The following is a 251,258-nucleotide window of genomic DNA, read 5'->3' on the forward strand; positions in this document are numbered from 1 at the left end:
TTTGTGACAATAAAATACACAATTAAATGTGTTGGTCGTCTTGCACTATATTTATTATTATTAACTGCATCCTATGTAGCCTTTAGGATAGTATATTTATGCATTTCTCTCAAGCATTACAAACTTGCAATGCACAGCGAATAAGCCAGCATACAAAGACAAAATCCCATTGCGGAAAGGTTCTGCAAAGGCATAAAAGGGCATAATGCACTTAGATACACTATTGCAGCAAAAAATGCGAGGCTTTGCAACAGGACGCGTAACAATAACAATATTGAGACATAAATAATTTAGTTTGAAATGTGATATGTTTTTATGATCCCGTCATTCTGTATATGATCTTATTTGGTTATGTCATAGTGTATGTGTGGTATGTGAGGACGTGTGGCAGGCGAGGGGTTAATCCAGGGCCTCGCCCAGGCTGCTTTACTCGCCGGCGTGCGGCCGTGACGTCGTGGCGTCGTGGCGTCGTGACGTCGTCCGCAGACTGAACAAACGCAGGGGGGACAGAACGAGAGGAACCGCCGGCGGACGACTAGACACGGAAAAGCAGATCAAATCCAATTGACCAGACATTGTTTCTATCGCACCCGGTTTTATCTCTGAACGTCGTATACGTCGAAATAAGAAAGGTAAGTTTCTAGTTTCCGGCGAAGTTTTTTTTTGCCTTGAAAGGAAAACGAGGAAAAAAAAACGGTCCGATTGAATGGCGGATAGGCAGAGCATTGCTAGTGCAGAGAGTGACGGCAAGAAAAGGGCTGGTGAGATTTTCTGGGCTGTATTTAAAGAAATGACATCGCTGGGCTTTTTCACATAGACCCTGCTGACACCAGATCAGAGCTTTAGTGTCCGGATTGACTGTTTTTTGTCTTTTTTACCGATATGAGGGGAGGAATAGGCCCGAAAGGACCCCCCTCTCCCCTTCGAGCAGAGATCCGACACAGTCACTCTGCTCGGGCCGGCACAGGGGAAATGATCCGCAGGAGGGAGGGGGAGACGTGAGCATTATGACAAAAGGAGAAGTTATTCTTCAGTCTGTCTTGCCATGAAGTGCAATCTTGTGTTCAACAAAACAAAAGAGTTGCTGATTACATGTGTTCATTTTGAGATCCTCTAAATTGCGCACTCGGGGCGAGGCCTTGGCCAGCGACGTCAGATTAAACAATATATTACCGGTGCATTTGGTAAGGATCTTGTTTTTTGCTGTCTAACCATTTCATTCACAGATGTGTTGATCTTATTGTGGGGCATGATTTCCCCTGATTATGCTAGTGATACTATTGATGTGGGGGACATCCATAATATACGTGTGAATATATGCGTATTGTTCATTCATGCACATCTCTAAACGTGCATATTGTCACCGAGTCCCAGTGGCCCCCGCCTACCCTCAGTGACCTGTCCATCTGACACCCAGCTCCTAAAAGTGAAATGACACCCACCTGTCACCCAGGACACTTGGAAGAATTATCTCAGATTTCATCACTGGAGCTGTTGCTTTAGATGCTTATGGGATTAAGCTTGAAATAATTAAGACCTGTGCTAACAGCATGGATTACAATAGCCCCCCCACACACATTGCCAATTCTGAATGATGAGGTGACTTGTTGTCGCAGAAATGTACTCCCAAGAAACCTTAATTCAGAAAAGATTTAAGTAGGGCCAAATTGGTGCATCAATGCAGTATAGTAGAGGGCAAGCAGACGCTCCTAAAATGTTTCCTGTCAGGTCCTTACAGATGTGGTTTTGTCTGGGGACAGTGCTGCTGCTGGAGAGGGGAGTGTTCGTACTTCTGGGTTGAGAGGGTGCCTCCCTTTTTTAATTGTACACTGTGTTCAGTCATGTTCTCGCATTATTTCTTTATTATCTACATATTATGCATTTAAAACAAAATATTTGCAACAGCCTTCCTTTGGAGAAAGGGGTTTATTTGTACACCCAATTTATAATCTTTCACTTGAGTTTTACGAGGGAGTTTCTGTTTGCTGGAGTTATGGAGCAACTAGTTCTCTGCCGTGATCTTCCTCTGCAAAACTATTGACAGACAATTATGAATGTATTTTTTTAAATATCATATTAGTATTTAATAATGCTATTAATTTTGCTTTACTAAAGCCATTGCTGAATAATTGAAGGAATACATTTAGCAGGTGCAGACGGCAGATATGACCTCTGCTCAAAGTGGAAGAGAGATTTCTGGCAAATGCAATTTAAGAGAGGTTGATTTTATGTATTAATGTATTTAATTGATGGGAGGTGTTGTATTGAACTAAGGTTATACATTCTTCCCTTTGACCCCTGCAATGCAAATATACCTGACCCCTTATGGTCTGTGATTCAAGGCAGTGTCCTGTCTGAATTGTGGCTCGTGTGCCAGGGTGAAACAGCTGTTGTCCTGGAATGCTATCATTGAGGCCAAGAACATTGTTCACAGTGAAGTAGTTTTAACAGCTGTGCCTAGCCTTCTGATTCGGCATGTACTGTAAACGGACCAAACTTCTTCTTCATTGTGGCGACGTTGGTCATACCTTTTGAAGAACCGCTTCAGGTTGCTTCTGATTCAGTACAACACAATGGGTCTAGTGCCTAGATATTCTGACAGACCCAAAGCTCTGTGGATCTAATGTAAGATTCCAGTGGAATACTGTGTAAAACAACAAAAACAATGAGCTGGTGAGTTTTCAGGATCATCCACATATTGTAACGTATCCAAAGCTTGATCTCCAGGACCCCTTCTGTCTTTTTCTCTGGAGGCATTTAGCATTGCATAGTATCACAGCTGAAAGTGCTGGTTTGGTGCCATTCAATGAAAGTGACAGAAGCAGCGGACAACAAAATGGACAAGTGTTGCTTTTTAAATTTTATTTAAAGGGAAGTACAGTGACTTGAAAACAAATAGGGGATGTCCTACTGCAGTAGTTTCTGTGACAGTGTTGATATTGTCTTGCTGAAGCAAAGTCACTTCCGGTTATTTATTGAATTATTACAGCACTGTACATTTTCTCCGAAGAGAAGATGGCTTATGCAACAAGTGTTGTCTAATAGTGTTTTGCACAGTGCTTGTTGTTTTTTCGCTGTTTTTTTTTTAATCTAATTTTGGCAATCTTCCACCTCAGGATATGCCCTGGCAGTGACATCTAACAACTGTAGAAGTGGATCAGTTTCCTCTTAATAGAAATCTGTACAGTATAGGTCTTGAAAGTGGAAATGGTCACATGGAAAAACGGTCTAATATTTTTCTGTCTGAATGTCATGGGGAGACTTTCAATGTGCTAGTGCTCTGATATTATAAGGAAACTGTGTGACTATCTGAGAAATTATATGAACAAGTTGATGGATGGACTGATCTGTTTCTCCATCTCTCCCCTTTGCAGATAGCAGAAGATGGCTGTGAATGTCTATTCTACTTCAGTGACCAGTGACAATTTGAGTCGACATGACATGCTGGCATGGATCAATGAGTCTTTAAAAATAAACCACACAAAGATTGAGCTTCTCTGTTCAGGTAAAATGAGAAACGAGCACAACAACCTGTTTGTGTTGGAAAAAATACAATCACAATACAATCCATAAATTATAGATTATTTTGGTGTTCAAATTTACTATTTATGGAAATGCATTTAAAATCCCTTAAAATATTAAATGCATGTTCCCATTATCACATGATTTAAAATGATAACATGCATCCATCCATGTGTTAAAGTTGTTTGTGTATAACTATTTTGTTGCTGTGACAGTTGACAGCTGAAGCTGTTAAGACAGGCCGGGACTGTATGTTATGTTTTTTAGGTCTATAATCCTTAATAGAATTCAGTTTCTAGAGACAGAGGCTTGTTTCTACAGAGATCAGAAACGAGACTTTGGCACAGCATGGCTGTTGCCATCTGGTAACATTGACCTATCTTGTGTAATCTTGCAGGACTGTTTTTTGCAAGAAAAACTAAAAACTCCATAAAAAATGTTTTATAATGGTTTCTGGCATTGTTCCTGATGGCACGTTTCTTTCTTTGTGTTCTTAGGAGCTGCGTACTGCCAGTTTATGGACATGCTGTTCCCTGGTTGTATACCTCTGAAGAAAGTAAAATTCCAGGCCAAACTAGAACATGAATTCATTCACAACTTTAAACTGTTGCAAGCAAGCTTCAAGAGAATGGCAGTTGACAAAGTAATTAGTTTTTTCTTCATTTAGCTCCTTTTAAACATTTATTTTTCTGATGTCATCTGGGTTCAAATCTGCCTTATACTGCTGGGCACAGTTTTAGTTTGAGCATTAACCTCTTTTCAGTGTATGTGCTTTCAGTGTTTTTGTTTTTTAGCCAATATTTACTTACCTGACACAGTGTGCTAATGGCATTCATTGCTGGCCAAGCATCTTCCTCTCCAGCCAGTGGGCTATTTTCTTTGCCTGGGGTAATTTCGCTAGAGATTGGCATCTTTTCTGTTATAGACAGACACTGCACTGTTTTTGTGTGTAATTCTTGGTGACTGAACAAGCCTTAATTGGATGAATGAATGTTCTCATTCTCTTTGTTCAGAATACCAGAATTGGCACACAGATTTACACAACCTCCTATGCTCGTATTGCCAGTTCTTGTGTTGTTTACATTTGTTAGCTCTATGAAGTGTTAAATGCATTTGCCAGAAATTGTAAATGTGTGGTTTACCATGTGCTTGATTTATTCTTTGACTGATCCGGGTAACTTGGCATGAGGAGGCGTTTCACCGCACTAGATCTTTGATAGTTGGCTGTTAGATCATCCTTTTCTTCCCCCCTTTTCTTTTTCTTCCCAGATTATCCCAGTGGACAAATTAATAAAAGGAAAGTTTCAGGACAATTTTGAGTTTGTGCAGTGGTTTAAGAAATTTTTTGATGCCAACTATGATGGGAAAGATTATGACCCAGTAGCAGCTCGCCAAGGACAGGAAACCATGCCTATGCCCAACCCCGCCACACCCGCCCTGAACAAGCCCAAGAAAATCCCCAGCACTGGCAGCGCAGGTGAGGACAGATCCCTACACTGTCTCCGAGGCAGCATCTGCTTTTGCTTCTCCATCGGCTTTCATGCAATCCTAAAACTTATACTTTTTTATTTAGGGCTGAAAATGTGTTTTATTTTGGTCATATAACAGCAATGTAGAGAACTGTCACGGCATTTAAAGACGGCTGATCACATAAAATGAGTCACACATCTCCCCCATCTTGCTAACTCACCTCACAAAACTACACACGATCTTCCCACTTCCCACTCATTTTACAAGAAATTCACTTCGGGAGTAATGTTAGTTTTGGCAGAAAGAAGAAGTGGATTGGTCTGGCAGCTCTGGGGGTAGCAGGACAGCTGCATGCTCTAAACCCTCACCTGTGTTTTTTTTGTATTTGCCTTGTTCTTTTCATGTCATGAAAAAGTAATAGAACATGGTGTTGTGTGGACTCTTTGCTATTGCTCTTGGCTTTCCCAGCTGTAACGGATTCCTCGCATCCTAATGGGTCGATTTGAGATTTCTATTTATTTATGCGCCTCTGTCTGGAAATATGTATACATATCTAGGGATTTTAATGTGGAGGGAGCTGAAATATTTATAACATAGAAAACGTGATTTGACATTGCCTGTGAATTCCAGATGACAGCCTCACTGCTGCACCGAGGGGGAAACCAGCAGCAAAGATTGGTACATTCATTTGGTGGTCAGACACTTGGTGTCTTTGTGGTTCAGCATTTCCTTCCACTGGGTTAAAGTTCAGAAGCAAAGTTCTCACTGATTCTTAACTGAGTTTGATTGTTTGTTTTCACCCCCCCTTGATGCACGTTGGGTGTTCGAGCTGCTGTAAATCCGTCATCATGGTCTTTGAGGATGAAATCTTGTGAAATAGTTTTTCTTGTTGCTTGTTCTACAATCTAACAACCCCCAGACTTAATGAGAACTTTGTTTCTGCACATTTTTGTTCAGGTGGAGTTTTGTTGCACTTTCTAAGGTTCCTTTGCACCGTCCAGTGATGTTTTCAATTTGTGTTTACAGCACTGAGTTTGTAGGCTACATACCTTACGCCTGTTTTTATTTTATTATCATGAATGTTGTATCAGTACTTTCTTTCTGAGTGCAGTCTACCTGCTTCTGCATAGCCATAGGCCTCGTCACTTCCTCGCACTGAGGTTTGTCTTGTTTTTCAAAGCACACAGACGTCACTCACTCTGCCTTTTGGTCCTCCCTCTTGCAGCCCCTCAGAGGCCTTCCGTGGCGAAGGCGCCCCCGAAAGTGGCTCCTGTGGGTCTGCGGAGACCGGGCGGTGCAGGAAACGGGGACGAGGAGAAGGCGGAACTCGTCCAGGAGGTCTGTACAGCTCCTGCCATAGTTGTCTCCATCCACAGGGAGGCTGTAGTTCCTCATTTGTGTTTGCCCACGTATCGGATCACGTCGATGAACTCGTTTTTTGGCACTGAGAGCGGCTGCATCCTGTATTGCTGATATTAATTTAAAATGTAAAAGTCTCTGTTCAGTTGTGAACTTCAGTTAAAAGCCACAAAAAGTGCTGTGAATTGATGACTAAAATGTGATCCGTTCCTCCAGGTTAATTTACTAAAACTCACAATTGAAGACATGGAGAAAGAGAGGGATTTTTACTTCGGCAAACTGAGGAATATTGAACTGATCTGCCAAGAAAAGGAAGGGGAGAACGATCCCACACTGCAGAGGATTGTTGACATCCTTTATGCCACAGATGTAAGTGACACACAAAAGGTTTGGAAAAACACCTTCTTTGAAGCTTAGTTATGAGGTATACAAAAAATGAAAGTTAGAACGGAACTCTAGGGGAGTCTTGCCAGGATACAAAATAAGGCGAGAGAGGACCTGTCCACACAACATGCTATCCTATAATGATAAAAATTACATTCCTGGTGTCTCTGAGCTTTAATTATTTCTCTTAGGAAGGGTGAGTATTGTACATGTACGGGCATGACCTTTGCCACATACAGTACACATGAAATGAAACCCTAGAAAGATGAAAAGTTAGAGAAGTGGTTTTATTCTGCATCTCAAGTAAATCATAATTACAAATACCTCTTATCTATGAAATCTTAATTGGCACTGTTAGAATGATCGTAATCAAGTGTCTGTGAACTGGCATTTTAATTAAGTATTGAATTCAAAGTTTGTGGTCTTTATTTCCTTTTCAGGAAGGATTCGTCATACCAGATTCTGAATCTCAGGATCAAGAGGAATACTAACATTCCAGACTGGATGTAACTTATAGACCACCTGTACCCCCCCATCAGATCATGTTATGCATTTGGTTCTGATTGAACTTTATATCAAATTGTTTTGTCGGCAAAAAAAAAAATTGAAGTACCTCTTTGACCCTTGACCTGAATAAATCTAGAATTCTGATGACAGCAGAACTGTAATTTGTTTCCAGCAGGGGAAAAAAATCGATGACATTCTGTCTTCAGACCTCGCTTCACGTTTTCTTTGATTTTTTAGGGAAGTACACAGGTGTTTGGCACCTTCAATGTTTGTCTTTTGTTTGTTCTTAAAGCTTTGTCACCTTCTCACTGTTGTACTTTTATAGAAGTCACTTTCTAAAATGTTCTGGTTTATGGATTATTAAATATTGCAGAAATGTACTTTTTTTTTTATTACATTTTAAAAGCAAAATATCACTGTTGGGTTCAAACTTTAAAGACAGAACATCAGAAATAATTTGGAAACCTATCAGAATCTGATGTTCTGCCTAAACAAAATACAAGTGAGTGTCTTTGCAGTTTTTCCTGTGTTTTTGTATTTCAGCAACACTGAATTTTCAAGATTGCAAACAAAGTTACATAACTTGTATACTGTATATCTCTTATCTGCATTTTACTGAGACAGATGCCAGGACTAAGCTTGGACTGTACTTATTGTGAAGTCTTGGTGTGGTGAAGGGGTCTGTCTTTGTGAAGAGGAGAGCCATTTAGTCAGTTTATATGCAAGTAACTGAGTGTGGTTTGAGTCTGTAATTTGTTTGATGTTACTAGACAACACCTGCTGTAGCATTTTGAGTCAGATTTTTGGATTCATTCTGAACACTCTCACACACACTGTTTTCATGACATTGACACTGTTTCTTTTTATTATTATTATTTAAATATAGAGAAGGAAAATAATTTGTGTCCAAGGGGTTGTGTTCAAGCTCTCCCAGGGTCCGTTACTCAGTTTTGCTTCAATACTGCCATTCTTCTGTATCGGAAAACAAAAAATTAAATAGAACTGACTTCTTTTTTTTTTCTTAAATAAACTGTTTATTAGTGGTAAATGTTCTCAAAGCTCAGACATTGAATTTTCATATTTTCAGCTCTTTTGTTTGTGTTCGATTAAAAAATATTGTGGTGGAGCTCTCAAATGCGTCTGGCTCTTCCGCATAGGGGGACCCTTTCCCAGAGAGAAAATACCTCGGTCTTCCACATTTACAATGATCACGAGAAGTCGCATTTAGAGTATGGTTGGAGTACCCAGCAATAAATGCTGAACGATTGAGAGTAGTGTGTAGCGGACACTGATAGCGACCCATTTTCTTCTGGGAAGCATAACTGACTCCCAACGGGCATGACTTCTCAGTTGCATTGCCGTGTCTTCGTGCAACCATCGGCTCAGTATTCTGAACTTACAGTAGGGCTTCACAGTCCCACAACTTGGGAGCCCCAAGTTTTCTAGTTTCCAAGTGAGTTCTTGAAAACCTAATTCAATCCTTAATTTAATTAACAACTTGCTTGGGTCCTTTTAACAGTTTCCACCTCCTGGAGACACTCAGGTTACGTATAAAATGTTACTCTCTAGTCCTTTATATGGCAGAAAAGCATTTCACAGTTCTTCTTGCGGGAATGATTTTTCTCCCACAGTAAGGGTTCTGTTGAGGGCGGTGACTGAATACTCGATGAGAATCAAAACCAGAAGACCGCACGGGGCCAAGGACTAGGATTGGGAAGCCCTGATTAGGCATTAGATTTTACTGGATATGGTGCCCTGTAGCTCAAATCTCCAAATTCTGCTGGTGTGCATAACAAAGTGCAGAATAACACCACTGTTCCTCCAAATTCATAACCGATGGATACGTTGCTTGGGTAGCTGCAGATAGTTCTGAGCATAACCCGTTAAAACGCAAGTCATGATGTGTGGGTTCGTTGGGGTTCTGGGTTTCACTTTAGAGCATTGTCCTGTCATGGGCCTTTCCTCCCCAAAGAGTTGAGTGCTTCATTGTGAAAAATGCAATTACCATTTCCACAACCCTTGAAAGACTACAGATTGCAGTTCAACTTTGACCCAGGAAGAGAATAAAATCTCATGGTAGTGTCCCCCCCTCCTTTTTTGAATTCATTTGGATTGATGACTGCAAAATATAGGCATTTGTGTCCTCTGCTAATCCCATGAAAGAGGTGTATGATCAATCCTCTTCTAGGTTTTTGACAGCTTTTGCACTGAGTCAGGAAATTCTCCACTGTAAACCAGATGATTGTTTTTTTGTTGGTTTATTTGTTTAGAAATTGCACCATCGCAAGGACGTAAAGTAACTAGCCTTTTGGGAAAGATTTGTTAAGTGTACCAAGGTATATGAACATGTGGCTTTTAAAATCTGTAGTAATGTAAAATTCCTCATCAGTTTGTGGTTGTGCACCAATATAAGGTCAAGTGAATACTAATCTCATACCATACATGATCTTCCATTTCATTATAATTTGTGCCAAAATCTAATTTTAGCCTTGTTCAGTCTTAGGCCAAATTTAGGTTTGCTTGCACTGAAATGTTCAATCCATTTTCTGGAAGTGTGTGTTAAGGGGAAACTTGGAAAGACTGTAAATAAAAGCAAGGAGTTGCCAAAAACTTACAGTAAACAAGCCATTGTTGAGGTGGGAAGAAATGCAGTGGTGCTATCTCTTAATGTCTCTTGTGGCCTTTTACAGTTTGTTGTCCTACGATTCTTGACACTGTGGACTATGTGCCACTATGGGTCTGTTTCTGCAGGGCGTTCCTTTTTTTTCTGATTGCTGGAATCGGTTTCTTATGAACAATAAAAGTATTTCCACACTGTTTCGTTGTCTGTGTTTTTATCTGGCCAATTTGCATTTTGTAATGTCTGCTGAATCTTTTCTAATGAGAGAGCTGCTAGCTGAAGATCTTCCATTGCAGCCCTGGCATAAATATTCCTTGATATTTAATCTGTAACCAGATGTTTATTTTTGCTCCCCAGTGATATGGATTACTATTTAAAGGTGTCTGGTAGTGAAGTAGTAATATGTACTGTATATGTGTTTGTGTGTCTGTGGTGGTGAGAGATAATGTTCCTATGTATGTATGTCATTCTCTGTAACAGTTTGCTGCTCAGGACTACTGAATAATGCCCAATGAAGCACTTTACACCTGTTAAATGAGCTGTACATGAGTTGCTTCTACAGCCAACTTCTTCGAGGTAAGTTTCCTTTAATGTTGTCATACACTGCATTTCCTCTTTGTGGTTGAGCCGATTTGAGCTGCTGCTGTCAGTTTCATGTCCCAAGTCTAGTTTTGCAGGATAATCCATTTCTGGTGTTAAATGTAAAACAAATAATGGTCAGAAAGCACCAATACAGGTAGCTGACATGAAAATAAGACGTGGGAATTGAACTTAAAAAATGGCTAGTACATGTAGGAATGCCAGTAACGCAAATATGAAGGTGAAGCAGACATTTTCGGTGGCATGGTAAGTTTATATTGTATATCTACTATGTCATTTTATTACTTGTGTTCAATTGAACAACTAGTAATTATTTAAATAGTGCAAGAGTCATTTTAGATATCTGTAGAATTTCACAGTTTTCTAAAGTTATATATGCTGGTGGCACATAAGGTTACTTAATGCATTCAACTGATGTATAGCAACATCAAACAGTTAAACAATAAATAATTGTGCTTACATACAATACTGAAAGAATGCCCTTTTAGATATGTCTATAAAAGGAGCACTATTTACACACAACTTCTGGTATTTGTTCATCTATATAAACTGAGCTGTCAGGTGTGTGTCAGTTTGCTCTGGTGATGCCTGCCTATAGTTAAGGTGCATATCAAAGAGCACTCCTCATTTTTTCTAAACCACACAGTGAAGAGACATGCCTTGCTGGAAAAAGCTGCAAAACCATGCCCCTTGTGCACACACACTTACCTACTTCATTTTGCCAGCTTGGGAATTTGGATTTCAAATGCAAAAGAATGCACAAAACATCTATAGTATCTACAATCCGAAATACTTCTGAGTTGTTTTTTCTATTGTAGGGTGAACTCGGACACAGATAAAAGCAGCGGCAGAGTAGCAAAAGCCTTTTGTTTTAAAGAAAATAGGAAGTTTGATTATATGACCACATTAATAGTTGAGATCTGAGGATTGTGATGCTGCCTGACAAATACTTTAAAAAAAAAAGTAAAAAAAATGATGAAATGACATACAATGCAGTCCCCCAAATCTATTTTGTTCACTTTGACAGTAGGGCTAGAGTTCAACACCCCAAACAATCAGTGTGTGTATATACACTAATCAGCCATAACATAATGCCCACTGACAGGTGAAGTGAATAACACTGATAATCTCATTTTCATGGCACTGTCAGTGGGTGGGATATATTAGGCAGCAAGTGAACATTTTGTCCTCAAAGTTGATGTGTTACAAGCAGGAAAAATGTTTTTTTTTCTCTGATGAGTCCAATTTTCTGCTTTGCCCAGCACCTGGTTGTCTAATGGTTAGATAGAGACATGGAGAGGCCTACAAGCCACAGTGTCTCACACCCACTGTGAAATTTGGTGGAGGATTGGTGATGATCTGAGGGTGCTTCATCAAGGCTGGAATCAGGCAGATTTGTCTTTGTGAAGGACGCATGAATCAAGCCACATACAAGGTTGTCCTGGAAGAAAACTTGCTTCCTTCTGCTCTGACAGTGTTCCCCAACTCTGAGGATTGTTTTTTCCAGCAGGACAATGCTCCATGCCACACAGCCAGGTCAATCAAGGTGTGGATGGAAGACCACCAGATCAAGACCCTGTCATGGCCAGCCCAATCTCCAGACCTGAACCCCATTGAAAACCTCTGGAATGTGATCAAGAGGAAGATGGATGTCACAAGCCATCAAACAAAGCCGAGCTGCTTGAATTTTTGCACCAGGAGTGATATAAAGTCACCCAACATCAATGTGAAAGACTGTTGGAGAGCTTGCCAAGACGCATGAAAGCTGTGATTGAAAGTCATGGTTATTCCACCAAATATTGATATCTGAACTCTTCCCAAGTTAAAACATTAGTATTTTGTTTAAAAATGACTAAGAACTTTTTTTTTTTTTGTATTATTCGAGGTCTGACAACACTGAATCTTTTTCCAGATCAGCAGGGGGACACACTGCACCGGGACACAAATGGAAATTGGGCTTCAAGGCATTCAAGACAGAAAACAGGAGACACTTCTTCACACAGAGAGGCGTCACAATCTGAACAAACTCCCCAGCGATGTGGTTGAAGCTGAACATTCAAAAACAGACTGGATAGGATCCTTGGATCACTTAGTTATTAATGGACACCAAACGATCACGATGGGTCAAATGACCTCCTCTCGATTGGACACTTTCTTATGTTCTAAAATAAATATGTTTAAATAGAGTATCTTTGCTGCAGTGGCTTCCTTTACTGAGAGGAATGGGGGCAGGACGCGGACAGTTCCCACACCCGTTTCGGTTCCGTCTCCTAGATTTCAAAGCAAAGTTGTTCCTGTGTATTTTTACGAAAACCTACGACTGAACTTCGTTTCCCAGCGGCAATTGCGTATTTAACTCGAAACTATAAGAAAATTAAAATAGTGGTTGAAACCGTTATAATAATAGTATATGTTAAACCAGTGGTTTTCAGACCGGTCATGGAGTACCCCCTGCCCTGCTGGGTTTTGTTCCAATCGAGGTATTAATTAGTGTATAATTTAACTGTATATTGCTTTGTTAGTTCAATTAAGCAATTAAGACCTCGGTTGCAACAACAACAAAAAAAAAAAAAACAGCAGGGCAGGGGGTACTCCAGGACCGGTTTGAAAACCACTGCGTTAAACGAATGCTTACAAATCTTCGTTTCCCAGTGGCAGTTTTCTTTTGAATTCCTTCTTAATAACATATCAAACAATCAAATACATTTACAGGGGCTCGCCGATGATGCATTTAACTAATAGGCCTAAGTAATTAAGAAGAATGAATAGAATACTGTAAAAATCGACCTGCATAGATTGTGAAGCTGTACTCGGCCAAATCAATCAGGAAACGTCTGATAGCGTAGCAAGGTAAGATCATGGTTTTATTATTCTTTGGTTTGTTTAGTTTTGTATTATTGGGATTTGATTATATTTAAGCTCATTGGAACAATGAGACAGGGATGTCTTATTTTTAAAATACATATTATTAGTGTGTTAAATTTGGTGCTTTTAATAATTAAATATTGAACTGTGATATAATTGTTCTCGGGTTGGGAACTTGAAAGGTAAGCCTACAGACAATACTGCTGTATAGCTTTGTTTGTCTTCCGTATCCATAACTGCAGCCAAGGTTAGTAAACAGCGCGAATGCCCAGTGCTGACGTCACAGACCGCACTACATTCGATGTTGCCCGCGTATTGACTGGATAGCCAGTTTGAATTAAACCCCCTATTAGGTGCAATGTCCATCCGAGTTAGCAAACCAGAACTCGGGCTATGAGCCTCCTTTGGAGGTGGACACCTGGGGATATGAAGAACAAATCTATGAAGAAGATCTGCGCCGTATCGAGAGACTATTCCAAGAGGCGGACACAGATGGGGGTGGAGGTCTGAGACTTTTCTTTTGAATGTTTTGCTTTTCTGATTGTTGTTATACTGCGATCAAAAATAAAAACAAAAACCTGCAGAACTGTAGCAGCCCACAACTGATGATTAGTAATAACGAGTAATATGACGCGCTACCTTTTAAATGAACTAATATGTAATACTAATATTATTTTGTTCTCAAGAAACCAATAACGACTAATATATTTACGTTTTATCAGTAACGGCCCCAACACTGATAGTGCATGCATTTCAGTATGAGTGTGTGTACCACGGGGTGAATTGTGTCCCTAACAGCGCCTCATACAATGAAGTCTGATTGGCCTCTGGGAATGCTGACAAAACCACTACCCATCACATCATTTGAATAGTGTCTTCTTAACACTGACCTCTGGCCCTAGTGGCCCTGATTACTGCATTAACCCTTTTTTCCCTGGTGTTGCTGTTGAACTGCACAGGTTTGGATATGGAGGAGTTCCGCGAATCTATGAAGAAGATTTTGGTCGGAGTAGATGACGAGGAGTTGGATATTATTTTCATGAAAGTTGACACAAATTGTGATTTAACGGTGGATTGGGTGAGTGGACTGCATTTCTCACCAACCTAATTTTCCTTTGACCGTCTGCTATCCATGTACTGACCATGTCCAGCCCTGCTTAGTAGTTGGCTGTTTAGTCAAAGATTTACTGTACTGTTTTATTAGATGTGTTAATGGACATGTTTAAGGGCAGATTTTAGACACCTCTCGCAGGCGGTGCTAGGTGGCAGCTATACTTCCATGTGTCTATTTGATGACCCGGCACATGTACGTCACCCAAGTGATTGAGATTGCTTAAAGCTGTCTGACTGTCACTGTGGGGAAGCAACTGGGAAGCACAAACCTCCCCAGTGACAGAGGAAGCTCACAAGCACAGCTGGCACAGGAAGAGTCTCATACGCAATTTATATTAATAACCTCTTCCCAGAATTCCTGATGGCATGCCTTTTGAAATGATTTTCCTTAAAATGGTTGGAGTCACTGGGGCAATGAAAATGTATAAGGTGTATCTACACCGTGCTTATGCTTTATATAGCTACACAAAATGATCTGGTGCTCTTTTTTTTCTTTGCCTTATGTTCATTTATGAGAGACTTTCAAGAATTCAGTCTTGCTCTTCTCGTGGCAGCAATGCGAGGAATAAGGGAACTTAACTCTCATCTGATGTACAGTTTATCTGAGGGCAGTGCATTTTAAAACGAGATAAGCAGGATATTTCATTGGGAAGGAACTCTCTTTGCCTGTCTCTTTAGGAACAAAATCCATAGAGAAGGACCACAATTAAATATCCAAGGCTGTGATTGCTATGAGGGTAATATTGTACATTTCTTTCACTCCTGGCTGTTAGGATGAATACCTGAACTACACAGTTTTGGAATACACAGAGAAAGATGCTCTTCATCGGCAGACCCGACCTCTGTACTTCCCCAAGTCATTGAAGATCGTCCCAGTGTAAGACAATCCTCCCAGCAGCGCTAATGTTTTCTCTCCTTTTAAAAATATCATACACTGCACTAAAGTACCAGCCCTCTCACTGAAACATGTGCTGTCCTCCGAGTACGAACGGAGCGCTGAAGTAGGGGTGGGGAATGTCAGCTATCTGGGCTGGGCTGCCCAGTGTGTGGTTTGCAGTTCGTAATTGGTACACATCTCCAGCCTAGTTGAAAATCAAGGAAATGGGAGCTTATTTTTCTCTCTTGTAGCCCCATCTTTGGCATTAGCATCAATCAATTCCCCTTTGAGCAGGGAATGTGTAAGTACCTCTGCCCCATGTATAGAGACATTTACCAAGAGGCAGGAAGTGTAATAATTGTAACGGTATTTACACTAACTACAGTGTAATACTGAAGTGTTTAGTCCTGGCGATTTGAATATTAATGAGTTTTGTAATGTGTAAAAGCCCTGCTGTCTTTACCCCGGGGCTACATGGTAAGAAATCTGTCTGTGACTCTCACAGCACATAGCACTTACTGCGTCTCTCTGGCCTTGTTTTGGCAGCAGTGTAATTGCTCTGCTCAGAGTGCAAGGCAAGACTGTTATTGTGCTACCAGGCTTTCTTGTAACCTAAATAATTAAGTAGCTGCCTTCCCCTCTCTCTGTGCTGGTGCTGGCAGGTGATGCAGTCACAATACAAGCTTTTGATGCCCTCGCTAAGTCACCATAATCCGGAGGAATTTGATTGCAGTGAAATTTACATTGGGTGCCTATATTGCATAGGTTGACATGCTTTGTATTTTTGTAGCACAATGGCTTCCCTGTAGGAAAGAGCTGTCAAATGGAATACTTTTTCATGGATAAGTGCACCTGACTGTTACCCTTGCTCCTGTGTCCTTAGGGGTCACTCCGAGCTGATTGTGAGGCTACAATTCAACCCAGACCAGTCTCCCCAAAGTCGCGAGGCGGACAAGGGAGGTCAGGCAGGTGTTGACAAGGCCCAACCCCAGCCGGGCTGCTACCTGTCTGTCAGCCGAGACGGGGTGCTCAACTTCTGGAGCGAGAACTTCAACCGCCTTCGCGCTGTCAGTGTAAGGCAGATTTCCAGGGATATTTATTCTCCTTCATTGGTGCCCAAATCTCACCATCTCCTTTCTCCTGTGTCTTTGTTTGTGTTTGCCTGTTTTTTATTATTAGTGTATTTTTTTTTTTTCCTTCTTAAAATGTAAACTAAAAACCATGTCACTGTGAATGTAAAAGAGGTTGGCAGCTTATGTATTTTGGAAAAATGTCCTTTGAGTAATACGGTATATTCCTTAGGGGAACAGTGAAGGTGGATTTACATGCAGTGCCTAAATGTAGCAGTTGTAATTGTGTATGGGTACCTCCATATTTGTGGGCCTTGGTTGTAGTAAGCTTCAGTGTGTTTCTGCTGCCTTCTAGCTGGACCATGTTCAACGCAGCCGTGGCGAAAAGATCTGGGTGACTAACATGGTTTGCATCAGTAACCTGAACCTGATGGCCATATCGACGACAGGCCGTGACCTGGGTGGGTACCGCTGTCCTCTGACTCAAAGCGCAAGATCCAGTTCATTATCACCGTTGTCTTTGTTTCGTGTTGTTGCTCTAATTTTTTTTCTCCTCCCCACCAGACTTCTTTGACATCAGTGCCAGCAGGTGCGACTTGGTCTTCTCCCTCACTGGCCTTAAGAACTACGTTCTAGTCATGGACTACTGGTGGGTACCAGATTTCATCCTCTCATCTCATCATAACAACTGTCACGGTGGTCAAAAATAAAAATGGATTCAATCAGAATTGGTTGTCAAAATCTCCAGTTGCTAAAACACTGCAGACAGAAGTCACTGGTGCTTTTTTTTAGTAAAGGGTTGTTTTCCACATGTACATTTTGAACTGCAACTGACGTTCACATACCCATTCTGTTTTTTCAGGTCAGACGGCAAAAACGGTGTCTTCTCCGTCGGGGATACAGGAGGTGGCATTCTGGTTTTCATTTCCTCAGACGTCAATCAGCATGGCATTTTCAGCACTGCCAACATCATCAACATCGGTACAGTCTCTGCTGGATATTCAAGCAGATATACAACGTGGGGACAACCACTATCAGTCTGGCCCTTCACTTTTGTTGGCCAAGCAATTGTGTGAAGACATTACTGTTTGGAGTCATAAGAGGCCCATGTGTTCCTGCTCCGGGGCAGAGACATGGTTCAGTCAGAAAGAAGACTGAAGTGGGTCAGCTGGCTCGGCCCCTGTTTTCTTGTAATTATCAATGAATCCTCACACACTGGTGTGCCTCTGACATGAAGAAAGCAAATCCCCTCTGAGAACTGAAAGCCCGAAGCCGTCTTTCATCAGTCACACATCCCGCAAACCTTAAAAATGCTGTCACACATTTCTACGTGTACAGCTATTACTTTTTCATATAATCAGAATTTGTATGTATACACTTCTCCAGGAAAAAAAACAAAATCACAAAAAAACACCACCACCAATAAAACAGGAAGTCTACACACACACACACACACACACACACACATACAAAATAGAAAACAAGAGCCATTCATAGTAATGGCAGTCTCCAAAGTGACTTGAAACCTGTCTCTTTTGGCGCTTCTAATTTATTATTTGAATGACCGACTGGTACTGCCTGACAGAAGAGAGAAGTGCTTAAGTCGTGTCAAAGTGGTGACTTTTTGAACTTCATCACACTCTTCAGACATGTCAGACACAATGCTAGATGGTGACTCATGAAAACCCAGAATACTCCAATCATCATTCAGCCCCTGTCTCCATATATGTTAAAAACAAATCCAATCTGAATAGCGACTGAGGCTAGATTTTACACTTTGAGTAACTGTGTCCATTAACCCTTCCCTCTCTGTTTTATATTGCAGGGGGAAAATGCTGCCTCCCTGTGTCAGCACTGCTCAAAAACACGTCCAAGGATTACCAGAACTTCAGAGTAGCTGTACGTACTGTGACACTGAACTAGCAAGGAAAATCTAAAATACATGGCTTGTATACTGTGCAGTGACCCAATTTGATATATTTTTATCATGATATTACGTTCATTACCCCGGTAGCATAGAGAGCTATATTTAGCATCAAAGTCTCAACATAGCCCTGTTCAAATCAGGAAGAAACTGCTGTGTTTCCGACGGTTAAGACAGTCACAGAGAAGACTAAATGGCCTTTTGTCATCCAAAGAGACAGCTAGATACGCCTCCATCTGATCATACTGTATCAACATTATAATTAAGAAAGATCTCCTGAGCTGTAGAATAATACAGACAAACTGAAATCCCCAATCACAAAACATCTCTGGGATCATTAAGCAGCAGTAATAGTATGCAGTATCATTTTATTGTGTGAACCATGTCCTGACTGTGTTTGTGTGCTCTCTGCCCAGGACCTCCACGGTGATTGGTGTTGTCAGATTCAGTTCATCCCCGAGCTGAAGGCCATTGCCACCTGCTCGGCCTCAGAGGACACTGCCATGGTGCTGACCCAGGTGCCGGAACCGCACACGAAAGGAGTCAAGTAAGCTCTGTTCAGACTCCCTACAGGAGCCTCCTGTATCCCTTTCTGTTCAATCCTTTCACAGTTTTCCAGACAGATGATAAAACTAAGACTGTCTTGTCTTATTTGCAGAAAATGTGCTTTTCCTCTGAAGAAGGGAATTCTGTGCTTCGATTACTCTCCGAAGTTTAACGTACTTGGTAAGTTTCTTGTTTTTTTTTTTTTAACATGTATACATATACACACACAAAATTTATATAGCAGTCTGGAGGCCTTGTCAGAGCTTCCTTGTCTTTGTGGAGTAGAATGCTGTTTTGACAGTAGGAGCTCCAAAATGTAATCTCCCTTTTCTTTGCTGGGCCGCAGTGACGGGGAGTGTGGACTGGATGGTACGGCTCTGGAACCCCTGCACCTCGAAAGCCATTGCCGAGTTGAGTGGACACACGTCAGCCGTCACGCACGTTGTGGTCAACGTCCACGGTGACCGGATCATCAGCATCTCCAAGGACAAAGTAAGATGCCACACCAAAAACGCACAACAAGAACACAACAGCTTTAGAAATGGGGAGAGAGATCCAAAGCAATAGTTCAGCCAGTTTCCCTGAAAAACATTTACCTCCGCATCCCATGGGAAACATGTGGGCAGGGGAAGTAATATAGAGAGAATGTTCAACACTGGTAAATAAGCAATGGTTAAAGAAATGCAGAAACATGGAAAGCAAGTTAAGGGATGAATTGGTTACCATTTCTTCATATAAAACTGCTGTGATGCAAATCAGGGACTAAAAAGTTTCTAGGCGTAGTTTGATTGCTCTCTCTGCAAATCATGCGAGCGGCGTTTGTCAAACCTCTTTAAGTATTTATATTTTGAGGTGGGGGTGGGACTGCAGATGAACCAAGCCCACTTTTCTATTTTGCCTCCATCTGTTGCTCTGTGGTGGTTCTGACTGGGCTTCTCTTTCAGAATGTGCGTGTGTGGGATCTGAAGGAATACGGGTGTCTCCAGAACATACACCCCAGAAGCATACAAATGGGCCACTTCCCCATCTCAGACATTCTCTATAACAAAGCCTCTGACACCCTGGTCCTGGCCACCGACAAGGTAGGTCCCTGCATGATACGACATCGCTGCAAAATGTGCTGTTTAGGAGTGTTCATGTGTATAGAAATGACTTCTCACTGTAATACTGGATTGTTTCTGTAAGGGCATCTGTCACACACTTCTAGAACCAGGCAAATCTGTGTAACACTGTCTTGCTTCAAATCCAGCCCATGAGAGCCATATGTACAGTAAGCAATAGATTTAAAAGCGGTAAAGATCTTTGCCTTTAAAATACTGTTTATGCTGTAAAGGAAAAAACAATGCAGTTTAATTATAACAACAATGAACTTCATGTTTTCCCCTCAACAAACCCTAATTTGCAATAACTGTTTAATGTTCTTCCCCGGGGGCTGTAGATGGGCGTTCTGCATGGTGCTGAGGACGTGAGAAACAAGGAAGCCACGTCCCACAAACAGCCCTTGTGCTGTGCACTGTACAACAGCAACTTTAAACAGGTATCTCCAAATAGCACTACTGCCACTGAATTTGTGGATTGGTATTTTTTGTTGTATTTCAATCTTATTTGTATCAATTGCTTTTAATTGTCACACCTAAAATGATTGCCATGTCTTGTCAAGTCAGGAATAAATTAACTTTGAATTCACATTTTGACTCTGGCCAGTGGAATCCTGCAGTCAGTATAGTTAGCGGGCCCAGCATGCTTCTGGCTGCACAGTGCATGAAGACAGGCTTGACTTTCATCTCAATTCGGCTCTCCTGGTCTTGCCCCGTTGTAAGTGTGCGCAGCGGCCAGCGGAACCGGGGCTTTCATGGCCACAGAGTGACTCTGGTCTCATTCCCAGGTGGTGAGCGGATCTCACGATGGTATGGTGATTGTGTGGGACGTCCTGACCGGGGAGAAGGTCATGCAGTTCGTCGTGGGTAATGGGGTGGAGGTCACGGCCATGGCCTTTGACGGCCCCCGGAGACGCCTCATCACTGGCTCCAAAGACGGCTCCATCAAGCTGTGGAACTTCAACAACGGAGCCCTCCTCTGTGAGCTGCCCAAGCTGGATGGCAGTGAGGTATGTTACCATGGTGAAACACCTGTAGCTCAGCCCAGGTTCACAGCAGAACTGGTGCTACGGGTCACACCACACACTACTTCCGGTGGAAAACAAAAACAAATGTCATATACGTGTTGTTAAGGTTTTTCATCTATGAGTGATCGTATACCCTGTGAGTCAAGATGCTCAGTGTGTGATAAAACAATTTGCCTTCCAGCACCACATGATTTAGACGAATACAAGCATTTACATTGTCCATGTTGTGAACAAATATTCTACACAGTGCAGGTGGACTTGGGACATTTGACATTACTATATATAACATCTTTGCACTCAAAATGGCTGCATTGTGTGTGCATTACACACTAAATGCTTATAGGTTAGTTGTTTGTATGATGCAATGGCTCATGTTTCTCATATGTTTTTTTTGTTTTTATTAATTTTCAGGTGACAGGAATCGTGTACATCAAAAAGAGGATTTACGTCACCGGCTGGAGCAAAAGAGTCATGTGGTTCCTGTGAGTGGAAAAGAGTGTCTCTGGATTCAATTTGTTGTTGCAGAAAATGGGTTTTTAAGCTGCCAGTGGCAACACTTGGAACAAAACATAATTCGGAAGCGCCTTGAGATGGATATTGATTCACTCCAATCAATATACACAAAAGGTGTTTTTGTTGCCTCCTCTGTCTGTCTGTTTCTTATTGAGAATGGGAACCATGCAGAGCTTTCAATCAACACTTCAGCAATATTTTTGTTATGGGGGGTCATGTTTACCCCCCTGGCAGTAAGTGTACAAGACCTTTTGTTATCTTGTTCTTGTTGGGTGTGATGTAGGGACCTGAAGGAGGATGACAGGATAGAGCATCGCCAGTGGAAATGCTACCACTCAGAGGATATCTACTGCATGGATGCCTATCGCAACAAGCTCCTCGTCACGGCTTCCTACACTGGCGACATGGTAGTGTGGAACGTCGACTCCGGCCTGGCCTTCAGCAGGCTCAACTCCCACGAGAGCCCCCGGCCGCTGCTGCCCATCAGAGTGAGTCTGATACACAGCCCTAAACGATTCTATATTCCTGTGATCCACTTTAAAACCTGGTCACAATAGGTAAAACCAAGGTTTTTTTTTTTTTTTTCGCATGATAATTTCGTCACATCATGGATTTAGTTGCAAGCTGACTGAATTATCAAATGTATGAACCCCAGTAATTTTCTTTCTCTTTCTCTCCTTTTCTTTTTCTTCTCCTACACAGGTGTTTGATGAGCCTTGCGTTCGGCAGGACACTATCAAGACACAACAGGGGTCTGTGGGCACACAACACCCTGCTGCCCCTCCACGCAGGGCCCTGGCCTCAGCTGGGAAGGGAACCAGCCAGACTCACACCAAACCGGTATGACACTAGAGCAAACTCGGTTTTTGGCGAACACTCTGAAATATTGTACTTTGGGCCTTTTTTCTCTCCTCAGCAGCTCATACGGACCCAAATCCTGTATAGTGGGGATCTTTATACATGGAAAACAGGATATTTGACTTTGAACATAGACTTAGCATCAGCTAAAATGAACTGAGAAGCTAACCGCATAACTTCTAAACAGATAACAGGTTCTGGCCCTTTTTCTATCCCAGCAAAGGTCTTTAAAACATTGTTTTGTCTGTGCCGTTTACTAGAATGGCTGGAGGGACAGACCATCTAAACTGGTATTTAATGTTAGTCAGTAGCAATATATATATATATGTCTGATTGGCCCCTGCTTTTCTGCCCCCTGCAGGAGAAGAGGTGCAGTTCCCAGGGAACCTGTTCTGCGTCAGTAACAATGGACAGTGCAGATACCAGTTCTTTCACCGAGAACCCTTCAGAGAAGACAAACATTGAGAAGAAAATCAAAAGACCAAGCCTGGCAGTAGAGAAGGTAAGAGATGCGCCTGATACACAGTGATAATTTATCTGTAATTGTATTATACAGGGATTGGAAATTTTTCAAGAAATTACTTTATATTATTATTATTAACAACAATATTCTAATAATAATTACACCCCCCATTACACGCAGAAAGAAATCTGTAAATGTAATGTCAGGATATTTTTTTTTTAATATTTTTTTTAATCGCGGACTTACAAAGGCATTTCATCAGTTTGCATGAAGTCGTGCAGGACAATTGCCACTGACAGGCAGCGACATGAGTAGCCTTACTCTGAGAAAACAGCACCTTAGTCTACACTCTGGTAGCTTTGGTTACACACCCAGGTGAGGTGCTGGTTGAGTCTTACAAACTGCAGGCTAATTAAGCAGCTTGAGAATAAGACAACACTGCAATAACAACAACAGTGTGGAAAGAGTCTTTTCTCTTGAAGTCGTTCATTTCACTTTATCACTGGCTTGCAGGTTACAGGAGATTGGGGCCTTAGCTGGAGTGCTTTCCTTTTGGTCGGTTGCTGGAATGTGGGAATCGTTTATTAAGTCTAAGGAAAAGAAACGCGAAAAGAAAGCTTGAATCGCATGTGTAGTGTGTGTGGGGCTCCTGTGAGCAGTCGGGGCAAAGCAGACAAAAGGAAAGGCCTCTAGCAGGGACTCTCAGCTGCCACCCTGTGGTTGAGAGCATCACTTACTCCCGGAGGTAATAAATGCGTTCTGATGATAAGAGCAATAATAGTAATAATAATTTAATAGACACAATAACAGACTTGCAGAGACTGGGTGTCAGCATCAGGAGCCTCACTCACAGCCAATCACTGTTGATGACCAACCGGGCCAGGAAAACAAACCACATAGCTTACACTTCTCTCTCTTTACTAAACATGTCCACTGTCTCTTCCTCCCTCAGGTGCTGTTTCTGCACACCCGTGAGCGCCACCCGGACTCTGCCATCTTGCTGACGAGCAACGCCGATGGATACATATGCGCCTGGTCCATCGACCCCCGCGGTGGGATGCTGGCAAAGTTCAAAGCCACGCAACACAATGATGCCGCTGTCTGTTCGATGTCCACCGACCTCGAGGACCAGATTCTTCTGACGGGAGACACCAGAGGCTACGTCAAGGTAAAGGATGAATGAAGAGTTACATATCAAACACAGGAACCCTAACACTTACAGACTGGTTACAAATGTATGCATTCTGTCTTCCTTTACTGGGTTAGTGTGCATTCAACCTGGCTTCAAAGAGCAAATCAGGTTTAATTTGTTTCTTCTCTTCTGACCCGCAAATATAAATTCTACAAAACATTCAAAGGAATATGCTATCGATTGTCCTATGTTGAGCTGTGAAAGCTATGTAGTCATTGTGAAATGCACACAATGTACTTTTGCAGTATAGAAATTAACTTTTTTGTTGTTTGTGTTTGCAAGTTCTCAGTTCAAGTTGCTCTGGGAGTTATTCTGGGAATCTAAACCATGTTGCCACCCCAGGACTTCCTACTGTCACACTGTGTTTGCTGTCTTAATGTGTAGATATGGGACATCAGTGATTTCTGGAACTGCACTGGAGAAGGGAATAGTTTGAGATTGCCAGACCTCATCCCAGCCTACTGCAGAGTGGAGCGGCCCATAACCCCGGCCTTCCAAAATGAGACCGAGGTAAACCAGACAAGAGCACGTCTGAACTGAGCTCTCAATTTTGAGAGGTTGGAAAAAAAAAAAAAGGCTTTTGACAACAATTCTTTCGTAATTCTTAGGTGTTGGATGGATGGAGTGTCTCTCTCACCCCCCCACCCCTTCTCAGCTCCTGGAGGTGCCATCTGAAGGCAGTGACTAGCCTGGAGTACGTGGACAGGTTTCAGCTCATAGTCACAGCCAGCTTAGACTGCAATGTCCGACTGTGGAGCATAGCAGGGAAATACATAGGTAAGCGTGTAGGGGAAGTGTTCACTGTACTGGGTGTGACGTCGCACATCATGAATATCATACGAAGAGTACACCGTGGGAGTAGCTGTAACAAAGTTTGTCACTGACCCTGGGAGGCAGTGCATACATCGAGGTGAAAGAGCAGACTGCCTCACCAGCTTGGTAAGATTCCTAAGCCTGCTGAAGAAGCAGACATACATAGATGTTTACATGTGTAACCACCTGGGATTATGCCTGGTGTATTGTGTAGTCTAAAGTATGATAAGGCTGTTCTGAAAATCACATTTCTGCTTCCAGGAACATTTGGCCAGGGCCTGTGGAATGTGGGGGTCACCGACACCCTTCCCCTGCCTTCTGAATTAAAGAGAGTGGGCTCCTATCAGACTCTGAAGGTCATCAATGAAGGAACGCGCCCCCACTGGAGGTAAGTGTCAGTGAGTCTCCCATCCTTTCTCCTTGGGGTTACATCCCACTTTTCTCGCTCCTGAAACACTGACGCATCTGCACAAACGCTGTCAAAGATTTTATGACTTGAACCCCATTTCCTCACTAACCTTTTGTTATGGAATTGATACCAGAGCCACCCTGCCCTCAGCCATTGTTTACCCCCTGTGAATCAGGACGACACCCATGAACATCTGGGGAGACTGGACTTTAAACTGGAATTTTACTGGGGTGGAATTTCCCCAGCTTCAGCTTTTTATTCCTTACACTGCCCGCCTGTCTGTCTGTGTACAGGTGTGCAGAGAAGGTGAGGAAGCTGGTCAGACAGAGGAAGCAGAGATCGCAGGTATTTGCTTTGCTTATGGGCAACAAGGAGGCCGCCGCCAAAATTGAGGAGCTGCTGCCCACTGACCCTCGCATCGCCAAGTATAGCAAGGAACAGATTGAGGAAACATGGCATCAGTGGCAGGTCAAAGGGGAGCAGGTGAGAGATGCAATGAGATAACACCCTGGATGGAAAATATATATATTTCTGTGCATTATTTTCATAGAATGTTAATAAAACACCCAAAAAAACACTTGTCAGACCAGTTAAGATGTTCTTTACCCATTGTCTCGCAGAAAAGCAGTATCCTGGGCGGAGGGTACGTACAGAAGGTCAGATATCACGTACCACCCTCATTTGACCGGAAGGATGTCTGCAACAGATGAACAGAGCAGGTAAATCTGTTTGGTAAACTAAATACTTTTAGCCGTTTCCTTTTACAGGAGAACCATGTTGTGAACAAAGGGCTAGACCAACACAAAACTTAACCCACCTGCGAATCACAAATTGTACCCTATCACGCTTTGATTTATAAAATGTATAAAGTGGCTTCTAACAATAAATTAGACCGCAATAGGGTGCAGTTGTGTACTTTGCGACTGGCGGGTAGGTCAAAGGTGGAAAGACTTTTTGAATATTTGAGTTGTTTAATGGGCTTGTTTTCTCCATTTTATTTTTCTCCCATGATATGCTGCTCACCAGATGAGGATCTACAAGTCCCTACCCTATTCCTCCCTCGGCCACATCACTTAACCGCCTCTTCCTGAAATGCTGAAGGAACGGCAGCACAAGGCCCAGGAGGGCATTTAGATACGCAGAAGAAGGTGATTAAAAGACCGCCTCGCCTCCATTTTATGACGTCAAGCAAAACAGTCAGAATGTGTTCAAATGGGCTGCATAATGCTTAAAAAAATTAAATTAAGTGTTATTTGCAGTAGTCAACCTCTGCTGCAATTCACAGGCTGTGATTATCGTTCTATCTATAGCTTTATAATTAAGAATGAAGTTTAATCACAATTACCTTTTATATACATTACACACTCAAGGCATATTAAGACTAAGCTAAATCTAGCTAAATTACTATTCAATTGCTGAAAAAGTCGACGTTGACCCTAGACATGCATCACTAAGATCAGATGCAGCTGAAGTTCTCTTCTTTTTATCAAAGCCTCCTATAGGTCTCTGTGTGCGTCACTCAAACAGACCCCTTCCCTGTTTGTATATAATGTGACGCACACAGTGACTTCCTCTTTGCCATTTTTGCCCTTGGGATTTCCTTGGTCTCGTAAGCATAGAGCCTTTTTCTTGTCTTCTTGTAAAAAGCTCAAATTTGTGATCCGGTTAGGATGCATGTATATGTATTGTACAGCCTGCATTGGTTGTATTAGTTACAATACCTTAAACTGAGCTGCACTGGCTGCGTCCCGGCTTTCCAGCTGTGCCTCAGTACTAGCTCCGTTTTATATTATTATTGACATTGATAGTCTTTGCTAATTTAATTTTACTCGTAAATTACCTTAACCTTAGACTAACCGCGGTGGTGTTTTTCCTGTTTGCAGGGTTTTCCCCACAGAAAGACCGTGAACAAGCGACTGTAATCTGAGGTCCGGCTGTACCCACAGCCCAGGGCCCACAGGTCTGTCGTAGAGATCTCGCCCACGTGAGGGGCTCCTCCGCCGGCTTGCGTCCGCACTACAGTCCTCAGCTGTGACTGTAGGAGATCTCGCTCTCCTAGCTTGCTGGGATCGAGCCTCTTGTTCCGCTCTTCTCTGGATGTACGCTCCAGGTGGCGCTGTTTGCAGCTCGTCTCCGGGCTCTACTCACCCACGGGCCAGGCAGGGAGTTCCATCTCTCACTGAGCCCCCCAGCCCCCAGGACTCCGCCCCATTGCAGAGTGTGGAGCTTCACATCGAAATCGCAACCATGTCACAGGCTCTCAAGCCCAGTGACTGGTTCACCATGGTGGATCTGAAAGACGCTGATTTTCACATCCCAATTGTGCCGGCACACAGGAAGTTTCTCCGCTTCTCCTTCGAGGGCAAAGCGTGCGAGTTTTCTATTCTCCCCATCGGACCATCTAGACAACTGGCTGGTCTGTTCTCACTCCAGGGAGCAGGTTCTGAGCCACACGGCTCTGATCCTGGACTGTCTTTAGTGAGGCAAGGAGGTCTTCGCACACCCGGGCTTTGCCGCTTGGCGAGCCACATGCTCTTGTGGGCGCAGCCTTGGCTCCATCAAGGCAATTCACCTCCCCGGCCTCTCCAATACAGCTGCGGATCTCCACTCAAACCGGGCCTTGGAAAGTGCGTCCAGCACTTCATCAGGGCACCATGCCAGCAAGGAAGGCTCCACGGTAAACGGCCAACTGGCTGAGTCTCCAGGGTCTGCGACTCACAAAACCTCAGGTAGTCGTTGAATCTGTCCAATCAGATTCCAGGGAAGAAGAGTCCGCATTCAACCAGTCATGCTGTACTGCCTCCGAGGATCCGCCTCCAGCTGCCTTTCAGGTTTGAACGAGCAAAGGAGGGAGAAGGAAAGGCTAGAGTCTGTATAGAACAGTATAACCATGTATGCATGTGCATATGTATTTCATACATTGAGCTGATTCATATATTCAACATGAATCATACAATTTTGCATCGAGTGGCTACATATGTACGGTGTTAAAGTAAGAACAAGATATGGTTTTGGAGTTACTAATAAAATGTTAAATATACATCATGACACAAATATATTTTGCCTGTGTATTTGTGTCCTTATTAGTACTACTTTTAGTGTAGCTGGCTACTGTTTCTAATTATATAACACTTGAGTACTCAATACTGAAAAGTGCACCATTATACCTGCGTGTTGCTGTGTTGATACAGCTGAATGCTGCACTTCAGGTAAATTATGGAAATCCTGCGTTTAAAGGCGGCATTGGACCCTGTATTCATACACAATGCAGTCGTGCTTTCTGAGTTTAGTCACACATATTACCTGAAGTGCTTGTCCAGTGTAAATGCCCCGTCGTATTCAGTGCAGCTGCGTACATATTACATATACAGTAGATGCAATGCAATACCCCAAGTCCTGGATCTGTGTGAATTTCCCAGTTATTCATTAAAGCATCTCTGTCCTTCCTGTCTGTGAGAGTAAAACTAGATTGTGTCTAATAGATCTGAAATAGTTTGCACTAATAGTAAATGTGTCATATATTTAACCGTGTTCATAGCACTGAAACTTGCATTTACATACAGGCTGCGGTACAGAGGACAGGAGTGACAGAAATGCTTTATTCAATGACCTGGTCTGCTCAGATAGAACAAGTACTTCTGGGGTAATGTGTGTACATATACCGATTTATGCAAAATTGTATGATTCATGTTGAATATATGAATCAGCTCAATGTATGAAATACATATGCACATGCATACATGGTTATACTGTTCTATACAGACTCTAGCCTTTCCTTCTCCCTCCTTTGCTCGTTTAAACCTGAAAGGCAGCTGGAGGCGGATCCTCGGAGGCAGTACAGCATGACTGGTTGAATGCGGACTCTTCTTCCCTGGAATCTGATTGGACAGATTCAACGACTACCTGAGGTTTTGTGAGTCGCAGACCCTGGAGACTCAGCCAGTTGGCCGTTTACCGTGGAGCCTTCCTTGCTGGCATGGTGCCCTGATGAAGTGCTGGACGCACTTTCCAAGGCCCGGTTTGAGTGGAGATCCGCAGCTGTATTGGAGAGGCCGGGGAGGTGAATTGCCTTGATGGAGCCAAGGCTGCGCCCACAAGAGCATGTGGCTCACCAAGTGGCAAAGCCCGGGCGAGCGGATACCTCCTTACCTGTCGATTGTAGGCAACCACCACTGTGTTGTACGTTCGGACTAGCATGTGTATGTCCTGTAGGACTGGCAGGAAATTTCGGACTCCTCGTCCACCACAGACTGCACCCCAGCCCTGCTTGGAGGCGTCTGTCGTCAAAACAACTCAGTGAATGATCGGCCCGAGGGGCACACCGAGGGTTAGATTGGGAGGGCTCCGCCACTACCACAGCGCCTTCGAGCAGGTCTGAGTGACCGTCACTCTGCATGCTCTATCGCGAGGTGGATGCATCTTCTGCTCGCAAAACCACATCTGCAAAGGCCTCATCCTGAGGAGGCCGAGCAGGAGGGTTGGCGATGCAGCCATGAGGAGACCCAGCAGTCTCTGGCAAAAGGACACCCTGATACGGCCTCTTAACCGGAAGAGGGAGAGGCAAACATGCATGGAGGCAACTCTCTCTGGCACCAGTGTGGCGACCATGGCAACTGAGCGCAGTCTGAGGAACTGTGCCTGCTGCACCGGCGTGAGATGGCCCGTCTCTCGGTTGACCCGGAAGCCTAACTGGAGAAAGTGTGTGGTGCTAGATACAGGCGGAAGTGGAGAACAGCAAACTCCACTTTGCCTTCAAGGGCGAGAAACTTCCTGTGTGTCGGCGTGTTCAGGGATGTGAAAGTTAGTATTTTTTATATTCACCGTGGTGAACAAGTCGCTGGGCTGGGACATTGTGTGCAGGTTGAGTATCTTGAAGCGCAGATGTGTGGACAGGGCACTGTGCTCTTTTGCAGAAGAGCTGCGATTTTTACGCGAAGCACTGTACTTTGCAACGGGTCCCTCATTCGCATACACAACACCCCTCGGAAGGGGGTGGACAGGTCTGGAATTGTAGGGAGTAGCCAATTGTTATAATTTGGTGCACCCAGGAGTCCTGGGTGGATTGTTGCCAAATGGAGAGTAGCTGGGGTGTAGGGGTGGGCCAGAGAATGCTAGAATGTCTCAGGGCTGCGGTGGAGGAGGGGGTCAGGAGACACCTTTCTGTTTGTGCAATCTGTCTGCCTGGGGAGGTGCCTGCCTGCCAGTGATCCAGTGATGAACGTGGGGTGGGGCTACTGTCTCCTGCATTCTGCCTACGAGGCTGAGCTGGGGCCACGCTTGTGCCAGCTGCCTTGAGTGCCCCCTCACCTCAATAGTAAAGTTGTTCATAACACTTGTGAAATAAAATGTGTTTACAGTGCCTACGTCAAGCACTTTGGGTTTGCAAACGATAGGTTGCGAATGCAACCCGGGTTATCTGGCTATGCCAGTCATCAAGGATACCTACTGTGCTGGTTTAGTAAATCCCAGGATCCACCAATGAAGAAGCAAAAAGTTTATTATATAAAACATAAACACAGGCCCTCCTCTCAGTTGAAGTGAAGAAAAGAACTAAGGATGTGAGTTTGGGGAAGCCTTTTTGTATCTTCAGATAGACCATGGTTTACAGTCTTATCTATCAGAAGTGATTACATCTCATTAAACTTCAGTTTACCAGATGCATAATAATTAACACAGAGGTAAGTTTGTTGCTGATGCTGAAGTGTTTGATGTGTTGTTTGGTGCTGGTCAGCATTCTTCAGGCAGCAGATGTTTATCAAAAACATAGTTTTAAGTCCTTAACCAAATACCTGTGCCCCAAAACACAATATTAATACTGTTTAACTGTTTCTGATTGAATATCCTAGAAGGCAGTGGCTGAATAAATTAAGGCAATAGCTTATTTATAGCCAATAGCAATAGCCTCTCAGACAGAAATGCATTAAGAACTAATAATTAAAGTAGAACAGAGTAAATACAAACTAATGATTGCTTTATAGACAAAACTGAATTAGCAACATGAAACCATTAATAATATAAAGAAAATAATAAAGGTACATTTTGCCACTACACTACCAAAACATTTTTCTATCCAAGCTGTCTTTAGGCCCGTGCAAGTCACTGAAACAGACCCCGTCCTGTTTCCTGTTTGTATATAACGTGATGCGCACACAGGGACTCCCAGTGATGATGTGCCACTAACTTTTTTTTTTTAGCGTGTCCCTAAATCTTGGACTGTGCCCCTAATTTTTTCAATTTAGGGGCACAGTGCTCCTAAGGGAAAAAGTAAGCATAGAGCCCTGTTAATAAAGATTAGAAACAGCAAAGGCCCTAATACTGATCCCTGTGGAACTCCACTAACAACCTCACTCCAGTTAGAAGCAACTCCTCTAATCGAAACCCTCTGTTTCCTATCCATCAACCAGTTCATAATCCATCTTACGTTACCCTGAATGCCTACAGCTTCCAGGATCAATCTCTGTTGTGGAACCTTATCAAAAGCTTTCTGAAAATCTAAGTATATCATATCATATGCTTTCACATGACTACAGCTGTAGTGGCATGTTCAAACAATTCTAAATTAGTAAGACATGATCTGCCTCATCTAAACCCATGTTGACTATCTCCAAGTATATGGTTTTCATTAAGATGCTCTATTCTCTGTCTAATCATATTTTCCAACCTTTTTTCCCACCTTCCACGGTAGCTTCCCCTCACCCGTATCTGTTTCGGAGGTGATTAACTCACCCCTCTCAACAGCATGTTAGGCAGGCTGTCTCCTTACTCATCTGTCTCAATAGCCTTTCATATGCTATTGATACAAGAGTGGTAACCAAACTGTCTCCTCACCAACTTTTTGTTATCCTATTGATACCAGAAACCCCCCTCCTCCATCTGCATTTACCTCCTGTAAATTAGGACAATTCCCAAGAACATTTCAGAAGACTTTAAACTGTGGAAAATTACCAGGGTGGAATTTCCCCAGCTTCAGTTTTATTCCATACAAGTAGATATGCTAGTCCATTTGAATTGTTTAACACATCACCTTTTCATTTCAATCCTTATTGAAAGTCTCATATCTGAACAGTTTACAATGTAACGCACGCACAATCCCGAGGTCATTCACAGGCGTTGCATCCTCAGTCGATTCCATGAATCAAATGCAGTGTAGTGTTGCCAACTCAGGGTTTGCTTTCCCATGGCTTGGGTCTCCTGCTCATTTGGGACGCAGTGGGCCTCTGACCGCAGGGACTGATATTTAGTTTTTGTAAGCCGGGAACCTCTTTACCCGACTGTATGAGCTGAAACACCTCTGCAAATGACAGTCTGCGGTCCTCTGCAAGAGGAGAGAGCTCATTTAAGCCCTGCGAATGATTGCCACTTTTGTGCTGAGTGGGGAATTCCCCTGTGCTGAGCTCCAATGGTTGAGTTTCGGGATGACCATCTGTGTCCTGTCTGGGCTCATCGTGTATGCGCAGACTGCTGCAGGCTTTCAGCAGCTCTAGTTCACAGGCCGACTGGACTGGCTGGTGCGTCTCAGCGAGCCACTGCTGGTATCCCTCTAGGTCAATGGGTTGAATAAACCTACAGGCACAAAAGTGCATTTATAGAAAACAATCTTTGTAAGTGTTCAATTGCCAATGGCATGAGTGATCTGTAAAAGCTTAATTATTTTTATGCTGCCCAGTCATTATCTGCCTCGCGTTGTGGTTGCGCAGATTTCCGCAGATCTGCACAATTCTACCGATCCAATTGGTGGAGCCGCGCAGAACGAGGTCACAACATACAAGTTGAATACAAATCCGCCTGATTAGCACGGGCGCTTAGTCTACATACCTGTTGTAATAGAAGATTTGCATCTTCAGGATGTTTTCCTGCTTTTCGTCACTAGTGAGATTCATGGTCTTTAACCCGCTCTGGAACTTCACGTCATTTTCAAAGTCATAACACCTGAAGTCAGTGTAAGAAGCCTCCATGTTGTGTTTAGTTAGCTAGCTAGCTTAATCTCCAAATACATTTCATCATGCGCTTTATTCACCCGAGTGCTTTTGACAGGCTTTGCTCTTTACATAAATACAAGAGCTGTGGTATCACATTCAACTTTTAAAGATTGACAAACGGGATCTGCCTATCGCTATTGAAAAAGGAAAATAAAACACCCGTCTCGAAACAGAGGACCGCGGTGGTTCAATGGCTTCAGGATGTTCACAGCGCCGCCAACTGGCGCGGAGGCTGCACCCGTCACCCGTCAGCGGCCCTGCAGAGCGGCCTGGCGGATCTGCGTGTGTGTGAAGGTTGGTCAGCGAAGAAAACCTGCTCGTCATATATTGTATTGACATAAATACAGCTGTTTGGCCAACCACAGATTGTTGTTGTTGTTGTTGTTTTTATTAAAAGTAGTAGTATAACAGTTTGTGAACTCAAGCCAATACCATAGTGGGACATCAATTTGTTAATTGATGCATCTCTGGATTGCCTGATTTATTTATTCAGACTGTTGTTTACATTTTGCATTTTGAAAAGCGCTCAGTTATGTGGGTTATAGATTATTTTTAAAAGGCTTTAGTGTTCATCATTTTCTAGGAGCCTTGCTAAATGGTTCACATGGCCACCCCATGACATTCAATACATCCCTACACGTCAGGATTACATTTTGAACCAACAAGAATGATCTTATCAAGACCACTTCCCCTGTAACATAACTGTTAAAACAGCAGTTGCAAATTAACTATAGGGAAGAAGAAAAAAGATAAATGGCTGCAAATGAATAATTATGAAATGTCTGTAACTGTCATACAATAATTTATTATATTTTGCACAGCTGCATGACATCTCTTGGTCTAATGAGAGAACAGCACCGCAGTGTAAAATCATGGAATGCAAAAATGTTTCTGCAGTGGGATGGAAACAGTTTATTTATTTTTATATATAATGATATACAACATGTCTTGTACAGAGAATAACTTATTTTGTGTCATTTTCATCAGATGGGCATCTTTCAAGTTGGCAGCTTTGTCAGTAAAGTGACTTCTGGACCCCACGTGCCTGCATAGAAAACCTGCATGAAAGAAGCGATATTGTAGGGAATTCAATGCCAGAAACGATGTTAAGACATGAATGAACTTGATCTGATGATATTTATTGCATTGTCATTACCAAGTGCATTGGATATAGTACTTTATATCCATTTAATGTGCACATTTCTTATGGACTATTTGTCCCTCTGACTAAAACAGTGCTATTTCCAAAAGATGAGCTGCTTGCTATTTTGTGGCATCCTGTATGTAACTGCTGGAATACATACAAATACACATACAAGGTATTTATTTAATGAGTCGACAAGTGTATACAAGCAGTAGCAAAGGCCTGTTGAAGAGTTCAATGCACATCTAACACAACAGAACTCACATTAAGAATATTGACCGTGTTTCAGCTTTCTCGGGGCATTGGTGACCACATAATGGTAGAGAATAATGAGCAGGAAGACTGTAACTCCAAGCATGTTGGCAAATATGGTTAGATGGTGGTCCTCAATCATTCTGGAAAAGCAGAGGAAAACACAAGGTGAATTAAGAACAAAAAGACATTTTACCCCTACCATGACATTTTAAAATGTAACCTTTTAATGTACTGCCAAAATGAATGCTAACTAAAGTTGTAATCAGTATAGTGATTTTCCATCTTCTGTAAAGCTTTGCATATTCTATCTAGCTTGATTACATTCATATACAAGTGTATGGGGGTAATTTAGTTTACAGAGGCACAAATGTAAATATATTACTTAAACATAAAGCATTGTCTTTCAATTATAACTTGTTTCATTAAGTCTGCAGGAAGAGGAAAGAAAATGATACATTCATATTCAGACAGCTACACTTTGCATTCAGCTATAAATATCAGCTGTTATTAATTTATTTATTGGTTATCCAAACAACAGCCGTTACACCAGAAATCACTTCTATGTTTCAGACCAATTCAGCACACTGTCTGTATGAACAACGTCAAACAGAGCATCTGCACAGAATGAATCGCACCTAAACACGTTCCCCGACTACTCTCGACTCGGGTTAGTTCAACTCAATAAATCCATATTACCTTGCAGGTTTTCTATCGGAATTGAATGTTTATAACTGCCTCTTTGTTAAAGCGAAACTTGGTTGTCACTTCCTTATCAGAAGAGAGATGTACGTCATGTAGCAGTTTGACTATGGAAATCAGCAGCAGATACACATCCCTGCTAATGTGATTTCAGACAGCAGTATGAGGCCAGGCAGTTTGCGGTGTCTGGGTGCGTACTGATTATGTTTACCTCCTGCGTTTTATGAAAACTAACAAGCAAACAAGATCAACTACAACAAATAAAAAATAAAAATGAAATTAATTAAATAAATAAATAAACAATATGACAGCTATATTTTAAGTCAGATAAAGCCACTGTGAGCTCACATGTAGGTCACACTGTGAGCTCACCGGAGCAGACGTCACACTGAGCTCACAGTGAGGTCACCTTGTGAGCTCACTGTGACCTGGTCATTGTGACCTTTCCGACAAGGGGCGCTAAATAAATTAGATAGTCAACTCCGCCTAATTTAGATGGGAACATTTGTGTTACCAGAAACGGTGCATTATGGGATTTGCATGAAGTTTTGGTGTATTTTTTCCCCCTCTCTACATAATGGAAAACCTGCATATTTTTTATTCCAGTCTTCTCTTTTAAAAACAATTGCATTTTTTAACACGATGCACCTGGATTGTATTAGAGCAGCCCTTCTCGCAGATGGGAGAAAAGCGGGAGTTTAATCTTGTTTAAACACGGAGTCTGTGGTGGCTGTGAAGACCCCGCACTGCGCCATTTCTCAGAAGAGGATCAGTAAAGAGCGATATGGTGATCATAGACTATAGCAACTGCAACCGAAATATGCAATATTTACCAGTCACTGTGGCTGTGTCAGTTTTCTTTACTAAACACTAGAATCGAATTAAAAGTGGTGTATACATCGGTATGCACATATCTAAGCCGATTTATACATTTATAAAACATAAATAACCAATTATACAAATAGCATAAGACTAAGACATCACAGCTTGCGCAGAGTGAAGCGACTCGTTACTGTATCAGCATCAGGATCAGCGTCTGATCGCGGCTTTGATCCGGATCCGGGTTTGACGGATCAAGACTGAATTCCAGGGAAAATAGAGACTCGCTGCGCCGGTCCGGAAATCTGCTCATAAAATAATGATAATACTAAATAGCTGTAGAAAAGCACGTGTTTCAGCAACCAACACGATTATAATTCATTACAAAATCCAGTTTGTCTGCTTTATTATTACCGCAGGTCCGAGGGTTTGAGAAGAAAGTATTTGTAACGTATTAATTATGAGGAGTTTCCATCTGAAACGCCGTATTTAATTGAAATATTTAATAACAGAACAGATATGCGGGAGAAATTCACATTCGCACTTTTGAATTGCACAAAAAGCGGCTGTAACCGCTAAATTTAATTACATTTAAAACGGGCTACAGAGTAACAACAACAAAACTAAAAACTAAAAAACACCAGAGGTTTATTACAATACAACAATTACATTATAGAGAAACAGACCCGTTAAGAGTTCTTAATGCTTTAATTGGTGGAGGCTGAAATACTCTGGATATACTGTTTGACCTCATTTTCAATTATAGTTTTTTATGACTACATTTATGAATGAGGAATTTTGCCAATATAATAAGATTAAATAATAATCACTTTCTTTTTATTTAGTGTATTCAGAGAAGGCCACGTCCGCTCCCTGACATCAGGTATGGTCTTCATTTGTAATGAAAAATATTTGATCATTGTCTGTTTGCTTGAAGTCATGCAGGTGGAATAATACGGATTCTCATTCAAATTATGTAATTTGTAAGTATTTTCCTTCTTCCAATTGATGCTATAATTGTTCTCTACCTTTTTTTGTCTTGCAGCAAATACTAATATTCAATTTGTCATTCTTAAAAAAAAAATTGGCGCATCTGGAGAAGAACAAAGGAATCATTATGAGGGATCAATCCTAAAATCATTCCTGACGAGCATGAACACAACCAGTTGGTCGAGAAAGAGGAGTTTGAGGGAAGTGTAATCACATTATTACAATTATGATTTCCCCCTTGCAATATTTATAGCTAACTGATTACAGTATGTCATTTTAGGAAAGATTTTGGGCTTTAAAATCAACTGGATTGTGCCAAGTGGTCAGGTGAAAGAATAAAAATGTCCAAACATTAGTCACTTAATTGTATTATTCTTTACTCCTTTTTGCAAGAGTAGTATTTGTATAATGTATCCGGTGAACACGCATGATTTTCCATTGATATTCCACAAATTGTGCTGTATTTACAGCTTGATTTTCTTTTCCAGAATGTGTGAAGCATTTTCATGATGAGGTGGCGGTAGAAGTAAAACGAGGAAAACTGAACAAAATGAAGACTACAGTAGAACTCTAAGTGCTTCATCAAATTGAAACATTGTACAGATCAGTAATAAATACATTTCCGAACATATTACTGTGTGTGTGTGTGTGTCTTGAATCTAATTACTGAATATGCATGTCACAATGGACCCACAGTGTGAGCATAGTTAGCTCACATTGTTCACTGGGAGAGCCGGCCGAGGTATCAAAGGGCCGCTAAAATATGACATATATGGCATTTATTATTATTATTATTATTATTATTATTATTATTATAAAAGGACAAGAAGGTAGACGTGTGTTACAGACGTTATTCGTTATTTATGTCACTTCACCTGTTGTGTCCGGTGATGCTTGTGGGTGACAGCAAATCCATGCAGCAAGTTAGCTATTAACTCAGTCATTGTCAGTCGGAATCAGCTTTGAAATCAACATACCATACAGTGTAAGCGGATAACTAGCCGACACAATGTAACCAGCTAACACGTCATTTACGTGTGTTAGCAGTATGGGCTCAAATTAGCGCCATAAGTATCGCATTAAAAAAAATATATATATTGTAAACCAAAAAAAAAAAAACCTTGAGAAAAAACTGATATTGAGATCAAAAAATCGAATGCTAAAATTATAGAGTTGTAAACAAAACAAAAATGTATCGAAAGCAACAACAACAACAACAACAAAAAAGGAGAGCAAAACTCGCTGCAGTCGCTGTCTTTGCTTGCGATTTATTTTTTTTCGTTACGATTTTTGGCTGTTTTGCCGTGAGGGCGGGATTTACAGGGAGGCGGGGATCGTGCGTCTCCATTGGTCCAGCAGGTTTGAGTGACGGGTCTTCAGTGCGCAGGTGGGCTGGTCATCATTGACGCATTCAGTGTTAGCAAAAAGTCAAAGAAAGTGTGTGACGCAAATACCGTAGTGCCACTACAGAGTTTGCAGTGTTTTCTGATACTAAAACATCTGGAAAGTTAGCAGATGTAATGTGTACGTGCAAGGCCAGGCCAGCCCCGTGTATTCCAGTGTGGTGTAAAAATGATGAAAACACGCCCATTAACCCGGAGTTTATCCTGAAATGGACACATTTTAAAAATAATAGATAACTTGTCAGTTTATTGTGGGGTTCAAGGTAAAGTAAGTTGCTGATGGACGTGTCAGGGTTAATGGCAGTGGTATTAGTTTCTGTTGTCATGATGCTCTCTGTACTGTTCAGTGCTGTACATCTGTGTCCATCACCGCCAGATTTCGCATGGATTTCTATTCGCCTTCGCCTTGCTTAGCCTTGTTATCTCTCACATGTTTTGTACATTAACATTTTAACATGTCATAACTTTGTGAAGAATTAACATATCTTAACTATATATAAAGCAATAATCCAGCTCTATCAGATGAAGTAATAATCTAATTTTGGAATATTTTGGTGATGTGACTGGTTTGGTGGTGGAGGGTCACATCACTGTGATAACTAGCCTACTGCCAGGTGCGATGCAAATGATAATAATGATTAGCTAGTAGTTAACTACTACAGTACTTTGCCAGTTGTCAGCTACTGATTTGTGATAGAATTGTATTTATTAATTTTGTTTTTTAATGTGCACTGTGCAATATAGTATTTTCAGTACTGAGTATTTTTGGTGTTTGTGTTTTTTACCTAAAAAACGTTTTTTCCCTAAATTATTGCTGTTATTTCAATGTGTGCAGTGCACTATTTACATTTGTATTTATTACAAAATCTATTTCTTCAACATGTACAGTGTATGTTAAAGTGCAATACATGTTCTGTGAGGTGCACTGTTTAAATGTCTGTGTGTCTTTTAGTTTTAGTTTGTCTCTGCCATAAAAATGGGCACCACTAAAATGTTTTTCAACGAGGTGGGGTACCCAACAATCAAATCTCGCCTATGGCCCCCAAAAGGCTAGGGCCAGCCCTAGATAAAGTGGCTGCTCTTTTTTTATGGTTGCATCCTGTTCAATATTGGACTTTGCTTAACACAATAAGACCATAGCTGTTATGGAGCATACATCAGTGATAAAGCAAGATTATAATATTTGTCAATATATATGTATATATATAACATGCTGAATTCAGTTTCTGTTTATTGCAAAATTCCAAGTGTGGCTTAGTTCAGATCTGGCTATAATCTGAATACAGTTTTGTTATCGAAAGCAACATTTTCATGCCACATTTTTTCGCTTATTTCAAGCAAATTTCAAGCAACAATTGCTTAAAATAAGTGAAAAAATCTGCCAGTGGAACAAGACAAAATACAACATATTCAAGGCATATTTTCTTGAAAGTGTTATTATCTTGCTTGTTAAGGAAATGTATCTTATTTTAAGGATGGTTAGATTTTTTAGGCTGGGAACAAAATAAATATACTTGATAAGACTTGTATTTTTGCAGTGTGGGTCATGGGTTCCCCTGCACCTGGATTGCCACAGACATCTTTATTGTACTATTTTCTACTTTATCGTGGTTGAATGGTTGAAGGGATGTTTATGTTATAAATATATTGGTTTATATATATACAGTTATTTACACATGTTTAAAAAACAGTACATAAAACAGGTAGACAGTTTGATTAAACTTTAGTAGAAAAAATAATACTGGCAATACTGGCAAGACATCCAGTCTGACTTTTGTGCTGGATTATGACTATTTCATTCCAGGCCATTTGGATGAGTGAAGGCCCTTCTGCAGCAGTCTGTCCTGGAGGCCGGCCCCTGACAGCATAGCATTCTGGTAGCTGCCCCTTCAGACATCAGCTGTCAGCTGTTTGTCAATGTGTCAGAGCGTCCTATTCTCACACAGGGCACACACTGCGGATCAGCTCGTTTTCGACAGAAGGTTCGCTGCATCGAATCCAAATGAAATGTACATTTTTAAAGCTGGTGTTTTAAATATTTATACACCCCCCCCTGCCATTCTCAAAACAGCTCAGCTATGAAATAAAGAGTTTTACGATAAAATTGACAGTGCACAACAAGGTCAACACAAGATATGGTATTAAATATTAAGTACATTTGAAATGTATAAACCAGCGTTATTGTTTTTTGATATAAACAGGCCCGATATACAGGCTGCAGGAAGTGGAGGTGTCAGTGTTCTAACGCAGCCTGAATAATGTCCTGAGCTTGAGCTCGGATCGATGGAGAGCTCTGTGCCTCTTGTATCCTATCATAGTTTTACGGTCACAAGAGATGCAAAACACAACAGCTTTCAAAAATTTGATTTTTTTAGCTGCAGATGGCAGATTTACTTTATAAGTTTATTACTGGCATTGAGTTATTACTGGCCTTTATCACTTGTATCATTTTTAGGAAATCATCTCATATCTCAAATTTGTAAACCCTATTTACAAACGTAATGTGATAGTTATTTAATAAACTCACATCATGCACAAACATAAGAATTGTAGAGTTGATTTCCTCTCTCAATAAAGTGGACTGAATTTACATCAATCAATCAATCAATCAATCAATCAATTAAATAACCCAGTGTTTACAAGATTCTCCAAATTTGTGAACTCCTTTAAAACAGCTAACGTTTGTTCAAATGCTTGCTTCCTTCAACATTCAGTAATGCTAAGAGCAGTACATGATGCTGTGACAGACACAATGGCATTGCTATGTGGCGTATCAAAGGCTGCTGTGACTATGAGTGAATGATGGACTTTTATTTCAGTGCAAGACACAACAGGAAGCAGACTGCGTGTCAGACGAGAGGGTAAGAGGGCTGGGCTCTCTGTTCACAATGATTGCCTGGCACTGACTGTGATACTGTGATCTTATTTGCTGCTCTTAAGGGAAGTAGTATTGAGCTGAATTATTTCACAGATATATTTGTGAATTCTGCCTTGTATCACCAGGTCCTTTATAGCTGTGTTTCCCAACTAGTGTGCTGTGGCACCGGCAGGAACTGGCGTACCATGGCATTTTTAAAACATCACATGTGTATATAAATATAAGAAGAAGAAACATCTCATGTATTTAAATTAATTCAGTTCCTGACAGAATGGCAGATAGATTGGTTTACTACAAAATATTAAGTTAAGTAGGTGTGCCTTATTGTATTACATCATTAGGTTACCTACCTACCTTAAAAATCTAAATATTTGCTTCATACAGGAATAATAAACTAAAGACACCCAAATAATATTCAGAATCTTTATTCTGAACTGTGAAGGGAGAGACTATACATCATTGTATATTGATCAGTAGTTTGCCTGCCCCATTTTAGGCTCTGACGGCGGCCTGAAATCCAACCCTAGCCAACACCACATTTTTTCGAGCTATGCCCAGGCAAGTCTATCCCCAGCCTAAGTTACCGGGGACTCTAACCCAAACTCTGTCCAAGATCCAAACGTAAGCCTAATTTGATCACCTTATTTTAATACACTGACATATCACACAAAATGTTAAGTAGGTGTCTTGTATTATTACACTGATGACACTTTATAGGATTGAGAGAACAAACCAGAAACCCCCAAACAAGTATATATTAAGATAGGAGTTGCAAGAAAAATAAAGGTACCTGTATTATTGTAAGATACATAAAATACAAAATAAATAAAAGTAGCAAGAAATACATGTTTTGTGTTATTTTTGGCACTACAGAAGAGGAATCTGGATTTGTTTTCATAAATCATGGAATAATAGTTTATTTTTGTTTTTATTTTGTTATTAAAGGCAGAAGCCCTAAGTCAAAATATGTACACAATAGAAAACCTGTTTTCTATGCTGTCTTTGATTACTGCACAGAGGCAATGTATCCGGCTCTTTGCAACATCTTGGCAAAAGGATCAAACAAGCTCGGGATTTACATTTTCATATAAATGGGTCGAATTTAGCCTCTGCAAATCCATGTTCAGTGACATAAACAAACAAATCATAAATAAAGACAATTAAATACAATATTTTGAAGGCGAACCAGTTTTATAGTGTGTGTATATAAGCATACACTAGCTACAACGGAGTGGATTGACTGGGGGGTGTATGTATAACTCATGTTTAATGCACATGATCACATCTTATATTAAATACAACTAAGAACTGACTTTGTGAAGATGGTGGAACATGGGGCACATTTTCTAACACTCAAGATCCCTCTTCACAATACACGATACAACGCTTTATTGACAAAGGTCGACACTGCCGCTTTAAGGAAGGTTTTGAAAAATAGTCGTCATCGGAGAGCTCGCCGTCTGATTGGCTGTCCGTGGCCCAGCCCGCCCACTGAGGGCGACAGCGTCATTCTGTCTTCTCCCCACGCCGTGCTCGAGCCGAGGCCACACGGGATGGGAAGCGAAAGGGGACATTCGGCAGCGAAGTGGCGGTCTTTGTGTTGTTGTTGTGTTGTGTTGTGTTGTGTTGTGTTGTGTGGGTGGGGTGGGGTGGGGTGGGGGGCGCCGAAAAATTGCAACCTCCAATCGCTTCTCCGCTCGCACGCCGTATGGGATCCGTGTCTGTGTGCTTTGGGCATTTATACTAGAATACATTGACGTTACGCATTGCCACACACACACACACAAAAACAAGAACAGCGAAAGAGAGAGGCACATGTGATGATAGTAAATCATTAGTACGCGTTTGCTTTAACCAGAGTGCACTTGACTTGAAGCATTTATTGACGATCTCTGCTAGTGGAGGTTCGTCAGTGACATTGAGAGCATCCTTGTTCGCAATCCAGTAGTTTTGCACTGTGCATACAGGACGGTGGAGGACTTGCAATCTTCATGTTCAATTCTGGACTTTTTTTTTTTTATATATATATATTATTAGTTACAACGTTACACAAACAAGGAAGTGCTTTTGTTGCACCAACAAGGTGTGTTTGTTTTTGTCAGCCCTGTGCGGGTTGCATTGCTTAAGAGCGCAGACTCGCACTCGACGATATTCTTGCAAATCGGCACCCGTTGCTTTTCATTGTAGTTTTTGTTTTCAAAAGCCTAAATTAACCAGGAAGGCAGGCCAACATGATTCCCGACAGTGCCCCGCAGCAAGACGTGTACCAAGCACCGCAAGATTTGATCAAAGAAGCCCACGTACAAAACTTTGCACAATATAAAGAACTTTATATGAAATCGGTGGAAAACATGGAAGGTGAGTTTTTGTTTATATGTATTTTTATGCACTTAGCTGAACTGTTCTGCGATCGCTCTCCTCGCATGCAGCTCAATGTAAGTTTTTCTGCAACATGCATAGCTGAATGACTTGTATGATGTTGTGCATGTGAGGTCCATACTAATTCTCGCTGTATGTGTTACAGCAGTTTGAGAGGAGTGGCTTCTGCGCACTATGTTTGCATACACACCTTATGGGGGGAAAAGTATAATATGTAGCGTTACATGAAGCCTGCATAGACGAGCTAGTTTTAGTGATGCAAACGGGCTAGTCGTTAAAGTGTAGGGGGCGTTGTCTGTTTATGTAGAAATAGAAGTAGAAATACATTTCATTTTTTGCTCTGCTTAAACCGCCAGCATTTGGTTTGGTGAAGGTGGTTGTTCAGAGGTCAGCGATTGCTTTCTTGCATCGGAATGTAAACTAGACGAGTCCCGACAGTTATTACACTGTGTATTTAAAAGTGTGTGTGGGGGGTGCCTGACATTTTCGATCATCACTTGTATATTTGAAGTGAGATTCAGTTCTTATTCTTTGTTCAATGTGTGCAGCAATAAGAGCTGTAATAATGCATTGCCTGCTGGGCGTGTGGAGGAAACCTGAAGTTCAGCTGAAGTCCCCTGACTTGCAAAGTCTCCGCAAGTCAACAGGGCGAAAGCATGAAAAGGTGCACAAATGACATGACTTTGGCCAGTGGGCTGTAATCAATCAAACCACACACAATAGTATGATTAAGATCATATTTTTACTTAATACGTGAATGGATTAAAATTCCAACTTAGTTCTGTATAAAATGTCTTATTTTGTGTGCCATTTCTCTGAAGAAAAGCAGCACATCTCAGGTATTAGGTGCTGTATAATGTAATGGATACGCTTGGAGTATTTCCAAATGGAAGATGTTCTATAAATATCAATGCACTTTTATAATGCTCTTATATTTTATAGGTCCTGCTAATAAATAATAATAATAATCAATAACCACATAATGACTTTCAACTTTGTATTGTAAGCCTATATGTACTTTAGACAGCAAAATCGACACATTTGCCCCCAATGTCGACTCAGTCATCATAGTCAGTTCAGTGTTTGATCACACCAGTGCCTGTATGTTGATATCTGCATAACACAAAATGCACTGACATCTCATATTTTATGTTTAAATGTAATGACGGCACATGGGCAGATTTTTAAATAATTGTTAAAATGCTGGTTAGATTACAATAAAATAAAAAAAAAAACGATTAGAAAGTTTACAAACGAGAGGGGGCCATTCGACCCATCGTGCTCGTTTGGTATTAAGGAGGGACATTCAGGTACAGGTTTGAGACGCCGATTTTGAGTTGCATTTGTTAAGTAATGACCTTGTTGCGGTCAAGTTCTGTAATGGCAGCAACTGCAAAACAGCCCCCAATCCTCTCTCTCTTTCTCTCTCTCCCTCTCCCCCCCCCCCCAGAGTTCTGGGGTGACATCGCCAAAGAGTTCTACTGGAAGACCAAGCACACGGGCCCGTTCATGGACTACAACTTCGATGTGACGAAAGGCAAGATCTACATCAAGTGCATGGAAGGAGCCAGCACTAACATTTGCTACAATGTCCTGGACAGGAATGTCAATGAGAGAAAGCTGGGCGATAAAGTTGCCTTCTACTGGTGAGTGTGGAAGAGATGGTTGGGTTTATGATGAGGATTATTCAGTATTTTGCAAGTTAAAACCAGCGTGCTGTTCTTAGAATCAAGACTAGGATGAGGGTATGGCTCCATGTTGAAGAACAACAAGATGTTTTACCCATTGTGGAGAAGCCTTTGTATTCTAGACATTTACAGTTGAATAGCGGGAGCCTGAGTGAGTGCTGGTGCTAGAGGCCACTGGTCAAGCATGTTGGTCAAGCTCTGTTTCAACCCCAACTCTGTCAGAACCGGCAAGAGCAGTTGAGCTGGTTCTCTCACATAAAGACCCTGAGTTAGGCAGTTAAGTGTTCATATAGAGGAAAAATCTCTGGAGAGCTTTGTGGCCTTCCAGGGTCAGGATTGAGGACCCCTGATTTAATCAACCTGGCAGACATTCAAAATACTCCTCTGGTAGTTCCTGTAAAGAACTGAGGCAGTAAAAGGTCTATGTCAGAGTCTTGGCCATATATTTGCCAAGTGATGGCATTTTGTTGAATAGCCAGAGCCATTGCACTGATTGATGAGGGATTGCATCATTTGGCTAATTAAATCTTCCTTGTTATGGAGAGACAGTAGCATCAATCAGTATTGTTATAGCTAGTAATGACAGGAAGCCATATTTGTATTTCTTCCAATAATATAAGATTGAAGATGTATTTATTAATTCAATAATTGCTAAGTTATGTTACCTTATAGATGTTTATAGCAGTTTTTATTTTTGTTTTTGTAAAAGTAGTTATAGCCATTCAGAAAATGTAATGGCTCTCCACAGTGGCTCTGCATATTTAAGCTCCTGAAATAAATCCCCCAGTTGTGTTCCACTAGGAAACGTGAATTGCAGTTGCTTGACTGTTGTAGATCTTGTAAACACGCCATGGTAGACAGATACCAGGTGTTATCATGGCCATAATTTGCATTCAGAATCCTTACTGATTTTACATGGCATTTACAATCTAGCGGCTGCTTTATTAAAATAAACTTTGCTCTTCCTGCTATGAGTTTGATAATATAGATATGATGCCTAGAGGTCTTAATCATCTTTGCCTTTACACTGGTGTATTGTCTAAACCTTGTGAAGGAATCTTTGTTTTATTTATTGCTTTTTATCACAGGGACAGTTCATTGCAGGTCAGAAAAGAATGCAGATGGTTTCTGTTTTTCCAAGATTTTAACTCCATACTGATTTTTCAAACTCATTTGTGGTGAGACGGATAGTGGTGACTGTGCTGCCAATGCGAAATATAGTGTGTGTGTCTGTTTTTGATACAGAGCAACAGCATGGGAAATTTGCAAGGTGACCTTAGCCTTCCTATTTGGAGTGGCTGCCAAACACTAAACTAGTACTCGGTACTAGATGTGGAGCAATCAAAAAGGTTGAGTGAATGGCTCTACATAGATATATTCCTGAGAAGGTGAAGATTAGATTGTTTTTCTCTCACTTTTTGTTTACCTTCAGTAGATGTTAAAGGTGGTAGGATAGGATGGTATTGAACATAATAATAAGTCTGACCTTAGCACAAGGGCATGTTGTAGGCCTTAATGGTCTCCGCCCTTTCCCCTATCTTTTTCTAAATAGGTTAAGTAAACCTGCATGACATCTCGTTTTACAGCCCCAGATCTGAACTGTATCAGCCTTGGTTGTAAATTGCCAGTGATTTGAATTTCTTGTATTCAGTCTTCACAAAACAAACAAACCGAATAATGCTATGTCTTAGTTACCACAAATCAGTTGTCTTAAAAGCTATTTTGAGTATCAAGATTAAAAATAAATAAGGTTTAACTTATTTTGGCGTAATTGTGTCAAATATTCACTGAAGGCAGGATTTTTACATTTTACATGATAAACTTAACATTAATTTTCATCATAAATAACAACCGCAAATCAAACATTATAAACATTAATTGTTAGAATAAGGGAGAATAAAGGAAAAATATAAAAATGTGCATGTTCTGTACATTGCTTGTCATTTGGAGAGTTTTTGTTAGCTGATATCCAGTCAACATCTTCAGCAAACTTTTACAGTTTTTCTGTTTTTCAGGGAGGTGACTGGTTTTGCGTGTATTTTCAAATGCGTTCTGCGAGCGCCTCTGGGATGTCCCGCGAGCTGCTGGTCTGTTTTAAGTGCTGTTGTGAATTCTGAAAAGCAGCCAATATCGGCCGATAATTTCGGTGCTCTGATATATCTGTCGGGCACTAGTGTCAGTGCGCTCCAGTGTTTTTGGTGCTGTATGGCAGTGGTTCCCAATCCTTGTCCTGCGGACCCAATGTCCTGCTGGTGTTTGTTCTCTTGGTTCCTTAATTGAACTAATAATTTGCCTAATCAGAGCTTATTCATAATTGTAAACCATTGGAGACGTCCAGTTCAATATAAAAGTATATAAGGCACCCAGATTCTCCAGCTTTTTGTAATTTTAAAAGATTTTTAAAATCAAGTAAAGCAAATTATTAATTATTTTTAGACCAGGATTGGTAAACACTGCTGTTATGCATGCTGTGTGTTCCAGAGGCAGTTTATTTAAGATGTTTTCAGCTTGTTTGTTTGGAGGCCCGGTTACCATTTAAAAATAGACATTATCTCCTGTGCTGTGAGGATCGGTGCAGCTGTGGCGTTTCACTGGATATCCTCCTCCTGTTTCTTGCCACAAACAAGTAGAGTAGTATTCTACATTAGTTCAAAATAATCAAGCTTTACAAACCACCACGTGTGAAATGTCCTACAAAATTGATCAGCCTCTTACGAATTTAAGTTTTATTTTGTTACTTATGGTTCATTGGACTTGTCTCAGAGCATGAAGATCACGGCAACAAATAATGTGACACTTTTTTCTCAAGAGCACCTTTATTATGTATAAAGGAAACCTTGCAACTTCTTTCTCAAGCACTACCTATTCCATTAATACTCGTGTTTTATGGGGCTGTTTTCCCCCCTTGGGTCACTTCACAATGCTGTGATAGCCTGCTTTGTGTTCAGCTGGACCTGCAATGACAGTGTGTGGTCCTTTTGCCTTTACTTTATGATAGTAGTATAGGAGGAAAGTAATTGAACAGATTGCAGGCTGTGGGCAATGTTTTATTTGATTACTCCAGGGCAGAAAGCCATGTGTTTGTCTTCTTAATGCATTGAAGTGCTACGTTGGTCAGTCTGGCTATTGGAAAAATACCTTGATAGAATCTTAAAGAAAGGTATTTTTGGCTCAGGAGCGTGCATCTTGTTGATGTAGTGCCTGTTTTATTAAGCTAGCACGTAAAATAATAAGATTTGGGGAGTTGGTGTAACATGACTTATTAAGTAGAGACACTACTCTGATCTCACTGTAAAGCAGTGGTCCTGCTGGTATTTATTCCAACTGAGCTCAATGACTTCACTGAATGTTTAATTTAACTAATAATTTATTTACATTTGACTTTTAAAATTGTGTAACTGATACAAAGTTGATTCTTGAATAAGATAAGTTCCTTACACAATTTTATACTTAAAACCCCCCCACCGTTTAAAAAAATTAAAAGGCCCCCGATTTAGGAAATTAAGTTAATGGGTTCAACTAAGTAATTGAGAGCTCAGCTGGAACGAAAACCATCAGGCTTGGGGGTGCTTCAGGACCAGGGTTTGAGAACCCCTGCTGTGAAGGGAACTTCAGCACAGTGCGATCTAAGCAATTTCCTGAATCTGTCCATAGAGGTCCATAGACATGTGTAAACGCAGCATCTGAGCTGCAGAGTGAAGCGCAGGTTCGGTGCACTGTAGCACTGGGCAGGCAACCGGGTATAAATACACTTGCTCACCGAGCTGAGTCACGGTAGGAAAACATGGGGGATCCTGGCACTGGAAACTGCAACCTACTTTAAGTTTTAACTAAGCCTTGTGAGATTTGTTTGTGACAGGGAAGAGAAATCCATAGATTTGTTTTCAGACCTATTTTGGGGAGGTCTACTGATTGGGGATTGTGGAGAGAAGACATTATATTTAAAACCCTTCAGATATCGCTGTATTGGAGTGTTTGCCGTGTTACAAAGCTGGCTGTGAACATTGTTGTCTGGTCTAACAGACCGCACTTCCACTGCCAATAATGTTGCAACTCATTATGATGCTGCCAACGCAGCCAAGCGCCTTCTCAGACCACTGAAGTTCACCAATACTTACACAATCCAGCATCTTTCATTTTCTTTCTTTCTTTGTTTTTGCTCATTTTCCTGAGAAGCTTAAAGCCGCTTAGAGACGTGCTGTGTAGCTTTGAGGATGTATTTTTAATAACGTCTGTCTAGTAAAGGAATACATTGGGACAGATTTATTTTCATCTTTAGATGTTTTCTTCTTTTTAAGAGCATTCTTTGCTTTTGCATTATTTACTTGTGAAAGTCCCCCCCCCCCTCGTTCCTTGAAGTATTTTGAGACTAAAGACCAAAGATGAATTTTGAAGGTCTTTTACACCTGGGAATAATTTGTGACATTTGCGTTAACTGCATTTCACAATCAATCTCCCTGCACATCGCCTATGAAAAGCTGCCTAAGACATGATTACTCTCAAAAGCAACTCTCTGGAGGAATAAAGGCTACAAATCAAAAAACACAAAACATTCTGCACTGATATCAAGTGCTCTTATTAAGGGGAGAGATGCATTTGGAAATCGTACAAGAGTCTTACCTAGTTATCTCCCTGTCTGCTGTACGGAGACCAAATACAGGTGGAGTCTGATGGATGTGATTGATTGCCATCATTTCATCTCACGCTGGCTATTCATGTGTTTTCTAATTTTGGTTGCCCAGACTTGGCTAATTGGATTTGATTTCCCGAATGTTGCAAATAATTTAAGCAACTATTTATCATGTAGATTGGATCAGTTTCTGGATTCGCTGTTGGAAATATTAGTTTTCTCAGGAAACCTCTTTGAAGGTGCCAAACATGATTCTGTTGGCGAATTTTGTTTTGAATTTCACAGTTAAACATTTACTGTGGGAATAATTCTGTGTGTTTACCATCTACCATGTCAGAATTGGTGCATAATCCTCCCTAAGCCAAACTGCAAAAATAAGAAAATAAGATTAATTTGTGACATTCAGCGTTTCCAGCAGCAAGCCATGAGTTCTGTCCTGCATTCATTATTTCTGCTCTGCAAATGCATTTCATTTTGGCAGGCCCTTTATAAGACTCTAATTAAGTTAACGTATTCCAGGGCACAAATGGAGAATTTTTCAAGGACGAATCCAATCTAATAAAGCCTTGCTCCTCCAGACACAGTAGCCTATCTCTTTGATGAATATCCTTTTTTTTTTTTTTTTTTTCTAATTTATATGTATAAAAACCCTAAGCACACAAGGTTTGTTTTTCCTCCAGACAGATTAATTAAGGAATTACAGTGACTAACTCACTCTGCTGTTCCTGATCTAGAGTATTTTCAATGTCCCTTTACATCTACATATATTTTTTTAATCAACCGTAACTCAATTTATCTTTTTGTTTTGTTTTTAATGTAGGGAAGGAAACGAGCCGGGAGATGAGGAGAAAGTGACGTATCGTGAATTGCTGCAGCAAGTCTGCAAATTCGCCAACGTCCTCAAATCGCAAGGTACGAAGTCTGCTTTCTGACAACGATGGGGCAAGTGACTCTTTGAGTGTGCTATCTGGTTGGGGGATAAAGGAATGGTAGGGGAGAGGCCCCAGCTCAAAAAAGTATAATTATGATGCATTTCCATTTTAGAGCATATGCTAGATTCCCCCTAGTGTAGGGCGTCAGACTCCAGTCCTGGGGGGCTGCCGTGTCTGCTGGTTTTTGTTCCAATAGGAACAATTACTTACTTAATGTCATTATTTACTCAGGGTTATCTAAAACTTTCAGATTTGATTTTTATAGGCAATATCTTACAATTTGTTGATGACTCAAAGCATTGAACCCACAGACCATTTCAGAATCTGGAGAGATGTGTTCAATTAATCCAGTTGATTGTTTAATTGGACCAATTAAGGTGCAGAGAGCTGAGCTGGATCGAAACCCAGCAGACACTGCGGCACTCCAGGACTGGAGTCTGACACCCCTGCCCTAGTGCTTCTAGTTGGTCTCCTTTAAACCATAAATCCCAATAAAAAAATTGGATTTTCTTGTGCTGGGATTTTAATGCTCACATTATAAAACTGCACCGACCTTACAACACCATAACTGAAAGTGTTAAAGCCCCATGCTTGCTGTGATGTAACCAGAAGGTACCATCTCTCCATCTCTGCTCTGCAGAACCTGAACTCCCTGCCGGCCAAGCCAGACATCAATCATTTCCAGATCCACTTTAATTTAACCCAAACATTGAACTAACAGGGGACTGGTATACCGAGAGAGAATCCTGAAATGTATTTCCAGCTGAAGCTCCACTCCGTATTCATTTCTGATCACACATGACATGTCAAATCCCGTCTGCTCAAGGAGACCTAATCCATTTAAAGAAGAAAAATGGTTCGCAAAGGTTCGGTGTTCCTGGCAGCGGCTCCCGTTTCTCTACTGAAGTTGAAAACACTATCATCTCTTTTTACTGGAGAGAACTGAGAGACAGTCTAATGAAATATGCTGCATAAATTATGATCTTCCATCATTTTGTCTTCTTCACAGACGCATTCTTCTTGAGCCGAGACTGTCAGATAGACTGTCATATCTGTCAGACAAAATAAATGTGACCGTTTGTTTTCTGTGAACGTGTGTTTCCAGGTGTGAAGAAAGGGGACCGCGTGTCTATCTACATGCCCATGATCGTGGAGTTGGTCGTGGCCATGTTGGCCTGTGCTCGAATCGGAGCCACACACTCCATTGTGGTGAGCGAGACCTGGTGCTCTAGAGTATGTTTCCTGGAAAAATATCTGTACAGGACCTCCTAAAATCATAATGGAAGTTTGAAAGCAGTCATTTCACATTCTGTAAAATAACTTGGTTCTGCCATGCATCAGTGTTTGTATTTGATGAAATGAATAGAACTTGACACACTTTGCTAATGGGAATAAGTGCCAGGGTTTTCTATTGGGCTGATATTATGGTGTAGTGCAAAACGTACACAGTTGTAACAGGTTTTTAATTCCATTGTATTTTCAAATCTCTTTTCCAGTTTGCAGGATTTTCAGCAGAATCTCTGTGTGAGCGCATCTTGGACTCCCAGTGTTCACTCCTAATCACTGCTGGTAAAGTGTTTTTATGTCAACAGGCCTTGTCTTTGACCAGCACTTTTCCTTTTATTATTTTTTAAAGCAAGCCAGACTCTCTTGCTTTCATTTTCTGGCAAAGCATCCCTACAGACAAACTTTGTTTTTTGTTACAGATGGATTTTACCGTGGAGACAAACTAATCAACTTGAAGCTGATCGCTGATGACGCACTTCAGAAATGCCAGGAAAAGTAAGGAAAGCACAGAGCTGAGAATTAATTTCCTAATAAAACCGCAGGAATGTTATAGTTGAGGGCAGCTAGCTCCCAGTGTCAGTTAAAGTATGGGGTTTCCACTAGGGACCTCCTTCCAGTCTTGCCATTTCTTCTATGTAATGCCTGGACCTCCTGGCTCTGATGTGGTGTTTGTGTTAAATGGATTTTAGGAACTTCCCTGTGACAAAATGCATCATGATCAAACACCTGTCCAAAGAGGAGGCCAGCTCCCAGCCCACGCCCTGCTCCCAGTCCCCCCCAGCCAAGAGATCCTGCCCCGGTTTGCAGGTGAGAGGCACTGTATAGCAATGTGCTTTAGAGAGACTTGCTACGAGCCCCGTTACTGCACTGATCACCGCTTCTGCACAGTAGGGAACGTCATGAACTCGGCTTTTGATTGTTGCTCTCTGGAGGAGTGTGTCCAAAAAAGTCCCCAGAGAGAGCATGACGTTTTTGCATCTGTAACCAAAGTGGCTCTGAAATTGCGTGTGCATCAGTTTCTGTACAAACAAGCATTTCAGTTGAATAATACAGAGATAAAATAGACCACAAAGCAACAAATCTGAGGTTCGATTTGCTTGTAGTTCCCAGTGTGTTAGTGTAGGTTGTCCACAGCGGGTGGAAAGGACTTGTGAGGTCTTTTGAGGTGGAATTTCTCCAGCACCCCCGTGAGCTATCCTGTGCTGTTTTTCAATCCAATGTGTTTTTGTAATTTACCCTTGTAATATTACACCCATTGTTTTCCTGAATGTTCTGTTTTTCAGTGGACATAACAGTTGTTTTAATTAACAAATACCTGTCATGTGACTACTAATTGCCATCTGTCAGTGGCTTCTCTTAATTGATGTTAATGTTTATGTAATATCCCTTCATTTGTGTGGAAGTAAGTGTCTGCATTGCTCTTTTTGAAGCGTGGCATTTCTTCCAAATCTTGTTTGAGTTTTGGCTTTATTTTACTTTTCATCATTCCCATGGATTTTTTTTATATGTGTAATTTCACTTTTTATTTTTTAAATCATCTTTTAATCAACCTTTTAGCAGGAGAGACAGAATGAGAGAGTAAAGAAAATCCGTCCCAAACCCCAGGTACATTCTAGCTTTTGCCGAGTCTTTATTATTTTTATTTATTTATTTTCCTTTGTCCCGCTGTGTCTTTGGTCTCTGGTCTCCTCACACTACAGAGTTGCCATACATGTCTAACCACTAGGTACCTGCTGTCTTATTTGGGTACACCTCTGTTCTGCTCTTTTGTCTTGGATTTCAAGGTGTGTGAATCTGTCTTTCACTAACACTAACCTATGCATTACTGTTTAGACTAGAATGTTGTCATTCAACTAATCAGTCCCAATAGTACTTACTAAATGTTAAGGTATCCCTGGAGGTAAGGATCATTGTCTTGCCCTGCTCAAATTTCTAAAGAGATAAGTTTCCTGGTTGTTGGTCCCAAATTCATTAAATCCAACTGCCGTTTTGGAGGATAATGTCAGTGTTGCACCAAATTACAAGTCAGTTCTGTTTAGACCTACATTTTCAGGAAACATGTTAAGTAAAACAAGGTTGATCAAGAAGTATGAACTTGGCACCTTTTTTGTTTTGTCAACTAAGATTTGATTAACCTGACAACTAACAATGTTTCTATTTCTTGTTTGTTTTACAGCTTTAATTACTAAACATGTTTTTGTTTTTGTTATTTCATTCATTTATTCATGTATTGTAGTATTCCATGGCTGAATTTAATTTCAGAAAAATAACCCTAGTGCTTGTTTGTATTTGCTTGCTTGTGCTGCACTTGTCTGATTAATTTCAAGCTGGCTGTATTCTAGTTATAATACATTCAATTTCCTCATGTTTGTACTCACACAATTAAATGTTATTAATCTTTGCCAGGTTGTTTCATTTCAGTCCCCTTACATTTACTTTTAACATGAGCAGGAGTTAAAAGACATTATAGAGACTACATATCTTTCTTGGCTTCATTTAATCTTGGCTTTTGGTAAAGGACAGTAAATAATATAATCTGGAGAATTCTTCCTGAGATGATCATATCCATTTTTGCTGTCTATAGAGAGTCGCGTGGACACATACTATGTACTGTTTTTCATTTGGGTGAAAAGGAGGTGAGGGGAAGAATTAACTTGACCCAAGGGAGATGTTCCTTGATGGAGAAATCCAGTCACTTACATTTCATGCTTTCCTCGCAACAGTAAGCCTCCAAATATTTGCATGCCTTTATTTTTAAGTTAAAACATATTAATGTGCAAACAAATAGGAAATCCCTCCCACTACCAATTGCTGTCAGCCAGGTGGAGAAGGTGTGGGACCCTGCCTCTCCTGTCTGTGTCTGAAGGCTGCGCTCTCCACAGGTGCCCTGGAACCCGGAGGTGGACCTGTGCTGGCACAGCCTGATGCAGGACGCCCCCGCTGTGTGCGAGCCCGAGTGGTGCGAATCCGAGGACCCGCTGTTTATACTCTACACCAGCGGCTCCACTGGGAAGCCCAAGGTATCATCTGGGTGGCAGGGTGGGGAAGGAAATGTGTGTAGATTGATAGAAGTCCTCTCCCCAGCAGGTTTGTACACCTGTAATGTAAGAACACAGGATTCTCTTCTGAATGAATCCATTAGGCCTGCCTCATATTGTGCACACACCATCTGTTGTAAAGTGAACCGATATCAAGAGGAATTCTGGAGTAGACATGTTTGTTTGGACTTGTTTGGTGCCGATTTTGTTATTTAAGAATTTACTGATGCAGTGTTTGTCCCTTGTTCACTCCAAGGGTGTGCTGCACACGGTGGGGGGGTACCTGATTTACACTGCCGCCACGTTCAAGTACGTCTTTGACTACCAGCCCGACGATGTGTACTGGTGCACGGCGGACATCGGCTGGATCACCGGACACTCCTACATCACGTACGGGCCCCTGGCCAATGGGGCCACAAGTGTGCTGGTGAGTGCTCCCGAACGGTTTGCTTCTCAGCTGGGTCTGGGGGCAAACTGTCCTGCTGATTGCTGTCGAAACCGAGCTCTCAATACTTAATTGAACTCTTAATTGTACTCACAGTTTGCCTAATCGGATAACTAGTTTTCATGGCAGATCTATTCTTGATTTGTACTCTAGACGGTGCCGTTGTTCCCTTAGTTGAGTGACTCTAGGCCAAAATAAACTCTCTTCACCTTCTACTGCATAGGTCTGCTGCGGTTGTCTGAACTCCTGAAACCATTTTGATTGTGTGGTTTAATTTTTTGATGTCCTTCATTAGAACATCTGTGTCTCTCTTTACAGTTTGAAGGTCTCCCCACCTACCCAGACATGAGCCGCCTCTGGGAGATCGTGGACAAGTACCAAGTCACCAAATTTTACACTGCACCCACTGCCATCAGATTGCTGATGAAGTTTGGAAGTGAGCCTGTTCAGAAGTAAGATATAATTAAAAATAATACCAATAAGAAACATACATCGCATAGGTTCTGGATTAACTAAAGGAAAGAACACATAGGGAAAGATAGTTTCTGATTTTACTACAATAAAGTGGATTTTGAAGGAGGTCTACATATTTTAGAGACCTGTATGTCCTTTTATTTTTCCTTGACACACTGCTCATGGGGAAATGCTTTGGGTTGCCAGCCATAACAACAGACAGTGATGCTGTTTTTCCTTTGCCTGGCTGCAGGTTTAAGCGAGACTCCTTAAAAATCCTGGGGACAGTGGGAGAGCCCATCAACCCCGAGGCGTGGCAGTGGTACTACAATGTGGTCGGGGAAAAGAGGTGTCCCGTTGTCGACACCTTCTGGCAGACCGAGACGGTGAGCCCTGCGATTTGGGATCCATTATTGCTGTGGCATCCCATCAGTGTATCAAACTCCACTGCCATAAAGCTGTTAATTGGCCCACCGTCTTTTCCAAGCTGCCGATCACAATGTGACCTAAATCATTTGCAAGTTGTGGGATGTGAATGTGCTGCTGTGGTTATTCATTGCGCTCTGCTAGTAAACACTTCTGATGTGGGAGAAAGCATTCTACATAGACTTCTATACGATACCTTACCTGATCTCGACGTGTGGGGATCTTTACTCTTTATACCACATTCCTCATGTGTTAGTGCTGTAGCCATTGCAGAAAGAACCGGCCCTAGTATTTACTCCTAATTGTTTCTTTGCTGACGATGCCATTTCGGTGTGCTTTGTAGGGGGGCCATGTGTTAACTCCTCTTCCTGCTGCTACTCCCATGAAGCCCGGATCTGCAGTGAGTTCCTCTTTTTCTCATTGAAGCTCAGACCCCTTTAGCTATTGACTGAAAGCAGAACCCAGTGAGCCGCACACCAAACACTTGTGGTTATTTTTGGTAGCCATACACCAGCTGCAACCACATACCCTTTAACCAGCCACATGACTGCTTCCAAGTATTGCAATATAAGGAGACCATTACGATTTAACATACTAGAATTGGATTCTAACTTTGTTTAATTGGACTTTTGTGTCCAAGATTGTTATAGTTCTGTTCGTGATATTGTCAGTCATGTACCACCATGTTCTGTACACATATTTGTAGCTTAAGACCGGAACCAACACATGAGAATAGTAACAATATACAACCAAAATGGTGGGGAAAAGTAACTAACAGTTTGAGTTTCGCAAAAGCAACAATCTCATGATTTGAAATATTTGTTTCCAAATTAAAAGACCATTAAAAAATACATTTAAAAAAATTGCACTTGTAATTGCTAAAGCTCTGTGTTCCTCATTGGTTCTGCTGTGAAGTATCCCTTTGTTTAAATTTGACTTGCTCTGCTGTTCCCCAGACCTTTCCTTTCTTTGGGGTTGTTCCTGCCATCCTGAACGAGTCTGGAGAGGAACTGGAGGGACCAAGCGAAGGATATCTGGTAATATGAATGAACATCGTCAAATGGGTGGCTAGTGCGTGGCCAGAGGAACACCGTTAATTATCCTCTTCAATTCACTGGCAGCAGCACCACCTAATGGAAGCATTTGGCATTATAGCTTTATTTCCCCACACAATACAAAGACTTTTAAAAACTGCAGTACTGCTTCCTTAGTGTAACAGGTTTGTAAAAGGGAAATCATGTTTAAATGTATGGGGTGGGTGGAGGTGAATACAAATTAAATTAATGAATTGGTACAGTACATTTTCCACTCATTTCTTCACATTGATTTTGCAGGTGTTCAAGCAGCCTTGGCCAGGTGTGATGAGGACCGTCTATGGGAACCACCAAAGGTTCGAGACAACGTACTTCAAGAAATTCCCGGGTTACTATGTAACAGGAGACGGTAAGCCCACGTCCTGCAGAGACCCTGCCATCCCGTTGTCTCTCACTGTTCACTGCTGTCAAACGTCTGGCAAAGGAGAAGCACGAAGGATATATTACAATCTGGAACAAACTCCACAGCGATGTGTTTGAAGCTGAAAACTTGGGAACGTTAAAAAATAGACTGGATAGGATCCATGGATCACTTAGTTATAAATGGACATCAAACAAGCACGATGAGGCGAATGGCCTCCTCTCGATTGTAAACTTTGTTTTTATGAACTGTTGATTTATATTGCATTAGTTATTTAGGAGTTATTGATATTTTTTAACACGTGTTTTATGACCAGATGTGACTGGATATAAATGTCACACGTTTTGAAATTCTCATGAGTTCCGAATGGCTGGACTTGTTGAAATTGAGGCTGTTTTTCAGGCTGTCGCCGAGATAAGGATGGCTACTACTGGATCACTGGGAGAATAGACGACATGCTGAATGTGTCTGGTAAGAGCCCTGTCAAAGTCCTGTAACTGTGTGGAAGATGTGCTTACTGTTTCGAGGGTCAATGCTGTGTTGAGTGTATGAGATTGGTGACTTGTGAGAGAACGAGGGTGGGGAAAGAAGAAATTAGATGGCCTTCTGTGCTGCGGGGGTCTCTAAAGTAACGGTGTTGTGTGCTGGACAGGGCACCTGCTGAGCACGGCCGAGGTGGAGTCTGCCCTGGTGGAGCATGCTGCCGTGGCTGAGGCGGCGGTGGTCAGCCACCCACACCCGGTCAAGGGCGAGTGTCTGTACTGCTTCGTCACCCTCAAAGACGGCTACGAGTACAATAAGGGGCTGGAGGCCGAGCTCAAACAGCAAGGTGAGGTGTTTTCTTCACGTTATCTTTGGTACTTTAGCCAACTGGGTTGTCCGTGTGGGTCTCTGAGGTTTAATTGCGCCGGGTCGGGCCACCATGGTGCAAAGCAGCTAGGCCAGCTCTTCATCGAAGGAATGAACCAAAATTTGGCAACGTGTTTGACAGTCATATTTATTATCAGGCGTTTATAAATGGATAGACAGCAGTTGTTTTGTACCTTATAATCTTCATGAGGAAGTTCCTTTTAAGTCCTAAATGTCCCGTCCCCTCCGTGCTTCTGAGAAATATTTTTTTTTGTGTGTAAACTGCATTAATAAGGTCGTCTAACTGTATACATGTTGTGATTCTTCACAGTTAGAGAAAAGATCGGAGCTATTGCCACCCCAGACTACATGCAGAACGCTCCTGGGCTGCCCAAAACAAGATCAGGTGAGAATTGTGTACCTTTCACTGACCCCCCCAAAAAATGTTCTCTTTTTGTGAGACTCACCACAAAGTGTTAAGGCGAGGGTAACTTCCCAGAAGGTGAATCCATCGACTTCTCGTTGTGGAGCGCGTTTTCTCACTGGGGTGGGAGAACGGCCCGCGGCTGGGTGAACTAACCTCGGGAGAAGGCCTAAAGTGGACACCTGAGCTGCATCGCACCTCGTCCTGCTTACTGTACCCTGACCAGAGTCGCTGGCAACAACTTTCCCTGCTCTCTCCCTTGTGTGTCTCGAAGAGTGAATCCGAAATTCTGCTTTTTTGGGTGTTTTTTTTTTTTACATATAACCGTTTCAAGGGACAGAAAGGAAAAGCAATAACTCTGCTCTGCTTGCTTATAGGGAAGATTATGCGTCGAGTGTTGCGAAAGATCGCCCGGAACGATAAGGACCTGGGGGACACGTCAACGCTCGCTGACTCCGCGGTCATTGAGCAGCTCTTCAGAAACCGCTGCTGCACCGCTGTGTAAACCCCACCAGGAGTTACACAGACAGTTTTTAGCGCAAAGAAAAAAAAAAAAATCTAACCATAACAAAATAATGGAAGAAAAAGTTGTACAAATTGTGGAGGGAAAACAAAACTTCTGTTCTTGGGAATGATTGTTTCCCAATATATATATATATATATATATATATATATATATATATATATTTTGTTTTAACAAAGATAGTCTCCTTTTATTTTTTAATTTACCCCTAGATTTTAGTCCTATCCCTCCTTTTCATGGTATTTTATCTGCTTCTGAGACTCTGGGAATCCTTTATGTGTTTACCAACCTACGTATATATGTGTGTGTGAGTGTAAATATAATTATTTTGTTTGCCCATTACATCCACGAGTGCTCTCAGTGAATGGCCAGGTGCTTAAAAATGAGAGAACACTATGAATTTGCCAAACATTTGCCACTGCCTTTCCCCCCCGCACTGTTCCCATATTTTGTTCCCCAGCTGTTCTATCTGGTTTGTTTTCGCTGATATTTTTACGGGTTACAGAGTTGATGTTTGCTTGCTGAAGATCAGTTGATCGAGTCAGCTTGCTTTTTATAGTCTCGGATGTGATTCACTTTGAGTTGTGACTATCTGCGTGTTCATGTGCCAAGTCCTTTTGCAAAAGAGCTGATGGATGTTAAATTAGCCCCCGTTCGGAACTGTAATCATGACGCAAAGACACCTGGCTGTGTGAAGGACATTTTACACTCACTCCACTCACTCACTCCACACTTGTATTCTTTCCGCTATTATATTTCACTGTATTTATATTTAAATGCTCGGCAATGCAGTGTCCTGATTGGCATAGCTCTGTTGCTCATGCTTCTGTAGTAAAAAAACTCAAAACAAAACAAGAAAAGTACCCCTGTTTTTCTTTCCAGCACGTATCTTTTATACTAAATTGCCTGCCTTTCCTGAGATATCTAAATGGCTTGTAAACGGCGACATTTATATGAAACTTGGATCGTAGATTTGTGCTCTGGTGTATGTGTTTTTTGTTCCTTTCTGAAAGTGGGTGTATAAATATGAAACGCAAGCCTCTCAACTGGAGTGCTGTAGATTTCCTGACAGCAGGCAAATTCCCGTGTCCCTCACTCCCATCCCCAGTGCTCCTGCAGCCGACTGCCGTATCCAATCCAAAGCCCCATTCTCCTTCCGAAATCATATTGCATTTCAGTGTCATTGCTACGAACCAGTCCTGGGTCAACTGTTCTGCTGCATGATACTACACAGAGGTGGAGTAAAACTGTGGAACAAACCCCGCGACTTTAGGGTAACCTGGGGCAGTGCAGGGCGAGTGGGTCTGCATTCCACAATTCCAACATGCAGATTCCTGGTCATTTTTCCTGCTTATTCAGGGATTCTGATTGTTTTATGCCTTTAATTGACAGGTTAGAGAAACCATGCTTAAGATGCATTCCAGTAGAGGGCAGCAATTTCATAGTTTTGATGGACTGCAGTGAGGAGCATTAGTCAGGGCTAAATGAATAGCCATGGCCCTTTTCTTTTGCTTTCCTCACATGAACCCCATGTCTGTTATGAAAATGTAAACAGTATTACATCTGTCAATGAGTTGAAAACGGCAGGTGTGATGTTGTATTGATTTGTGTTGTGTTAATTCCACGTGATGGTGTTCTCCCAGTCTTATCATAGAAGCATGCTCCTTTTTATTGATTTATTTTTAACATTTCTTGTAAGATTGGAGACTCCCAGACTCGGTGGCTCGGAGCTTTATGCATCTGGCAAGGCTTCTTATGCGTTTGAAGATTTACATTTGTAGTGCAGTGTTTCGTGTGCGTTTGGTTCGTGTCCGTCCGTTGCAGTTGGTTTAACTGAGTGGCTGCAGGTTTCGGTGAATTAAAGGAAAGGGACTGATGTTAAGGTGTGTGTATGTGTGCGTGTTCAGCGTTGGTCTCCCATTGGTGCAGTGGTTGTTGATTTTGTCTCTGAAAGGACACTGTAAGAAAGATGAGGAGGGCAATCCATTTAAAACTATAAATCAATAACCAGCATGTTTTTTTTTTTTCATGTATACAAATATACAAAAGCCTTTAATTTGTTATCATGCACTCTCACTACAGCTTAACATGAAAGATGTAGGGCTGCATGTAAGAAATAAGTCAAATTTAACATGCAAATGAAAGTAAAAGTGACAACCTAAAAGAATGGGGACCATGCTGTGTGAATATTTGGTTTATGTCGGAAAGCGCGATGTCAAATCTTTCACGGTTCATCAGTATGAAATATTTTTAAAATAAAGAAGTGGGTCTACAGAGACCATTTGAATGCAGAGTTTGTTTTTTGGCTATGCATATATAAGAGAACTGCACAATGTTTCATTTTAAAATGCAACTATTTCCTTTTGGTTGTCTAGTATTTTATCAATCTTTTTTTATTTATTTTAGCTCATGGGGAAAAATATGTGAAGGATTGTTTTTTTAAATGTGAAATCCCCTAGCCGTAATGTTGGCCCATTGTGGTGACTGGCATTTAAACCGGATTCCCTACCTCTTGCTGAAATGTAAAAAACGCACAATTCAAATACAAAATATGTATGTTTCTACAGAAATCATGTAGAGTGTTTTGTTGTGTTTTATGTATTAATTTTTTTTCTTTTTATAGTTTCAGGGAAATCTTTAGTCAAAATGCAGGTTTTTAAAGAAGCACTACTGTTGGTGCATGTTCTTCTGGGCACTGATTCACTATGCTTTTCCTTCTCTTTACCCTTCATTTAATATGTATGTAATCCTGTCTGTAATATTCTAGTCTCCTGTGTATGATTCTGTGTGAAAGACTCCATGGCTTTACTTTCTATTTACATGCGTTTTATTCCAGACAATTGCGCTAAAGATCTGTGATTTCTCCTCTAAACCACACATTTTGTGGGTTGTAGGATTTAAAGTTGTTTAATGGAAATGTAAAGTTAGATCCTAAAACGTTCAGCTGATTACATGTTAAAAGGTTTTTTCAAGCATGTGGTTTAAACAGGAAATGCAAAGTATAGGCATAGGTACATAGGCATTTGAACATCAGTGCTCAAACCAGTGTCCATGGAGTTAGAGGAATTTGGACGAACGTGTATATTGAAAGGAATAAAATGCTGTGTATGCCCGTTTTATTTTCTTTTAATTTGTTCCAGTTCCACCTTCCCCCGAATATCGATCAATATCCGAACTGTAGGTGTTAAGAGGGCAGCACTGTACCCCTTGCTCTGGATTGTATAACCACAAACCATTCATGTAATGAACCAAAATACAGGGGTGGAAAGTAACTACAACTACACTCGTTATTGTAATTGAGTAGCTTTTTCGTGTACTTGTACATTTTTGAGTATTTTTAAAATTTGATGATTTTACTTTTGAGTTTTGAAATGTATGTTTTGAGTGAAGTATTGTAGTTCGCTACTTTTATAAAGGCATTCGTTACAGATTACACTTTTGTAGGCTGTCACAGAAAAAATGTGGGTGACAGACAGACAAATAGACCAATAACTGAAGTAGCAACACATTCAAATGTCCAGCATCCCGCCCACCGCGCTCAGCAGCCAATCACAGTGCGTGTGTGATGCTACGGCTGGTCCGTCAATTAGTCACGGATTTGCAGTCAGTCGCGCAGGGCGGCGCGGTGACGTCAGGTGACTGGCTGGACTCCAGTGTCGGTGATTAGTGCGAAACCAGCGTTTCATTTCGACCATCACATTTAAAAGGGGATCGTGATTTATTTATTAATTTGTCCTCGCCAAACCAAAATAATTTCAAATATCAGCAAAAATATCTGCGTGTGCATTTCTCCCGCTGATCTGTTCTCCTGTCGTTAAATTAAATACTTACACGGCGTATCAGCTGTGAACTCCTCAAATGTAATACGTTGTAAACACCTTTTTCTCCAACCGTAGTTGAATACAATATATCCGACAATCTGGGCTTTGTAATACAAATTAGTCGTTGTGAAAGGCTTATAATCGTGTTGATTTCTGAAACGTGGTTTTCTACAAGTCCTATATTGATATATTATTGTCATTATTTATTGTATTAGCAGATTTGCAGCTGCTGTGCTGACTCGGCCGATCATCACCTGTTTGTTGCTAATTATTCTCTATTATAGGCAGTGTAGTGTGGAAAAGCGCGTTTACTGCACTGATGTGTAGCTGTAACAGAGACGAGCCATTTCAAAGCGCTTTCACGTTGCATGATATTATAGGCTATATAATATTTAAGTTTCATGCTAATTTATAACTGGTTCTTTGTTTTATACTTGTATAGGTATGTGCATACCGATTTATACAATGCATTGTGCAAGTTTGTTTTCTTATTATTTTCTTGTGTATGTGCACGTGCACGTTTTGACCCTGGCTGCCTGTCCTGATCGGCTCAGTGAGTTTCTAACGATCCTATCCATCATTAACTGCAGAAAACTGTTCACGCAAATCTACAGCTGCTTGCAGCCCATTCAAGTGCGTTTCATAATGTTAATACTGTTATTGGTGATTTCCTGGCTGGCAGTGTTAAAATAACCTTTTTTTGAGAACAAAATAACAATTTTAATTCGGAGACAAGTGTGTGAAGAAAATAAAATCGAAAATTGAACCGAATCGAAAATGTGTGGAATCGTTACTCCTATTAGTGAGCAAACATTTGAATCAAAACCTGATAAAAGCCAATTCCACACATAATTCAAGTTATATGGATATACTCCTAGAGAGTACGCTTTTCACGTAGTATACAGTTTAATCACAAATTAGTTATGCCTTGTAATCACAATGCTATTTTGTTTCTCCAAAACGCGAATTTTGACCTTTGACTGATTCTTATGAAAACGCAATGTATCAAATTTAGCCAATCAGCATCGCGCTCGATTTCACAAAGCACTGATCTGTGAAACAGTGAGGCTCACATGATCACAATGGACACATCAGCAGTGTTGACGAAATATCAGACAATATCCCAAATTACAAACTTCATCTTTGGAAAGAGATGTTTCTGTAAAACAGACTAAAACGAATGACAGAACGGAATGCCCATTGAATACAATGGGGAAAACAGAAGGGCGGTTTATATCTCCAAATCCCACACAGGAATCCTAAAATCCTGAGTATACTTTCTTTGAAATAACGTAATCTAAAAAATAAAAGTGGAGTGACAGGCCTGGAATACCGAACATGCACTGAAAACATAATAGGATTGTTTTTACAAAACAGAAATATTTTGATTTACAAGCAGGTCTCACAAATGAAATACTTTGCAGGTTTTATAATGTTTGTTGAAAGACAAGCTCCATGTTTCCACTTTCTGCATTGTCAACAAAGAACCATGTCCTTTCTCATTTGATTGGTTAATTTACTTTCAAAACTAAACAAACCTTATCTACAGCAAAAAACAAAACAAAAAAACCCCACAATACTTCATATTTGATTTAATTAAACCTATTGCTTTAATATTAAAATGGAATAAAATATAAATTACTTATTTTTAGGCAATTACTGTGAAGAAATTGATTAACTATTTTTCTGAAGTTTGCAAAGCAAATAAAGAGCATTAATCACTTAATTATCGTAATACTATCCATGTCTTTATTGCTGTTCATTTCTTATTAATGTTCTTTATAATATTTCTATGCACTTATATTTCACTTATACAGCATTATTTTACACAGTTGCCCATTTACACCGTTTATTTGTTCAGATAAGGTTGAACTTGCAGTGTGCATAAATGTAGATAATAGAATATTATATATATATATATATATATATATATATATATATATATATATATATATATATATATATATATATATGCAGTCAATTCCATTTGTGTTATGTTTTCAGTGCATTTTTGGTATTCCTGCCTGTCATTCCACTTTTATGTTTTATATGAGGTAATTTTAAAGAAAGTGTATCCAGGATTTTAGGATTCCTGTTTTCCTTGTGTTTTCCCCATTGTAGTCTATGGGTTAGGGTAGTGCTGTAAAGTAAGAATGCTTTCAAAAATAGACATATTAAAAGATTATATTTATCAATTAACTAAATTCAAAGTGAGTGAACAGAAGAAAAATCTACATCAAATCCATATTTGGTGTGACCACCCTTTGCCTTCAAAACAGCATCAATTCCTCTAGGTACACTTGCACACAGTGTTTGAAGGAACTCGGCAGGTTGGTTGACCCAAACATCTTGGAGAACTAACCACGGTTCTTCTGTGGATTTAGGCAGCCTCAGTTGCTTCCCTAATCCCAGACAGACTTGATGATGTTGAGATCAGGGCTCTGTGGGGGCCATACCATCACTTCCAGCACTCCTTGTTCTTCTTTACACTGAAGATGACTTTTTAATGACTGTTGACTGTTGGGGTCGTTGTCATGCTGCAGAATAAATTTGGGGCCAATCAGATGACTCCCTGATGGTATTGCATGATGGATAAGTATCTGCTTGTACTTCTCAGCATTGAGGAGACCATTCATTCTGACCAAATCCCCAACTCCATTTGCAGAAATGCAGCCCCAAACTTGCAAGGAACCTCCACCATGCTTCACTGTTGCCTGCAGACACTCATTCATGTACCGCTCTCCAGCCCTTCGGTGAACAAACTGCCTTCTGTTACAGCCAGATAGTTCACATTTTGACTCATCAGTCCAGAGCACCTGCTGCCATTTTTCAGCACCCCAGCTCCTGTGTTTTCATGCATAGTTGAGTGGCTTGGCCTTGTTGCCACGTCGGAGGTATGGCTTTTTGCCCGCAAGTCTTCCATGAAGGCCGCTTCTGACCAGACTTCTCTTCTCTGGAGTAGATGGTGTACCAGGGTCCCACTGTTTTCTGCCAATTCTGAGTTGATGGCACTGCTGGACATCTTCCGATTGCGAAGGGAAGTGAGCATGATGTGTCTTTCATCTGCTGCAGTAAGTTTCGTTGGCCGACCACTGCGTCTATGGTCCTCGACACTGCCCGTTTCTTTGTGCTTCTTCAGAAGAGCTTGGACAGCACATCTGGAAACCCCTGTCTGCCTTGAAATGTCTGCCTGGGAGAGACCTTGCTGATGCAGTAGAACTACCTCGTGTCTTGTTGCTGTGCTCAGTCTTGCCATGGTGTATGACTTTTGACAGTAAACTGTCTTCAGCAACCTCACCTTGTTAGCTGAGTTTGGCTGTTCCTCACCCAGTTTTATTCCTCCTACACAGCTGTTTCTGTTTCAGTTAATGATTGTGTTTCAACCTACATATTGAATTGATGATCATTAGCACCTGTTTGGTATAATTGTTTCATCACACAACTGACTATATGCCTACAAAATCCCTGACTTTGTGCAAGTGTACCTAGAAGAATTAAGCTGTTTTGAAGGCAAAGGGTGGTCACACCAAATATGGGTTTGATGTAGATTTTTCTTCTGTTCACTCACTTTGCATTTAGTTTATTGATAAATATAATCTATTAACATGTAAAGTAAGAATGTTTTCAAAAATAGACAGCATTTTTTCACACCTGCCTAAGACTTTTGCACAGTACTGTATATAATATGTGTGTGTGTGTGTGTGTGTGTGTTAGTGTTTGCTTGGAGATCATGTGACAATGCTTTGATAAAAGTAACTATGTAAATGAGCTGCTTTTTACTTTTACTTGTAGCTATTTTTTACCAGTACTTTTACTTTTACTTGAGTAACATTTCATCAGTTACAGTACTTCTTCTTGAGTAGGATTTTTTAGTACTCTTTCCACCTCTGTCAAAATGTCAGATTAACAGATCCTCGGTTTATATGCACTGTTGGTCGGAAGCCACAAGATGGAGCTCTTGGAGAAAGCATTTGAAGAAACTGGTGCCTTGACATATAAACTTGCATGTAAACATACAAGCTTTTTATAATTAATTTTAAAATTAGCACTTCCGAAACTGGTACGCAGAGGAGTGTTGGCTGTACTGGGACCCTGTGATTTGGTGTATTAATATTATTCTTAACCTCATCCCGTGGGGAATCTGAAATGTCATGTCTCATCATTTCCTTTGTTTTCGTCATATTTTCCAGGATCAATATTTTGTGCTTATGCTACAGGAATGTCATCCTTTTTACTGCTTTTGCAAAATGTTACTTATTTATTTTTGTATCGTGTTCATTCAGCTGAATTCTGTTTACACAGGAGCTCATAACATTGGGTCTGTGAGGGGTTAATCTGAAGCTGTAGTATTCTGGCTTGTTCAGTATGGTTGCTGCTTGGGGGGGTGTGTGTGGGGGGGTTATTTTCCCAGAGTCTTTTGTCCAAGAAGCCCAATGGAATTGCAGCTGAGCGATGCATACACAAATCAATATCTTCAAAAGACTGCATCTCCAATAGAAATTCCTCTGTATACCCATCTCAGTTTCCCTGAATGCTTTTGCTTGTCATATATATATTTTGTCTTTTTCTTTTTTCAGCTTCCTGTGTGCTTTTGTAAGATGTGCATTTATGTTTCAGGGGATTTAGAAATGAGGTAGCATTTAAAATAAAATTGGTGTGTATGTTAAATTATATTGCATTTATGTTTTTAACAGCTATGGACCTTGTAAGGTTCCACAATAAATAATAATCTGCTGGTATTACATGTGGCAATTCCTTTTACTAGCTATGAAGGGATGCACCAGTCTTTGTTCCTGGTCCTTATGAAGGGAATAAAGAATGGCAAAGGATTTGTTTTATTTAAAATAGGTTTTGAAGGAAAATGCTCAGAAAAAAAAAAGATATCTGGGAAGATATTGAAATTCTTGGCTGAAAAAATCACTGTGGGAAGCAAAATGCTGTTGGCAAAATATTTTAACCGTAAAGCGATGCATTGCATTTAGTTAGGCATACCTGCTGAACTTTCACAGCTAGCTGTAAAGCTGTGAGAGTGAGACTGGTGCTGTCAAGCCCTTGTTAATTCTCATGTTTCTCCCTGACAGATGGCGCTGAACTCGAGAGTGAACAGAAAACGAGTTAGAACAAAATCCAACAGATTGTCTGATACTGAACTCCTATAAACAAATATGTTCATGTGCTTATTGCATCCACAATTTCTGTTCCTTTAGCATAAAATGCACTTCTCGGCCTTCAGGGTCAAATGAGCAGGGGATGGTATAATAAACTGTGAAATGGGTGACCAGATGTCACCTCTCTTTCTAAGACTTTATTTATACTGGCGAGTCATTTTCATAAACCTTTTCAAACCTGTCATGCCTCACATTAATGGATTAGTTCAAGACACCTTGACTTGAGGCAGTGGTTCTCTCAAGGAAGACGGAAACGGTGACTTCAGTAGATGATTCAGATGGTTTCTAAAGTGCATAAAGAAACCACTGATTTACCTGGCCTTTGTGTTTGTTTTGCTTAATAACCCAACATTAGGTGAGGTGGTTTCATCTTCCCTACAGAAGTCCTGTTTACATTTTGAACTCCATACTGTCTAAGCTGTGTCCTCAAGCCATCCTTCTGCTCTATTTTGTAGGGGAAATAACAACTTAATTTTTCAACATTTTCCTCTTGCTTCTACTGTGTAATTTTATCTCCGCTGAATGGGCGGGGTTTTACTATGTGTGCCTTGGGGTGTTTTTTGAAGTAACTTTTCTGTCCTGAATTAGGGTTAACTGGGAGGCTGTATTGTTGGGCCTCAGTTACCTGTGGTTTGATTGTCCCAGGCAGAACATTTTGGTCCTTATAGGAGGGAATTGGTAATGGCTGGCACAATTTCATTTGTATTTTCTCTCGCCTCGCTCAAGGGGAGATGCCCTGGGAAAGCTGGGTGTGTCCTGTTGACGTTAGTTCCAGCTGCACACAGCCAAGCAGGTCACACCGACAGCACCACCTACTCGGTATGTTGCGAGGTAAAACTGACACACTTCTCTCTCACGCCTCCTATCAGGTTTGTTAACCTAGGGGCCTAATGAGGCTCAACCCTTTCTAAACCAGCGTCAAAAGCCTTGAATTTGATCTGGTGGCTGCCTGCCGGAGATGACCGTCGCGTGACCTTGCCATCCCTTTTGGCAGCGTTCAGCTGTTGATGGTGCCTGACACAGTAAGCATATGTGCTGCGTGGAGAACTGTGCGAGGGGAAGGGCAGCCACTGAGCCGAGTATCGGATGATTGCAGACGGGGCGGGGGTGAGAGTGCTGCTGCTCAGAGATGCTACCTTCATGTGCTACCAGGCAAATCTTGTAAACTACTTAAGGCTTTGCTTAAGCACATTGCCTCGTGCACTATATTTCAGACCCGGGTTTCCCCACTGCAGAGGGAGAGGAAGAGAAAGCTGCACCGCCCCTCCTTATTAATCGCTCTTCCTTACACACTCGCCAGCTGAGTAATCTGCAGGATTTGTGTCGGGCTTGGGCCAGGGACAGTGGGTGTGAGGGACTGTGTGGTTTAGGTCAGATGTACATTGACAGATCTGTTACAATGGCAGCTGCTGCCTCTTTTCAAGATAACCTTGGCATAACAGTCTCCGGATCGTTAGCGGTCTCTGTTAGTTACCTACTTTTCTTGAATGTAAACCATTGTTTACCTGATTAGAAAGATTTGCTGATTTTATATTTGCTGTTTTTTTAATTCGTTCTTCTGGTGGTTCTTCTGTTTTGCAAAGTAACACACTGTACCTGAACATATGTTGGTGTTCAAAGTCATGTTAAGTTGAACTAAATTGCTGGAAAATCTTTTCAGCATTTGATTATTATTATTTAAATTCTGTTATTTATTTATTTTTTAGCAGTGTTACACAGTCAAAAAGTGGTGGTTCTTATTGGGCATAAAAGCTGTACTAACACATGCACGCACATATATATGGATTGTCACAATGTGGGGGGCATGGGACAAGGCAGCCCCAGGGATCTGGTTAAAGGGTAAAATGAAGGGCAATCTCATCTTTGTATTCCAGAAGGGGGTTTTGAGACATATTTGTCATCGGTTTCCAGGCCAGTGTCAGTGATTTGGTTTTGGGGTCTTGCACAAAGGTGGCATTCGGTGGAAAATCAATTCAAGTATCCCTGTCTCTCTCATCTCTCAGACACTTCTGCACCTCCCAGTTGGTATCGTGCAGTGAACTACAAACTCTCCCTTACGTAGGGCTCTGTAGTGAAGTGTCTCCAGGTGTTTGCTTTGAGTAGGTCAGGGGTGATTATAGATCAGTGGGCATGGGAGGTGGGTGTATGGTGATAGCAGATTCCACCATTCATCAATATATGTACAGACGGGTGACAAATTAAAAGAAAAACCTGAATAAATGAGTGGAGGAACATAACGAATGCAGATGCCTCTAAACAGCTGTACTGCATTATACGCTGAGCAGGTCCAGTTGACCTCGATTTTGGATCAAGATGGCAAGAGGAAAGGATCTAAGTGACTTTGAAAGAGGGTTCATTATTGGTGGATGAATGGCAGGAGCTTCAGTCACACAGATGCTCAACTGGCTCGTGTTCTGCACAAGTGGGCGAGTGCATGTGTGGCGACACCAAGAGAACGGTACAGGCCTGACTGCTGGACACCTACAGTGAGGGGGTCTGGAGGCTCTGTTATGCTGTGGGGGGCATTTTCCTGGCATGGTTTGGGTCCACATGTCCCCTTAGAGGGAAGGGTCACTGCAAATCATTAAAAGGTTATTCTGAGTGATCACCTTTATCCTATGGTGACACATTTCTATCCTGATGGGAGTGGTCTCTTCCAGGATGACAATGCCCCATCCACAGGGCACGAGGGCTCACTGAATGTTGTGATGAGTATGACAATGATGTGAATCATATGCTATGGCCTTCACAGTCACCAGATCTCAACCCAGGTGAACACCTATGGGAGATTTTGGAGCGACGTGTTAGACAGAGTTCTCCACCACCATCAAAACACCAAATGAGGGAATATCTTGGTGTTCCATGGAATGGTGGTCCATCCCTCCAGTAGAGTCCAGAGACTCGTAGAATCTGTGCCAAGAGCGTTGAAGCTGTTCTGGCTGTTCCAACACGTTACTGAGACACTTTGTTGTTTTTTCCTTTTGTTACCCGTCTGTATATACACACACATACAAAATACGTAATTGGATCGGCAAAGTCAGGATTTATTACCTCAAAGCTGGATATTTAATAAATTAACAGCCATGGAATCTTGCTTGGCCAAAACAAGGTCTTGTTGAGTCATCGCTGTTAGCAGAAACAGCAATCCCTCCTGTCACAATTCAGCTGTTAAGAGGCTGTGATGTGGTAGTTTATTTGAATAGATGTCCCAGCCCTTTAGTTGGTGACGTGTTTGATTTATAGGATTACAGAATTAATGCAGACCTTAGGTAGCAGTGCTTTCATTTCCCCCCTCCCCCAGCGCCAGCTTAACTATTACATGCATGCTGTTGCCTTCCCCTTATCTGGACTCAACCTGGGGCAAACGGGACACGTCCTGTGCTGGTGAACATTAGGCTGTACTCTCATGAGTCATGAAAGTAAGTCCCAGTGCTTCAGAAAGCTGCATCCATCACAACTGTTTTTTTTTTTTTTTTTTTTTTTTTTGGACAGCAGTGCAGCAACCCCTGCAGCCAGTGCTTCAGAGAGTAATGCACTGTGAAGACCCAACGTCCTACTGAACATGAGACTCCTTCCTTAGTCAATTAAATCTTCACTCAGTGTGATGGAGCAGCCAGGTTGGTAGAGTGATCTTTCAAAAAGACAAGGTTGGTAGTGAATCCATAAACCAGGAACTGTTTATTGGAATATAGCTGGCTACCTAACACAATTAATAATAAAAATAAACAAAATCAAAGAAAAAAAATACTAATTTTAGACTGCAATTATGGCTTCTCCCCAGACTAGTAACAGAAGCATAAACCTGGAGCGTGCAACTAAACACAAAAGTACAGTGATAGGTAAGATATGGGTACTTTTCTTTTAACCTCGAACCTGTGTAACAGCCAGTTCCCAATCCAACAAGTTGGATCACCACACACAGCAATGATACATACAGCAAGACACAATGATCACTAGTATAGATCGCATTACTGCTCTAAGGCGGGAGAAAGAAAACAGTGGGTAAGCAATGCTGGAAATTATAATTTGTCTATGCTCTTAAATACCAAATTGAAAAACATCAGATAAAAAGATTAGGCTAGCAATAACCAACAATGTTTACATGGTTTATGGATAAGAACATGGTACAATACAACAATACAACATAGTTGACAGGAGCTGCCGCGCATCACATGCATTAGGAGAATCCCAGTCAGCCATTGCATCTTATTTTCCAGAGCGGTTGAATGCCCCGGTACAGGCAGATTTCAGCCCGTGGAGCCGGGCTCCGGGCAACAGAACCAAATGCATTGATGGCAAGTCTTTTATACATGAACTTTGAGATATATAATGGGCGCACTGTTCCCTGGATTCAGAGCCTTGCATTCCATGAAAGAGCCTCGTATCTGGAGCCAGTAACTCCCTCCTGGCTCTCTCTGTAACCTACTTTCGTAATTATTGTTGCATTAAACTGAGCAGTTGGAAAGAGACATCTGAGAGCTCTACTGTATGGTGCAGTTATCATGGCAGCCCGGGGCTGTCTTCGCAAACTAGCCTTAAATACCCCCCTCCCCTCCACCGCCTTACCTTTCTCACATCAAGAAGGCCATGTTACGCTGTACTCGGTAAAAATTCCCAGCCTATCATTCATTCTATAAGAAACAAAACGGGGATGAGATGGATCTAGTATTAGTAGCATTCTTTCGATTTGAGAAGAAGTCTGCTTTATTAAAGGGTTGTCGTAATAAGACCAACGCAGAAATAAGAGAGGCTGGAATGATGATGATTTTTAGTTGTGTAAGTTCCTTCTATGCAAGGAGATTCCATCTAAAAAGCTTTATACAATTTACCCCAGTCAATTATTTCTCCTCTGCTACTGTGCAAGATGGTCAGCTGTCCGAGGGGATGCTTCAGTGAGAAGGTGGTGGGTGGATGTGAGGAGTGTTAAAGTCCACAGATGGATCAGGGTTTAACTGTGTCAATAGATCTGAACACTGCTCCATCCAGGGGGATTACTTTGTCCTCCTGATCGTGCGGCGGCTGTACAACACCTGCATGTTGCTTGTTCAGTGTTAGTGCACAGTCTGCTAAAAGGAAGGGGGCTTTGGACCAGACTTTGTCTCTGATGTGCATGCCAACCATAAAGACTTTGGCTTTCATTTGCCGAAGGAGAAATGGAATTAAATAGCAATTACCTCAATCACCTGAAATCTGTAATCTGCCTGTCAGCAATTTTTTTCTTCCTTTATATGCTACCAAAATCTTTTGTGTGTGTGTTCGTGCGCTTGGGGGAATTAAAATATCTTAATGTCCGTGGTGTATTAGTCAAGGTGAGAGCTGGAGTCTGGTTTGCGGGGAACAGTGTCGATTTTAAAAAGCTGCTGATTCTACTCTTAAAAGAAAGCACTCAGAATTACCGGCCCCAGTAAGATTGATTAAAAATCCAATCGGCTTTATGTGTGTGTAATATCGAAGCAAAGCAGAAATTGAATGCTTTAAGGGAAAGCATTAAAGATTAGATCCCCGAACCCAGTTCCTAAGCCGTGAGTCTTGATATTCAGTTTGGTGGAACTCCAGTGCTCTCTAGAAAAGATATCCATTCTGAAGAACATCTCTGCCACCTAGCAAAATAATCTTTTAATTTTTATTATTTTTTTTAAATTTATTTAATACCAATTAATGCCTTTATGCAACTTCACTCTCGGGGACTAAAATATTTTGAGTTCGCCTCCTGCAGGAAACCTGGCAGAGTGTAGCAGCAAACTTACTCCTCCTGACCTTGTCCTCTGGTCACTGTGCTAGACATGCAGGCGTGTGTCTGCAGAGACCACTTGGGACTTTGTCAAGAAGCAAGTACAGAATGAGTTGCTTGTATCCCAAGCACTGTTTAAGAAATCTGCGAGAGCTCAACTGCAGTGTAGCATGTACGGATTTTGAATTGCATTGGTTATTGGGGATGAGATCAGTATAATCTGTTTTTTGAATTAAACAGTGTATATTTGGGATGCAGATGTTTCAAGTACCAATAACAACAGTAACAACAACAACAAATAATTATAGCTTAGGCTATTGACTTCTGTGATTTCTGGTACAGCACTTGCTTCTGAATGCCACTGTAGGAGTAAAATTGTTTTTTGTTCTTCTGTAATTCGTGAAACATCTGCACAAAACAGTGACTGAAGAAAAACTGCTCTGAACGATTTGGTGATTTTTGTTGTGCTCTTTTAAGGGCCGAAAAAACTGGGTCACAGACGAGCTACAGTGTAAAGGGGAGAGCTGAGCTGTGTTTAACACCAAAGACACTGAGATTGACAGATTGAGGACAGTCAAGTGCATGCTGGAGACTGCCTGGCATCAAAACACCTACACCACTTTCTGACACTGAAGTTTTGGGGAAACCCAAGAGTACAGTATTATGCAGCTCGTTTTTCTTTTTGTTTTCCTCTTACTGGTCAACAAGTTCTTCACATCTTAGTCCCTTGGGCACTGGTGATTAAACTAATCTTAACCACAGGAGAATAGTTGCTTGTAGTTCATCATCCATGATGCTGCTTTTTTGTGCTTTGAGGAGGGTGAGGAGTGATGGATGGCGGTCATGTGATTTAAGCGGGGTGTCAAAGCAGTGCAGTGCAACTTTAATGACCTCTTCGGTCTGGGATTTAATTCTCACCCCTTTCTTTTCCTCTGATTCTGTACTCTGTCTCCGAGCCTCCTGGGTTGCTGTTTCTCTGACATGCATTGCGTATGAGTGCAGTGAGTCTGAAATGAGATGAGGTGGCTGTGCTTTAAGAATGGGGTGGAAAGAGATGTAAATGGGTATAAAAGACAACATAAATTATATACCTATTGGTATCCAAAGTTGGAAATGGATTGACCTACTTAACTAAGCAAAGAAAATAACACATTTTATAAAACTTATTTTTAAGGGCATTTTAACAGTGAGTTTTCTAGTTTTAAAGTTACTCCTGGATGAAAGGCTTTGAATGTTTCTTGGGAACTGGGTTTGATATACTGTCAAGTCTTTAAGAGTGCCAGTGGTGCTACAGTTTCAAGACGTGCTGCAGCAAAACCGGGCCTTAGGATAAAATCAATAGGAAGGTTGCTCTAGAGGGTGCAATGCCCAGGAAACTACACTTTGATCTTCTAGTCTTTGTACATATACCTGTGACGATGGCTGGACACCTGAAGAAGACCAAGCGAGAGATGAAACCTGTGCCCGTGTCTTTGGCAGCATGCATTTTCTATTCCCTTTCAGCTGCCTCAGAATACGTGAGTGATGAGTAATTAAATGCAGCACCACCATCTGTTTAAAGCTTTATCTTTACTGATCCACAAATCTCTAATTTGGTGCGCCTCTGTGCCTGGGTTGCTCAGATGGGCTCCACTGCCTTAAAAGTGTTCACAGCCGTGTGTGTGTGTGTTAGCCACTTTTCATTCCACTGAACCCTGGCTGCCAGGCCACATTAAATAAACCCACTGCGTAATATAAGCAGATGAATTTTAAGGGGATGAACCAAGGCAACAGAACCAGGTCAACAATATATAATTTATAGTGCCTGAATATAAACAGTTGTAGCACAAATTAAACACTAGCATGCTTTCTGTGTCTGTGCCTTATTCTGTGAGGCCCACAATAAAACCTACAGCATTGCTTCACCTGGGAAATTTGATTAGCAAACTGGAAACAAGATAACAGATAATATAGGAGGAGATTATTTCATTTTAATAGTTTTAATCCAGTGTTTTCCTTCAAGTAATACTTCAATTACTCATACTTTAGTTTTCAGTTTCTACTTTCTATATCAGTGATAGTTCTCCTAGGTCACAAATTCCTCTGATCTCAAATGATTTAATAAGATAACTTATTGGCTTAACTGGTCTAGTTGACCGCACTTCCTTGGTTTTTACCCATTTGAATTTTAAGTAACCTGCATGTCTGCATCCCCAAGGAACTGAAGCTAAACCAAGTTATTTTCTGGATTGTGGTCAGTGAGCTATGACCTGGGCCCAGAAACCACAATTGTTCTACTTGTATCCATTTCATTTCATATTGCTAACATCTTGTAGGCAGACTGAATGTGAGTCTTTGATCTAGTCTACCTCTTTGAGTCTGTGGCTAGATTAACACCTGAAGGGATTTTCCCCAGCCCCTTGCTTCATCCTGCTATTGATTTAGAGTCCTGAAGAAATACAACCCCTTGATCTAGGAATTCTCGCTCCTTGTCTAATATCCCCTCTGTCCTGAATACACCAAAGGACCCCATTGCATTCAGATGCCAGTGTTTGCTGTAATTCAAAACTTCATCAAGCTCCCTTTATGGTCCAAAATAGTCTGGTTTTGACCGAGAGGCTCTGATTGCTTTTTCTTGTGGTTTTTGCAGGAGTAATAGGAAGTATTTTTAGGGACAGTCTTCATCTAATGTCCAGAAAGTGTTGAATACCTAATATCTGAAATGTGGCTACTCGAGACCAATATGTGCGTTTATTATTGGTTTCACCCAAATGGTATAAATTGTGAAATCCTGGGGTTTCAGATATGCAAATCTCCAGTATAAATATTTTATACGTGCACATCCCAGGGTATTTGCTTAATGGTATTAATATGATTGATGCAGTGTAATTTCGATGCAGTAAACTAACACTAATACATAATTTGACACATTTAATTTCCATATTCGTTTTTTCTGCCGCTGATAGGGGGCGCCAGAATCCCGCTGCTTCAGAACGGGCCTTCCAGGTGCCTTTTGTATTTACAAACACTTCAGCTGAAGAATGAAATCATCTGTCTAAACAGATTCATGGCATGTCAGAGAGTGGTGGGGTACAGGGGCAAATTTGGTACTTTCTGGAAATTAGGTGTGTGCCTGTTCTCTCCCGGGGAGCCTTAAAGAGGCACATTAATGACTGTCAGCTTGGAATGAAAGAGAGATCATGATTTGTTCAGGGAGGGATTGAAGGTGGTTTTTCTTCTTTCTAAAGAAAGGAGCATTTGAAAGATGCAAGCTATTGAACCCGATGTATGTGCTAAAAAACGATCAGCACAAGAGGAGTATTTAGTATCCGGCCTGCTGCTTCAAAACAAGCGGTCGATGCGCAGCTCCTGTTTCCCAAGTCTGTTACTCTGCATGAATGGAAGGCTGCGGTGTTGCCATGGGAACTCGTGTAGTTGTGCCGGACATGCCCCCCCCCCCGGCTGAGTACAGCAGAAAGAGCCCGCAGCTCATTAGCATGCGCCACACTAAGCTTTTGGGTTAATTTGGCTTTCATACTCCATCATGACACGGCACAATACAGAGAGCGAGAGAGAGAGAACTCCAGCAAAACAGACACATATATACTGTCCTCGGTGCACGTTTCTGTCACTGTGCAGGGGCACATCGCCAACAGAATAAAATATGGTTCTGTGTTTATAAAGAAATATGCTGAAAAGGCACTTATTCGTCAGCTTCTGCTCCTGACGTGCAGCACAGATACAAATCTGTGTTGTCATTTGAATTTTTGTTATTTAATACACTCTCCCTCCCCTTGTTGTTTGATCTCTGTGCACCACGGGACCAATTATTGGCCCCAACGCAATATCACCGTTCATGTTAACTGAAGCAGAGTTTGTGAAATTAACCTCCAACACCCATGTTTACCACTCCATTAAACGCCTTTTAAATCAAATCATGGACTCTTTCAATTTTCAATTTACCAGGAGCAACCCAGCCCACCCTTCTGTTTTTTCTTTCAAGCTCCACAACTCTTGAAGCGAGAAAACGATTGCTTACTATACCAGTTTTTGGTTGCTTTTTATAATATCTGGTTTGAAACTGGGGCTATTGTCCTTCTACACTTCTACACCAGGTTTTGTATTTGCCGTATTTGGCTTTTTGGCCAGGCTTCAGTTTCTCTAGCCCTCAGGCTCTTCCCATTGACTCACTTACCTGAGAGCCCGACTTTTCTCCCTCTGGATACAACCAATCAAAAGGGAGTCCTGATATTTGAATTCTTACCGGGGATTCAGCAGATTAAACTGATTCATATTGACTATATTTGCTGTTCTTGAAAAGTGAGGAAGAGGGGAAATGCCAAATCTTGGGGAAACATTTTATTTTCAGTGGTTTTTGTGACACACGCCATGCTCCCTAGGGAGTTCTCCCTCTCTGCCAACTGTCCGTCCTTCAGAAACGTGCAGCTGCTGCAGTGGCTGGAGCCTGTTTGACACCTCTAGTGCGTCAATGTGTCGTGCCGGCCCTGACCGAGGCCTGTGTGCTGGGGAGCCGCTCTCGAGCTGAGAAAGGGCAGATTGACTATGAGGAGTTGCTCACCTCCCACTGTAGTCTCCGCTGCTCCTGTCACTGCTCTCAGAATGGATTGAGCATTCCCAGCATGAGCAGCAGTTGCAATGCATGGGAGATTCGCTGCCAGAGCATATGGTAGTGAAAATGATCTTATTTCGAGGGCTTTGGACGCAGCTACCGAATCTCTATTAAACATTCATTTGAACCGATGCTGTTTTACATTTTTTTCCCCCTCTCCCGTTTTTCCTTTGTTTGGATTTGGGGGTGGCTGCTGCTTCACACAATAGGTAGGATTCAAATCTTCCTCCTTTGAATCCTGCTTTTCAAGAGGACCTGTCCCAGGACTGTTCAGAACGTCTCAAACACTGTGGCCCAGAGCTCTTGAAATAACTTGATATTATGTTTTCAATTTTCATTGAGTTCATCTAGACGATTTAAAAATCTCAAATGTGCACAGGCAGCTTCACTGTAGTCTCAATTTTTATTTTTTATGTGATATTCCTGGAGTAATTGTCACCACGATAAATGTGCAATGAATTTTGATGACTCATGTATATACTACACAGCATTTTTAGTCATGGAACTTATTCTGGTGTATCTGAATGAACATTCTTGCTCACCATAATTATGTGGAATGGGTGTTCATTGCATGGTCCTTTAATAACTTGCACTTGACCTGTAAAAGTGTTAAATGTCTGAATATTTCCAACGTGAGAGGACTCATTAATTATCCGAATTAAGATGACAGAGGAACGTTTTGTCCCAGCAAGCTCAGTGGAGAGACAAGATCTTGATGAATCTAAAAAAAGAAATGCCAACGCTCGCTTTTTATACCAGTGTCAATGTTTTTTTTTTATCTGCTTGTTGACAGGGCCACAGCACGCACAAATATTTTTTATTTTTTATTTAGTATGAAGTCTGGTCTTGTGTATTCTTGCAAGTACATGAGCAGAGCGCTCCACACAGCCACCCAGGCAATGGTACCATCAGTTTAAAGAGAAACCTTCACCTCTCAGACCTCTTCTGATTAAACTACACATGCCAGACAGGAGACTAGACGATTCTATTGACTGGGGGATTGTGTTTTTATTAAGCCGATATGAAATGCCTTCTAGGTAGGACTGGTTTTTGAAGCACGATTGCCACGCATGCAATAAAGATCCAGCCACAGCACAGTAAATCAACTAGTACCGATTGCTTGGTGACAATTGATTATTTTTGTTTTCTTTTACACTTCAACACAACCACGTTTTAATATTGAATTTTGTGCACTGTTTTAGTGTGCATGTGTATACATAAATCCTTTGTAATTTATTTAATTCAGGTGAGCTACCCTTAAATTAAATATTATCTTTATATTTGTATCCACTGACTACATCATGCAGTGGTATAATGAGTTCCCAATAGTGGTTCTGTTGTGTTTTGCAAGCAGGGAATTATTATTACAAGGAACATTGATGTTGCTTGAGATGTGATTTCTACATGAACTGACCTGCTGCTGTAATGATACGAGGCAACCAGGGTAAAATAACAATCGGACATGGATGGAAAATGAGCGATTGTTCGCGGTGTGAAGTGATTATAGTGCTGCGGAGTCTTACTGTGCGAGGTCTTTATTTAGCGTACATTAGTAAAGTATGACCAAACCTGAAGTGCAGTGATGGGGGAAGAAGAGCTACATTGTAAATCTGAAGATGAAGCCATTCAGATTGTTACATATGAAGGCAACAGTTGCTCAGGTTTAAGACCATAGTGTTAAAATGTGATGTAATATTTATTTATAGCTTTTTACCTGCCATATTCCAACCAATTCACCTATATTTCATATAACTAACAATCTGTTTTCAGTCATGTTTAATTGTGGTTGTTGTTGTTGTTACGCATTTTCCTTTGAGTGACTAGGCCAGTCAAACCCTATGTATTTAAGCTGTGCCCTGGAGATATGTGCTGTCTTGCTGATGATACAGAAATAGCCAGTAAACAAGGAGCCGTTCAGATGTCCACAATATACCCGACTGTGTCATATTGTTTGACCTAAGTGGCACAGTCATATTGCCTGACATCAGATTCTGCCTTCTAATGACGTGCGGCAAAGTTTTAGCCCACCTTCTGTTTATAGGTTGTTGGCTGAAATGTAATTGCTTTCCTTGCATTTTCTTGTGTGAATTTGAAGTTTCACTGTGCTTTTTCATTTGCTGAGCTCTTGATTTGCCTAGTTTTTAATTGAAGATTGGCATGGACATATTTTTTATTAAATATATATCATCATCATAATCATCAGCCTTTATCAATCCACTGCTGCATGAAAGCCTCCCCAAGATGTTTCCACTTGTTTTGGATCTCATTTCCAGGTCCTGCCAGCAAAGCTTCTTATTTAATCTTCCATTCTTTTATGTGGTCATTTTTCACCTCTTACAATCCATACATAATCTTCCTTTGTCCATCTTTGATCAGTTCTTCTTGCGATGTGTCCAGCCCATTGCGCCATCTTAACATTTTCACTCTTTCAATCTCTTATAACTGAGACGATATTACTGAGTAGGTGCAGGAAAATAAATTTCATTTTCTGTTCATTCATGTTACTGTTTTGCAGTGTTGACATATGCTGATGGCAACTTTTTAGGCATGCTGTTTACCTAATGCCACATACATTAACCATGTGTTTGCAAAGCTTGATTTTATTTTACGGTTTGCTTGTCATAAAAATGTATCACTAATACATTTTGCACAGCAAGCTATGAACTTTGATGGAATCAAACTGTCTTGCCTTTGTTTGTGTGCTAGTGTGCATGTTTATTGTGTTCCTGTTTTGGGACCTAGAAATGTTTTATCTTGTTTGAAATATGGAGCCAGTTGTTGCAGCAGAAGTGAGACAGGCTTTAATTGAGGAGATGCAGATTATGCTGAATTATACTGTGGCGAGCCATTCTTCTCCATTACCTTCTATGGGCAGGAGGAGTTCTGCTATTTCACGATACTTATAAACACAGCTTGTCAAATGGCGTTGCGCTCATTAATCACTTGGGAAACTGCTGCTTCAACCTGCTCCCGAACAAAGCCCAGCCTGCCAAAATATGCGTGAAACCTCTTTGCAAGATGTAACTGTGTTGTGAAAGGGCTCTCAAACCTAGCTTAGCCATAATAGTACACTCAGTGTGGCAAAACGTATATGCTTTTCTAGCTGTTAAAATATACTGTGGTATCCTTTATTTTTGTATGTTTTACAGCCTGAAAAACATCCAAATAATCCATCGTCCTTTGTTTTGAAGGGCTGTCTGCGATGTCAGCGTGACTTTCCATTTCAGACAGAGACACGACCCGGCAGTATGAACTGTCTCAGGATGTCAGGCCTTCCTCCTTGCAGTGAGAAGTGGCTTTCAGGATGCCAGTTATGTGGTGATAAATACGTCTCATATGTGCAAACATCAGCCAAGGTCAAAGAGTTACAATGAGAGCCAAACGGAAGAAAATTCTCAGATCCGATAAAAAGCGGACATTTTATAGCAATTCGCATAGGTGTAAAATGTGACCAGAGTTAATTGGGAGAATTAAGGACTGTTTATGCTTTTTGAGCTCATGTCTTTGTTTTGCAGTGACATGCCATGTATGTTTTGTAACCTTTCACCTCATAGAGACTTTGTTGTTGTACTTGAGCCATCATTAGGGCAGTCTTCTCAGGCCGCTTGCAACTGCGTACGAGTGATTATATAAGTGCTGCTCTGAAGCGCAGTGTTAGAAGTTTCCCCAAGCAAAGCCAACCAGGGTTGGGCCAGTTCCTGTTTTTCTGTTCAAATTCTGTTTGTAATTCCTTTTTCAATTCCATTCCAGTTCCAGTAGAGCCTATTATATCAATGGTGGCAAAAATACTTGGAATTTGGAATGGGGCTGGAAAGGGAAAGTGGATTTGATGCCAGTCCCAAAGCCAACACTTAGATGGATTTTAACAGATATGAAACTTGTTTATTTTTGTATTGTATTTTTATTGTATTTTTTGTTAAATGGCAAAATTCACAAAAAGTGCAAATATTGAAAGAGACAATTTACATGTAAAACGGCAAATTAATTTCAGTGGAGTTTATTTGACATTTAAGAAAGAAAGAAAACTGGAGCATTTTCCTTTCCTTTTCATTTTATTGTATAATAGCAAATTGACACAGTGAATGAAGTAATTGGTGATATTTGCAGCAAGCAATAAATGATGATACTCTGTCTGCATGTGACAGTACTTTTTTCATGATTTGTAATTGGATATGCATTGTTGTTATGATAGTGTGCAGGTTAGTATCAGTGATAGTTTGTAATCAAAGTAGTTATAGTAATAGTACAATTTATAGAAGTAATATGCATCTGTAACAGTATGTGTAAGTAAGTAGCTGTAGTATAATAGCACGTATGTTCATTTTCATAATCTATGTAAGTTAGTTTAAGTATATGCATTATTATTATTGTTATAATAACAATATACTACTAATAACTTATAACTGAAGACTGGTTCTTTCCTATCGGAAGTACAGAGTTGCTTCTGTAACTTGCCCTTTCAGTTTTTTATTATTATTATTATTGTATTTTTTTTCAGTGACATTTATATCTGCTAACAATACACACGTTATATAAATATTTGAATTAAGAGGAGTCTGTAAATTTGAATAATGTCCTGTAAAGGGAACTATGAATCTTTTTATACTTTGAAGGAACTGAGTGCTTTGAAGGAAGGTAGAAACCCAGGACTACACCTGTCAGCTGTTTTTTTTTGGTTTAACTCTTCCCTTTTTCATTGTTCAGGAGTCCACAGCTAGCTGTCAGTTTTCAGTAGATGCTGCTTTCAATTATTTACAACATTCTTCCAATCTCATTAAAACAAGGTATTGATGACTATATAGGTTGGTTTCATTTTAATATTGTTTCCATAGCAACTTCCCAGCCTAATGTCGGATGTGGGAAAATCCTAGTAGAATATTCAACCCCCCCCCCCCCCCCCCCCGCCCTCCATAGACAGTGATGACGGGTGGAACAGTAAACAAGCTCCCGACTCGGAGGAATAGCATTTGGGATCATTATCTGCCTGTCTCACCCAGGTACATATCATCGTGTTATTGCAGCTTGTGGGTACTCTGCTAACAAGTGGAACTGTAGACAGTCTGTTGTCATGCAAATAGAAATCCTCTTATTTAAAGCAAAACATTAACTCTATGTATAAAAGCCCATTTAAGATGTTCTCTTGGCACTGACATTGGATTGTATAAACATTATATTGCCTATAGCACTGAGGCAGTGTCTTACAAATCCCATAAAAAGTGTCTTACACCTTTTCACTCTTGTGTAAGAAGTCATAAATATAAAAGCATGCGATCATTTTGTTTTGGAGGAACATGAATTGTGTTTCTTAATTAGAAATGCTGCTAGCCTCATCAGCAGCAGCAGCCTGTCTGGAATGGTCCAATATAACGCTTATTACATTAATTTTTGTCATCATTTCAAGTCTCTCTAGGAAATGCTTTGATATCATTAACAATGTGAGCACACCAGCACAGACGCAACAACTTTTGGTTTTTATATTGTGCTGACAGTCTGGCCAAGCTAATTACATTTGTATCATCAGAAGGAAGCTATCGTTCTTGGCTCTAGTCTGAATTACTGTCCTTCTCGTATAGCACATCCTTTCGGTGCTTCAGGGCAGATTTATGAATGAATCCAGGCAGTGGTGCTGTTACATGTATTTTCTGTGTTCTGTCAATAGCCAATTTAGTTTCAGCTTGGAAACTATAAAAGCCACACCACATTGATGATGCCTCCTTTGTTCAACCCAGGAATTATTTATTGGCTGTACAGTCTTGTCTCCTTTACTGCCTTGTACAGACTTTTCAATATATATATATATATATAAAGACAGGTTGAATTACTATGAAAAATCTAATTAGCTTATCAGTTTGTAGGTTATTGCTTTGCAAATGTTAGGATTGTTGTTTAATCAGCACAAATGCTGGAAATTAAAGTCTACACTGTTTAATCCATTATCTACTGCAGTTTTTCACATTTTCACATCCACATTGTGTCGTAGCACATTGTTTCGCCTTCAGGCATGAATGGGTGGAATTTGTGAAAGATCATATTTTATTTGTCTTATGTACAATTACACTCACCTAAAGGATTATTAGGAACACCTGTTCAATTTCTCATTAATGCAATTATCTAACCAACCAATCACATGGCAGTTGCTTCAATGCATTTAGGGGTGTGGTCCTGGTCAAGACAATCTCCTGAACTCCAAACTGAATGTCTGAATGGGAAAGAAAGGTGATTTAAGCAATTTTGAGCGTGGCATGGTTGTTGGTGCCAGACGGGCCGGTCTGAGTATTTCACAATCTGCTCAGTTACTGGGATTTTCACGCACAACCATTTCTAGGGTTTACAAAGAATGGTGTGAAAAGGGAAAAACATCCAGTATGCGGCAGTCCTGTGGGCGAAAATGCCTTGTTGATGCTAGAGGTCAGAGGAGAATGGGCCGACTGATTCAAGCTGATAGAAGAGCAACGGTGACTGAAATAACCACTCGTTACAACCGAGGTATGCAGCAAAGCATTTGTGAAGCCACAACACGTACAACCTTGAGGTGGATGGGCTACAACAGCAGAAGACCCCACCGGGTACCACTCATCTCCACTACAAATAGGAAAAAGAGGCTACAATTTGCACAAGCTCACCAAAATTGGACAGTTGAAGACTGGAAAAATGTTGCCTGGTCTGATGAGTCTCGATTTCTGTTGAGACATTCAGATGGTAGAGTCAGAATTTGGCGTAAACAGAATGAGAACATGGATCCATCATGCCTTGTTACCACTGTGCAGGCTGGTGGTGGTGGTGTAATGGTGTGGGGGATGTTTTCTTGGCACACTTTAGGCCCCTTAGTGCCAATTGGGCATCGTTTAAATGCCACGGCCTACCTGAGCATTGTTTCTGACCATGTCCATCCCTTTATGACCACCATGTACCCATCCTCTGATGGCTACTTCCAGCAGGATAATGCACCATGTCACAAAGGTCGAATCATTTCAAATTGGTTTCTTGAACATGACAATGAGTTCACTGTACTAAACTGGCCCCCACAGTCACCAGATCTCAACCCAATAGAGCATCTTTGGGATGTGGTGGAACGGGAGCTTCGTGCCCTGGATGTGCATCCCACAAATCTCCATCAACTGCAAGATGCTATCCTATCAATATGGGCCAACATTTCTAAAGAATGCTTTCAGCACCTTGTTGAATCAATGCCACGTAGAATTAAGGCAGTTCTGAAGGCGAAAGTGGGTCAAACACAGTATTAGTATGGTGTTCCTAATAATCCTTTAGGTGAGTGTATATAACAATACATTTCAGTTCCCGACTGAATATAAAGTTTGGTTTAAAGTCAGAGTGCCTTACTTACTGAAACATTTGAACCTAGCCCAGACCAAAATATAATGCTAATTTAATCGATATTAGAAAATAATTGTGTTAAATTAGTAAATTATAAGTAATGGGGGAAACTATTTAAATATTTTAAACTGATGAACTGAAGAAATTTGCCATAGTAAATTCAGTTTTGTGTTTTCCTCATCTGCGTTTGCTGGTGTTGTTCAGCACACTTCTTTGAAAACCCAGAGTGTTGGCAACCCTAGGTACAATATTAATTAAAAAGAAAACATGCAATGCAAAATAAAGTATGGCAGCCTGAATCATCAGATTGATCCTTTCAAATCATGCACTAGAGATAAGACTGAGCTAGTTTGTAGCTTCACCACATAATCCTGTGCCGTACTTTCCCTGCTCTACAACAGAATCTTGCTATAGCCTAAATTAACTTCTGATCCCAACTAGCTCGCATGTGTAAGCTTAAACGGTGAAGTTTATACCATCTCACTGCACTGTTTGCATACATATTTACGAAGATGCTGTGTCCCATCTGCCAAGAGGGGTGTTGGGGGAATTGGTGGATTTCCCATAAGCCAGCTTCTGCTAGCGACAGATATATAGAGATGATATCCAATCGTGGGTGTCTTTCCACCTCAAGACCCGACAGGCGCCCTTTGTGCTGCTTGACTTCAACCGTTAACTCCATTGTATGACGGCAGATGCATCAGAGAAACGTTATGGGCAGCTGTTTATTAATGTATTCCCTGAGGGACGGGACCAAATATGTAAAACTATGCATAAAAAAAAAAGAGGAAAAAGAGAACCACAGGTTGAAAAGAGATCAAACAGAAATGAATCCCAGGAAAAGCTTGATTCTGGGGGGGGGATTTACTATAGGGACTTAAAGTCAATTCAGGTTAATTATGTATTGAGGCAACCGTTTTTTCTTTTGTTGGGTGTCTGAGTGAGGAAGCGGGTTTGTGCGACCTGTGGTTTTTACCACGCTGCGGAAGTGATTTGTTGGGTGTTACCACAGACTCCCTCTCTAGCTCCCATGCTGCATCGATGCTTCCTGCAGGACTGAATGACCTTCAGCTGTCCTGTACCTTGATACCTTGTTAATCGGCGTGGCTCAAATCTGTCGTCCTCCTGTCATGCACATTAATTGTTCCTCGCCAGTATGCAAGTCTCTTTCACTGCTGTTTCATCAACCTCCTGCGCTGTCTGGGAGAGGCCTGCAGACTAGAACAGCCAGTCAGGGGGATTTAGTGCTTTAAATGTGCCTGAATAAGCCCTCTTATCTGATCAAGCCCTCTTTAAAGATTTATAAATGATTTTGTGGTTTATGTGGTTCTGGTTCTTATGCAGTCAAGCAAGTATTTTTTTACTGTCTGACTTTACAGGCTGTTTTTATTTGTTATGGTTTGGTTTTATTTGTTAATGCATGAAAATGTAAACAAATCATTGCTTTTTTGTATGCAGTTGGCTGTTATTTATTAAAAAGCATAGGTTCACCTTTAATACATCAGTCAGTAACTGTGACTCATTGTCAGGTAATTTTAATTCTCTGTTTTACTAGAGACAGGAACATCAGGTCAACATTGTTTCCCTTGTCATGGGAACATTTACAAGAAGATTTAAGGATGTAAGGCCGAGTCCATTCCTGCCTGAATTACATCTTATATTCAATTGGGCGGTAGACCGTGTACCTTGCCCTTCATATTATAGGAGATAAATGCAGTGCTTTGTTAAATATAGATGTTTAACAGTCTGTTAGCCTTTTGTAAATACTGCCAAGTCACCAAAAATGTATAATTGAACAGCTGCTTTTTTCCAACTGTCTGAAAACTGAAAACCCATTTAAAGCACAAACTATGAGAACTTAAAATAAACCTGCATTACAACAGTATCAAGGAAAAAAACAAACAAGCATGACACGAAACCTTGCATCAGTGGTTTATAAAAATGTAACGAGAAGATTTTACTAAACTGGAGAAGACCTCAATGTTTCGCTAAGCAGGCCTACTTGTGTTTTTATGCTCTCTTTAAATATTAAGAAAACAAACCGACTAGACGTTAACCTTTGTCGCAACAGTCCCCTAACGTCAAAGCAATATGTCATATGTCGTTTTGTTTTTTCTTCTGCAGGCCTGACAGGGGTGAATGTCGGTGGAGGTTTGTTGACATTAATATTAACTGGTCGCCATTCTCTGGGACAGCAATTATTCCTCCCCTCGTGATTGGGTGCTCAACTTCTCCTTGGCAACAGAGGAGCCAATCAGAATTGAGACATCTTCCCCAGCAGAGAAGATAAAAAATAGACAGGGGTGGAAAGAAAAAGCTAATGACCCTGCAACATGATTGAGACCCTTAGAATAGAGCAGACCAGAGGCATTAAGCAGTTACGTGGTGTAAATACTTCCCGTTTGCAGTAGTTGTGTGGCAGCTGGTAATGGAGCATGAAAAACACACAATTAAAACTGAGCCCAGACTTCTTTTTTATTGTTTTTACTCCAAACAGGTCTATTAAACTAAAGCTATGGATACTAACGCTTTAGTCCTGCCCAGCAGTGTAGTGTGGTTCAGCCCTCCATGGTGTTGTTGCTTACCTGGGAAAACTATAAGTGAGAGGGGTTTAAATAGGTTGGTACAGCTACGCCTTCCCCAACGCCTTTCCCATGCCTCTGCGATGGAGCTTTTGCAATCCAACCTGTGAGCGCCATGCTAGGCCATGAGCCGCGCCGTGCCTGTCCCCATGGCAACACAGCTTCGGTTTCAGGCGCGTTGAAAAGGGTGCTTAACACCGCGGCGTCCGGGGTGACTGCAGTAGTTCTGCTCTGGGAAATGTGAGAGACTGTTGCCTTGGTAACATGGTTTGGTGTTTGTGTGTGCCCGTTCGTAATATTGTGGGTTTAATGAGACATGCTGAATATTCTGTGTCTATACCATGCTTTGTAGAAATCTCCTGTGCCATCACCTTTAGCATTAGACTTTATACAAAAAAAATGGAAAAACAGCTTGAAACTAGAATTTTAAAGCATTAAAGATACCTGGTCTGCATGTGACAGTAATTTGTACATGATGTAGTGTTGGTTATGTATTATTTATATGGTAGTATGCAGGTTCATATTAGTGATAGTTTGTAATCAAAGTAGTAGTAGTTTAATTTAGTTTAGAGGCATCGGCAATAGTATCTTAGTATCTCCATACAATTGGGAAAATATTAATTAAGCTGTTTTTACGTCCTAACCCCTTTATAATATGGAAATACAACCCCAACACGGAAAATACCAAGTGTGGTATTCCTCTGGTCCCCTATGACACTCCCGCTATCCCCTATGTATGCCGTGGTGTGTTGTAGGGGATGGGGGGGTATCATAGGGGACGAGTGCATGCAGTCTTTGGCTCATATGGCTCTATACAACACTAATGAATGACTGACTGATACACACTAATGACTGAATCACTACGAAGTTGGGTATGTGTAGCGCAAGAACTGTAGGAGTCAGTGAACATCCGAAGAAGAACAACCAAGATCTTGCATGAGAACCAGTCTGCCTGTTCTCACACGCAGAATAATTATAATAAGCTATCAGTATATATCGTACCTCTAGTGTCTATATAAATTGATGATGTTAGGAATTGGTATTTCAAATATAATTTGCACAGTAGTTTAAAATCAGCAGGTGTTGGCCTTTGCTTTTAGACAGCAGAAGATTTATAAAAAAACATTTTAATGCTCCGTCTATATATACATTTCCCCCCAGAGGCTGTAATATTGAAACCGATTTTCCTTGAATTAATAATTTCTCACTCCTGCTTGCAGCTGAGATTCCTTGCATATTATTTATCTTCCTCTCCTTTTTTGCCTTAATTAGGCATCTTATTTACACGTACCTTCCAGTTTTTCACAAGTCTTAATGAATCTTCTGTAAATAGTATCGCAGTTAAGATGTGCGAATTCCTCCTCCTCACACTGTGAAACCGCTCTCTGCTGTGAGTTGATAGCATTGTGATTTGAGCTGGATCGTTCAAAGTTGGCTCCTTTGCTTTGCTTTTAGTGTTTTGCTGTGCAGTTTCCCCTGTCCTAACACCACCTCTGCCAGGCTTTGTCTTTGGCTCCAGTGAATGTCCGCTTCCCCTTGAAACTGTGGCTCAGCCATGAACTCCTGTGTGCCAGGATAGCTGCTGCTTAACTCCAGTTCCTCATGTGTCTACCTGAAATCATTCTGCCTGAGGTGATTTGTATTAAAATATGATGCTCATACTTATGTATTCTATTCCAAGAACATTTATATACAGTTAGGTCCATAAATATTTGGACAGTGACACAATTGTCTTTTTGGCCCTATATGCCACCACAATGGATTTGAAAGCAAACAATCAAGATGTTCTTTAAGTGTAGACTTTAATCTTTAATTTGAGTTGCATCCAAATTGGGTGAATGGTGTAGGAATTACACCCATTTTTATACAGTGAGGGAAAAAAGTATTTGATCCCCTGCTGATTTTGTACGTTTGCCCACTGACAAAGAAATGATCAGTCTATAATTTTAATGGTAGGTGTATTTTAACAGTGAGAGACAGAATAACAACAACAAAATCCAGAAAAACGCATTTCAAAAAAGTTATAAATTGATTTGCATGTTTATGAGGGAAATAAGTATTTGATCCTCTATCAATCAGCAAGATTTCTGGCTCCCAGGTGTCTTTTATACAGGTAACGAGCTGAGATTAGGAGCACTCTCTTAAAGGGAGTGCTCCTAATCTCAGCTCGTTACCTGTATAAAAGACACCTGTCCACAGAAGCAATCAATCAATCAGATTCCAAACTCTCCACCATGGCCAAGACCAAAGAGCTGTCCAAGGATGTCAGGGACAAGATTGTAGACCTACACAAGGCTGGAATGGGCTACAAGACCATCGCCAAGCAGCTTGGTGAGAAGGTGACAACAGTTGGTGCGATTATTCGCAAATGGAAGAAACACAAAATAACTGTCAGTCTCCCTCGGTCTGGGGCTCCATGCAAGATCTCACCTCGTGGAGTTTCAATGATCATGAGAACGGTGAGGAATCAGCCCAGAACTACACGGGAGGATCTTGTTAATGATCTCAAGGCAGCTGGGACCATAGTCACCAAGAAAACAATTGGTAACACACTATGCCGTGAAGGACTGAAATCCTGCAGCGCCCGCAAGGTCCCCCTGCTCAAGAAAGCACATGTACAGGCCCGTCTGAAGTTTGCCAATGAACATCTGAATGATTCAGAGGAGAACTGGGTGAAAGTGTTGTGGTCAGATGAGACCAAAATCGAGCTCTTTGGCATCAACTCAACCCGCCGTGTTTGGAGGAGGAGGAATGACTGCTAAGGGGACAGGACAACTGCACCGCATCAAAGGGACGATGGACTGGGCCATGTACCGTCAAATCTTGGGTGAGAACCTCCTTCCCTCAGCCAGGGCATTGAAAATGGGACGTGGATGGGTAATCCAGCATGACAATGACCCAAAACAATCTGTGGAGGGAGATGAAGGTTGGAGTTGCCAAACGTCAGCCTCGAAACCTTAATGACTTGGAGAGGATCTGCAAAGAGGAGTGGGACAAAATCCCTCCTGAGATGTGTGCAAACCTGGTGGCCAACTACAAGAAACGTCTGACCTCTGTGATTGCCAACAAGGGTTTTGCCACCAAGTACTAAGTCGAAGGGGTCAAATACTTATTTCCCTCATTAACATGCAAATCAATGTATAACTTTTTTGAAATAAGTTTTTCTGGATTTTTTTGTTGTTATTCTGTCTCTCACTGTTAAAATACACCTACCATTAAAATTATAGACTGATCATTTCTTTGTCAGTGGACAAACGTACAAAATCAGCAGGGGATCAAATACTTTTTTCCCTCACTGTAGGTGGTACATTCTTAAAAAGAAAGAACACACTGGTGAGCTCAGGGACACCAAAAAGCCCGGAAGGCCACGGAAAACAACTCGATGACAGAAGAATTCTTTCCCTGGTGAAGAAAAACCCCTTCACAACAGTTGGCCAGATCAAGAACACCCTCCAGGAGGTAGAGTATCTGTGTCAAAGTCAACAATCAACAGAAGACTTCACCAGAGTAAATACAGAGGGTTTACCACAAGATGTAAACAGGAAACAGAAGACCATATTCGAGTTTGCCAAAAAACATCTAAAGAACCCTGTAAAGTTTTGGAACAACATCCTATGGACAGAAGAAACCAAGATCAACTTGTACCAGAATGATGGGAAGAGAAGAGTATAGAGAAGGGAAGGATCTGCTCATGATCCGAAGCAGACCACCTCATCTGTAAAGCATGTTATGACATGGGCATGTATGGCTGTCAAGGGAACTGGTTCCCTTGTATCTATTGATGATGTGACTGCTGACAAAAGCAGCAGGATGAATTCTGAAGTGTTTAGGGCTATATTATCTGCTCAGATTCAGCCAAATGCCTCAAAACTCATCGGACGGCGCTTCACAGTGCAGATGGACAATGACCCGAAACAAACTGCGAAAGCCACCAGAGACTTTTATAAGGTTAAGAAGTGGAATGTTCTGCAATGGTCAAGTCAATCACCTGACCTGAATCCAATTGAGCAGCATTTCACTTGCTGAAGGCAAAACACCCAAGAACAAGCAGGAACTAAAGACAGCTGCAGTGCAGGCCTGGCAGAGCATCACCAGGGAAGAAACCCAACATCTGGTGATGTCTATGGGCTCCCGACTTCAGGCAGTCATTGACTGCAAAGGATTTTCAACCAAGTATTGAAACTCACAATTGAATTCATGATTATGTTAGTTTGTCCAAATACTTCTGAGCCTCTAAAATTGCGGGGACCACATATAAAAATGGGTGTAATTCCTACACTGTTCACCCACTTTGGATGTAACTATCCTCAAATTAAAGGTGAAAGCCCATCTTAATTATTTCCTTTCAAATCCATTGTGGTGGTGTACAGAGCCAAAATTATAACAATTGTGTCACTGTCCAAATATTTATGGACCTAACTGTATGTATTTTTCAAAAGTCTTGCACCACTTCAAAGCTCTCTGCATGGTTTGCGATCGGGCCTTAAGAAAGGAACCCACATCTCTCTGCTCCTTAATATTTTTAATACTTAGATTTCATCAGCATCTGAGGCAGACATGTGGCTTAAATTTTTTTCATTAATTAAGGTAGGCTAGTGTGGAGGAGATTTAAAGGATGTCAAACTGCTGTCTTTTTCAAGGCAGGAAAAATGAAGAATTCAGACTTCAAATACAGAGCTTTCTAATCCTTGACTGCGGCTCATAGGTTTTGTTTTTTGTGGTTCAATGTTTTCTGCGCTTTCTCTGTGGAAACTTGCTTGTGAAATCTCTGCAGTTTTTGTGTTCCGTGATACTCCTATAACATGATGTGAAAGGCTATACTGCAGAGTTACTTATTTGTATAGGCTCATCTACGCCACTACTGCTGTGGTAATCGCTGTATATTTGGCTGAAATATTCCGAAATGCCCTCAATAGCGAGGTAAGGCTCAGTATAGACTTGCATGGCCATTTCTGAACATACATGCTAATGTATTCACGGTGATGATAAAATAGAAAATGATTCAAAATAGAGAATGTTTTAGGATTTCCTTAAGCTTTTCCAAGTCTTATAATTGCCCAACAGTTTACATTTATAAGCTTTTAGTTTAAGGGAAACAATGAATTATAGACAATACTCGGTTTTCCCTTTTTTAGTTTCAGTTTGAAAGGGAATTTCATGTTGGGGGAAGAAAAGGGGATTTTCAATGGATTGACTAATTCTCTGCAGGTTGTCAAGATTAGTTCAGTGTTGCAGCATTTTATTACCAGGAAGGCAACTGCATGTCTTTATTGATGAAAACAAATCTTCAATTTGAGGGTAATTATTTCCCCATACCACAGGTGAAGTGAAGTTCTTCAGTTATACATTAAAAAGGATAGGTAGTTGAGCATGCACCAGAAAGTCTAATATCAGCTGGTGCTTTTGACTGATTTGTAAAACAATATTAATTTAATTAATATTAAATTAATTATATTGGTTTTTGCTCTTTTAGCCAATTTGGAGAACATAGAACCTCAATCACTTTGCGTTTGAATTGGAAGGTTTTAGCTTTTGTAAATCAATTAAGATAAAAAAAATATCCAGAGGCAAGATATTTACCTTCTTCTCCCTCAAGTACTCATTCCTATTTATGTTTTATTGGCCTCACAACCATTCAAGAATAAATCTCATTAAGGGAAATCACTGAGCATCCTTAGTATTTAAGATGGCAACACTGCTTCTGGAAACATGATGAGTTTAGGTGGTGGGGGTTGCCCTTTCTCTGATTATGGGATTAAGTTAAACTAATTCTCTACACAATATTTCTGGATGTGATTATAGAATCAGACCCTCAATACAGTAAAAATGAATTGCTAACGAAAAGCAGTTTTGCCATTTTATTCAGGTCACATGTCCAGTCTCACATGCTGCTTGAATAAAGTATAGAACAGTAAATGTAAGTGATGGCAGTAATAATTGAATTAATATGGCCCAAACCAATATATATTCTATATTGTATATATTCTCCCAGTGGGCCCACTATGCCACACTGTTATTATATGTGGATTGCTGGAGAAAAGAAAAATCGGCAATAAAGTCTTCTGTCCATTACTAATCATAGGAATTGAGTTTGCTTGAGTATGCTATCGGTATCTCCGGAAAACCAATATACACCAGCCAAGGTACGTTTCAAAGCATGGCTATCATCATCTTTTCTAAGAGCTGGTAATATGTGTCAATTCAGTCTTATTTACTGCACTGTTAACCTCTGCTCTTTCAGCTATCCATCAGGTTACTGCCAGTCGTCTTTTTGCAAAATATTCCAGGGATCCGGTGCAATTGCCGTCCACAACAGTGTTGTGTGCCCGATGTGCTTGACTTTCAGAGTGTTGCCTTAAAATTGTTCTTGGGACTCAAACGAACAAATAAATAGAGATGAAATTAATATTTGTGTGTTCCCGTTAGTATCGCAAGCAGGTGCTATAGTATGATATATTCTGCAGTGTCACAGCCCACAGTGTTGCACAAATTAATCCAAATTAATGATTACCTATCAATATAAATGCAAAACCTGGAAATGTTTATTTTGTATAATGGTTAATAAATACATCGCTGTCCAATTCATGCTTTTATAGCATTACTAGAGAAAGGACCCTTCAATATTGAAGACCCCCAGAGACAGATGGTGGAGTGGGGGTGGAAAAAGAAAAGCCAAGGACATTTCCTCTTAGGAGTCACCTCTATCCATTCAGAACCGAGTGAGCAGAGGTAACCATATCCATCTATTGTCTGTTTTTCTTTGTCTTCCTTGTATTATCACAGACAAGCTTGTGCTTCAATGAGCAGGTTTATCAAGAGATTGGCTACGCAGGAGTGGGCGGTAAAGGATTGTTATGCATTATTACATTAAGAACATGTGTTGTAGGGGCTATCCTCCATTGCCTGGTCAATGGGCCTTGAACTTGTCCTGTAAGACCTAACTTGTTCCCCAATGACAGGGCTATTTGTTTGTCATGCTCACACTAACTGGGCAGTGAGATGGAATCTGCCACAGCTTCAAATGAAGGTGCAGGGCCTGCAGCGTAATATTAGCACAAATGCATATCCACTGAATGATATGTGGTTTGTTCCAGTGCATCACTGGACATCCTCCTCCAAGATAATGGGAGGAAAAGGGAAATGGCTGAGCTGCCCAGGAAGAGAAATGCTGAGACCCTTGATAACAACAAAGTATGACCTACAATTAACAGGTTTCTGTCAGTTGTTCAGGAGTAGCAGAGATCAAAACATTGGATCCCAACCCCTCCACCTCCCTTCCCTCTCCGTCTCAGGTTTTTGTGTTGAGATGCATCAATGCATGGGACGTTCTCTCTTCTGCTTGTATTCCTATCATAAATAACTGTACTGAATCTCTAAAGCAATTCTTCCCATCCTTGAGTGAACCACATGATGTAAAGAGAGCCGCTTGGCACGGCAGATAAGGAGGCCGGCAGCGAAATCTATTAGCTGAGCGAACGAACCCTGCTATTGTATCTGCATATATACGCTCCAGGCTGTGCTGTGACTGAACTGCCCGCGGTTACAATGGGGTGACCCTGAGGAGGGCCGGCACACAGGGATTGAAGAAGCCTGCCGTTTTGAAGGGAATAGAGTTTTTGTATTCAGCAAGTTATATATATATATATATATATATACACTCACCTAAAGGATTATTAGGAACACCTGTTCAATTTCTCATTAATGCAATTATCTAACCAACCAATCACATGGCAGTTGCTTCAATGCATTTAGGGGTGTGGTCCTGGTCAAGACAATCTCCTGAACTCCAAACTGAATGTCTGAATGGGAAAGAAAGGTGATTTAAGCAATTTTGAGCGTGGCATGGTTGTTGGTGCCAGACGGGCCGGTCTGAGTATTTCACAATCTGCTCAGTTACTGGGATTTTCACGCACAACCATTTCTAGGGTTTACAAAGAATGGTGTGAAAAGGGAAAAACATCCAGTATGCGGCAGTCCTGTGGGCGAAAATGCCTTGTTGATGCTAGAGGTCAGAGGAGAATGGGCCGACTGATTCAAGCTGATAGAAGAACAACTTTGACTGAAATAACCACTTGTTACAACCGAGGTATGCAGCAAAGCATTTGTGAAGCCACAACACGTACAACCTTGAGGCGGATGGGCTACAACAGCAGAAGACCCCACCGGGTACCACTCATCTCCACTACAAATAGGAAAAAGAGGCTACAATTTGCACAAGCTCACCAAAATTGGACAGTTGAAGACTGGAAAAATGTTGCCTGGTCTGATGAGTCTCGATTTCTGTTGAGACATTCAGATGGTAGAGTCAGAATTTGGCGTAAACAGAATGAGAACATGAATCCATCATGCCTTGTTACCACTGTGCAGGCTGCTGGTGGTGGTGTAATGGTGTGGGGGATGTTTTCTTGGCACACTTTAGGCCCCTTAGTGCCAATTGGGCATCGTTTAAATGCCACGGCCTACCTGAGCATTGTTTCTGACCATGTCCATCCCTTTATTACCACCATGTACCCATCCTCTGATGGCTACTTCCAGCAGGATAATGCACCATGTCACAAAGGTCGATCATTTCAAATTGGTTTCTTGAACATGACAATGAGTTCACTGTACTAAACTGGCCCCCACAGTCACCAGATCTCAACCCAATAGAGCATCTTTGGGATGTGGTGGAACGGGAGCTTCGTGCCCTGGATGTGCATCCCACAAATCTCCATCAACTGCAAGATGCTATCCTATCAATATGGGCCAACATTTCTAAAGAATGCTTTCAGCACCTTGTTGAATCAATGCCACGTAGAATTAAGGCAGTTCTGAAGGCGAAAGGGGGTCAAACACAGTATTAGTATGGTGTTCCTAATAATCCTTTAGGTGAGTGTATATATATATATATATCATAGCTGAATGAACCAAATGTGTGTTGAGAGTGTATTTGCTAATACTTTGTGTGGCAATGTTTCTCTGCACTTTTCTGTCTCTCTGTGTCATGCGTTTTATTTTCCTGTGGGTAGAGGGTCATTTCGACACATAAGATTGACTGTGCTCCTTCCCCAATGCCAGGTTTGCACTGCTTTATTTCTCAATCAATAGATTTTAAAACGTAACTGTTCAAGTAACCAGCTATGTGGTGGAAAAAAACTTGCAGAGGTTCACCAATGATTTTATTGAATGTTTTTACTTTTTGAATGTTGCTGCTGTGTAAATAGTATAACATGATTCTTTGATCTAGGCCCAAAACTGCTCAGATAGATTTGACCTATGATGGATGGATATAGCATGTACTGCTCTAATGATTATTCTACCTGAACAAAGAAAAGCTTCAGAACGTATTCAGAGCCTTTTGTTCAAAGCCAAAATGTGAATGCACTTCGGCTGAAGTTTAAAAAATAAAATTGATTTTTTGCTTTACAACTATACATTACATACTCAGCTGATTATTACCTGTAAACACCAGTGCTTAACACATAATAATGTCCCCAGATCTGAACCTGGTTTGAATCTATGGGAGTGCCTCTCTGGTGTCTCCTGTTTTGCATTGCAACAAGCTTTGACAGAAGCCCATTGGTGTTTTTATTGTTGCTATGTCTACGTGTTTAAACAAAGGGAGTTATTTACATGATAGGAAGCTGTAGAAGAGAGGCCGGTTTTTAACTGTTTCCCTTATGTTACAATGCTGTTTGAATTTATTTATATAATCCTGTTCGGTGTTTTCTAAAGTGTGAACTCCATAAAACTGGCACTACTGTGCAGATAAACTGAAAAATAAACCTCATTAATTTTAACCCCAATTACGAGTCTTGGGGAATTGTTATTCATTATTATTAATAATGATTAAATATGTGTTCTTGGTCTTTATATTATACATTTTTATATTTATGTGATGCATATTGTGGCTCGGTAGAGTTATTGAAGTTGTTGGTTTTTATGCCATTAGAGCCATTGCTAATACCTCAACCTAATTCACAATTAGGCCTCCAGCAAGAAGAAAGCAAACGTAAACAAACTCATAATTTTGTAGTTGCTGTGTACTGTCGGCTAAACTGCCTGAGACTGTTTAATCCAGTCAGATCTCAGTTACAGTTAGTATCGTTTTGTTTTTCCCCACTTCTGTGATGCTAGAGAATTGAAACAAGGGACAAATTAAGTCCAAATTCATAATTAAATGCTGGGGAAGGTTGGTGTGGGGGGCAAGAGGTGCCCTGAGTTTTGATTGAGAGCCCAGCCCTGTTCTACTCAAACAACACAATGACACGTGGCTGACCCTTCCTAAAGACACAAACCCAGCCTTCCTATTGGAGGACAGGAGTGCGGTCCCCAGAGACGTCCTGACCTCCATTCACTTGCAGATCAGTGTTTTTGTGTCCTGCACAGCTGCCTCTGTGCTGGTGTTGATAGGATGGCAGCCATGCACGGCATTTATTTCACACTCCGAGGGTGAGATCTGATCAGCACTTCTGCATATCACAGCCCTGGCTGCTGTCGCCTTGTAAGGCAACGAAGAAAGCAGGAGCTGCAACATGCAAGATTTCATCACACCCCTGCTGGGATGAAAACACCTCAAGGCCTAACGCACTGCTGCTCACAGACGCAGGAACGCTCCACTAAGTCATTACAATAGATCTTCCCTTATGCAAAACATGGTAATACGTACACTCCAGATTCTCATTACTGTATTTTTGTATTTTTGAGTGTCGGCCTAGAACCGTTTCTCTCTCTCTCACCCCCTTGAACTACTTCTGTGATTTGTATTAATTTATACATTAAAGGATTTACGGCATCACAGAGTGTTTTGGCTGTAAGTGAACATGGCTAATGAGAAATCTTTCACTCTGGTCTTCTCCCAGAAAGATTTCTGTCATTTTTTTATATTGCTATTAAATCGTCCCATTATTGGCAAGGTGCCAAGATGCACATATATACATGTTGCTATTCTAAGAAAAACTGCTGGTATAATATAATATGTGCAATATATCGTCCAGCAGTTCCTGGCTAAATCCCGGCTCATGTCAAAAACCTTCGCTCTGCACTGGTATATGTATGAAATGAACATTTTTCATCTAGGCGTCTCTGGAAATAAATTTGGGTTATATTTGGGTCCCCTAAGACATGCTTCTCAATGGTGCTGCACACAAGGGCACCTTGACTGGAAAGTGCTGGCGACATGTCATCTGAAATTACAACATACTTGCATACAGACATTTGCAATATTACATTTTTCTTACGCCTTTAAATATTCAAAGATTTAATTAAAATGCTGAATATCTGTCCAGTTTTGGCATTTCAGAAAGTGAAGTTTATGTTGTGATGAAGCAGCAGGAGGCAGTGCTACATTGCAGAATTCAGTCACATAATAAAATCACACTTTTCCACTGTGATTTTACAGGAGGTTGTGATCTTGGCCTCTTCATCTCTCTGCTTTACATCCTTTAAACTCTTATCAGCAATACAGCAGTAAGAGTATTGTAATGGCCTGACTGTGGAGGATCAGACCACAAGCAGTTCTTAGTCGTCTTCATCTCTTCTTCTTCTTCAGAACTCTGCAATTTAAATATGAATTGCAAACTCAGACTACCATGAACTTAATTGCCTCCAAGAAATAGTATCACTCTACATGATTCATAATTCTTGGATGGTTTCCCACTCTTCTACAGCAGAAATCCTTCACAGAAATCACTTCTGCAGAGCCTTCTGACTGAAAGAGCTTTAAAAATGCATGCATACCCAGGAAAGTAGGTCAGTATTATAAATTACATTAGACATTGAAGCTTACAATGTGTGTGTATAGATATGTGTGTGTGTGTGTTTGTATATAGACAGATTTTATATTCCATTCCCTTGGTGGACAATGTTATATATTAAAGTAATAACATGTTTGTCTGCCTATCTGCATGTCTCTCTCTCTATCCTTTGCTTTTTCATATTCCCAGAACCACTTAAGTGATATTTGGGTTATGTAAATACAAATAGAAAAGGTTAATAACAAGGAGATAGGTGGAAGTCCCATTGTTTTTTGCATAAAGCACAGTGAGAGGTGTGCGGTGAGTAACAACAAGTACACCTTGGATTAATGTATTAATTAGAGGGGGGTAGGGGGGTGACAATATATTGTTTTTTGCTTTAACAGAGTGCTGTTATTTAACAAAGAAACACACTCTTAAACTGTACAGTGTGATCAGTCGTTTTCAGTGTCAGATGTTTGTGGTACACCAGGGTGCAGGCAGCCAGCCGGGTCAGCTGTACTGAAGTCCCCTGTGGGTTAATACCCATAATGCTGCCGCTTGTAGTGCAGAAGAGCAGCCAAAAATAGCTCACCATCCTTCTCCTTTCCTCCACCCTCCTCGGTCTGGAAATGCTGGGTTCAGCTCGTTGACTGTACTTGTGTCTGATTAGCCATGTAATCAGCGGGACTCTCAGTGTATTTTGGCGTTAAGAATATTGTTGTGTGTTTATGTTTTTTGTGTATATCTAAGTTTAGAAGGGCAAGCTTGTGATTGACCCGTGTCACCAGCAGTTCTTTGGGTCACGTTCCTCCCCCGTTTTCACCACGAAATCCCCAACACACATTGATGCACATTGTAAAGCTGCTTTTGTGCCTTGAGTTTTAATTGAAAGAACTATAAGTTTAGGTCAATGTAGGCCAGCATGCACTATTTTGTGCTTGAAAATAGAATAACCCTCCATTTATCACTGCCTCGCTCAGGGAAACTGCCTAAAAAATAAAATTGTGCAGTTAAAATGTTGCCATCAACCATATGCTCATCTGGTTCCAGGGATAAAATGATTTATACTTAAGGTCTCATGATTATATGCCTTGGAGGTTACATGTTTGGGTTGTTTTTTTCTTTATGTGGTTCAATAGAAAACTATTTTTGCAATCTTGTGACAGTTATCAAAATAAGAATATAGAAGAATGCTGAATGCTTTCTCTGCTGGTTCTTCTTCCAGGGCACTATATCATTAAAGTATAATTAGTGGTGTTTCCTGTAAATGGGAATAAAACGTTGCTGAGTTCTACTTAAATGGTCACTCTGAGCTCCAAGTTTTGATTGAATCCCTCTTTTCTACCCCGGTCTCAATAAAAAATGTTCCGGCGCCCAGTCGATAAATCAACAACAAATCTCCACTAAATTAGTGTAGCAAAGTTACTGAAATTTGTGAGTATCAAGTCAGAGTTTTAACACCCTAAATATAAGGGATACCACATCTCTAAACTGGAGGAGGCGGTCATTGGAAATGAGTGGATGGATTTCAAATCTACTGGGGTGGCCGGTCAGTTTCTGAAATAAGAGAGAAAAGACAGATCATTTTGAAAATGCAAAATGTTTATAATAATTGGTTCCAAAGCTGCTTTCCCCCAAGACATGCTATTTATATCTCTTATCTGAAGCCCTGTGGGTGTGTGTGATATTCTCCTAAGATAACCTTTTAACTGGACCCAGATGCTTTAAACAGCGCCAGGTCTGATTCCTGCCTGGGCTCTTTAATTAAACCAGCATTTTTAACCTGCTTATTGAAATGCTTTTGATTGTTTTACCAGTTCTCTTTTATGGACCCTCACTATGCACCATGCCCAGGATTATTTTAACATTTTCAGAAACAATAAAACTATTGTTTTTCCGTAATTAGACTGTTAGATGTTAATCTGCTGCAGACCTGAACTGAAAGGTGGGAGGATCGGCCCAACTCTTGTGGTACCATTTTTCTCTGCTGTGCACTTTAATCACTGTGACTATCAATATTCCCATTCTGTACGCTTCTCCTTTTCAAGCCTCGGGTTAGAGTCCATAAGGGAAGTTGCACCCTTTCCTTGTTTAGATTGGGGGCTTTTAATGCTACTAAACAAACACTCTGAAACTGTACGATACCATTCTTACACAGCCGAAGAGAGAGAAGATTAGCACATACAGAAGATGGCAGTTGGCAGCCGTTCTTGGAGGTCCGCTAATTTTATGGCGGGTGAAATAATGGAATCGGATGCTGCTTGATTTCACTTTTATTCATCTGTCACATGTCCATATCCTGTTGTGTACACAGCGAGGAGGGCTGCACTGTGTTGCTGTCCGATCCTATCTCTGCGAGAGTAATCGGATTGACTAGGAGGGAAAGAGACGCGGCCTTAATGGGATTCTGCTCTCAGGGCTGGACACGGAGAGAGATGCTTAAAGGCAAATGTTGCATAACCATTTTTAAAAAGGGGAAAAGACAATAATCCATTTGGAGCTGCATTTAAGAACAAGTAAAAGACAAGTATTTTGCTTATAAGCTTTCCTGTATATAGAACACTACTACTTAATTACAAATACAAAAGTAAGAACTTAATGTTGATGTATGACAGCCTAAAGCCCTTCATGTGTGACTGACAGGGTGATGTTAGACTCTTTTCTTAAAGTTACAGAAACACGGGAGACAAACAGATCGAAAGACCAAACTGCTGCTGTTAAATACGAGCAGCAAAGCAAGGGGACTAGGGTTGGTGACACATTTAACATTACAAAACAATCAATGCAAAATTCGTTTTGTCCACATTGCTCCAAATCAGTCCAGAGCGCTGAGGGATATTGATTTAGATTATGTGTTGCCCACATACAACACTGTGGCATAAATTGCAGAATTCAGTGCGGGGACTGTCAGACTGTCGGCAGGGACATAAAAAATTGCCATTCTCACAGGATGCACTAAAAAATAGAAAATAATAGCCGCCACCACTAGCCATATCTCTTGGCATTCATAGAGAGTGTCAAATAGGCTACTGAACTCTTTCATACATATGTATAAGTAAATAAATCATATTGGCCATAGAATAAATGTTAATGGTGGAAAAGCGGAGATGGAATTGAGTGGTATTTAGGTTTGTTTCTAACTCACTAGTCTTATGTTTTAGCATATGAGTGTGGCAACATGCTACATTAATCCACTGGTGTGTCAGGAAAGGAAATACAGATCAATGTGTGACCTATATTAAATGTTAGATATTTTAGCATTTACAATTTTTTTTTATCAATAACTGCATTATCGTTTTATGAAATCCAGCGCAAACCACAAATGGATAAATCAGTAATCACTGCAGAAAGACCAACATTGTGACAAACAGACAAACAAAAAAACATTAAATATGCTGCTCGGCCCTGGCTACACACAGGGAAACTAAGGTTAAGATTAGCAGGAAGTTTATGTAGTTGCTATGGTGAAATGCTACATGAGCTCATTTCCTGCTGGCTCGGGACTGGATTCGTTTTTGAATATAAACTTGTTTTCCTTTAAATGAGTGCTCTGCGATTCCCAGATGTTCAGACTGGGAGAGGAAGGCCAAGAATCTTAAACCCCCGGCTTCTTGCGTAATCTGCCACAGTGGTGGCGGCTGCTGGGGACAAACCGAGGCAGCACAGAGGCAGCGAGGTCACAGGGAAGCACAAAGTCACTGCTATTAAAAGGAAGCTGCATCCAAATGAGTTGCCTAGCATTTCATCATATGTCAGTGCAGCCTAGGAGAATAAAGGAAGTGACAGCTGGCGGAATATAGAACTGCATTAAGGGAGAGGCATTGATTTAAACATTTAAACTAAATAATATATAGATAACAAACTTCCTAAATTAATCAATCAATCACACACTGCTGAAGGAATAGGAGTGGAAATAAAGCTGTGAAGACGTCTGAATTGGGATTTATTTAATTAAGTATTAAAAAAAGTGAACTGCAGTAGTTGGCCCCCAGCCACTGGAAAAAAAAAAAGTTGCACATTTTAAGATGGGATGTAACTGGGGACAAACTGGTGATCTGGAAAGCCTGGTTTCTTTCCCTCTGCGTCTCTCTCTGCAAGATGTACGCTCGTCCCACTGTTGTCTTCTTCATTCTTGAAAATGAACGGATGTTGGTTTTACGTGCCATGGTATAGATGGATTTGAGCCTAAGCTCTAATTAACGTGTACTCTGTGTCTTAAGATTTAGGATGCAGTATTGATCCTCTGTGGCCTTCCTCACGCTTCACATCAAGTCAACATTTATAGTGTAATACAAATCAGCCAGGAGCGGGCGGCTGTGAGGAGAGACAAACAAAGGAGCCGTAAATTTGAACGAGAACCTTGCACTGACAGCTGGGAACAGTATTTCAGCATCACCAATGCTTTAAGGTTTAAGTAATTTACAATAAAGCGATGAAAGCAGTTTTGTGTGTCTGACAGTTTAGAACAGAATGTTTCTACAACTCTGTCATTGACTTCACTAAAATTACTTACTTGATATATTTTAATAGCAAAATATCATGTTGAATGCAATCTTTATGGGAACTGAGGAGGCATGTGAAAAAATACTTTTCTTTGCAAGGAGGTTTTGTTTCTCTGACAAAACAACTAAAAAGTGTATAAAAAGGAAAAAGTGAATCTGGAAAATAGAAATTAATAAGTACAAACATTATTATGCAGCGTGAAAAAAAACATCCCCACTCCTTTAGTGATAATAGTAAATACCTAGATGTAATGCGCCGTTTGTCCTTCAGCAATCAACAATCAAATCAAATCAGCAATCAAATGGTCATTATTTCAGGGCTGTGTTTTGAAAGACCATGCAGAGATTTCAATAACGGACATGGACGTGGGTGTTGCAATGAACATTTATTGTGAACAATGACAAACAATAAGCAATGATCTTTGAGCTGACAAATTTCACAGTTCAAAAGACCCTTCCCCAACACATAACCCAATCCTAAGTCTAGTTTAGAGTTTAAATCTTATTTACAGAAATGTTTGTGTCTGTCTGTGAAGGAGAGGGCTAATATGCTTCTTCGACAGTGAGGCTTAAACTCATCAAAGACATTCAGCTCTTTCTATGCAAGGATAGAAAGAGTATAAATTATGTTTATATTTGTTTAAGTTACAATATTACGGAGCGTAGAGCCAAAATATTAAAATAAGGAAAATGTACAGGCATTTGGAAATAATTTAGCAAATATTAACAATGAAAACTAAAAATAATTATTTGAAGTATAGCTACATCTTTAAAATTGTCTACCAGATAATCTGAAACCTAAACCAAATTTATGAGAGTGTTTAAGACATGGCACAAGTTTATGTAAAGCACACTTGGTGGAACGGTGCGCTAAGGCTGTGCAACAAAGATCATTTTAGATCAATACATTTCTGAATATTATGCCTCTAGGTCAGTATCGTACTTTAAAAACGATTGTACTCAGAGACGCATAGGTCGGGTGAATAGAAAATATGGAATAAGTAAATGTCAGCCAGAGTGTGTAGGTGGGAACAGAAAAGTCGTACGTGTACACACTTGAGTACTGTGTATATTTTGAATGCTCTCAATGATCTTTACAACCAAGCCCAATACATAGTACTTTCCAGAGTACAGCCCTCTGCAGGGTGTACATCTTGCACATGATACGGAGAGGGAATAGCAAAACTGATGGCTCCAGTACAGTGCCTTGCTAAAGACAAGGTCGCCGCCTCAGTTGGATTGATAGGAAAGGCTTTAATACAAAAACAGCTGTTTTGATTTAAAATGATGCAACACCAACTCAAATTACAAAAAAAAATCAATAAACAATAAAAGGCTGCAACTCTGAAGTATTTACAATGTTTTTTAAAAACATTTTTTTGGGGGGTGGGGGAATTTTTTAAATATTTTTTTGTCTTTTTCTTTTTTACACAATATTTAGAAAAAAAGGTGGTTAACAAACCAGATTGGTTATTTACATGTGTTCAAAAAGAGGAGATTCCATCAGGGCCACTTTTTGACGTTGTGTTTTGACTCAGAATCCATCCCCTGTTCTCAGTCATTCTGGGTATAAACTGAATTGCAGACAGGATCGTTCCCACAGGATCGGCTGAACTTTATAACAGCTGTCACTACGGCATTCCCTTTCCTAGGTTTAAACTGCCCTCATTTCCTTACACTGTCCAAGTCTATACTACTGTAGGCAGGATACCCTTAGCATTTACTCTGACAGGAAATACACTGGAGATGCATCTGAAACACAGGTACATGATAATACATTATCTCGGATCTTTGCAATTCTAATTCTGTGAAAAGATGAGAAGTTAGGTAATGGAAGGTCAAAGGTGAATGTATTCTATCACTTCCTTGTTATAGGATGAGTTATTTTATAGACTCAAATATACTATACCTGTATGTGTGTGAGTGTATGTGTAGTGAGACTTAGTGTCTGTATTTCAAAGCATATCCAATATATTAACCTAAATGTATCCATATAAATGGGTAAAAAAAAGTCACTATTACAAATATGCAACAATGTTTTATTAGGGATTTCACTGACATTCCCATGCAGCTCCCACTGCAGCATCCTGGAAAATCCAGGCCTCTGCAATGTGTCAAACTGCTTTTCTTTTCCTTATGAATCTCTTTATTTCTGACGTTAATGAGGATTGACAAGAGAAAGAAAGCCCAGTAACACAATAGCAGGGAAAGAAACTGTCACACAGGAAATCAGCAGATGAGGGTATTTGTATAAAGTGCTAAACTTAATTTTACAGAAGATAATAAAGGCACGTGTGTGCTTCTGAAAAAATGACTTCCGTTTGACTTCAGGAAAAATAAATGGGGAGGTTGCTTTTATCAAGGAAAGGGAATGAGGTAGCAGTGGTAGCAACAACTCAAAGGCAGCACCCTAAATTACGATGATTATTTTATGTTTCGACAGTCTTGACTTTACTCTGCCTCCTAGCCTAATTCACAAAATGTAAGAAGTAATCTTGTACTTTCTGGGCATCAGGAAATATGTGCAACATTAATTTGAGGCCATTGTTTTGGCTTTTATTTTTCTGTACTCAATTTAATTTTAAACTTTACCTTGTAGTTAAATAATGTACCTCCAGTTCTGATTTCCCTTCCATTTGTAGTAAAATAGTTATCCATAACATAAATAATAAGTTATGCTATGTTCCTTTTTAATAGGTAAATTAAAAAATACAAAATTATAAAATAATTAACATTAGAAAAAACAATTATAATAGTAACTGTTAGCCTGTAGTTCTGCAGTTTTTTCATATATAAAATAAACTTGTATATTCCCTCCTTAAATGAGCACAGTACTGTATTTATCTTATTTAGTAGAACTACAAAAGAACAACCAATTCAGACGTCTGTACAGAGTGAAATGCACTGAATATCATCTACCCACAAGGCATTTTGAAATGAATATATTAAATGTTAAACAGTACTTTTAGAAAAGTAATATTGTGAATTGTTGCAGAGCATTACTGATTTAGACTTCATGTATGAGCTGCAGTAAAATCAAGTCTGATAGTGATGCTGTATACAGTGTACATCCATGTATGTTGTATAGGGTTAGAAGCCACTGTAGAAACAATTGATATTTAAAAAATAATTATTTTGCTTCAAAGCACATGCAACATAGTTTAACCTACATTGCTTGTCCAGCACCATTGAGAGTAGACATATGTGTGTTTATAAAAACAACAATAATTTAAATTGAAAATAATTCCCTTGGTATCAAAATAATACAAATATAGTTTCAGTTCTTCAGTAGGAAATAAAATTCAGCATATGTCATTATTTCGTTGGCTTTTGTGAAAAAAAAAAAACGAAAAGAAAAAAAAACTTGGTCCTGGATATTTTATTGTCATATTGTGATGGCCACGCAGTTCTGAGGCTAGGTGTCCTGCAAACTGAGATAAACACGGTGATGCTTTCTCAGTCTGACGAGGTAGACTCAGAATGATGTAACAGGAAAAATGTCAAGCCAGAACAAAAGATGACATTCATATTTCAAGTAAAATAAAAGATATTTAAAAATATCAACAGAAAACAAATATAACTATACCACCAAATAAAAATAAATAATCAGAAAAGGACATCACATTCTCCTGTCAGAATCTGGAGAGAACGCTGTCTTGTGTTTTTATTTTTGTTGTATTTTTAAGTAACCTTAAGCGTTTGGGAAATTACAGGAGAGTTAATTGAAGGACAGACAAGGGCTTGTGCAAAAAGTGTGGAAAACACTCTTGCAAGTAGCAACTTGAAACGGGCTCTTTTTCATGGAAAAGCTTAATCTTGTGTTACCTTCTACTACTACCGAGCGGATCTGTAGAAAGACATACTCAAGTCTCGACTGTGGGGGTGGAGAGACAAGAAGAAATAAATTAGATTAGTCTCAAGCTACAGCCAGTACGTGGTTCTGATGGCTTTTTCAAGAAAATGGTACCAGAATGTACTAGTATGTTAACAACGTCGCGTGATCAAACACGCACACGCAACTGAGGTGCCTGACTATGCTATGTTTTGACATCAAGACATTCTACAGTTCCCTAAACATGTCCCACAGAAATATGAACGTTAATTCAGAGCTGGTCCTGGGTATGTTTATATTTACTGTCTCAAACTAATTCTATTCAACTCCAGTACATCAGACAGAAGGCATGTTTCTCCAGTAGCAGAAAAGAGGGAATCAACTTCCAAGGATTTGCGATATCTATCCAGTAGAAGTCCTGTAAACTATCCTATCTTATTCAAGTTATTTTTAAGAATGATGGGTCCCTTTTCACACAGTTTGTCGTATGTGTCCAAAGGAATGCTTCTTTTAAAGTTTAATTTAATTAGTGTGTTAGGCGGTTCCTAGACAAAGTGAATGAAGGCAGTTGTCTAGAAGAGGTCCCATGAATATCGAACACTGATTTAATAAGATATCGATTGAAACATATTATTCTTTAAACAACATGTGAGTTAAATCTTTGCAAACAGAAATGAATCCCCAGAGTAGTAGAGCTATTCTCTTAATAAGACCTAGCTCCTCCAAACTGGTATCACTGCGATTTTTGAGGTGTGGATGTATCAAGTTTTGGAATCGTTGACGACCAGAGAAATTCTCATGAAGCATTTTAAGGAAATGTAGTCCAAGACGTTGTGCACCCTTTATCTGAAATATGAACAGGAATGCTGTGGGAATCTTGGCATGAGTAACACAGGAATACAGTACAAAAACTACAAACAAAATCCAACAACAACAGTTTCTGAAACGTGTGGAGACATTCTCTTTGATTTTTCTTCTGTTTTTGCTGCTGGGTGTTTGTGAACATAGTGGCTTCAGAAAGTCTGGATTCCTCCTCCTTGGCAGCAGGTTCTGTGGCAACTCTGTCGTCCCCAGCGCTCCCTTCACTCAGGGGGGTCTCCTTTCTCCTCCGCTGTCCCGGCCTCCACTGAGCGCGTCTTACACTGGGCAGGGGAGTGGCGTGTGATCGACCGCGAGGGACGGGCAAAACAAGACGTGAGTGACTGAGAGGTGCAGTCGCAGGCAGCGTCCTGTCAAAAGAGAAAAACGCCAAGGAATTAAAAACCGGGGAGTTACTTGTCTGTGGCAATTTTTTACGTTAAAGGAAGAATCACCCATTGTGGGTCTTTTTGTCTTTGCTGATTTCAAAGGTCTGTGGTGATATATCTTCTGTTGTAAACAATATAATGCAAATGTATTAACTGTAAGTTGCCATGGTTAAAGGCTTTAGCTAAAATAATATTTATATAGAGAGAAAGGGAGAGGAGAGGTGTGAGACTGAATCTAACCTCATGTGCACTGGATGCCATGCTCATCTCTCTCGCAATAGCGTCCTTGATGCCGTGGGCTTGTTCGTCTCTGAGGCTTTGCTTCAGAAGACGTTTGTTTATGATCTTTGTCACGTGGTCGGGTTGGGCGCCTGCCACTGAGGCAGCAGCAAAGCAGTCTGGCTTCCTGCTGCCATCTTCCAGGGTGGCAGGGTCTTTAGGTTGCTTGTCGGCTGGGGGCATGGGTGTTTGTACCCTGCCACAGACGTTTCGGAAGAACTCGTGGACTATGCCATACTTGGGGACTTCAGTCTTGGATTTGCTCTCCTGGGGTATTCCCTTCCACAGCGACTCTGTGCTGCCATTGTGCTCCACCACGCTGAACAAGCTGGAGAGCCCGTCATTGAGGCCACTCAGCACTGGGCTGTCCCTTGTGGTGGTTGACCTGGCCCAGGCTGACCCATTCTGCCCCCGGTGGTGAAGGTTCCACAGGCTCCTGTCCTTGGCACTGTCCAACTTCGAAGATGACATTGACACCTTTCTCTGCAGCTTGGGAGACCCGTACTTTGGTGAGCAGCATGGACGCTCAATCCTGTGCACCTTATCTAAGGATGTGGAGATTTGCCTGCTGCGAGCTGACATCAGTGAAGAGCTCCTGGGTGACCAGCTTTTGGTGTGCAGGCTGGTTCTTGGGCCCTCAGTCTGTAGTCCAACGCTGACAAACTGTGTGGTCTGAGTCCCCGTGGTGGTAACCCCCACAGTCTGGCTTGCAGTGTCTTTGCATTTCCTCTCCAGTGAACTGGAGCGGATGGCCTGCCTCACGCAATTGGTCATTTCCTTCATGTCGTCACTCAAGTTGCCAGACATTTCCAGGCCGTGAAAGGGTGCGGGCAGCACAGCTGTAGTGGCTGCTGTGGAGTTGTTCTCCAGAAGGTCTCTGTGCTGCTTGGAGAAGTTGCAGAGCCATCTGTTGTAGGTGTTGTCTGATGAGCTCTGTGATTCTCCATTCTCTTGGAGCTTTGCGGTGGTAAATAAGTAGCCAGGCTCAGCCATCATCTTCTCCTCCTTTTTTCCCTTTGACAAGCAGGCTTCCATCCTTCGCACCACTGGGGGGCTGTAATAGATCCGAATTCCAGTCTTGTCTGGTGCTGTGTAACTCCTCTGTATGCACTTCTGGGTCAAGTCTAAGCCAGCAAAGCTGCTGGTCATTGTTGGACAGTCCCAGGTCTTGAAGGGATCAGTTTTATCATAGAGGGCCATTTCATTTGTTAGGTACTTCCAGTTCTTCTTGTTAAACTCCCCCAGGTCAGACAGGTTTTTGGAGGCAGTGCGTGAGCTAGGCTGGGTTTTCTTCTCTTTGTTGGCATCACTGTTGTCTTGGCCAGGGATGAAGGGAGAGGAATCCAGAAGGCTCTCAAACTCTGACATGGATGAAACTGATTTGGTCCTAAAAGAACAGAAAAGGCCAATTAATTGCACAATGTCTTTCATTTAATTGATCTTCATCTTATAAAAGCCACATTTTTTTGTAAGTTTGAGAGTTTTTTCCCTTGTACTCCAGCAACTTCCTGTTCGATCTTCAAATTCATTGATTATCAGATATTATTATTCATTATTTGAATACAGTCAATTGAAAGAACATCAATTCTGTCAGGAGGTTTAGTAAATAATATTACTCTCTCACCTCTGTAAATTTGTTCCCTGAGCTTCTGCGTCTGAGGACGTTTCTTTTTCAGACATTTTGTCATGCAAAGACTGTAAAAGAACACAAATGGCAGAGTTTTTGTTTGTTAATATTGCTGCTGTACAGAAGTTATGTTAGTATTTCAAGCGTTTTGCAATTCTAAAACAATCCACACTTAAAACCTCTGCCTATTGTTAAGAAAGAAATGTGCACATACACGTCTTCAATGTTTTTTGGACACATCATTATTTTGTTTCCTAATTTGATCATATTTACAGAGTAAACTTAAGAGTGATGAATATCTGAAGTGCCTGTGGGCTCAGAGACAAAAGGGCAGCTTTCAAAGAATCTTTCCTTTTACTTGTATTTCTATGCTAATGTGAATTCCACTTTGCTGGACTGCAACACATACAGTAGCACTCTGACAATAATCTCTTGAATCCTATTGCCTGTGTGTATGAATTGGCTCTTGTGTGGGCTTTGGTTTTCTGTTTGCCTTGTGGTTTCTTTCAGGCATGGTAATCTGAGAAAGGGGGGGGGGAAATCGAGGCTGGAAATGAGGAACACTGCCCTAGAAACCCAAACTTTCCTGTTTTTCAGGAATGGGCGTCAGTTAGGAATAGGCCAAATGGGAGCCAAGCAGCCAGTGAGGCCAGCCAAGACTGCGGCAGTTCCCGGAGAATTGGACAGGAAAATGGGAGTGATTATAGCTGATTAAAAAGAAAGAATAGGCAAAACACTGGAAAATAAGAGCCTGTGAAGTTTACAATACAACAACAGGCAGTAGAGTCAGACGAGGATAAAAATGAAAAACAATATAAAAACAATGGAATGTATTGATTACTGAAATACATTTACATACTAAATCAAGTTTTCAATGCATATAAATGTAAAATGTCAGTTATAATGATAGGTATATTAGCTTTTTTATGTCATATTCATGTTGTATACCACACCACAGACATATAGTGGTATTTTATGCACTTACAATGCCTGAAATCTATATAGATTACATTTTTGTGGAATTTCAGATGTATTTTTCACAGTGGAACTGCTGCGGCTTCTTGGAAAACATACTTACATGCCTATAATATCTATGGGTCTTCATTAGGAAAAGAAAAACCCCAATGGCATTGAGAACAAAATGTTCCCAGCTTACTGAGCCACACAGCACTTACAGGAACTGTCGATGCTAATGGATCATATATGACTCAGACAGATAATGTGTAACACTCTTGTTCAAGTGCTTCACAGTCTGCTTTGATCTGGTGCACCTTCTAGACCGCGGTGCTTGAACCACTTTCTCTGCCGATGTCCTTTAGTTATTTCTTAGAGGTTAAGGTGCCTAAATACAGTTGGGGTTGGCATGGGGTGAGCTACATTCCTGCCTTGGGAATCAACACCCTGGTGTGAGTGGAGGGGGAGTTAACGTGTGGTCACAGCTCGCAGACGCGATACAAGCTACCAGCAGTGTGTCTCAGTGCACGACGCCCCCGCGATGTCTCACTGGAGCAAGAACGATAACAATCACTCCAGTGGATTCAGGGAGAGATCACGTTTCACAAGGTGAAATGGGGAAAAAGCAGCAGCTGTATGCAAATTCCTGATGAGCACAAACCAACAACAACATTTCCCCCAAAATACAGCTATGTTCTGGCCAGGGTCTGTGTTTTAGTTCACACACCATGCCATCCTGCAGTGCAATCTTAAAAGCATTCCCTGCTGTCTGCTGACACGCAAGTCGGGAACAAAGATTAAAGCCCGTTAACAGGCCCCACCTGGCTGATTTTCGCCTGGGCGTCTCGGAGGCGTTGTTCCCACTGGCTCCGTTCCTGGTTGAAGCGTTCCAGGAGCTCCAGCTTCTCACGGCCCCAGTTCTTCTCGCTGATCTGCAGCTGTTTGGTGAGATCCATGACAGCCGCGTAAGAGTCAGCCAGGAGGTGCTGGTGTTCCTCCCGCTCTCGCTTAAGGGCAGCTTTCAGGTCTGGCGTGTCTTTCTCCGTCTTCCCAGCCTTGCTCTCCAGCTGACAGACATAGGACAAGGGCTGGCTTTAGACACTGTGATGCTTATGTATACCCCACTGTGGGGCATGCTGCCTAGTCTCTTAAGAGTTGAGTGTACCTAGTATTGTCAACTATATTTTTGGCATCGTTAATAATAATAATTTTTTTAATGCACCAGTGGAAAAACTATCAGCTTTCATATTTTTCAAAGCTCAGCCTTGTTGTTAATATACACTCCATTCGCAAAAGATCTTCTGTCATACTGCCACATTCAAACAAAAGCTTTTTTCTTCACTGAATACATAAGTATAGCCCCTCCCCCCACCCCCCACCCTTGAAATGTAAAAAAAAGTGCTTTCATTACTATTCCACATTCCCTGTGTTTGCCTGAGAGGAAAAGTCTGCACCACTTTTGCCTCCTTTCCAAATAAATGATTGTTCAGGGTGTCTCCAGAAATAGGGGCCAAGGATTAGAGCAAACTTTATATTGGGCTGAGTGCGTCTTACTCATGAAGGCAGGAAGTTGCATCTTTCCACTAAATGGAGGACAAGTCATCACTGGGAAGCAGGGCTGGGCTGTCAATTGTAGATGAGCAATCTGCACATTGGACGGGGGGATGATTTTTAACATATTTTTTAAGTCTGGAAACTGAAAGACACCTTCACACTGACATAGGACTGAAATCATATATTTTTTTCCACTTGCAGCTCAGTGAACTGCTGGCAGTGAGTAATACCTTTGTTTTTTGGATTCAGGAAACTGTTAAATGACTTCTGTTGCACACAGATGGCAGAATGCCACCTCTTGCCCATGATTCAGACCATTAGTGTTCATCAAGCTGAGCTTCAAAGCAGCATGTGAACTCATTTTTTTAAAGCTCTTGTCTATTTAACTCACTGCCTTTTTGGAAGTCAATGTATCATGTCTAAAGGTTTTGTCTTTTACAGCTTAATGGAAAAGTGAATAGCAGAGACATAAATTAAGTTTGCAACTGCTATTAATTGAGCTATTGCTCTGTAACTTTTGCTGGTTAACCACGAGGCAGACTGTTTTGTTCTACAAAAGAGCAGGCCTCAGACTGGGAGGCTGTGTGCTCTTAAAAAATATTTTCTCCGTCTTTTGGTGGTCACTGTTAGAGACCCCGGGAAGACTATAAAGAATCTATTACATATGTTAGCCCTTCGACATGCTGGTCCTGGGTGGACTCATATTTAAACCTATCAAATTGTTTTCAGCTTAGACAGTTGGAGATCATAAGTAACCCATAAAACATCACCCCTTGCAAACTATGAATAATAAAACAAATGTCCGCTGTCCGACTGCATGCACCCCTCACGGCCCACAAGTATAATTTATCACACACTGCACATCCATTAACCTTCAATTTACATTATCGAATGTCAATATAGGAGTTAATCAAGTACCTATTAAACCCCCACTTATGACACTCCACAGAGGGGGTTTGTAAGTGTTCAGTGGGAAGTTAACTACTGCTTGGTGATGTTGGAATCACAGGTCAGAGGTCAGGTAGTACAGCGATGCTGAGATTCCCCACATCACGCTGAACTGCGCTGACCCACCTGCCACTGAGATGAGCCTGAGTCATGAACGCGACCTGGCCTTCAAAACCCACAGTGAACAGGGGAGGCCGGAGAAAATCAAAACGCTTCAAAGACCACCCAGCCTAGAGCTATCAATTCTCTCCCAATGGTGCAGTGTGTGCTTAATGGCATTTTTGTGAGCAGACTTCTTCAGCGCCGTTTAGTGGGGCCCCGTTACAAGCAGCTCGACTGCGACAATAAAACACAGCTTTCCTTTTCACACTGTCCACATTATCTGCCTTGGCAGCAACAAAACCTATTCAAAATGTCACTGGTCTGGTAATTAAAGCCTTTAGAATAAGCAGTTGCAAACTCCAGTCACAAAGGTGGCTTTAAACGGCAGATACAATGTATTACAATGTTATAAAGCATTTGACCAGTATTTTTTTGCACATTATAAAACGATGTATAAGCTTCATAACAAAAACTATGCTTAACGAGGAACAATTATCTTTCATATAAACATCAGCATTGGTATTTGAATTGCACTGTTACTTTTTAATTTCCATGACTGTATTTAGCCATCCTGTGCTGCAATGCATGCAAACAATGGAAACCTAATTTCAGCCCAGTTCATATCTGGTTTCATTCTGTTCGCCTTGCACAGCTATGTAAACAGCCGTGTTGCCTCAAAGATCAGGGGCAGGGTTGGGTTGCTCACCTCCACAAACCCATTTATCCTTAATGGTTTACGTGAGCAGCCGTGTCAGGTACCATTAATTAAGGCAGGCTTAAGTTGTGATATTGCAGGTTTCGTCGAAATCCTAGCCATTTTCTATACGTATGTGATAAAAACAAAATAGTGCACCTTTTCCAGTATACTTCCTGCCTTCTCTTCACACACTCTGTGGTGCAGGCCTCGGCACGCTGAATGACAAGTAACAGCAGGTCACCGGCCCGAGCGTTCCTAAGGGTGCCGAAAGCAGGCAGTGGGCGGCAGGCGTGAGCTCACCTGGGTGATGTGGCACTTCAGCTCGGTCCTCTCCACCTCCCAGGAGGCCTTGGCCTTGGCGAACTGCTGCGTGAGCTCCTGAGAGCCGTGACTCTCCTCCCGCAGCTCTGTGCTCAGGTCCCGCAGCGCCTCCTTCAGGTCTGCCAGCACGCCGCCCAGCCCGCCCGCCTACCAGAGGAGAGACTCTCGTCAAAACCAGCACAGTGACTGGGTGCTGTGTTGTACCGCCAGAACAGAAGCACCATCCATTTCCCCCTTTAAAACCCCCTGCCCTATCTTGGGAAATGCTTTGGTGAGTTTAAGAGGGACAAGGATTGCCTGGAGACCAGCCTAGGAAGAGAAGCGATTACACCGTCAGAAGATTCCTTTGACAGGAGGGAGTGGTGACGGATGATTCACGCTGGCTACAGACATTAAGCCGTTTCCAGATAGACAGGGCAAAGATGACAACGGAAATCAAGAAAAGATGGGACACCTGATCGCCTGTGTACAGCAAAGCAGTCCTTGAACAAATTGCACTTTACAGCCACAAACCACAGCTAATGGAGATGAATTATAGGCTGGGATCTTCAACAGCAATGGCCTGCCATGTTCACCACAGAGTGCGTCTGTAAACAATAAACGGTGCCAGAATGTCAGGACTTGCACCGCCATGCACCCAGCTGTAACCTTCCCCCCTCCAAGTACCTGCTTGTAGTTTTTGTCAGCGAGGCTGTCTGTAAGCGCTGTCGAGCTCTGGGATTGGTCATCGACGGTGGCCGTCTTGTTATCGAGCTGGTGAGCAGCCAGCCCTTCCTCTTCAATAAGCATGTATAGATCTTTCACACTGTTAACCTGGTAAAACCAACAACAGCCAATAAAGAGCTGAGCCTTCCTGAGGGTCTTGGACGAGCATGATTAAACCCATTATGTTAACATTTGAACTGAAACGTTTGTTTTTCTTAGCCACATTGAGAGAGTACCTACCTCCAGAATGTCCTTTCCCTCAGTGTCCAGCTTCTTGCCAAGTCTCCACTGCTTCAGGAACCACCTGAGCTTTAGGTTGAGCAGGAGCAGGCTCTGCTTGAGCTGCTGGGACTCCTGCACCATGAGGTTCCTCTCCTGGCTCCAGAACTTCTGCTGCAGTCGTGTCTGCAGGTTCAGACTCTGCAGCTCGAAGTCACGGCGCACCAGGGCTTTTTGGTGCTCCTCTTTCAGCTGTATGGAGAGAGAGGAGGCACAGCACACGTGAGGCTGAAGCCCAACCCAATGAAAACAACATTGGTACATTGGGGTCGTAAGTAATGATGTTTAAATGTAACCTTTGTGACTAGAAATTGAATGATCATGCAGCTGTTAATTGATATTCTAGTGGAGTCAAATTGCAATTCCAACATCATTTGCACCGACTGCACCACTGCTCCAAGAATATGCATTACATCATTCAATAGGTGAAGAAATGCAAATTTTAGGCCACTGCAATAGTACAGGTTCAGTAAAAGTCTATTTGTCGTCCATTCACTCTGTTCCCTGCAGAAAAGAGAATGAATGACTGGCGGTGTATTAGGGTCTACAGTGCAGAGCTGGAGGCAAGACAAGATAGAGCACAGAGAATAATCCTGTGAAAATTGAGTGGTTTTTACAGCCCTGCTGCTATTGAAACCATATTTATAGTCTACAGTGTGGTGTGTCTGTGTGTGAGTGTCTCAGGAGAAGTGATCTGAAATGGGGCGCAGTGATCTTCTCAAGGACGTCTGTTGTGCTGGAGCGAAAGACGCATTCTTAGACAGTCGGGTGTCCTTTCCTCTTACCTGCAGGAGTTTCTGGGAGCAGCTCTCGCAGTCCTCCCTGCGAGCTTCTCTCTCCTGGGACAGCTGCTCCTGCATTCCCTGGATGCTCTCCTTGGCCTGCGAGAGAAGAGTCTGGAGCTCCCTGATCTGTACCACGTGCTGCAGGGCGACACGAAGAGAGTGGAGTAGGCTGGGGAATTAATTAATTAAACAACCCCCCACTTCAAAGAAGCCATTTCTTTCCTCACAGTTTAAATGTACCATTGTAATCATTCAGCCCTATTAGCATTTACACTCCCCTGTAGGTTCACTGTGAGGCTTCCATGAATTTTAATGAGCAAAACCACCATCTAATATGCATGGGGCTTTTGTGGGGTTTAAAACATAATAAAGTTAAATAAACTGAGTCCTTGAAATGAGAGAATTAAGAAACACAATGACAGGCCGGTTTCAAATGTACTAACTAATGCCAATATTGGATGCCGTGTGCTCCATGCAGCTTTGTATTTCAATAGACCACAGGCCTGGAAAATGTCATTTCAAGCAATTTGCTTCACCATTGCATTGGAGACAAAACAGAAGCATGCTCAGTCAGGTGTTCCCGAGAATGAATATTTATTCCAGAATGTAAAGCAGACTCCTCTTTCTTTCCTCTTATTATTGGAAAAACACTGTAAAGCAGAATATTAATCTTCACAGCCAAAACGACTTTCTGCCCATTAGGGTTACAGCCTTATGTAAGTATGTCTGTTCAAATTGTTTCCCGAGGGAGAATGTATTGAGTGTCTGAACGCGGTTGCTTTGTTAATCTCAGCTTGAACACTATTGAGCTTCGAGTGCCTCTGTTTTTTATTGAAATGACTGTGCCAAGTCGCCAGCACTCAGGCCCCTGCGCTGTCCACAAAAGCGACATTTGAGAAGAGAGAAATGACTCGGCTCAAAGTGGATTTGGTGGCAGCTCTTGATTCTCACAGTATGGAGATATGACTGTAGTGTTACAATAGCCCAGCTGGATTCTGGGCAGCAGAAGGTTAAGCTGAGGTCAGGATAACCGTGATGTGTTCAATCCATTAGCCCACCAAATTCTAGCAAACCGCCCCCAGTTTACCATCCTGTTGCCAGCGATTCATCTAATACTTGTTTTCCAGTGGGCTTTAGGACTCAGCATGGCATTTAGAGCTTATAAGACAATTGACCTTTAACCAGAAGGGAGGGCGTAATAGCAAATCACATATTTCAGTTTATTTTATTGCATTTATAAAAGATACTTAACTCCAATATGATGCAAATTATGTAACTGGATTATCTACAGTGTAAACATGACGTATACCATGCCTCATTTCATTACATCCCTTTCAATATGAATAAATCACAATATACATGACCACTTGTTACAGAGAGTTATTCTGTTTGTTTATTTTGAGGGTTCAGGCTAAATGAGATGTTTATTTTATCAACTGAGTGTATTGTTGTGTTGGCTTTACAGAAATTGGATGACCTGCAAGTCCAGTGAATTTTGGCAAAACACCACAAATGAATCATTGTCTATGTGGTCTGTCATATTATAGTAATTGAGTGACAAATCAGTAGCATCTGGTATATATGTAATGAAAATCCAATATATTGAAAAACACAGCAAATACGGAGCTTGTGTTGAAAGTAAAGATCAATTTAATTTCATCATTTAAAAATGTTTATCAAGTTTCTCCTGTTTATAATTGGCACTATATAAATCTCCCTGCTATTCCAAGCTTCCTATCAGTATCATGCCACTTGTGTGAATGCGGAAGAGGCCCGGCAGTACCTTGGCTGTATCAGTCTCCTTGTCATCTCGTCCGTAGCACTTGAGGTCTTTGTTGCTGTCTCTGTTGTCGTCTCCCTCTGTGCCTTTCCGGGGCACCTCTGGAAGACCCTGGCTTTGACCTCCAACTTGGCACTCTGATTGGTCCCTAAAGTCAGGCTGCTGCATGCATGCATGGGCAAGTTAATGAAAACAAAACAAAGGATAAAGAGAGGGGAGGAAGGGCAGAGGGGGAGAGACAAGGGTGAAAGGGAGGATGGGGGGAAGGGAAAGAGGGGAGCAGGTTTGTGCAGGAGTACAGAGGGTAAGGAGGTGGGGAGGTGGGAGTTCAGGAAGTGGGGCGGGGGCAAAACAGAAAATACATAAAAAAATGGCTCTCGTAAACATCGAAACAACTACAAGACGAAGAAAAGTATGTAAAGGAAAAACAGCTTTATCACAGAGGCGTAAGACAGTGTGGAAAACGAAACCAAAAGAACAATGAGCAGGAGTATGGGCTGGATTTGGCATTGGGGAAAGAAAACAAAGAGAGAAGAAAAGGGAAAAAGTGTGCAAACACCGGTCATGGTGCCCATGCAGTGAGAAGGAGGGGGACGGGACACTCAGATGTCCCACACCAGTGTGCAGCTAATAGAGCTCTCTTCTAATCAGCCTGGATGTTCAGGGAAGGCAGTCCTGCTCTCACCAGCATGGCCGTATAACTGGACTCCAGTCTCTGTACTGAGCAGGCACTGTAGTCAACAGCTAATTTGCCTCTCACTTGTTTGGAGTTGGGAAAGATATACGTTTTGCCCCAACCATTAATAAGTTAGCGACAGAGACAGAGGATATATGACTAAAATTTGTCATTGGATGATAGAGTGTACACATCCCAATGTCAAACTGATTTCACAATTCAAGGTCAGCGTGTCCTTGGGCACAGCCAGAGCGACTACACGGACCACCTTCCATAACATGCACACTCCATTAGGCTAGAGTTCTATCTGGGACTTGGTGGCGTTTTAGGTTTGTTCCATGCACACTAGTTTTGCCATCTTTCGAATCATAGAGGTTTTAGTGTTTGAAGAATATTAGTAAGCTTTAGCATGGTAAATAAGCAAAGAAAAAAAAATCACCACTGGGGAATATTGGCTGAAAGGAGATGCTTACCTTCTGATCAGCATTGATTTCTTTGCTTAGGCCATCTGGTGAGCTGTCTTGGGATACGGAAGGCATGGTGGATATAAAGCTCCCTGACTCTGAAAGAAGAGGTAGCGGCGAGGCTCCTTCAATTTGTTCCCTGCTTGAGTCCCCGAGGTTGTCTACCTTGTCCATGAAGGTGGTTAGTTCTCTCTGCAAGGCACTCAGCCTGTTGTTAAGGGCACTGACCAGCTTTAAGTCACTTGAGGCCTCGTTCCTATCAAGGCTGTCGCTCAAAGCCTGCTCTGAGGAATCAATGGAAGGGCAGATCTTCGGATAGGATGAGAACCCATTGGAGTCTGATATCAACAGTTCGATGGCTTTGCTAACGAGTCCGGCCTGATCTTTGATGGTGAGCAGAGTATCAAAGTCTTTGCTTCTGAGGCACTGGGAGCCACAGACCTCGTAGTTGTCCGGGTTGCTGTTGCTCCGGATCATGGTCGCCTTCTCCTGATCTTCCCTGGAGTCGTTCTCCCCTCCGATAGGGCCTTCTCTCCGGATCTGGCTCGGGACGCATTCAGCAGAGTCCCCAGCCTCCGCGTCTGTCTCCATGGAGAGTCTGGTTGACTGGTAGGAGGCCAGGTCGCAGCGCTGGAGGTTGGAGAGCAGGACCCGGTTCTCGTACTGGAGCTTCTTGACCTTCCCGCTGAGCTCACCAATCTGCAGCTTGGCGTTCAGCAGCTCCTCCTGCGAGGGCTCACTCATCACCGAGCAGCTGTCCTCTGACATGGTGGTGTCCAAGTCGTGCTCTGACTTGTACTTGTTGAGCTCATTCATCAGCAGCTTGTTCTGCTCCTCCATCTCCAAAAGCGACCTCCTCAGAAGGTCGGCCTCTTCCTCCACAAACTGCAGGTGGCGTTTCAGCTCCATCATGCTCTCCCTGGATTCCCCATAGCAGCCGGGAGCCATAACCAGATGGCCCTGGAACTCCTGGCTTTTCATGTCTTCCATCTCTGCCCTCAGGCCCCGGGTCTCCACTTCCAGCTCCACTATCCTCCGGCTCAGGAGGTTGGCTTCCTCCTCCACCAGCTTGAGATGGACTTTCAGCTCCGCCTCCCTGGTGTGCGGGGAGTCGGCCACCTCCTCCACCGAGAGTGAGATGTCCAAGTCTCCGTACAGTGACCTGTACTTCACCAGCTCCTCTTTCATACTGTCGTTGTCCTTGGCCATCTTTGTCAGCTTCTTACACATGAGGGCTGATTCCTCCTTAGCGAAGTGCAGCTGGCACTTGATGTCAGCGCTGTCCTCCTGAAGTTCAACAACATGAAAAGGATTGGCTTTGGGTAAAACTAAGAAGGTTGTCTCACAAGTCTTTTATAAAACGACAAAAGTCATCTCTCGCTTTGCATGTAATCTGAAATGACTGTGAATAAATAACTCAGCCATGTAAAACAAGAAGCATTTTAATTGCCTGGACCAGTATGAAGTTGAAGCCTGCCTAGCAGAGTCTACTCTTTTCTTGTTAGTTGCTTCAGATGATCTTTGGTACAATTCTGTCTCTTGCTTAGTGGTAATCACATTAACATCCTCAACTAAGATGTTTTTATTGACAGTGACTACACATCCTGAACTATAAGTATACAGGGAGGTATTGAAGCATGTAGAAATGTGAAGCCTAGATTTGTGTATGACAGGAGGGTGGGGGGAGTTGTTCACAGAGTGTTTATTCTCTCTATAAAGCACATCATTCTGGAAACCGAACCGGAGCAGTATGGGGAGGCGTTTGGTTACTGAAAGCTTTCCTGGTTGAAAGATTTAACTTTCCTGCGTTTTTTCTGAAACAACTGCCTGTGACACATATCAGGACAGCTGTAATTATCACAGGCACTTCAAACCCTTTAACGTATAATAACGTGAGCAGAAGTGAGAGTTTGACAGTTCTCTGACTTATATACATAACATTTAAGTCTTATTCTTAAACTGCAGTGCTTTGCCTCTAAGTAATTAAAGACAGTAGGAATTTTATAGCCACGTCTCCTATGTTCTCATTAAACTTAATGGTAGTGCATGCTTGGCCGTAACAAACAAGTAATTAACATTAAAGAAAAATCCTATGCCCTGACCCTAGGGTTTTGGGTAATTGATATGTGTGTATTTTGCCTCCAACATTGTCTTAGGCAGGGACAATATCTCTATCTGAAGCAAGTGAAAACTATGATATACATTACCTGAGGGGATGTTTTCTTGTCTGTTTTATTGACCACACGAGCTCCCCTTTTCTTCAGAGAGCTCTAAAAGACAAAATGCACCATGATTCAATGCATAAAAGCCATAACCATAGGCGGTATTTGAATATTTTACAGCACAGATTTGAAACACATTTACATTTATCACAGTAATGGAGATCCCTCACATTTTTATAGGCAGTCGACATTTAATTTATTGCATCGCTGGTGTGAGATGTAAACAAGCTCTGAAATAATTTGCAAATCCTGCTAGTATGGATTTATTTATCCGGTAAGGATATATAGATGTCACTAACAATGCTCTTCGGGTTACCTGCAATTTACTGGGTTTATATATTTATTTATGTCGTGGGATGAGAGAGAGTAATCTACATCTTCACAGTGTAAGCTATCCGGGAGATTTCCATGGCAACCCATTACAGTTGGAGTGAGGGGGGAAAACATGAAAAGACAACATAATAACAAAATATAATTGTAAACAAACAGTGCACCCTCAGCTGAGACATTGTCTTTAGGCTGCTTAATATAGTGGGACAAGATTTCAACCCTTAAGCAATTGCTGTTGTTTCTGGAAGGCAGCTAGATTGGATTTTATTGGATTTCAACCAGCAACTGCAATCTGAAAACTCAACCCCAAATCCCCTTGACTCTGTTTCCCACATTCTTCCTTAGCTTAAGTAGCAGCCTACTAGTGCTAATTACTTGTGACTTCACCTCTGGAAACTGTTTACACTGTACATGGAAAAATAGCAAACAATCCCTCCCCGTCAGGTGATCTACTAATAAAAAAAAAATAAACAGTCTGTGATTGATTCTAGCGCTCAGCACCGAGTCAGCAGTAAGACGCTCTGAGATCTGAGCTTCACGGACAAAATTCAAGCTGATTTAGTGCAGGTGCCAAGGAGAGATTGAAATCTTGTCCGAGTGGTTTTCACGGGAGCTAATGCTGCCTCGGGCTGGGCGTCCATCTCCCTCTCCTCCTCCCTGTGCTCATTCTTCAGCCACACGCACACCCCCAGCTCCCGAATCCCACAGGCTTTCCCACGCACCGCCAAGCTGATGCAATCTGCTGGCTTATTCTAACAATACTAGCACAAGAGACCTGAGACTTGGTATGGGACACACAGCCACACTGAGCTAACTCGAGGTAAATACAGCAATGGAAAACCATAAAGTTGTCAAGAGTTTGTTTCTTTTATCCTTCTCTCCTCCTGGAAACTGCAGCCCTGCAAATGAATAATCACCCGTCTGGGCTTTTAGTCATAAATGCTGTGTCAAAGTAAGACTGTCTGGTACATGATATGATGTGCAGTTATTATTAGTTTTGCAAAGCTAGGCCTTGAATTGTGGAAAGACAGCAAACAATTCATAGACAATTTTCCATGATGAAGAAAACAGCTGGGCTAGCACAACCCAGCTTTCTTTTTATTCCTTTGTTCTAGTATCCCCCCTCCCATATCTTTCGCTTCAATTCCAACTGCCGTGTTACTTATTCGCAAGGTACATTTTCCCTCTCCGAGGGTATCGGCTCAGTTACGATATTTGTCTGTGCTTTGACACAAATTAGCATTAGTGTTGCAGATTGCCCAAGATTGACAAGTGACATGTTTTTCCTTTTCTTTTTTGGCAGTGTTTGGTAACATTACAACTACATTTCAAGGTCAGGTGCTCGATAGCCTGAGAATAATCCTTTTAATTCCCAGGTTCTTAGATTGGCTGTTGGTAATTGGCTATGATTATTATTATTGTAATTATTTAACTTAAGAAGCAGTCAACACAGAAGCCTAATGGGATCAAAGGGAGCAGCTGGCCTTTTCTCTCTTTTTTCCACAGTTAACAATTAAAAAAAAACAAAAAACAAAAAAAACACCACCACCATGATGACTTGGCCTACAAGGAGAGCAAAAGACCGAACACAGCAATCAATTCCATTGCCATTTGTATGTTAAGCAGGGTGTGAATCAGTTAACAGGATGTAACAAAGGAGACATTTCAGAGAGCACAATTAAGCAGAATAGATGGGGGAGGAAAAAAAAAAGAAAATCCCAGCATTACATAATCGCTCCCTTGAGTATCACATTAAGCAGAATCGCTGGAGTTCTGAGATAATTAAGCAGACTTAAGTCCTCTCTCTCAGACGACTGTGCCATATCAAGACGATATTGTTGTGGGGGTAAGTGTGTGTGTGGGGGATTAGGCTAAGGAAAGACAACAAAGACAGACTTTTATTCTGTGCCCCTCACCGCCCCTGCATTTTGTAGGATATTTGAAAGCAAATCATCCAGGCTGCTAGAAAGGGGCGGGGTGGGGGTGTTTGCTGAGTTGGCTAGATTGGGAATTTATAGCACGGTGAGCCTTGATCATCCTGGATAGAGGGGTCATGACCTGGGAGAGGGAAAAAACGAGTCTCCATTTCCTGCTAATGAAACGGTCTCGCGTCCTCCCTCGGACAAATCGAATGCGGAGGCTTTAGTTTGTGTATGGGGAGTGAGATTAAAATCTTGGGAGTTGACATCGCCCTTCTGTCAGGGTCAGTGTGCAAGAACGGTGAAGCGGAGGAACAGTTATTTTCAGAGGTTCAATCACGATTCAATCCCTCATCAGTATGCCACACTCCTGGTGTTTTAATAAATGTAGTTTTGTTATTTTGGTCCTAATATCCACAGTAAAACATTAATTCAAATGCCCGGGACAAGGGATCTAAACCCAGTCATAATACAGCAGAATATAAAGAATGATGAAACGTTACACATTCGATGGGTTCACCGTAAGACCCCTGTTCCTGGTGGAAAATTGTAAAGCAATTATTTCTTTCCTCTAGTATCCAGTATCCTCAAGGGCTGACAAACAACCGATTTTTACTAAGGATGCATTGTGAATCCCTAAACAGTCTTTTTCCCCCCGGCGCACCTCAAAGGAGAAAAATCCCTCTCCTCATTTGCTATTCTGTTGGAGAGGGGCCGGAACAACACAGCTTGAACAGTTAGCAAGGACTTTGAAAACATCCTACGTTCCTCTGAAAATATATATCCTTGTTTTTAAACTCCAGTAGCAAACGATTGTATACACCAACTGACTGCCTCTCCTGTGAGCCAATCGGGAGCCAGGGCTGTTTGAGATCGGATGAATCCTCGTCTATACGGGCCCAGCGAGAGCTCTGTTCATCTCACCACTGCAGCTCACACAGTAATGGATTCACTGCGGTTCCCATGACAACCGCTTGTGCCCTCAATTACTCAGTTGTAGTGGAGGAAGCAAACGGAACAAATTAGAGGGGGAAAAAAACGAGGAAAAAAAGAAAATCGAACCCCCCCCTTGAAACCTGACAGTTCTCAATGTAAAAGCCGATGAAAAGCCTTTTAAGATACGAGGCTCTTCTCTGAGGGGGAACAAGAAAAGAAAACTTGAAAATGTGAAATAGGAGTCTTTTCTTTCAGACTAAAATGACCAAGCAAATACGTTATACTCATGCACGTTGTACTGCAGCATTGATGGACTACATTTGCTACAAAGAAAGAGAGAACATTTTGCATAAATATCCCCTGCAGAATCTAATAAACAAGATTCACAAAACTAATTCAAGAGTCTGATATGTGGAAAGCTTTTTTGTTTGGTTTGTTTTTGCAATCGTGGACATTAAAGACAAATATATCCATCTATTTATAATATAGATATATTTAGCTACTTGAGAACGTTGCCCATGTGTTGCATTAATCCCTGAGTGTTCGTTAGCAATGACTCTTTCCTGCTAACCTGTTTGTGAAAGTGAAATTTGGGCAGCATGCCATTCCCCCGGGGGACACCTGAGATGATGACAACTGGTGCTGAGGAGAGACAATGAGAACAGACCTGACAAGTTGCACAGGCTCGCACTGACCTGGCCCAAAGCCCGGCCATCTGCTCCAGCCAGGAGTCTCCACATGCGACCCTGAAGCAGCCTCGGGCTAGGAACTGGGCCCCTCACTCTGGGAAGAGTGTGACTTCCCTTTTGATTGGATAACCCCTGCCTCCCTCTCCCGTAACCTCACCTATCCCCTCCCCCACCTGCCAGCCGCGATGAACAGAACGAGATGGCTGTGCTGCAGGTCGCCAAGGATACACTGTTCTGCTGTGATCAGAAGGCACGGCAAGATTATTCCCTCTCTGGTTCAGGAACAGGACTTGTTTTGCTCTTATTGTGCTGTCTGATTTCACATTCCTTTTGGCCTTGGTTAGAGATGCATTGTTTTTGGCTGCCGTCGCCTGGGTGGGAGGGAAAGTAAGCCTGCTTGTGTTCCTAATCTCGGTTTACACAGGGATTAGGGGAGGAAGTCAGAGAAGATGCAAACAAATGTTTATCAGACACTTATGTTCTAGGACTGGTGTCCATGAAGTAAAAACTACGTCATGAGAATGTTTTCAGTTTTTCAGCCGTGTCAGCAGTATCAGTCTAGCGCCTTTCCCCCCAACGCTGAAGAAAAAAACAGAAAAGCAACACTTAGCTAGTTTAAAAGTCAGAACTGGGCATTTGATTCTATTCTTTGATTTCTTAACCTTGCTTTATCCTCTTTTCTATAGCTATAGCTACAGCTCTCTCTCTCTCTCTCACTCTCTCTTTTGTGTTAAATATTTGAAACAGTGCCCTTGAATACCACAACTGTAGCACCTGTGTTACATGCTCCCTTCATTTGACACAAATTCTTTCCCTTTGCATGCTTCAGAAGGGCACATAAACTCAGTGCTTTCCCAAGGCTTTGTGAAAGGAGACCAGATGTATCTGCACAGTCCAGGGCTGAGTAATGCTTCAGCAAGTGTACCAGCTGCACAGGGAGTGGTGCGCCATATGTATCAAGCAATAGGGGATAGCTAGGTGCATCTGCCACGTATCGACTGCAGAAGGTACCTGAAGGCCACCAGTCACATTGTTTATCTGCATGGCGTGGCCAAATATGATGTAACACCCCCCTGCAGAATCAATGTCTCAGAAACAGAAACATCAAAATGCAAAACCCATAATGAATCGAGAGAGAGGTTGCTTGTTTTCCATAAAAGCCCATTGTATGAAACCACAGGCCGGCCTTCGAGCCTTTGCCACTACACCACTAATGAACAGCCCTGTCCTCAAAGCGTCTTTCTCAGCCTTGTCATGAGACATTACCTCTGAGCAACACCCAGACTGTTTAGGAGATTGAGAAAACAAAACCGACAACAACTACAAAAAAAACTTTAATGAGAATCCTTTCTCTGACTAAATAAACTTCCAATTGGAACAGGACTCAAAGAAATTGGCCCGCCAAGTACACATAACCCCTCTTCATCTACAGGCCAACACACTGAATCAAAGAGCACGTGTTGGGTTGGAGAATCGCTGACATTTGATGTTCATTAAGCTCACTGCCCGGTACTATAAATACAGGCCCTGCCAAAGGTCTGACTGGCTTCTCATTAACGAGCACCGATTTGTAAAGCATGGTCCCGGCTTTGGCAAACCTCTGGACTCTGAAAACAAATGGGCCCGTCAGGTAGGCTTTCATTCAAGACTGTGATGCACACCCAGACAGACAGAGAGTGAGACAGACCTTGGGTGTCACTTCTGCTTATTATGTTGGTGTTCTACGCTATTCTTTCCTGTCTGAAGCAACCAGGTCTTCCGTTTCAGCAGCGTGAAATGCTTCACTGGCGTCTGTTCCACCAGAGGTCCGACAATTATTCTCAAAGTCTATTATACGGGGGGGAAAAACGGTGAGCTGAAATTGAAATCGATCGTGGTTGTGTTTGACATTTTCCAGGTCCTGTCTCTGCAGGATGGCAGTGTGAGAGAGCATAGGCATCTGCCCACTTAACATTTCACATCTCTCCAAAGAACTTGCTCTTTGAACCAGAAGGTCACTCAACCCCCCCATCCCCCGCCCCACCACCTCTGTCTCTTCCTCTTTTCATCTCGTCTCATTTTGGGACCAGGTGAGAGAAAGCAGTCTAATCAAACAGACGGCCCTCTTGAATGGATTCATTAAAAGGTCAAGCAGACCTGAATGGAAGCAGAAGTGATTGAAATCTGATCAGTCCTTTTTTTTCCTGCACAAAAATGATAAAGGTATGTCTGAAAGTCACATGCAGATGGCACAAGTCGGGTTGTGCCAACTTACATCAGAGGTGTTTAAAATAAGGTGCCAAGTACAATTATCGCTGACATTTTTCTGCACCGTTTTATTTCTGGAATAAATATTCCAGCAATACTTTTATTTATAGGGATCATACCATACAGTCTGTTCTACAAATTGCAGTGGAGGAGTGTTCTTTGGAAGGAACTACTAAAACAGCCATGGAAGTTACGCTGAACACTGAAGACCGACGACAGTGTGGACACTGAATCAGTAAGTGTTGCTGACTATTAAACACCAGCTTTCCCCATCCCTGTGCCAGCTATTATGGTAGAATGTAAATAATTCACAGCCACCTCCCCCTGCGCTGCCGCTCACTCCCTTACACATTCAGCTCAGGCAACCCACCAGCTCGGCTCAGTTTTCTTTTTTTTTTCATCCACTGCCTGAAATTAGTTAAGAGTGTTCTGCGTCCCTCGAGGATGTATAACAAGCACCCCGACGTCGAGAAAGCCGAGCACCGAACGCTACGCTGCTCTTATCAAATCAAAACGACATGTCATGTTTTCCACTGTCAGGAGTCCGTAACCTCTAAGTGGAAACGATCAAGTGGGAATTGCAGAAGCGAGGGCCAATATTTGTGAGTGGTAATAGGGATTAGTTGTACTGCTTTAAAAAAGGTTTCGTCAGCGGTTCGGGAAAATCACCTTTACCCGCTCTGCCACATGTGTTCTGCTGGGATTGCATTTACGCTTCTGTTTCAAACAGTGCGAGTGTTTTTTTTACAGCCCATACCTTGTTGTAGCTTGTTACTGGTTCCCAACTCCATGAAGTCCAGCTAACATCAGCTGCCTCATTCCTTAGCTTAGTGGTTACATGAAAACCAAAATGCTTTTCCCTGAAATGGTCTATAATGAATAATAGCAATCTACAGATGGTTTTCATTTGTTAAGACTATATAAGCCCTGGTAGCAATAACTTTGGGGGAATTTTTTGTTTATGATTCCATTGGCAGAGATATCCACATCAATTATGCGTTCCTCTTAAGTGTTAAAAACACTCTGGACACTATTGGAAAATGAAGGCATAACTATGACTTCCCAATGCAAAGGAAAATATCCAAACACACAAAATAAATCTACAAGCCCACATGTGTGAATGAATACATAATTCCAATGCCTTCAGGAATGTGAATCCCTCCTTCTGTGCGCTGTGGACACTCTGGGGAGTTTTTGGGGAAACTCGCAAACTTCAAACAACAAGTTAATTTTAATGGGCGAGAGATAAAAGGTGCCGGAGTAAGGGCTTAGTCTTCCAGTGACTGAATACAACCATAATTGTCAATTGGTGGCAGACGAAGCTCTCATTACGGCGTCAATGGAAATGGCAACATTTGTGTAATTTTGAGCAGAGTCCAGTCTCCCAGAGGACCCGGTGCACGGCCCGGTCACACCAGCCAATCCCAAGCTTCCAAGTGAAAGGAGTTATGGAACATGTTTAATCATTCATCTCTCTCAACTAATCAGGTCCTCTGCACGTCTCCATTCATTACGTGTCCCCCCGCTGACAGAAACAGGTGGCTCGTGTCCAAAACGGCAAGCATCTGCGTAGCTCTGTAAATTTGGTCTATTAATGTGTAAATGGCAGGCCTCGTCAAAACATGTCAACAGCCAGGATTACGCCTCGACTCGCAACTTGGTTTAATACTTTAATACGAGCTCCATATCAAGAAGTTTTTTACTGGCATGATGTATTTTTCAGGAGGCCTATCAGTGTGCTGTATATGAGAAATACATGAGAAAGTCTGCCTGTGCATGACTCTCTGTATCCTGTTTAACCCGAATTCAGTCTCTAATTGGGCGCTAGTCTGTATTGAATATGAACTGTAGCAGATACATCTTACCTAATGATTGGTTACTCAAGCTCTCTTGTACTTGCTTTGGCCCACCATTTCTGTGGGTCACATGTCTGTGCTAATTGCATCGTTCAGTTTATGTAACCTTTATATAAGGATTCGTTATTATTGAGATGTGAGGTAAAAATAAAATAAAAAAAATCCCCTGTCAGAGTGAATTTAGCTGGCCAGATAAAGATGACAGGAGTTCACATGCACTGACTGTTCAGATGCCTGTGTTGGATCACTTTCAAAATGCTTCCCTAGCAATACCAAGCGAGACTCTGACTAGTTTAGCTGATTAGTTCACAGCAGCTAAAAAAATTACCTAATGCAAGGAGACATCTTATATAACGGGGGACATTCTGCGTAGCCAACGTGCCTGGATAATGGCCAATTGGTTTAGAACTTGCGGACGTCACTGGTGTGATTCGGACTCTAACAGCGCAAACCGGCGAGTAGCCCCCAGCAGTGTGAAATTAATTGCCGGCCCTTCACTGTCCAAAGCCGGCACTTTGGGAGTTTTGTCAGGACTGAGTGATGAAGTGTACCGCATCCAAGCTGCTTAGATTTAGTATACTGATGAATACGTGACAAATAACCCTACACTGTCCATCATCACTTCTTCCCTATCCAAAACAATCCAAACTCTTCAGTCCTGCCGATGGCCACTCCCACTCCTTGTAATGAGTTAATTGTGTTACACGGGTTTATGTGCTAATTGAGAGATGGGATAAAGCTGAACTGTGTGAAGGAATGTGTGGGACTTGACAGCAGTGGTGTACTAACATCGCCTAAAAATATGTGATCGTGTAAAACTAGCTTGTTATGGAGATGTTGGCTGTAAAACTTCTTATCAGCCTTCTTTAACACCACCAGTGGCTGCATTGCTCTGCACTGGGCTATGGCAGAGTATCCTGGCCATGTTCCAGAACAAGAAAATCCACAGCCATAAATAGAAAAGCCAGCATTTCTGACAGACAGTTTTTTTTTTCTACTCCTGAAACTGGCTCATGGGGAAAACAGATGAACTGCTAGGAACAGAAAGCTGCATCAATAAACCCTATGTAACATACATGGAGCATTCGCCGTCCCAATTGATACAAACTACAGGATCCCAAACATAAAAAAACAAATCAGCACAGATACGTTCATCTGGGTTTTATGCCTTGAGCCTTTTTTCTCAGATTTATTTCAGGGGCTGGATTAAAATAAATTAACTTGTTAAACATTTTCCAATCTATAAATTATACTTGACAGAACACCTTTCAAATCTGGAGAAAACAGGCATGTTTTTTATTAAATATTATATAAAGAATGTTAATATATTTGTGTTCATTTTTAAATAATTACCCCCAATTAATACTGTATCTGTAAACAATTATAATAATTAAGCTATATGCATTTTTGGGTAAAAGCCAAGTTTATGTCCAAGCTTAAATAAGACTGATGTGTTTTATCTGCAGGCATGAAAATAAAGTTTGAAAATTGCATAATACTGTGTTTAAATAGGCAGAAGTCTTTTTTTTTTTTTTTTTTTTTTTAGAATACAGCAATGTCAATTTCAACTGCAAAATTGTTCATTTGTTTTCATCAGCCTATATCAATCCACTGCTGGATGAAGGCCTCCCCAAGATGTTTCCACTTGTTTCATTCTATAGCTTCTTTTTCCATGTCACACCTTCAAGGCTTATCATCATTTCATCAACCTCATATTTTATGTGGTCTCTTCTAGGTATTTTTTAATCTCTTGGGATACATATATATACACCAAAATGGTGATCTTTGTCATCTAGTATCTACCTTGGAACTGAAAACAGTAGCAATGAAAAGATACACATATTTCAAATTTAGTGGCTCAGATTAGTGTCTTTAACATATGGAGGAATCTCAGTTGAAATGAGGGCTGTCTGCTGTGAAGCTGGTGAGTGATAGCTTAATTACAACACTGTTTGTTTTTTAAATCCTGAAAACTTCATATATCTACATCTCATACACCAGATTTACGGCAAAACATTGAAATTTAAATTTAAGAAACAATAATTTGGCATTTTTAAAAACATATCCATAACATCATTAAACATGTTAAACACTTGTTTTGGTTTTTGTCTGTAATTGGTTCTCTCTACTTCTGTGTTTCAGTTGACTGTAATGCAGGTAGTCAAAGAAAGATGATCCAGTACATAGAAAAACAACCTTCCTCTAATAACTGAGGTGTCAAACTTTGAAGAAATCAAAAGAAAGCAGTGCTGTAGTCCGTCAATTCTTTAAAATCAAGATGGACACAAATAAGGGTTGTGCTTTTTGTTGCCCTACTACAGCTATGAAAACAGTTTTTATTGCGGAGAGAAACTATCCCAGTCAACAAACGCAGGTGAATGAAATATCCGCAGAACTGTACAACACCACAAAGCTTCACTGTGGAAGGGAGAAGGTATCCTATCAATAAAACCATCTGTCCTGCATTTTTTGTTTAGTTTTTTTCTCTCGTTACAGAAAGTAATGACCCTCCATGGGCTGTCATTTTTCATGATGCATCACCACGCAAGTCATCAGTGCATCCTGGGACCCGAGCACAGTGCCTGGAGCTGGAACGAAGCTCTCCAGTGGAGCTCTTGATTTATTATCTATATCTTAAGTTATTCTCAGAAAGGATAAGCAATATCGGCACAGCCCTGGAAAATGAGATCTAAATGGCACTTTGCGCTCGGTTGATTACCCGTTTCACACAGGCACCAGCGAGATTATAGGCTACTCCCTGCCTCGTGTGGCGCAGATCTCAGGTGATTGTCTCAAAATCCATTTATTGTCATACTTCAGCATATTCACCTGTATATGTGTCTGGAAATGTGAAAGGGGAAAAAGGGACTTGTGTCTAACCATTCTCAATATTTTAAAATCTGCCCTACAAAAGGCATTACCGGTACTGTTTTAAAGAGAGAAAATGTATTTATGTCTCTGTCTGCTGTTCCACTTACTATGTGTGGTAGTAGACCTTCATTCAGATTCTTCTGTCTGATTACTTGTTTTCGGTGCTGAAAGCCAAGAGCACAGCAAATCCCACTGGACCCATTCACCGCAGATATCGATCTAGGAATTCAGTTGCAGAGTACTGGCTAGGCTCCTTTGTATCATGTTCAAGTGCACAATGTATAGGGAATCCTGGATGTCAGATAGATTTAAACTGTTTAAATAGTCCAATCTTTGGGCGAAAATTCCCCAAACATAACAATATTTCAATTTCAATTCAAATAAACCTGGATCTTAAAAATTGTACTGTTTATTAATAAAATAAAATGTTTGTTGTTGTTTTTTCAGTGCTGAGATGCTGATTAACACGTTCTATACTGGAATTTCCCCCATCTGAGGTGAGCAATCTCATTAAAGACATGTTTAATACCCACTGGACTGAAATGTCCTGATGAAACCAATTCGTGTGTCAATGGCTTAGATCTAAAAGTAATTGTTAATTTCAGCTGCACCCAGTTACTCCATTTTAATTAACTGATCAGCATCCAGTTGAATGGCTGATGTGGAGCTATATGAGGTATTGATTTGACAGGGCCAGGGGAAGCTCTCATCATGGGGATGTTAGACTAGCCAATCTTTAGTGGGTCAGCTGAGCACAGCTGTGTAAGCACTTCTGGAAAGCAATACTAAAAATCTTCAGCTGCCAAAGCTCGTCAGACAAGGCAAGTCACTGAATGATCTGGGTTAAAAGAATGCAAATGGTTGTGATTGTTGTATCACACCAGCCACCTTGATTTCTTTAGCAAAAGGGGGTAAAAATCATAAGAAACCAACAAACAAAAAAAAAAAGAGCTAATGCATCTCCTGACACAAGTGATGCTGAAGTCTGTAAGATGCTCGGAACACTGATTTCCTTAGTGGAAGGATTTGTCAAGCTGAAACAGTCTACCGTCTATTTTTAGTTCCTACATGAAGATAGAGGGCTGATATTTCCACAAATAAACACCCCTGTGAACCTTGTAAATCTACCCACCCACAATCCTTTGAGAAACCGTTAATGACCGTCGACCTCCGAGTCTACAACACTTTCCAATTTTACATCCGTTCATTTTCAATTTAATTGTACTTGCATGTGGCATTTTCAAAGCCACTCGATGCATGGTCCATGTTTTCAACAGTTTATTAGCACTGGAATCAGTTGGATCAGTGTTTATTTGTGTGTATTTTATTCAGTTTCTTATATACCCCCATTTCTCAATCTCATTTGCAAAGCTAGCTTTATACTCTATGAGTACAGTCCACGATCTAGCCTGGCGATATAAGGCAGGGGTCAGAGTTGCACAATATCCAATTAAAATGCTCTTTTCCCTGTTTAACGACATCAGCAAAAGCTTCCAAGCTACAGCCGAACCCCAACTGGTGTAGCGTAATAATTTTTTCAGGATTTGCCCTGTCAGCTTTTTTTTAAAGCAAAAAAACTACATAAATGCCTTACAATACAAAAATAATCGAATAATCATGCAAATTTCAGGCCTAAAACAAAACAAAAAAACAGGCCCCTCAATCAGACCAAAGCAGCTGTTGTTTCCAAAAAGAGACGTTTTTTGTTTCACTTGACATTGAGAAGCTGAGGGTGGGGGTGGGGCTCATGGCGGGTAACTAGGGAGGAGTGATTTAACACATTCAGTGCTTCTCAGTGCTGAGCTTTGCTGGTGCTCTATTTTTACTGCTGGATAAAACTTGAGATGCTGGAGTGAACACAGGCGTTGCTAATGGGTGGAAACTCTCAAACCCACAGCGAGTTGTGCCCGGAAGCTATTCCAGGAATCTCTGCCATACGCTTCCACACCCTTTTACGAGGAGCAGCACTGTCCTCTGCACACTGCACAGAAACCAAAGCCAAGAGAACAGTCATCTGTCCCCATAGATCAGACTGGAGAAAGGGAGGTCTTGTGCGCTGCTGTACTTTCTCTTGGAAGCTCTTCGTAATGCAATCCCTGCCACACAATTGATCGCGGCAGTCAATGGCTTAATTAGAGACACCAACTTGGGAAGACTAATGAAAAGCCTCTTCTGCAAGAACATCACCAATACCATCAAACCTACAAACAATACAACAGCAATTCGACATGGATGGCAATGCTATTCCTATTGTAAAGCTGTTGAATGCATACACTGCACTAGACTTGGCGTCCTTGGATATTACCCTAGAAAAATGGGAAATCCTTCAGTGGACAATAAATCACCTTATAATCAGAACACCTGTTAAGTTTCATCTGCCACCTGTCCAATCACATTCCCAAGTGCTAAAACAAACCAGCTATTTCAGGAAAAAAGAGAAATGAACTAAACTGCTTACTGAGCCGAGTAGAGCTTTGTACGTTCCTATCTGAAAGTACTAAAATGCAGTGTTGTTCTTTTCTGGCCTTATCGTTGCATGCATCCATGCAGTCTTGGCCCAAGTGCATGATAATGAACTCAACCACCATGGCCTACCTCTTTGGCCTTTTCCATCTCAGCCTGCAGCACCTGCTTGGCCACCTCCAGGTCGATGAGTCTTTGCCTCAGGTCCTCGTTCTCCTGCTCCAGCCTGCTCCTCTTCTTCTCTGCCCCGTCCAGCTCGTTGTGCAGGCGGATGGAGACATCCTTCGCCACCTGTGGGCAGAGCAGCAGAGCTCAGGAGTGCAGGGGCGAACAAGACAGACTATCCAAGGTACCCAAGTGCAGGTGTACTGGAGTGGTGTTTGCATGAATTATGTTTTTTGTTTCAAATTCACAAGAAGATTGTTAGATGCATGTGTATGACATCGCTGTTTGTCTAGGTGTATTGCTGTTCATTTGTTGACATCTTATCTATATGTGGTGTTAACATGGCTGCATAAGCTGATTTGATTTGAAAAACACGCAGAATGAAATTATGAAGGAATCAGCATGGAACAATTACGAATTTCATTATGCAGTAGATTTGAATACATGTTGCTATTGTGGCAGTAATGATAATTGCATGATCTTATTTATATTGTCCCCCCCCCACTGTCTCCCTTGTGCTAATGAGCTCATTAAAATCAAGTTTGGGACTCGCATGTCTCGGTAAGGATGTTAGCTGCAACCTCTAAAGCTGCAGTTGTTCGCAGACACTGGGCTCATCAAGCACTGGTGAATTAAGCAGAGAGATGAAGCACCAAATTCACTTCAGTGTAAATATATGATTATTATTTATAACCCCACCAGTCAGAAACGGGAGTTACAGAAAACTCTCACGAAATCATTTGAAATTAATCGGTCAAGAGCATGTAATCCACCATCTGTTCGAGCTGAGGGTTTATCAGGCAGGGCTACTGCCGAGCTGCAGAGACCTCGCACGACACCCTGCCACGGCACGACGGCAATTAGAGGCCATGATACTGACGGGGCACTTTCACCAAACCCACTTTGAGTTCCATTCAGTTCCTGATGCTTTAGTTTTCTTTCCATTTAAAATAAATTGTGTCATCTGGTTTCAGCACTGGTTGGGGCCCCTGTAATTTCAAGATGATTGCTGGTTCCCATCTGGGCTTTGTTTGTTCATTAAGAGTAGTATGCGATATATTTTTTTAAAAAGCTATGCATTTTAAATAGAAAACATAAAAACGATTCAAAGGTATGAATGAAAAACTAAAAAGGCCCATTCTCCAATGAATAAAAGGCAGTATGCAGCTGCAGAAAAAATTCATTACAGCCCACAATGTGCCTCAGCGTAATTACACCATTAAAACACCACAGGGACATTCTTATATTTCATGGTTTAATTCAAGAGGGTTAAAAGGCTCAGTCTTCTTTCTTTTGCTACTGTACAAAGTAAGAGAAAGCAGACAGCTTAGCTTGTAAAATCAATGCTCTGTATTTGAATGGGTCTCAGGTCCTCCAGAAAGCTTTTTTAAAGGTGTTTTTATTGTAATTGTACCCATTACAGTGAGTAAAAGCCTCTTATAATGGACACCAATATGGCTTATTAAGATAAACACAAATGAATAGATACTATATTTTTGTTTTTATTATTATAATGTTTTTGCTTGTAGGCTTTGTTTAGCTCAAGGAGCTTTTGTGTCATGCAGTTATTTTTATGAGGCTAAACATAGGTCCAGACCAAATCAAGGCTTCAAGACCACTCAGCAGACATAAAAACACAATGCTCCATGGCAGGTTTTCAGCAGTCAAACAAAAAGCTCCCATCAGATTTTGTCTTTTGCAATTGGAAGGGGTATCAAAGCTGGCTGCAGCTCCATGTGTATATTCTTCATTATAGAGATTGCTGTCAGATATCAATAGAGAGGAAGTTGCAATTACCTTCTTCACACTTCTGTCTTTGACGTTGTAATTAACAGTGGGTAGTCACCAAAAACAGTGTTTTACTTCCTGACAGATTTTACCATTGAGTAGTTTTGTGAGACGTGGACCTGAGACGCTTTAAGTAATTAGCAACAAACTTTGTCAATTAGGAATACGTCTATAAAAATAAAAAAAAAGTAGATGTCTAATAATAAAATAATTTGGGAAGAGCAGTATTGTGAAAAAGCAGTGTTACGAGCAAGTGTTGGAATGGATTTATGAGTTACTCAGAGAAATCTGCAGAAATCTTTTTTTTTTTTTTTTTACGCTCACCACTGTGTAATTTAACACATGAAACATTTTGCCATGGTGCACAGTCCCAGTAACCAGCTGTTGTGAAGGAATGGGGAGCTCTAACCACACCGGGCAGGATAACTCTCATTAATTCATACCGCTTACACAGAATCAGGGATTGTCCAATGCACATCATCAGCTAAATATACACCAGACAGGAAATGCTTTCAATGGGAATCATACACATTTGTAATTTCTAGGTTTTTTTCCACACTAAAGAGAAGATGTATATTTGGTTTCCCTCATTCATAAATATGATAATAAATAATAAATATATGCCTTCAGGATCCTGTAGCAATCCCTAGCTGATCCTGGGAACTCAATAATACTGGATCTCTCAGACTGCCATGTGTTGAATCCAGATGTTTCTGAATGGCTTGTATCGATGACAACAGGACAGGAAATGGCCCCAAGTAAACAATTTCACCAAAGTCTGATTCTCATAAACCCCGAAGGATATCTGGAGATCAAAATGACACATGATTTGGGAATTTCAAACTAAACAAACACCAATAAAACCCCCACTAAATGATATATCTATATTCAGCTTCATTCTAATTTCCTTTCACGGGAGGCATGTTTTGTGGAGTAAGGTATACATTAATGCACTTACTGGACAGCAATGTGTAGAGTAAGGAAACAACTGAGCAGTGTTTGCAGAGTCTCTGGAGCTGTTTTAGATCGCCTTGAAACCAAAATAATTCACTGGGTGTTTCCCTGTGTCAATGGCCCTTTAATGGCTTTCGCAGACCCGGCTGCCTAGGATTTGCTGCTGCTGTGCTTCAGCTCTAGAACACTACTGAGTCAGTTCAGCAGAACAAAGAAGCACAATGTTTAGAGAAGAGATTTTTTTTTCTTCGTCTTCTCTTTTTACAACTGCATCATTTAAAATGAAGGACAGTAGCAGCAGGGTTAGCCTGCGAGTCATGACATCATTCCCAACCCCCTCCCTTCTAGTTGTTTAAAAAGCCTGTATTGTGTAGCCACAGAAAAGTGCCACACTTCAGTTTCCACCTCTAACTAAAGTCACGATGTTCTGCAAAACTGAATATTTAATCTCAGCTGTACAGGCATATGTATTGAGCTCTCTCAGACTGCAAACTGATAAAGCCAGCACTGTTGTTAACTGCTTGGAATCTATAAAATGAATCTGTTAACACAATATTACACTATTAAAATATAAAGCAACATGAAATTCATTACTATAAATCGTTATTATTGTTTCATTCTAACATTTAATTAAGGTGAAGGGAAGGGATGTGTCAGGGTATTTAGAGAGAACCTGTTCAGCCAAAGCTCTTCTGAGATCAAGCTGACAATATTGACATCCACTTTATTTTTGGATTGACCTATATTCCTGACATTGGGCATTTTAAGTGGAAGCGGTGGAGGCGGACAGCTCGGAAGGAGTGCCGCGGATGGGGGCGTACCTTGACATCCTGCTCCAGGGCCCGGATGAGCTCCCCGTCCACCTGGCCGGTCTGAGCCACACGCAGGCTCCTCCGCTCGGCCTTGCGCAGCCGGTACTGCAGGATCCGGCAGGTCTTGTTGGCCTGGTCCAGCTGCTGCCGGAGGTCCTGGAGTTGGTACACATCCTCTTCCATGTACATGTCTCGCATCTCCAGCATCTCCGAGCGCAATTCCTCGATCTCATCCTGTGGGCGTGCAAACGGGAGGAAACCATTAGCAACCAATCAGCCACACAGTCTTTGTTCTTATTTTTTTTATTATTGATGCACCTTTGTACTACACAGGTGCTGGGCAGAAACATACATACAAGGGTGTGGCCACAATAATATATCCTCTGCTGTCTTCTATGCAATAAGGTTTCTGTGTGTTTCATGTATTTACTGCGCACTGACAGTGACATTGTTACTTTAGGAATCTGCTTCTTTGTGCTCGGTGCACTGGGAAAAAACATTTTGGCCTGTGGCGATTAAGAAAACACACGTGTCTTCGCCAGAATGGCTAATTTTCCCTCTGCTGCAAATTTGATGATTGGGTATTTTTCCAAGACAAAGGTGACATATTCAGCCTCAGCATGGCTTTCAGTGGATGAATACAGACTCCTGCTCAAGAAAGCATGAAGGGGGAATTAGAAAGTGACATTTGTACATCCTTCCTGTACAGTCACTTTCTAGCAGGCCTTGTAGGGATACAGATGATGAAGGTTACTCTCATTCCCTGTCCCTGCATGCCCTATCACACAAACCATTTATCAGAATGTTATGCTTTTTTAACAGGACACAATAGTCTCTCCCAGGAAGCAACATAACTGAAGGACATACACAGTACGGTAAAAATAATATTAGAGATTCCTACAGCAGTGTTCTGCAAGAATGTCCTCAACTTGTACAGTGGCCTGAAGGCAGGAATCGTGCGTCACATAGCTTCACTCGTGCGATGAACTGAAAGCACCTTCATAACAACCTGCATCCCATTATCAGTGCTTTAACATGAACTTAAAGGTAAATGAAGGAAATGAAAAGACCACCATTACAAAAAACTGTAGCAAATATCTTAAATATATTTCCGTTTTCATTTAAGGTTGACCATTAGGATATATGTAATACTTTAAGCGTATATTTATGGTGTATTTTCTACTAATGAAACCCAGTTGAAATTAAACTGAACTGAAATATCTTTAAACTAAATACAGATTTCTTCTCTTAGAAAACTGCAGTTATATTGGGTGGTTGTGTTTCTTGCGGATTTCCACATTTTGGCAGAAAATATTCAGTGCTACTGCTTATTTACTTGGGTGGGGGAAATGTTTAAGAATTCAGAAAATGTCATTTTATTGCCACCACAATAACTGCTGATGCAATCGCATGTAGTCTTTAGCAACCACATTCCTCGTGCAGCCAGTGATGAATACAGAAACAGCATATGGCATTCTCTGCCTTTGCTTTTCCAAGACAAAGAAAACCAAGAAATCTTCTACACCTCCATGTACCTAAAAAAAAGGTTTATCCTGGGCTGCCCCCGGGTCTTACATAAGGATTGCTACAGTATGGAAGCATTAGTATAAGCCCTGCTGCAGAGCCGTAGTAATAAGCAAGATGAAGAATTTATAAGGCAGGATGTGTAGTGAATAACCCCCTTTCCAGGGCTACAGTAAGTCTCACTGTCATACAGTACAAGTGGATGTAGGTCACCCACTGCAGAGCGATCACGTGTGTGCCTGCTATAAACAATAGTAGTGCTGTGGCAGCCACAACGGGCAGCTGCAACATCTGTATGGCGCTGCACAGCTGCATTATTTAGCAGGGGTGCCAAAAGCATGAAAAAGCAGTGCCATTTTAGATTGCCTTGACCTGATTTTTACACCTAATTAACCAATACCAGAAGAAACATTGGCAGAATCATCTCCCTATTGTACATACGAAATGAAGCCCTGTTTATTAAATGAGCTCATTATTATATATATCATATTATTTTAGCTTAAAGCTCAAAATGTATACAAAGCACAATGTTTGGGAAATGCAGAATTACCATAATATGTATTTAGAATACAATTCAATGATTATGTCAGCATATGGTATGCATACTGTATATGCAAATCCCCCTACACACACACACACACACACACACACAGATAGTTCAGCACATATTACACCAGTACACAATACTTCAACCACAAATTCTGTGCATTTAACAAATTGACAAAACAGTCGTTTGTGAGATATCCAGAACTAATTATTCACACCAGTGTCCTCCAGTCGAGTAAATAGTTTAATTAACTTTTGAACCTGCTCTGGGTTCCTTATGTCTGCTGAGATCCCTCTGTCGATAGTCAGGGATTTTATGAGATGGCACAATACAATTAGTGGGGCTGTACTGCTGTGTAATACAATAAGCCGTGCTTTTAATCCCCGTGTCACACAGAAGTCCGCACATGATCCTACAATGAATTTGTGACCGAGCTTTTTAACTGATTTTCTATGCAGTCCACACTATATGAACTAAAAAGTTGATTGAGACGTATTGGTTAACACTGCAACTACACAACTCTGGCACTGAGGTTTAAACTACCCTACAGCACTTATTTATATTTGCATGCGGGGCAAAAAAAAACCGCTGTCTTACTTTTAAATAATCGTTTTCAGATCTTAGCTCTTCGATCTCCCTGACCAATTCCTCTTGCATCCCGTCCATAAATTCCTCCGTGAGGTCCGAAAAAGCCAGGGAGGTGCTGACGTGCAGGCGGCTGTCCAGGGAGGCGACAGACCGCTCGTCCCCGGGCGAGACGCCGTCTTCCGCGGTCTCCACTCCCAGGGCCAGGCGGTCTTTATCCACGGGGAGCTTCGCATCCCCGCTTGAGTCCCCGTCACAGAGCCCCGTCCCGTGGTCTTTGCCGTGTCTTTCTCCTCGGCTGCTGGACTCGGTGTCGCTGCTCAGGGCGTCGGTGGAGACTTTATTTTCCTCCGACGCGCAGTCCGACAGCTCGGAGCTGCTGTCCGTGGGGGAGCGCTTCCCCGCCGCGCAGCCGGAGTCTTTGCTCAGATCCTCGGACGCGCTGCTGGCGTCGGAAATCTTCCTCCTCGCCGACTTGGACGCGTTGTGAGCGGGCTTGTGAGAGCCGGACGCCGCCAGCGAGCTTTTCGCAGACGCCCGGCTTTTGTCTGCTTTTGATTCCTTGCCACCGCCGGGGCTGCGCCTGGAAACCCGGCTGCCCAAGTGGATACCCCCGGGCTTGACGCTCAGAGTCGGCGCTCCGGAGCCGGCGCTGCCCCTGATCTTAGCCAAAGACCAGCCGGGGACATCTTTGGGTCTGGCCGGGGAAGGAGCCCGATTCACCTTTTTCTTCTCGCCGGGCTGCTGCTGCGGGGCTGTCGGTTGCTGCTGAAACTGGTGCGGCGGCGGACACAGGTCATTGTTCCCATTGGCACTATCCATTTTCTGTCTCTTGTCCTTGAGCAAGACCAAATGAATGGGTACTTTCACGTCAGCCTTGGTCTTTGTCATTCATTCCTCTTTCGACAAGCACAACCAGCCAGAAAAACCAAGCAAACACACAGACGGAGCAGCAGCTAATCCCACAGTAGCCTGACCGGGAACTTGTGATACAGGGGCTGAAACGCAAAACGCAGACCTGCTGGGTGAAGATCTCTCTGTTGGTGTCGGATCATTTCCTTCTGCCTTCCCCCTCCGTTAACACGCCTTGCTATCGCGCCGCCCCTGTCCCTGCTCACACAGCCCGGCGGCAGTAGCGCGGCGGAGGGGGATTTCTCCGCCCAGCGATAGCGGCCTGTCTGTGACGCGGTGCAAGAGCGACCTCCCTGCAAGGTAACAATATGACCGTGAGGTTTCCGTGCCGTTTGCACAGGCAGTGATTGATCATACATGATTGACCATAGCCCAGTGTTACACCAGGGGATGCATGCAACAATGCCAGGGGATAGTATTCTATTTGTAAAAGGATGCCTGCATAACCACTTTGCATTGCATTCAGTTATTCTCCTTGACCTGAACATACACAGGCTGCTCTATTTTTTTTTTTTTACTCTGAATGGAATATTTTGGGCGACGTAGCAATTGGTATATATATATATATATATATATGTATATATTTTAATGGACCGAAATAAACTAGATTACAATTTAAACCAGGATGATATTGGAAAATACCCTCTTGTGTGCAGCTGCGGTATGATGCATGTTTTACCACGTTGCCATAATAAATGCCTTTTTCTTTTTAACTCTTGCCTCCGAAAATCAATTTTAAACTTCAATCCTTGTGCAAAAGTTTCGTATTAAATGCTGCGGTTACCTCTATGAAGACAATATGATGAAAACAACTCCGCTTTTTGAATTATAGGCTTTCTCAATATAGATTGATTTACTTCCCTAAAACTGAATTCCCTGTTAACACTGCCCTAAATGAGTCTCTGCTATTTTCTGAGGCATCTGAAACTGAAGACTAAAACACCCAGGTTTTGCCACAGCTAAGTAGTTTAAATTTCCTTTTATTCTGTATGAAACTGAAAACTTGGTTTCCTCTTCCACCTACTGCACCATTAACACCTCTGATTCCCTTGCTCCTTCTTCTCAAATTACATTCTTCTTTCACACCTACAGCCTCCCTCCTTTCATGGCATACCTTTTCATATACACAGTTAGCTTTTAATTGTCATCTCTTACACTTTCTATCTCTGTCTCTTTCTTACCCCTTTATGAAAATGATATATAAGGCTGTTATTAAAATAGACCACGTGTTACCTGCCCCCTAAGCTTCTCTCATTGTTCTCTTCGAGCTTTTTGCAATAATATCTATATTTTCTTTCTTTATTCGTGTTCTAAAATGTTCAATTTTTCTTTTTCTAGTTATAAACCGTGTCTGCCATACTCATGGAGACACAAATACAATCTCCCACAGAGTTACACAGCAACTGCCAAATACATTTAAAAAGCACAGTGTTCAGATCTGCAACCTTGATGTGCATATGACAAAAACCATGTTCAGGTGTGGCACTTGATGAGATGTACCATGATTTTGTGTGTTAGGATTTTAGGAATAATAGTGTAAGGGAAAGAGTAAACTAAGGCAAGAAACTGTGATGTTTCATAGCAACAATAGATTTTCACAAGCACTGCAAGTTACATCATTGGACAACAGTGAAGAATGCTTAGTGTGTGTATTTCTGTATGTCATAGGTTAGATAAAAGCCAAAGCCATTTAAACTGTTTATCATCTATCATCTGACTCTACCCCAAGGCTACATTATTATTATGATCTGCTCTTGACCTGTTTAAAACTTAATAATGGTCAAATATTTGGATCTGATTTAATTATGATCTGACGTCTGGCAAATTGAGAAGGAGACTAGGATGCTATCTGTGGCGTATTTATTTTTCCGTCTTAGATTAGTTTTCATTTGATGAAAATATACTTGGGCTGTTGAAAAATTACGTACGTCGGACATGATGGATTGAATATCATATTAATGGTTCAATGATCATAAAAGCTATTAGGCAATGGAGACCCTTAATAATTCAATAGGAATTCCCATGACTAGTAATGCATATATAGGTTCCCCGTAGTTGTAACATAATGCATAGTTAATTGTGATACAGTACATCATTTATAAAGATCATGTCCTTTGAAGAATTGTAAACTCATAGCTAAATGTTAAATTCCCCAGGGCTTCAAAGTAATATCCCTCAAAAAGCACATCAACAATAGACCTACATTGCAATATAGGATCCCTGCCCTATTATAGGAACTAGGATCTCTAAAGTGCTAATTAATTTAACATCTCCTAGGTTCCTCACCAACTCTAGCCCTTTAAGACTCGGCAATGTTCGGGAGATGCCATCTGTCTGCCCGATGTGGTGCAAACAAAGCACATACTGATGCCAAGTGTCCTCCATCTTCAGAAGTGGTACTGCTGTGAAAAAGACAGCAGAGGATCAACGCCTGTGTTCAGATCTAATGGTTATCATGACCTACTGCACAATGTGTTGAATTTGAGTCTGTCCACCAGCTGCTGGGAGCAACTAAGAAATAAAATGTTATTCAGCAGAAGAGCACCCTGTCCTAATTACTGGACAGGTACCAACGAAGCTACACAATTTAGCATTGAGCCAAATCCATCAGAAACGGAAACCCTGACTTCACAGCTGCACAAACTGTTTATTTATGTTGTTTTTATCAGCCCCAATGAGAAAAAAAACAGTTTGCATGGATCCAAACTGGGCTTAATGAGTGAATGTATTCATAATTAACAGACGTAGTGTGGTTAACAAGCCTTAGGTCATAACTGTCAATCCTGGAAATATAATTACAAATCTAAGAGCACAGAATTACCAACAATGTGGTAAAGAAACATAACATAAATATCTTAATTGAAACTTGTATATGCAGCGTATGCAATGGAGAATAAAATAAAATGAATGGAGTTGAATCACAGGCTCCCAGCATCATAATAATACTAGTTATTATTATTATTATTATTATTATTATTATTATTATTATTATTATTATTATTGTCTGCTGTTATTTCTCAATGTTTATGTCATAAATCAGACTACTATTCCTGCCTATCAAAACCTATTGATATTCCTTTATATTAGTATAATTACAGGCCTTTCTTTCATCTCTTCCCTTTGGCTGATTGCAGCCTGTTGGGATGAGTCCCTCTGGTGAACTGATTTCTGGGGGAGTTGTCAGGATCTGATGAATGGGATCCTGCAGTGCAAACATGTGAACAGCGACACATTAAAAAATGCTTTTGAAATTCAATATGTGCCGCTGTGACCTTGCTTTTAAGGCATGCGAAACATATTTAATACCTTTACATGGCGGTGTAAATTTCACATCAATTGCACAGAGTAAGCGTTAAGAAACCAAAGTGGAAGAAATTCAACCTTCCTGTTGAGATATTAGATGTTAAAAGGCAGCTGCATATAATAATTTGCACTCTGCAAATGAACACAGTAATCCAAACAAAGAGCTACAATGCACCATAGAAATGATCACCTCTAAGTCGTGATGTAGTATGATTTATTGAATTCTTCCATTTTGGCCAGATTTCAAAGTAAAATGTCAGAATACTGTGCTTTTGTGTAATTTTTCAGTTACAATTAGTGCCCGTTCCAGGTACAGTAATCCTGAATTATGCATGTTTATTCTTTCTCTGCCTGGACAAGCCTACCTACCTACATACACAAGCAAGGAAGCCATGCTAGCTAGCAGTGCTCTAGCACCATCGGGTGGCCAGTTTGCAAAGTGCAATTACTAAACTAAACTTGGCACATTTGGCTGGCTTCTCCATTGAATGGGAATTAGGTCAACTTGTTAATGTAATATTTTTGTTTCACTGCCATGTGCTTCAGCAAGAAAAAATCAATTAGAAAATAATTGTTCAGCCCATGCTATTATAATTTGAGAAAGCACGTGTTTCTTGCTCGCTGTTCCAATGCTGTCTTGATTTTGTTTTCTTTAATTGTTGATCTTCTTTTCCCTTAATTAGGAATTGTGGATAATTTGCCAATTAGAGAAACAACGAGAAGATAGTATGTAAACAATCAGTCTTGCTTTTCATTGTTTTATGCTATGGTTGATTTCCAATTAAGCAATAAGCAATTCAACGATAAATAGTATGTAAACATTCTTGTAAACTCATATATTTTACTTTGGTTGAAAACATATATATATTCTTATTAATGTAGCCAACTTAACATGGAGACTACATTAAAAGATATAATGAAAACCAAAAATTGTATTGACTCCCATTGTTTCATAACACTTATGACAGAAACATGATAGAAGCCAGAAGCATTATGCGCAGTATGACAATACCCCTGTTGTAAGCTTGCAAAAGCATTGTCATTTGTGTAATTATCATGAACACTTGTCACAAATTGACTCTCCTTAGAAAGCACTAACCTCTGATGCCGTGGTTGCTATGAATTGATCAAGTGCTTGTGTTAACAATGGGCCTTCTACTATACTGAATGAACAAAATGCATCTCCAGAGTTTCTATTAATACCCTCAGCGGGTGTGAACAGCTTAACAGGTTTTAAGCCTATTGTGTACAGCCCATAAATGGATGCTACATGAACAAAATCACAGTGCAGCACGGAGAGAGAGTTTGCTATAGATCTTGTGGATGATCATACATCATTATTGACAGTGGGAGAGGCCAGCACTCATTGATCTGTGATTAAGAATCCATGCTTTTATGGTCTGATTTGTGTTTTTCTTTTTTTCTTCTTAGACCATAGAAAAGAGCATTACATTATATACATTACATTATATATATATATATATATATATATATATATATATATATATATATATATATATATATACAAAGTAAGTTAAATATTTCATAATGTCTATACATTTAAAAGCACTGTCAAATTAGTGTAACTATGTTCGTGGCCTTCTCTGGTAGTAATGTTATTTTAAGACATACTCAAGGCCGCGAAGATATCCATGACATCTCAGGGTTTCTATTATTTATGAGCCTAACAGAGCTGCTACATTCTTCATCGCTGAACATATCTTTAATAAATATTGTATACATGTAATGTCATGGTGTGGAGTACGGTACAGATTAATCTGTCTCTCCCTTCTTTGCACCTGAAATTCTTGCTCTTATCTTGGTAGATCAAGTTCCAAAAACAAGGACAATAGATCAGCGGTTGGGACTTCAGGGTTTTGTATATGGTTTTATCTGTGTTAATATGTTTTAATCAAGGCAGTCTTTAAAGGGAATTTACTATAATACCTATAATGTAAACCTTATCAATTATTATTAATTAACTGAATGAACTGTTGCGCCCTATGCCTGTCGGGATCGGCTCCGGCTTTCCCGCGACCCTCACCAGGATAAGCGGTTTTGAAGATGGATGGATGGATGGATGTATGAACTGTAAAAGCCCCTTGAATTTAGTATCAGTTGCATAGTGTATATTTGAATTCTGTACTCACAGTGGGGAATGCAGAGGTACAGTCTTTGTGTTCATTACATTTTTCTCCTTATGATAGTAGAGGCAAATTAAATACTCAACAGTGTAGAGAAGAAAGTGAAGCTGTTAACACCTTGCTTTTATAAACAACATGCAACTCCTATTGCTTCCTTTAACTTTCTCTTGGAGGTGGCTACTGCTAACTGGCAACTTATGAAGGTCTTATGATGGTGAGGTTTTTAATTCACTGCATTCCTTCTATAAAGATGTGTTTTTCATTAGCTGAATTTGAATGCTTGCTTTATGCCTCAAGAAAGGCACGTTATAAATGCTACAAGATACACGATTCAAGTTGTATTGTTCAGTATTGCATTTTCCTTTATTGATGCATTGAAGATCTGACATGTTTCTGAATGTGAAAACGGGTAAGCACAAAACAAGACTGACATTTCATTAAATCGCATGTTTGTGTTGTTGTGTCAGTGTTTACTGAAGTAGCAACATTGAGACATTTTGGTGACTGATAATATTGAGAAAAATGAGAAAGAGTGACAGGATTTCTGCTTCGCGTGACAGTCAAGAGATAATAAGGGAGACTTATAGTTCACTCTCTCGACACTAACAGCATCTCAACTCTCAGAGCGTTCTTCCACCCCGAGTGACGGAGTGCTTTATTCAGCGGACAAATGCAGAATGTTTAGTGTGCACGTTCCCTCCCAAATCAAACACATTTTGCCTTGGTAAGAAACTAACAGCTTACCAAACTGTGTTTAACAGCTGGTGATTTGAATTATTTGTGGGCCAGGATAAAGTTTTAGAAAGATCTGGAGGTGGGGAAAGCAGGCTGCTTATAACAGCTTCTACAACGTATGGAAACAATCAATGATAGCTGGTCCCACCAGGTTTTCAATGGCTGAGGTTATTGTGCTGGTCTGCTACAGGAAGATATTAATGGGTGGTCCCCAGCTCCTCAATCTAAATTATGTTCTCCAACCTCAAGTCAAAGGTCCCATGGGATCAGCTGGTGCATGGGAAAACCTTGTGTAAGGTTTCTTCACAAGCTAAAGCCTGTGCTACATAATAATGCACAGAGCAAGTGTATTGGATTGTATTCGGAACACAAATAAAATAAGCATGAGCTTCACCTGATGTTTTAATAATATAGAGCCCGTTATATTCACTGTGACATTACAAAAGTAAGCTACACAAACAACTGGAAATCACCTGCTAAAATAGCATGGCTGATACATCTCTATTTTAGCAATCACCATTTACGGGACATTCCCTTACTACAAACCAGTACACTAAAACGTGCTTGACAACTGATGAATGCTGGCTCACACACGTTAATCGTCAGGGAGGCATCATTGCCCCATAACAAGAGCAGACACCGCCTCCTGCACACATGGTTGGGGTCTCCAGGAGTGCTGGTCCCCCATTGGTGCGCCGTGCTGTCATTTATCTCAAGTCCCGCCCCCGCTCTTTTTTGCTAGATTGTACGACTATCAGGCGGCTGGCTCGGTGAGACGCGATAGGCCGGTCGCCCCGTCAATCACACCGCCCTTGTCGGGACTTCCGTCACTGTCAGTCCACTGGGTTCAGCTTGTTGGCGTGATCTCGTTGGATAAATAAAACCGTTTTGGCCATCGAGCTCTTGCAGGTAAGCGAGCTTTACCTTTATTGAATCGGCCAGGCGTTAAACTGCGTCTGAAACGGCTTTCTAAGTCGATCTAACCTTTTCCGAGGCCTAAGTCGACCCTGGCTACGTCCACGAACTGGATACTTATAAATAACTTATGAGAACACTGTTTTGGTTTGTTATTGTGGTTCAATAAAACAAAGTTGCGCAAATCGCCGGGTCCAGATTGGAGTCTTAAAGTGAACCTAAATCGTTTCTGAAATAAAATGGAATATATTCATCCTCGGGAGATGTGGAGATTGCTACCAAACGGAGCCAGTTCCATCTAGAATTGATAACTGTAATGTGCAAGTAGCCAACATTAAAAAGGTGATGTTTTCTTCTTCGGGATAAAAACAAAAACCGGTGTATGACGTAATTGGAAGATTGATGCAGGCGTTCTGGTGCTCCCGTGACGTCACGTAGTTGTATGCATGCAGAAATGTGAGGTTTTGTAGCGAATTATTTCTCCTGAAGGAAGTCCCCCTGGCGTATCTCTCCCCCGAGCAGTGCCGTAGTTCAATCAGTGGCTGGGATATGTTGTGCACATTCACCACAGTGCCGTCCTATTCTGCATTCAGGCGATTCACGATTTCACTTTTGCCACTCTTCACTTGGTAGAAATCGACACATTGTAACATTGAATGCTACAGTCTGTGCTGGGGCATAGATCGGTTTACCTTGACTTTGAAATTACATTGAAACAGAGATTTGACATTAAAGTTACAGATATGTTTTCAATCCACAGGGAAGTTTGTACGTTTTTTGCACCGCTACTTTAATTTCCCTCTTTTAAGTAGTGTAATTAGTATGGCAAAGTGCAATTTTGACAGTGTTGTCTGGAAGCATCTTTGCTTTTTTCTAGCAGAGCCACGTAGATCCAGTACTGCTAAAGGCACTTAAAGACATGCACAAAAGCTTGGTATTTACTTTTCATTCTCCTTTACTGGACACTAACTGTGCTTAGCCTTTGTTCCCCTGAAACCAAAAATGTTAAGTTCTCCACAAAATTACTAGAACAAAAAAGGTATTTGGGATAGGACCTTTTAGTGTGCCTATTTGTGCATGCGTATTAGTGGTAAACGACAAATATTGACTGTAATCAGCGTCCATTCATCTTAATAAAGTGCCATATGTTTTTATTTTTGAAAAATAAAATAATAGCACGCTAGGCATTGCAAGGAGCATGTCAAGTTTGTTTTATCTATCCCTAATTTTTCTCATACATTCCTTTCGTACTGAACATACCACCACTTTTGAGAAGTTGGATATTAGATTAAAGGGTGAGGGAGGTGGTGGTGGGGAGGTCAGAGAAGGACCAGACAGAAATGGGACACGCATAAGTCAATCATTTGTGTAAACCTTATGCTGTTGTACCCCCTCCTCCACCAGTATATTTCACCACACTCATTCTTGCATTTAATTTGTTATTATTAAAGTTGCACATAACCAAGTGGAAACAACGACAGAGAATCCTAAAGCCCCACATTTGCTTTTCTTTAGAGTGACATTTTACAACAGTATGAAATCCTATTATGAATAAAAGTCTAATTAGTTGCCTGTTACCCCCTGGGGCACCTGCCAAAAATAGCACATCATTTTGTGAAATTACTCTGAGAAGAACAAAATTATAATGAAGGGATAAATGAACACTTATGAACATGTATTACTAATTTGTTGTCTCATAAAATGTAACCTTCTAACAGCGTACACTTTCTTTTGGGATATCAGTGTGGTTTGCTGTTACTACCCAGAAAGCATTCAAGAATTTGTTGTCGTCTGGGCATACATTATTTATCAATGAGATAATGTTACCGTTTGGTCAAGTGGTACTGATATATGTAGTAATATAACACTTTATAAAATGAGAGTTGATGAAATGTAAATGATCAGTGCAGTCTATTTGTTGTTGCTAATCTGTAGGGCCTATGTGAAAAAAATAAAAGCTACCTGAAGGAAATCGTATTTGAGAATTTAAAAGTAAAACCCTGTTAGCAGATTGTGTTCTTTAAACATCAGGACAGTAAGTGTGTTGTGCTGCAGCTTTTCCATTTCTTTTTTAAACGTATTCACGTTTTTCCAGTAAATGTAGCAGTGTGCCTTGTGAATGACCATGTAGCATCCCGCAATATTTTTCCATTATATAAGACCAGAATTCAGCTGTCAGTAGCTAACTGGTGTGCGGTGCTTTTACAGGGAAGAGCACATTTCTGTAGTCCATACGAACATAAAATCACAGTGTTCCTGTATTTTAGACCATCTTGTTTTGATGCCCAGCTTCATCAGCTGTTATTGGACTGTGGCTAATGTTTCAGTTTGCATCAATACTTTCTACAATGTTCACCTTACATTTGTTTATTTGTTGCAAACCAGTTATAGGTAGTTGTTTGGTCCTGTTCGCATTCAGGTTGAATGACCTTATTAACAAATGTATTGTGAGCAGGGCAGTGTTGTTCTAGGGTGAATAAAGAAGGCTTTTAGGCGAGTTCTTCGTCATTATTTCACATAAGTCCGGTTTCTCCTTGTTTGCACTCTTCGGTATGTTTGTGTATGTTTTCCTTAAAATCGGAGTACACTGCCCTAGCCATGAAAAACAAAACCAAGGACCTGAGGAGGTGTTGAGGAATGTGCTTCAAAGATTAAACTCCTTTAGGTGAAGGCAGTGTGATTAAGGTAACATAGCAACCCTGACTCACACCGTCCCCGATGCAGTGTGTACATTGGTGTCCAGTGTGGTTTCACTACCTCAGGTTATTGTTTGGAGCTGAGCACAAAGGTGAAATTCCACGCAGGTGAATGTACATTGATCTGTCACAGTTCTGCATTTTCATAGCACTACATGAAGAAAGAGTGGATATTTAAAACCTTAAATGGCAATATCTTTTTTTACATTTTCTTCCCCAAACAGGTGTAGTAAGCTGAACTAGTCAGAATAAAAAAGTCAATTCCAATGACAACTGTGAGGATAAATCCTTAAACAGTTAATTCAGCCAGATTGTTTTTTTGTCTGTATTTGTTCTGATTTCATTAGACAACCAACAATTTCCCAATTGCAAAAAAAAAAAATCCCCTCATTGGTTTGTGTTGAGAGTTATATAACAAGGATAAAATAGTCCCCATCTGTCAGTAGAGTACAGCATGTTTTATACATAAAGGAAATTCCGACAGAGAGGGAACTGTCATTTTCAGAATCGCCCATTCTGTTCTACATACTATCTAGTCCGTCAGAACATGTTGTCACCATTGTCAGGGATTTATTGTTTTTACTTCTTACACGTCAGTTTTTCTCGACAAAATGTCCTTAACTGGTTAAATAATTTAACCTCATCAGAAGCCAAAGGATCCTTCTCCCAACTAAATGCTAACTGGACATGAAATGGAAATCCTCAGAATCTGTAATTTATTTCTACAAAATCAGGTTGCATTCACATAGCAGCCATAGCAATCACTGTTGAAACGTCACAACATATACACTTGCCTACATTGCTAAGCAGCCAGGGATCTAGTTGCAGTTTGATGTTTATTTTTTAACTAAATGCATGAGCAGGGTTTGGTGTATCTTGAATGAATCTGGGTGTTGCTGCTTTTGTCAGACAATCCCTGGCCTTTATTGTGACTCGCCTAGTCAGACAAGATTCCATTCAGATGAACCCCTTTTGGAAGTGGAATATTTTTGAAGCTGAAATACAAGGTTTGTCATAAAGACTGTCACTAGCTTCACTGCCACTCAAGTTTGCCGGTGTGCAGCTGTAATCGGTAACAGACTTAAGTATTGAAGTGTGGGGGAGAAAACGCTGGGTAGGTGAAATGAATCTATATTTTCATGCAAACTCTTTTAGATTTTAACAAAGTATTAAAGTTATCATCTTCATTTTGTAGGTGTAGTTACTGGGGTTAGATATATATATATATGTTTTTGTATCCATTATGTCAATGAAAATACCTGCTTTTTTGGGGAAAGCGAAATACAGTATTTGCAACTTATGTTTTTCTTGTGTTGTTGTGCAGTCCTTGCAGTTTTCCTTATCTGTGTTCTATATCCGACTGTGGCTTGCAGAATTTTTTGTTTCACATATTTTTTACTTACACACTCGCATGTACAGTAGTGTACAACGTAGCTACAGACACAGTATTCCAATATTTCTTTGTTAAGGCGAGGTGTTGAGCTGAGATGTTAGTTTGTGTCAGTTATGGATTAAATCTGCAATCGATATTATCCAGTGATAAGCTGAAACCTGCTATTTAATACTTGAAATTCTGGGTCAAGTAAGAAATTCAGTTTCAAACAAAAACGTAAAATCAGTTGATCCTGGTCTACCGAGTGGCACCCAGAGCTCCCAGACACTTGAAAAGGGGTGACGGGAAATAATGTAGGACTTCCTAGAATCATAGCTCTCCTCCTGCACTCTGTTATTGGTGGTTTATCTCTGCACTCTCTGAACTTGTTTTGTTTTGTTTTCTGCCATTTTTCTTCCAGATGGAAAGTAACACCGGAAACTAATTCAACTGTGTGTAATTCCCCTTGTTTATTTTGCACAAGGTCAGTTCAGTGCAGTTATACTGTGTGCTCTCCTGTGTACATTATCATGAACTCCTACAAATAAGACCATGTGTTCACAACAATGGTTAGAGTATAGAACTGGGAGCGTGGCAGCCAGTTGGGCCTGCACACTGGGCCTTTTGTGTCTTTGTGTTGGCTAGCTGTGCGCTGTTGCTTTGTGAAGCATCGGTTACAGAACAGTGCAGTCATCCTTCTTGGTTGTTAGCAATCTGTATCACGATAAATGTAGGCTTATTTAAAACAGGCCTACATATGCTTCACAGTAGTCTTCTGTGACTGCATTCCCATGTATGTTATCAGCATTCCCATGTGAACTCAAAAGTAACCTTATCTTTACAAATTAGCCTTGTAATAGTAGTTTCCTTGTGTAATAAGTCATTATTGATTTCAGTAATCGGAATCCAGAGTATGAGAGAATCTATTGTATGAAAAAACAACAGCAAAGAAATTTGCAATGAAATTGTTAGTAAACACAGACATCTAATTCACAAACTGAAACCTAAAATACATATTTTCGAATGTTTATGCAACAGTGTTCTAGATCTAGTGTTGGCGACGCAGGCACAATAAAACATAATTGTTTCTAATTTCAGTTAATCTTAAGATGCTAACCAATTTCCTGTACTGATTGTGGTTATGCCTCTGGCTGTTGAAATGAGAGTTCAAAATACATGGTCCATTTCTTACATAATACTGCCGGAGTCCACGGTCACTTGCCACGTTAACTCAACTCCTCCTATGTAAACTAGATGCTCTCATATCAGACGCTATTGTATTAGTCGATTTGTGTTGGGCTTTCTGTGCCTTTCCAGCTTCCCTGAAAGCTGAATAAATCAAATTCACAGTGAGATGCAGAAAAATACTTTGTTGAAAAAACATGGCAGTGAATTGCAATATTTCGACTTGCCCAACCTTTTGAAGCAGTGTCTGTTTTGCACGCTGGGGCCCTGTAGTGATTGAGTTAAGCCGAGATCAGACGTTTGCGGTCGGTTATTGCAGCATTAATGAAAGCTGCAGTGTTGTGACATTTGAAAAGCATCAGCCAATATGCATCTATATAATCCAGACTCTGCTTGCATATAGTGGGCAAGCACTTACTGTAGTGACCAGCTCAGCAAAATGGAAAATAAACTATGATGAGGATCGTCTAAGCAACAATGTCCTTCTCATATTGCTGAGAGTCTACAGTGTGAACATAAGTAAGAGGTTCTGTAATCGTCTCACAGGGTTTTCCATTTTGATGACTTTTTTTCTGTCTTCCACACACACATCCGCGTCACTGCTCACATTTTCACTTTTCCCCTTAAAAGAAAAGGTTATTTGCGACACATTACAATGCAGAAAGTCATAATCCTGTCAAATCATTGTAAAATCGAGCTGATGTAAAGTTTGTTTTCAAGCTGCTTTCTAGAGAAAACAGAAGTTTCGACTTGCAAACACAAAGCGATGCTTGCTTGAGGGTGTGGGGCCTGCAGTGTTTGTTTTGCTCTGGTTTCCACAATGTGTGTTTACTGTGAACACCCTCCAGTACTCCACTCTCAAGGTGAGACGGAAAGGGCGAGGCAATCTTTAACGGTGATCCAAATGCTGCAGGGCTCGAGTTATCAGTTTGGTTAGAAATTAAGAGAACTCAGTTGGACATGCATCGATAAAGACATGAAAACAGTTCTTTGTTATGAAAGTGATTTTGGAATTGTCGGAGAACTGGTTAATTAACTTATTAGAAATTGTAATATTTTAATGAGACTTTCTTGGCACAACATGAAGATGATAGCTGGCCTTTATATAAACTTTTTAATCTTTCTTTCTGTACATCTTAATAGGCTAAACTTGGTTGCAGATTTTGAACTCCCAGTATTCCACATGGTGGGTATTTTTCAGATATTTGTTTAATTCTTTCTTGTGTTTATCTCCCTCAGATAAGAGGGGTTGTGTTCTGCAAGAAAATGCTCCTTTGATGTCACAGCCCAATATTTCTAGGCAGGGTTGTACTAATTCAGAGAAAATCTAAAATGAAAAAAGAACACCCACTGCTTTTAGACAATTGCTCCTTCACATTCGCTTGAATAGTTCTTTTATCAACACTGTTAAAGTTACATATCTTTAGTCTTTTTGTGCTCCCGTGATGTCCGACGATTATTTTTTTAGCATCAATTGACCAAGAGATGGAGCAAAAAAAAAAAATTAAATCTATATTGCAAACTCAACATGTCTAGTTTTGCGTCAGCAACTGACATTGATTTTTTTTTTCAAATCTTTCCTTAATCGGCAAGAAAACAAAAGTGTTTCCAGCAAAACTGTGTAATGTGGCTTCGGTCAAATCTTAATTGAGATAAACCTGGATTAGAAAGATAGAGGTCTATGACTATAAACCCTTAATGTATAATTGTATTTTTATCACCAGTTAATCAGTTTTAACATTTGTTTCCATGCATTAGGAGGTGGCAGTGTATTACAAGTGCATCCAAATATAGACAAATAATGTGTAACTTTTTTCTTCTTCACAATGTTTATTTTTAGGCCCCACATTTATCTTGATTTGGTCCAGCAGCTAAGGAATCAGAAGTGCCAGCAACAATTGGGCAACAGATTAAGACAATGTACTAGAGAAATCCCAAGGAAAGGAGCCACCACTTTAGTTTTAAAATGATCAGCGAAGAGGAGTTCTATGATGCGGTCACAGGTAAGAATCCTGGCTCAAAACAGCCAGCCGTGTTATGCCGTGCTTCTGGATGTAACCATGCTGCTTAAAAAAGTATTATTGTTACAGTATCATCTTGCATCATGAGCGCACACCTTCAATAATGCAGAGCGCTATTATATTCTGTGATGGGTTTCCTTGTCATCTCGCTGTTGTGCACCAAACCAAACTGAACTTAGCTGACCTATGGTATTGAATGTCATGAAGATATAGGCCTATAAATTACAAGGAAGCAAAAGTTGTGGCACATAAATGGAGATGCCACTTTTGTTGCCGTCAGAATGGATACAGCTACTGATTAATTGCCTCGTTATTTATTTATTTTTTAATTGATAAGTACACCATCTTTTCTCTCATGTCCATTTCATTTCATTCTTTAGTCCTTTTATTAGCGGGCTAAATCTCCAAATAAAATGCATTTTAAATTAAATTGAAATCTCAAATATGAATATAATCATACATAAATTAATTTAATTATTCATGTCTTGTTGTTCTTGATGTTTTTTATAGCTCCTATCACTTGTAGGTGTTTTAACTTTGTGAAACTCCTATTTGAATGGTTTGTAATCTGTCTGACAAGTCGCCCTAAAAACAACATATGGTAACAGAGACGTACAAAATAGTGAAATGGGTGAAAGTGATACAATTTTTCATAAACTTTCAGGGATGTGAAAAGGTCATCCTTCTCTGATGTGAAGTTGGCCATCGTTCAAGGTTTTTTTAATTTATTTTTTGACTTCTGTTAGGCTTGGAGTCGGACGAATCCTGTGAAGGCACTTCAGAAACCAGTTATAAAGACGCAATTGTTTTTGATGGCAGCAACAGCACACAGAAAAAGAATGGAACAACGCCACAGGAGAATGGAATCAAGAAACGCAGGTGAGGTCAGATTCCAGACTGCTTCAATTGTGCATTTCCTCAGGAGCGGTATACGAGTGTGTGTTTAACAAATCGCTGCCTCATTTGATTTATTTTCAAAATCCTGACTCAATGACTTTGATAGCAGTGCATAACATTGTCCACCCCATACATTTTACACATTTCCCACGGGCATGGTTTAGATCTGATACAAAGGGCCCTATGTTTTTTGCGACCTGCTTCCTAAGGCTGCACCCCGGACAAGGTGGCCATGCTGTAGCTTAATTAAACCACTTATTTATTAATAATCTCACCATTTCTTTAATTATCTTGATTAGTTTTGTTTTATTAAGGTGCATTGATGTGTAAAGTAGCAGCAGCTACAAGCCATTTATTTAAAGGGACGTATCTATGTATTAATTACCAATGTGTTATTTACGTTTAATAGTGTTTGTTAGAATTGCAGTAAATTACATTTTTGTCAATACATTTGGCCAAATTTCATCAAACAAACATTAAAGCGGATTGATACTTGAGCAATATATAAATATTTATAATGGTTGCAACCAGTTTGTCTGCTTTCGGAAAACTATTTGCCCTGATATTGCTGGCAAGGTCTATTATGTGGGCTTTACAAGCGAATGTACTGAATTTGGCAGTAAACTTCAAAGGATGTGATTTTATGCCTTGATTATGTAACTGGCATTATCAGAGACAAATCAAATCGCCAGTGCCAATTCACTGTATCGGCTAATATTACTTTCAATTTGGAGATATTTGATATTTCTTTGAGAACAAACAAAATGTGCTAAACGCACTGATATTGTATAATTGCATCAGTTGACTCATCAGTAACTGCAGGTACAATGTCAGGCATCTTTATCAATTGTACATTTTCATATTTTGCAAATCAGCAATTTGGGGTAGATATTCCCTTTTCAATTGAGCAGCTATAGAAATTACTTGTGCATTTATTACAGATTTGTTCAGAAATGCATATGTTTGGGATCCCACCCCCATGGGACATATAAGCACAAACAAATGCCTCTCATGAAATGCAAATGAAAATAACATATTTACTGGGTTCATGGATTTCTAATTATTTAAAAAAATCAAAGTGGAATTTATTTTTCTTTTTTGTTTCATTACTTTTATTGTGAATTACATTTCTATTAATTAGGAGACTGCAAGGACACCTAGGGCGTAGCAGTTGAATTACTATTGGAAAAAAACTAAATATGAAAACAAAATTGTATGACTTATATTTTTATTTTGTGTTGGCCTACCTTTGCAGAACAACTCTACCAGCACCTATGTTCTCCAGAAATAATTTTAGTGTGTGGGCAATATTAAAGAAATGCATTGGACTGGTAAGTTGATTGAAAAAATATTCTACATTTAACATTTGTAAGTTTGAAAAGCCTAATAGTTATTATAATGAGACGGAGATCTAATTTACAGATCTTTATTTACTATACTATAGATGGTTAAACTGTAATATCATTCCTGAACAGAGAAACTAGAATCAAAACATCTAAAATTACTTATCTGAAGCCCCAGAGACAAGAAAGCTATAATTTAGGTAACTTTTATACATTATACATACAATTACAAGCGGTACCTGACAGAACAGTTTTGACTTGCATTTAAAAAAAGGTTTTCCAAAGATGTGACCCATTGTTCTGTAAGTAATATTTATGGTATTTATTCAACAATTAATTGAAGTAACTGCTTGTGTTTTGTTCTGTAGGAGCTGTCCAAAATAACAATGCCTATAGTATTTAATGAGCCACTGAGCTTTCTGCAGCGAATCACAGAATATATGGAGCACACATACCTCATTCACAAAGCATGTTCTCTGTCAAACTCCGTGGAGAGAATGCAGGTGAGATACAAACGCATCTTATTCAACGCTCTCTTTTCTCCAACTTTCCTGTTTTGTGGGGAGTCTAACTCTGGTGGGAGCAGGTTCAGAAATAACAATCACAATGTGAAACGACAACCCATTCTGTACCACTCTGTCCTGTGTTTTATTTAAATATCAAAACTTTTTATAGTTTATTTTATGTAATTATGTTTATAGTTTTTTTAAGGATTATCAAGTTTTCTATTACTTTTGTAAATAACTGATCATTGACCAGATTGATAATATACAGGTAGCAGTTAAAAAATGGTAACACAAATGTAAAGTCACTTAATAGGGCGTTGGGTCACTATGTTAGGCCAGTACGGCCTGTATGTGCTGTGGCATTGTCGACCATTGTCAACGAGGGATGCGGCACCGTTCTTCCACGTCAAGTCAAGCAAGTCAATCAACTCATACCTGGTCGATGGAGGTGGAAAATGGTGACTCAGGCCAGAATTTGCCATAAAGGCTCGATTGGGTTCAGATTTGGTGACTGAGAAGGCCATGACGTATGGATAGCATCAGTGTCAAGCTCATCAAACCGCTGGGCGATTGGGTCGCTGTCATCCTGGAAGACGCCCCTCCCAGCAGGAAAGAAATGCTGCAACATGGGGTGAAGATAATTACTCGTGCACTTGTCTGTTTGTCAAGAACATAGTTAATCTGACCCTATCACATTTCCCTACTGCTCAGTAGTCCATTGTCTGTGCTCTTTGCTCCATTGCTCTCACAAACATGCATTGCCAGGTGTGAGGAACAGTTTGTGCACTGCAACCCGACTATCTGGAATATTGCGGACAGTTCTTGATAAAACTGGCTGCTTACATCCGAGGTGGAAATTGAAATTTGCTTGCCTATTTTGTCTTGCACTTGCATTATTGCACAGATATCACGATCCTCAGAGATCTATTCTGACATCACCTTAGACACCGTTGATCATGAAACATCAGCAAGTTGAGCTGTCTTGGTCACTGAAGCTCCTGCCAAATGCGTCCCAACAATCGCCCCTCTTTCCAAGTCACCGAGGTTTCCTCTTACAGCCATGCTAGCCATAATTATGGGCAACTAGGCCTGTCCAGCATTTGTCTCCATGGCCCTGAGCATTCTGGGATGTTAATTGCTTAATTAACGCATGAGCCACCCCTGTGTGGCGGCCCTTGATTTCAATATACTTGGTGTTCCTCATTTACCCAGTTGTTTCCATTTTTTGGCCACTACCTGTAGATATCCATTGCTGAACTAAGTCACACTTGTACATAATTAACTGGCAATCTGGTCTATTTTCAAGTATTCATCCTCCATAACATTTGACTTGCAGGCTGTGGCAGCGTTTGCTGTTTCCGCAGTAGCGTCTCAATGGGAGAGAACTGGAAAACCTTTCAATCCACTCCTAGGGGAGACCTACGAACTCACAAGGTAATGGGCTGCTGCAACCAAAGTTTTTGCTGTTTTTACTTCTTTTTGATCGTTTTCTCAATGGGTTCCAAAACTCTGCAATGTACCAGCACTCTTTCTGTGCGTTGGTGCATTTCTGTGGTTTTGAGTACATGTTTAGAAGTATATATCTTTTCCAGGTAGAATTTGCATTTGACAGATTTTAGCATCCTGTGTGAAATCTTTGCCTCCTCCCATACAGTAGGAATTCCCCATCTGTATAATAAATAGCAAGCAGCAATATAGATATTTGTAATCGTATTGTGCTAGTAAGACAGATTGATTATGAATAAGGTAACTTGTATAGAGAAGGAATGAGGGACAAAACCTTGAAAATTGTATCAAATATACAGTGCCTATAGAAAGTATTCACCCCCCTTGGACATTTTGTAACAACCTGAAGTTTTGATACATTTTAAATGGGATTTTATTTCCTTTGATTTACACAACCTACTCAACACTTTGAAGAGGCAAGAGAATATTTGTTGTGAAACTGAAATGTGTTGCTTAGATAAGTATTATTGTTGACTTATTTATTAAGGCAATTGGTGGCACCTGAGCTAATATTGGGAGTGTCATGGCAAAGGGGGAGAATACTTATCTAATGAAGACTTTTCAGGTTTTTATTTTGAATTAATTAGTTTCTTCATTGCAGGTTAGGGTTAATAATGTGAAAAGTCACAGATTCCACCTCTTGGGACTAATCACAGATTTGTTTTAAATTTTTGTTTCCTTTTCCTAGAGATGAGCAGGGATTTAGGTTTATATCTGAGCAGGTTAGCCACCATCCTCCCATTAGCGCTTTCTACTCTGAAAGCCTTAACGATGACTTTGTTTTCCATGGCTCAATCTACCCCAAACTAAAATTCTGGGGCAAGAGCGTTGAAGCGGAGCCGAAGGGAACGATCACGCTAGAGCTGAAGAAGTAAGTGTCTCCTTTGACGCCGTTTCTCAGTGTGCACGGTCACCGTACTGCCGAGAAGTACAGTAACACATTCCTTGGCCTGTTCATAGATGTATTTATTTTTAAATTTAAACATAGTATGCATCAGTAAACCTAAATTGTTCTATTGTGTACACATTGCTTGACTATGAGTTACTGTGGAACAATTTGTGGATTACCTCTACACCTGTATAACTCACAATATGTTGCTTCATGTCATTCCTGTTGTGGGAACCTCTGCCTGGCTATAAATACCATCTCGAAGGAGGAGCGTTCCACTTTGCTTTGTGACGCATGTTTGCTTAGCTTTTTTTTTCTTTCTGTCCTGCAGGCACAATGAAGCCTACACATGGACAAATCCTTTTTGTTGTGTTCATAATGTAATTTTAGGCAAACTTTGGATAGAACAGTATGGAACAGTTGAGATTGTCAATCACAGGTAAGCCAGCGGTTTGATTTTGATTTGTACTCACTATACCCTTAAAATTAGACTTTATGCTATTCTCCAGCCCTATTCAGACAGCAGTATAGGGATTATCAGTGCTAAAAAGAGGAAAACATATTGGAAGCCATTGTGTGTATGTGAAAGGAAACAATCAAGATGTAAATCAAGAATCAAGAAGGCAAAACACCCCAAGAACAAGCAGGAACTAAAGACAGCCGCAGTGCAGGCCTGGCAGAGCATCACCAGGGAAGAAACCCAGCATCTGGTGATGTCTATGGGTTCCAGACTTCAGGCAGTCATTGACTGCAAACGATTTGAAACCAAGTATTGAAACTCACAATTTAATTCATGATTATGTTAGTTTGTCCAAATATTTTGAGCCCCTAAAATTGGGGGGGCCACATATAAAAATTCCTACACCGTTCACCCAATTTGGATGTAACTACCCTCAAATTAAAGATGAAAGTCTACACTTAAAGCACATCTTGATTGTTTCCTTTCAAATCCATTGTGGTGGCGTACAGAGCCAAAATAATGACAATTGTGTCACTGTCCAAATATTTATGGACCTAACTGTACTTTATACAATATAGGTGTGTGTGTGTGTGTGTATAATGTTCCAGTTAAATGAACTGGGCCTTCTTTTCCCTTCCTTTGATTAACAGTACTGAAGAGAAATGCATACTGAACTTTAAACCCTGCGGGATGTTTGGGAAAGAGCTCCACAGAGTCGAAGGCTACATTCAGGACAAAAAGTGAGTTCACAGAAAGCAGCAGGGAGGTTTCCCCGCAGCTCGTCTCAGTGGAGCAGCTCAGTGTAAGGTTTGCCAGGAGCGGATTCCAGCAATCCAGAGCGGCTGAATCGCTCTGCCGGCCCACACAGCGAGCCCAGGCTCAATCTGTTGCTGTGTAGCTGCTCGGAATGAGTGTGAAGAAGAAGCCAAGGGAAGTGGGAACTTGTTTACAGTAAAGAGACATCCACCAAAAATTGGATGGTTAGAAGAGTTAATTAATGATACATTAATTAATAAGAGTTTAGTGGAACATTACCAGTCACTAACATTTTTAGATGGGCTGGTTTTACTGGGTGAGTGAGGCATCATTTACAGATGTGTGTGTATTATATAATATTAGTGCATTTGTTTTCTACTCCAGTGCACAGTACAGAAACTGAGAAACTGTTCTCATTCCTGGCTCTCATTGTGTTACTAAGAAACCAGCATTAAACCTATTGCATTTCTTGCACAGTAAGAAGAAAGTGTGTATGATTTACGGCAAGTGGACTGAGTGCATGTGGAGTGTGGATCCTCAAGTTTACGAGGCCAACAGGAAAGCAGACAAGAAAGGATCAGACGTAAAGAAACAGAAGCCGGTATGCCAAGTTGTGCAGAACACACCCTCTTTGATTGATGTTGCAGTATTCTTCCGTGCATCTCCACAAACTAACTTAGTTATTTCGTTCACCACAAAAGTGTGAGATGCGTAAAACGTAATTGAAGCTTTCAGATTTCAGGACATTGTGACTTTCATAGATGTGTACAGTTAACGCCCATCGTCATTTTTTTGTTCTAAAACTTTTTATTAAATTGGTTGAATCTTCTGATTAAGTAATGCTCGTTTTAATCATGAATGGCAAATAATGTCTAAGAATTTAAAAGGAAATATTCATCCACTAATGTTTGTGTACTGCTTGCAGATCTTGTGCAACATTTAAACATCCTTATTTTTGTATGATTATTATTATTATTATTTGTTTAATGGAGGGATGGCTGGGTGGGACACTGAACAGTACCTGTTCTTCTTGGCCTTTCACAGGAGGAGGGCAGCAGGGCAGAGAACGATGAGGCCGATGAAATGCCCGAGGTCCAGGAGACGGTAGTGGTTATTCCTGGCAGTACCCTGTTGTGGAGAATATCCTGCAGACCTCCACACTCTGCACAGGTGCGAGAGCTCCACGCCGCACAGCTTAACTTTTTTTCCCCAGAGTTTTTCTATTCTGGGTCGTAATAACAAGCAATCTGTACCTCCAGTCACTTGGACTTCACTACCCTGAAGTAAATATCCTTGGTTACATACTGTGTGCAGCTACTCCTCGATCCTATCCAACTCCAAAATGACTCCCTATCTAAATGAATGTTCATATAAAACACTGAATCTGTACCGACTGAAATTACTAAAAGAATACAAATATAATAAAGGTTACAAATGAGAGGAAACCATTCTAGTAGCCAACAGTATAAGAAGTTTGAGTGTCATTAAATTTAATTGTTTTGGGTTTTTTCCTTTTTAATTTCAGATGTATAACTTTACAAACTTCGCCATCACTCTGAATGAACTTGAAACAGGAATGGAAGAGTATTTAGCACCAACGGACTGTCGCCGGCGTCCAGACATCCGAGCCATGGAGAATGGAGATATGGGTACGTTCTTACTGAGAATATGCAGCAATAAACATGCTACCAATTTCAATATCAGGGTTTATCTTTATATTGATATCTATCATATCTAATCAATACATGGTATTAATATCAATATATTAAGATATCAGTGTGTGTGTGTGTGTGTATATATATTTATTTAACACAATATAACTTACCAATACCATACACATTACAAATTATGCAGAAACTATTTGGTGTACTAGGCTTGGGCTCCCGGTTCATGGTTCTTAATAAACGATGGGTTTATAAATGAATTGATAAAATGTTGTATAAATGGGGGTGGGAAATAACAAGGCGTGATAATGCTTTATTTTGTGTGCACAGATATGGCCAGCAGAGAGAAGGAAAGGCTAGAAGAGAAGCAAAGAGCTGCCCGTAAAGAACGTGCCAACAATGAAGAGGATTGGTCGACTAGGTGAGCAGGGGCTGGTGATTGTAACAAAACTGCTTTTGGAGAGGACCGTCTGTTTCTTTTCAACGATTCACTGACTTCATAACAAAATAACTCTAAATTGTGTATTTGCAGGTGGTTCCGGCTAGGCACAAACCCGCACACGGGAACACAGGACTGGATTTACACAGGAGGGTACTTTGATAGGAAATACAATGACTGCCCTGATATCTACTGAGGGGAACCTCACTCCCAACCTCCAGCGTCATATCATCTCTGTCTTGTTGTTTTGTGTTTTGTTTTTAGTTTTTTGTCCCCCCCCCCCCCCTTACATGGCACAATTAACAAATTTGTACAAACTCTTTTCACTGATGAACCGTTCCGGAACGGGGGCTTGACATGCGCTGAACTAACAATGAGAGAGTGTGAGAAAACGACCCTCGAGTCTCTGAGCTCATTACACCCGATCAAATCGAAGTAATCTGGTTTTCTCTGTAGGTTTGCTCTTTTCTCCTGTGCGCTGAAAGGAGAGGAAGGTGAACGTGTCCCGTGCAGTGGGGCCAGGGTGTCTGGTCTGTTCAAGCAACACTTAGGCTTCATGTTACTTCAGTTTTTAATTACGAATAGATGTGCACCGCAGGTCGATACACACAGGAGACTCAAATACCTGTTTTTGTTTCCAGTGGCTTTTTGATACTGATAATATCCCAGGAAGTCCACAGATTCACCTATAGCACTGTAAAATGATTTCCATCTGTGAGTTGGCACTGATTATAACCACCAAACAGGCTAACTGGAGGCACTACTTATACATGGCATTGCGAAAAATATGCTTTGGGAGTAGATACGGTATGTGTAGTCTTTAACCTAAAGCGTTTCAGCCTATGCATAGATGAGCATTGATGATCAATTCTGTGATCACACTGATGTGGTTTGGTAAAGATGGTACAGTTAAGTAAGAGGACAAAAAGAAGAAACCTAAAGATTACTGAATATTTCTGAACCTTGTTATATTTTCAGTGTTTCAAAAAGGCCTTGGATGACTTAAATACTTGTTCCTATTAGTAAAGCTCTAACTTATAAGCACACAATACATTATCTCTGAAAGAATTCTACAATATAAATTGGGTTGCTTTTGTGTTGTAAGGGACACTTAACCGGTTTAATTGACATTATGCATTCAGCATACTGAAAATATGAAATAAATGTCATTATTGAAACTGCTTAGTGCCTGTAGAGGGGTGCAGTGAGACTGTTGTATACAATCAAGAAAACAATAAATAATAAAATAATATGTAGTTTGTATTTCATTTTATGTTTTATATGTGAATTATGAACTTAATGAGGTTGAGACACTTTGGTTCTACTATAGCAGAGTGATCAATAGATCGAAGATGAGTGAGTGAGTGATTGGTGATTGTTGATTCCACTTTCAAGTTCCTACAGTTCAGGGCTTTGTTTCCTTTATCTGTGCAAGTTTAATATTGCAGAGGTCCCCGTACCACAAGCCGACACTATCCAGGCAGTTTCAATATGGCACCATCTGTTCTCAAAATGACAAAATGAAACCTGTTGTTTTGGCACTAAATATTTATGTACAATATTCTGATGCATGCTTACAAATGTTACCAATTAATTTATTTTAGTTGGTGAATAAACCGAAAGCTGCTTAAGATTGTTTACCTAGTTCGTAAACTTTACGGAATTTTAAAAATAATAACAATAATAATGAATAATAAACTACATTTAAATTCCTTTATGTGTGTCTTTATGTGTGGTTGCCAAAGTAATTGTTTTCATGTAGAATTTCCAAAGCCATATGTTGCAACTACAGGTATTTAAGGTGAGTTTGTGGTATATAGATGCTGCAAATTAACATAATTTCCAGTACAGGAATTGGGATGGTATTACTGTGGTTTTCTTTCTAATGATATGTACATGATGTACACTGTAGATAGTTAAGTATGTATTTAATAATAATAATAATAATAATAATAACTGCTGATCCTCGGCAGTCTTCCACGAACACTGATTTTTGTCAGTGAGTGCTTATCAGAAAAAACACCTGCTCTACATAAAGCTGTTGTAATTTCCCCATAGTGTAGGCTTCTTGAACATTCTGTGCTTTTCAAACATTGCCTAAATCTATGCAATCTACCACCAGTACGTCTCTTTAAAATATGTCAAATATACCTACTTTAGTTGATCATCTGTGCTGGTAGAGAAGGCTGGTTGTAGGAAGGTTTACACGGTCACTTGAAAATGTGGTATGTAAGAAATGGTTGACAAAGCTGATTCAGTTGGACTGTAAAATGTATTGTTTTTGGTGTGGGCAGGAACAGGTACCTTATTGTGAGATTACATTTTATTACCAGCCCTTCATACATCTGAAGGGTGGCCTTTTACTCAATGAAGGTTGCTACTAAATGTATTGTTACACTGAGCCTAGTTTCCCAGTTGTGTGAAAAAGATGTGTACAGCTCAGTGTTCCTCAGAAAACCTTATGATCCATTAACGCCCTGTAGAAAACAGTGCAAGCTTTCCTAAACCATTTCTCTCTCATTGTGCCTCTTTTTTTCCTTATTATTGTTACTAACCTTCGGTGTTGAAAATGACTGCTAAATATTTCAGTAGCACTATGTATGTTCTACCCTCTTTGTATAGACCATTATTAAAACACTATTGTTAGTTGTAGCTCACCGCTTTTTGCTGTCTTACGAAGTGTAAATTTGATTTATTTGTAAACTAAAAATATTAAAACACTGTACCACCATTAAAATATTTTATTTTGCCATGTATGGCTTTTATGTAGAAAACAATGACCCTTGAGCCCATAATGGTTGACTGTCCCCTTGTTGTACACTATAATTTTTCATCCAGAAATTTTTCATTTTCTTTCCCCCCCGCTGGCTTCAGTTGATTTTGCTTTGAACAATTTCTGTTTGCCTTATCAATGTTGCATGAAAATGTTGTCATCTGCAAAAAGAGGCTTCTGTGAAATGGATTTATTTTTATAGTATTTATAAGTATTGCTTTTTCTGTAGCCCATCCTCGTGACTTAAAAATCAATTACATTTTTTTTGGTGGTTGTTTGTTTGCTTGTTTATTTTGTTTTGTTTGTTTTAGGGAGGGAGGGGGGGGGTTAATCTGTATACATAGTACTATGTAGATAGTAAAATGTAAGATTGACTCTCAAAATCGAAATATTGAGTTGGAAAAATGTTCATTCTTTTAAAATAAAAAAAATAATGGTGAACAGCATAATTTCCTTACACGTTTCCTTGCTCCTAAGTGTTAATAAATAACATGACATAACTCTGACACTTTCTCCATGAGAATTTCTCAATTTCCTGGACTTCTTGTGGTTCTATTTGTCTAGACAAGCAGTTGGGGGGAAAAAATGCCTCAATGAGAAAAAATAACACAATGAAAACATTTGTAGGTTTTATATTTGTTTATTTTGTTCAGTGTCCTGTCAACCTAGAATAGTCCCAGGAAAATAAACAGAATTAATAGAAGTAGTAGATCGAAGATAAGATGATAACTATAAGCTCTTTACAAGTCACACTGGGGCAATTTGTGTTCACAGAGTGTAGGTATTGAGAAAACGGGTCCAATATTGACCTGTGGCGCTGTTTCAGATTAAATATTTTGTCCAACATGTACCATACATATATGGCAATGTTTTAGCTGTTTGTGGACATAGGGAAACAAAACCTCTATTTTTCATGGTTACCCCCAAATTACAATTACGTAATTTAGATGAATCTATAAACTGCGCCTTATGTTATTATAATGATTTAATGATTTCCCAATATAATGCATAATTGCATGTATCGTTTACAAACAATACAAAAGAAAATCCATGTGATTTATTTTTTGTCTGTAATTTTCCCTGACAATAGTTAATAAAGTTTTGTCAAATTATCAAGTGCCCTTCACTCCCGCAACTGCGCAGCAGGTTTATGACACAGCAAAACCTCTCTACCGAACGTGCTAGCTGTGGAAGTTTGAAGGGGCGTGATTGAATCCAATTTGGGCCAATCGGAGCGCTGCTCACGTCACTCGTAGCCAATCAGCACACGTCCAATGTCAAGGAAGGCGACTTATTTTGCCTGGACTGGAGACTGGTTTGTCTTGTTTCGCAGACTGAAAAACAGAAAGGTAACTGCAATTAACTCATAAGTATATATGTAGTTTGATATTAAGTCTACAACTGCTAGAATTAAATTTAATACATATGTGTAGTATCCGCGAGCCTATTAATATGGTCCTACCGACTGTTTATTTGAGGTTACTACGACAGGGTCTAGGGCACTGCAGTTACCGGTAATTAACGAATGCAACTAACATTCTTGTTGGCATATATGTTACTTACATTTATTTTTAAATAAGCAAACATCGAGCTGTATAAGGTAAGTGATCCCTCATTGTTCAATGCGGAAGTATGTGGTAAGAAAAGTAAAGAGAGTGGCTGTTGTGCGTTTGGATCGAAATGGTACAATTTAAGCTTTAATTTATTCATTCAAATTAGAAATTAGATTGCTTAATGACGTGTAGCGATCCGGTTCTGTACCCAGTCCATTAGATCCAGTAACGTGTTAATAAACATAAAAACTGCCATCTCACCCCTGGCTGTATGGTTCGGCTTTATGTGGCCAGTTGAAATCTTGAGCAGTGTCCCAGTTGGCCATGACGTCACAGGTTACTACCTTGTCTTATTTCGTCAGCTGCACCAAAAATGTGAGAGTGTGTCTTGGAAGAAAGTAGCACAAAAAATCCGATGAAAAAGGGACGAGTCAATCTGTATTGTATATCTATAGGCTATATTATACAAACAGGCTTATATACAATGCAGATTTTTTTTTCCCCCCCAACGTTAAAATGTTCCCTTCCTTGAGCACTGCACATATCCAGCATTTGTATTAATTTGAAAATTCAAGGCTTATTTTGAAAGCAGACGGGTAAGTAACTCATATTCCAGTTTTCACAAGGTTGCACAAGCCACAAGGGGTTTTGATCTGTTTGTTTAAATATATTGATGATAAGTGATACTGTGTGTTACACTCCCTATTACCGAAACACAATAAAATGTAACAATTGGTTAAAATCATTTCTTTGCAAATGTGTATATGGACGTGACCCGTGAGATGCCCTCCTGTCTTTCAGCATGTCCTCTGGAGCACTGTTTCCCAGCCTGGTGTCGGGCTCCCGCGGCTCCTCCAGTAAGTACCTGGTGGAGTTCAGGGCTGGGAAGATGACCCTGAAGGGCAGCACCGTGACTCCCGACAAGCGCAAAGGCCTCGTCTACATCCAGCAAACTGACGACTCCCTGATCCATTTCTGCTGGAAGGACAGGACCTCTGGCAATGTGGATGATGTAAGGGAGTTATTTTTTATGTATCTGTCTAATAATACAAAAAAATCTATTGTAAAAGTGGGATGGAGTCCATTTGGATGAACTGTATGATGTTGAAAGGAACTCCGTTTGCCATTTGCTGAAGAGAGAAGTATTTGATGAATGGATACTACCAGTGCTCACTTATAGCTGTGAAACCTGGTCACTTAATGAGCCTTCCTCCAGCAGGGGATCGATTATGGGCTGATTGTATTACACATCACTAAGTTTAAAACAGAAAAAGTTAAGTGATTAACGTGTTAATTCTGAAAGTAAGCTATGGTTTACGAATGTTTTCCATTTAAAACAAGTTTTTATACAAACAATTTTTTTACTTTTTAGATTTAAAATCCACAGAAATGTTATTTATGGATGTATTAGCAATGGTGAATTAAAACCATGATGGATGTATAAAGTGGCCAATCTATTCCAATCCAATGCATTGCAGGACCTCATAATTTTCCCCGATGACTGTGAATTCAAGAGAGTCAGTCAGTGCACCACTGGACGAGTGTATGTGCTGAAGTTCAAGGCTGGATCGAAGAGGCTTTTCTTCTGGATGCAGGTAATGAATGCATACATTTAAAAAGTGACACTTGTGTTCTGATGTGACTGGGGTGTGAGAATTATCTGTTCTTTTGTATATGCATGTGTGTGTCTAGTAAAGTGCCTAAATTAAGTAATTTTCTGTTCAACATTTATCTCAACTTTATTTCAAATTTTAGAATTGGTGCTTTGTTCAGGCTTGCCCTCCTGTTAAGTTTCCATGTCTTGAGTTTTATGGCAGTGTTCTGATGTGGTTAGACGCCTCCTTTTGTCTGTATTGATCCCAGCCACCCGAGTTATCCATAATGTAAATTTGTTCCATTACCTGCTCTGGGGGTTACCCTTTTCCCTAAGGCTGTCCCTGACTCTGTCCTCCTCCTACAGGAGCCAAAGTCTGACAAGGATGAAGAGTACTGCCGTAAAGTGAACGAATACCTCAACAACCCACCGATGCCCGGGGCTCTGGGCAGTAGCGGCAGTGGAGGCCATGAGCTCTCCGCATTGGGAGGTGAGAGGAAAAGTGAGACCATGCAACACTGTGTAGGCTGTCTCTCTGTTGACCATTTTAACAATGCTTTAAATCCTGCTGTTCACAGGAGAAGGTGGCCTGCAGAGCCTTTTGGGTAACATGAGCCATAATCAACTGATGCAGCTGATTGGACCAACAGGCCTGGGGGGACTGGGTGAGATCCTTCATTCTGAATCACGTGACCACGTACTCATACAGCTGGAGCTCCATTCTTGAAATTGCAGTACATTGTAGTCGATGTTGCTCAACTTGATTTTAAGGGTGTATTTTTAAACCCACAGAACTGGAGGAGTTAGATTTTGATTATTTTGGTTGAAATGTTCTTTTGCTCTGTGCTTTGGTTTGTCAATAATGTTTGAAGAAGCTTTCTCCTGCTTCTGAGTTGTTCATGAGTTGAACCGTATTCTGGATATATTTCACTGTATAAGAGTATACATTTTAATGTTTGTTATGAATATGAATTTAGTTTGTCTAAATTATCAGAAGCTGTATCTTCTGATTTACAGTGAGGGAAAAAAGTATTTGATCCCCTGCTGATTTTGTACGTTTGCCCACTGACAAAGAAATGATCAGTCTATAATTTTAATGGTAGGTGTATTTTAACAGTGAGAGACAGAATAACAACAACAAAATCCAGAAACATGCATTTCAAAAAAGTTATAAATTAATTTGCATGTTAATGAGGGAAATAAGTATTTGATCCCCTATCAATCAGCAAGATTTCTGGCTCCCAGGTGTCTTTTATACAGGTAACGAGCTGAGATTAGGAGCACTCTCTTAAAGGGCGTGCTCCTAATCTCAGCTCGTTACCTGTATAAAAGACACCTGTCCACAGAAGCAATCAATCAATCAGATTCCAAACTCTCCACCATGGCCAAGACCAAAGAGCTGTCCAAGGATGTCAGGGACAAGATTGTAGACCTACACACGGCTGGAATGGGCTACAAGACCATCGCCAAGCAGCTTGGTGAGAAGGTGACAACAGTTGGTGCGATTATTCGCAAATGGAAGAAACACAAAATAACTGTCAGTCTCCCTCGGTCTGGGGCTCCATGCAAGATCTCACCTCGTGGAGTTTCAATGATCATGAGAACGGTGAGGAATCAGCCCAGAACTACACGGGAGGATCTTGTTAATGATCTCAAGGCAGCTGGGACCATAGTCACCAAGAAAACAATTGGTAACACACTACGCCGTGAAGGACTGAAATCCTGCAGCGACCGCAAGGTCCCCCTGCTCAAGAAAGCACATGTACAGGCCCGTCTGAAGTTTGCCAGTGAACATCTGAATGATTCAGAGGAGAACTGGGTGAAAGTGTTGTGGTCAGATGAGACCAAAATCGAGCTCTTTGGCATCAACTCAACTCGCCGTGTTTGGAGGAGGAGGAATGCTGCCTATGACCCCAAGAACACCATCCCCACCGTCAAACATGGAGGTGGAAACATTATGCTTTGGGGGGGACAGGACAACTGCAGCGCCTCAAAGGGACGATGGACAGGGCCATGTACCGTCAAATCTTGGGTGAGAACCTCCTTCCCTCAGCCAGGGCATTGAAAATGGGTCATGGATGGGTATTCCAGCATGACAATGAGCCAAAACACACAGCCAAGGCAACAAAGGAGTGGCTCAAGAAGAAGCACATGAAGGTCCTGGAGTGGCCTAGCCAGTCTCCAGACCTTAATCCCATAGAAAATCTGTGGAGGGAGCTGAAGGTTCGAGTTGCCAAATGTCAGCCTTGAAACCTGAATGACTTGGAGAGGATCTGCAAAGAGGAGTGGGACAAAATCCCTCCTGAGATGTGTGCAAACCTGGTGGCCAACTACAAGAAACGTCTGACCTGCCAACAAGGGTTTTGCCACCAAGTACTAAGTCGAAGGGGTCAAATACTTATTTCCCTCATTAACATGCAAATCAATTTATAACTCTTTTGAAATGCGTTTTTCTGGATTTTTTTGCTGTTATTCTGTCTCTCACTGTTAAAATACACCTACCATTAAAATTATAGACTGATCATTTCTTTGTCAGTGGGCAAACGTACAAAATCAGCAGGGGCTCAAATACTTTTTTCCCCTCACTGTAACTTCATTAACTTCAGGCACAATGGTGGATTAAAACGCCTTTTGCTCTCCCAGGTGGTCTTGGTGCGCTTGCTGGACCTGGGTTGGCGAGTTTACTGGGAAGTGGAGGCCCCCCCACAAGCAGCTCATCCTCCAGGTAATAGAGCCTTGGGTGGGATTAAGAGCCTCCCATGACTCTGCATATTTGGAGAAGGTTTATAATAAGTAGCCCCTTGGCTGACTTTCTTAAAGGTTCTGGATTGTTTCATAAAGAGTGTGTGTTCAGGTCATTTATTTGTAGACATTTGTGTCAGAATTGTCACTGGTATCTCTACATACGAGATATAGATCTTGTGCATTTCACAATCAGTCAACCGATTTTCTTATTTTAAAAAAACCTGAGCACAGTTAGTAATGTGTTGTGAGTTAATGAATACCCTGCTGTGTTCAGTTCCCGGAGCCAGTCTGCCGCTGTCACCCCATCCTCGACCTCCTCCACAACGCGCCTCAGTTCAGCCCAGGCCCCGACACCCATCACCCCCGTGGCCACCACCACCGCCTCCCCCACCGTGACGCCCACCACCCCTGCGGCCAGCAGCACCACCGCCATCCCCCCCGCAGCGGCCACTGCCAGCAGCCCCACGCAGCCCATCCAGCTGAGTGACCTGCAGAGCATCCTGGCCACCATGAACGTCCCCCCCATGGCTGCAGGAGGACAGGGAGGTGAGTGTCGCGAGCAGGAAGCTGCTGCATCTCCATTTTACGTCAAACCAAATCCGTCCGCATGTTTTTCAAAATACCATTGTGGTGGAAAGTATGCGAGGAACTAAAAGAAAAAATTATATATATGTATATAGCTTGGTGGTGTAATGGAAGCACTTATTTTTTTAGGAAAACTGAGTGGCAGCATTTTTGCTTTGTGAACCAGTTTTCTGCATTGCTCTGTAAATCTCACTGGCCCTCAAACCATTACTTGGCGCATAAGGATGCAGCTGGTCTAGCGCAGCCACTTTTTGCAGGGCATTGTGCGTGTATGTATTGTATAGTCAGTATTGTAATGCAGAGTGTGGAGAGGAGGCCTGACGCTGCCGTATGTTGTCTCGCAGTGGACCTGGCCAGTGTGCTCACCCCAGAGATCATGGCTCCCATACTGGCGAATGCAGAAGTGCAGCAGCGCCTGTTGCCATACCTGCCCTCCGGAGAGTCGCTCCCGCAGACTGCGGACGAGATCCAGAACACACTGACGTCGCCGCAGTTCCAGCAGGTACCGCACCGAGCAGATCCTCTCCCGTCTCCCCCCTTCTCTCGGTGGTTAATTAATAATCCGCTAGCCGCTTGCTTCAGAGTCCGGTCTGTTTTTCAAACTGGCTCACGATTAAACGAGTTACAATTCATGCTGTGCCTAATGTACTTTATGTAAAGTCGTCGGATAACCTGATTTTTCTCCTCTCCTCTCGTGTTGGGCAGGCGATGAGCATGTTCAGCACTGCGCTTGCCTCCGGCCAGCTGGGGCCCCTCATGAACCAGTTTGGCCTGCCCACTGAGGCCGTCGATGCCGCAAATAAAGGAGGCGAGTATATTTTTTTCTTTCAGTTCATACAGGTTGTGTTGAATATGCACTATACTGTATATTAAGACAATCATCTGTAGATATACAATTCTGTTTAACTTTTGGGCACCAAGCAAACCTTTGAAAAGTTTCTGATTTATACAGCTCCCACCCCCCATGATAAACTTGTTCTTTTAACTGGAGTTGGTCCAGGCATTATCTCTAGAGATCAGTGTATGGAGTTAATACAGGGCAGCGAGTGTAATTTGAATTTACTTTACTCTGTAGATGTGGAAGCATTTGCCAAAGCTATGGAAGGGGATGGAAAGACAGACAAGAAGGAAGGTGATGCCAAGGACAAGAAGGATGATGAAGAAGACATGAGTTTGGATTAGGTATCATGAGTAGTGCTTACACTTATATCCAGATTGTATTCCTATAGAGATGTAGCTAGGCCTCTAGTATAATTCTGAGAAGCATCATTTATTGTTCTTTATATATGTTCCAAGCCTGCCACAAATAAATAGTCTTGAAATCGCATGAATGACTCCTGCTTTTTTAAATGTTGTTTGAACTTTTACTCAAAGTATGCAATGCTCCTAAAAGGAAAACGAAAAATGCCTGTCACTGTCTAGAACGTCATAATCACTTTACGATGGAGCAGGTGTTTCATTGATTTACCTACCGGTCAATGTGTACTGAAGATAAGTGAACAATTCTGAAATGCATAGAAAGTGTATATACTTCACAATGCACTGTATTCACAGTTCTGCGAGACTGCAAAGAAATACTGAAAGACGCTTACTTTGTCACAATTTTATTTTAACGCCATTTAAAAAAAGGTTTACAACAACTTTGTACTCTACAGTTTGGGGATTTTTATTTATAGTTGAAATAAAAATATATAGAACAGTGTTTCTTACCCCTTTTATAAGATGTATCCCATTATACCAAAGGCAATAGAAAAGCAATACACAATTACAATTCAATTAAAATACAAAAGCATGTGCGAATGGAGGCCTGGGAAGTGCATCTGTGGCTCTTGTGAAAGTAATTAGTGATGGAGCAGTTCCAGCTCCACTGATTTACTGCCTTTTTTGGGTAACAAAAATTAGTGTTCATTATCAGTTTATAGGTCTTTCTGCCTTCAGTGACATTAACAATGGTCTTTGTACAGGATTGTGATTTACATAATTTATGGACTGACACTTACAAATGTAGTTTTCACAGTTTTAATGATCCATAACCACAATGCCTTTGTAGAGCTACGCTGTATAAAACAGTTGGAGAACATGATGTCCTGTTGTGTACAGCTTTTTAAATCTGCATATATATAATATATATATATATATATATATATATATATATATATATATATTTGTGCACAGGTTGATTAATAGTACAATGGAATTCTGAAAAATTCTGTGGTGTCGCAAATAAACGATCATAAAAATCATAAATATTTATTTAAATTAACCAATGCTTTAAACAGCCCCACCACCCAAGTCTGACACATAGAAATCTTATGAAGCAGAACATTTATTTTCACAGAACGGGGCAGCCTGTGAGGCCCACAGCTCCGTGTATAGAAACCGGCCTGTTGATTTCTACCGCAATCTCATTTATGACCACTTTCCTTACGCAGCCGTGGAAGGACGGCACAGGGGACGGCAGACCGGAAATGCTGACTGTGTCTGTGGGAAGACAAAAAACACCCAAGTGTGCTCAGTTGCAAATTTGTGAAATGCAGTGGAAAAGCAAAATAAGTTAAAACAGACAGGTAAGGTCTGAATAACCCCGTCCCCCCAGAGACCCTTACCTGGCACTCCTCCTAAATAGGCTGCCTCTTTGGTCCTTGAAAAGTGTGGCTCCCTGGGGAGGATGGTTTGGTTGCTTTCCATGTTCACGGTCAGCTGGAGATCTTCATTTTTCTTAACTGAAATCAGAATGTGAGCGAAGCATCCCTCTCTGTCTAATATTTAACAGCTTTGTTAAATCTAAAGAAAACTGAAGATTTACAGATAGTTGAAGTCAAAAGTTATGTCTATATTGGACAACAAAACCAAGCACATTTGGAAGAAATATTTAAAAGGAATTTTAAAAAGGAATATAGATGGTCTCTGGACTCCTAATGGAAGGTTGTGGGTTCAAATCCCGGGTGGAGCAGTGCTGTTGTACCCTTGAGCAAGGTACTTCACTTAGATTGCTCCAGTAAAATGCCCAGCTGTGTAAATGGGTACAAATGTAAGTTGCCCTGGATAAGAGCGTCTGCTAAATGACAATTAATATAGGTTATAGTAATAGGTTTCATTTACAGCACATTTACAATTATATCCAAGTACCGTAACGGATGTGTGCATTATGTCTCACTTACTTGCAATACGGTGCCAGTGTCCGTTGCAAAGGGACTCCTCCGGCGTCAGGGACACTGAGAAGTCCCCATTGCCATTATCCACTTTGAGAGTAACCTACAGAAGAAACAGCATGTCAAGATTCAGCATTTTCACTGTTACAATGTCCTACTTGCTTTGAATTTGTTTAGAAAAAGTATTACATGCATAAAGACATTTTCTATGCTTTGTACTTCATTTATATGTATTGATCATGCAGATTTAGCTTCGAGACATACAAGCAATCTAGAACAGTACTACCACTGACATTCTACAATCCGAATAAAAGCAGCTGCACGTAGAAGAGTCAAGAGTCATATTTACCTCGCCATTGACCATATACAGAGACAAGGACGGTCCTCCACTTCTCCCAGCATGAAGCAGCAGTCCAGTGCTGCTCACGGGCCGGACCTCCAACAGCATCTCATAGTTCCACCCGACTACAAAGGAGTCATCTGACAGGGACAGAAACACTCCATTACACCAGACAAATCCCCACGATCAAGAGCTCTGCCTGACCCACATGACCTGCCTGAAAAGAAAAAGTTATATATTTTACCGAGGGTGAGATGTCCCCCTTCTTTGGTGAAGTAGACCCCTGGCTGTAGGCTCTTCTCATAGCATGGCACCACCCCGAGCATGGCCGACGGGGGTCCGAGGGCATGGCCGTCCATCTTCATATCCCTGATACAACCCACGAACCCTTGTTCTGACAGCTGCTGCAGAGAGAGGGAGAGACGGTTCATCATTAACACGGCGGCTTCTGCATCTACAACACCTCCTGGGAAAACTGCAACTTTGCATCAGTAGGCAGAGTGTTTTACTAAACTAAAACCTTTCTTAAAATGTCAGCATCTCACACTAGAAGTCTAACAGTCGTGCATTTTGATGGTGACTTACCGTTGGATTTTTCCTTCCTTTCCTTGCTGGGATACCACCGATGTAAAATGGAGGACTAAACAACATTTTCATAGCACCCGGCACTCTTCTGTGTTGCACATTCAGCCCGTCAACCACCAAACCGATTCTCTCTCTCTCTTTACTGAACAACACCTGGAACCAAAACAGATGCAGCAAAATGAAGACAAACACACACACAAGCAGCTCAATGTATGGCAGTGGATGTGAATACTGAGCGATTGGTGATGCATAACAATACAGGTTTAATCCCACATGTGGAAGAATGAATGTATCAGCAGAACACAGCACTCAGGGTTTTTATTTTCTCTAGTTGGCCAAATCTCACCGTGTGCCACTGGCCGTCATTGTAATTGTCTTTGGTTTGGATGTGGGCCTTCTTTCCCTTGCCGTCAATCAGGAGAGTGAAGCGCCCATCGGCCACAGAGAGGGTCATGATATTGCGCCCAGCTTCCCCGGAGATATAGAACAGGAGGCCATTTGAGGAATTCAGACGCACATCCATCGAGAAGTGGGATCTGTTGAATGTTTAAAAAGCTGTTAGTGACTGTAAGGGTCCCTACAGGAATTCAAAATGATCTACAAAAAACATCTCTATTGCCCTACTCTGACACATGCAAATAAATACATTCATTTTCCACTTTTCTGTCTCTGGCCATCCTCCCTACTTCTCTTTTAAAATACTGTAACACCTATTTAAACCTAAACACAATGCTTCTCCCCACATATCTAACTGAATAAGGTCCTGCTGCGTTCGTCGTCAGATCTAAGCCGCACCTTCTCTTTAAGAACGCTGCGAGGGTGTTGAACTCCAGGTAGCTTGTAGCCGAGCCGCTGAACTGTAGAGCTCCAGCGACGCCTTTGGCTGGTTCGGTCAAGCAGGACCCTCTCGCCGCCCGACTTCTGGGTGCACTCAGGAGTTTTGGAGAACGTGCCTGTAAAGCAAGGGCACCAAAGCAGACCAAAAGACAAATTGCAAACCAAAAAAAACGAACTAACAGTACTGAACTGAACATTTCTGCACAGGGACTTTACCTTGGAAGCCCTGTGGCTCCTCGGACTGGCCCACATCTGTAAGGGCTGCCTGCTGATCGGACAGTTCAGGGAGACGTTCACAAGGCGGGACTGCAGCAAATCCACAGCCATGTGCTGGTTTTCATCCCTGCAGGAGGAGAGAACATGCCGCTTCATCCCCTGTGGTGAGGCTGGATTTCTCCTCTGTGTTCACCCTTTGCCTACGCTCTTGAATGTCCCTTCTGAAAACTACACTCTACCTGAAAGCGCCAGTTACACTTGCGGCCAGCGGGGGGCGGCAAATCGGTTCAGTTTCAGGAAGAGGCTGTGAAATAGGTCTAATGTGAAACGTTTTTGGTTTTTTTCCCTCCTCAATGTATGCATATAAAGAGCATGTGCAATTTAAAACGGTCATAAAATCACAAGATCCAAGTATCAAACAAAATGTAAAATTCTTTGAACATATGTTAAGGAAACGGTATCTTTAAGGGTAAAAAAGCCTTTAAGTCACATTGTTAGCATGCCTGACAAACAGAGGTGTATACAAATACACACAGTGGCCACAGGGAATACTATCAGCACTTTTTCAATCATCTGGGTTTTCAGAACTTAATTGAAAGGTGGCTGTTCTGAAGTTAAGAGCAGATGGCAGTGCCCCCCACATTTTAAAGATCGAGATCCGTATGTAATTACTGGGTTGTGTGATGGCGTGGGCTCTCACCGTTTGACGAACACATTGCTGATGCAGCCGGTCAGGTTAGCCACAGAGCTGGACTCCGGGGAGCCCCCTAGGTAGAAGTTGCCCTGCTCGGCCTGCCGACGGTGCCTTTGGGCTCTCAGGCGTGAAGACTGCCGCTCACGTTTATCATCCACAAACAGCTGGAACCTGGAGAACCAACAATAACTCTCATTAATTCACAGACAACAGCAGATAACATAAAATACATAACTAACTAACTAAGTCTATGCATTCATATAAATATTTTATTTTACCTCCCTTTTACAAGATATTTAGGTTGTTTTAGGTTAAACCATGAGACAATACAGATAGAAATAAGTATGTTAGAAGGACAAACCCATCTGTAATCTTTCCTAAGTCAGCTGTGGTGATGGGAAATGCATTTAATTAAAATAAACAAAACCAAAAACAATATCTATAAACTCTTGCTTGCAATATAATGGCCATGAACGATATTTGAGTTCTTACCCATTGCTGTTGCTGTAGAAGACCACATAATGACTGATGCCATCATCATAATTGTCTTGGCTCTTCAGCTCACCGTTGATAGTTTTTACTACCACCTTCCCCTTTTCAAGCAGGATTTGACAGTCTCCTTCCTGCAAACCGCAACACACATTGACGTTTCAATTTAAAACGCCACTTGTTTTAATGGACGAAAAACAAAACAAAAAAAGTGAGCCTGTGATATCCAGCAGCACAGCACATACCTGGGCCATGTGGTGAAACATAAGTCCATTTCTCTGATTGGTCTTGAAGCCGAAACCAGCCTGGAAGTTGTTCAGGAGGCTGGGGACGTTCTTCAGAGACAGTTCCAGGTAGCCCAGGCCGGAGAACTCTGCACTGCGGACAATCTATGGGACATTAAAATAAAAATATAGCCATGTCGCTGCCTCAAATTCCGGAATTAAGTTAATGAGGAACGTTCAAGCAACTTAAGAGTGAGCATGCCAAGTACTAATCATGTAGATAAGCAATTAAAAAGGCTTTTCCCACTCACCAGTAGATCAGGAGAGCACCCGTAGCTGACCCCAGTGCTATTCATTTGCTTCAGATTGATGTGTTTGCCTTGGGCCTTGATAGTCCGGAAGCATGCTTTGATAGACCCCTGATCTGGGAATAAGGCCTTCAGACTGAACAAAGGAAATCAGAGTTAATGTAATCTTTCATGCACAACAATAACATGTATAAATAAATAAATATAGTACATAATACACAAATAGTTAGAATATGCTTACTTAGGCTGCAGTGATTGGGGCGGCAGGGGGAGTGAACATTTAAGTTTCAAAATTAGTTGGAATTGATAGAATTGAACTGGATGGAATGGAATTGGAATTGGAATTGGAATTTTGACAAAGTTAATCAGAACGGAGCCCAACCCTGGTCCTGGCAGAATAATGTGATTTGTAAACCAACCTGGCAGGCAGTTTGCCCCGAGGCACTCCTCCTAAATAATAGACGTTGTTGAAGCGGGGCACGGGCTCCTCATACAGGTTCATATACACATTTGTTCGCTCCATACGGACCACCACTCTTGATTTCATTTCTGCATGATGGACGATGATGACCTCTATCTGGAAACCAATATTGTAGAAATTCATAAATGGTTTTCAGCTTAAACAGCATTACTTTTAATCATTAGGATTGCTTAAAATAAATATTTAATTTTGCTTTACCCGTCTGGATTTGGCGTCACTGATCTCCAAAGACTGGCTGTTACTGGCTGGCTGTTCGCTCTTCATCTCTCCGGTGAAATCGTAGTACATTCTCAGCTTCCCGTCCTGGACAGCCAAACACAGGAAGTGGTCCTGGAACAACAGACCACACCGTCTAATAAATAAAACTGCGAGCCCTCAAACGAACCATCATCGCTGGCAGCGTAGTCGAACACTGTCCTTTTGTTTTAAAGCTCCTTCCGAAAACACTCACCTTGTCTTGAAGTAAAAGCAGGATGCCATTATAAGACACCACTTTTATCTCCTGCTCAAAGCGCCTGGTTGCGTTAACGTCGACGTTGAACTCAATCTGAGCATAACCAGTGCCGTCGAAGTAGGCCCCGTCATTGACCCACTGCTCAGACACGGATTTCGATCTGGAAACATAAATGATCTTTGTCAGAAACCATGGGACAGCTACCTTAATCCTAAATCCCAGCATATTACATGTTCATTACGTCTACAAAAGTAAAGCAGGGAAAGTCTTGAAAGTATGCTAATGAATGTGACATCAAAGGCAATGTGAAAAGGATTTTCTGTCCATGGCGAAGCACAATCACACGTAAACATTGTCTGCACAGCGAATTTAACTAGCTTTCCTTCCTCAGGTGACATGCCAGCAACTCCAGCACAGAAGGATGTCAGTGGGAACTCACCTGCCACAGGGCTTTTCCTCTTTCGTGTCGAGCTGGAAGGTCTGCTCAAAGTCGTAGAGACTCAGGACCTCTTCGTTCAGGGTCTCTAACTCAATGCAGCCTTGGAAACCACTGTAGTTGAGCTCAGGGGGAGGCTAAACAAGAAAAATGTATTTGATCAATTAATAGTAATTCCTACTGTGGAATCAACTCTCACTTAAAAAAAGTCCTAAATACAGAATGCTCTCAAGAGGACCCTCAGGGCTCTTACTTTGAAATCATTAGGAGGGTACCCGCCCACGTAGAACACGGTCTCTCCATCCGGTAGATTCAGCAGCCCGCTATCCCCCTTCGCCACCACATCCCCCTTGGTCACCTGGGTGTACTCACCCTGGACAGAGATGGCCATCTGCCCATATTGTAACAACCTGAGAAAGTAAAAACAAACAGAAAAAAGGACTTTAAAGGAGTCTTGGAAGAGAAGCTGTCCTACTCAAGCAGGCTGGTTGAGTTCAGACTTCATCTCTTTCTTCAAGGTGCTACAACTATGAACTCCACATTTCTGTACAAACGAAGAGGTGTTTTTAGGACTGTTTAAACAGGGTCACCGGGTCCGTGTAAGAGACACGTCTCATTTCACTGTCCCCACTCACTCACCTTTCCAGTTTGATGCTGTCGAATGAGCCAGAGCTGATCGCATGGTCCACCATGAGCTCGGCCGTCTCTCTGCCGACTTTGTAAAACCATTTCAGGTTCTGACCCTCCAGGATCATGCCCATGTATTCCTTTGAGGCCTAGACAAATGAGATGCTTTGAGAAATGGACGTTTTTGCCATAAACCACACAATCTCTGCCAAGTTTGTGAAAGAAATCTCCCCAAAAATAAGTTCATAATGAACAAAAGGAAACATTCCAAAGCATTATCAGTGTTCTCAAATTATCAGCTTTTTAATTTTGAATTATTACTCCAGTATTTAATCAACGCTGTGGATATTGTTGTCCAGCCGTGTTAAATGTTTTTCCTGAGCAGGATTAACCTGTATTTGCACAGTTAATAAGTCTGCATCGAGAAAAGCTTTTAAGGTTCAAAATCTTTGACACTGCCTCTGTACCGTAAAATATGCCTGGAGCAAAATAAAATAAATGAATAAAAAACAGCTTCCAAACACTTACATCTTTATTGCCCAGGTAGAAAACAAACTGGCGTGTGCTTTCAGCCTGACGCTTGCGCTTGACCTCGGGGAGCTTGATGTAGAACTTCAGGGAGGTGTAGGCGGCCAAGTCCAGCAGGTTTCTGGGATTCCTCAGCCGAACCCCCGAGGAGCCATTAAACTTCATGGGCACGTTCACCTTCACAAATGAACAGAAACGGAGAAAGATGGCAAGTACAGTTTTAAAAACATGTCGATCATACTTTTCCCCTTCTAAGACGCAGTGTGTATGACCAGTAAAGAGGCCTTCAATGTGCATTTGACTCTGAATAACACCTCCATGATGTTTGCAGAAGACTGATCTGGAGAGCCATTTAAAATGTAATAAATGCAAAGGCCAAGGGATTTCATGAGTGCACTGAGGAACTGCTGTCATGAAAAAGTACATGCGTAAAAGCACTGAACCTCATTATTATACTTTGTTCATGGATCAACTTCACCTCATATCCTCAGAGAACCAATGCTTAATGGAGTGTCATTAAGTGTCCACAGTTAGGGAAGCTTGTAGGTTGTGATATTCTAGTGATGTGTAGAAATTGTCCTGCTTAGAAATCTGAACCTGGACTCCTCCCTGTATATGAGGTTTCCTTAGTGAGTCTGCACAACTGCACAGTAGCCAAAAACCCCCGACAACAGCTCCCAACGTTTCCTCCGTTAAAGCCTTACCTTGCTGGCAGCGTTCCTGGCCTGGGAGATGAGCTGGCGGATTCGCAGGATGTTCTCTGAAATGTTGGGCATCTGGATCGAGTGGCTCTGTAGCTTGTCCAGTTTCTTAATCAGCAGGGGGATAGTGTCTCCCAGCATGCCCACTGTGCACGATGCCATGTGGCCCACAGGAAAAAAAACAAAAAAACAAAAAAATTCTTATTAGGGTTAGTTTTAACAAGAGTCTGTTCAAGTTATTCCCCTGGGCCTGCATCTCCAGGTTTTTGCACTCTGTACAAATGTTTCTTATCCGGCTTTAAAACAATACATACATCACTGAAGAACAGAGATTGAGAACAAGAAATGGACACACAAAACAGCTCGGAGAGGGCAAAGCAGGGCGGCTGGACCGTACCCGACTTGTTGGCCTCATGGAAGGCGTTCTTGAAGTCTTCGCTGGTGTCGCTGGAGTTGCCGTACTGCTGTTTCCACTGCTGCAGCTGCTTCTGGATGGGGCTGAGGGACTTTTCCACCTCCGCGGCCGTGTTGTTGGCCTGCATGGCAGCCAGCTTGGCCATGGCGATGTCCTTTGCAGTCTCTCCTGGAGTGACATGTATGGGTGAAATTTAGTTTTTAGACCTGGCAGAGAGGCTTCTAGAAACACATTTAATTCACTAAACCTAACATTTCCACACAATTGTACATATCAGTGATCCTTCACTTTCTAAAAACGATAATAGAAGAAATGGGGAAACTTGTTTAGCTTCCAAAGACTTGCTGACACAGACTGGTTGCTGATAAGGGGATGTGCTGTGTGCTGTTTGCTGTGCTGTGTGCTGTGCGTTGTGCGTTGTGCCTGCCGAACTTGCCTCTGCTGAAGTTGAGACTCTTCTGCACGGCATCCAGGTCTTTCAGCAGCTGCTCGTGTTTCTTCTTGGCTCCCTGTAAGCTTTTCTTTGCTGCTTGGAGCTGTGGCTTCAGATCTGCAAACCGGAGGAGAGGCACTGCATTTATATCTGATATCACAATGCAAGCTGGGAATTGAAATCGAGGGGATCTGAATGGCAGTTTCTGGCCTCGCTACCGTTAAAGAGCGTCGTATGCACTTTGTTCGCTTCCTCCTCCAGGGTGTGGCTCTTGTTTTTCAGTCTGTCAGCCAGTTGCCCGAGATTGTCCGTTTGCACTTTCTGCAAAAGACACAAGCTTTTTAAACATTGTGTTTATTTAACTTCAACCTAAGCAGAGCAAGACCACAAATCCCACTGTAAGGATAAGTATTTGCACAGTAAATGGTTCATGTTAACAGGTAATGAAGTGTTCTTGTTCGAGAATTGGGAATAAGAAGTGCACAAACTTCCAAGGCGTTGGACGCTGCCTGGTGGGCCTCGTTAGAAGCCTTTTCTGCGTTGCGCACAGCCTCGATGATGTTGGAATAAGCTTTGGATGCGTTGACGGCTCTCTGGATGAAGCCATCTTGGTTTGTCTCTCCAATGACACTGGAGGAGTTGAAGGCAAAGACAAGCAGTTAGTGTCAGTGAACACAAGGAACATGATTAAAAGGTTTTGTGTCTTGAAAGTGTTACCATATAATACAGAGCTGATTTGCTGAAATAAACTTTAGCAAAAGGGTTCAGCCTCTCCTTGGGACTGATGGGCACATTCTAGGTTGACAGTTTGGGTGTCACCGTGTGAAAGGGAAAGTGTCAACCATGCTACAGAAGGCCAGGTCCCCGGCCCAGGAAAAGCTGGAAAGTCACCTGGAGAGATTCCTGGCCAGTTCATCCAGCAGCATAGCGTGTTTCTCAGCCTGCTCCACCAGCGGGATCTTGGCGATGGACGAAGCAAAAGTCTGCACCTTCTCTGCCAGTGGCTTCCTGGCACCATCCAGCTGGGCCGCCAGTCTCTCATATTCCTGCCAGGGATGACAAAACCGACGTCAGGATAATATCTGGACCATGGCCACCAACATGATGCTGCAATCTGTTGCACACTATTCGTGAAAATAGATTAGATTACACAAATCACAGCGTATTTCAATCCAGTTTCTCTATCTGGACATACATTGTGGATGTGGCTTGTTCCTCTTTATAACAGCAAAGCAACATTTTCTTGAGAATTAATGTCGTGAGAAGGGACTGACCTCTTTGGAGTTCTGCAACATGTCCAGCAGATCGTTGACCTGTGCCACGGATTCTTCTGCCATCTCGAGGAGCTGCTGAATGTCTTCTTGCTTCTGCAGGAGCTCCTCGACCTTTTGCTGGAACAGTCATTGGCAAAATGAAGAAACACCTTCAGAGAATGTTTTTTTTCCCGCAAAAAGAACTTCTGTTTGTATCTTTGGACTTCCTTCCTCTCTCAAATCACTTTCCTTCCCCAATGTATAGAATTGCCTCATGTTAATGATTCATTTTTCGATTTTCTGTTCTATTTATCGCTCACCTGGTGTTGGTCCAGGTGGTTCTGGTTGAGGTTGTTGAGCTCCTCTGCCCGGGCAGTCTTGTTGACAGCCTCATTCAGAGCGTCGCGGAGGTCCATCAGTTCTGTGTTGAACTTGCCCAGCTTGTCCCGGATGCTGTTCACCAGAACCTGGTTGTCACTCAGCCGACTCACCAGCTCCTTGTTCACGCGATCCAGTACTGTGGACAAAATAAGTGGTCAACACACAAAACCACCAAAAAGGTTGACTAAAAAATAAACACATTCTTGGATTCAAGCCTGTGCAGTTTCTAAAAACCAGCAGCTCACATTTCTTGCTCTCCTTCAGCTCCTCTTCCACCTTGTCCGTGTGGTTACAGAAGTCCCTCCCTCTCATCTCTCGCAGGATCTCCTCCACCTCTGCCAGCTTCCGGTGCAGCTCCTCCGTGGACTGGCTTTTGCTGTCGTTCACCGAAGTCCGGTTCACCTGGTCGATAATGTCTGTCAGAGAGAGCCGCAAGACAGGGAAAATGAGAAATGATGAAGGCTGACTTGTTCATCCACACTGGCTCTACTAAAAGGAACATACGAACCCTGCTCTGACTACTAGAGGCTACCTTTCTAACCTTGGCATCTTCAAAACAATGAAAATCATCACATCTGAAGCCCAAGCACACCTTGAATGTTTCTCATTGTGTTCTGGATTTGATTGAGCAGGTCTTCAGCTCGCTGGTGGGTTTCAGACACATTGTCTTCCAGAGCCTCTGCTTTCACGCTCGTCACCGTCGCCTGCAGAGAAACAACTAGCCACTGTTGTCATGGGCGGAGCACAATGTACAATCAACACTATAGAAACAAACACCATCTAAAAAGGGGAGAGGCAGGAATCGTGAAACATCACCACTTAGGACTGCACAGGAAGGGGGCAAAAATAATGAAGGACGAGGTGGACACAAGGGATAATTTCTACCAGACATCGAATGGCATGTACCTTCTCTTCCAGGGCATCCAGATCTGTACCCAGCATCAGGACCTCGTTCTCCAGGTCAACCGTCTTGCTCGTGTCATCATCCAAGGATGCGTTATAGTCATAGACATCATTCTGCAAGAAGATATATTAAAGTATATATTTATAGGATTATGCCCGCCCCCGACCCATACAAATGCTGGGCATTGCTGGTACTCACGGTCACATTGTTAATGGAGTCATTCAGGGCCTGCAGCTGACCCCAGACAATGGAGCTGGCGTTCAGGTTGGTCACCTGATCTCTGATGGTCAGGAAGAGGCCATTCATGCTTTCCAGGTCCTCCAGCAGCACAATCACACAGCTGTCACAGGCTGATGAGAAAACACCCGACACACACCCATTTAAGTAACCAAAACTGCTATCTCCCCAACTTCACTTCAATTCCTGTTTGCAAAAATCATTCCTTACTCCGACACTGGAGGCACAGAGAGGAACTACTCTCCAGATCAGAGAAGCTTCAAAGATCACCGTCCACACGAGTGCGGATGACGCTACACGCCTTGCGCCTACTCACCCTGGCACTTCATGGAGTCGATGCCATTCTGCACGGGGACGTGATATCGCTCGTTGCAGGTATCGCACTGCTTGCCCCCCAGACCATTGCTGCAGGTGCACTCTCCCGAGCGAGGATCACATGATCCTGCTTTACAGTGACATTCTGGAAGAGGCACAGTTTCCTTATTAGATTTTCAAGTGCTAAGCTTAGAAAAAAGACATGCATAGTGCATGGAAAGGCCCAGCATCAGCTTCTGCATCAGCCACGGTTATCTGGACTACTTACTCTGGCAGCCATTGGGGTTATAGCCCCAGAAGCCTGGGGCACACTGCAGACACTGCGGCCCGTTGACCCCTGGCTGGCAGGAACACGCTCCGTTCTGGGGGTTGCAGGCCTGGGTGAGGGAGGCAGCGGCATCGCAGTCACACCGCTGGCACCCGGCACATGACTCGTAGCCATAGTAACCCTCCTGCCAGAGAGAGCACAGGCAGGGGCAAGAAGAAATTAGGAGCAGACATCACGTTTCAAAGGTGCCGACAAAAAGCACCGTGAGAACTGGCTTTTCTATCAGAATTAGATGCAGCAGACAGAGGTCCTTAGACAAGCTACTAACTGCATAGTAAGAGAATGAAAAGGACAGCTCACCACACAGCGGTCACAGTGGGCGCCCGTAACGCCAGGCTTGCAGTGGCACTTGCCAGTGCGTGGATCACAGGAGGACATGCCACACGGGACGCAGTCGCACTCTGTTAAATTGAGAAATAATAACAGGATTTGTCTGACAGGAGGAAAATAAAGGCAGTGAGGTAATATTTACTTATAACACTGCCAGCGCTCATCATTTAGTTCCATTGCTAAAAGAAGTAGTTTCCCCTTTCTAAAAATATTGTCCTCAACCACTTATCACTATTGCATTCCCGAAGGGCTTCCATTAACTCTGTTCCCAATTCATCCCACTGGATTCTTGACAATCAAATCAGTGGGCTGCTTACTTGTACAATTCTTGGTCACAATGGCATCTCCGAAGAACCTTGGAGCACAGATCTCACAGTGAGGGCCGGCCGTGTTGTGCATGCAGCCGTGACACACTCCGGTCAGGGAGTCACAGTCGCTGAAGAGCATGTTGGAATCGGTGTTGTCGTTGCACTGGCACGGACGACACGAGCTGCCCAGCACCATCGGGTTGCCGTAGAAACCAGGAGCACACCTACGGGGATGGGGGGGGGATCAAAACTTGCTTACCATCCAACTCCCATGGTGAGACGCAGTGTAATTAATGGCCAAGCCACTGGGAAGGAAAGTCATTGTGACATTCTTCTTACCTTTCACAGTGAGAGCCGGCATACCCTGGCATACACAGGCACTGCATCGCAGACCCTCTCTCGACACAGCCAACTGCAAAGCTGAGAGGAAAACATGGTTCTTACGAGACGCTGGAAAATGCTGGTATAGCTAACATGGTTGAGTACATTACACATTCCAGCAACACAACGTTTTCTGTATATATATCATAGTATAACTGGATCCACATTTTCCTATGGTCTGTGCACAGGGCCACGAGAAGAAAGCACTGAAACTCACTTGTTGGAGGAGACCTGAAGTGGGCAGGGGCAGCCTGTGCAAGTACGAGTCTCTCCATCTGTAGAATTGCCAAGGAACCCAGATTGGCATTTCTCACAGTGATCCCCCTCGGTGTTGTGCTGGCAGTTCTGGGATTAAGAGGGTGAAAAAAAAAAAAAGTGATTGTTCAGTGAAGTCTACTAAATCTGAAATGAAGCCAGGGCACTCATGGGGTCATAAACTGGATTTCAGTTTAAACTGGGGAATGTGGCTGTGAGGAGAACCAAGGTTTGAAAATCACCGGTGTGACTGTATAAATATAGAAGTGGATTTATGTATTTCTGTGTAGAAATGTTCATCGGCTACAATACATTTTTTTGTGAAAATGTTAAAATGTCAATGGGCCGGACACATGGCAAGAAGAACAGATCAAATAAGAACAAAGGAAGTTGAATGGATACCTAGAGATGGAAAAAGACCTAGAAGGCGACCACATAAAAGATGGAAAAAATTAAATACATTTTGCAGATATGACAATGAAAAGGGAAGCTGTAGATTGAAGCAAGTGTAAACATGGGGAAGGCCTGCTCATGTTCTTAAATTAAGGAAAGGATATGCAAAGCTGTATCTATCTCCCAGTAATTATTTACAGAGACAATATGGTACTTATTTGTATTATTTAAGTTGATAATGAACTGGAACACCCATGCAGAGGTTAATGTGGATACACACTCTCCTGAACAACAGCAGTAGATAAGTGAACTACAGATGATAACTTACCACACAGATCCCAGATCCAGGCAGGCACTGATCCGAGTGGCCGTTACAGTTACAGGGAACACACTTCCCCAGGAAGAGGCCCTTAGTATCCCGATAATACCCAGGAGCGCACGCCTGCACACAGGGTGAGAGACAGTCAAGTCCAAGCAAGTGCAGGTGAACACATCCAAGTCAAGACCCAACAGATTACTCAGTCAGTAAATAAAACACAATAAGAAAAAATAACCTTTAAAAAGTGCTTGTGAGTTAACAAGTGAATATATCCTAAACAGCTCTTAAGATCATATTACCATGCCATTATTGGATTACCATGATTATGATATATTCCAGTAAGGGTCACAATCTAGCAAATTGGGGGGCAGGGTGGTACCTGGCAGGAGTCTCCATGGTAGTTGGCAGGACACATGCAGATCTCCACATTGCTGGCAGGGTTGCCCGTGGGTGTGTGGGCGGCCTCCTCCAGCCGGACGCGCTGCACAGACACGGCCAGCGAGGACTGTGAGTGCAGCGCCCGGATGTGCATGGCCTCCAAGCCCACCAGCACCATCATGAGCTCCTCCCGAGACACCACGTTCCCCGTGCGAGCGTGACGGAAATTCCCCTGTGGAGCAGAGTGCGCATACTGCGGTCAGTTCGTCTTTCCTGATGTATCGCTATGAACTGTATTTTTGCACTTTGTTTTGCACTTATGTTGTACGTCGCCCTGGATAAGGGCATCTGCCAAGAAATAAAAATAAATAAATAAATAAATAAATAAAATAAAAATAATAATAATAATAATAATCACTCGTTAGACACAAACACCGCCAAGAAATGAACACAGTTTCAGTGCAATCCTCTTCACCTCACCTCAACCAAGTGAACGCGACCTGTGTGCGACGCACCGGGATCAGCGTAATCTTTCTCCTGGTACACCAAGGTCATCTGGTTTCCCTATAACAGAAGTCACGCATTTTAAGCATTAATCCCACAAGACGCTACTTAGGGTTGTATTGAAGCTGTCAGTCGATAAAGACGCACAGATCTTATCGGTACCGCAAAGCACTGATACCAATCTGACCACCTTCTCGCCCCCATGTGAAAACTAACCCATGCAGGCTGCTCCTCTAGACTAAACCAAACTGTAATCTCCTCTGAACTGTCACTGGGTAAACATTTAGCTCTGGTAAGAGTACCTTGAGTATGACATCGGGGCGCGGGGCCTCAGCGGGGAGGGAGAGCACATCGCCTCTGGTGGGCTGAGGCTGGGAGTGGAGCTGGTACCGCAAAAACCCCCCATAGGAGGAGACCTGAAGGAGAGGCACAATCACGGTCATCAAACACTTCAGAGAAATCAATCAAATCAAGGACTCAAACCACTGTAACAGCATGGATAGACTGGAAACAGACCTCATGTTAAAGACCGCTGGTGCCTCTAAATGAACGCAATTTTCTGCTATAAATGGATCAAATGGACTACACCCTCCAGAGGGCAACTCTCCATGTCCATGTCTCTATCTTTTATTTTTGCCTCTGAAATATGTTAAATGATATTCAAACAACATGGAGTTTACAACTCTCTCTATATCCGATGCTGTCTAATCGTTCCATCTTCTTGCCCGTTTCCTCTCTCGCTGTGCTATCAGACAGGCAGAAGGCCGAGTAGTTCAGGAGAGATGCGTGCCTTGTCTCCTAGGTAACTCTGCGGAGCGTGCCAGTGGAGGTCCTGGTAGACATCGGGCACATCCCGCAGGTCGGCCTCCACCAGGCCCTGCTCTGGATTGGTGGAGATGGGGATCTCCTGCCGTTCCCCGTTCACAAGCACCCAGCCCTCCATGTCCATCAGCTGCGGAGGAAACGGAGTCAGTCCGTTAACACACACACACACACACTGAGTGAAGTCATCAAACCTTGGAATGTATATCACTAAAGTTAAGAGATTTGTTTATTTAATTATTAGAATTTAAAATCAAAAGGATACATTTGATTGATGCATCAGAACTGTTACTGGGTAGTAACTGTGGAAACTTATTTGATGCTTTTTCATGTTTTTTTTCCAGAAAAAGCTCTGGCATGGCGGCACGGAGGAGCGAACCTCAGTACGGTGTTTGTCAGAGCTGCGGCAGCGGTCAGTAGCACCAAAACAGAAGCAGCTTGTGCAGCCCTTGGGGTTGGTGGGGTCCAGGTGAAAGGTCCCGACTCGACACTGGTCACAACGCACACCCTCCACATTTTCCTGAGGGAGACACGGACAGGACAGGTGTTTTTTCTTCCAGAAAGGATGGGTCTGACTCTTAGGGATTATGTGTCATTATCATAAATTTATTCAGGCAGCTAAATTATATCCTTTGTGTTATATTATCATGTTCCGGTTACATATCCTTTACCTAGGATGGAAAAAACTCCATATATGAGAATACGAGAATTGTGCTATTCCGTGGTAGTTGGGAACGCAGGCCAAAAAAGCTCAAAGAAAGCAAATAAAAGCAGTCACCTTGCACAGGCACTGCCCGGTGCTGGGATTACAGATCCGGTCCTCGGTGCCAGCCCCGCTGCAGTCACACTGTCTACAGTTGGGGAAACCATAGAAGCCCGGTGCACAGCTGTCACACTGGCGCCCGATAATGTTTGTCTTACATCTATATGAAAAGAAAAGCAAAAGATAAGATGAAATGACGTACAGTATAGTATAGTTCATAGTATAATTATTCTTCACTTGACATATTTAAGTACAGCATCTGTAGAGGACAGAGCAGAACTAGTTGCAGATGCCAGTCATTTAAAAGGTTTGAAGGCTATTTGATTACATTCTGATAAATGTGTTAACCGATAAGCACTCTGGAGGTTTGAGTCCAAGCCGCTCAATTAATCTTCACTTACGCTACTTGACGCTAAAATATGCTGATGGAGCAAACTGTCCACTAATGATAAAAAAAAAAGACGACTACAAAAAAGACATTTAAAACAAAGCATCTCAGTCTTCATCCTAACATATCCCAAATACGTCTGTAAGATAGGCGTGTGTGTGTGTGTCTGTGGGCACATGACCAGATGTTAAGTTTCTGCCCTTTAAACTCTAGCGGTGTTTCTGACAGAGCCTCAACAACCTCATCATGTCTAGACAAATTCTTGGGGGATTAGAAATGCAAAGCAAGAATGTGGCACCCAACTGCTAAATTCCTCTGCGCCGAGTGACCACAGGGGAACAGAGGACAAAGGACACCCCTCTCTTTATTGGCCTAGTCCTCTCATGGCTATTTCCTCCAAGTCTCTCAAACAGCATCCTCACCTCTAGGAACTATTTGCTTTGTGCCATTCCCTTTCATCAGTCCGAGTAGCTTTCAGAGCACTAGAAGAGAACCAGCATTCCTGCCAGATTACTAAGTATGTGTTTCTTTAACCCTCACGCTTGAGGGTCACAGCCATGCTGCACTTTTTCCATGACCAAGCCTCAGCTGGAATCTCGCCCCCGAAAGGGAGTGAAACAGAGCAAAACGGAGCGAAACACTCAACCTGCTGGCTTGGGAAAGCAACAGAAATCTGTGTGCAGTGAATGCCACTCTTAGAAATACATAAACTGTCCCCCCCCCCCCACACACATATGATCTATCTTCACTTGGCTTGGTTTCAGTCAGGAAATTTAAGACAGGGTGTTTCAGGGCCTCATGCCTTCTAATTTATGCATCTTTAGATTGGTCTCTTCTTTTTTTTTTCCTTAGATGTTGATTCTGCAGTTGACAGCATAAACGCCTCATTGTTTAATCCCCGCCTGTACTTCTTGATGACAACAGATGTTCAGGTGTTTTGTAGGATAACTTCATAAAAAGGTCAGGAATGTATGAAAGAACACTGCTGACAAGTTGGGTTATATTCATTTTACAGAGCATAGCATTGATAAATATAGAATGTGTTTTAGTACACCTAATTCATATACTTGAGAAACCAGGACATACACAGGTTATACTGAAAAAATTATTCCTTTAGCTCTCCTTGACATCACACACAAATAAAAATTCAAACACACAATGCTTTTAAAATTCCCAACAGGTAGAAAACAAGATTCCTGGCACCCAACCGTTCAATAAATATCATGTAAAATAAATACATAAATAAATACATAAATAAATACATAAATAAATAAATGTTGAGACTTTGTTGGGTGTTTGTTGTGGGAAGGGTAACATTATAGTCGGTGTACTCTCCCATAATGCTTTGCTCTCCTGCAGCCAAGCCTACCTGCACTGTCCGCTCTCTGTGTCGCAGCCAAGGTCAGTGAAGGCGGTGACGCCAGGCCGGGAGCAGTTGCACTCCTCACAGCCCACCAGGGGGTGGCAGCCGAAGGTCTGGGGCTCACAGACCAGGCAGTCCGGTCGAATGGTGCGCGGGGGGCAGATGCACTGGCCGGTCAGCTCCTTACACAGCCGTGCACCACACTGACACGCTAGGCAGCAGGGCAAGGACAGGACAAAAATATTAGTGAACAGTTCCTCATACTATGATACTAGAAGTGATTAAAACAAAGTTAACACACATAAATAAATAAAGGGATTTGAAACGGTCACCACATCCAGAAAAACAAACATGTTGCATTGTGGGCCAGCTGCTATTCTGTCATGTCAGCATGTCAGTGTTCTTTATCCCCACAGTGCTTTGCACAGGGGACGGCTACTGTTACACTCATTCTGAGTTTTGTATTTGAAGTTATTTCAGTGCAGACAATATAAAAACCAACACCCCAGTGAAACTGAGGCGTTACAGACGGAAAGATTGAAGTACAGAAGACGTCATTAATGCTGTCACATGCCCTAATTTGAGAAGTGTTTATATATCAAAGCTAAACAATTCTCTTTTCTAATACGTATATTTTGTAGACACTCTTTGATGACTCGATACCCCGGGCCCATTAGCAGGAGTCACTCACGTCGACAGTTGGGGAAGCCCCAGTAGCCGGTAGCGCAGCGAGAGCAGTCCCTGCCGATGACGTTGGGCCGACAGCGGCACTGCCCACCGAAAGAGTCGCAGGTTGTGCTCACTGCGCCCACCTCGTGGCACCCGCAGGGCAGGGCGCCGTTGTTGAAAAACGCAGACAGAGAGATGGCCGAGTTCTTGCAGAAGGGAGATGAAATGGCAAGGCTAGGGAAAGAGAAGGGGGGGGAAAGAGTCTTAGCCAGACTTCACTGTAGGATGTTGTTGAAGTATTTAATAATTAATATACACAAATAAGCGACTTTATTTAATGAAGTCTCTATCTTCCTCAGACAGAAGCATGTGTGTATGGTTTTTAAACATTCTTTTTAACATTAAATTAAGCATATTTCTCCAGTTCTCTGACAAAATAAGTCTTACTTGATGTAGAAACTGTTGAGGCCACAGTTGCTGATGAAGTCATAGGATTTATCCAGGGGCTCCTCAGTGAGATAGCTCGAGCTGTAGCTTCCTTCTGGGACCATTAAAATATAATCCTAAAAAAAGCAGAATAAAAACAATGATTACTGATAAATCTAAAAACCTGTAAACATTTCCTTCATAGAAAGGATATGTGTATAGTATTCACTTGTTTGCTGGACCGAAACAAATCAAACAAATAACAAGCAGAGATCGGTCCTCCTCTCAGAACATACCAACCACAGAGATTTCCCATCAGGAACCCGAATGGTGAGAGAGACATTGTTGTCCGTCACGTCCAGGATGATCTGATTCTCTGCGATCAACAGACTGCGGCAGCCGTAAGCGTGTGGGCAGAACGTGGCGTTGGCATAGCCTGGCATGAGAAACGAGAAGCTTTGGTCACAGCAGAACGGGCTCAGTAACAGGCCCACGTCAGACAATGAAGAGAAATGTTTCAACAAATTCCAGGATTCCACATAAGTTTACGTCTGAGATGTATAAAAAAAAATATATATATTTTTTGTCTTGTATCGTTTGACACATTCTCTCCAGAGATTCGTCTTACCCTGCCAGATGCGGCCGCCGTTGAGGAAGACCTGCACAGCAAAAGTGGGGTGGTGAGGCTGGTGGTAGTGCAGAATGAAGGCATAGCGGCCGAGTGTCTGAACGCGTGTGGAATACACCACGGCATTCTGAGAGCGGTCCAGCAGGATGTGGTCATCGTTGTCCACCGCTGTCGGTGGCCGGGTCACTGCCCGCTGTGGCCAGGACGGACTGTTGATGGGGACAACCTGAGACTCATGGAAGGACTGCAGAGAGTCAGGCATCTGAGAGGCCTGGCCCTCCTTCAGCTCGATGGACTGGGAGGGCTTCTGGAAGCGGGATGAGACACAGGCACTGCTGGGAAAGAAGAGGACAGATTTACATATTTATAAATAGAAAAGGGAAATCAAAACATGATGTGAGGAAGCTTTTCTCTGTATCGGAGAAAATGAAGCTCACCTGTCTGGAGAAAAGGTGCCATGCGTACTGATGCAGTGTTTTTTGGGCTCGATGTGCTCCATGGTGAACTGATCATGAGGGATGATATAGATCTTGTGCTACAAATAAGAATAACATGGCGATTATTAATTCATTTTGAAAAGTTACATGCCATTGCTCTCCACATTTAATTTTCCACATTCCTGCAGTTATATTTTGGATTTATGTCTTAAACATGCACAGTTAACTGCCACCAAATTTGATTTAATTACAGTTAAATAAAACCCTGATATCCATCTTTATTTATATTTGTATGGTGAAGTTTTCCAGACAGTTCTTAAAAAAACATTTAAAGTTTACATATATATTTTAAAAACAAGTGATCTTACCAGGAAGAAACTGGCTCCGTCAGCGATAAATTGCACATCTGCCTCTGTAGTCAGGCTGAACACGGCCACGCGGCTCTTGTCATCGATGACAACAGCTCGGCACAGGAAGCTAAAGCAGGACGGCAACAAAACATGGGTCACTTTAAGATGGATGGGCATCACAATCACATAAGTGCCTTCAGTATTCAGTTTCCTTTCACTACATTCATCCTAGAATGTTTCATAAGAGTTCATGTAATATGGCTTATAATGGAGGACATTCTTCAGGCTTGGTGCAGACAGTAAGGGAGTCTTCCAACAGACCTTCACACTGTAAATATTTACTTCACAAGATTATCCATGGTCCCCAGCCTGGCGTAGAAGCCCCTGCCCGAGTCAGAGCAACTATTCTTCTCAAGGGTACAGTAGGAGGCCTATACTATATTCCCTTTCCTTATTAACTTTACCTGGATTGCAGGATCCCTCTTTTAAACTCACCTGAATCTGCAGTGGTGGAGGTTGACTCTCTCCTGCTGATTGTGGGTGCCCAGAGAGTTGACGGACACCATCAGTGTCTGATCCAGCTGGTCTTCATTCACATACTCCACCACCAGGACGTATCTCCCTGGCTGAGGGATCTGGCTCCTAAGCTGCACATTCACCTAGGAGCCGGGGACCAACAGGGATAATAAGCATTTTGGAACTAACATACAATTCACAGATTTTCCTTCAATGAAACCACCTGCAGTTTGTAATTAAAAATCACAGCAATTGGAGGCGTATCCCTTTGAACACTTGAAGTTCTCCCAACCAAAATATTTTAGTTCAGCATAAATGAAAAAGAAAAAGAATAATGGAAAGAGAGGGCAACATTGAGCTGAAATGGCATTAGGGGGTGCTGAGGTGACGGCCTCTCACGTCTCTTCCACTGCAGTTGGCCATTGCTGGGTGGCGAGGAGTGAGTTTCTCGGTGTGGCAGGGCCTGGGCAGGTGGTTGTCAAATCTACAGGTGGCATCATTGCCCGAGACTGAGGGGTACCCATCCAGAGACAGGAACTTGTAGAGCAGGCAGCTGTGATGAGGGGAGAGCAGCAGTTTTTTAAGAATTGAAATCTTAAATATAAGGGCAAACACTCACAGTTTCAAGACTCATTCAAAACTAACCAATCAACTTATCTGAGGTCATGTGACTGCCCTTACTTTTGGCTGGCGTCTGCAGAGGGAGTATAGGTGCAAGGCTCTGTGACTCTCATCTGGAGGATCGGGGCCTCATAGTACGCACTGGGCAACAGCACCAGATAGTCCTGAGGAGAAGGTACAAATAGTTTTGCAGGTGACTTCAGCTGTACAAATCTAGATCTGTCCTCTTTTTATTTTCTTTCTTTCTTTTTAATACACGTATTTCTACAAATACAACAGTTCAAGAAAGTGCACATTTTTCCAAACAATACTTGAAAGATCTTAGCAAAACACAGCATTCCCAGAGAACCATCTGGAGTAACGGAAAGCACCTCCAAAAAATAATATGGCTTAATTAACAACAGGACTTATGTAGGATCTAAAAGCATCTTTTACAAGAACAAGGGCGGTCCTCACCAGCAGAATGCCTTCAGCCTCGATGACGACAGACCAGCTGCCAGGATTGAGCACAAAGGGCTCTACGAAGTTGTTCTGTGGCACTGTGACGAAGGTGGGGTCTGAGCTCGGAGCAAAGATGATCTGTTTGGATTGGTCTGAGCCTGAGCAGACAGAATGGTACACTTCATTAGAAAAAAACATTGTACATTCAGAAAATACTGACAAATGTTTGTTTTTCTTGTATACAGAACAGACTCTCAGAAACTTAGACCCAACTGTAACCTATACTGACAGGAAACTGTCAATTAAATTAGACATTAGCTTTGGAAGTCATAACAGGTGGCAAGACATAAATATATGATACGTAATCCTTTATGATTGAACTCCCATCTAACTGCTTTGAAGAAGAATAAACAACCTAATACTTAAATTGACTAAAGTGGGTTCAATTCTTTGAAAACCATTCCAAGCGCCTGAATTCTGAAAGGCATCTCAGTGTTCAAAGCTATGGCTACCCAAGATTACTAAACAGACAAAAATGTATTTATTCAAGATTTTATTGAAACCAAAGATTACTTTTATGTTCAAAGTTCTTTCCAGTAACAAAACAAATCCCCAAAAAACAGCTACTCCTACTTCACTCAGGGAGTCAAATTCAGAAGAGAGCTTTTGCAGCGTCAAAAGCAAACGCAAAAATAATACAAAACTCTTCGTGTAAAGCACCCTTAGGCCCTTACTTTGAAGTAACGTCAGAACGCCTGCTCCTTACCTTTGCGGTTTGACTGATACGCCATTATTTTACCATAGGAGACGGCGGCTCCTGTATTAACATATCTGAGGATGAAGCGGAAGAGATAGAGCTCTGCTTGCTTCACGTGCACTGCAACTCTCACTTTACTCTGGAAAGACACAGAGGTGTTTGGGGGCATTACAGCAGAGGCGGGGCTAGTTGGTAGCCTTGGGCCACAACAGCCTTAAAATCCCTCCAGGTGGATGATCATAAAAATGAGGAGTAGAAAGCAAAAAAAATATATAATAAAATAAAACCCATGCCTCTATTGATGAAAAGAGCAGGCAGCCCCACACACTAGCAGAACCGAGCCGAGGAAGAGAGGAGGCCGGGACACTTACAGTTGCCACAGAGTACATGTTTTCCATCCTCCAAGACTGACACTCTGCCCTTGACGTCTGTGGTGCCCCGGTGGACATAGTGAAAGACTATGTGAAACAGGTCAGGAGAGCTCACCACCACCGACACTACAACCCTTGGCTGGAGGGGGGAAGAGACCAAGAAAAGAAAAAGGAGAAAAAAAAAAAAAGAAGCACAGCCACGCCTTAATACCACCACCAACCTCTGCAACCAGCCAACCAGCATCCCACTAGCACCCAGGATCACTACTAAAACCTGACCACCTGCAAGCCAAAAGCAAGCCATCTCTAAAGCCACACTTGGTACAGGCGTAAATAAAGGGACTTCTTTCAATGTAAAAGAAGATATGAGCCAGAATCAAAGGAAATGGAAGCTAAAGTGACTAATCAACAGATAATACAGTCATGTACAGAAAAGTACTTCAGTGCCAAACAGTAAATGTATTACAGTACAGTTTTGTGTCTTCATATTGTTTCTCAAAAGTTCACACAGGGAAAACATGAACAACTTGTACACCTGGCCGTAGTGTTTTTTTCATCATATTGCTAAGAAAGAACTTACCTGAATGGGAGACATCTGTGCATACCCTCTCCAGCTAAAGCTCTCAAACTCCAGGGGATTGTAACCGAAACGCACTGGTCTACCATCCAGCACGGTGCCATCTTCTATCTCAAACTTGAGGTGGTGCAGGTCTGGGAAATAATGGTCACTCTTTGGCCTAGTTGGAGAAGAAGCACACACACCCTTATGGGACACCGTACCCAAAGTATGCAATAAAAACCTCTCTAAATAACCTGTATGTAACTGTAATATCATTTCAACCGACACCTGTAACCCTTATTAAAACATCAAATGCTTCAGTTGATACTTCCTTGAAATGAAGCCCTACTTAAGAACATAGAAACGAGAGGAGGCCATTGTGTCCCTGCTAATCTGGAAAAGCTCCTCTGGTTTGATGTGGTCGATGCCTTTCATGATTTTGAAGACTTGAATCAAGTCCCTGCGTAGTCTCCTCTGTTCCAGGGTGAAAAGGTTCAGGTCCCTCAGTCTCTCAGTAGGACATTCCCTTCAGACCTGGAATAAGTCTGGTTGCTCTCCTCTGAACTGCCTCTAGAGCAGCAATATCTTTCTTGAAGTGTGGAGCCCAGAACTGTCCACAGTATCGAGATACTAGTGCATTGTATAGTCTGAACATCACTGCCCTTGTTCTAAATTCCACACTTTTGACAATGTACCTTTTTGTTTACCTTTTTTATTGCTTCCACACATTGTTTGGATGGGGAAAGTGAGGAGTCCACGTAGACTCCTTGGTCTTTCTCATGCGTTACTTACTGATTACACTTGGGTCCTTCCACATTGGGTCGACATCTACACCTTCCGTTGCGATCTCCACACGACAGACCCACCGAGCCTCCGATATCACACTTACAACCTTCAGGGGAGAGACACCAACTGTGAACGCTCACCATTTAACAGTTTAGTTACACTTTATAATCCATGGATTGTTAAAGCTAAATTGGATTAGTTTCACCGATGAAACAATGCCATTTCTGTTTCTATTTTTAAATCAGACCTATTTGTAATCTTTCACATGTCACACTATTTCATGATCTGTACAGAAAAGTACACCTTCAAATGTACTAAAGTGAAAATGAATATTTCTCAGCCCTATTCAAATGCCTCACTCACCTTGGCACCCAAAGTAGTTGGTGTGCTCCAGATTGTAGTAGCCATCTTTGCACACAGAGCAGGTCCCACTGCACACGTTGGGCTTGCAGAAACACTGACCGTTATTCTGCAGGGAAAGATCATGTCGTTTTTGAAGAAGGTTGAAGGGCCACTGCCATAATTCAGATCAGTCAGAAACACAGAGCAATTCAATAAAGTGAAAATGTACAACTACACACCTGCAGGCATTCTGCCACACCACTAATCGTTCCCTCTGTTTTGCAGTCACAGCCTGTGGGTACAGAGACATTTAAGTTCAGCTCTGAAATTGCAATTATGACAAGCGCAAAATCTCTATATCTGCCACCCTCTGTTCATGAAGAAATATCACTGCGTTCAGAATATATGAGAGGAAGTTTAATGAAGGTTTGTGATGATGGATTGCTGGGGAAATGGGGCCTAGTATAAATGAGCAGTTATAAACTATGCAGTTGCATCACCAGATACCAGATCAATGAGCACCTACAACAACCACTGTGGATTCCTTTCTACTTGCAGAAAGCAGAGGCCCCAGTCCAGATACAGTAATTAAAGGGAATTACCCCCGAGTACCCCCCCCCCCCTGCATGTCCTGCATGTACAAACAGTTTTCTCTTACTGGAGCATCCGTATGGCGTGTCTGGAGAGAGATTCCAGTACAGAGGTTTGCACCGGTCACAGGCCGACCCTTCGACGTACGAGCGGCACAGACAGGAGCCCTGCGGGGAACAGCCAAGTGTTACAGTGAGGCGGGAGAGAGGAACACTGCTGAGGATAGGAGTCATAAAGAGCACGTATAGACCCAGACAGATTCTTTCAACACCCCAGAAATATGACTGCCATTGGTGGCAATAAAAGCAGCCTGCTGGTACTTACAGTATTTGGGGAGACTTCATTCTGCACTGAACCAGCTGGGTTGCAGGACCCCACTGCAGGAGAGAAGACACAGGGGCAGATCAGGAATCAACTGTAACCTGACAAGCTGAACTGGACAATAATGGCTGCATCTGTGAGAGTCTTAAATACCTTGACACTGCGGGAAGCCGTACGCTCCGGGGGTGCAGGTGTCACAGCGCTGGCCTACCACGTTGGTCAGGCAGGTACACTGGCCCGTCACCTGGTCACAAGAGCTGTGACGGGAGCCCTCCATGGAGCAGTGGCAGGCTGGGGACAAAGACAGAGCACACGCTGGCACAAGGACCCCCAGAAAAGACACTTGTATATATATATTTTTTGTAGATGTAAAAACCTGAATGGCAAAACTATACTTTTTACAAAAACACAGTTAAAAACATCTAGGGACTTCCTTTTCCCTGGCTAGAAGCGAATCTTACGTGTGCAGCTGGGGTAGCTGTAGTATCCATGGGCGCACTGGTCACAGGAGGTGCCCGTGAAGTTGGGCCGGCAGTGGCAGTGTCCGGCGGCCGTGCAGCTGGTGTCTAGGGAGCCGCGGGGTTCACAGGAGCACACTGCGGACAGCAGCACAGCGAGACTGTCAGGATTTGTTTATATTTAAATGGAAAACACTAACTTTAAACTTGGAACAATCGGTTTCAAAAAAGACTTATTAAATGAGTTCAATGAGGATTCCCAAATTGTAACATGGGAGGTTTAACTAAGCAGGAAGTTAGACGGTACCTCGACAGTTGGGGTAGGAGTGGAAGCCTGATCGGCACTGCTCACATCGCGGCCCATCAAACTCAGGTCTGCAGAGGCAGCGGCCCGACAGGTCACAGCCCTCGGGCAGGGAGCCCACTGAGCTGCAGCCACACACTGCAACACACACATACTTAATTCAGTACAGGCACACATTGGCACCAGGAGGACTGGATATTGTCAGCACAATTTATGTAAAGAAATGCAATGCATGGTCTGTTTTCTTAAAATAATGTAATTTATTTTTTAAATAAGACCTAACAAGCAATTCGGATCGCATCACGGCTAAAATGTATTTCTATCCACTTGCCGACATTTATCACTGGAACTTTCTTGTATTGAGTGACTCAGACATATTGCATTTTCACACCATGTTATTAGAATCTTATATTACAAAGTCAAGTTTTCCACCCAAATTGAGTTCCTGCAAATGAACGTAAATGCCGGAACCTGCCAGGTTCGGTCCGACGACCGCATATATGTGCAAAAATAATAAAAGATCAAATTTTATGTTCATTTTCAAGAAACGTGTTGTACAAGACAGCATTCATCACATGATATCACGGCGAGCGAAGAGTGGAGGGAAAGTGCAGTAACATGCAGAGACTCACGTTGGCAGAGGGGGTAGTTGAAGTAGCCAGGGGCGCACTGGTCACAGTGGTATCCCTGAAAGCCGCCACGGCAGAGACACTGTCCGGTCTCGGCATCACAGCTCCCGCTGAGGACCCCCGGCCCAGAGCACTGGCAGGCTGCGGGAGGAGAACAGGACGAGACATTGAGTGACTTCTGACAAGCTACTGATAACCTGGTCTAGACTAAATCAAAACTACAAACCCCCCAGCCAATCTCACAATCACAAAGCCCGCACTCGACGCACTTTGCGTGTTGTTTTGCCAGATGCTTCATGCATGTACCCAATGAAAACTTACAACTAAGCTGTGATTTAATCTGTGGCCTAGACACAACCTGCAACCTGACTTAAAAGCCAAACTGGAAACACATGACTTTTATACCCAGTACAAAATTACTCCACTTTTTGGTGTGTGGTTTTGCTTTAATTTCAGAAACTGTGTTAAAGTGGAAAGATGTCACCGTTTGTCAGAACACACACAAATGCATATAAATACTGAAACAATGGCTGCCATGCAAAGGGAACCTGGCACACAAGGACACGTACGTTGACAGTTCGGTCCAAAGTGACCGGGTATGCAGTGATCGCAGTGAGCCCCCATGAAGGTGGGTTTGCAGATGCAGGTGCGGGTCCGGGGGTCTGGGCGGCAGGAGTTACCCTCAGTGCCAGCAGCACTACACTCACAGTCTGCAGGGGAACAGACAGCCAGGAGAAGAGTAGAGAGACAGTGAATGAGAAATTGGAAAACTTTTACAACATTTTAAGGCCTAAAAGCAGCCTGAACACAACCCCCAGGAAACACTTACAACTTCAAGTTTTCACAATAATCTAAAACCCAACTAAACAGAAAAACAACTGTAACCTGTAAGTAAGTCTAAGTTAACTATGGACTCTAAGCCCAGACTTGGCTACAATACGTAAAGCAGTATACTTCTGACACTAAGGACAGTTCAAACACTCAGAAAAATATTTAAATAAGAAAATAGTTCAACTATGTCATAATTTAACCCCGATTTAGAAGCGGTTTTGAAGTACATTGCATCCAGACGTTATTGTCTGTGAGAGATTAGATCAAGAATTGTTATCTTACGTATAATTTCGCCAGCAGGCAGAGCTTCTCCGTTGCTATTGGGGTAGGTAGGAACAGCTAGACAGAAACAAAACAAGATTTATATTTTTTTAACTTCAAAGCCTTGTGGTGAAGTTGGCAAGCTCAAGTCAATGTCTTCAACGGCCAAGAAGAGATTCTTCACTGGGAGGCAATGCTGCAACTCTACGGGGCTCCAACTGCCCCCCCCCCCCGCCCCGTCCCCGTCCCGTCCCTGTCCCTGTCAGTGAGGAACACAGCAGCAAGACTTACAGAAACATTCAGGGAAGTTGACGTAGCCCTCAGCACAGGCATCACAGCTCTCCCCTGTGTAATTGGGCTTGCAGTAACAACGGCCGGTCAGATCTTCACATGTACCGTCTGTAAACTCCAGATTGCAAGTGCAAGCTGATGAGAAAAAACACAAGGTGACACATTTATAAAATCATTCAACATAGAGTCACTGTTTTCTACGGTTTCCCTTTGCGAATCCGCCCAGCACAAGAAAAACATGACTTACGTGAACAGGCCAATGGGGAGTCTAGCCGGTGGTCAGGTGACCTGTAGTAACCAGGGATGCAGCGTTCGCAGTTGATCCCAGTTGTGAAGTGCTGATGTGAAACACAAATGGGGGGTAAAAAACATTTTTCATTTGAAGCTCGTATGTGAAATTTTAATTCAAAAGTAGGAGGCACATGAAAAATACATACATTTTTTGAAGACCACCAAGCTAATGTGGAAAGCTCAGAGTTCCAAATATTTTGCTAAAGCCTACCTGACACTCCAAGCAGATGCCCCCTCCCTGGTTCTCCCCCTGCACATTCACACTGGCCTTGCGCTGGTCCACTTCCGGGTCGTAGTAACAATCAAATGAGTGTCTGTTACAATTGCAGGCTGTTAAAAAATGGGAATGTAGTTGAATAATTTAACTTACTGTTAATTTAACATTTGTTACTAAACAATGTGTATGTTCTATAGCACAGTTGGTGGATTTAATCTGCAATCCAAAGATGCATTGGTCCAGGTTTCATGCGATCCCACAATGGAAAGGGCAGCATGCTTAAGATACAGTCTTCGTGAAAACTACACATCGCAGGCGAAAAGCAAGTCTGGGAAATGAAACGTACACAACCTCACACCAGCTATTACATAATGAAGAACACAAACATCAAGATGCATGCCTTACAGTTTTCCCTCGTTACAAATGTCAATTTCAAAGTGTCAATATCAAAATTGCTACAGCATGTGTTACCAAAGCAGCTGCCAGTAAATCATGCTTCCCAGGAACTCTACAAATAATGTTTAAAAAAAGCAGTTGAGGATTTTTTCCCTAAAAAACCTCTGGTTTGTGTTAATCTGAAAGGACTTCTCATGATCTATTAAAGCATAACTCTAAGCAGCAGTAAAGACGTGTACTTCCAAGTGTGATTTCAGTGGGAGAGCAGCTCTCTACCGACTCAGGAAACAGAAAACCAAGCAGACACCACTCACACAGCCCTGGCCTACTGAGCATGCGGCAGGCAGAGAGAGACTCTACCTGGGGGAGAGAGCCCCAAGTGACCCAGGGGATGTGGAGGAAGGAGTGAGGAGAACAGGGGAGAGGAGGAGGAGAAAGAGGGGAGGAGTGGAACCTGAAGGGAGAAGACAGAATCTGTGACCCAATGAACTTTGCTCATTCACACTGTCATGGTTCACTTTTGACAAGCAGTGTGAGGTTAAAAAAAACATTTAGTTGAGTAATAGTGAGAGAGGGAAACAAAAAAGAAAAGTCCTTATTGAGCTAAACATTTCACGTTTGACAAGAGCATAAAAAGGTGTAATATAAGGTGCAGTTTTGTCAAGTTTTCAAACATCTCACATATTACAGAATAAATGAAAGGTAAAGAAAGAGTGTGAGTGAGAGTACATTTACTTACATTACTAATTTCTTATAATAATTAAGCTCTGGTATTAGAATCTGTGAGAAATGAAAGAACCATTTATAACTGTTGTTTGAGGTTTTCTACCAACAAACAGAACAGAACACTAGATAATAGCGATTCACAAATGACAGCCTAACAACACTCCTCTCTGAAGGCACTTCTTTCACGTTTTGGACTATGGTCGCAACGAGAAGGGAAGAAAAAAAGTAGCTGAATCAATACATTTCTTCAGCCTCTAAGACCAGCTGACAGATGTAGTTTACTGGTCAGGAATAACACCAACTTTAATTGGACTTTTCACATAGATAAGACAGAACAGCATCCAGCTGGCATTCTCCTCCACATCCTCCTTAGAGACGCATATCTCTCCTGATATTTCAGGTTTCCCAATTTAAAAAACATAACCCACTAAAAAAACATATATATAATGGACTCTCTCTGCTATCTTGTGTTAAAATGGCAATGAGAGTCACTTGCAGTTATTTTTTGAACATTTTTTGTTTTGTTTTAAAGTTTAACAGCTTCTAAGTGCATACAAATAAACACTTGCAATAGAAACAGGAACAATCAAGTAATTTGCAGTTCTGGCAGCTCTAGGAGTCTACCTCTATCTTTGCCAGTTTGGCACCTTTCCTTTTCACTTTGATTTCACTGAGCTTTGCTGAAATATTGATTCATTTGGCTTTGCTACTTGGAGTCACTGTTTCTCACTTGGCCCCCGTTTCCCTTGGGGTTCAGGGGTCCAAACCATTCCCTCAGACTGACTTTAAAAAATGTTTAGATTATCTGTAATCTCTAAGCAAAGATAAAATATAATCCAAATTTCAAACCGAGGAGAACTGTCAGTTTGGTGGCACATTTTCGACACAGCTTTGGTCTTTGTAAGTTTAACTGAGGTATATTTGATTTAAGCAGGAATTGGATTAAAAAAAAAAAAGAGAGAGAAAACCACCAATGAGAAGCTTTCTCTCTTTAATTCAAACCACAACGCACATCCCTATTCAAAACAACGCAGTCTCCTGACACTTAAATGTTTCCACAGAACAGGCTACTAGTAGTAGTTCCCCTAGAACTTTTTAGTATGAGCCAAAAATCCCTTTGCTTAGGATGGGGAACTGAAGAAGCCAAAAGGGGTAAAAACCCTCTCCTGAATGCTGACAAAAAGCTCGGTCCTCGTCTCCCTACTCACGTTCACACTCGTTGGCACTGTCTGTGGTAGCTGGCTTCCATGGCATCTGGTTGTATCCCGGGCAACAGCGATCACATGATGCTCCGCAAGTGTTGTGCTGACAATCACACTGCAGCCTGTAAGGACAGAAAAACACACACAGACAACGATCGGTCACTTCCAGACAGATTAGCCGAGACTTCAGCCACTTCAGCTGACCGGCGCTACGTGCCAGATGGAAATTAAGTCCAGACCATTAAGAACCACTCTATTTTCCACTTAACACAATGCTTCTCCTAGTTGTAGGCCTCACTTGCACACAAACAAGGGCCTCACTGATGTCCTCCCCTCTGACAAAACAACTGGATCGCTTGTGCAGTCCAACTTTCCCCATTCCAAGAAAATTTGTGAAAGACTATAGTATCTCCCTTACCCTCGAGGTTTCAGTTCCCTGATTATGTTGGACGATTCTATGTGGTGAACTGCCCAACATCTTTATTAATTAAGCTAGGAAGCTGTTTTGCTCAGTTTTCATGAGGCTTGGTTTGGTTATTGCAACTTTTAAATGGAATTATAAATTACAACAAAAAACAAAGTTATAGAAGATCATAGGTGAAGCGAACAACATCTGCAACAGCTGCAGCATATGGACTCAACACAGAAATGTCCATCTGTGCGGCACAATCACCCAGAGTGAGATCCAGTGATTTCCAGAAGACAGCTGAGCAACTAAAGGTTAGAAAAACTATGCACAGGTTCAACGGAAATAAAGCATTAATGTTTATAATATCTCAGGTTGAGAATATGGTTTCAGTTCAGTTCAGTTTTTTTTAAATCAGGGATGCCTTCAACACAGAAAACATTAAGTGCCTTGTATTCATTAAATGCCAAAATGTGTGTTCTACATGATTTCCAAATCAGTCAACAGTAAATCAATTAATCGTCCAGTCACTGGGGATTGTGAAGCAGCAAAATCATGTCCATGTGTCAAAATGGCATTTAGATCTTAATAAATTGTGAAACGCCAACATAAAGAGAGAACACATAGTATTTCCAATTTCAAAAGAGCATTATAAGAGAGGAAAGAGGTTTCCAAATACGCAGGCCCCATCAGATGACCTGTCAAGGGCTTCACATTAGATCTCTTTAGTAGAACCTGTGCAGACCCAACAGGGGAGAAAGGAATTCAGCTAAAAGACATGAAGCAGCCCTCACAGGCATTATCTCAAGCGGTTATAAAATAAACCAAACCAAACGGCCCACATTATATAGTCAGCCACTGGCGAAGGTTAATCTGAAACAGGCTGATCCCCTCATTCCAGTTTCACATGAACATACTCCAGGTTAGGCTCCCTATGGTGTCATTAAGGCTCTCCGCAGGCACCACAACCTGTCAGTTTATATCAAAATAGGTTTCTGGCCGTTTACATCAGTCCTAAATACCATCATGTCATCAGACACAGTTGAATACAGATGGGTTGACTCCAAAGACATCTGTTGATAATTTATTGGATAACTACCTTATCCAAGTTGGACTATTTAATTTGAAATAAAAACGTTGTGTCAGACATGGTCCCTGTATTGAAACAAATCATGTGCAGAGGAAATCTAAAAACACTGTTCTTGAATATAGCAAAACAAGCCTAGGCCAAGTCAAAATGACCAATCTTCTAATCTAATGAGTTTATATCTATAAGTAGTATAAAAGAAATTTCCTGTGAACCAGAAGGCACATTTTTTTATTCTTCTAAAATATACCCCCAAAAAAGTGAAAACTCCTAAACAGATTCTCCCTGACATAAACACGCCGTCTCCTGCAGCAGCCTGGTTAACGTCAGGGCTGTAAAACGCAAGGCTCGGAGCACTGGACTGCATCATTGCCGTCTCTCCTAAGCTCTGACACACTGGTGAATTCCTGCAATGATAAATTCCCTCTTCAAGCTCCTGCGTTTCCTTGGCTTATCTCCCCACCTCTGATCCCTGCCAGGAATGCCACCCGCCCGCTTATCTCCCTGCATTCCTGCTCCGCATCTCTGCACGAGCAGGAACCTGGAGTTTAAATCTGTTATTCAATAAAGCGTCAAGACATTCTGTACCTGAGGCTCCAGTGCCGTACCGTAAAAATAACATTTGCAACGCATGTGAAAAGAGGAACCACCTAACTGGAGTGGATTCATTTGATTTGTCTCACACCTGCATGCCGTCTCTCACCCCACCAGAACACAACATGAGTAGTGAGGCATTCATTTCTATGTGGTATATTAAAGCATGGAATTAAACAGTGGAACTAGCGAATAAGATGGTAACACCAGTATGATAAGCCAGAAAGGTAAAGTCCTTGGAATACATTGGTTCAATTACCCATATCTATATATTGGATAAAGTAACTGGCTTTCTCTAACCTTTTACCAAAACTACCACATATACTCACTCCACATATGAGAACATGCATGAATCAAAGTAGAACTTCTAATTTAAATGCATATTAAACATAATCGATACATGCAAGAGTGGGGGGAAACTAAAAATCTATATAAAGTCTTCAGGGCATAGATCGGTGCTAAACCCCTTGAGACAGAGGTTTGCATTACATATCTACCACTAGTTCAGGTGCCTCAGGCAGGGGAGAGATTTGTGAGGCTTTGACAACGTAATGACAGATATAGGAGATGTCACAGGTAGCCTCGAGCACAAGAAACCCAGGACCTCACCTCAGGAGATACATATCACTCTGTTAACCACACGGTACAGCGTACATGCCTGGCCAAATCCCGCATTTTGTAAGAGCCTCAGGCGAATTCCTGCTGTTCCTTACAAACAGGTAGCCAAACAATCCATCTCAAGGAAGGTCAACATCATCTTTCCTAGGATATAATCCATATTTACCCTTCAGCATTATTGTTTTTTTTTCCACATACACTATATACTTAAGGTCGTGACAACATGAAGAATGACAGTTTCAAACCTGTATTTGATTAAGAAGTCAGAACCAGGCTTCTTTTCTTCAGAACTTAAAATGCATAAAAGTGTAAATGTAATGCTTCAAACACAGGCACAGTCACTCACATGTCCACTGTGGCTGTTTGAGACCTAGCCTTTCTCTTTATTACTGTTCCTTGGAGGTCTACCTAGCCCACCCCTGTTGAGAGGCTGTTATGGCTCCAGGAAAATGCTCACTGACAGTTTTGTAGACTTTATGGGATCCTGGCTTACCGAGATTTCAAACAATAAAACCTTTCAGTTCCAGGTAAGTATGCAACTGAAATCCAGCAATACTACACTGAGGGGCAAATCTAATTTCTGTACTGTAGGCAATGCACCGTCATTCAAAATACCCAACTGTCTTGTTAGACTGACACTATATTATGCAGGCAATTTCAAATGGGCTGTGTGGCTCAAATAAACAGCAGACATAAGGGACACAGCTGTTGTCCTGAGCGATCACTGCCGCTATCGATGTGATATGAGGAGCAACAGCACAGAATATCTGCATCAAATCACGATCGGTTTGCCACGGTTCTCGGTACAAATGCAACCTTGTGGGAATCCTGCTACTCTATTCAACCTGTCTCAACCAGAACCGCTAACTGAGGTCAGTGCTGAAACAGGAAGAATTGAAGAGCGAGTATAATTATATGCGAGTGGAATGAGTTTCATTGCATGAGCTTAAAGAGCAACTAGCAGTGGCTTCCAAAAATCATAGCATAGCCTATATTCCCTCAAACAATGCAGAAAAATTGGTAAAGGTCAGGTTTTCAATATGATTATCTTCAAGTGTGTCAATAAAGCAATGATGTAGATTATGTTGCTATTATCCAATTTTTTCCTGAGTTAACACCTGAATTCCAACAGGCCTCATTATTTTTGTTAAACGCACCCACCTCTGCTCACCAACCATTGGACACTGAAGTTTAAAAGATATCACACTTCTTGTTTAAACAGGGGTCAATGCTAACAGTACCAAACACAGCTTTTTTTCTTTCCTTGACTGTCACAATGCATCGCTGTCAAAGTTAAAAGTTTGGGTTTAGTGAAACCATTTTCTTAAAATTAAACTCCCAGGAACAGCTGACTTAATTACTTGGAAACAGAAACATGCATTCTCTCCTGAAGTCTGGCAAACCTAAGATTAATGACCAAAGCCACACTGCCGCTAATTGTGGCACAGAGAGGTGAAGGGCAGCAGTGAGGAGCCAGGCCAAATGGTCATTTCTCTGCACAGGCATGGAAGCCGACAAATCGAAAAAAGACAAATATCTTTCAATTGCAATTTAGTGTTTAACAGTATTAGACTAGTGACATATTGCTAGAACATAGAACACTGCAATAGAATGGAAACATTCTGTCCTACAAGCATTCCAAATTATGATGAAGATCAATTTTTTTTTTTAAATAAGAATAACTGATACCTATGCTTATTTCATTACTACATGACTTCATGACTTCATTACTTACTGTACCCAAAAACACACACCAGTAGAGTGACATTACCTGTAGGGGTCTGTAGGATCTTTGGCATTACACGCCTCTGCATGGCCATTACACACACAGCGCCCACCTATGCTGATGTCCTTGATGCTGTAGTAATACTGCGGGAGACAAAATGTAGAAAACGCCACATACGGAAATAAATTAACTCTATCCACGAAAGGGGGGCACAATTAAAATAAGTGAATAAAATTACAACAAGAGAGTCACAATTGAAGATCTTAACTAAAAGCAGATACAATTCAGGAGTGAATTAATATAGTGGCTGCCATAGGACTTCGGAACTGTTAAGTGCATTCAATGTTGAAGGAGGTGCAAAGAGTTAAAATGCTCCCCCAAGATCTCCTCAGTGACCCCCATACCCACCCTCCTGGTGACAGTAGGGTCCTTCAGAGCCTTGCCCATCAAGTGGCCCAGCAGCGTGTTGGTCCTCAGGAAACGAAGCCTGATGTTTGTGGCCTTGGTGAAGTCCCTCAGGACAGGCGAGTAGGAGAAGTTCATGGCACCCGGTCTGCCGTTGACCAGCGACACCACAATCTGAAATAGCACAACAACCGCTTCAAACACAGAATCTCAACCACGTCTGCAAGGTCCTGCTGTTGCTTTTCAGAAGAAACTAATTAAGCAGCTCTTGGTGAAATCACCAGTGGGGAGACTGCAATGTGCCTGTCAGTTGAGTGTGTGTATGTGCTCGGTTTGACAATGGTAGCAATAGCAGCAGCCATTTTACACAAGACAATGTTTTTTGGTGAATGGTTACAAAATGGGATATGGGGCATCACTGAAGAATGCCTGATCCCCCCACTCCCCACACTCTGTTTAAAAACAAGACGAAGAAAAAAGGCTTCACAGAATCCCACCTCTCCGTTCTCCAGCGGCACAATACGGGAATATTCAGTGGTGCAGATGACATCGTTGTCCTTTGTGATTCGCTCGATCGTCCTCTGGCCAAACCTCTCAATACAGTCTCTCTTAGAAGCTAGAGGGGGGGAACAAAAAGAAAAAGGAACATTCAGTTCGAGAAAATCCACAGCAGCTGCAGACTGGGCTGACTCACTTGACCACAAAAAAGCCTTGCCTGTTTTTCAGATATTCACAAAAATAAAAAAAATCACGTCAGATCCATGTCCCTTTTCCTTGCAGTCCCGTGATTTTGCACAGATGAACGCCAACGTGCATTAAACACTATAATGAAGTACCTCTAACCCTAGTATCAGTGGGAATACAGATATGCACTGACCTGGTCTCCCCAGGGACTGTTTTCATATAATACACTACTAAACACATACTCATTACTGCCATTATAGGGGAATGCACGGGCACCAAAGCGATGCAAATAGGGGGAAGCAACGTTGACTTTTACAGTCCTCATTAACAGAGTCTCCCTTTACCTAGCAGGCTAATAAGGCTCCACAGAATCAGAGCAAATTACAGGAAAATAAATCCGAGATCCCTGCGGCTCTGCCAGCTTGAAGCCACCAATCACCGGATACCGGAGATTAGGAAAAGTCGATAACACTGTCAACAATTATCAATGTCATCCTCTTTATTGCTCACATTTATAGTCTATGGGATGTGATCTGACTGAAAATATGAAGGCTTAACAAATATCCTGACACGCTTTTTTTGTATTTTTTTTAGTAGGTGTTAAAATGTGACTTTTTGGCTAATAATCATGAGGAGTGCCAGAGGGTGTACAATTTTATGCATCCAGCTGACAGAGGATTAGGTAATGTCAAAGCCTGCGCTGGTGAAAATTAAAACACCTTCTCGAAGAAGCCCTGCACTGTTCCCACCTCTTATAGCACATTCCCTGAATACTTTCGAGCTTACAAATACGCCTTGAATAGAAATACATGGCTCTGAGCATTATTTCAGGCCCGGTCAGTCACAAAAACTGCCTTGAAGAAATTCTGCGACCTACAGAAAGATTTACCATCCAAGCCAACATGAAGTTACTTTTCTTAATCAGTTCTGCTTCGGCACAGCTCTCTTGACAATCGCTGTAACCCAGACACATATGGTAATCTTATCTCACTGCTCTCACACAACGATTTAGGACAATGCAGTCAAAAATTAATGATACGCAAGAGGCAAGTTTCTGTGAAAATCTACTTTTCACGGCTGCTTCTGCTCCGTTCAAAAGGAGGCGAATGTTACAAACGGCTGCAGCTCCAATAAATCTTCTATTTCGTGGGGTACTCAGCCCCACTTTCCTTGACACAAGGGACTATAGGAAGGTGCTAAAAACAAACTGAAAAAAACAAAAAACCTCCTATTAAAGATGTAAAAAAAAAAATGAGTTTCTCTCCCTAATGCGGTAATGCACAAGAGAAGGGCATCTGTCATCTCGGCTAACAAAACCACTTCAAAACAAGCTTAATTTAGCGGGAGTCTCAACAACAGAGCTATAGGGGTGGGCCTCACCGGAGGAATGTTTTTTCTAACACCTGGATTGACGGCAGTTACTGACAGACTCTCTTAACGCCCTACAATTTCAGAGACTAGCCTGTCTTCAATAGGCATGACAACACCCGCTCCCAATCCACAGCCAAGATACAACTGGAAATCACACAATCCCATCTCCAGGCATCGCCACAGCCAAAGCAAAAGGACCCGTTTACCATAATCACATTCAAAATGATTGCAGAAGTCCTAATTCAATCAACTGAAACGCACCGGGCGGAGAGACGTGAGGTAAAGGCTGAAGGTTGCCATTGCCACGTGGGCTGGAGATGGACAGTGTGACACAAAGGGAAGGTCTGGCCTCTTTTCATTGGGGTCAGAAGCAGACAGCCCACACAATGGAGACTTTACTCGATGGAGCAGAACCGATTGACCAAACCCTCACAACCTAACGACCACCATTCACACGGTCAGTGGGGGCCTTCAGATCAGCAGAGAACATCAGATAGCCCTCTCAGGCCTTTGATCTGGTCCATTCACAGGACTCTGGGATAAGGTGGCAGTTCTAGCACAGACCACAGCATCACACTCGCAGTCTCTCTACAAAGCTGGTAGTGCTTCTACATGCTAAAGTCAATTCTATAATTGACAGAAATAGAAAGTGTTTTCTCTTGGGACACATGTTTAAACTGACTATACTAAGTGACAGCAGCAACCTGATACCATGTTTGAATGGGACAGCTGATAAAATATATATATTTTTTTAACCATGAACTTAAGTTTCTCTGTAAAACCCAGGAACTTGTCATTCCAAGTCTTCTCATTTGATCCCTATATTGTCATTCGCTATTACACAGAGATCTTTCAAGTGAAGTTTTAGTGGAGCTCTACTGGCAGACTATACTGTTAAGTACGAGTAGGATGTGAGTAGGACATGCTGGAATGCCTGTGGTGCCGGTACATCATAAAAGCAGTACAATATACTTCTAAGAAAGTGCTGCCAGAAGCTCAGGGCCACTAAATAACCAGCTCTTATTTGTTTTTGCTCAATTTCAGATTTTTGTTTCCACCTACAGTGTCATTAATCTCACTCAACGTGGTGAGAAACAACAAAAGGGACAGTGTGAATTGGAAGAAAATAGACAAAAATTAGCCAAATGTGTAGCCTCACACACCAACAGAATCTCCAGAGCTAGAGAGGAGGTTGTGTGTTCTGCTCTCTGGATGTCCGTGGACTGGCACTCCAAATACAGCACTTCTTTAACTGGCCTGTACGTACCTCCGAAGCCTACCTTATATGGCTTCTGTAAAATTCTTAAATGCTGAATAATGATGAAAGCACACAAATAACTCTTATTAATCTGCTTAAAATACCCCGGCTGAAATCTAAACGTGTAAACATGTCGGGACTGACAAACGTTTGTTTTCAGCACAGTAAACCAAGCTTCACTGCTGCACAAAGTGATGTGAGGCTGATTGTGGCCATGGCCAGAGTTGTGCAGCTCTCTTTTGGGGAGGCTGACCAATACTCACAGGCAAAATACTGCCAAGGGTGGTAAGTGTCTCCAAAGTCAGTCGATCGCTCCAGCACCCACAGATCCGGTCTTGGCGAATTTGCAAACTTGATCAGCACGTAAGCAACATGGAAGAGCTGCGGGGAAACAAAACAACAAATCAATTAGTTTTAAACACAGTTCCCAGGAGATATAAACACGTGCATTACAATTTGCAGGTTCTTCTAAAAGACAAAACCAGGCATGCATTTTGTTCCACTGGGTTCAGTCAAGGGAGTTAGGGATTAGACAGTGTCATGCTTCTCTCTTTTCCTGGTTAATATAATACAACTCAAGGCTGATGCATTGTTTTCCTATTTTTAGTGTGAGAGGATTTGTTTTTCCTCTTTCTGAAATGTCACACCTGTATATGAAATATGTGGAGAAATCCATGTCTTGAAAGCCTCACATTGAATTTGGAATTTGGACGTTTCCTATGAACAAGTTAGCGCTACTGTGGGACAAACATGGACAGAGCTGCACAGAACTGGGACGAGTCAGTGAAGATATAAAGACCTAAGAGCATGTGCAGCAGTAGAAGAAATCAAACCTCAAAATGATATGCATATACTGGAAAGAAATGGGCTACACATTATGTGAAGAAGACTGTGATGGTGTCTGATGGGTTAGGCTCCGGCTGAAGGGTGATATGAAGGGATGCAAGGGATGCCGAGATCCACACACACTACCTTATGTAGATTCTTCTTAATAAACATAAATGGCTCTTGCTGAGTTGACCTTTGTATCATGGTAGTTTATCACAATTATGAAGATCAAGTTCACAAACATGCCATGAATTATTCATGAACTCTTCGACGTATATTCCAGTGCTCTAGGTATATCTAATGCCAGAACGAATTCAAAGTGAAATCTGGTTTTCGAGTCCCGAATCATTGTTGAAATAATGCAGAATGACCGACTCTCCCAAAGTGGTAACTACCCAAAATGACAGCCTAAGGGATTCCAGTGAAAGCAAGTTTATTTTCTGCTACCCAAAGACCACTGAATTAGCCGACTTCACCGCAGGACTTGGTTCCCATGCAAGCTTGCGTCCAGCTGCTTTCTGGTCATTTGACAGGATTTGAAAATCGACCAAATACATAATGCATTCCTACAACAATAGATCATTTATTTCTTTACTTATTATGTTTTTAGTAGAATTTATGTCCTACAACAGGTAGAAATAATTTGTGAATAATGAAAAGGTTCTTTAAAATAAAACTGAAAAGCCCAAAAACCTTGTATCACAAAGAATAAGGAAGAATGGCTGTCGAAAAAAAATCCCAAACCTTTTTAACCTGATTTTTAAAATATTCTGCATTACCAAGTGATGGAGTAAAACCATATCCAAAAATGTTAAAGATTTTGACACTGCAAGAAATTCCTATGTGAAATGTTGACTTATTACTGGGAATTCTTTATAAATGTTAAAGACAAGAACTCCAGAAATAGACCCCACGAGCCAAATTTAAATTTAATGATGTTCCAAGAATGTCGAGGAATTTTTCCTTATGAATCCCTCTACCATCGCAGAACAAAGATGCATCTGTGTCAGATAAGAACAAGGGATCAGAATAGGCCTTTTCAGCACGATCACTGTCATTTTGAACCCCTATCGCACATGCGCCTGTTGAGCGAAATGCTACCAATTCCCTTGTGCAAGTCTGTATACCTGGAAGACTTTCTCATGATGTGTGAACACGAGTCTCAGATAAATACAAGTAATAATTTAAATCATAATAATAATCTAAAGGCCCCTTAATTAATTGTTTGTTAAATGGTTCCTTTTAATAATTGTTACAAAAAACAGAGAGTAAAAGGTTAAAACTTAAAAGGTAATGTTTTTCTAAATACAGATATTCCAAAGAGGTACACTTTTAGCACATGGCACGTAGTGTCTGTATTTTAAGAATTAAGCAAGTATTAGTCCATGTTTATCTCCTTGAATACACAATGGAAACCAAACAGAAAGGCCAGAATTGGAAAGCCTGTTGAAATCAGCACAGGTTTGACTTTAACAGAGTGGAAACTCAAATTCATATTTGTGTCGTACAGAACCAGTGGCTGTCAGTTCCAGACAGTTTAGGCTCTAGAAGCTGACAACAGATGAATACATTTGTGTGACAAGAGCCATCCTTTCACTATTTATAGATCTGTCGAGCTAAAAAGGTCAAATTGCCCGGGCAGACCAACTAAATGAGTCTGAATGACTGTTTAGTCTTGAACAGTCAGCCCAAGCACAGAGCAGGGAGAGCAGAGCTGCACTGCCCAGGCCCTCTAAATATTCACTTCATTTTGACACAGTTTAAGCTGGGCTCTGGTTTTAATGGTTAAGGAGCTGATGAAACCCAGATGTTGAGCCATCGTTTCACAAGGCATTACAGCACTCAATTGGTTTGCCTGTGCAACCTTTGTATGTTATAAGAAAGCAAAATATAATTCAGCAACACAGTACAGAACAACAATAAATGTTTCTCTTTTTGCACCGGTTAGATCCTCTTACAAATAAAGACACATGACAAATCTGTGAGTTCAGACAGGCACAGTTAACTTCACTCTGTGCTGTATATCTCTTTGTTCGTACTTTCAATGCTGCAGGTAAAGTGAAAGGTGCTACAAGGCAGGTATGGCACATTTATAGCCTCCATCCTTCATCTGATGCCTTATCTCTGCTGTTCAAACCTTGGACTCGCAGTGGCCTGAGGATGCATGTTTTGGAGGTCAGCTCTCCATGTCTTTTATGAAAGTTTGTAGTCAGTAATCAGATCATTAATAAAATGACACTTCAAAGTAAAGTTGGGTATAAAAATGTATCTATTTAATACATGTGGACTGGGAACAACAAACCGAAGGAGCCTAGATTTCCCTTACAGCACAATTTTCTCATTTTCACTCACAAATCCTCACACATCACTGAACATCAGTGACTCCCGAACCAAGCCAAAACCACTCAGATCCATGAGTGGAAAAATCTGTGGTTATGAACGATCCCAAATACATTTCACCTTTAATTGGGTGTAAGTTTACATATTCTTTTCAATGAGACTGTTCACGGTTGGGTTAAGAAAATGTTTCAATTCTACCAGTGAACTCATTCAGTATCAGGTTTCTGACGAGTCATTAAGCCTCATAAACCTTTCTTTGCGGCACATCCAGCGTGTTGGAATGTCATAAACTGCAATAAAACTAGCTGAACGGTGCTGGAATTGGCTTCATCTTTGAACATTTTAATGAAATCAGCTGAGAAACATCACAATCCCTTTCAAAGCCTTTTGCTACTCAGTAAATTGTACATTTCTGCAGGTGCATATCTGGCAAGAGACTCCTCATTCGGATATAAAGAAACATAAATCAGTCTTGGTCAGTTACACATTGTTTTGGAAAATTAACAGGAGTTTCCTTGGCAGAGAAAGCAATAAGTCTCCCTCTAAATGCTTAGTTAAACCTGTGGTTTGAAAATTAATCTGCAGGAAAGGGCGCCTTAGTCAAGATAAGAACTATATTCCACAGAAAGCATGTGAGCATTTGAACTATGGACTGGACTTTGACAGATCATAGTAAAAGAGCAAAAGAGACGACTGCAAATCACAGATTGAAAACGCAGTCTGAATAAATGACCACATGGGAGGGATGAAGACCCGCTTTATCACTGTCCAGTGTCAGGATGTTCGAGGCTGCTGTTCTGAGGCAGGGATCTGGGTGCAGGTCCCAAGACCATCAGTACAAACATGGAGCCCCAATTAAAACTACACTTCTAGCATTCCCCCACCTCCACCTCCCTACCAGACTGCTTAATCCAGAGGCGCCGGAGATGGGGGTTTTCAAATATTTACAGTAGGATCCTCATTGGAATCTGCACGGGCGATCAGGAGGCGAGAGAGAGAGGAATGGGATGCTTGTGAAGGAGCCTGTTGGAAGGAGCTGGCCCAGCTGTGGCCGTCAATATGTCCGCGTCTCTCACTCCCCTGCTCTGGCACTTGAGAACTCACCCTCACCCATCTCTTAATTAAAAACAGCTTTCTGCAGTGTGGGCCTGGAGGGTCCTCATTCCTAACTCCCAAGGGAGATAACGGGAAATAAACTCTACTTGGTGGATTATCACAAAGCTACCCCCCCCCCCCATCCCGAGGGAATAGCCTTCCTCCCATGGATGCCAAAGCTGGTGCACGCTGCCACGAAGAATTTGAAAACACACAGAGGTTTTATTGATGGCTGCTGCTACCACTGGCCTGTTATCCATAAGCAACTGGAATTAACTCCCCTTTCCACAAATAATTTACTGCACGTTTGTCTTTGCTGAGGCTGCGGTCTTTAATCGCCCAGACTTCCGCCAAGGATCTCGTGCCACAGCCCCGAGCAATGGATACAACACAAATATTAACAAACATCTAAATGAAAAATGGATAAATAAGTATCCCAAATCTTTTAGTTTCTTTAAACACATTTGCAAGTACAGAATCAACAGTGGAGGAAAATTAAATGCGTTCACTGAAACAGACTGCAGTGCATCTTTTTTTGTTGCTAGTTTGCTAGATTATCCAGTAGCCAAACAACCAACATCGGGTGAGTTGGGCAATATCAGTCTTCACTCCAGCAGATACCAAGTCAAATAGACGAAGACCAATCACCTAAAACCCTTCACTTAAAACCAGAAGAGAAAATCACTGAGCAGACAAGGAGCATTCCACTCAAGTTCATTAAATTAAACAATGTTTGTCACCTGCGAGTAAGTGAGCTAGAATGGATGTGCATTGTATTGAAATAGCGTCATTAATGAAGTCTAGCAGGTTGGGACATGAAAGGGGCCAAGGGGAGAAGAAATACAAAATATAAGTTTTTCCCCCCTCAGTCACCACAGGCCTGATAAAGGGGACTGCAAACAAAGTGGGAGGTAGATACAATCGTCCTGCTCTCTAAAGCAGAGCAGCGCTATTTCACGAACAAAGGCGCAAACCTTATTCAGGTGAAATATCCATGTCTTCGGCTGGTGTGCTGTAAACAAAAGCCCAGAGCACGGAGCGACAACCGTAACAATAACGTCGGTGTACACGCCAGAAGGTGCTCCTCTCCCAGCCTGTGTCAACACGTTCCACATTCTTGACAAAGGCACCCAGCAAACATTTATTTGTTGTTTATTTTCCTTTTAAGTAGCTTTAATTGTTATAGATCAATTATAATTTTGACAATGTCAAACAAGACAATACATTCCTCACTACAAACGAAACATTACATTAATAATGAGATGAATAGAGTATTCCCCGGCCACATTTTTGTTTCAGAGACTGCTATCCAATACGCGCTGTTTCACGTATATGATATAAACTTTGTGACCACAATTAATCTCCTTCATGTCACCTTCTTCATGTAACTGTGTCCCTCCCTGAATCAAAGAGCTTTCTGTTGTAGTATTCAACTTTCACAAAGCCCAGTGTAAACAAAGGTGGCATCCCAGTCGGAAAACCTACATTTAAGCTACAATTAAACTTCACAAATGCAACGTCAGTTTCCGATCGTTTCTGCTGCTACTTTCTCCCCTGCTCTTTACTTAATTAAAAGGAGAATCTACCAAGTGCTGGAACCATGAATGAATGCCCTTCCCTCTGATCTCTGAAGCGGACCCCTTGAAGATCAACAAATCATCAATTCGCCGAAATAAGCTGCTTAGTTAACCGCTTTCATTTAGGGAGGTAGTTTGTGTTTTTGCTGCCTTTGTGTATGTTTTACTCAAGGCCTCTTGAATGCATGTTGTACTCCCTCACAAGCACAGTGCGAGTCTCTTCGGAGGATAACAGCTCGTTAGAGAGAGAGAGAGAAGCTAATAGGGAGGCCCACAGAGACAAGGATTTCAATTAGCCACACCGAGAGCTCAGATAAACACTCCATTTTAAAATGCTGCTGACTGGATTTTTGGCAGCGTTTAGCGGTCTCACCAAAAAATCGGTTATAAGGTTCTTATCCGTTAACTTGTCAGGAACGTGGGAGAGTGTGCAATTGCAATTTAACTTGAGGAATTATTAAAAGGGAATATGAATTGAGGTGCTTGTAGGTTCCAGGCAACAGGAAAGTATTAGATCTATAATTCTGCCTGGAATTTGTAAATCCTCTAAAGCATCTGTTTGCAATGGGTTATTACTGCTTGTGGGGTCAGTAATTATAGCATGCATTGTGCCTTGGCTTTTCAGGAAGCTCGGCTTTGTGGTGTGGTGCAAAATCTGGGCAGCAGAAATGCTTAAAAGCAGGTGTTACGCCAGATGCCTTCAGGGCTCAGAAAAATAAGAGAGACTACTAAGATATGCATACTCGGACTTGCTCTTAAGCAATCGGACAACTGTGTAGCATCTTCACACATTCATTATTTCTTACAGGATTAACGGTCTGTTTTTCCCTTTTTTTTTTAAACCTGACAGAAAACATTTTAAGGATTTGTGTTTGCTGAATTAGGTGGCTTCATGTATGTCACATTAATGATCTAAATTTAGCCTTGTACATGTAAAAAACAAAACCAAAGGTATTCATGCATGGCTGTATCCAAAATCCTGAGACCACAATCCACAGTGACCTAACTGCTACAGACTTTGAAATTATCAGTGTCATGTTTGCGATACCTACTGTATTGTGACAAGAATTTATTTTATTTATTCTTAAGGTCAGCCAGATAAGATGAATGTTATATTGCCTGTACATTTCTACTTTAATTTAGTCCATTCTTATCTGCAGCGATAAAACAAAGCGAACTCGCTGTACCAACATTGGTTTTTCGTTTATTCCCACTGCCTGTTTAAAGCATGAAAGCGTTTTTAAAATTACATCCTGAGAGTTTTTATCACTAGACTTTATTAAAACATGCAATAGGGAGAAGTTATTTTATAAGCTCTACTGTACACAAGCTTTATAAATAGTCTGTTTACCCACATGTGTAAATACAGAAACCATTTGCTTGGCAGGCAATAGCCAAGCACCGTACCATACATTTTAGAAAACTGTAGAACAAAACATCTCCAAAATACATGAACGGGACCTGCAAGTTACTTTTTAAATCACAATTAATAATGCAATACACGGCAAAAAATACCTAAAATAAATGTGTAATTATACTTAAAAAATTAAAAACAATCACTCAAAATGTAACAATCATTTTCCACATTTGTATGAATATTCTTTTTTGTCCTTGTTCATGCTCTTTGCATTTCCCTCAAATTATTCAGATATTTTAGTTTTTTTCCCCCTCAACCAAGAGACTGAAGATGAATTCAATTCCTGACACAGGACATTTTAAGGGTCTGTCAAAGAGTTGCTCTGTGTGCAAGCCTGGAATGGGTCCAGTACAGAGAGATAACTGTAAACGGAGGAAAACTGCATAACAGGGCCCCTTTCCAACCTTGACCTGAAAGAGATAAGCCCATTGTTACTGCCAAGAGATTCTTCCATCTAATTGGTCCCCAAAGCCCCATTTGCAGATGCTTTCCTATTCGAGTACAGTACTGTACCGATCCACTGTGGATATCCATTATGGGCAAAAGCTCACTTGCGAAACTAAACGTGGTACGCAGTGCCAGGTGCACATGATTTGAAATTCTGCAGTCAGAGCCAACGAACGTGAAAGGGGTAAGAATTAATCATATATAACTCTCCCCATTCAGGTTCAGTATCGTATGGACATGTCCTGCTATGAGCTTCCTACGGGATAAATTATTTCCTTAATTTTCTCCCACTGACAATGGATTTCTCCTCTGTGGCCTAAAACAGGCTCTGTTATTGTGTAGGAAGAGGCATAGCTCTCGGCAGAAAAATGTAATACTTAACAAAGTCCCAAAACAAGAAAAGTGCAACCTTGTTTCTTTATAGACAGCGTGCCGAACACATACACCTTGCGGCCAATTACAAGGCTCGAAACTTGGTTCCTTTTTCGGTTTACTCAGAAACCGCAGACAATTCAGCTAGTGTCAATAGGAAATCTGTAATAACAGCTCAGGCAAGCAATGGCTCCCTGGAGGAGGCCCGGTGGCTGTGTACTCAGAAAGGCCTCCAGTCCTCAAGCAACCTGCACAAACCGCTTTACCCTCAGCACAGCAATACACCGAGCGTGACTATAACCACATTACACAACAATGCAGCTCCCTCAGGTTATGATTCATTTACCTCATGTTTTTATTCCTTTATATTCAGTCAGTGACCGTATTTGCAAGAACGGTTGCGCTTCATGTACTACAGACACAGATGTGGATGTGAACACAATCAAAATTCACTTACAACCTCCAGGACACTAGCTAATATTTCAAATTGACTTTGTGTGTCATTGTGCGTAACCTTTCCCACCAGTGGCCTGCTGGGATAGTTTAGCAAAATACCTGGTCTTCATTTCGAGACAGCACACTGTTTGAGTGTAAATTTATGGCCTCATGAAAAACAGTCCGTACTGGTTGTTAGCCACGCTGATCCTACACCTCAGTTGGAACAAATTAAACTGCCTAATAAATGACTTTTTCAGTGCTGGTTAGATTTCATAATATACTCTGTTTACAACAAAGTTTTAAATCTTACAGCCTTAACAAAACCAACAACAGACTCGATTCACATTGAAGACTAAAGCATTGTGTGCACAGCAAGTGCCCTTTTGACCAGTCGTCAACAAGAGACCCGCAGGCCCACTAAAACGCAGATGTTTCAGAGGCCTACAGCCCGTTTCCACAAAGGCCTATTGGAGAGGTTGATGGCATTATTGCCAGCCTTCTGTCTGGAAGAAATGTTTCTATTTTAGTCCACTACAGAGAGAGAATAAAGGTTAAATATAGCAATGCAGTTCGGGCAAAATAAATATTTTTCTAGATAATTAGGACAAATATCATATTTTCTTCCAGCTAAATATAGGACTGCATTTTGGCCATTTAAGGTTTCTTTTTTCAATCAGTCCTATCTGATTAAAATGAATCAAAATAAAACTAAACACCACCCTCTCATTGGTACCCTAAGTAAATGGGAGGGAACCAGTACTACTTTTGACTACTGCAGTGTTAAGTCACCATTAAAATATATAAGAGACCACCCACTTCCTAGTTACCATTCAGCAACTTGAGTTCGGAGAATTCAAAACATCCTCTGCCAGGGGATCAAAAGACACACGAGGCATTACTGCATTTCAGCAGGTCGAAAGCAGCGCTCCAGACTCCAGTACAGTGCCCACCAAAACTAAAGTCTACCGAAGACGGTCTAAAAAAAACGCTTCAATTTTAAACTTAAGTTTCTACTAAATACAATTCCACAGCCACTCTACACAATAGTTTGTCGTGGCATGCTCGAGTCTTAGAGCTTATCGTAAGAGTGGAGTCTACTGTAATTATCACCTATGGTAAATCATTAAAAGTAGGCCCATTTATATACAAAAGTGCTCTAAAATGAATCAGGGGTCACTTTAGCAGATTCTGTTTATAAAGTCAGCAAAAGAAGAGAATTCACACAAGTGTTTTCTTGTTTAATGTCAAGACAGCCAATCGGTCAAGAGAAGCTTAACGAAGGGATTGAAACCGGATTGCTTATTTTCTCTCTCTTCTCTTGCTTAGAAAATAGTATTTCCATTCCCAGGAAAAGATAAACAAGCATTCCCAGGCATGCATTTTCCATTTTTTATTTTATTACTTCCCAAAAAAACAAACAAAAAAAAAAACACTCTTGCCCGCCCGCCCCCCCAACCATCCCCCATGCCCCCTCCATGGTTGCAAAGTTCAAACGGTTTTACAGTTTCCTTCAACATTTCAGGGGAGGCTGTGACGCCCAAGGTTAAAAAAATGGTATTGATGTGTTAGCCCAATATTTACGCTGGAGTGACAGAAACTCCCAATGACCCGGCACTAATCACTGAGATAAGGAGGGATTGTCATGCAGGGGTCTGCGGATGGCCACTTTTGTAGGTATGGTCACCAGCAACAAAGTCTGCTTAGTTATTTTCGCTCACACAACGTAATGTACAAAATAAGCAGAAGTCAATCTTTAGCCAACAGGGGAAAATAAAAAAAGAAATTACCTTTAGAAGAAAGTGCCCAGCTATTTGAAAACATTCCTATCATTAACAAAGGCCATAAGCATGGGGTAGTTTGCAGAAGATTAATTATTAACGGCAGCCATATCTGAATCACGACCGGCCTGTTTCTGAGGAAATGCTTAAAAAGCCGACTCAACCCCCCCCCCCCCCCCCGCCAACATGTTTGCGAACAGCACATTCAAGTTCTGGAAAATATTGAAAGTGTCTGCAATAAAAAAAGCAGCCTTGCAAACTTAACACTATAGTAACTGCAGTCTGAAAAGCATCTGCTCAATGACGAAATGGAGAATATTAGTTTACTATATCTGTGTGAAAGCAGGGCTTCAAAACAAATCAATGGAAACATACAATAAAGTCCAGGACTTAGCAGAACATGCAGTTTTCTTATTCATCAGTCTGAATGTTTCTAATGAATCCATTGGGCTTTTCAGCAGAGCCAAGAAGAAAACAAAAAAGAGAGGGCTTTTGTTATGCTTTATTTCATGGCTTAATGCAAAAATAAAAAACCTCCCAGTAAGCCTCCAGAACTAGAAGTGGTGCAATTCAGGGGCAAAGCATTCTTCTTGAGGGACAGTCCTCCTGTTTGAAGAGCAAACACACCCAGTCCTAAATGTGTTTGCTGCTTATCTCTGCAACAGCCCAATCATTTTACCATTAAGTGTATAAAAACTCCTGCTCGTGAAGTGAATTTTGTTTCCTCCCCATCCAAACCCCAAGCCCACTTCTGCTAAAAAAAAATATCCTCCAGCTGTACTCGCTCAATCACAACTTTAAACTGATAATAAAATAAACACACTTCAAAGGTCTTAATTATGGTTTTGGTTTTTTGCAGTTCTACAAAGAGAGAACCAAAATGCATGCAATCTCTCAATAAATAAATGAACAAATAAATGAACAAATAAATAAACGTTTGGCACTGACACCTAATGATCTGTTAGGTTGTTAATATATTCTGAAAATGAATAACCACACACTGTGCATGTGGTATTGAGTGGCATTTTGTTGCAATGGACAACAGGGTTAGAAGTAAACTGCAGGTCGGTGGTGCTGAGGTTTGATAAGACATCTATCTGTGGATTTGCTACTTCAAGAAGTAGTGTTATCATAAACAATTGTTAAAAAGTTATCTAATTCACAATGATAATCTCCCAGAACAGTAGCATTACCCAGCTCTGGTGCCTATAACAACTTGTTAGATTTAAACCAGGAATATCTGAGTCCAATGCAGGAGAGGAAATATACAGCTCTGGATAAAAGTAAGAGACCACTTAACATTTATTTCTGAACTTGGAGCGTCTCCATTTTCTCCAGAGCTGTATGTGGCTTTTAAGACATTCAGCCAGCGGTGTCCTTGTTACCGTTACATGCGTCTAATCTGATGACTCACAGATCGTACGGTGCTGCATGTGCGAGTCTTCGAGAAATCATGGAGGTAAGCCAATGGACACAGGTGCGATTCTGATCTCGGGCAAACACCGCCGAGTCTGCAGTGCGTGGCCATGTGCCAAAACTCTGGATTCTACAGCCAAATATGGCAAGCTCCATCAAGACAAATCTGCTGACCTGCCGAGGTGCAAAATACATTAGTGGTTTCATCAGAAACAACCTGACCATTCCCTGTTAACACTTTCACAGCTGTATGAATCTCTCTTTGTACCTTAGACAGCTTCAGTTCCGAATACTGATGTACATTGCAAAATAAGGATAATAATAATACTGTACAGAATGAAGGAATAAAATGTAGCAGCTGTTTTTGCGCGTTATCATTTAGCCTGGTAACTGGCACGATTCTAAGCTCCCACGGCGCAATTCTAAAGGGAATCCGACGTGATGAAGGGGGATGGAGTGATTTGTTTTAAAGCAGTCAGGAAGAATCTAAACAGGCCAGAGTTTCTGACCTGAAGCTCACTTCCGGACACTGGGGTTAACATCCCTGCTGTTCTTCCACAGGCAGCCTGCGGTCTTTACCCTTTTCAGGAGCACAGCGAGGAGAATGGGCCCTTATCAGTGCCCACTACTTCAGCAGAAAGCGTGAAACAATAAACTTTGCTAAATCAACTGCTTATTCATCTGGGTGAGACACAGCTTATCTTAAAGAGCGAGGAAATCCTGCCCTGATAATGACATCAAAATATAGAGTGGACATATTTTGTTAAAATGATGATAAACAAAATGGATTTTCTTTTAAAGCTGATCTGCGGTACTCATTACAAACTTTGGCAGACTGAATTTTCCTACAAGACGCCTTATTTAAACGGTTGGGTGGCAGAACTTAGCGTGCAGCCAATACATTTAAAGTGATGAGTAGATACAATAACTGGGGCTGAGAGGCTTAAACTCACAACAAACACATGATCCAAGTGGGGAGACTCAGTAACTTTCGCATTAACCGTCTAATTCCCACAATATCATTGGGGGGATGGTAACAAAAGGGCAGCTCAATAGCAGGGCCGCCCTCCCGCCGGCGATTGTTTCGGGTCAGCATCGCCCTCCTCCTCCATGTTTTTCTTGCCTCATGTTTGAAACTCTAGCTCCTCTCCTATTAAGGTCAGTCTGTGGAGCTGCTCTCCGCCAAGCTCATTTTCCTGCTCAGTAAGCACGATGAAAGAGTGAGAGGTTGAGAGCGGAAAGCCCTGACAAGATGGGCCCGAGTTCCCGTGCGGAGAGTGAGGTAATCACCACCCCCGTACAGTGGGCCCTTTGTGGGCTGCAGCCATGCAGGGGAGCGTCCCTCTGACTCGCACATACCATCAACTCGATCCATGAGGGACGGAGGCTTTCAGAAACTCACGCGCCGCAAACCTGGACAATGCTGGTATTATCCGTGCTCTAGGTGTGTTGCAGAATACACAATGTCAAGGGTATTCAGCAAGGGAAAGGCAGTCAAGGCAGGTTTGATGTTCTGTAGCATTTTCTCTCTCTTTGCTTGTTTTGGTTTTGTTAGAAATCAGCAGAGGGTCTCTCTCCCTTGTTAAGACCAAAAAGACACTACCCCCCACTACCTTCTGGTACCTCCAGCTTCCTGTACAGTTTACCGGAGTATAAATAAAGAATTTTATAGGAAAAATAATTGATTAACAGCTGCTCTTTGAAACTGAAAGCATACGCAACTACAGAGGAGGAATAGAGGATGAATCTTTACAACTTGCAGTTATGGTGGAGAGGAAGAAGCTGAGAAACCCAACTGACCTGAACACACTGCAAAACACAAGAAAGTCTGGAAACAATTGGCCCGTATCTCACGTCACAATGCACCCTCCCACTAAACAACATGCCCACCCCAACGCAGTGCCAACAAACAATCCGCCGCGAGCTTCCAGTCCGTACTCAAAGTGTTACTGTGCCAAACCGTGAGAATTGGCAAAGGGGGACAGATCTAAATCTAAGCAAAATCCGTTGCACTGAATCACAGGAAAGGGAAATTGTCCTTAAATACATATACAGGCCTCAGTTTTAGGTAGGGAAGAATTTCAGGTTGAATCAGGAAACGTCAGGAAATATTCACTCCTAAAAAACTAACACTGGTTCTATGCCAACTATAAAAACGGCAAGAGATCTTATAAAAGCTCCTTGATGATGTAATTTCAAGAGCCTAATGCAGCAACAGCAAGGACAGTTGTACACCCATTGGCTAAAAATAAAAAAATAAAGGTTTTATTCTCCATTGGCATCTGTGGAAAATCTCCTTTAAAGGAGCTGAAATCTTTTGTTATCCTTGTGAGAAAGAACTTTACGGACTCGTTATTTTACTACTTTAAGAGATCACAAATCAGCTACTTCCTTTTCTGACACTGGTATACAATGCTGTAGATACATCCAAATAATGTGCATTTCCAAATAAACCTCTTGAAAACAGAAGCCCCAGGATCAGGAAAGAATTTAAGACAAGACTGCATACCTAAAGATTTGATGCCATGCATGGCAGAAGAATACATACATACATTTCCACAAAAGTCAGAGTAACACACAATCTTTAAATTAAAAAGGCTTTAGACCTTTTCACAAACTCACCAAGGAGAAGATGGCAAGTGTTTTTTTTTTTTTACTAGGAAGAAAAATGTGTTTGCTCTTGACACAGAAGGTTATCATAACTAAGAATTTCCCTTTGAGAGACTGTCAAAAGCCATGCATTATACTTTCTGAGACTGAGCTTTGGTCCACCTGCCTACACTTGGTCTGCTGTCAAATCTTCACAAGCCTTAAATGGGTTCCTACTTCACTGTTGGGCTTTTCTCGGAAACCCACTGGCACCAAAGCATACTAACCCACACAAACACAGATGCATGGAAATAAACAAAAACAAACAGGAAAGCTGGGAGTATCGTTGTGTAAATGTTTTCTCTGAGCAAATGTGGAAAAATGGCAAAATAATCTTGACAACGCACATCAATATTTCTTGGACATATTTGCCTAAATCTGCTTAGGTTAAAGCCATAATTTATTTATTAGTTTGCCGCTTTCTATTTACCGGCAAGAGCAGAACTAAACCCACTAAGCTTTCACCATTCATCTTAACTCCACTTCCCCCAGCTTTCCATACAAGAAACACCTGGAAATTAAAAATCTTTAAGGAACTCCCGAGAGAAATAGTTTTCATTGCTCATTTAACATGTTTTTAACCTTTTTTTTTACGTACCCCAAGGGACTAGTTTGATTGAGGACTAAAAAACAGACTGAACATAACTCACCAGGCAATTTCCCCATCTCTAGCACAACTAAACACCTACAGCTCGCCACACTAGGTTTTGAGAATGGTATTAATAGGAACATGCAATAACATACAATAAATAAAAAATAAAAAATAAACTAATTCCTCTAGGTAGAGCAAAATGTTGAACCTTGTTCAAAAATACAGGATATGCTTTACAGGAAGCGCGTACAACTGAAAATTAAACTAAGGAGCTTGTGATCTGACCTTCATAGTGGGTAGCTATAATAAACAAGTTGTTTAGAAGATAATGCAACAAGGTCGATGGCCGAACGGGAAACAAAAAATATACGTATAGTGAATAACCATAACCGGTTCCTTGAAATGGCTTGAAAAGATTTGGGAGATTCCTGCAGGTACAGACAGAGATCAGGTTGACTAACATTCCAGTTGCATTATGGGGTCAAGCAAGCAGTCAGCACCTCCTCAACTGCTCCCTAGATTCCACATTCACCGACAAACTTCCTACCTAGACAGCAAGAGGACAGGGGAGGCGATTCCAACGAGACCGAATCACCTCTGGAATCTCTGCTGAATGCCCTGTTCCCACAAAGCCTGGTCGACTACCCCGCTGTGTGCTCCATGATAGCCCGATATTGTTTTTTAACAAGACGGTTTATTGACCCTTGGAAAACACTGAGACGCAAGTCACAGCTCTCTGGTTACATTCAGGGGAGGGGGAGGGAAGGGAGTGGAGGTTAAACACATTCAGCGAGGAGGGACAGGATAACCTGATGAAGTATGCTGCCAAATGCAGGAGTGGTTGGTGTGTTAAGGAAAATAAGTCTTCCATTTGCAAATAAATTGAATCACAAGCCACACCAGAGGCATAAGAAAACAAAATAAAAGTAGGTAATTGGACGGCATGACCACCGACCTCTTTATCCCCCCAAACTGCAGGTCACACAAACACTAGGAAGCCAAATGAAACATGACATGTTTCTAAAGTTTAAAACTAACAAAGTGTTATTTAACAGGCTGTCAGGAGAACAATTTTGTCAATAATGGATGTGCTATGCCAAGACATTTTCTGGGAAGTACAGTGTATCATTTCTTTCCATCCTGCAACAACAGGAAGCATTGTTTCGAGCACAAGCTTCTTCCCCACATAAAGAGTGTCCTTTCTTTGTGCACCAACGAATCACATCAAGTATGTACGCTGTGATTAAGCGGTGCTCAGCTTTCCTTCCCGTAAGAATCGGCCTGTACAAAGTACATCAGGAACATACTGCTTACTTGACATTTAAAAGAAAATCAGTCAGCAGAGTTTTCAAGAGTCATATGAACTCAGAACATAGTTTAAGCTTTTGGTCAAACACCAAAGCTGGACTTCAAAATGTTCTAGAATTCACACAGTGAGGAACATCAGCAATGGCTGTCATTTGCCGCTAGGATGGACGATTATATAGACTCACGCCTGACATTTCAGTCTACGGTCATTTCCTGAGAGTCCGAACTCCTGTCCTCTCAGGTCTGTGCACTATGGGAGCAGAGAGAGCAGGACTGACCTGGCCCAGGTCCAGGGTGACGTTGACCGCGTTGTACTCCAGACTCCGCGACAGGGGGGGACTCTGCCACCAGCGCTCCGTGCCGTCGATGGCGTTGGTAATGGGGTGCGCCCGGTCGCTGTCGCCCATCATGCAGATGTCGCAGTACTGCCCCTGCAAAGCACAGCACCGGGGTTAGACCTCCACAGACCAGGCCCTTACCCATATACAGGTAAACTAGGACCGGACCTTAGATATTCTAAATGCTTGAGGAAAAGTTTGTAAACTTAACAACACAGATTTGTATTTATTTACTGAAGCTAGACGCACCATAAACTAAGTATGCATATACACATTTATGTGCATTTTCTCACATTAAAACACAAAATACACAATTTCATGATAACACATTCCTTACACAAATAAGGTGTTTTACTTTTAATTTTAATTTTACCATGACATGACATTTTTTCCCTTATACTTTAATCAGACATCAAGTGTATATTCCTATGCCCTGTTTTGTTTTTACTGCAGTTGAATAAGTATTGGTATAATTTACTAAACTATACTGCAATATCAGCATGATTTACCAAGCTTTGGGTTCTGCATGTGTAGTAGACATGCGGGATTGCAAAATGACTCAGTCTGTTCAAATGTACATGCACACCATCGTGTTGTTTCACCTTCCCCACACATACACTGTTTCTCTCACACGAACTGGACATCAAATCGCAAATGGAGAAGCTTTGCCAGTGAGGATGTCTACACAGGAGTCTTCAGCGGGCCTGCTATCAAAGCTCAATTTAACAAATTATTGAAAAGGCTGAAAGGGAACCTAATCCCTTTCAAGTCTGAGAGTTCACAAGGTGACCCGCTCTTCTTGGTTCATTATTGCTATTACAAACTCTCCAGATTGAATGTTTCCTGTTCGTAGCTTATGAAAAGACCAGGAAGTACCTCCAACTCAGTACCCTGACCTTCCTGCTTTCTTTCTGTGGGCTCTTTGGTCAAAGGAGCCAGTCTTCTGAAGGTTTTATTTTTTTCACAAACCAAATGCTTACTTCAAGGGCAAATGGCTCTTGTAACATTGTAGAAAGAGCACTTTTCAAAGTCAATCATTTAAAGAAAAAGAAACCCGCTTGACAAACTGAACAAAGGTAGAGCTTTTCAGATTGTTACAGAACTGTAAATGCAATCTGCTCAGCAAACAGAGCGGGGAATCACAAGAATGCAGACTTGAGTCTTTGGAACTTCTGTCAGAAAAACAAACCGCAACAAAAAAAAAACATGATTAAATCCTAAAGTTTTTTTTTGTATTTGTTTTATTGGCATCATGAAAAAAAATGTGTTCACTTCAGTTGCATTTTGTTAAGGTATTCTAACCAAAGGGGAAAGCAGACATGCTTTTGCTTTGATTTGCTCCAATATGCTGTGACACAAGTGTGAAGAGAAAAGAGAGTCGACTGCACCTAAAATCTCCTACTGGTTTTAATTAATAAAAAAGTTTTAGCCCTCAACCAGAAAATGGGATTACAAAGACCGGATACGGCAGGGGGGGCAGTAATATATTAAAATAATCCATCAAATAGCTTGAGCCTCAGGGTGAACACAACTTCCCTACTACTGCTCCATGGCAACTTAGACTATTTCCGGCACCACATCCACATACTACAAATTTGAATAATGTATACAAGAGAACAAACAAAAGCTAGAACATACTTTTACTTTGTTAGCAATGCTAAAATCAGACAAATTAAAAATGTAACAACTTAAACCTCAAGTAGGTCATGCTATTATTTACTATGTCACTATAAGGTTGTTCACATTTAAATGTAAACCAATCAATCACTTCTGAGACAGAGTGAAATACAGGCTGCGGCCAAATAGGATTACTTTTCCGGCTCTTTGACCATTTCACTCCAGGACACTGGATTTTTTCTGAAACTGCCTGTTAGCTATTACTGTACAAAAGGTTACATTTATGTTCTTTTAGGTCTTGACAGCTGCCATGCCCTTGTGGGACTTGCCCTTTGGCTATGGAGAATGGTAGATGTCACATTTCAATTTCCTTTGATGTAAACCATCATCCATCCAATACAGAGAGATAACCATTCACAAGCAAAACCACACCCTTTAAAGCCTTATCTGGAAATATTTGAAATTCCTTGAGGAACAGGCACTTGAGAACTGGGATTTGGACGGAGGTGTGTGTACCCTTAAGATATTAGTTTAGTTGTCAAATGAAGTTTGATGGGTCTATACAAGTTTCTAATGGACGCTATCCAAAACCTACAGTTATTTCACACACAAGCCTCGATTAAATATGTTAATTAACAGAATGAGTGTAACATTTCCCAGTTCTGTTTTTGTGGAGCAGTTTGCTACAATCGACTAACTGACCAATTCGTTTCTTGCAATTTCTCCACTTCTAAGAGAAATGCACTCCCTTAATTGTAAAGTTCACACATGGCAGCTACAGATTTCATGCTTAAGCAAAGGGCGGACAGGTGTTTCTCCGCTGTGCGAGTAACACTATACGAGTCAGGATATCAGACACTTTCCTACTTTTTACAGAAGGTTATGTTGTTATTCGCAAATACCTAAAGTGAAACCAAGTTTAACAGTTGAAGAAACTCAAGACAGTGTCTCCCTGGAATTGCTAAAAATAACATGCATTGTATTAAAACTTAAAAAACAAACAAATAGTAACATCAAAACAGTGTTGTTGGGTTTGTTTTACTTTTGCTAAGCGGTTACACAGTAGCTACATGTGGCTAATTTAATGTGGAATGGTTTATCCTACTAAAATGTGTTGTTATTTTAATATAAACTGTTTTTAACCATTGCACGCTGTCCGGGCACTTCGAGAAGAACTGCTTTCATTAAAAAGGAATAGGTGATCCTTACACAATGCCAATCGCAGGCAGCAGCAGCAATATAAATAAAGAAATAACCTGGATAGTTTGGCTGGGATCCCCCGACACCGGCCCCCCAACAAGTTTGCAGTACAGATCCTGGATTGCGCGACCATTTTCGTCCTCTCCACAGGTTGTGGTGGCCGTGATTTTGGTGCCCTCCGCTAGATTGAAGTACGGGGGGTGCAGACTGAAGCCATTCACGCCGTTGGTGGGGAGCTCCTGGCCGGACACCGCGGAGAGAAAGCGCACGGCCACCCAGCAGCAAGTGGAGAAAGTGATCGCGTTCATGCCCACCGGTACTCTCGCCATCTTCACCTGAGGAGGTGGTGGGGGGGGCAATCCTGTGTTTTCCGTGTTGCAATAATAACCAGAAGAATCACCAGATGTGTGGCCTGTGGGTTAGTTCATGGTCCGGTACTGTGCCAGGATGGTGACCGCTGCCAACTGAGGAGCGCAGAGGGAGCCGGAGCTGCGCGCACCAGGGAGACCTAATCAAGTGATGATGCATCAATTTCACTTGTCGCTCTCTGCCTCCGGCTTTTTCTCCCCTCGCACAATAGGGGTTAGCTGTTAGATCTTGTTCAGCAACACAAGAGGCGGGGCTTTTTGGATTTTACCAGGTTTGTGAATGATTTGAGAGCTTTGAGAGCTGGGGGGGGGGGGGCTTGGTAATACTTGATCCGTACAGTATTATCATTACACACCACAAAACACAACCAACCCCGCCCTCCTGGCATTTATTGTGCATGATCAGAAGTTGCAAACAATAAAGAAAGCCTGTATGCATATATGTATAGATCACATAAACATATACGTTTAATTATAGAAGTGTCACAGTAAGCCAGGCATTTGCATGTTGTTCAGGCCACACACTAGCCTGATTAATGCGCTCCCTGTCCGAAGTTAAGAGTGATTGTGAATGGGTGGACGCTACCTTCCTTCCTGGTCCTGCTGCTAAAAATACAGTTTTGTTAAGGCACTGCCCAAGCCCTAGCAATGTAATATTAAATAGCACAGGGATGCTGATTCTGGGCACCCCCCAAAAAACACAAACCTTCAGGAAACAGGCGACAACTGATATGATAAAGAATAAGCACCCCTGTTAAGTTTCATTGTGTTTGATGTAATTTAATTGTTAATTTACTGATATATTCCCTTCTACTGGTCATACAGAAAATGATCTAAATGTAACTTGTTATATATGTAACTTTGGTGGAAAGCAGCTGTATATTATAAAATAGATTTTAAAAATCTTTAATTTCAATCTTGGACCTTTATAGCAGACTTTAAATGTGAACTATTTTATATTATTATGTGGCAGAGAGTAAAACCACCGTCAGGAACAATAGATGGTCATAGATTTTAAACTGGTGCTGTTGCACTTCCACACAGACCATGTGCAACAGGTTGAGAGGGGAAACCGCTGGCAGGAACAGCTGGCCTTGTGCTGTCGAGGCGAGGTCTGGAGAGCTGAGCCAGATGTGCAGAACTCCCAAACGCCAAGTGGTCGCAATAGTAACACAGAGTAAATTAATCATGTAAGAATGTACTAATCATTATATTGTATTTATAATGATGTTACCAGTGAGCACAATGATTGAAACATGTGGGTGTTTTAACCAGTCCTTACTATTAAAAACAGTAGCCCACCTGCTATCTTTTAAAACTTCTTCAGTTGTAGTGTAATACAATATATGTTTAGTAGCAGAGAGGCCTCACAGATTGAAGCAGGTCTTTATAGTGCACTTGAAAGAAAAACATACGTCCAGGTGTGTGAGGCTATCAGGGAGGGGGAGACAGCAGACATGCAATACCCTAAACATCCTGTCCTTCTCTTTTGAAACTCAGTCTGCAGTCTTACCTACTTCTTTGTTGTTGTTGTCGTCATTAAAGTCGTATATTTCTGATTGTCATCGGCGTTCCCTCCTCACACTGCCTGGGTGTGTTCGATGTTTTAGTCTTATGAACGGTAAATGGAACATAATATCATCCAATCGACTGTCCTGTGAACACATGAAAAATAATGAGCAAATACTTTTACAAGCCAGCACCAGCAGTGCAGCACGCCTGGTTACTTTTAAGTTCAGGAACGTGCTACTGAAACTGATGTCAGCAGATCAAGTGTCTTTCAATGTCCAAATGAAGGATCAAAGACTAGAAATGTAAAACCCTTGAGGAAAACAACGCTAGTGAAGTCTTGGTATGACTGTTGAAAGATCTGACTTCTGTACCTCAGTATGAATTGCACCCCAGAAAAACTGTTGGTAAATGCTCTCCTTCCTCATTGGCTTTTTGATTTGCTCTCCCTAGGTGCTGGGGTATTGAGCTTTACTGGCTCATGTATTTTGTCAATGTTGACCTATGGTGTGAATTTGATTTCTGTCAGGGGAAAAAAATGACTAAACAGTGCAGATGTCAAGGCTAATCTACCTTCCACTCGGTCAGCTCTGACAGATCAACCGGCTTCTTGACCTTTTCGTCAGTCATTGATTCAGTCAATTACTTACCTCAACTGGACGGTGACAAAGTGCTCTCCTCACATCACCTCCTGCACACATACAACCTTAGATCTGCGATTCTGCTTCGATGGGCGACTGTTTGTTGTAAGAGGTTTAATAAGAGACTGTAAGTACAATACAAAACCAGAAGGTGTTCTTCAAGAATATTTCATCTTAAGTGTCAGTTTCTACATCAGACAGTCTGCGCGTTTGTTGCTCATCCATGTGGCTTCCAGTGTAAAATGTATTTCTGAGGGATTTGGATTAAGTGATTGATTGAGGTGAACAGTACCCATTGAGAAAAGGTTGTGTCAACAACACTCCAATTGGAAAGGTAATGGGGGTAGAGTGAAAGCTTATCCTTCATTTCCACTATTGTTCCATTTTCCATTTTTCTTGCTTTCCTTCTTTCTTGTTATCTCTCAATATTACAACTTTTTTTCTTAACAACGTGCTTTTTAAATATGTGGTTTTATATAAAAGTTTCATTTATTTACTGGACCACCTGCGTTTTAATTAAATGTCCGCTTACCACAGTACAAAGGCCGAACGCAGGTTTTTCTCTCACTGCCTTCACCCACCTGGCTGCTAGCCAGAGGAAGCACAGAGATTTGCTCGAGTCTCCTATTCCTTAGGGATATGCCTTTCATGCATAGGTAATAAGCACTGCGGTCTTTGACAGCAAACTGATGGGGGCATTTGTGTATTTCATTTAGGAAGTCTTGAGCCAGTTGTCAATGCAAAACAGCGCTCATTAGCACACAAACAACAAATTCCACCTCTGGACGTTTGCAGACAGAAAGAGACAGCCAGAGGCAAGATATATGTAAAGAGGAAGTTCCCCAGTCAATCACAAGGGGTCTTAAGTGCGCCCAGTAAATATTAAAAAAATACAGACCCCTTTTAAGAGCGCCGTCACTTCATTAATCTACTTCATGAGCGTCAGCCCTGCGTAACCTGCCACTCGCCCAGGAATCCTTTCAGTGAAACATAAGCAAGATGTTGCCTTGGAAACTGACTAATGCAGTCCTCTCATCCTCTCCGGGGCTCCGCAGCATGACTAACACCCATTGTCCTGTATTTATACTGTTGGAAGTGTTGTGCAAGCTTAGCCAAGCCAGTACAGCAAACACACCCTCGGCACAGTACTTTGCAATGAACCACAAATGTTATGTCTCAATTCATGTATACAAAAAACATATTTTTATATCACCCTCACCCAAAAAAGTTTTCAAGGAAGTCCAAACATCTTTCCAGTTTTTAAATAAACGTGGGCTGCAAGGATGAGTCTGCTAACCCACTCTCTCCCAGACTGTACCGGAAATCTGTTATTTTCCTTCACATCAAATTTCTGAAATTCTCTGGAAATCATATTTAATAAGAACAAGAAAGCAGGGGAAAGAAATACAGCTTGCATGTAACATAGGGGTCTATCATTTAAACAAATGTCAAAATACAGAATCTATTCCAGAGTCTGTGGATTGTGGAGTGTCTGGCACGCGCTACACAACAGAAGGGAGCTATCACTCGCTCTCTCTAACGGAAGATTTTATTCCTGGTACACGCTATGCCTCATTAGTCATATAACTAATGGGGAAAGGTTTATAAGTGCACATACTCAGCTGCAGTGCTGAGTAACAATTTGGTAACTAGACAGACTATAATTGTTTTGGGATCCACAACTTTATTAATGACTAGTGAAAAGCAAGAAAAAATAACAAACACTGAAAATGGTTACTTCCATCAGCAAGCATTAAAAAAATGCACTGTAATACACTCCATAAAACTGTCATTGATCAGGTTTAGCTAATCTAATTAAGTTCCTTAGCTGCCATTGCCCTTAGGATGCAGCCCAAGTGTAAAGAGAATAAAAACACCATGGGAGTTTCCAGACAGGACATTGCCTTCTGATTGACTATCATATTATTTAAATCAAAATACATAGAAACCTCTCTTGAAATCAAAACTCTAACATTTGAAATAGTATGGCGTTAAAGTCTGGTTTTGTATGTGTGTGTGTGTGTGTTTGGTTACTTTAAATAAAGGACTGGAGCCTTACATTTTGAGTTGTCCAGACAGGAAATTGTAACGGCACTGAAAGGTACTGAATAGATTTGACATTCTGTGATGAGAATGTTTAAATAAGCAGGGAGTAGAAAAACAGGAAATTATCAAGAGCCCCTATTGTCTAAGAGCAAACATAGCCTATACAATACAAGAGTCAATCAATCATTTAATAATAATAATAATAATAATAATAGTACTTTTCCCTGAACACCTCTATAATTTATCACTACAACACAGGTGCTGTACCTCCAGTTAATTATCTATTCCTCATGTCAAAGTACATGTTTGGGCATCATCATACAGTACTACCATCTACGCTATTCACTGTTCTGAACGTTTTGAAAATGACACTATTTAAACTAGACACTGTGATGTCATTCTCCTATTTACATCAACAGCTATAATTGACTTTAGTTTTGTGCTGTTGACAGACTCTTTCACAAGCTGACAGACCATGACACACCTCCATTCACAGATACAGGAGCAACGAGAACAGCAAGGCCTAATGTGTGAACATGTATGTTATGTAGCCTTCTGCTTCTTGAGATATGAGGTGATGGAAATACAAAACGATGTGCGAATGTCTGCAGTAGTTTTGAGCTTGCTTTCTTTTTATGAAATAACATCCCACACTCCCACTCCCTTCTCTGTTTGGACTAAAATGTGCTGTGAATGGAAAACATCAAAAATCAAGGCAGGAATCATCACAAACTGAACCAGTAATATAAACTGCATATATTATAAATTGCATATCTATTGCTTTATGATGGAAAAACCCCTGTAGTTATTTTCTGTCACATTCCACTTGGCTGTGCTAGACACAACACCTACATAAAAGTAAAATAAAGAACGATAGAACACATAGGCCATTCTATATAAAACCCAAATTCCATTCTGCTCCCACATCCCCACTGCTAGATGGAGACATGGCACTTTTAGCATTATGAGTGGTCTTTTGAACACCGGTATGGTAATCCGTGTGAAAGGAGAGGCTTTGAAGTCTACCTCGATTCAGGTACCCGCATGTTGTGTTTAGTCTGTGCGGTTGATTTTAACTTACTCTCCTGGTGGCCCTTTAAGTTCACCTTCTTTGAAGTTAACCCACCTTCCCCCCAAAAACAGAGAAGAAAAGAAAAGACGAAAGGCACAGGAAATCACAGCAAGTGTCACGAGCAGTTGGTATTATCATAATCATCATTATTATTTTACAATATTACATGTCTATTGTAAGTCTAAAGGAATTTCCTGCAAATTGATACAATGCAATTAGCCTTTTGGGCCTGTGCATTAAACACATTTCACTATTTTAAAGAATGGCTTTCAGATGTAGGTTCATGTTTCCACACACACACACACACACACACACACACACACAATAAAGTATAAACTGTCTTCACATTACAACACTGGAGACTATTCTATGACTTGTCTTCCCACTCCTCACAAAGGCCTGTTTACCCCTGATTGTTATCTGTATTTTCCAGCAGAATACAACACCAAACATCACTTTCTCTAATGCTTTTCTCTTTAGAATAAGGGTCTTTTGTTCATACAGACAAACACGACACAAAATGTCCTTGAGCATCCAGTAAGATCAAAACACAATCCTTTTTTTACTGACTAAATGTGAAAAACCCTCCCTATGTTTGACTTGGGCATCATGTGACATGCTTTTAAATGTGGCCCTACTGACTCACACAGGGTTGGGATTGATGTATCAAACAGCGGAGAAATGATTGTGTAGAGTGAGCCGGGTTAGAAGCCAGTCAAGGAAGATCAAAGCTGACAGTTGACAAAGGGAAGACAGACGGGTCCTTTTCTATTTGGGAATTCATTGCTACAGGACAAATGAGATCACATTTTCCACGGGAAAGCAACATTCCATTTCTGACACAACTTCTGACTTGTATATAGATTGATCAGTGGTCAGAGGAATCATGAAGTGAGAGACATTAAATAATTGAAGATAATGCATCTCTTTATGCTCGGTGCTCACTAGATGTTTTACTTTAAAATAGTTACCTCTGGGTTCTGTAATCACTGCCTTACGAATGCCAGGCACAGTAATGAATGGCTGCAACTTCCCAGGCCTTTTCTCCCGGATCCTGTCATTTCCCCAAAGCAGCTGTGGGAAACGCAGCCAGCTTGCTTGACTTGTGATAAAACGTAGGGAAATTGAAGGCTGCCTTCTGTTTCTCCTCTTCAAATTAGCACTTTTTTCTCTCCGAGACAACTATACTCGAATAGTGTTTGAAGTTCATCGAAAAAAAGGCTAATTTTAAAACTCAGCACCCTGTGTAAGGTGAATGCAATCATGCAATTCTTCTGAACAGCCTTTTCACTGCTTTGATCAGGTGAGCGTTACATTTTAGTTCACATTTCTCACTGGAACTTCCAAGCGGATTCCCAGTAAATCCGACCTGCACACCAGCTGTCAATTTTGCCAACTATACGGCACAATATTGATTACAGATGAAGGCAAGCTGTAGCATTAAAAACTAAAACCCCATGTAAAATCTTAATTGAGAATTGACTCATTTCCCCTCACTTCCAAATCCCTCCACTCAACAAATCAATTCCCGGTGTCATTAAACAAAGACTTCATTATTTAACAACCACAGAGGATCTTAATGGGCTTAATGAGGCTGCATTCATTGAAAGTGTAATTCGTGTAGCTATTTACGGAGCAGTGAAGATAAATGTCAGCATCGTAGAGTGTCAGTCGCACAGCGTTTTGTTTCTTTTTTCTAAAGTGTCTTGCTAAATTAAATACTTTCCTTAATAAAAGATTTTAGTGCATCAGTTCAGGTTTACCACTTTTTAAATCATTGGCAATTATTCTCCATGGTTTATGCCTTCTAGGAGCAGTCTAACTAGTAGGTTACAGATGGAAGTAGATTATTGTCAACAACTGCAAAATATCAAAGACTATTCTAATTTACAGGGATCTGGAACTGAAGATAGGAGATAAAGCATTAAAAGCTAATATGAAAAGAAATAAACCATGCTCTAAAACACTGTAAAAATCATAAAGCTCACTGAAAACATTCTTAATGTGTATGAATATAAACCAAATGGATGTCTTGCATTGAACTTCATTTGACTAGCCACCTTGGTGAACAGATAGGATTAGTAATACGCATTAGTTCTGCTGCAAAAAATAGATTAATCCACAACAAAATCAGAACTAAAATACATATATTTATACTAAGCAAAGATGCTGCAGGTTTTTCTTCCATCACTTAAAAACACCCGACAGGTTGAATATAAAACCGTAAAGGCAAAGTACTGCCATCTACTGGTAATAATGTTATGAAGTCTTCTTCCCAAATTATGGCAAAATAAAGCTCTACTTCCAAATCGGGTAGAGAAAAAAATATATCCGGTTGCTTAACAAGCCTTACCCATGTTAATCAGAACAATCATCAGTTGTCCGAATGTTTGTGTATTAATAACAGGTTTTAAATGTCTTTCATTTGAGTTACAAGTCACAACACATTGAATCTCTAAAATGTACTTGATTGCTACTGTATCTCACTAAAGAGAGCAAAATGCATCCTATTCCTGACATGCATGCAAAAAAGCAAGGCTATTACCAATTATGTCAGAGAATACAACTGGTTTGCTTAATAACACTATGTAACATTTTTTGTTCCTGGGTAGTAAGTGTTATTTCCTAATTGCTTATGCCTCAAAAGCATAGAAAATGGCTATTATTCCCCACAAACTCTGCTTTTGTGACCAGGACAGTGATATTTTGAAGCTATTTCCAATGAGAAAACGGGCAAGTTTGTGTCTTTTCGTTCACATAAAGATGAAATAACATTAGGAAATAACACTTACTACCCAGGAACAAAAAAAATAATTAATAAAATGATACACGGTGTAATCCAACCACATCCATTAAACAGATTATTTCAGTTGTATATTTGCATTCACACAAAACTTACCACCAACATTAACCAAGTTTAAACAGCTCCATCACACAGGGAACCCTATCTAGTGGGGAGTAATATTTGTACTAGACTTCAGTGACTTTCCATGTTGATTTCAGTGAGGAGAGGCATGAAGCCATTCTTTAACGATGAGCCGAAACAGAAGGGGTAAAAATTTAAAACATACATTTCTAGTCTTTCATTGGATTCAAAATATGAACTGACAAATCTGTGAGTTTCAGTTGCCTGCAATATACATTTTTGATAAATTCTATAAAAATAAAAATAAGTTCCTACATTGAGGCTAAACCTATACATCTTTACACTACCTCCATGAAGTAGGCACCCCATGTGTTCAGAATATGAATCAAAATATACGCATTCGTTTGTGCTGCATTTGTGCTGGTTTGTGCCGCAAAAATCATCGTTTGTGCCGGTATGGTTCCCGTGATATTAAAGATTATATTTTATGAGCTGTGACGTCACTCAGCACCCCATCAACCTCCAAATCGCACCAAAATAGTCTCTTTAGTTTGTGCTATGTTTGTACTGGTTTGTGCCATTAAAATAAATATTTGTGCTATTTTATTTCTCGAGTTATTAAGCGATACTTAAATAATGTAAACTGCACCGATGAAAACAAATACGGCACAAACTGGCACTAACGTAGCACAAACGAAAGACTATTTTGGTACGATTTGGACGTTGATGGGGTGCAGAGTGACGTCACTCATTAAAAAAGAATCACTTAATAACTCGAGAAATAAAATAGCACAAATGTTTCTTTTAACGGCACAAACTAAAGATATTATTTTGGCGCGATTTGGAGGTTGATGGGGTGCTGAGTGACGTCACAGCTCATGGGAACAATACCGGCACAAACGATTTTTGCAGCACAAACGAATGCGTATATTTTGATTCATATTTTGAACACATGGGGTGCCTACTTCACGGAGGTCTTTACACTAACAGATTGGGGGAGGTTGTTTTTGTTTTTGGAAAAATGCACCATGCAAGAAGTTGAATTGGCCCTCATCGAGGAGTTTCTCAAGGAGAAAAACAAACTACTGAATTACAGCCCCATTAAAGTTATTCCATTATAGCAAGCTGAAATAACCTCTACCCTTACATAACTTAGTTTTTTTTTTTTTTAACTTTCGCTCCAATCATCATTGTCTGCAAGTCTTGGTTATAAATCAGTTGATTACTTTAGCCTTTTAAGCTTCATTTTAACCTTTTCAATAAGTAAAAACTCACCTCCAAAATATTTTCTAACTATTTTAAAGTTATATGACCTTAACTATTATCTACATATAATAGAAGATTGCTACCATTTGCTACAATACCAAAATCTTTTACAACAGTTAGTAAGGATATTTAAAGTGTGTTCTAATATATTATGTGAATTTTTTCCAAAGCATTACACAGTCCAAACAATTGATGCAAGATGGGACCTAGTCAACATGGGTGCATTAGCACTTCACTGCCTGTGTTAATACACTATCTTTAAAGTAAACTTCTATGATATTTCTAATTAAGGTAAGGAGATACAATTTAAACACTGTAGAACAGATTTATATAATGCAAAAATGGTAAACATTTGCTGACCATTAACAATGCAACTGCTCGAGGGCAAAGCAAGTCTGCTACAACACTGTTTAACTTGGTAAGATGTTTTGGGCTCCTGAGGACCGTGTTATATCGGGGTACAGGTGAACGTCAATTTGTATCAACAAGAATCCAAGGTTTTCAATCAAGGTTTATCAGGATAGACTGAAGGTTTTCCTGACTGTCTAATTCTTGCAATGATTCAGACAATTTTTATTTTCATGTTTTTTTATTGTACAAAGAAAAAAACTTCAAAAAGAAAATCTTCCATTTAGAAGTTCCTGAAACGAAAAAAGAAAAAAAAAATCTATTAGAAATAGTCATAATGATGTGCATTACTTGGTCATGCTGACTGCATTCAGTCTGTCCTACTGAACAGGTCTGGCTCAGCAGTGCATCTTAAACAGAATATAACCTTTAAAATCTAAACCAATAAAAGGGTCTACAAGCAGTTACATTACCCACCCACCACTACTTCTACTGCAATTTAAAACCTGCTTACTTTGCAACAATGCTGTCGTTTCTCGCGAGCCTCAGAATGGAGTCATCAGCTTCACCCTAGAAGAAAATGTCCTCATTAAAATCCAGCATCTTCAACCCCCCCGGCACCCCCGAGACCCAGGAAACTGACAGTACAGCGTAGGGCCGTTTATGAACTCAATTTGGGGGTCTCCCCAGCAATTTCCTGGTCGGTATCTTTTACATCTCATCAGGATATTACAAACAGTGAAAGATGTTTTACCAGCATCTGAGCTTTTTTTTTTTTTTAATGAGCAGAACTGCATATTTGAATAACACGGTCAACCGCAGCAACGGTGATCCCTTTTGCATTCCCCATATCAAATAATGACTTTGATCTCTTCCATACACACAATACGTGATATAACTGCTGCACTGAATCAATTCAGTAAAGGGAATACAATGAAACCCAACAAGATCCCCTGATTTAGCGGTTTAATTTGTACAGAACTGCATCAATACACAGGATAACTAACGTGAATAAAATCGATGCAAGAGGGAGGGAGGGTGCCTACCATTCTACGGATGGCTCCACAGATGGCGTAAGTCTTGAACTGCCCATTGAACCTGCCTGTGACTTTGTCAACCTGACGAGGGGAGAAAGACGGGGGAGAGTTATTTACATTCCAAAACAGGTGGAAACAAAAGCCCGATTTAAAAAAGTGACTGAATGAAAGTAGTGCATGTGAAAACTCACTTCAGCAATGTTGATCTGAATAGACGCATGGTCCTTAGCACCGATGATGCGGTTGCTGGCGGAGCTAGAAGAGGAAAAAGAGGATGTTTAAATGGACTGTGCTGAACCTAAAAAACAATGATTTGCAGAGTACACCACTAACCATGTGCAAATGGCATCAGCACAAAGTGACAGTGCTTCAAGGAAATACTGAAGGGATATGGTGGATTGTTTAACAATGTCATGACACCTTACACTTAACACTTCTGCCAGATTGAACATAACTAGGCAAAGCAATACTAATTGTAAGCAGCCATAAAATAGACCATTTACCTTCATAACTAACTTAACACTCAATCCATCATAACATCTCATGCAAACCTTGAAACTGGAGCATCCCAAGCCAGTGACAAACGGATAGTTTAACGGAGGAAAAGTTAAACATCCAAACACAAGTAGATATACTGGAAGATAACTGGATTACTGCTACAAATAATTCTTAATTTTAGAAATTGCACTATAATTGACGTAACATTTTCAACCCCAATACTCACCACTTGCGGGGGACATAGAGGTCCACGAATTCACCGGCGTCGTTCTGCATATTGATTTATTTTCAGGTAAACGTCACACGGTGACCTACAGGGAAAACGCACGGAATTGGTTTAATGTAACCCCAGCTATACGACTGTACACAGCTTTTCACAGGTCTCAGCCAAAATCCACCCTACACGTATCGCACAATACGCCCCGCTGACGAACAGGCCTAAGCATCTGCGATGTCCACCATCTCCATCGGGTGAAATAACCCATTCGCAGAACATTGTAAAAGTAAAAACTGCAGTCGAATAAAACTGAAGTAAGGATGTGAAGTCCCGACGCACACACTTCACAGCATCGGCCAGTAACGCGCCGCACGCCTGCACGACACATGTGCTGCGTTCACCCCGTCGCCGTTTATTCGTGACGGTATTCGGCAATAATCGCATATTGTATTGTTTAAAGGATACCTATATAACGGACGTCGGTTTGTTTCGGATTTATTATCAATAGATACACGTTATGTATGAGCTTTATTGTATTTTTCACAGTTTAAGCAAGAGCGGCTCTTTCTCTTACCTCTGCGCCGTATAATGGCTGACACGGAAAGGAAGCGCGTGGAGACAGGAAGTTGTCATAAGCCGAGAATTCATGCGAGCTGCTTCCGGGTCGCGCGTGTCTGCGCTGCTGCCGTTTCTCAGCGGCGTGTGACGTCATTTTCTGTTCTCCTTGCAGTGTCCAGCCGATTGCAGTTTTAACATTCTCGCTCTTTCAATTATGTAATATATTTTGGCTATTTCTCTGATCTGTTTATTTATTTTTCTGTCTCTGTTATTCCAAGCATATTTGTGTCGTTTCTGTATCATTTTGACCAGGTTTCACAGACATAAATGAGCACTGATAGTAATAGTAAACTATGCACAGATCAAATACTTTTCTCTCCAAGCAAATATGTAGATTTCCTTTCATTCTTCCAAATGTACTGCATCTCAGTAATATTCAGTGTACTTTGCAATTTGTTTGTTGATTTCCAAATAACAGAAGACGTATTACTCGTTCTTGCCGCTATGGATGTGGGGCTGATTTAGGGACAGTTCTGGTTTCAGGTATTTTACATGGACATATTCAGTCAAACTCAATATACCTCTATTAACACCAAGTCACGGGAAACTTCATTGTTCATGTCAGTAACAAAGTAGTAATTTGTACTACACAACACAGGTTTGCCGAAACTGACATGATTTGCTGGATACAGCAGTAACTGGAGTTTGTATTAATTATTTCCAAATCAATAATTTTATATAAAAGAAATCTAAATGTGGATGAGAT

At 41.4% G+C, this 251,258-nt stretch overlaps 9 protein-coding genes across 25 annotated transcripts; 5 read left to right on the forward strand and 4 right to left on the reverse strand.

The window, feature by feature from the left end:
• Positions 1–466: 466 nt before the first annotated feature.
• On the forward strand, positions 467–10,059 carry mapre1b (microtubule-associated protein, RP/EB family, member 1b). 4 transcript variants are annotated; one of them, XM_066702295.1, is made up of 8 exons: positions 467–632; positions 3,375–3,505; positions 4,020–4,165; positions 4,792–4,999; positions 5,623–5,670; positions 6,218–6,330; positions 6,568–6,738; positions 7,176–10,059. In XM_066702295.1, exons 2-8 carry the CDS (start codon positions 3,385–3,387, stop codon positions 7,224–7,226), a joined length of 858 nt encoding a protein of 285 aa, XP_066558392.1. In that variant the 5' UTR covers positions 467–632; positions 3,375–3,384; the 3' UTR covers positions 7,227–10,059. The 4 variants fall into 4 exon arrangements, with proteins under 4 accessions (XP_066558392.1, XP_066558393.1, XP_066558394.1 ...); XM_066702296.1 differs by having other exon boundaries at positions 468–632; positions 6,568–6,720; XM_066702297.1 differs by lacking the exon at positions 5,623–5,670 and having other exon boundaries at positions 468–632.
• Positions 10,060–10,676: 617 nt separating this feature from the next.
• On the forward strand, positions 10,677–27,824 carry LOC136748828 (WD repeat-containing protein on Y chromosome). The gene is made up of 28 exons (XM_066702874.1): positions 10,677–10,708; positions 11,281–11,314; positions 13,681–13,831; positions 14,287–14,405; positions 15,214–15,317; positions 16,201–16,390; positions 16,743–16,848; positions 16,952–17,036; positions 17,250–17,368; positions 18,213–18,286; positions 18,728–18,858; positions 18,970–19,037; positions 19,204–19,349; positions 19,802–19,939; positions 20,296–20,394; positions 20,743–20,964; positions 21,394–21,464; positions 21,779–21,983; positions 22,198–22,335; positions 22,715–22,855; positions 23,769–23,984; positions 24,393–24,518; positions 24,617–24,785; positions 25,083–25,209; positions 25,524–25,713; positions 25,851–25,949; positions 26,257–26,378; positions 27,114–27,824. Exons 1-26 carry the CDS (start codon positions 10,677–10,679, stop codon positions 25,938–25,940), a joined length of 3,291 nt encoding a protein of 1,096 aa, XP_066558971.1. The 3' UTR covers positions 25,941–25,949; positions 26,257–26,378; positions 27,114–27,824.
• A 6,273-nt stretch (positions 27,825–34,097) lies between these two features.
• LOC136748507 (dolichyl-diphosphooligosaccharide--protein glycosyltransferase subunit 4) lies at positions 34,098–35,434 on the reverse strand. The gene is made up of 3 exons (XM_066702299.1): positions 35,305–35,434; positions 34,618–34,748; positions 34,098–34,267 (listed from the first exon to the last, which is right to left on the reverse strand). The coding sequence occupies exon 2, from the start codon at positions 34,745–34,747 to the stop codon at positions 34,619–34,621; it is 129 nt and encodes a 42-aa protein (XP_066558396.1). The 5' UTR covers position 34,748; positions 35,305–35,434; the 3' UTR covers positions 34,098–34,267; position 34,618.
• A 7,552-nt stretch (positions 35,435–42,986) lies between these two features.
• Positions 42,987–69,050, forward strand: acss2 (acyl-CoA synthetase short chain family member 2). Of its 4 annotated transcripts, none has more exons than XM_066702304.1 (19): positions 42,987–43,755; positions 45,227–45,422; positions 50,915–51,006; positions 52,132–52,235; positions 52,523–52,595; positions 52,733–52,808; positions 53,003–53,120; positions 53,871–53,918; positions 55,196–55,333; positions 55,608–55,778; positions 56,115–56,248; positions 56,503–56,635; positions 57,019–57,075; positions 57,632–57,712; positions 58,010–58,118; positions 58,533–58,601; positions 58,783–58,959; positions 59,311–59,385; positions 68,829–69,050. In XM_066702304.1, exons 1-19 carry the CDS (start codon positions 43,629–43,631, stop codon positions 68,864–68,866), a joined length of 2,016 nt encoding a protein of 671 aa, XP_066558401.1. In that variant the 5' UTR covers positions 42,987–43,628; the 3' UTR covers positions 68,867–69,050. The 4 variants fall into 4 exon arrangements, with proteins under 4 accessions (XP_066558401.1, XP_066558397.1, XP_066558399.1 ...); XM_066702300.1 differs by lacking the exon at positions 68,829–69,050 and adding an exon at positions 59,781–62,217; XM_066702302.1 differs by lacking the exon at positions 68,829–69,050 and adding an exon at positions 59,781–62,217 and having other exon boundaries at positions 53,874–53,918.
• Positions 69,051–105,762: 36,712 nt separating this feature from the next.
• Positions 105,763–144,716, reverse strand: mtcl2 (microtubule crosslinking factor 2). 2 transcript variants are annotated; one of them, XM_066702306.1, is made up of 14 exons: positions 143,562–144,716; positions 140,903–141,127; positions 137,307–137,465; positions 123,849–123,911; positions 121,651–122,928; positions 120,505–120,660; positions 118,722–118,859; positions 117,898–118,128; positions 117,619–117,765; positions 116,932–117,099; positions 114,152–114,397; positions 112,374–112,444; positions 110,711–112,136; positions 105,763–110,452 (listed from the first exon to the last, which is right to left on the reverse strand). In XM_066702306.1, the coding sequence occupies exons 1-14, from the start codon at positions 144,438–144,440 to the stop codon at positions 110,306–110,308; spliced, it is 5,334 nt and encodes a 1,777-aa protein (XP_066558403.1). In that variant the 5' UTR covers positions 144,441–144,716; the 3' UTR covers positions 105,763–110,305. The 2 variants fall into 2 exon arrangements, with proteins under 2 accessions (XP_066558403.1, XP_066558402.1); XM_066702305.1 differs by having other exon boundaries at positions 120,505–120,663; positions 143,562–144,715.
• Positions 144,717–151,372: 6,656 nt separating this feature from the next.
• Positions 151,373–169,009, forward strand: osbpl2b (oxysterol binding protein-like 2b). 5 transcript variants are annotated; one of them, XM_066702315.1, is made up of 16 exons: positions 155,285–155,368; positions 156,048–156,110; positions 157,955–157,997; positions 158,652–158,814; positions 159,579–159,711; positions 160,985–161,060; positions 161,441–161,575; positions 162,915–163,012; positions 163,773–163,955; positions 164,305–164,412; positions 165,084–165,173; positions 165,667–165,790; positions 166,234–166,359; positions 166,715–166,838; positions 167,184–167,274; positions 167,386–169,009. In XM_066702315.1, the coding sequence occupies exons 4-16, from the start codon at positions 158,778–158,780 to the stop codon at positions 167,486–167,488; spliced, it is 1,428 nt and encodes a 475-aa protein (XP_066558412.1). In that variant the 5' UTR covers positions 155,285–155,368; positions 156,048–156,110; positions 157,955–157,997; positions 158,652–158,777; the 3' UTR covers positions 167,489–169,009. The 5 variants fall into 5 exon arrangements, with proteins under 5 accessions (XP_066558410.1, XP_066558411.1, XP_066558412.1 ...); XM_066702313.1 differs by lacking the exons at positions 155,285–155,368; positions 156,048–156,110 and adding an exon at positions 151,373–151,552; XM_066702317.1 differs by lacking the exon at positions 156,048–156,110 and having other exon boundaries at positions 155,293–155,368.
• Positions 169,010–171,315: 2,306 nt separating this feature from the next.
• On the forward strand, positions 171,316–177,869 carry adrm1 (ADRM1 26S proteasome ubiquitin receptor). 2 transcript variants are annotated; one of them, XM_066702318.1, is made up of 10 exons: positions 171,316–171,414; positions 172,420–172,630; positions 173,097–173,213; positions 173,579–173,702; positions 173,791–173,877; positions 175,856–175,937; positions 176,232–176,503; positions 176,887–177,044; positions 177,248–177,350; positions 177,618–177,869. In XM_066702318.1, the coding sequence occupies exons 2-10, from the start codon at positions 172,421–172,423 to the stop codon at positions 177,722–177,724; spliced, it is 1,260 nt and encodes a 419-aa protein (XP_066558415.1). In that variant the 5' UTR covers positions 171,316–171,414; position 172,420; the 3' UTR covers positions 177,725–177,869. The 2 variants fall into 2 exon arrangements, with proteins under 2 accessions (XP_066558415.1, XP_066558416.1); XM_066702319.1 differs by lacking the exon at positions 171,316–171,414 and adding an exon at positions 171,421–171,665.
• A 261-nt stretch (positions 177,870–178,130) lies between these two features.
• lama5 (laminin, alpha 5) lies at positions 178,131–238,633 on the reverse strand. 5 transcript variants are annotated; one of them, XM_066702310.1, is made up of 79 exons: positions 238,123–238,632; positions 235,190–235,342; positions 218,918–219,035; positions 215,839–215,957; positions 215,345–215,515; positions 214,982–215,079; positions 210,512–210,627; positions 208,176–208,294; positions 207,921–208,011; positions 207,674–207,808; positions 207,404–207,460; positions 206,860–207,000; positions 206,294–206,431; positions 205,665–205,799; positions 205,361–205,495; positions 205,053–205,190; positions 204,903–204,955; positions 204,646–204,745; positions 204,227–204,279; positions 204,009–204,114; positions 203,652–203,751; positions 202,881–203,037; positions 201,939–202,068; positions 201,188–201,330; positions 200,792–200,895; positions 200,510–200,663; positions 200,090–200,253; positions 199,613–199,721; positions 199,245–199,342; positions 198,808–199,142; positions 198,476–198,615; positions 198,201–198,316; positions 197,776–197,987; positions 197,091–197,295; positions 195,349–195,493; positions 194,950–195,090; positions 194,539–194,700; positions 194,051–194,164; positions 193,725–193,808; positions 193,246–193,476; positions 192,876–192,989; positions 192,117–192,244; positions 191,858–191,938; positions 191,528–191,742; positions 191,181–191,281; positions 190,821–191,004; positions 190,554–190,697; positions 190,199–190,350; positions 190,003–190,113; positions 189,689–189,800; positions 189,342–189,512; positions 189,036–189,232; positions 188,737–188,853; positions 188,354–188,508; positions 187,951–188,092; positions 187,681–187,783; positions 187,466–187,579; positions 187,012–187,197; positions 186,618–186,760; positions 185,914–186,090; positions 185,398–185,534; positions 185,012–185,168; positions 184,762–184,895; positions 184,320–184,482; positions 184,067–184,198; positions 183,807–183,964; positions 183,391–183,523; positions 183,101–183,244; positions 182,859–182,989; positions 182,373–182,537; positions 181,673–181,799; positions 181,415–181,572; positions 180,966–181,155; positions 180,620–180,772; positions 180,279–180,438; positions 180,044–180,174; positions 179,704–179,797; positions 179,149–179,265; positions 178,131–179,023 (listed from the first exon to the last, which is right to left on the reverse strand). In XM_066702310.1, exons 1-79 carry the CDS (start codon positions 238,393–238,395, stop codon positions 178,875–178,877), a joined length of 11,073 nt encoding a protein of 3,690 aa, XP_066558407.1. In that variant the 5' UTR covers positions 238,396–238,632; the 3' UTR covers positions 178,131–178,874. The 5 variants fall into 5 exon arrangements, with proteins under 5 accessions (XP_066558407.1, XP_066558405.1, XP_066558406.1 ...); XM_066702308.1 differs by lacking the exon at positions 201,939–202,068 and adding an exon at positions 202,301–202,439 and having other exon boundaries at positions 198,808–199,139; XM_066702309.1 differs by lacking the exon at positions 201,939–202,068 and adding an exon at positions 202,301–202,439 and having other exon boundaries at positions 180,279–180,435.
• A 9,771-nt stretch (positions 238,634–248,404) lies between these two features.
• On the reverse strand, positions 248,405–250,613 carry rps21 (ribosomal protein S21). The gene is made up of 6 exons (XM_066702320.1): positions 250,509–250,613; positions 249,944–250,028; positions 249,411–249,474; positions 249,229–249,300; positions 248,697–248,752; positions 248,405–248,475 (listed from the first exon to the last, which is right to left on the reverse strand). The coding sequence occupies exons 2-6, from the start codon at positions 249,991–249,993 to the stop codon at positions 248,466–248,468; spliced, it is 252 nt and encodes an 83-aa protein (XP_066558417.1). The 5' UTR covers positions 249,994–250,028; positions 250,509–250,613; the 3' UTR covers positions 248,405–248,465.
• Positions 250,614–251,258: the final 645 nt, after the last annotated feature.

This window comes from Amia ocellicauda, chromosome 4 (genome assembly GCF_036373705.1).
Source record: "Amia ocellicauda isolate fAmiCal2 chromosome 4, fAmiCal2.hap1, whole genome shotgun sequence".
In the NCBI taxonomy this organism is placed as follows: domain Eukaryota; kingdom Metazoa; phylum Chordata; class Actinopteri; order Amiiformes; family Amiidae; genus Amia; species Amia ocellicauda.

Bases quoted from the DNA above. Each gene is read 5' to 3' on its own strand.
- mapre1b (XM_066702295.1), top strand. From the start codon at position 3,385: ATGGCTGTGAATGTCTATTCTACTTCAGTGACCAGTGACAATTTGAGT. The intron at 3,506-4,019 runs GTAAAATGAGAA...TTGTGTTCTTAG, and splicing joins GATTGAGCTTCTCTGTTCAG to GAGCTGCGTACTGCCAGTTT. The intron at 5,671-6,217 runs GTACATTCATTT...TCCCTCTTGCAG, and splicing joins GAAACCAGCAGCAAAGATTG to CCCCTCAGAGGCCTTCCGTG.
- LOC136748828 (XM_066702874.1), top strand. From the start codon at position 10,677: ATGAAGGTGAAGCAGACATTTTCGGTGGCATG. The intron at 17,369-18,212 runs GTACAGTCTCTG...TTTATATTGCAG, and splicing joins TGCCAACATCATCAACATCG to GGGGAAAATGCTGCCTCCCT. The intron at 25,714-25,850 runs GTGAGAGATGCA...ATTGTCTCGCAG, and splicing joins GGCAGGTCAAAGGGGAGCAG to AAAAGCAGTATCCTGGGCGG.
- LOC136748507 (XM_066702299.1), bottom strand. From the start codon at position 34,747: ATGATTGAGGACCACCATCTAACCATATTTGCCAACATGCTTGGAGTT.
- acss2 (XM_066702300.1), top strand. From the start codon at position 43,629: ATGATTCCCGACAGTGCCCCGCAGCAAGACGTGTACCAAGCACCGCAA. The intron at 58,119-58,532 runs GTAAGCCCACGT...GCTGTTTTTCAG, and splicing joins TTACTATGTAACAGGAGACG to GCTGTCGCCGAGATAAGGAT. The intron at 58,960-59,310 runs GTGAGGTGTTTT...GATTCTTCACAG, and splicing joins GGCCGAGCTCAAACAGCAAG to TTAGAGAAAAGATCGGAGCT.
- mtcl2 (XM_066702305.1), bottom strand. From the start codon at position 144,440: ATGACAAAGACCAAGGCTGACGTGAAAGTACCCATTCATTTGGTCTTG. The intron at 120,664-121,650 runs GTAAGCATCTCC...GCATGCATGCAG, and splicing joins AAATCAATGCTGATCAGAAG to CAGCCTGACTTTAGGGACCA. The intron at 118,129-118,721 runs GTAAGAGGAAAG...CTCTCCATACAG, and splicing joins GCTCCCAGAAACTCCTGCAG to CTGAAAGAGGAGCACCAAAA.
- osbpl2b (XM_066702313.1), top strand. From the start codon at position 158,778: ATGATCAGCGAAGAGGAGTTCTATGATGCGGTCACAG. The intron at 158,815-159,578 runs GTAAGAATCCTG...GACTTCTGTTAG, and splicing joins GTTCTATGATGCGGTCACAG to GCTTGGAGTCGGACGAATCC. The intron at 165,174-165,666 runs GTGAGTTCACAG...TTTCTTGCACAG, and splicing joins GGCTACATTCAGGACAAAAA to TAAGAAGAAAGTGTGTATGA.
- adrm1 (XM_066702318.1), top strand. From the start codon at position 172,421: ATGTCCTCTGGAGCACTGTTTCCCAGCCTGGTGTCGGGCTCCCGCGGC. The intron at 173,703-173,790 runs GTGAGAGGAAAA...TGCTGTTCACAG, and splicing joins TGAGCTCTCCGCATTGGGAG to GAGAAGGTGGCCTGCAGAGC. The intron at 176,504-176,886 runs GTGAGTGTCGCG...GTTGTCTCGCAG, and splicing joins GGCTGCAGGAGGACAGGGAG to TGGACCTGGCCAGTGTGCTC.
- lama5 (XM_066702307.1), bottom strand. From the start codon at position 238,395: ATGGCGAGAGTACCGGTGGGCATGAACGCGATCACTTTCTCCACTTGC. The intron at 197,988-198,200 runs GTAAGACTTATT...CTCTTTCCCTAG, and splicing joins CTCAACAGTTTCTACATCAA to CCTTGCCATTTCATCTCCCT. The intron at 187,580-187,680 runs GTAGCGAGGCCA...TCCGGTTTGCAG, and splicing joins GCATACGACGCTCTTTAACG to ATCTGAAGCCACAGCTCCAA.
- rps21 (XM_066702320.1), bottom strand. From the start codon at position 249,993: ATGCAGAACGACGCCGGTGAATTCGTGGACCTCTATGTCCCCCGCAAG. The intron at 249,475-249,943 runs GTGAGTATTGGG...TTCCTCTTCTAG, and splicing joins CTCTATGTCCCCCGCAAGTG to CTCCGCCAGCAACCGCATCA. The intron at 249,301-249,410 runs GTGAGTTTTCAC...TCCCCTCGTCAG, and splicing joins TTCAGATCAACATTGCTGAA to GTTGACAAAGTCACAGGCAG.